Genomic DNA, 288,358 nt, shown 5'->3' with positions numbered 1-288,358 from the left:
CTCCCAGCAGATGGTTGGTTTGTGGCAGAGCCAAGAGATGACAAACAGATGGTTTGGGTGTGAAGGACGGGCTGGGAGCGCCGGGCGTGCAATGGGAGACAGCTCTGTGGAGTTCTGCTTGGAGAGGAGGTTAAACACCTCACATGTTTCTATTTGCACTCACAGCAATGTGTCAGTGGAAAAAGGCCAACGAAACAGCCCAGGAATAATAAAAATAATAATCAGTATCCAGGCATTCCAGACAGGCCTCAGGGAGGCAAAGTCTGCTTGGGCTCAGCTCTCACTTGAGAACACAGCCACTGCCAGCCCCAGCCCTGTGTGGGGGCTCAGTTGGCTTAATTCAAACAGAAATATTCAAAACTGGGGCAAAATCAGATTGCTGAGATTTACAGGTGCCTGAAAAGCAGGTTTAGTCATGTTGTAAATGAACTGGAGCCTGCAAGCTCCTTGCTTGTTGTGTTAAGTGTGTGAGGAGTGAGTTCAGCTCAAATTTAGGTGATTCTGCACCAAAATCATGGCCAAAAGGAATCTCCTCTGGGCAGAAAGATCAAATCAAATATTACTTACTGTTGTTAAACAATGGCAAGTCTGAAATCACAATCAAATTCAAATTACAGTGCTGTTAATCCTGTTCCTGAGTTCAGTTCCCTGTTACTTTTTGAGTCTCTCCTATTTGTCAGACAACTCTGCATCAGCAGCTACAAAACAGAAGAATTTCTGCACAATAATGGGCAAAAGGTCCTTTTTAGTAACCAAAAGTAAATTTCCTAAGAATAACAAAAGTGCAGGGATTTTCAGGGTGCTCTTTGACCAGATTCTGTGGGAAAATTTCATCCCTGTAGTAAAAGGGAGACATTTATAAAAACAGCCAATCAATAGTTATTCTTTCCTCTTACTACAAAAAGCTATTTACATTTGAACCAGCATTTCTTTTTCTGAGAAGTGAATTTCTGCAAAGCAACTGTTACATGGGAAGCATTTTTTAAGCCTAAGTGAACTTTGACTTGCAAAAACCCGATATAATTGTGAGTTTTGTGTACGTTTTTGCTCAATATTAATAAGAAATTTTAGTTTTACCAGGAGGGCAACACTGGAGTGCTGATAAAACTGGTGCATTCTAGAAAGGCTTGGAGTTTTTGCTCACAACTGTTTGAAAGACTGGCACAATCTATAGCTCCAAGAATCAAACAGAAGTGTCCTGTAGTAAATAATCCTGAAAGCATCGCCTGCTTGTCTTTGAGGAGTTTCCACAAACTGGTGGAAGACAATTCATAAAGGTAATTTGAGTTTTCCTGCCTTTACCAAGCCCAGGAGCTGTTCCAAGCCTGCCCTGGGAAGGAGGAGCCTTGGGAAGTGCAGGTTTAGATTTTATCCCTGGCCACAAACTGGTGAAAGATAATTCATTAAAATAATTTGTGCTTTTCTCCCTTACCAAGCCCAGGAATTGTTCCAAGCCTGCCCTGGGAAGGAGGAGCCTTGGGAAGTGCAGGTTTAGATTTTCTCTGTGGCCACAAACTGGTGAAAGATAATTCATTAAAATAATTTGTTTGTTTTGCTGCCTTAGGAAAGTTGTTCCAAGCCTGCCCTGGGAAGGAGGAGCCTTGGGAGGGGCAGGTTTGGATTTCATCTCTAGTCCCAAACTGGTGAAAGATAATTCATTAAAATAATTTGAGTTTCCCTGCCTTTACCAAGCCCAGGAGTTGTTCCAAGCCTGCCCTGGGAAGGAGGAGCCTTGGGAAGTGCAGGTTTGGATTTTCTCTGTGACCACAAACTGGTGAAAGATAATTGAATAAAGTAATTCCTGTTTTTCTGCCTTAGGAAAGCTGCTCCAAGCCTGCCCTGGGAAGGAGGAGCCCTGGGAGGTGCAGGTTTGGATTTTATCCCTGCTTTAACTCCATCTGCATCCATTCTGCTGGCTGAGTGATCCCTGCAGTGCCTGCCAAGCTCCCTCTCTTTGCTCTTTTGGGGCTGGTGGGTCCTGGCTCAGCATTCCCCAGGCTGTCCCAGCTGTCCCCACTCCTCAGGATGGCAATCCCTGCTCCTGCCAGCTCCTCCTGGTGCTCCCAGCCCTGCCCTCCATCCCTCTGGCACTGCAACCAAGCAGCATCACCCCCGTCACTGATCCAAGCTTTTTTCTCAGCACGTTGGCAAATTTATCTTCTTTTTCTGCCTGGAGAGGAGCTGGGTACTGGGGCTATAAATCAGTCTCAGGATTAACTTATTTGACCAACTCTTTTTTTTTTTTTTTTTTTTTGGCTAAATTTTTTCTTTTGGCTAAATTTTATTTTGACTGTCACTTGTCGTGTTTCCTTTTTTATCTCACTCCTGTATCCTTCTTTTTTCTCCTTGATTTTTTCTCTCTGCCTCTGTCTCACTGTCCAAAGGAGGTGATTTTCAGTAGCACTGTTTGTGCTCTGACAGCTGAGGCTGTGTCACCAAAATATTACAAACTACATCCTTCACGAGTTTCCAGCAGCCATAAACATTTGCTCTAAAATCTGTGTAGGATTTTGTTGAGGATATTATTTCTATAAATCTGGATGATATCTGTATAAATACTTATTAATAATGTGCAAATAAAATATATTGATATATTCTCAAGGCCTAATAGAAACCACAGAAGCACAAATGTCTCACAGAAATAACAGAAGCACATAATAAATGTGAGTACAGATTGGTCTTATTTTTATGTGGGGATTGTTCTCATGTAAAAATGATATTTGAATATCAAATACATTGGGGATATGTATTTTTCCAATGTACTTAAAGCACTAAAATTATATTTAGATACAATATATATTTATTATAATTATATATTTAGATCTGAGTGGGTCTCAAAACTAAAAAATGAAAAGCTCACCTCTGTCCCTGTCTCTAAACTTCCAAAAATACCTTAAAATAATCCTTATAACACTAAACCCCCAAAAATACCTTCAAATAATCCCTACAACACTGAACCTCCAAAAATACCTTAAAATAATCCCCACCGCACTAAACTCCCCAAAATACCTGAAAGCACTCCCTACCACCATCCCTGCTCTCTGGGTGAAGCAGGGAGATGCTACAGGGATTTCTCAAGGCAGATCTGAGCTTTTCTCTCTGTTTCCATCAGGACTGTGGCAGAGTAATGGCTAATTTTGGTTTGCTCTGTTCTGCTCTGTGAGGATAAAACCCTGGAGCTCATTTACCCTGGAGTCAATGATTTCTCCAGATGACTTCAGATTTAAAGTGTCCTGAGTGAGACCAGAATCTGACCCATAATCTGGATTTTTTTTTAAATTATGGGGGTTTTTTTTAGCATCATCCATCTGCAGAGTCACTTTATTCACCCATCAATATTTACACTTTAAAGGATGATTTCCTATCACTGACCTGTAGAAATTGGGCCCTTCAAATAATAATAAAAAAAGACCCCAATGACAACAACATCTGCCCCCATCCAGCCCTTTGCTGGCCTTAGAGAAGGGCTGGAGTGATGAGGAAGTTAAAGGAGAGATCATTTCCAATTTTCACATTTCCCAATTAAGTGGCTCCATGAATCACCACTTATTGGGAGCCCAATCATGGGAGCAGTGACAAAACATCCTTTGAGTTCCATGGGATCTTTTCCTGGACACTTCAGAGAGGGGAAGAGTGGAATATCAACCTTTACAACCCATATAATGATAAATTTGTTTTTTCTTGGACAACCAACTGTCCTTAGTCTGCAAAAATCCCATGACTGCCTCAGGTTTTCCTATGGACAATCCCTTGGGCAGAATCACAGCCCTACAAGCAATTAAATGACCATTTTCCTGACAATAAAACCTGGTGCAATGACAGAAAATACTAATTTCTCTGCCAGCTGATGTTTCCTTACTCACCTGACGCAGATCTAAAGGCAAAGTGATGTGGCCAGTGAAGGAGGGAGGTGCTGCAGGGTCCTAGCCTGTGGAGAGGAGCTGGAAGGGACAGAAAATGGTTTGGTGTGAGTGGCAGGGACTTCCCTGAGCAGAGAGGATGTGGGAAATACAGGGGGTGTGAAATGTAGGGGGTGTAAAATGTAGGAGGTGTAAAGTACAGGGTGTGTAAAGTATAGAGAGTGTAAAATACAGAGGGTGTAAAATGTAGGGTGTGCAAAGTACAGGGTGTGTAAAATACAGAGGGTGTAAAGTATAGAGAGTGTAAAATACAGAGGGTGTAAAATGTAGGGTGTGCAAAGTACAGGGTGTGTAAAATACAGAGGGTGTGAAATGTAGGGGGTGTAAAATGTAGGAGGTGTAAAGTACAGGGTGTGTAAAGTATAGAGAGTGTAAAATACAGAGGGTGTAAAATACAGAGGGTGTAAAATGTGGGAGGTGTAAAATGTAGGGTGTGTAAAATGTAGGGTGTGTAAAATGTAGGGTGTGTAAAATACAAAGAGTGTAAAATACAAAGGGTGTAAAATACAGAGGGTGTAAAACGTAGGGAGTGTAAAATGTAGGAGGTGTAAAATGTAGGGTGTGTAAAATACAAAGAGTGTAAAATACAAAGGGTGTAAAATACAGAGGGTGTAAAATGTAGGGTGTGTAAAGTACAGGGTGTGTAAAGTATAGAGAGTGTAAAATACAGAGGGTGTAAAATGTAGAGAGTGTAAAATGTAGGAGGTGTAAAATGTAGGGTGTGTAAAATACAAAGGGTGTAAAATACAGAAGGTGTACAATGAAGGGCGTGTGAAGTGTAGGGTGTGTAAAGTACAGGGTGTGTAAAACACAGAGGGTTTAAAATACAGGGGATGTAAAATACAAAGGGTGTAAAATATTGGGTGTGTAAAATGTAGTGTGTCTAAAATGTAGGGTGTGTGAAGTGTAGGGTGTGTAAAGTACAGACTGTAAAACACAGAGGGTGTAAAATATTGGGTGCATAAAATGCAGGGCGTGTAAAATGTAAGGTGTGTAAAATGTAGGGTGTGTAAAAATACAAAGGGTGTAAAATACAGAAGGTGTAGAATGAAGGGCGTGTGAAGTGTAGGGTGTGTAAAGGACAGGGTGTATAAAATAGAGGATGTGTAAAATAAAGGGGGTGTAAAATACAGGGTGTGTAAAATGTAGGGTGTGAAAAACACAGGGTGTGTAAAATACACGGGGTGTAAAATACAGGGGGTTTAAAATGTAGGGTGTGTAAAATACAGGGTGTGTGAAGCACAAGGTGTGCATAACTTAACAGAAGATGTGTATCAGACACAGAAAGAGCTGAAAAACTTGGGATTTGGGGAATTATCCTGCTTCATTTGAGAGGGAAAACCACAGAATCCAAGGGTGAGCCCCAGCTGTTCCCCTGCAGCTCCTCACCTCTTCCCAAACCTTCTCCAAACCCATCCCCTCAGCCAAAGGTCCAATCCCATCTGCAGCTTGGCAGAGCTGCCTCCAAGGATCCCATTTTCTGACCTTGCTCAGCTCTGCTGCTCTGTGCTTGGCCTTCTCCAGAACTGTGCTGTGAAATTGTACAAAACATTTATATGTGAACATACGTGTAGGTCACTGTGTATGTATTTATATAAATATATGGGTATGCAGGTTGAGATTGCAAATACAGATTGAACCAAGCCCAGTGTGCTTTAAAAGGGAACAGAAGCTTTAGGCAAATGAAGGTTAAAGAGATCAGGTTGTCAATGAAATAGGAAAACTCTTGTTAAAAAGCAAATAAAACGTGGCTAAGCACAACCATTGTGATCTGGTTTCTGATGCATCATTAAAAATATTAAAAAATATTAAAAATTATTTAAAAAATAAGGAGGAAGCAGAACAACTTGTAGTGCTGACACTGAAACAAATGGAATCAGCAAACCCCACAAAGCATAGCTCTCCTCAGAGCACGAACACATCATGGAGAGAGGTTGTTTGACCATTCCATTTGTTGACAAAATTATCAAGATCAAGATCATTAGGTTGAGTAAGATGAGATTTACAAGGAAAAGGCACAGTAACATGGAAAAACAGAAGTGAAATGTTTCATTTGAACTGAGAAATGGCATTTATTATTTAAACACAATTATCATCAATTGTCTGGACACCAGAAGCAACCTGGAAAGACGAGATTTAAAAAGAACTTAAACAAGAAGCTGAGAGAAAATGAGCACAGGGGCAATGAAAACCAGCCCAGAACACTGTAAATTCAAAGAACAGGTTTGGAGGGGACATTGAAAAAAATCCTTCCCTGTGAGGGGCTGGGATGGAATTCCCAGAGCAGCTGGGGCTGCCCTGGATCCCTGGCAGTGCCCAGGGCCAGGTTGGACACTGGGGCTGGAGCACCTGGGACAGTGGGAGGTGTCCCTGCCATGGCAGGGGTGGGATGGGATGAATTTAAGGTCCCTCCCAAGCCAATGTCCCAGTGCCATGAACATCCCCCCTGTGCCATGGCACCAGCAGCAGCAACACCCTCAAAATACCCAGAGGCTGCATAATTTATGAGTTAAATAATAGATAAAGGCTAGAAATGCAGACTTGTCGGGTCTGGCTGTCTGTCTCTGCCCCGACACGGGTAGGGCGGTTCTTGGGCGGCACGCGTTTCAAAGGACGAGTCTGGACTCTTCAGCTTTTCGGTCTTCAGATTGTTTATTATTTCTTATCTACAAAATTTTCTGTCTGCCCAACAGAGGTCTGGTCTGCAAGGCAGCCAAGGGCACTCTGACCACCCATGGGGCGGTCATGTCTTTTTATACTAAAATCTACGTAGATGATATTTGCCTTTATTTTCCAATACTTTTCAGCCATGTTGGCAAGTGCACCTTCACCATAAACCAATCCCCAAGTGCCAACATCACCACAGGAGATGGAGGACAAGAAGAAGAAAGAAGAAGGACGAGACACGCCCTGATCCCTCCATCTTGTCTCCATAACCCCCCTGTACCAAAAACCTTAAAGTTTATATTTCACCCTATAAATGTGTCCCTTTTACACCCTTCACTCTAAAGTGATTCTCATGTCCTCAAACTGCTGTCACTTCTGTGGATGGATCAAAATCAAGCCACCAAACACTCCTGGCAACATTCCAGGATTTCCAAGACCCCCAAGGGTTCTCCTGGCATCTCTGGACATCGGGAGCGATGTGCTGAGTTCCCACACAGACTCAGAAAATGTCCTTTCATCCTCACTCGGAGTTTGGAGTACACACACACTCAGATGTTCACACGTGGGGATAGAAAAGCATTATTTCTGCTGGTAGGAGTTTTCTGTCTCCTCTGACAGCATGAAAAGCCAAAATAATTCAGCATCAGGTTGGAATAGATCTGTTGTGAGCAGCAATGCATCTGGGGCTGTGATAACATAAACAATCTCAAGCAAAATTTCATTTCTCCAGAGCATCTCCCTGCTTAAGCTGCTTTTCCTTATCCTTCAAGGCTATGGCCTACATTCATCTGGAGAGAGCTTCTCCAACTCCACTGCACATTCCTGAACCTCACTCAAAAGCCAGGGCTCCTCTGAGTTTTTAAAGCATTAAAGGCCTCTGTCAGCCCCAATACTGAGGTTACTCATCAAGGGATTAAAGCAGCTTAATTGCAGCTGCAGCAGGAAAAACACAGCACCCACTTTGTGAGAGCAGGAACAGTCCCAGGTGGGTTTTACACCTCAGAACTGGGCTCAAGTGTTGCTAATGAAAAGGCAGCTGATGGGAAAGGAACTTGAAACATTGTTCCTAATGCTATGAAAAGAATGTTGGTTGATTCTTCTTTGCACGAAGGGAATTTAGCTTTCATTTCATTTAAATGTATTAAAAATCCTCCATTAATTTGATTTACCTGAGCTCCTTTAGGTTTGGAGGCTGAATGTGCTTCCATTCCAAGATGGGGTGTGACAAATCCAGAACAATCAATTTGCTCTCAGCAATCGGAAGCTGCTTTGATCCTGAAAAACCCTGAAACCAGGGAGTACAAAGTCCCTAAACACTCCATACACATCCCATGACTTTTTGACTCAATTTTGCCACACACAAGAGCTGGGAGAACACTCCCTGTGCAGAACTGAGCCTTGAGGTGAACTGAACTCCTGTGCTGGACCCACCTGGAGTGAAACCCTGGGTCTGGTGGAACATTTCACTGCCAAGAAAGGTAATTCCTGCATGGAGCACTCCAACATCATGGAAAAGACAGAAATTTGACTTCCCTCCAATTTCTGTGGAGCTGCAACTTCAGCGTTGGTTTATTTGGATTATTTTTTCAGCTGCTCAATGCCTCAAGTGCATCAGATTTACCAAATCTTGCCTCTAGGAGCAATCTAGAAAAATATCCCTCATTTTGGGCTAATCTCCTCTTGAATTTTGTGTCTCTCTTCATGTTTTGTGGAGGGTGACCACTCAGTTATTTGTAACCCCATCGAGCAACACTAATTTAGTAATGATCACTCCTGCTCCAGCTTGTTACATCCTGGATTTGGGCATCCTTAATTAGTTTCCTTATTGCAACCACCAGAATTATTCATGTGCTTATCTGTGTGTCTGAGCATTTGGCTGTTCAGAAACTTATTTTTCAAATGCTAACCGACAGCTGGAGTTAATGTTACGTGAAAAATATTAATTCAACTGATATTTTCAGTAACTCTTCACCTCCTGAATTTCTGCGTTTGCACTGGGATCATCCAGACTTGGCTTCTTAAGTGTAAGCTACTCTAATAAAAAAGACAAAAAATGAATTACTCAACAATGACATGTCAATATATAAGTGTGTACCTATATAAATATACATATTTACAAGCTGTTTTGAATAGGCAGTGGAAAGTTGGAATTTGCTGCAGAAACCTTTGCTGTAGAAACCTTTTCCTGGAGGAGAGATGTGTTAAAATTCATTCAAGAAATCTTGCTGACAACTTCAGAGAATTCTATTGCTGCTTCTATTTTGAGCTGGTTTGTGAAGGATTTATCAGGTTTGTGAAAAGCTAAAGGATGGTGTTGTGCATTGTGTGGGGATAGAATGAATTCAGCCTTCCTGCTGCCATTCAGGCTTCTGCAGAATGGCACAGAATATTTCAGCTTCATGATGGGATGCTGCTTAGCAGGCAGCACCTGAATTTTGTTTAGAGAATGAAAAAAAAAGTTGTGTCTTTGAATGAAAACGAGGTGATGGGGCACACCAAAGTAAAGTTATAATTAATGTTATTAACATCTCTAATATGTCATGGCAAAAAATGCCTGCTTGGTAATAAACATCACTTGTGCTTCTGGATTAAAAAAATAATCTCAGCAAACAGGAAAGAAACAGAATAATAGAATCCCAAAATGGTTTGGGTTGGAGGAGACCTTAAAGCCCATCCTATTCCAACTATCCATCCTATTCCAACTCCCTGCCACGGGCAGGGACACCTTCCCCTATCCCAGCTGGCTCCAAGCCCTGTCCAGCCTCACCTTGGACAATTCCAGGGATCCAGGGGCAGCCACAGGGAAGAATTCTTCCCTAAGAAACTCCATTCTCCATGGGACAGAGCTGGGCTGGACCTGCAAGCTCCCCAGGAGTCAGCCTGGCTGTGGGTGAGGCTGTGCAGAGAAAATGATCCAAGTTATTGCAGTTCCCTCCACAAAGAAATAAACCCAAACAGCACAAAACCAACTCTTCCTCCCCAAACCCCAAAAGAAAGCAACCACAGGGCTAAAATCTTATCATCTTTTATAACTCCCAATAATTACATTTACGATTGGCTTACTTTAATCTTCTTTAGACACACCAGGAAAACATTTTCGTTTCAAAGTGAACAAAACCCAGCATTTTCGATTACTTGTATTTATGGCAGGAATTATGTGATGTGATGTGCCAGCAGGAGACAGGATGTGCCAACCCAGGAGATCTTTTCCCTCTTCTATTTCCCCTTCAGTGTTCCTGTGTTCCTACTTAGGAGCCTGCTATAATAAAAGTAGTGGTCATAATATGCAATATACTTTTCCAGATTACTTTAATAGTGCCAAAAAGATAACCAATGAATGATCATAATAAAATACATGTAAAGGGGATCACAAATCTCACTGATGCAGAACAGGAAGAATTTATTATCCAAGTGCTGCTAATGACTTTCTGCCTGCCCCTTTGAAAATGGCTCTGAGCTTAGCACCATCCCTTGGAAATCCAATTCATAAGTCCACAAGCAGCATGAAATTCCAGTAGGAAATAAAGCACTTTTATTCCAAGGTATTACAGCACGTTCATCCTGTTTGCTAGAACATAAACTGCCAGAAACACCCAAATACAAACAGGGAGTGACCTCAGTGTGGGGCTTTAGAAAGTGCTGGGGTTAAAGGCAAAGCTCAGCTCACAAACAGCTCAGGTTAGGAAAAAGCAGATCCAGATGAAACTCCTGATGCAGTCCAAGTGCTGCCCCTGGGAGCAGAGCATCCCTTCCGTGCACAGGGACAGGAGTGACAGTGCTGAGCACAGCCCTGAGCAGGGCAGGTGCTGAGGCCTGGCAGCAGGGCTGGGCCATCCAGCAGCTGCTCAGGAAGGATCATTTTTCCTGGGAGCTCTCTCCAAAGCCTTTCTCCAAGTGCCTGCTCCTCGTGACTGCCTCTGCTCCCATTTCCCTCTGAGTGCTCCTCTCCAACACACTCAAGTGATCTGCTCTGCCCGGAGGGGCAGAGAAAGCTGCTGAATCCCTAAATATTGCCATAAAAACACAAATTCCTGGCTGGTAACTGACTGTGGAAATAACTGGAAGTCTCCTTGGATGATCCAAATCCACAGCTCTGCTGAATACTTCTGCTCCCTGCAGCTGGAAAAGGTTTCTTGTGCCACCCTGCATTGCCAGGACAGATTTTTCTGCCTCGTGGCAAGAGATGCTCATTCCCTTTCCCTCTTCTCTTTTTTAAAGGAAACCAACCAATCTTAGAGAGCCAGAAGAGGAAACAATAGAGGTTTATGAATGAGAAAAGAATGGGGAGCTCAGAACTCCAGAGAATCCCAGAATGGGATTGGTTTGGAAGGGGTCTAAAAAACGACTCATGGCAGGGACACTTCCCATTGTCCAAGGCTGCTCCCAGCCCCAATGTCCAACCTGGCCTTGGGCACTGCCAGGGATCCAGGGGCAGCCCCAGCTGCTCTGGGCACCTGTGCCAGGGCCTGCCCACCCTCACAAGGAGGAATTTCTTCCCAAAATCCCATCTAACCCTGTCCTCTGTCACGTGGAAGCCATGTCCCTTGTCCTTCCCATGCTGGAGGCCCCAGAATCAAACAGTGCCTCTTTGTGGGGGGAAAAAATTCCAAAAATCCTTCATCACAAATCAGAGTAATTACCTCTGCAAAAAGGAGGAGATGAATTAAGCACAGCTCCTGCAGGTCCTGGGGAATGGGAGCTTGTCAAGGCCAGCCCAGTTGCTGAGACAAGAAGTGAAGGATCAGCCACCTGGAACGGCAGCGCCGGGACGGCTCCGGAGCCGCGGCTTCCCCGGAAACCTCACGTCTCTCTCTGCTGCAGCTCCCTCAAAATATGAAAAGGAAAGTGAAAGTGACCTCTGCTGAGCACAAACTTCTTCAGTGACCACGGAATCCCCCTCTCCACAGCTCACTTTTAATTGTAGTTTTGTATTTTTTTTGTGTAAAGTGCCGGATAAAGGAGAAATGGCAGCATCACCATCGAGGATGATTGGATTGCTGGAATGAGAGAAAGAGGAGAAGAAGGGAGGAAATAGCAAGAATTGGCTGATTTGGGATCAATGCTCAAAAATCAATATGGGTCCATAAATGCTGTCTTGATATCTCCATAGCTGTATGATTTATCTCCAGTATCAGTATGTTGATTTATGAGAAAGCAGGTTAAAACTGCCTGTGCTCCTAAAGAAACATTTTCATCTCATCCTTAGCCCTGGACTTCTTTCCCCTTTTCCTTTTGAGCTCCAGTATCGCAGACTGAATAAAACACCATTGTGACTTGGGAGATAAAGAAGCAAAATCAGCAGCAGGCCCTGCCCAGAGCAGCTGGGGCTGCCCCTGGATCCCTGGCAGTGCCCAAGGCCAGGCTGGACATTGGGGCTGATTGGGAGCACCCTGGGACAGTGGGAGGTGTCCCCACCATGGCAGGAACTGGATGATTTTTAAGGTATTTCCAACCCATTCTTGATGGTTTCAAGTTCATGAGCTGAGAAAGAACCCAGACATTCCAGTTTGATGGCAAAAGACCAATTTTTGTGTTTTCAGCTTTGCTCTTTCTTCCATCTCCAGGAATCCAGTGATGAGGATGAAGAGCAAACGCTGCTGCAGTGACTGACTGAGGGCCTCTCCTACCCAACCTGCTGCATTTGCTATTCCTGCTCTGTAGCCTGGGAGGAGTTTAGTCCATTATTAAACATAATTCCAGCTCTGTCTTGTCAGGCTCAATGCAGCTGATGCTGCCTTTGAAAGTCAGGGCCTAAGACGAGCACCTGAATGTCTCATTGCTCAAAATCAGACACCTAAATCCACCTTACATGCCCAAATAAGCCAGAGGAGTTCTCAAAATGCTGAGAATCTCCAACATCCACAGCCCCAGGTGATATCCAGCATCTTCAGAAACACAGAGCTCTGATTTGTACCAGAATAGCTGTGAAATGCCTGGTACCCCCACTTGAGTATCTTCTTCAGAGAACTCTGTATTTCATCCCCTGAAATGTTTTCATTTCCTGGAATAGCTGTGTTTATTACTTTAATAAACTGAATTAGGAGATATGGTTATTGGTTTCCTAACTAGGCTGAATTAAGTTTCATTAAAAAATAAAATCCAGGATTCTAGTTTATACTTGGTATAAATGCACTTAGAACAACCATACTCCTTTTCCTTTTAATATGCAGATTAAAAAAAAAATCCTTCCTGAATTAAACCCAGAGTTACTCTCAACACTTCAAATGGACTAAAATGTAATAAATAAAAATTTTAATTAAAACACCTAGTATATAATATTCCTGGACTTATTAGGTGTATTTTTTTTTCCTGCTTGCTGCAGACCACAGAACCAGATCTGTAAAATATCCTTATTAAACCAGCAGGGTGATGCTCCAAGGATGTCACCTGGTGGTGCTGGTGGTGGCCACAACCAGGCAGAGACAGGGACGTGGCTGCAATGTCCCAGCAGAGTTAAACCCAGGCAGGACCAGGATGGAGGCAGAGCCATACCCTGAGCAGGGAAAACCCATCCTGGGCCACCCAAACTCCCACCCCTCCCTGGGGTCACCCCTCCTCACCTGGAGAGCAGCAAAGCTGCTGGAGCAAAGCTTTTTTGGGGGGAAATCACGGGAAGGGAGAGTTTCTCCATTCCCTGCAGCCCTCCTGAGATGTGGCTTTGCTCCCACGGAACTCAGACAGGCAAAGCTCCTCTCAGCTTCTCCCCTCCCTCACAGGCCCATCCCAGCTGCATTTATTAATGGATCACTGCATTTACTAATGAAGAATCACTGAAGCACCAGCTAAGTCTGTTAGCTGCACTTCTGTCCCAGCAAACTGGTGTGCAATTGTCTGAATGAAAAAAAAATAATGTGGGTGGACACTGTCCCAAAGACAAAACCCCATCAATCCCCATCACAGAAAGAGTTAAAATGGTATTTTAAAAAGCCACAGAGCTGCTTTGGACTCTGGGTGGGTTACTGTGGACTGATTTCCACTGGCCAGGTTTTCAAATGACAGATTATCTCCCACAAAAACAACTGTGGGGCTGAGCTGAGGTTTCCTGAGCTGAAAAGGCTGGGTTACCTCTAAATATAACAGCAGATTCACTGATGTTCCACTCATGTCAGGAAAATTATTGTCTGTCTGTCACAGGGAACTCCTGCAAACTCTTTTTTCACATCCATAATTAAATCACTGCTCTTTCCACTCACCTAATCTGAATATTGCAGGGCTATAATACAGGAAAAGAGAGAAAAGCATTAAAAACACTTTGTGTGACAGAAGTTAACAAAAGAAGAAGTCCTGAAAAAGCTTTGAGGGCTCTAATAAGTCACTAAATGACCAAAACCAGACTTCCACTGGGAAGTCAAGCTGTGCCAAAGCCCTGTCTGCAAATGCTGAAAGGCTTCATGACACAACTGTTTAATTCTTTGTTTCATTCTTTGTCTCCTGGCAGCCGTTTCTCTTTTCAGCTCTGTGGAGGGGACACACAATGCAGCTTTAGCTAAGCCACCTTCCTGTGAGCCAGGAGAGGCAGCCTGGAAATCAGGCACAGGAGTTCAGCCAGAATGCACTTGCACACAGCAGGATGTGGGGAAATTGCTGCTGCTTGTATTTCATAGCAAACCTCACAACCCTCCTGCACCCCAGCCCAAGGCACATTCTTTCCTCTGGCTGTTTAGCAATAGTTAAGAAAGGTAGTTGATACAGCCAAAGCAAATAATGTGTCAGAGAGTGTAGGTTCAGAAATCAGTGCCCAAAAATGCAGATTTTCCTGAATGAGCATCCCCAAGGTGCACTTGGGCAGGCAACATCTCAGTGCACATTCCCCAGGTGATGTGTGCACTGAATGGCAAGGAAATGAGAAGAACAAAATGCTTTTTTGAGGGATGCTTCACACGTGGGGCTGTTTCCTTCTCCTGCAGGAGAGCAGGACAAAAGCTCCTGGACTGGGGATGGGCATTTCTGCCTCTTCCCTGCTGCTCTGAGCCTTTCCAGGCCTCATTCCTGGAAGGGCATTAATGGAAGTGGTCAATAATGCTGAGAGGAGCAGCAGTGAAGACTCAAATTCCAATCTCAGGTTTTGGTTTTCACATCTGTTTTTCATGGAAGCAACAGGAGAACGGAGCAGGCACCACCAGGCAAGAAAGGAACAGTGAATTAGGGATTAAACCAGAAATAAACCAGGACTGCCTCAAACCACCATTAATCTTCATGAAGGCAATAATTCAATGGAAATACTGGCCATTGTGGCTCTGTCTTAGAAACAACTCAAGCTCTGTTAGAGACAAGTCAGCTGCACTCACTGCAGAAAGGGGATCCCCATCTAATCCACTGGAAAGTCCTGCTAAAATCAACAGGAATTTGGCATAAGGAAACATTACAGCATCTCACATCATCATGTTTGGATTGGATATTAGGAAGAAACTCTTCCCTGTGAGGGTGGGCAGGCCTGGCACAGGTGCCCAGAGCAGCTGTGGGTGCCCCTGGATCCCTGGCAGTGCCCAAGGCCAGGCTGGACATTGGGGCTGGAGCACCTGGGACAGTGGGAGGTGTCCCTGCCATGGCAGGGGTGGCACTGGATGGGGTTTAATGTTCCTTCCTACCCAAACCATTCTGGGATCCTGCACAGAACTGGGGTAAATGGTCAGTTTTAATAAATACTCTGAGTACAGCTGGTCACCAGCTCCACACAAACAGAAGAGTCATTAAATGGGCCAGGATGCGGCTCACAAAAAGAAACTCAAGATGCCAGGTGCTAGAAAGCAAACTGAGGAAGGAGTGTCAGGTTTTGGATTTTGCATGGCTTGGAGAAGCAGAGCTCCTGATGCTGGGATGTGTTCCACAGAGCTCGCACGGCACAGAGCCAGGCACACGCGGGAATCAGGGGATGGAGGATGGAACAATAATTAGTCAGGGTTTATGGAGCCCACCAGTGAAACACAGGGAGCTGTGAAGTTATGAAAGGCTCTGTGCAGGGTATGATAAATAGGAAAATGTGGCGTGGCAGCTTCAGAGAGAGAAGTGCAGGCCCTGGTAGCACAACTAATATAACTCCATTGCAGTTACTCCTGGATTAGTCATTGTAAACGTGGATAAAGCAGCCCATTTGCACAGTATCAGCACCTGCCTTACTGATCCTATAAACTGCTCCTCCTGTCCTGTTCTTAAGGCATTTTGAAACAAAGAATCCTTTAAAGACATCCATGACACTGGTTCCCCTTCAAAGAGGTGGGCTCTGAACACCAAACCCGCAGAAGTGGCTTTGCCCACCTTCATCCTTCCCTTCCCTCAGCATTAAAAATATACTTCCACATTGCCAGTGGTTTTCATCAGCTAAGATCAGAGAATTCAGCACGCTGGGGAGGCCTTTTGGAGTCACCTGAAACACAACCACCTCCTGTATTGTATCACCTCCAGGTACTGCAGTCACAGAGCTCAGAACAGCACCTGCAGAAAGCTTTGGAGCAAACAGCCATCCCAGGGGAAGCTGCAGACTAATTAAAACCAGTGCTACAAAAAGATGCTGCTGTTCTAACATGTGTTAATGTGAGCTGGTGCACGGGAGAGCAATAAAAGAAATGTCAAAGGAAGCAGGAATCGTGGAGGAGCCTGAACTGAGGGAGGCACAAACAACAGTCTGGGGAAGCAGGGCACAGACTGGAACACAGAGCTCTCCAAAAATGCAAATATGGGGGAAGGAAGGTGCAGATGGGTCTCTGCCTGGAGGCCAAGGCCTGATCAGTGCTCCTGGAGACTCATATCAGAATGGGTGTCACTGCCAAATGTGACTTTGATTCATGTTATCATCATAATTTAGGACATGGACTCACCTGGGCGCATCCACAGTCCAAGACAACCATTCCTCCAAGATCCTTGTAGCTGTGCTGGAATAGGAAAGAGGAGACAGATTTCCAGCTCCTTCTGCAACCCCCAAATCCTGCCTCAGTGCTGCTGGTCAGCTCTGTGCCCACCTGAATCACAGAGGGGCCCTGGAATGCACAATGAACCCCTCAGTCAGCTGGGGGAAAGGATTTGCTCTGGCTCTGGGATCACCAGGGCACTGGGCAGAGGCTGACCTGAAGGCCTGACTTCATTCCCAGCTCCCATCCATGGCCTGATCTCATTCCCAACCATTCCCAGTTCCCATCCATGGCCTGATCTCATTCCCAACCATTCCCAGTTCCCATCCATGGCCTGACTTCATTCCCAACCATTCCCAGTTCCCATCCATGGCCTGATCTCATTCCCATCCATTCCCAGTTCCCATCCATGGCCTGATCTCATTCCCAACCATTCCCAGTTCCCATCCATGGCCTGACTTCATTCCCAACCATTCCCAGTTCCCATCCATGGCCTGACTTCATTCCCATCCATTCCCAGTTCCCATCCATGGCCTGACCTCATTCCCAGCTCCAATCCATGGCCTGACTTCATTCCCATCCATTCCCAGTTCCCATCCATGCCCTGACTCCATTCCCACCCACTCCCAGTTCCCATCCATGATCTCAGAGAGCAGAGCTGGATCTCTGCTGGCACAAAGTCACCCGGGTTCCATCAGTGCCCTGCAAGCTGAAGCCTGAGGAGAACCCAACCCTTCTCAAACAGGAACAAAGGATTGGGAGTTCAATTTCCCTTCCTTTGTTCTCCAGCCTCCTGGAGAAATGGAAAAAATTAAAATCCCAAGTGCTGGAAACTGGGCAACAAGAAGTGCCTCTGAGAGCAATGTGAGAAATCCTTCCCCATCTGGTCGGGCTTCAGCTAATTAACTGACATGGTTGCAAATGAGCAGCAGCTAATTGGAGCTCTCTGTTCTGCCTTTCCCTGCTAGGAATGGGATGGATTCCACATGACCGATGGTTCAACATTTTCCAAGTAATCTCCATCGTGTGCTGGGCCAGCCTCCCAACAACTTGTGCACATCCTCGCCTTGGATAGGAATCCACAGAGCATCACTGAACTGGGGAGTTGCTATGGGGAAGCATCAGGCAGATGTGTGCAGGCTCCAGTTCCAAGGATATTTTGGAAAACAAGCCACCTGCAGGCAATCAGAGGCCAGCTGAGTCCCAGCCACGACTTCTCCCTGCAGCCAAGAGAACTCTCAGAGCCAGCCCACGGAACCTGGAGGCACACGAGCCATGCTTGGTGCACTTTGCAGGAGAATTGCAATGTGGAAGACGTGCTTCTGTGGGTCTCCAGCAGCTGAGGGGTGCCAGATCTTCAAATCTGAGGTCCTAAAAATTTAAAAAAAGAAAAAAAAAAAAAAAAGCACTAGGTTATCCTGCTCCAGCATTCCTTCCCTGAGCTCCCAGCCTCTTTTCCAGTGAGGTTATTTGACATTATTCACCCTCAAACACCAGGAACAACTTTATAACAGCAAGAAATCCCTTAAATACTCTCCATATCACAGAATTACAGAATGCTTTGGGTTGGAAGAGACCTCAAAGATCACCTAATTCCACCCCCAGCCAGAGACAGGAACACCTTCCGCTATTCCAGGCCCAACTTTGAACACTCCTCCCATTGTACAGAACCAGTGGAGCAGCTTACACTGGGACCAGTGATGTCCCTGCCCTGCTGTGGTCATTGCCCACAGATGGTTTAAACACCTCTAACACAAAGAAGCAAGCAGAAATCCCCTCCCCAAACACCCAGGTGAGCAAAATTATTCGCAAAAATACTTGGGAGTAACTTGAGAACCACGGTGCTCCAAAGAACAGGCCAGATATTGGGGTTAGGCTGGACTGGGAATAATATTGCCCAGGATTTCCCTGAGAACCAGGGATGAACATCACACCCACGTGAACATATTATAGACAGAGGTGTCCCTTAAAACAAGAGCACATCCAGTGATGGATGCCAGCCCCAGCTGGTTTTATGTGTTTTGCTCTTAACTGCAATATGGTAAAACAGGGTTAAGCCCATTGAGATGTTCAGTTGGACAATGAACCCAAAATCTGTCAGGAGACTCATTTCTAATGAAGATTTCCCCCATTTCTCTGCAATATGGAATTTTAAAAATTCTCCTGGCCTTTCCAGTTGTCTGGTCTTTAGTGGATGCTAAAATCCCCACAGATTTCCAGTCCCAAACCATGGCAAGTTCAAGGAGTTGGGGATTTTTTTCTATTTTCATCTCAAAAACTATTAGTTCTAGCAAAATTACATTAAGAGCTGGATTAACTAAGAGGAGTTCCATGTTTCTGAGGTTGGTGTGTGTGTTTATCAAGTTTGGAAATAAGGAAGCATAAATAAAACATCTCTATGGGATACAAATTCACTTCTCTGTCTCGAATACGAGAAATGCAGCTGTGGAATACAAATCATCTCCTAGCCAGTAACATCATTTAATATTTATTACTGCACACTTGGCTCTGTGGATTCAGGGAGGGTGTCCCCCACTTCTTACCTGGGACCTTTTGGGGTCCTGACCTCACAATGTGCCACCACTAAAAGGTGCTGGAGCAAAATTTATTTTACCCCATTTCAAACTATGCCAGTTTGGATGTTTCCCACTCTCAAGACTTTTAGAAATACCAACAAAAGGTTCTTTTTTTTTTTCTTTTTTTTTTTTTTCATGGTAAGACATTTGGGAAACCAGCTGAAGGATATTATTTCACAGTGAAAAAGGGAGAATGATCCAACTGGAAGGAATCTCATGAGTGAGGGCAGAGAGGTGCTGAAATTGCCTCTGCAGAGGCTGTGTGGAGGTTCTGGCTTCCCAAAGGGCTGCAGTCATCAAGAGCTTTCCAAGAGCTTCCAGGAAAAGCAAATTACTCATTTTGATCAAAAAGCAAACTCAAGTCTTGAGGAAAACGTGAATACATAAAAAACCTGACACGGTGTGAGGTACCTGTAGGGGAAGGCTTGAAGTGGTTTTTAAGTGCTGGTCACCTCTGTCCTTATCCTGTGCACCTGAAAAATGGCAGTTCAGAGAAGAGGTAACAACAAATTTGCTGGCAGAACTCACCCTGTGCTCCCAGTCTCTGGGTAGGAATGGTGGTGTTTGGCTGAAGGTTGGACTTCATCGTCTTGGAGAACTTTTCCAACCTTATTGATTCTGTGGTTTTAATGCATTTTGTGTCCTGGTAATGAAATTAGCACCACTAAGGGTCCATCTCCCCACTGGGTCTAAAACACTGTGGATTTCAACAGCTTTTCAAAAAAGTGTTTTAAAAACAGGCAGAGCTCTCGGGAAGAATTTTGATAATCAGGATCCTCTGAACAGGAGGCAGAACCATTTTTTAGATGTGACTTTACACTCCCTTTCAGCTGGCACCCCTCTTCCTTCCAGCACGAAAAACAGGTGCCAAAAGGAGGATGATTTCTGTAAAAAAAAAAAAAAAGCACTGAAGGAAGAAGTGCATTTCTGTGATAAAAGGGTTAAAAAGGTCTAATTCCGAATTTCTATCTCTGCATTCCAAGATGCTCCCTTTCTGAAAGTCAGAAAGTGATTTATGTGCCACACTGTCATTGACAGACTGAGGCAACAGAAGCAACGCTTCCCCGAACAAAAAATAATCCCAAAAAGTCACTTTTCCATCATTATTTTGTACTGGCAAAGCAGAAATCAGCCAATTATCCTGAGAGAAATACCAGCACCTTCCCCCGAAGGGGGGCAGCCTTACCCTGGCAGGTGACACAGACACCGAGCCCCCTGTGACACCCCAGCCCGAGGGGCACCTCTGCCCAGCGTCCCCCTGCACTCCTGCCCCTGCATTTTCACACCCAACGGAGATTCTGTCAGAAGCAGCAGCAAGAATGGAAGGTTTGAGAGCTGCAAGCAGATGGAATAGCCAGGACTGCAGCAAGATGTCCTAAAGGTGCTGAATCCAGGTTAATTCAGGGACTGCCTGTGAGCAGTGCTGACCCAGGGGCTGCAGAGGGTCCTGCTGGCACCCATTCATCAGCTGCTGGAACAGAGTGCCCAGAGCTCTAAATGTACTCCAAATATACACAGCCACTGCCAGGGCAGAGCTGGGGGCCATAAAACACTGGGTGCTGCACAGCACAAGATTAGGGAGAGGATGCTGGGGGTGAGGACACTCCAGTGACCCTGAACACCACAGGACAGTGACAGCCAGCACTGGCACAAGAGGCTTTTCCCTGCCAGTGTCACAAACTTCCAGATTTTTTCTATTTCCAGAGGTGGAACCACCCTTCTGTTACCTCTGCCAAAAGCCAGCTCCCGTTTTCTGATCACCTTTGGCTTCCGCTTATCGAGGTTACACACATGAAAATTATTTTTTACTGCTTTAACATGAATTATTTCATAGCAGCTATTGGAGCACTGATTCTGTAGCTGCTGAGTGAATTCCAGACTGGTTTGGGTGGGGAGGGACCTTAAAGCCCATCCAGTGCCACCCCTATCACAGGCAGAGACGCCTCCCACTGTCCCAGGGTGCTCCCAGCCCTGTCCAACCTGACCTTGGACACTTCCAGGGATGCATTTTAGATTATTTTCCTGCAGACATAAAGGCTTCTATGCTTTTTTCTGTGCTATCACTTTTTGTAGTCCTTGTCCACCTGTTTTCTTCCCCTTTTTATGCTCAAATTCAGCACAAGAAAAGAATTCTGGGACAAGGCCACACGCATCCTCCAAAGTCCCATTTTCCTGTGAAATGTTCCCTCACAGGTGCTGCTTGCTCCCAAGCAGATTAGGATCACTGGAAAATGCTCAAATCCTTTAGGAGCTCTCACATTCCCACTGTTACATAATTAACTCTCCTTGCCACCTGCATTTGTCTAATTCCAGCAAAAACAACCCCTGTGCCAGAGCCCTCACTTTTGGAAGAGTGAAGAGCACAGTGGCTCAGCCTGGGGCTGGGTGAGAACAGCCACTGCAGCCCCAAACTGCTCAAATCTGTGAAATTTATTAAGAATTGCATTGCCTCAGAAATTACTGCAGCAGTGATAATCTAGGAAAAACCTGGATATTGCTGGCTTGCTCCTCTCCAGCAAATGGAGGGAATTATTGCAGGTGCCAAATGCCTCATCCCCACCTCCTGCATGCTCAGGGCTCTCTCTGAGATATTTGTTTACTGTTGGGGTTGTTTGGAGAAGGAAAATCCTTTGGGAATTCGTGGTCATAGCCCACAGATGGTTCTGATGCCCTGAGCAGGCTGCCCTAGAGCAGAGGCTGGGCAGAGCTCCAGAATAAAGCAGGGATTCATTCAAAGCATCTCCTGCATGGACCCACCTTGGGCAGCACAAGAGCCCAGCCAGGGCTGCACCCAAGATGAACCAAAATGGCCCCAAAATGAACCCAAGATGGACCCAAAATGGCCACAAAATGAGTCCAAGATGAACCCAAAATGGCGACAAAATGAGCCCAAGATGAACCAAAATGGCCCCAAAATGAGCCCAAGATGAACCAAAATGGCCCCAAAATGCACGGCCGGGCACGGGCTCTGTCCCTGGGATCAGTTCTGCTCCATTTGCACCTTGCAGTTCATTGTCCCATTCCAGCTTTAGCCCCTGCAGTCCCACCCTGCTTGTTTTTCTCTCTCCAGCCCACGGGGTTTGTGCTCCTGGGCTGAGATTTGGGTCATTTGTCCTTGGTGCCCAGCTGGAGCAGGAATTGTTTTGTGTCCCTGCTCTGTGCACAGAGCTCAGCATCCCCTGATGTGAAGCTCAGACCCGCACACTAAAGCAGCACAGAACGTGAAAAATATAAGAACTAAAACCTAAGACATCAGTTTAAACACCTAAAATGAAAACAAGCAACAAGAAATCCCCTCCCCAAACACACAGGTGAGCAAAACTATTTGCAAAAATAATTTCAGCAACTGAAGCACCACAGTGCTCCAAAGATCAGGGCAGACGTGATCTGCAGAGGAGGCACAGAACAACAAACCCTTATCTCACAGACCCTCAAAAAAACCTCACCTGGTTTTAATTAAGCAGAGCAGAGGGTGGCAATCTGGGAAGCACTGGGAAAAAAAAGACTGGGAAAAGGTAAAATAAATGATCAGATTCCCTGTTTTCTATCAGCACAGGTCCAGCACAAACCAAAGGTCAGGGATCCAGTCGGGATGGAATAAACTTCAAATGTTGAATTTGCTCCAGAATTCACTCAGAAAGTCCCTGCTTTGTGTTCCTATCTTTTCCTTTTATACTTATCTTTTGGCAGAGGTGCCACAGCACTTGTGGCACAGCTGAGGAGATTTTCTGGAAGGATGTTTGAAGCTCCCAGGTATGGAAGCTGCTCAAAGTCTGCCATTATTATTGTTGCCCTTCAGGAAAAACATCTGTGAGAACTCTGATTGTGCTCACTTGCAGGCTTGCTGTTATATTGATAAACAGAACTGTTGCTGAGTTGGGCTTCTCAAAAGCCAATTTTTCCATTTATCTGTAGGAAAAAATATCCAGAAAAAGTGCATTCCACAGGGATGTCTTGAACAGCACAACTTCAGAAAGTTTCCCATCTGCTACGAGTCCATTAAATGCAAAAATGTGGAATTTTCCAGCCTGTGATTGGGGTGGTGAAGGTTTAAGATCTGTTCACAGCCACATTTGCAGCCATTTGGGCAGATGGGGATTGTTTAGAGATGCCTGCAAAAAGCCTCAATTTGTACCCACGGACAAGATAATTTTTATTAATGAATCATATTGACACATCAACCTCCATTTGTGTGTCAGAGACTTGGAGTACACAAACAGCTTCTGAGAGGGGAATATGCCATTATTAACCAGAAATTCATTTTAAAGGATATTTTTAAAATATTTTAAAAATTTCACTGCTCTAAATCCCAGTATTTTCAGCCTTTCCTGTCTTTCATAATAATTTTCATTTAATAATTTTCTTCATTAATTAGCTCAGTATAAAAACTGATTAAAATAGGAAATATCCTCTTTTTTGGTTCCAGTTACATAACGGAACAGTCTGGATTTTTTTTTTTTTTCTTAATGAATAATGTGTTTTAAGCTCACTCCTACTTAGCACATCTCCACCCTGCTTCTTTGTAGTACTAATTACACAACATGAACTGTGTATTGGATAGTTATGTTGAAATTTCAAGCCAATAATTACTTTCAGCACAAAAATACGGTATTTTACACCTTCCCTGTTCAAAGAGTTGAAATCAGGAATGTAATGGATGTTGTAGATACAACGAAAATATTAAATTTTAAGTGCAACTTGCATCTGGCCACGATTTTTTGGTCATCTCAGCTTTGTTTCATGTGGTTTTTAAATAACAAATAAAATGCCACATTCTATATAAAAGGAGGAGAATCCCAACTCAATCCTGCCTCGGGTTCTGAAGGACAGTCAGAGTTTAGTGATCATATAATAAAAACAACTCCACAAACTTCTGATGGGCAGCTCACAAAATGAGTTTCAATCAGGATATAAATCCCTCCAGGTCTTCCTGCTAATCAAACATGAAAATGAAATTACCATCTTAATCCCCCTCCCCTTCTTTTTTTAAAATATTTTTAAATTTCAGTAGTTTCTTTTCCTGAGTTTTGGGAGTTTGACAGTTCTGCAGTTCTAGTCTAAATAAAATTTTTTTTCACCTTGTTTAGCTTCAAGCTTTAGTCTTGCTTTGCCTTATGAAAAGTCCTAATTGTATTAATTACCTCATGAGTTATTTATTTAGGGTGGTGTTTGCAACAATGTGGGAACTCACAATGGAGTTTTGCTTTGATTTTACTGCTGCATAAAATCTGTGAAATCTGAGCCACACGTGGCAGAATGGATACAAAATAAAAAGCCTTTTAACAAAACATTTTAGCTTTCAAAACCCCACAAACCTTGTGATGTTCCTCCATTTAATAAAAATATTTCAATTGCAAACAGCTTTATTTTAGTGAATATTGGTGTTCAGTGCCACAGCCACCACTGGAAGATGTTTTTCCCTTCTCCCTGTTTTTCTGGAAAATAGCTTTGCACACTCTGCTGTCCATCAGATATGCTGGAGGATGTGCTGGAAAGCTGAGATACCCACGTATGGATTCACTAAGCCTTTAAGAAGAAGAAGGTCTCACTGTTATCCACTTATCTCAAATTAGAATCCAATCCCAGCAAAGGGAAAGGCAAGATAGAGGCATTTATAATATCAAAACTAGAGCACGTGGTAACAAATGACATTGGGGAATAAAGAAGAGAAAAACCACTTTATCTCGGCTGAGGCCACCTTGGAAAGGCATCTCCTGCATTTAATGGTGAAGTGGAAATCTCCTCCTCCTCCTTTGGGTAACGACATTTCCTTCTCCTGTAAAACATACCAGATAGCAACATCTGATCCCAAAATCCCAGGAACACCAAGATTCGCCTCCTGTTGGTTCCTGAGGGAAAGCAGCACCTGCAGCACCAACAGGTTTGGGGCAAGGGCTGCTCCCTCTCCTCCAGCACGCTCTGGATCACATCCAAACAGCCTTTTAAAGTTATAATTGAAGTTTTATATATGCAATAACCTGGGTACTGAAATGCAAATTAAAAATCATTACTGCTGCTGCCACACAGATCTGTCTTCTCGAGGCACCAGTTGTCCTACAGCATTAAAAACTGGGGGCCTGGGGGATCATTTCAGCTTTGATGCCTTGTTTTTACAGGAGAGGGGAGCAGAAGGAAAGCAGCTGGAGGAACATCTACCCCCTATTTGCATTTAGCCATTCAAGCTAAAAATCCCATTCCTGGCTTTGCAGGAGCCCACAAAGACATAAATACAGATTCTCCCAGGACAGAGTGGAGCAGCGTTCTTGTTTCCTCTCAAACTGCTGTGCAACCAACTCTATTTCACTCTTTATGTTTCCTGTCCAGTTTATTACTCTGCTGCTGCTCCAATGTGCCCAAGGAGGGATTTCCAAACTGTGTCACACAGAATTACCCCAGAGCTTCGTGGAAAGCCTGATTGAAAAGCTCCATTTCTCCTCAGGCACGTGCGTGGCCCTGAGTGTGGAGCTGGGGCTGCAGAAACCAGGAGCAAATCATACCTGGTGATCCCAAAGTGCTGGGTGAAGGCTGAAGATTATGAATATGTGGGTGGTTGTGCAGAGATCCCACCTGGAAGAAGAGGTGAAATTTTCCTGGAGTGCATTTACCCAACCTGGTGCCACCTAATTCTCCAGAATCCCTCCCAGCCCTCGAGGAGCAAAGCCTGGGCTCTGCTGCTTGGCTGAGTACCCAAAGCACTTTTCTTTGGGTTTTTGTGGTTGAGATGATTCCTGAGGTATTAGAAAGTCTTTTTTTCCCTAGACTCGTGACTGAAGAAGAAGTTGAGATTGGTCAGTTCTGCTTTTCAAGGCTGTTTATTTTCTCTTATCTGTTCCATTCTTTCTCTGGCCTGCTGAGGTCTGTCCAGCAGGTCGGGTTGTGGCACACTGACCACCCTTGGGGTGCTGTTAGCTTTTTATACTATGAACTACCTGTACTACCTGTAGGACAGGACACACCCAAATTCCTCTATCTTGCTTCTTGAACCCCTATTCTAAAACTCTAAAATTCTCCTTTTTTACTCTGTGACAAATTAACTATTATTTGACTGAAACTCTTGTGGCTTGTAACTCTTCACACAAAGTTGGGAATTGTTTCCATGGGCTAAAATTGAAGGCAGGGGTGTTTGTGACTCCATGCCAAGGTCTCTGAGCCCCTTGCCAGGGTTTGGAGTCAGCCAGAGGAATGTCCTGGGTCCTGACACTTTTCCTCCCTCAGCATCATCACTCCCATCTTCCCCAAGTCCAGCCTGAGCCAGCTGTTCCAAATCCAGCAGCTCCTCTCCCTCCAGGCCCCACAAACCCAATGGAACAGGGTGAAAATGTTGCAGAGTTGATCCAAGAAAATGCCACCTGAGCTACCTGCTAAAATTAACCAAGGGTGCCACACATGGAGCAGGACCTGCTCTACCTGGTGAAGGAACAGGTGGATTTGTGGATTTTAGTTGTCCCATTATTCTCCTTCAGGGAAAACGTGCTCCCCCTGTTCAACCCTGCCATCAGGGCTGGCACAAGGGGAAAGCAGGAGCCAGCTCCCGTAGCCTGGATCAGGAGACCCAGCTCAGGAATCACAGCCCACAGTAACCACAAGGAAATGAACCTACTTAAAGCACAAATCCTGCCCCTCCACATCTCTTGGAAGTTATCTCCAAGTAGAGCTTCACCTCTGCAAGTCTCCCTCTCCTCAATTTGTGCTTCTGATGACAACATTCCCATTTTTCCTCAAATCCCTCACGTACAATGACCCCAGTTCACCATCACAGCTGGAGAATGAGGACTTTGCAGTCCCTATTTTTTGGATAAAACAGGTAGCAAAGGAGGAAAAACGCAAGGAAGAGCTGACCCCTCTGCATCCACAGAGAAAACTGCCAACACAAGAACTGGAGCTGCTGGGTCATCCCTAATTCCTCCAGCAGCCCATGAAGCAATCACAGGAAACATCTGCTTTTCCTAAAAACCCAGAATCCCAGCACCTTTGGTATAAAATAAGAGCTGAGATGTGCATCTGTTACAGTAAAAAAAAAAATAAAATACAGCAGAACTTTTTAATATATTAAATTAGGCTATATTGGCTAAAATTCCATTTTAATTTGAAAGTCCTTGGATATTAAAGGCAAGTTTAAAAAGTTATTATCTAGGGTTTAATTGCATACATTATGTTTGTAGCCTTAGGTACTGCAGGTAGATCTTTAATATTCCTGCAATATATTGAGAGCATGGAGCAGCCATTTAATTCTGCTCCAAGAAACTTCCAGAGGTAACCATGGGAAAGCAGATTAGAAAACTCCAAACTTTTGGCTGTTGAGTGAAACTCCAATGGATTTGGGCCTGTTGACAGGGAATTTCCAAAGTTTGAGCTGTCGGAAGTACATTGGAAGCATATGGGCTGTCATGAAAACATTGTTGAGTCCACCCTTGACAGACACCAAATTAAAAATAGAAGGATTTTCAAGCTGCAATATGGGTGCTTGGAAAAATATCAGATATTTTCCTTCAAAAGAATTACCAAAAAAAAAATCAAATGTGTCCAAACATTTAAATGGGACAGCACCTCCTCTCTATCTCACAGGGTGGAGGAGGAGGTCGGTTGTGTGAGCACTTCCATCTTTTGACAGGATTAAGCAGAAAAATTGTAAAATTAAGCTTAAAATAATCAGAATTCCAGTCCTGTGCCAAAAGAGCTGGAAATGTGATGGGCAGTAATGACTCCCCTTAGTTTCCTGTGCACCTGCCTTTCTGCAAACACCAAGGTATTCAAAATCAGGGTTTCAAGAGACCAGAATTCCCCAGTGCCTAAGGAACTGTGTAAAGCCAGAACCATCTTCCCTGTAACCAGAAATCCTCTCAGGTTCCTCAGTTTCAGTCTGGAGACTCTGGTCACCTTGGCTCCCCCTGTAAATGCATTTTTGGGTACCTCTCAAGCAGGGGAACACTTTTGTATCCATCCTAACCTTGTTCCCAGGGCACAAGGGGGAGCAGAGAGCTGAGGTGGGAAAATGAGCATCCAGGAAAGCTGCTGGAAAATCCAAACCACCCCTCCCTGCCCCTGACACACACGGAGGTTTGCTGCACACAGCAAAGCTGGTGGCATTTCTCCAGTCCCAGCTCTTCTCGCACCAATGGCTGCTCGGGTGCCACATCAATCATCTGGGCCTTGCCACAAAGAATTCCACCTTCCCACCCTCACCACATCGCCCAGTACCAGCAGTATCTGGCTTCTAGTGAGAATCATCCTCCTAAAACCAATTCTTGAACCTCGTGCTTAATGACACAATCAATTTGCTAAGTTGCTTAGGAACTTTTGAAAATGGCCATTTTTTAAAATATATACATTAATCCCTTTAAAGAAATAACAATAATAATAATAATTACGATCATCATCATCATCATCATCATCATCCAACCCAACTTCAACTCTGAGGTATCATCATGACCATCATCCAACCTAACTTCAACTCTGAGGTATCATCATTATCATCATCACCATCGGCATCATCATCCAACCCAACCTCAACTCTGAGGTATTTTTAAATTATCCAGAATATCTGCCCTGTTTAGAATGTTACTTCCCGTGCTTTTCCTTTACCTTTGAAGAGCCAAATCAAGACAGAAGCACTCCAAGCATCTTCCACACCTCATTCTGGCATTCTCTGTAGGACAGAACTTGTCCAAACCCGGCCCTGCACGACACTAAAGAAGAATAAAACCCCAAGTAATGCCCAAACAATTCCCAGCCATGCAAACATCTTCCAGAAAAGGATTAGATACAACATCAGGAAATACAGATCCTCATTTCCTTCAAAACACATGGAAAGGACTTCTGATGCTGCTAAAGAGCCCACGATGGCAGCTGGGATTCCAGACAGTGGAGGATGGGCAAAGTATCTTTGCCTCCTTATTTTCAATTCCTCTGATTATCCCAGAGTGCTGTGTTCATCAAATGTTTGTTTAACTCGGAGTGTTTGCTTATTTAAAATAAATCTCTGCAATGGGAATGTGCAGCCTGGTGTCTGGGTGGGTTCTGCTGAATGGGGAGCAGGGGCTGGGAGGGAGCCGAGCTCAGCAGCTCCACACACACACTCCAGGCTCAGCAAACAGAGAGATACACACTTTTCATCTTTTGTTCAATCATTCTCAATGAACGCAAACTTTTTTTTTTTCCCCTCCTTCCTCGCCATTCAGTTTCAAATTAGTCTAATCAGACATCTGCTAGGATGTGTCTGAATTAACAGAACTGAACACAAATCTTCTGCGAGCGCTCAAGTGCTGCTTCCCTCAAATGGCATTAACTCACAGGGACACTCTGAGGAAATAATTGAACAGCCCCAGCACAACATTCCAGACTCTCTGATTTAACTTTATTGGAGTCAGAAGAAATCACAGGATGGAAGGAAACATGTTGTTAAGGACTCTGTTCTGAAGCAGTTCAATAAAAGCAGGCTGCTTATCCTGCTTTATTATCTTTATTATTGCTGCTCGAAGATGAAAAGAGAATTTTCCTCTCAAGACAGAAAAGCAGAGTTTGTCTCAGAGCTCTTTGTTTTCCTTTCAATAGCAAGATACAGTTTACTCCTTAGAATTTACAGGCTTTTTTTTTTCCTTGCCTGTACAGGGAATTTTGATATTGTGGAGTTTTCTTGTTCCTGTGACAAATTATGGTGGCATTTGTCAGCACTTACTAAAGGTTTTGACATTACTCAACAATGTTGGAGCGGATTCTGCTGACTCTGGACATGTTCTGAACCAAACATCTTTTGTCAAGCTCCTGGAATTATCCAGGAGCTGCACAGATGTTTTCTGTTCAGCTCTGTGGTCCTGGCCTTCCCAGGGGGGTAGAAATTTCAAAATCAGATTAATTAGAAGTGAGGGACTTTTTTTAGCTTGTGTTCATCGGGTGATACTGACACAACAACCACCTGAAAATCCCACCAATTTCAGGAGCCAGCTTCAAGTAATACTTCAGCATTGATTAAAATAAAAATTATGAATAAAAAGACAACACTCCTAGCATATTTTTAACCAAAAGATTGGTTTTTTAAGCAAGACTTTCAAAAGTATCTAAGATTGCAACTCACAAATTCTACAAGTAGAATAACTGGCAGATTCTGTAGAAGAAGCATTTCCCTAAGAGCTTTAAGCTCTCGCCATATTTATTTGTGTTCATGGGCTTTAGAGGATGATCTGGGAGAGAACTTTTCATTCTTGGGGCAGTCCTGTCCCTCGAGGTTGCTGCCAAAGCTCTACAAGAAACGCCAGGGAAGTTTCCATGAATTTTTCAGCTACCTGCGTCTCTGTCATCTCTTAAATACAAATAAAATTGAGCCCAAATGTCCCTTTTTTATGAGTAATGGGCAATGAGACAGAATCAATCGCTGGCAAAGTAAAAGATGCTTAATATTGATTGTTCTTCTGAAGGATGAGGAAGCTTCTCTAAAGCTCGTTGGGGGACACGGGGAGGGGACAGCTTATGGATTTTGTTTTCCTTTCTGCATTCCCAAGGGAGAAAGGAAAAGATGAGGCCATGATAGATGATAATTCTGCAAGGAATGACTAATGAGGCACTGAGCTGCCTCCGCAGCAGTACTGAAGGCAGTAATAACCAGAGTAATTGGGTTTATTTGGTTTCTGTTTAGCACACGTCCAGTCCTCTCCAACATCCTGTCCCTCCAAAGCACTTTATGCTCTCTGTCTTTCCTTTTTATTATGCCTGACTTGAGTTATTTCATGAAATTTGACCTTGTACCCTTAATCTCATCTGCTTGTTCTGCATAGTTCATCTCCTTCATTTTCCTCAGTAGCTGTTCTGTCAAACACTCCACGTACCCACAACATCCCAGGCTGCAGTGCCAGCCCTCACTCAGGGTGCATTTACATTTCTGCAGCCCCAACAGCTCCATTTCATCTTCTCAGGGAATCTGGCTCAAGAAATAATACTCCAGGATAAATTTGCTACAAGTGCATGACCCTCTTTTACAAATCACGTTGTTAACTCTGTGCTAGAATTAATTACAACCTCAATTTTCAACTAAATGCAATTTTTTTTAAGAGGCTGGAAACAGCAAGAGTTATGCGAGTCAGAAAAAAAAATAGTTATTATTTGCTATGATTTTTTTTTTTCTAAAAGGCTTTTACACTCCTGCTGGGAAAACATCTCTGCAGAAATCCATTCTTGCAGGGGAAAGGAGAAAAAAATAACAAAACCCAGCATTTCATTCAGTGACATTCCACTTCCAATCCCCCAAGAGCAGAGCAGACATTCCATTCAAGCCTAATGACACAGGAGCTGGCTGTTCCCTGCAGCTGGGTGCTTTGCACAGTGAATTTATTCCTCTCACAGGATTGGGCCATGCTGCAGCTCCCTTTGGGGAAGAGTTTCCAGCCCCTGCTGGTGCTCCCAGCCCCTCTGGCACTTGTGCTCACACATTCCCCAGAGGTGCCTCACGTCACAGGCACTGCAGAAGCTCGTGGGGATGCCTTTTGGGATTGCCTCAAAACAGAGGCCAGGCAGAATTAAGGGAATAAAAAGCTGTTCTGTTTATTGAAGGGCCCAATTTTGGGCAGACAAAGCTCCCCAGAGGCTGCACCCAAAAATGGATGATGGGTCAGGGTTTGCACACTTTTATAAGTTTGGTCCATTTGCATTTTGGGGGTGAATCTGGCAATTCCAGCTTCAGGTAATGAAGTCATTGAGCCCAAGTTTGCTCCCCCAACTCCCTTTTGTTCCCATCTCTGGGCCCTGGGGCAGTGAGGTGTCCTTGATTGCCAGGCCTGCAGAGGAATTGTTGTGTCTGCCCCAAATGGGGAAGCAGCAGCAGCTCACACTGAGTGTGCAGTTTGGAGTTACACACTGAAGAACTGCAGGAGTACAAACAGATGGAAAATAGAAAAGCTGAAATCCTAACGCATCATCAGGGGTTCCTGGTGCCCTCTGCACATGCTCCAGTCCCAGCTGGCATCATTCCCCCTGCAGGGAAAACTCATCACCCACAGGACATTGGGTCCAACTATTGCTGTGTCCCCCCAACAATAATTCCAGTACCTCAGATACTTTTAGAGCATGAGAGATGCAGTGGTAAGGCCAAAATCTTCCACAATGTAAAAGAAAAAGGGATTCCTCAGCTCCTTTTGAAAGGTAGAGAGATAAACTGATAAGAAATATTCCAAAGCACCCTTTTGATCCTCCAGGAATTTATTTTCCCCACATCTTTGGACAAAGGAAAACACATTATTATGAAATCTCCCCTAGACCTGAAAACTGCCAGTTAACCTTCTAGTTATGAATACGTGCTAAAAACAGACACCCTTTGATGTGGGGATGGGAGAGAAAGCATACAGAGCATCTCAGAACGTTTGTGGTGGTCACATTTACTCCTCACCTTCTCAAATCCTCTTGGGTTGAGCTCTGTTTCCATGTGACAAGCCCCATAATGTCACTGTCATATTTTCTGGAAAAATCCCTTCGCCAGGATTTCTTCTCCTGGGAAGCTGAGAAGCCTCAGAGAAAAAGAAAAACAGTATTATCTCATTTGCATCTCCCTGTTTTGCTGCTTTGGAATGTGGTTTGGAGATTGATTGTTTATCCAAAATGTGAATTGTTTTTTCTTAATGACCAATCACAGTCCAGCTGTGTTGGGAAGCAGCCACGAGTTTTTCATTAGAGTATTTTGTAAAGCCTTCTGTCTGTATCCTTTTTCTATTCTTCAGTATAGTTTTAGTATGGCATTCTATGATATGATATGATATGATATGATGTAATGTAATGTAATGAAATGTAATGTAATATAATGTAATATAATGTAATATAATATAATGTAATATAATGTAATATAATATAATATAATACAATATAATATAATATAATATAATATAATATAATATAATATAATATAATATAATATAATATAATATAATATAATACTAAATTAGCCTTCTAAGAACATGGAGTCAGATTCTCAATTCCTCCTTCATCCTGGGGACCCTGAAAATACCACACCATAGTCCTAACAGGTTCTGTGGAGTGGCTGTGGAAATCTCATTTAAAGACCTAATCCCCTCCTCTTCAACTCCAAAGCACGTTGTAGAAATGAGAACACAGATTTGATTTTCTACACGAAGGCAACTGAGGTGGCTCATCCTCACTGGCACCACACAATAAACATGTCACTGGGTCAGTGAACCATGGGAACTCCGAGGTTTTTGGGGATTAGCATTGCTCTGGCTGTGCCTGCCATGGCAATGACAATCCCACTGTGAGCCTGTGCCAGGGCTGATGCACACCTTGGACAAAATTACCCTGCAAATTAACAACGATAGTGAATAAATAGCACAAGTAAAAGCTTGCCAGAGAAAGGTATTCCTAGGAGGCTTAGTTCATTCTAGAATATCAATCTGTAGGGCTCTGGAGAGGGCTGGCTGAGCCAGAAAGTCCCTGAGGGGGCTCATTAACATGGATTTCCACATTCCAGACTCCTGAGATGGAACATGGATCAGCACTGGTTCTGCAGGGTTTCAAATGGTTTGTGCTAAATTTCAGCAGTTACACGCAAATCATTAGGCATGAAGCAGGAAGAGAAAGTGTTACAAACTGAGGAAAATTATATGTGCTAAAAGATATTAATTAAGCCTCAGATAACACAGAGATTATTCAGAATTTTTGTACTTCCTGGACTCACTGAGTGCAGCCTTAGAGTGGCCTTCCTCCTCTGTCCCCTAAATCTTGAGCTGCTGTCTTTGTTTTGTGCACTAACATCCTCCAGCTCCGTTACAAGGAGCTCCTGGCACTTCTCAAACCTCTGGAATGTGGCTGCAGCACAAATAATAAACACAAGAGCCCGTGCCTTCAATGACAGAGACTCAGCAGCTCAGGCAGGAAAGGGACTGATGATCATAATAAGTATAATAGTAACTGCATTAGGCCAGCAGGGTCAACAGCTCATCTTGCTGCAGTCTGAAAGGGGTTATTTTAATTCCAGTAATTGGCCCCAGCCAGCAGAAGGAATTGATGTGCTGCCACTTTTCTCTGCTTGCTGCTCAGATGCAGCAGCCCTGCCCGATGAGCACAAATTACCTGCTGGAGTCAATGCAAGCCATTGCTTTGCTCCCATTATTGATCAGCTCTGGAGCTCAGACAAAGCCTCAGCCACTGTCCCATCCCCAGCTTATTGAGCATGAGTGGTGAGCAGGTACCACAGCAGCCAGGAGCAGCTAATTGTTATTTTACTGCTGATCATTATTATGATTCGTTTTGCTTAATGACCAACATTTATACGATGCTGATCATGCACTTACCCTACAGCACTCTGCAAGCTTCACAAAAGGTTTTACAAATTGTGTTGCTGAGCCTAAAAGCATTATTATGATTCAGCCACTCCATGTAACAGGCAAAAGAAAGATCAGGATTATCCTTAAGAAGTGTTGTAACAAAACATTTTGTCTGTCTAAATACTCAGGATATCCAGTGGGACCTGCAGCTGTGCTGGATGTGCAGGGATTGATCACAGATCTCAGATTTATCAACACAATGACTGAAAATCCACAAAGGCACCCAGAAAGGGCTGGTGCAGGTCACAGGAGCTCGCAGGTGTGGGTCACAGCCACCCCAAAAATGACAAGGTCACCATCTCAAGAGGCTCCTTCTCACCCCCAGCATTTGGGGAGGGTAAAGCTCCTGGCACACAGGCGGTGACTTGGTTAAATGGGATTGCCATAACGCAGAATTACCCTTTGGTGTGAGTGCTGGAGCTCCATGTCAGAGATATTGCAATTAATATTTTAGATCATATCCCAGCTCCTCTGCAGGAAGGACCGGACAAGGAGGGTTTGGCCCCTGAGCTGACTCCTCGCAGCCCCAACCATCACAGGTGTGTTCTCAGCTACCTGTATCCTCCACTGGATCCAGATTCACCTCCTGTTCCAGCCCACACTGGCTCCTACCTCACTTTCCTACTGCTCAGCACTGAAGGGAAAAAAAACCAACCCACATGAGTTTAAGAGCTTTTAAATTTAAGGCATTACCTCATGAAATGCAGAGCAATAAACAGGGCCAGGAGCTGGGCTCCATGATCCTTGTGGGTCACTTCCAACTCAGGATATTCTGTGGCTTTCTAAATAACCATATTTAGCTCTATCTTATTTTGATAAAATCCCCAGAGCTGTAATACCCAAGGGAGAAAAACATGATGGATAATTCTGGGATAAAGAAACAGGGTGCCTTGAAATTTGGGAAGCTTCACTGGGCAGGTTTGGCTGCCTGAGTCTCCAGTTCAGAGTCATGGGTCATAAATAATTTGAAAATTTGTGTGTTTGGCCACCCTTTGTCCCACAAACAGGGCACAGGGAGGCAGCAGCAGCCTGGTGGAGACTCCTGCCTTTCCCACAAGACCAGGACACTTCTAAATGTCTTTTCTTCCTGCTGCTTGAACTTCCCATCCGTGTGCTGAGGTGGAAGGAATTAATTACAGAGATTTCAGCAGAGCTGAGAGCTCTTCACAGGAAAGCACCTTAATATCAGGTGTAAATAAAACAATCCAGGAGCCCTGGACTCACTCCAGGAGCAAGACTTGTCTCCTTTCTTTATGGATACTCAGAGAGCTGCCCCCATTCCCAAAAAAAATATTTGAGGAAATTAGTTTTTCCACCTGATTCTTTGGCCAATTTCCCACAGCAGAGATAAGACCTGCAGCGTGTGCATTTACAGATTACTGCTCTCTGTTCTCCTTGTCCTTGGAAAAAGGGATTTGTTTCCTCCAGGAGCATTTCAGCCTCAACAGCTGGAGTACTTTCTTAACAACATAAAGATAAATTAAATTAGAAAGTTGTGCTCAGCAAGGAGAAATGCAACTGTCTAGATCCAAGCCACACACAAGATGATAAAAAACTTTTTAATTTTACTTATTAGAAGTAAATTTCTCCTTGAATTTGCTGGGGAAAAAAATAAATAAAACACTGAGTGGGGCTTTGGTAATTTTGCTGGATTTAAGAAAAACAAGTAAACAAAAGTAGCAAGTGGCAAAGAATTCTGCCCTGAACCCCTGCTACTTAGTGGAAATGAGATATTTTTAATTTGGAGGGGAAGTAGTAGGTTTGTGATTTTCCATGCCATTTTCTAAGGTGCTTTGTTTAAAATATTGGGGAAAGAGAAAAGATTTTCACCCAATTTAAAAGTGTTGATTTCTATGCTTAGAAGATGGGTCTGATATGGAAGAAATCTGACTAATACCTCCAGTGATTCTGTATAAACCCCAAAATTCCCACATAACAAAGACAGTTATTCCCAAATTTGGGATTTATCCAGACCTTGGTGTCTCAGGGATTGGTGTCCACACCTTAATTTTGAAGGTGGCTTCATCCTGGATCTGTTGCCTGGCAAAAATTGCAAATTTTTTGTTACTTCCAGGGATCCAGGGGCAGCAGCTTCAGCTGTGGCTGCCCCTGGATCCCTGGCAGTGCCCAGGGCCAGGTTGGACATTGGGGCTGGAGCACCTGGGACACTGGGAGGTGTCCCTGCACGGGCTTTACCATCCCTTCCACCCCAAATCATTCTGTGATTCTCTAATTTCAACTTCGCAATGAATTTCAGAAAGGTTTGTAAGAATCTGGCACAAACAAGTTCAAAAAGCAAGGCAAAATCCCAAATTCTTACACATTCTGCAGGGGAGATGGGAGATTGGAGAGGAAAAGATGACTTAAAACCTTTCTTTCATGTTTAGCTGTGGCTTATACATTGTTTTCCATCTAATTGGCTGCAGATTAAAAAGCAAAATATGTTAGAAGCACTCGCACCAATCAGTTGGGTAAATAAAGGTAACTAAATTACATGTATTTTTGCTAATTACTACCCTAACTACATGGGGATTTGTCAGCAATCCTGTTCTTTATTCAGATAAAGGCAAGTACATTCCAACCAGCAGTGCCTGCATTTCTGTATTTCAGTCACATAAAACGTGGTTTGAACATGGCTGTTTTACAGATCAAAAGCTTAATTCATAAATAAAATTAAACGGTTTATATGTTAGAGGGTGTGCTCAGTGCTGCAGCTCTTTATAAATGAGCTGTGACTACAATGGCTGTTACAGGTTTTATATTTTATATCAAAATGTTTTGGGCCTTTTTTCTGTCCTTTTCCAGAGGAATCACAGAGTGGTTTGGGCTGGAAGGAACCTTAAAGATCATTGAGTTTCAATCCCCTTGCCATGGGCAGGGACACCTTCCACTGGAAAGGAAGGTATTTTAGAATTGCTTCAGTTTCCCAGTTTCCATTCTTTATGTACCACATCCTCAGCTCACATAAACTGCAACAGCTCTGATTTTACAAGATGAACTGGAATCATTTTTGCTACCAGATTGCTTTGTTCTGGGGGGAAGCACCAAATTCCTCATTGCTACACATTTTTCATAGAATCAGAGAATTTTGGGGGGTGGAAGGGACCTTACAGTCCCAAATCCTTGTCATGGGACATCTTCCACTACCCCACGTTGCTCCAAACCCCATCCAACCTGGCCTTGGGCACTTCCAGGGACGGGGCAGCCACAGCTTCCCGGGAAATGATGCATTTGCTAATTAATTATTTGCTTTTGTGTTGATTATTTGCATTGGAACCCTCCCCAGCAGCAGGCAGGGAGTGTCACAGCAGCTGGCAGAACAGGGAAGAGTTGCTCCAAGGACTGGATTAGCTGTGGGATTTGCCCCAAGTCCCTCAGGGAACTGGAGTCTTATGAGAAACTAGATGTGAAACAATCTTTGTCATTCCAAAGAGTAACTCTGATAGACTGGAAGATGATGGGCAGTTATCTGCTCAGAAAAATCTGATGGCTGACAAAGTGATGGGCCTGAGATGGCTGACAGGAGGAGCAGGGCAGGGTAATGAAGCACTCACCACAGCACCAGAATTCTTTAGCACCTTTTAGGCAGATGAATCACAGCTCTCCTCACATGCTGCATTTACAGGGTCTATTTTTGCAAGTGCAAGCAGCCTTTAAAATGATTACAAGTTTCATCTGGCTAATCTTTCAATATTCCTGCAAATCATCCCCAAAACTTTCCCCTTGGTCTTCAACTGAGCTGATGAAAAAAGCTTGCACTTTAGCTCATGAAATTACCACCTTGAAGTCTCTCCTCAAAACAACCCCCTACACCAAGGAATGTTTTGCCAAGTCCATCTCACTGCTACCACAACACAAACATGCCCTGATTGTATGAAAAACTTCCATCACAAAGCAACACAAAAAGGTGGGATAGAGAATGGAACAGCCTCAGGGTAGGAGAGCTTGGGCCATGGGGCCCCATCTCTGTTTGCAGGGATAAAAATAAAGTCACATTTGCTACCTACATGGAAAATAAACAAGAAATTAAAGATCTGCTTCTGCCCTTCAGGCTGCTCAGTTTGACCTTGACTAAAAGCTTTTATATACAATTTCTTAGAATTGCAAAGGTTGGGAAAATCTCCAAGATCATCAAGCCCAGCCTTGGACCCAGCACACCCACACTAAATCACGTCACAAAGCTCTGCATCTGCTCAGTTTTTGAACACTTCCAGGGATGGTGACTCCACTTAACGTGTTCCAATGCTTGACCACCCTTTCCATGAAGAAATTTTTCCTGATTTCCAGCTAAGATGCAGTTTTTCCTTCAGAAATAATCTCAATATGTGCTTCAAAGTGTTCTGAACTGGAGTTTTTTGCTGTTCCAAGGCTCCATTCAGATTGTACCATGATAAATATCCAAACAGACCAGAACTCCCTGGATTAATAATTGAAATTAGGATGAAGCAGCTTATGACACTCCACAACAACAATTTCAGGAAGCACTCACAATAAAGTGAAGCAGTTACAGCCACATAAAGCAGTCAGTGATTAAAGATTTAACATGTTGTCCTGGACTCACAATACAGCCATTCTGGAAACCAGGAATGTGCCTGTGGGATTTATAATTCCTCACAGAAAGCATTCTCATTTACTTGGAAGAAATAAAGCCCATTTGATGGTGATATCATTTCCAAGAATGTACTGAAGCTTATTAAGAGCAGCAGATTTAATTTTTTTTAATTGAGTCAACAGTAAATCTAATGAGAAATAATGAAAAGTTTTTGGGTTTGTTTTTTCAAAAAGTCCCAACAAGAGCCACTATGAATTTAACTGGAATTTGCCAAGGTATCTTTGGAGTGTGTTTTATCAATCCATGTGCTGCTAAAACAACGATGGCCAGGTTGGATGGGGCCTGGGACAGTGGAAGGTGTCCCTGCCCATGGCAGGGGTGGTACTGGATGAGCTTTAAGGTCCTTCCAACCCAAATCATTCTGGAATTCGGGAATTCCATGAGATAAACAACAAACAACCCCTTAATCCACAGTGCAGAAACATTCCTGGTAACATCACTGAGACTTTCCATTTTCTATTCGCTGTTTCCTTTTCTCTGAAATCATTTAGAAATCTTGGGAGGAAAAAAAAAAAATCTGAGCCTTAATTTTAGCATAAAGCACATCAAACATTCAAATGCAGGCCTGCCTGGGAGTTGAATTCCTTCCACGTATTACAACAAGCTGGATTCTGTCACCTCTATTCAAAGTAATCATCTGAGCCTAATCTTCCAAGGAATCCTGGCACTAGAAATGCAAAAAGGACTTTCAAAGGAGCTCCTTGAGTAACTCATTTTAGCATCAGCGCTTTTATTTAAGTAATAAAACTTAAATAATTAAAGATACACAGGCAACCGCGTATGCAAATAAATGTCATTGCAGGGCTCCAGACAGGTGTCATGCACCAGAGCTCCTTTGAAATCTCCAGCTGACAGCTCTTTATGTTCAGCTCGATGATTATTTTGAAAATGTAGCTCTTAGGTGTTTTCATGGACTTCTCTGTGAAATAAAGGTAATCCCTGACTGTTGTAAAAATTAATACATTTAAAGACTGAGCCATGCTCAGACAGCAGAGTAAAAGGTGTGTTCTGAAAAGATCAGAAACAAGACATCAGAAATGAAAACTTCACCGTGTTAGGGTTTATGTATTTCTGGGAAATTAAGAATTGATACATCACAGGCTTCAGAAAACTGGGAGGAACTGGAAGTTTATTCTGGTTGGGAAGAGAATAGTCTCATTTCTCTGCCAAATCTGGCATATTGAAATGTAAACTATTTAAATCTAAATAAAAATGTATGCTTTTCATAGAATGGATTTCAGGCCCCTTCTCCTAATTGCAGTAAAATCATTATTTTGACTACTTTTGTCCTTCATGCACTACCCTGCTGACCCAGCTCCAGCTGCTGGAGCAGCTTTGCTCCCTTGGATTTTCCAAGTGAGCCAGTAAAGGCTTTTCCAAGTTCTCCTGTTGGCCACAAGAGCATGAACTGAAGCTGTCAAAGTCTTTGGAACAAGGGCAAACCAGTACCACACCTTGTATCCCCCCACATCTCCTCCAGACCCTGCTTTGGGAGAGCAAATGAGAGATCAGGGATAACAGAAATGATGGTTATGAAGGATTAATCCCTCTGGACATTTGCCCTCCCGAAGCTTAAATCCCCCTCTGCCTCCCCCGGCAGCCTCAAATCACCGAGGGCTGGCTCCTGTAAATAAATGAATGTTGTAGGGTGGAAGAGGCAAATCCTTCATTACCTTTTGGGAAGAAGTCATTTGGTGACCTTGAAGTGGTTACACAACCTGGTTTTGCGATCCAGGGTGAATCCAGGACCACGCTCAGGGCCATCTGCTGCAATCCATCTCGGCCTGCCCTCCCAGAGCGATTGCAGTCCATGTTGCAAATGGATTAGTTTGCCTGGGAGCAATCTATTTTTGGGTCTCCACTTGTAATCCCAAATTACAACCCCCCTGTTGTTGGAGGGGAGTGGGAACGGCCAGTGCAGGCAGCTCGAGGGTGACATTAATGTCACCCCGGTCCCACATTTTTACACAGTGAGGGATCTCCCAGGCTTTTGAGAAATGATCCATGGGAAGGAGTCAAGGGCAAACTCAATGGATTTGGGAGGGATTCCACGTTTGCTGTAGAGCAGGAGTGGTGGACAGGAATTTATCGGGTCTCTAGAGCTTCTGCATCTCTCAAAACCTCGTGTGAAACAGCCTGGGATTCCCCACCCTTCCTGCCAAAATCCAGCTGCCACCAAATCCAGGAGGATTTCAAACTCTCAAAATCCTGACCACCCTTTCAGTTTGGTTTTTTTTTCCCTTGATCAGATATTAGGAAAGATTTTCTCACTGAAAGGGTGGTCAGGCCAGCCAGGGAAGTGGTGGAGTCACCATCCCTGAATGCGGCACCTGGGGACACGGTTTAGGGGTGAACACGGTGGTGGTGGGTTCATGGTTGGACTCAATGATCTCTGAGGTCTTTTCCAACTTTAATGGTTCTGTGATTCCATGGAAATGCTCTGAAACGAAAGCATAACCGGAGTGCACTGATGTGTGAATGTGATCACTGCCAAAATAAAACACCAGAACATTCTGAATAGGGGAAATTCAATCCAATCACAGGTTGTGTCTGCTACCGGAATTTTCATTTATTCTGGCATTCTCAAGCACTAAGAATAGTCAAATCTGAGCTATTATCTCCATTTTGCTGCTGTTTTAATTTGGGGTGTTTTGTGCTGCAGTGAATACTGAGACATCACAATATTTTTAGACTCTGCAAAATAACATCATTCTGAGGCAATGGCACGAACATTTGCATTTGGAAAATAGGACAGGTGCTGCTAAAGCATCAGCTGCAGGCAGAAAAAATTGTGGCATCAATACCTGGAGAATTACTGTAAAGTATTTTTCTAGAACCTGGCTCACTGTAACTTTTCCTTATTGAACAGTCTCACAAAAGTCCTTTTCCAAGGTACTGTGCTTAATCCAAACCTTACTGAGGGTAAATCCTGTGGTTTAAACTAAATTCACAAAGTCTCCCATGATAATTTTGCCAAAATACACCCAAGAGTTCATGGTGCAAAGGCTCCCTTGCCTCAGCAGAAGGATGTGAGGAACTCAAGTCCCACTACTCAGCTCTCTCCACAACCCCACTTAAAACCCAAAAAGAATGAGACAACAAACAGCTGGAGCTTTTCAGCTTTTTTTTTTCCTTCCTCTGGTTTGCTTGACCTTTTCATAGCTGGCTGAACATCACAAGGAAACTCCACACGGGATCAGGCATGAGGATACAACTGATGAAAGATCCATGGCCTGCAGCCTTTCCCCACTGGATGCATTCTTTGCTGTCAATACACTTTACTCTACCCTATTCATTATAAACACTTCCCTGAAGTCCCCAGGTTTTAAATACCATGTGTTTTCACTTCAAAACCCAGAATAAATCTCAATTTATTCTGAGTTTGGAGCTTTTAGGCTCCAATTTTTTGCCACAAGTGAATAAATCAATTTCTATTTAAGTTGTAGTGTCTTTCTCTCGCTGTTTGAAGCTGCAAGGATAGTTACACTTATTCTACACAGAAAAAAATCACCTCATTGGGTACTTTATAGACTTTGGTGCCAACTGAGTCACTAATCTACTCTGTCAAATCAAGTTAATCTCGTCTCAAAATTCACTCTGTTATGGTCAATGGATCAGAGCTGAACTGCAAGGAATTCATTGGAAGGCCATGCTCAGATTTAACAGGGTATTACAGAAAAACACTTGAAGAAATTAATGGAATTACTTTGGCTACAGGGAAAGATTCCCATTCAGAATTCATTTTCAGAGAGAGGCCTGGAGTTTTTCAGCTTTACTACACAAACACCCCAAGTTTAGAAACCTTCAGTCATGCAGTTTAGTTTTAATTATAAAATGGAACTGAGACATCATAATACGAGCGATTCAGAAGTTATCCTGCCTTATTTGCACAGAAATCAAGATACTGTTTGGAAATGCCAGAATTAGCTAAGCCAAAGCTAAATCCTTTGTACAAATCCTCTCCTCCAAACACTCGACTGGGCCACTCTGGATGCAGCACAGCTATTTCTATTCCAAACAGCTCTGGTGCTCCCTGATTGTTTTCTCTGGAGCTCAGTAAAAGGCACCAGAACAAACAGGGGAGGTAAAGGAGAGCAGCGAGGCAGGCGCTGAATCATCCACTGATGCAAACAACACTTTGGCATTATTTTAACACACTGTCCCTAAGCTTAACCTCTTCAAATTCCAGCAAGAACTTCGGAAAAAACCCCAGTTTTCTAGGTCCTGGGTTATCTAATTAAAAAGTTTGTTCTTGCCTTTTGAAGGGATGAGGCACAAACCCAACAGGCACGATTGAAACTCGCCCCACCCTGGTGAGCCCACGCTGTCACACGGCAGGGCTGGCAGGATGCAGATAAATGGCAAAGCCAGGCTGGGCACAACACCCTTCATGTTCCTTTTATTAGCAACGTTTAATGGCCTTGCCACTTTCCGCCGTGAATTACAGGCGCTCACGGCTGACACTTAAGAAATTAGCACGACACAAATCATCTGTAAGAAAGACTTTTTAACACGGTGACAACTGATTTCAGCTTGCAAGGGAGAAAATTAGTCTTTTGTGAGCAGCCCTGAGAGCACTGAGAGAGAGCCATCCTTTTACAAGGGAGCTGGGAATTTAGCAGGAGCATTCAACCCTCTGCAGAATCAGAGCTTTAATTTTTTATTCTGCAAAAGGAACTCAGAAGAATTTGCTTGAGGAGAATTTATAGAGATGTACTTTATACACCCAGTCCATAATCCAGATGAATAGCTCTAGATGTTTACGGTATATTTAAGTACACTCATGGGACCCATCCCAACTTGATTCTGTAATATCAATTTTGTTATATATTTGCTGTGGGGAAGATGTTAATAGGCTGTTAAAACAGTCACTAGGAAAAAAAAAAAATTGAATCAGCCTCATAAATCCTAAAGCATCTGATTTCAGTTTTATGTTTATTTCTTTCACTAGGATATCGAAAAGAAGAGTTAGATTCCCAGTAAATCTTTTATAGGTTACACTGGTTTATAGTCTTAAAATGATGGCACTCGGTAGTTAATTTTGCTGCTTGAAAAAAAAAAAAAAGGCAACATTATCCCTATATCACATCTTCAGCTTAACTGCACATTCTGCACCCACTGCTCTTTAAGGAATCATAACTTAAAGCCAGGATTTTCATTTCCCTCCCTCTTTGAGGTTTCCTTGAGGAAATCACTTGATGATTATGAAGCAGGTTATTATTTGGAAGAGGAGATCAGGCCCGATTACCCTGCCCAGGTCAGCAGCAGGGTCACTTTTACCATGGTCACAAGGACAGGACAACCCTGGTACGGCAAAACCACAGGAACCCAAACCTGACACAAACCAGGCAACAAGAACCTGCTCCATCCTTCCTTCCCCTCTGAAGTCCCCAAATCTCCCAGAAACCCCTCAAAAATTCCCCTAAGCCCTCTCAGGATCTCCAGAAGCCCCTCAAATTTTGGGCCCATCCCAAATTCAGGGTGTTTTCTCCCAATTCAGGGCGTTTCCTCCAAATTCGGGGTGGTTTTCCCTCCTCCAATGCTGAAGGCAGGGGTGACTAGAAGAAATGCCCACCCAACTCCCAATTTCAGTAGCCACCTCAGGAAAACTGAGTTTTGTCCATTTGCTTGAGGTTGAAATCCTGGTTTTTAGCTCAGGGGTTTGGTGCAGGATGAAGGAAGTTGAGGGCAATACTGCAAATGCACACTGCAGGTTAGCATGCTCACAAAATAAATGACAGAGAAGGCTTTTGGCCATGCTATGTTTCTTTTTTTTTAATTATTTCAGGGATTTTTTAATGGCAGTACTTACGGATAACACCTGACACCACATACATGGCATATTCTAAATCACAGGTTTAGCAATGGAAGCATCCCTTGAGGTACGACCTCTGCTCCCCCCAGATTTAATCTGCCATTCTCCCCTTTCTCTTCACACTCTAGGAAATCTGATGGGATTTCATTTCTTAGTTTTGAGACCACACCATGCAATGCAAACTCAAGTGAATTCTGCAAAGCCATCAAGCTCAGGGATGGCCTCACACCCCTCTGCTCCCTATGGCAGACACATGACAATAAAAGGAAGAAACCAAAGCAATTCCACAGCCAAGTGCCAATAAAACTGACTGGATCTTGAGACAGCATTGAATAAGAGATAAGTGCTGCTGAAGGAGATTTGCAATCAGACACACTCCTTGTGGCCCAGTCTCTCCAGCTCCCTGTTGGTGGAGAGGAACTTTCCAAGGGAAAAAAATCTCTCCAACAGCTTCCTTCCCTGCTCCAAACACATCTCAGAGCAGATTTAGAAAGATTTTTTGGTTTCTGAGTTTATTGAAGGAATTGGTCTGCAGGAAGGTAACTCCAGGTAAAAGGGGTGAATCTCTAAAGGTGGATGTGTCTTGCCTTTATTTCTTTCTGTCACAGAGCTCTGAGAAGCTGCATCTTCTCCATTTCTCTGCATGGGCTCTCCCTCTTCTGCCTCATCCCAAAGCAGCAGCTCCAGCTCTTCGGCCCAAAGGATGCTGAGGGCACTGCTGCATTTTCTAGATATTTTAGTTCATTCTGCCTTGCACTGAGCTCTGGCTGCAGCTGTCAAGGGATAACAAACTCAAATTATGACGCAGGCTCACTCCCATTTTGAGGCACAATTCAGCTGGCTGGTTTGGGGGGTTTTTTTAGCAGCCTTTCACCTGTTTCCTTTCCCAATCCCACAAGAAGGTTGTACCACCACCCTCAGTGCCTCCAGTAATGCCTGGCTGTTCTGTGTGCAAAATCCCAGGCTGGGCACCTGTGTTTTGCAAGTTCTTGCTTTCTTAGGAGGCCCCACTCTTTAGGAATTATTGGTGTTTTGGGATAACCTTCACTCCTGAACACCAAACTGCTTGGCTGCCACTCTAAAGAGAGATATAAATATTTTTGGACAAGTTCATTCCTGGAACAGATATTCTATTCCTACGTCTCTCATTTTGCATCAGGGGTAATACTGAGTTAATTCCAAGACAAAGAAGAACAGTCTCCCCAAATTCAGGCTGTTCCCTGTCTCCTGTCATAGGAGAACACCCCATTTGGTTGAAATCCATGTTTATTTCTGAGGAAAGCAACAACAACTTCAGAGCCATCAAGGCCCTCATGCAGTATTCATTATTAATAAGGATTCAGGTCAGCCGTGACAGCAGAAAACACCACCTCCTTTGAAGCTCCAAGCTTCAGACCCCAAGCCAATATAAAAATCTCATTTAGCAGTGTTTGGCTGTGTGATGGGTTGGGGGAACTTGTCTAAATGTGATTTATGAATTCCATTGTGCTTTTATGAACTACCTATACTCTTATATCTTGTGACTCTCTCTACTGTCTTACGACTCCCTTTTATTGTGTTGGGCCTCACAGTTCTTATGCTAAGGACACCAGAGAAAGGTTTTGGTACATCAGCTCTTAAGTAATTGATAGTTAAGGACTACAAGTTGCTGAATAGACCTGTCTGGGGAGAACAAACGACCTATGGCACTCAAGAAAAACCAGTTTTCTCCAATTTCCTTGCAGAGCCCTGGGATTTCAAAGGTTGTGCTTTAGCCAGAAGCAAAACAAACATGAGATATCGGTGAGGGTTCTAAAAACACAGAGTCTGAGCCACTCACTGAAGGGACTGGGAAGCAAGGCCACTCAGCAAAGAGAGTTTTTGGTGCTCAGCTCTGATTGCTAGCTCAGAGCAGAGCTGGGCTTCATCCATACCAGCTCCAGCTGAACTGTCCCACATCAGTTTCACCAGAAGTGGAAAAGGGTTTTCAGAACAAAGCCAGAGCAGCAAAACCCCCACAACAATTAGAAACTCAAAGTGACCACCTGCAACCAAGAAAACCAAGAAGGTATTTCTGTTCCTCTTTCATTTCCAAACTTGTCAGAGATGCAGTCAAAGCGAAGCCAAAAAGGTCCAGCCACAACAACTGACAGAGGGCAAAGGGCTTGGAAAACTGCTGCAGTGTGGTTTTCTGCTGGACTGCCTGTCTGAGAGGACTTTCATCCTTAAATAAACAAATACTATTTCCTTGCTGACAATTTATACAGGATTTTATGTTCCTGACAAGATTTCCAAGCCCTCCAGTCAGCTCCTGGAAGAGGCTGAGCTGACAGTACAAAGGCAGAGCAGCAGCGGCAGAAAACAGAGCATAAATGATAAAAGAGAGCTTGAAGCAGTGGATGGGTTTGGCACAAGCATCTCCTCCGTGAGGGAACGTTCTTCTGTGTAAACTTAGCCAAGAGCCTTTTCATTTCAGCAAGATGGGCCCATCTCTAACATCTCTATTTTCTCCTCTCTAATGTGATCGCTTTGCTTCTCAAAAGAACAACAAAAAAAATCTCTCCTTACAGTTTAACTGGTTCCACGAACACAGTTTTGTTTTGTAAACGGGAGGATTTGTCATGCTACAAGAAAATTAGGAATCCTGAGGTTTAAAAGAGATCCATATTGGGGTTTTATGGAAGCTTTGCAGACACAAGAGAGACCCAAAGAAAAATATTGTCAGTGGAGGAACTCCCTCTGATCTCAACTCCACACAGAGAAGATAAAGGGTTTTTCTGAGGCTCCCAAGACCTAAAATTGTGCTTGGTCAGAGAACAGAACAGTTGAGCTCTTGAAATGGATAATTCTGTCCACCAGGGAAACGTGTTCCCACTGCAGAGAATTTGGATTCCTCGCTGCCACTTTGGAGAATCCTGGAATCACAGAATCCCAGAATGGTTTGGGATGGAAGAAACCTTAAAGCCCATCCAGTGCCACCCAGTGCCATGGCAGGGACACCTCCCACTGTCCCAGGGTGTTCCAAGTTCCAGTGTCCAATGGCCTTGGGCACTGCCAGGGATCCAGGGGCAGCCCCAGCTGCTCTGCTGGAAGTGTTGTAGTAGGACAAAGTTTATCCTTTTCCACCCTGCTCTGTCTGAACATTGCAAATATTCCAAGAAAAAGCCAAAACAAAACAGGCCTGGGTCTCATTATCCCAGCTGATAATCTGAGCTAAATAAGACATATGAAATCCACAGTTCTTGGAGGGTTTCTTGGATCTGCTGCAGCATTCCCATGGGAAGGCTGCAGACAAGAACAGAATTACGTTTGGATTTATAATTATGTCTTGTGTAACAAGAAAGGTCCATTCAAAAAATAAATCCTATCTTCTTCTAAGAGCATGTTAACAACTAAATCAGCACTTTGTGAGGAAAACAGCTAAGAGCTGTTATTTAAATAATCTCAAAAGTAGAACCTTTGAAGTGGGTTAAAACCCAAAAAGATTATAAAAGAAATAAGTTCTCTCAAGAATCTAAAGTGATTCCTGCAAACACCTTTTAGATCGTTTTACGAGTTCCATAAACAGGATTAATTTAGGATGTTTATTTTTAACAGTTCCTTTGTGTAGCAAAATTCAGATGATGAAGTGGTGGAAAACTAAATATGAATAGCAAATAACGATTGAGAAAGGACATAAAGAGGCATTTAATGGTGAGGGAACATTTAAAAATAGTAAGTTAAGGCAGACATCTGCACAAAACTCTGTGCAGGGTGACATCAGCTGCCACTAGAAAGGGTGAGATAATCTGAAGTTATTTATTCTCCATAAAATGATTCCTATTTTGAGACAATTTTAGGAGAAATATATGCCAATGTTCGTTTACAGTGAGTTTGTTTTGGTTGTGTCAGGTAACTTCTGCAGATATAACAATGCCTGCTAGAAACATTCCTGCTCCTGTGCTGCTGCTGAATACCTGAGCTGTGACTTAGGGGGCAAATGGGATCTGTCAGAACTATAAAATCCTCCTTCCTAAGAGAAGCAGGAAGAGCTGAATATAATGACGAAGAATTTGATCATCCTGTTTCAGTGTCATTGGGACACGATTGACTCATGGACTCCTACAGAACTGACAACAGAGAACTCACATCCCAGGCAGGGCTGTGGGTGAGTTTAACACTTATTTACCCCACGGGGTGATTTTACTACCAAGTTCCAACAGCAGTTAGCCCAGCAGAGTTAAGTTTCCCCTTTTAACTAAGATCCCACGGTAGCAATTAGTAAATAACCCAAACGTGAGCACAGACACCGAGGTCACTGCACAGCTCTCTGCTGCTCCTCTCCATTGCAGCAATTATTAAAGCCAGCACAGGCAGGGATGTTCTGGCCTCTGGAAAGGGAAGGGAGTTTTGATCCTGGCTTCCAGCACGCTGCACATCCGTGCCTGTGTGTCCAGAGCTCTTTGCCTGGCAGCACAAAGGGAAGCAAACAGTGCCTGGCTCTGCTCTGCAAATGAGCCCAGTCCTGGCTGCCCAGCTGAGCTTTTCTTCAGCCTGGGAACGCAAGCAGACTCGACCCTAATGAGAGCAGGCATGGCCGTGCACAGATATCTCCTGCTCATCACACCCCATCCAGGACCTGGCTGTGGTTTTTGTGGCTGGAACTCGTGCCCAGCAAGCTGGTTCTGTTCGTGAGCCACGGAGCTGGCAATCAATTTCCCGCTGAGTCCAAAAAGGAAAGCTCTAATATATTACAAGTACGTCCTAAATCTGCTCAGAAGGGCTGACAGATCGCATTAAAACATGTGCCCTCAAGCTCTGGGTGACATGGCAAGTGACTTGTGATACATGATACCACTATTGACCTTTGAATTGGACAATTCATAACAGAAAACCAGGATTTTTTTTTTGCCTGGCACATAAGCTAAACCAAAAGGGGAAAAGTTCCAAGCTGACATCATAAGGGAAGTTGTCTGCAAAGCTGGAAGTTCAGATTAATAGCAGGGAAGTCACACACAAAATAAAACCAAATTCTATCATCCTTTTATGGTTTGAGATTTTAATTTGTGTGTATCCCATGAATGCAGTGACTGATCCTGGTGCTGGAACAATTTTCACACATGAACAAGCTGCAGCTCTCACTGAGTTCCCAGGACTCACAGAATGAAAATGCCAATGCCACAGGATTTTTCTCATGGAATGGTCAATGCTAGTTTGAAAGAACCCTCCAAAAGAAAACATTATCTGTGACATGAATTTTGGTTTCTACAATGAGTATTTAGTGTTAATTAAAGAAAGAAGAGGCAGGGATGAACTGCTGAAAAGTCCTTATCCTTGTTAAGGATAAGAAGGTGATGAACTTCTTCCTGGTGAACTTTTTAGTTCTGAATTTGATGATCTTCAAGTCCTTTTCCAACCATATCAGTTCTATGATTCCAGTCCCTCCCTCCCCCTTTTGGGGGAATACTGCACAGAAAAAGCAAACACAGTATTTACCACAACAAAAAAATTTATGGATCTCCTCATTCTTTCCATCTATAATGCACAAGGGCCGTGTTTTAATTCACATTTCTCCACTAATTGAGGCAAACCATCTGCCTGGAAGTCATCCTTGGACGAGGGCAAGGCTCCCTGGCCATGGGAGGAGGCTGGTGGCCTGACCCTCCAGGACCCACTGACCATCACCAGCCCTGCTCATCATCTGCCTCTGCCTGGACAAGAGAGGGGCCAGAGCAGAGCACACACAGATGGCACATGCACCGTGGCCCAGAGCTGGAATTCCAACCCCAGGAGCAGGGGAAGAGGCGTGGAGCAGGTCCAGAGACGTTCCAAGAGGCGTCAGCAGGACCAGCAGCGTCAGCTGACGAGTGGCCTTTGGATGAGTCACTTTACAAAACATAATTGGGGTCTTGTTATGAGTCCAAGCAAACAGAGAGGCATTTACTGAGAGATGCTTTAGGACAAAGAGTTCAATGTGAGCTTATTTTGAAGCTCAGAACACCAAACACTGGGCAATTATTATCTCATTGCAGCCCTATGCCCAAAACCAGAATCCAAGTGATCAGTGGTGCTGGATTTGATTCTCAGCTCTCATTGATGTCCAGTGGGACCAGCAGCACTGAGTTTCACCAGTGAAACACCAACATGGCATTATCAGAATCAAGTGGCTGATTCAGGGTGTACTTTGAAGGCTGTGCACACTGATCCTACTCAGTCCCATTTTCAGCAGCAGTAAACTGGGACATATCCACTGAAATCAGGGGAGCCACAATAATTCTGCCCAGCTGAGCCCATGGCCTGTAGGCTCAGAAAACACTGAATAGAGACCAGAATCTGAGAAGTTCATCCCACTTTGTTCCAGAGGGAAGCTCTGCTCCTGTCAAATCCCCTGTCTGCAGTGTTTTTACAGACCATTTTGAATTTTCTGTCTCAGTTTTCCTGCTTTTTTAAAACATCGTTTGTGAGCCTCTTGCAGATTTTTTTTCTGCCTGCAGAGCCAGAAAAAGAAAAGGATTGCAGCAAGACTTCTCTCAGATTGGTCTTCCCTGGATTTAAAAGCCTTCAGGAAACATTTGAGGTAATCCAGGAAGATTGAAGAGTACAGATGTACCTCCCAGGATGTGAGGACTAATGCATGTAATAACTGTATTTCTTTAAAATTACTTTCTCAGGCAGAGTTAAAGGCATAGATGTAACTAAGGGATTGGACTCAGGCCCACTTGTAATGGCTCTGCTGTTTATCTTTTTTTTTATTATTTTTTTCCTTCATCCCCCTCAGCAGAAAGAGCAGAACAAGCATTTTACTAAGAGATTTAAGGTTTGCTTTCACTCCCTCTCTTACTCAGCCCTCCTGCCCCAAACATTGCTGGGTCACACAAATCAAAGCCTGAATTGCCTGAGCCACAGCAGAACCAGAAAACCCACAGCTCCTGCTATTTTTACTTGCTCTGTCTGCTGGAAGAAAGGGGAGATGGATAAGACAAAGGGTTCATCAATATTTTAGTATTAATATATCAGAGTAGAAAGAGTAAAAAATTGTAGGTTATGCAGAGTGCAATTTAGCAGGGGCCACTCTGTCACCAAGGTGACTGAGATTTGACTTACACTGAAGTTATTTTCTTAACATTGTTATCAAGAGATAATGGAGCAGACCCTGAAAAGAGTGGGGATTTGGGGTTTTTTCACTGTTTTTCATATAAACACAATTTTTGCTGCTTATCCACTTCCGCAGTGCTTACCCATGCTCATAAGTATGGGATTAAAGGCTGCCCTAAAACTCCTTTTCAGTTCCTTATTAAACCCATAAAGAGGAAAATTTCTCCTTAGATGGCTCATCCAAATAATGAAATACCTGCACAGAGCTCAGAAGAAAGTCTGGAACTCTGTTAGGGACGTTTTAAATTGCTCAAGGATGACACCACCTCCTTCTCCCCCTCCTGGAGAACACTGTCCTGAGAGACCACCCTCATGCAAAGCACATTGCACATCCCATGGAAAGGGAAAATCTCCCACTTAGAACATGGAACAGGGTGGGAAAACAGCTGTGTGGCTTTTATGCCTCTGGATTTTATCCACTTCTAGTTTTCAGGGCTTTTCCACCAGCTATGCCAACCTTTTCAACACTAATTTATGTATTTTAGATATATATTTCAGATGCACAGCTAGAAAGCCTCAAATGCCAAGCACAGAAGTGATTCAATGCTACTTTTTCTACTTTTCTCATGCCAGTCTCCACTGGGACAGCACAGCAGCAGCCCCTGAGCCCTGGCTAACAGGACACTTTTTTCCTCCTGTTTTCTTTATCCATGTGATTCCAGCTTATTTCCCAGTGCCTGCCCCCGAGGGAAATTCTGCTTTTTGAAATCCACACTGCAGAAAGCAAAACCTAGCTCCCTCCCATCATCTCCCAAGGCAATTTTCAAGGTGAGCCACAGGAAAGGCAGGTGAATTATGTGGAAACCATCACCTGCAAAGCCCTTTTTTCAGGTGCTCTCCCCTACCCCATTTGCTCAGCGTGTGCTGTGGCACTGGACACTCACAGCACACTCCTGACCAGAAAATGGCTCAAAGAATTCAGATTTATGCTGTGCAATAATAACCAGCTTCACAGCAAGACTTGCGTGGAGCAAATAAAGATGAAAACTCTCCTCCTTTCCTGCCAAAATCTCTGGCAAACAAAACAACCCCATAATAGAATCCTGCTTGTAAAAATGCTTCAGGGTGCCCATGTTCCAGAGCTGGGAGCATAATAAATGAAGGAGGGGATGCCTAGGACAAAACCCTGTGGGATACCTGAGCCAACCCAACAGGTGGAGAAATTGAAAACAAATTGATAGCCTTGGGAGAGGAAATATTAGAAGCAAGCAATTACAGTGCCAGACAGTCTGGGATGAAAGGCAGGCAGAGCCAGCAATGATTTGCATCCATGCAGCACCAGGAGGGGAGTGTCAGGTGATATCCCAGAGCTCTCCACAGCCACGGAGCAGCAGAGCTCACGGCAGCTGAAGGTAAAGAGGGAAAAACCAACCAGCATCAGAATCCACACCCAAAGAGCAAGAGCTGGAGTGCACCTGAGAGCAGGAGAGAGTGGGTTTGTCATGAGGCAGCTGATTTGGTATCAGCCCCCAAGGTGGCTGTGCTCTGAGAACTGAGGAGATCCAGCTGTTTCCACAGCAGCCTGGAAATCCAGCCTTGCCCAGTGCTTCTGTTCTCCAACACGATGCAGTGAAGCAAAGGAAGAGATGCCAGGGCACACAGGCTGCTCCTTCTCCCTGTCCTCATTATTTTACCCCTGCACTCTCCCAGCCTGGCTATCCCAGCTCTACTCCTGGCTCAGTGCAGCATGAAGGGATACAAACCACTCATTTTCAATTTTATTCTGTATTTCCTGATGCGAACAGGCACTTGAGCCACTCTGCCTCCCCTGGAAGCTACAGCTGATGGATAGATCCTGCAGAATCAACCCATGATAGCTTCAAATCTGACCTTTGGTAGAACACACCTTTCCTGGTACTAAATCTATATAATTACCTGCAGCTCCAGCCCCACTGCCAGCCCCATGCTGTTCTCTCTCAGTGGGATGTGCATCAGCAAGGTTCAGAAAATGCCACACTCCATAACTGGCTGCCCAAGGGTCTATTATAGCAGAGAAAAGTGAACCCATGACAAATTTTCCACAAGTTTTCCATTTTTCCCTGTGCCTGCTGGGGAATACAGGGGGTGTCACCTGGGCCCTGAGCTCCTGGCACAAGCCATCCCTTGAAGGGAAGGGTGGCCTTGTGGAATGGGAGGAAATGGGGTAAGAATGCTCCAGAAAATCACTGAAGTTGGAAAAGAACTCCAGGCTCACCAAGTCCAACCCCCAGCCGTCCCTCCCAAGGAGTCAGGAGCTTGGCACAGCGAACCAAGTTTGGGAAACCCAAAGTTTCCCCAGGAAAATCTTCCTCACAGATGTATTCCAAGGGCTTCATATTTTGCAAGCAAGCAGCCACCCAATGGAAAGTGCTAGAGAAGCACTCTCTGTAATTACAATTTTACCACTTGAAAAGCTTGGCTGTGTCATAGCAGTGGCTCAATTAAGTTGAAATGCAGGACTGCTCCTGATGGTGCAGGAATAATATCATAAACCATTTGCCAGGCTGCTGGAAACACGCTGATTATGGGCACAAAGCACACTCTGCTTTCCTTCTGAGCACTGAGGCTCAGCACACAGGGAACCAGGACAGCTCCTGCCTTTTTCAATATAGACTGCTGCCATTTATGCTTCACATCCAAAGAGCTCTGCTCCACGGGGCACAGCAGTAGGTGTGTTGGGATCCTGCCTATTTCCCAGGAAAAACCATCTCAGGTGGAAGAGCCACAGCTTCCCCTGGCTGCTGGGGAAGCCAAGGCACTTTGTGGGACACCAGAGAAGCAAAGTGAGGGGGCCAGGGAGCTCCTGGAGTCCTGCTGATTAGGCTGCACTAAGGTTTGGGATTCAAATAATTCTGCAGGTGTCATGGACATATTTTATGAAAAAATCCTTTAATTAGGATTTTTCCTCCCGAGAAGCTGAGAGGCCTCAGAAACTAAATGTAAGCAATGGTTATCTGCTGCTGTGGAATGCAACAGGTGCATCTGGGATTGGGCTCATGTGGTTGTTTCTAATTAATGGCCAATCACAGCCCAGCTGGCTCAGACTCTCTGGTCAGTCACAAGATTTTATCATCATTCTTTTCTATTCCTTTCCTTGCTAGCCTTCTGATGAAATCCTTTCTTCTATTCTTTTAGCACAGTTTTAATATACTACATATCATAAAATAATAAATCATCCTTCTGAAGCATGGAGTCAAGATTCTCATCTCTTCCCTCATCCTGGGACCCCTGTGAACAGCACCACACAGGAATCCTGAGTGCAGGCAAGATCTGATGGAAGTTCTGCAAGGATTTCAAGAGATTCTCCTTGCCATGCAGGAGGGCAGGCAAAGAGCAGCTGAGCATTTCTGGATAACAATCTAAGTGCAAGGGCAGTCACCTCATCTGAGAGGGGTGAATCAGGGCAAGGGAATGATTCAGAAATCACTGCTCGAGAAGCACAAGCCAAAGACAGAAAGAAGGAAATTTTCATCCCCTTGCTTGCCCATGGAAGTGGAGATTGCTTCCCTGTTATCTGAGCAAAAGAGAAAACATCAGTCAGCTGCTTTTGTTGAACATCAGATCCAGAAAAAGAAATCTAAAATATTTTTAGTGGCTCTTTTTCCAGGATGGAGTAGCTACATACCCATAAAAAATTAGAGGCTTTGACTGAAGAATGTTTGCATCATAAATAAGGATGATTCCCTCATTTTAAAGAGGGAATTTTTATGTAAAAATAAGCAAATACAGGGACTTTCAGAGTAAGGCTTGAAGAAAATGTTGTCTCTGGCTGATTTCTTGAAGCACACTCATTTTAGCTGCATTATTTGCCATGCTATGTAGCTGTGATGCTCAGCTATTACCCCTGGACTTAGACTCAAAATATTGTGAATTTACACTCAGCAGAAAACAACACCAGTTACACACCCTGTACACCCACTGCCAACATTATTCCTCAGCTCAAATGCTCAGGGCTCTGAATCTGGGCCTCACACAAGGACACCTGAAGGTTTTGTATTCAATATTTCCTAACCCTAAATGAGAACAGCCAGTGCTGCTCAGCAATGCCCCAAAGGCAGAGTTTGACAGAGATCTGCTCCATTTTGCAGCCAAACGTTAACCCAGTGTCAGAGGAAGCTGTGCCCAGCAGAGCCCCAGCTCTGACAGCTCAGGGCAGCCTCTGCACCCCCAGCTCCTGGCAGGCAGGACCCTGCACAAGATCTGCTGCTGCAGCTCAGCCCGGCATTGCGTTATCCTTGACAAGATAAATCAGATTAAAATGCTCAAGTAGCCACTGGGTCTGGAGTTTGCTGAGAGTAAGAGAGTTCTGAACAAGTTCGTTTTGGCCACTCAGCTGGACAAAGGACCCTGGGGGAGCATAAGTCCACATTAAGCTCTTGTAAGGAGATATAAATCTCCCCTGACTGGATGGCCACTGGCTATTAAGTGGCTCCATAATAAATGTTAATCATTCTGGACCTGATGGAGGATTAAAAGAGTCAGACTTACTTTTGTGTTTGAAGCTGGGGAAGGCTGAGGATGCCCTGACATTGATCCGTGCAGGAGCCAAGTGGGTGCTGGGGTTTGAGGCAGGATTCACTCAGCAGCTGCAGTGCTCCAAGAAACTGAGATTCCAACCATTCCAAACTGAGACTCCAACCATTCCAAACTGAGATTCCAACCATTCCAAACTGAGACTCCAACCATTCCAAACTGAGACTCCAACCATTCCAAACTGAGACTCCAACCACTCCTAAACCCCTCCTAAAACACACTCCTCAGTTTTCCACATTCCAGCATCATGGGTGGTACTTTAACTCCATTTACAGATTTATTTTTTGATCATTCAGCACTGGAAAGCTCCCTTTAAGGCATGTTATGAGCTTTTTCAGAGACAACAGTGTAGGAGAAATATGAGGTGGGGGTGATTTAATGCCCTCCAAACATTAGATTCCATTCATTAGAATCCATTCACACTGATTCCTTTTCCTGCCATAATTATCCCAAAGTTTTATGAAGCAGCAAGTGACTGAGCACTAAAAAAAAAAAATCATCCTCCTGGTCTGTTACATTTATAAAAAATATGCAGTTAAAGTGATGTTTTCATTCTCTTCACTATTTGCCTTGTTTATGGAATGTAATCTCTCAGCCCCCTCTTTGGGTAGGACTTTATATTTCTGCAGTGACAATCACCCAAAATCTGCTACTCCCTAAAAACTCCCTTCCACCTGTGATCAGCAATCCTGCTCTTCTTGGTGGCGTGGTTTCTCCATTTCAGTTCTTCCCCAGCCTTCCTGCAGTGCACCCAAAAGGAGGTGGGATGGTAATGTGAGCCATGTATTTATAACCACTTTGCTTCAGCTTGTAAGTGACAAATACTCCTTGTTTCTAACATTCCCTCGAGCCTTCTGCAGAGTGTGATTTCTTATTTTTTATGTAAAAACCTCAATCTCTGCTCCTCTACAGCTCCCAATGAATCTCTCTAAGTTATACACAGACATGAACACACAGAAAATTGCCAGTCCAAAGCTGGAGGCAAAAAAATCAAATTTATTGATAATTGATGCTAACTAGATTTGACATTTGACCAAACTTGTTAAAACAACCAGAATATCTGATATCATTAAACCTAATAAAGATTAAATATCCAGGATTATAAATTATACCACACACCCCCAGATTTATCTTCAACATAATGGTACTGAACTAAGCTGCCTTTATCAACTCTAGGCATGGTGTCGTGTCCAAACTACAGCTACTGCAAACACATTTAAAGGCTAAAAATTATTTAAAATTGCATGAACTCCTATTTTTGCTCATTCTGGAATGCTGCAGCATTGCAAAACGAGATAGGTTGGAATCATTCAAAAATCCAGAGTCTTACTTTTTTTAACTAAGATCCTATGTCTCAAAAAACCCTGAAAAGAATCCATGAAGAAACAGATTTCTGTTATATAGGGCCACATGGATATTTGGAGATATAGAGAATATATGTGGAGAAGATCTATGGAGAATTTCCCACTTCCTGCTAAAATTCATGGGGACTTTGTTTGTTTTATTAGGGGAGAAAGGTTTGTCCCAGTTGAGCCAGGCAATACCTCAAGGAAAGGGAAAGCAACCCTTTAATTGTGGTTCAGCATTCCTGGAGATGCCTGGAAGGTATCCAGGGAATAATGAAAGGTCTTGCTGGTAAAACTCCTGAGGCAGCAGGCAAAGATCTCTCAAAACTCGACCATTTGAAGACCAACTTCCCTGTGTGCCTCTCAGAACATTCCACACTTCAATTCCTCTGAAACAGAGGGGAAAACCCAGACCTGGAGCAACAGGAATGGGACCGAGTCACAAAATCTGCCCAGATGTGGATGGGGAGCAGAGGGGCTGAGCTGGACACTGGGAAGGAGCCACTGGGAGGCACTGGGAGAGCCCACAGCCCTGGGGACCAACTCCCCAGGGCAGGACGGGCTTGGAATGAGGAAATCTGGAAAAGCTGAGTGGGCGGCAAGGACCCACCAAGCAGCAGAGAGGTTTCTGCAGGCCCTGCTCAGCTCTGCTCTCTCCACACGAGCTCTTAGTTCTGCAAAATTTCCTGTTGGAGAAGGAATTTGCAGGGAATCGAGGCCATTGTTTTACTGGAGTCTCTCCGTGGTTGCTGTTCATCCCTGGCAGAAGTGATAATCCTGTCTCTGTCACCAGCACCATTTTGCCACAGCCCAGTGCAATGTCACAAATGAAATTATGACAAACATCTGGATCCAATGAATCCCCACGGAACAAAGGCCCTGTTCTCATGCAGATCAGTTCAGTAATAAAAATTAAGAAAAAAACCATAAATCCTCTGGAAATACACTGTAATGGATGAGCAGAATTCCCTGTGGATAAAGGGAATTGTCATTGTGCATTCCCATGCCACATCAGCCAGCAGATTTCAAAAGAACAGATCTATTTCCATTGAAAGGTATCCATTTTAAATGAATTTAAGCCTTTTATTTGTGACTGCTGCCAAAAGCTTTGTGGCCTAAGACAGCCATTTCCACTGAGCTTGACCAATTTACATATAAAACTAATTGAAAAGAAAACATTTGAGGAGTTTTGTTAAAAAATAATAATTGCAATCTTTAAAAGTTACCATGGAATAGAAACATTCTGATGAAAATCCAAAATGTGAATCTTAAGGGGTTTTTTTTGTGATTTCTACTAAACAGATATCCCTAAAATAAGCTTTTTTTTTAATTTTAGAAAGGATTAAGAAATGTTTCCTTGTTATATTTAGGGTGATTATTGTGAAGGGGAATGGAAAGAGTTCCAGGGCCTCACCATCCTCACAGAGAAGAATTTCTTCCTAACATCCCATCTAAATCTACCCATCATGTCCACCATTAAGGAATGCACATCTCCACAGGGCATTTTAGCCTGTGCACAGTTTTCCAAAGTTTCCACCAGATCAGAGACAAATGCAGCACCCAGGCCATGAAAACACAAGGTTTTATGGGCAGAGGTTTGCACTGAACTCCTTGTGATCAAACAAACCTGAATTTCCCACTGCCTGGAACAGAACGCTCCCAATGCTTTCTGTGACACAACTCAAGCCCAGGGGCCTTCCCAGGAGCAATGGGGATGGAAAATCGCCTCAAGGAGGGTGAAAAAAAACAGGTAAAAACCCCTCACCATCCCCTCCAAGATGTGCCAGTTCCCAGCCTGAACCCACACACGGAATCACAGAACCATTCAGGGTGGAAAGAGATTTAAGATCATTGAGGCCAACCACTGCCAAGCCCCCATTAAACCACATCCAAACACCCAGCTGGGGGTGGTGGAACAATCCAAATGCACATTTGGCCAATTTATCCCCAGCAGAAACAGGCTGACTGTAAAGCAATAATCTGAGCAGAGTTTACAAGCTTGTATTCAGCACTTAGCAGCCTGCAAGAGCATCTGAAGGAGCAGAGTCCTTTCTAATCAGCTCGCCCTGGAATTTGCTCACAACAACGTTCTCTTTTCTCACTTTGACAATTCTCATTAAGGGCTGCCTTCCCTGCACCTCCGTGTGGAAAGGCTGATGTGAGCGGCATGCAGATCCACACTGGGAGAGCTCAGTGCAGGCTGCAGCACTGCCATGCAGCCTGTTAGAGGTACAGATTATAATATTGGCTTTTTGCAAATATTAAAATGGATTCTACATGTGTGGTGGTAAAGTAACCTTGTTATATAGTTTTTATTTCTGTTGTTAATTAAGCTTAGACATAATAGTGCAATAGCTGGTATCAGTGTGCTTGTGTTAAAATGCCTGCTGGGATGGGATAGCACCCAAAGCACACAGGAAGAGCACACCTGGACAGATCTGCCAACCATCAGCACTCACTGACTGAACACAATATGGACCAAGGCCCAAAACTGAGGATGAATGATACGAAAAAAAGACTAAAACCACAACCAAAGAATACTCATGCTCTAAAAAGGTGGATCCGAGGAGGAGCCATGCTAAACAGTTCTTAAAATATGTAAACTAGTTTGGGGAAAGGTTGACTAGGCATGATTGTTTATGAATATGCAACAGGCTGATGCAATAGAAATGGTGAATAAAGGAGATTTCCAAAATAGCAGGGATGCTCTCAGCTCAGTGCCAATAATAACCTTTGCTCTATGGGCTTTGTCTCCCACTGTCCTATGTGAAACTTCTTACATTTTCACAAGAGAGTGAAGGTGTTTTTCACAAGCCCAAACCTTCGTGGAAAGAGAGGGAAGAGCGTTTCAAGAACCTTTGAGGAGCAGGGGAAGGAGAAGTGGGATACCCAAGCTGCAGAGAGCATTGGGATGGACTCAGGAACAAGGGAACAGCATCCTGCAGTTCCACTTCCATCTGTCCTAAAATCTGCCCTTTCCAGGCAAAACTTTCAGCATGACAAAGGAAGTTTGGAAGTATTTTTTCTTAACATTCACTATTACTAATCTCAGTAATACTCAGGATATTAATATCTAATTATCTACCAGCTCTTCTCAAAAGATTCCACAAATCCCAAAGGTCCAAATGTGACTTGAGAGGTTGAGTCAGGAAAATCAGGCACACAGCAGCTCACACTTTAAATGCTGACTGGGAATTTGGCCACAATTTAAAGTTTGCAGTAAGCAAGTCTGAGTTTTGGGTATTTCTCTACAGAGAACAGTTATTTGTCAGAACAGAGCCCTGATGAATGAAACCATAAAGGAAGAAGAGTAGCTCTGGAAGAGGAGGAGATAGTTCAATCAAACATTTCCATTGACTAAACATCTTTTTAATGAATAAGAGCAATTAAGTGTTACTCTGACCTGCTCTGCCTTTCTTTTTAAGTGACTAATGTATTTAACAATCTAGCTTTCTTTTTAAATGCAATTTAGTTTTCTTTTTAAATGCATGTGAAATCTGCATTTGCCATTTTAGTGATGAGCAAGGCAGCACACAGATCTGAAAATTCTTGATTTGACAGAAAATACTGTTTTCTCGAGACCAACATACCCACAAACATAGATTATGTTTGGGAAATCCCTCATCAAAACCATTCCAAGCAACAACACATCTGTTCTTATTTACAGACACAAAAAGATGCAGCTCCACATCAACAAGCAGAGTCATTAATTCTGATTTACTCTTTTGCAGGCTCTAGGAGGGTTTTAGAGGCCACCCCCTCCCAATTCACACAAACTCTCCCCCCATCATTGTTTCAAAAAAAAACCAGCTCTGGATGGAGAAATACCTTTGCCAGAATCTTCTTGCTGATATTTCCACCTCAGTAAGTAAAGATATTGTTTATGCCTGTGAATTCAGTCTGGTTTGCACTTTAAAGTGAGGTTTTTTGGTGTACACAATTAATTGAGGGGGTTCAAACCACAGATTATTGGCTCCTCCAATCACGTTACACCTTTGTGCAACTTGGAAGTGTTCACAGGAGAGCAAAGCAGATTTCACTGCCCAGAGCATTTGCACAGGTTCATCTCCAGCCTTGAATCCAAGTGCCAGAAAGTCCCTCTGGGTATGAAACGTGTGAATATTTTGTCTTTTTAAACATCTGAGGGAATTTATTTTCATGCCTGGGAGATAATCAGGATATCCCTGGCTGAGGATTTGGATGAGGCATGGCTTGTGAAGAGCTTTCTGGTATTTTGAATGATCACTGATGATCAGTGAGTGCTCTGCTCCCAGGGACAGCCCCAGCCCTGACGCCCGTTCTTGACCGGCCCAGCACAGACGGCACCAGGGAAGAAAAGGTGAAACAGGACAATCAGAAATCAGAAAGTTTGGCAAAGACCTCCAAGATCACAGAGCTCACCTGTCAACCCAGCAGCACCAGGATGCTCACCACCAGATTTTACCCTCCAGTGGCACAATCAGATACTGTCTGAACACTCTGGGGTGGGGACTCCCCTGGGCAGCCTGCTCCAGGCCTTGACAACACTTTCCATCAGGAATTTCTTTTCCTAGTATCCAATCTGAACCTCCCTTGGCACAACTTGAAACGTTTTCCCGCTGTCCTGCCACTTGGGAGAAGGCACTGACTGCCACCTCACTCACTCCAACCTCCACACTTTGTGTCTACAGGAAAATAATCTAAAATCCATCCCTGGAGGTGTCCAAGGCCAGGCTGGACAGGGCTGGGAGCAGCCTGGGATAGTGGAAGGTGTCCCTGCCCATGGAATGGGATGGGATTTAAGGTTCTTGCAGCCCAAACCACTCTGTGATGATTTTATGAGACAGACATTGCATCCAAAGCGTCTTTTGTCCTGCTGGGAAGCTGCAATGCTGTAGGTAGTGAACACTGTAAGCTTTTATGAGAGGATAACTAGGAAACAGCTTTTATTATTCCAATAAATACCATTTGCATTCAGACAGCACTAAATAATGTCCACAAACACATGAAAATAGAGTCACTGGCTGAGAGAGCTTGCAGTGGAAAAGACAAGTTTTATTTACTTTTTAAAAACCTTTTAGTTCCTTCAAGCAGCAAAATATGGTTTCATAATTATTACCTTATGCTGTCCTGACATTTACATTACCATACAGTGCTGAAAGCCAGAAAATACCAACTGTTCTGCAGAGGATTTTGTTCTCTGCAGGGTAAAAAATCTATTAACTGCATTCAGACCTGTATATATATTATAAAAGAAAAAAAATACACTGGTGGATTGCAGGGTTGGGAGAGCTTGGAGGCTGAACTCTATGTGGAGTTGCACAGTATGGATCAATGAATGATGGATTTGGATTTGGAAGGGTTAAAGGGGTTTTATGAAGTCCCTGATTCCAGGGATAGGTGGCCTTAATCAGGAACTGCGCTGAGAAGGGGACAGAAAAATATGACAAAATTTAAGATACATTCCTGGTTTTCTGTATTTCTTGGTGCAACGGTCTGAGCACTCCTGGAAACGTGTGCAGATCTGTAAAAGGATCAGAAATCTTGCACTGTTCCCTATTGCCATCACTTCCTGAAATGCACAAACTCTGCCCATGAAAGAGCTTGGTGAGGTGGGAATTAGAGACTGGGACTTTCTCCAAACCCTTTTATACCCCAAGCAGGGTCTCACCTCCCAGGGTCACCCAGAGCCCTGGTCCTGCACAGAGGTTTCATCAATCCCTCCCGAATTCTTGAAAACTTCTTCATTTTGGGTAGAGAATGCAGGAATTAACCCCCCCGTGGCTGATGCACCCACTGCTCCCACCAGTGGCATTCAGCAGGGATGGGCAGGGGCCCAGAGCAGCACTCCTTTCTCCAGTTCTCACTGGGCTGGTGAATGGCTCCTGTAAAATGTTAAATCCTCACTTTTCCTGCCCCTCAGAGCCACAGCATTTCCCAATCTGTTGCATACAAATAAAAAAAACTTATTTTAAAAAATCTTTATAAAATCATAGCTAAATCCTGTTACCTCAATTAAGTGCAACTACTAGCTAACTTACTAATTCCCATAGGAAAAAATTGTAAAAATAAAAATTAGGTTACATAACAATCTATTATTATAAAAACAATAAGGTGCAGCTACAAAAGCAGAAGTTTATCCCGTAAAAACCCATAAAAATATATAAACCAAAAATAAAAAAGTTTCAATGAACAAACACCCTAGCCATTTACCAACCAATAAACTGAGCATTAATGTACTATTAACCAATTAGATTTGACACAGTACCTTCTAATATTTCTATACAAACTATACAATAAAAATTCAGCTTTTCTATGTAAAAAATAAAAAAATAAAAAATCCCATCTATTTCTATTGCAGCACCAATCCAAACTGTGCCCTGAGCACTCAGGGGGGAAGGACAAGAGCAGCAACAGCTCTTCCCTCATGGCAAAGGGACATCCCCAAAGTCCAACCACCCTGAATTCCCTCTCTCCTTAGCCCTCATCCTCAGCAGTGAGGGTGGACAGGGGTGGGACAGGGGTGGGACAGTCCCACACTGCCTCAGCTTTGCCCAGACCCTCACTCCTAGCACTGCATGGGTGCCATCACCAATTAATTCATCTCTCAGCTGATGATGGAGCCCCAATTAGATTTAACACAGTACCTTCTAATATTTGGTAATACCTACCAAATATCCACAGGGGTATCCAGAGGATTATTCCTCATGGCCAGCAGCTGGGAAGAACTGGGGACAGAGCAGCTGTGGCTGCCCCTGGATCCCTGGCAGTGCCCAAGGCCAGGCTGGACACTGGGGCTGGAGCACCTGGGACAGTGGGAGGAGGCAGAGGATGGAAAGGGATGATCCTGGAGGTCTCTCCCAGCCCGAGGATTCCATGAGACGGGAAGAGGCCTTGGGCAGGTCATGGCTGCTCCAGCAGCTCTGGATGAGGGATGCATTTCTGCATTCTGGATTTCTGGGAGGAGGAATACAGAATTCCAGGAGGAATTCTGTAAAGATGTTCCCTAAAGATGCCACTGCCTCCCTCCTTGTCCTCCTGCCACCAGGAGGTGCAAGGTTGTTCCTCCTCATCCTCGACCCCAAACACAGCCAGGCAATGTGTGGCAGTTCTCTTTAAATTAGAAAGGAATTTAAAGCCGCAGTCCTGACAGTCCATCGTGCCATGGAGAGGCCAGCACAGCCTCATTACAGATAAAAATCACAAAATAAGGTGTCTCCTCTCATTGACTGAAGAGTTGCCTTCAGAGATAATTCAGAAGAGAAATCTAATTTTTGTGCTCTGAATTTTCTGTGAAGGAGCCCTGTCCCCCTTCCCATCACTCTGGCACTAATGGGAAATTACCCATGTCATCCACCTCAAGCATCTCAGGACATCACATTTGCTTGTCCCCTTTGTTTCTGGATTAATTATTAGTTGGATGGTCAGAACAGTAGATTTTGATGCTCCACTGTTTCCACAGCACTTCAGTGTGAGAGAAATGGCTTCATTTCTAATTTAGAGGCAATATAGAACTTTTTGAAAACAAGGATAAATGTAATTTTCCTAAAACGAAAATCCTTAAGTTTACAGAGAAAATACCACATCACAGGTAAGATGATTTATGTAATTAAAAATACTCATGTACTATTAATAGCCTTAATTTGCATGAGTATTAGGTCATTTTTATGTAATTAGCTGAAGCAGAAGGGTTTTTGTCAATTAAACTAATTGTTTTTCACACTAGGTGTAGACTGAATATTGATCTTTTTTATTCAGCTCACTTACATAAGCAAATGAGATCTAATTGCATCCTTACCACATCATTACTCAGTTATTGTAAATTACAGAACATAGATTCTCTCACACAATAACACTTTCTTTGTGCTATTGCTGTTGAAGAGATGCTGCTTAATTTGGGAACTTCAAACTCTGCTTTCCATCTGTCGATTTAGGACAAATTTGCATTGTAGTGTTTGTCTCCTTAGTAATTAAGAGAACATTCAAGCAGAGTTTCAGAAGGATAAAGGAAATGCCCAAACCAGCACCTGTGTCTTTCAAAAACCACTCAGAAGAGAGATCAACCAAGCAATGACAGCTCCAACACACAAATTATGACAGGCCTTTTAGATTTAATAATTAATCTCAACCTTGTAAAGAATTTGTGCTTCTGGCTTAACAAAGGTTCAAAAAACACAGGATATTTACAGGTTTAGTTGTGAGATTTTTGTTTTTGTTGATGTTTTATGGTTGTTGATTGGGGTTTTTTTTATATTTTTGTTTGTTTGTTTTTAATGCCTCGACATTGGGGCAGGGGAGCAAAAATTACTTGTCGTGCTTTACCTGCGGCAAATTCCAGACTCTCAACAGCTTTAGTGGGTGTTCCACTTCACACTGGCTGGTTTTATTACGATGAGATAGAGAAATGATAATTCACAGAACCACTGGGCTGGAAAAGATCTTCAAGATCATCAATTCCAACCCAGCCCCAACCCCTCAACTAAACCATGACACCCAAATCCAGGCTTTGTTAAACACACCCAGGGATGGGGACTCCACCGCCTCCCTGGGCAGCCATTCCTGAACTTTATCACCCTTTCTGCAAAAACCTTTTCCTAATATCCAACCTGTATTTCCCATGGTGCAGCTTTAAGGCTGTGTCCTCTCAACCTGTGCCTGATGCCCACCCTGTCCCCAGCGCAGAGCACTGAGTGCCACATCCAGCCCTTCCTTGGACACCTCCAGGGATGGGGACTCCAAACCTCCCTGGGCAGCCCCTTCCAATGCTTTCCATTAAGAAATTTCTGGCAATTTCAGAACTCCTGATATCCAACCTGGACCTTCCCTGGCACAGCTTGAGCCCCCTGCCAGGACATTTTGCATTTGAGCACCTGAGCTGCTATGCTGAAGCTGCAGCAGCCCCAGTCAGCCCCCACTGCTCACTCAACCATGGGGTTAATTCCTGCATTCTGTTCCCAAAATGACGAAGTTTTCAAGAATTTGTTGTTCCGGCAGAACTCTGAATGTTTTGCAAAGAAAATCATCGCAGTGTTTCTGCTGCAAGTCAGGCCGGAAGAAATGCTCCTGAAGAGAAGTCACTGGGAACAACAATGTGTCTTGATGCTGTACAAATTGCTTCCCTTAAAAAATAAGAAATGAACAGTACTTAAGCTTGATGGATTGTTTGTTCTCCTCACTTGTTAAAATTCTCTGGTGCTGAAGCTGGGCCATATGGAGCAGAGCTGTTGGTGTCAGAGCTCAGATGCCAGCTGCCTACATTCTTCTAGCAACTGCATCTGGATTTCTCAGCACTCCAGATTCAGAATTAAAAGCAAAAATGCTAATTTCCAAAAAGAAAACACTTCTTCCCCCATCAAAAAGAAAAAAAGGAAAAAAAAAAATCAAGACACTCCAGTCCCTGAAAGTGGAGGCAAAAGGATTCCACACAGTTGTCTGCCTGCTGAGCTGCCTTTACTCATCCCATGGCCAGTATCCCCCCAGTGCAACTGGGAGGTGAAACGCATTCACTGTGGCACAGCCAGAGAGGGCTCAGGGCAGTGCATTCATTGCTCAGTGAAGTGGAGCTCCCAGCACTTGCAGAATCGGGGGCAGAAGCTCAGCTGGCGAGCAGGAACTTGTTAAACCACGATAAAACAGTTGTGTTCGATTTTGTACCACGAGCCTACACAACGAGGGGCGTGGAAAGAAAAAAAAATCCTTAAGAACAAACAGTCTACCATCAGCTAAATTTAACCACTTCAGCAGGATCAGAGCTGTGGAAAACACACTTCCCATGAGCACAGGGCATCTGGTGCAGAGAGGGAAAAAGCCACTGGCTTTTCTAACATGTTCCCTAAGAAATGGGAGCATCTGAATTTTGGGGCTTGGTCTGGATCTGCTGATTCTTAAAAGTGCAAAGAAAGCTTTCCACAATCCCAAGTAAAATATCACACTCAATAAGGACTGACAGAGGGAATGGTCTAGAGTTGAGCCAGGGCGGGTTTAGGTTGGGTATTAGAGGAAATTTCTTCACTGAAGGGGTGGCCAGGCATTGGAAATGCCCAGGGCAGTGGTGGAGTCACATCCTTGGTGACAAAGTGTGGCTATGGCTCTTAGGACCATGGTTTAATTGTGATTTCATTCACTCTTAAAGGTCTTTTCCAACCTTAATGATTCCATGATCTAAAAATTCATTCAGATATTTAAGCCTATCCTGGAGAAATGTAACACTTCTTTAGCACACTGAGAACCACCCTCAAACCCAGCCTGATAACACAGACTGTCAACAAGCAGCAAATATTTACATGGCTCTAAAACATCTCAAACTTACCAGTTGTGCAATTTTACTTCTATTTTACCAGAAACAGTCCCTTATATGCAGGGAATTTTTCAGCATTAGGGCCCTGCCTTCTCAAGGCATAAAAGCCCCAGTGCAAAGGCCACAGTGCAGAGCAGAAGGCCACACATTAATTTAAAAATACCCATTTATCCAGCAGCCTCAGGTGCACAATAACACATTCAGTTTTCGCTGAGGGCTGCGCTGCCTGGCTTGGATACAATTCCCATCAACATAATACCTGTTCTGTTCCACAGCAGAAGGAGGAAGAGTCCTTTGTCAGCAACACACAAAAGCACTGCAAGTCACACCCAGCCCCACAGGGCAAAGTCTGGAATCTCCTCTCAAATACTGCACCAAGACAGACTGGGAAACACAAAATATCTGCTTGGAGGGATCAGTGGATATTGGGAAAAATAGAATTAATTATCATCTGGTGGGCCATAAGTAGGACTTACTTCTTGATCTACCCCTCAGATGTCCAACTTGTAACATATTCTTAATTTATGCTCTGCGCTGGAGTTTCTGGCTACGTCCCTGCTTTGAATTTTATTTTTTAAGACTCAAATATTGCTATCCTATAGGTATGGAAACCAACAGCAGCCATTTCACTATAGGCAGCTTAGCCAGCTACAAGATTTTCAGTTCCAGCACATTAATTTCTGTTTATTCATCATTCTTTTGCTCCACAAGGTGGTGATTTTGCATATTTGAGAGCCCAGGATGAAAACACATCTCAAGCCCAGCCTGACACTCAGAAGGGATTGTGGGCAGACTGAAATCCTGTTCCTCCTTGCCTTGAGCTATAGTTTCAAATACCTTTCTACATATTCCCAGATTGCTAAGCAGAGAAGTTTCCTTTGAAATCTGCAGCCCTTTGCCTTTTTCTTTATGCAGAAAGAACAAACTTTGGGTACTGTTTGCTGCTTTGGTTTCAGGCACCCTGGAATAATGAACAGAGAGAGGAAGGAGGACTCTGAGTAGCAAAAGCAATATCCAAAAAATAGGTGTAATATACATTTGGGATCATCTCTAGCAGCTGATATTGGTTACAGAGAATCAGACTTTGTCACTATTTCTAGAAAATCCTGTGATGTCTCTTTGTACCACTAATAAATAAAAAGACAAAGCCATTACCACTATTCAATTATTGGGATAAATTAGAACTGAAGCAATAATGATTTAAATCAGAATTAAAGCACTCTATCTTTTTATTTCTCATACATTTTAATGCTGAGCATTATGATCTGGAAGCTCCTAAAGCAAGTGAAAACCTCAATCCATACTCCCCCAGCACCTTTATATTTACCTCCATTTAGAGCTAAGACACTGAAAGAGAACCAATTTTACTCATTTAAAATATTTATTCCTAAAGTATTTTTAACCAGCTGTTGACAAACTACTGTAACACAATGTATAGGCAAATATGTCAAGAATAACTTTCTCCTTGAACAATTTACTTTGCACACACAAAGTCTTCTCTGGCACCAAGAGGAATCCCAGTGCAGTCAATTAACACACAGCTGCTCATGGGTAGAAAACCCAGCCCTTTATGAATCAGCTTCCAATTTTCCTTTTGTTCTATGAACAAAAGCAGAAATGTGAAGGAATGGAGAATGTCAAAGTCTGGAAAACAGCAGGAGCATTCTTGTTTATGCAACAGGTTGAGGTTTCAGCAGGATAGTCTTTCCTGAAGTGTCTTATTTTAATGATCAGCAAGTAAAACATCAAAGGAATGTCCAATTATCCCTTGCTTTTATTAATATAAAAGCAGTACCCTCTTTTCCAGGAAGTTTTGTTAATATCTGACAATACCTAGAGGTTTTAATTCCCCTTGAGGAACCAACAGACTCTTTCTTTTTGGCTATTCTGAGCAACCTGGTCTAGTGGGAGGTGTCCCTTCCCACAATGGGGGACTGGAATGAGATGTTCTTTAAGGCCCTCTGCAAGCCAAACCCTTCCAGGATTCCATGATGATTCCATGATGACACCATGAATAAGAATATTCCCAGCTTTGGCCTGTGCTGGATAATTTTCCGACATTTATTAGCACTGGGTGAGGTATTTGCACAAAATCCTCCCCATCACAGCTCACAGCACAAAGCTCCCTCACCACCCCCAGGTCTCTCTATTTCCAGCCACTCTGAGCAGAGCCAACCAAAAACGCCCCAAGTCCAAGAACTTTGATTTGGGTTGACTTCAAGCCTTGCTGAATTTGGAAAGGCTCTCTGGTAAATCTACAAAACTCTTTCCTATTACAGCAGAATGCTTGGAAAAGAAGCAACTCCTGGCTGACTTTAGAGAATAAATTCACTCTGCCACATTCCTGTACTCAACACTCTGAGGAGGTTGCTGGGCATAATTTCATCCCAAACCCCATATCCTGCACTTCCCACAGGTCCATGATGGAACAGAAGGATGACACATGACCAAGACCAATTTATTTCCTACTTTTGGGAAGAATCAGCTGTGTTGTTTAGGACTGGCATGGAGGCGTTCAGAGGTGCACTCACCAAGAGCGTCCCACAATAAAACCCAGCTCCACAAATGATCTTTTCATGGGAAAGGCTCTTTGCAGCTCCCCTCACGCTCTCAGCCTGATCCAAAGCCTATTTAAAGCTCTTTGCTCACCTTGGGTGATGCTCAGCAGTTTTGGGAAGCCTCTCCAAGCGCCCCCAGCTGCTGCTGGAATCACCAGGAGCCGCAGGCACCCAGACGCTCAGTCCCATCCTGCAGCAATGTTTGTCTCTCCTGCTGTGACCCCCCTGCCTTCTGCAGCTGCTCCTCCAACCTTCCTGCTCCAAGAAATCCCTCCCAGGGGAACATCCTGACTCTTGGAACCCACTGACTGCCTCTTCTTCCAGCAGCTGCTCATTTAGGATCATTCTTTGTTCCTGGAAGAGGAAAAATTCCTCTGCTCCTCTTGCTTTCTGTAATGTGTGGGTCATTACAGCATCTCCCCTGTATCATTGCTTTATTTTATATGTATTATAAAATCTGCCATCAAATTTAATCCCAATGTTTAGAAGCTCCTTTGGTTTATGGACAAATTCTCACTCCAGATGAGGGGGGAAAAAATCTACCAAGTGGTAGGGTTTAGTTTATTTTTTTTTTTCCCAAAGATATATCTTCTATGATTCCCCTCTTCTCCACTTGCTATTACACTTAGGCTTGAATATAGATTAAGAATTAAAAGTGAAATGAACCCAGTAAAAAATTTACCTGTAGATAACAAGCTCAGACAAAAAGAGAGCTTCATTAGCTTTTTTTTTTTGTTCCCCATGTCTTGCTCCTTTTTCAATTTTAAAAAGTGAAATCTCCTGGAATGGTTTTTACAGCCTTTATGACTTCTTTAATGAGTCTTCTGAGTGATAAAAAGTACAATTAAAAACTATAGCTCCCTCAGTTAATTCAGATTTTCTCCTTGTGCCACTAGCACGACCAGCTTTACAATCCAGCTGATACACCTTTTCTGGGGCCCGTAATTAGATCCCTAGAAGTTCCCTAAGATCTTAATTTCAGGTCCATCTTCTATAAAAGATTATTTGCAAGAGAGATGTTGGCTTTTCAAGGTAGAAATACTGACAGAGACAACAATGTTTCAGTGATTAAATTAGCAAAAAATCGCTTATATTGTGAGGTAATGCTCATGGGTGGCTGGAGCTGTGTCAGGGAAGGTTTGGGTTGGATTTTGGGAAAGGTTCTTCCCCCAGAGTGTGCTGGCACTGCCCAGGCTGCCCAGGGAATGGGCACAGCCCTGAGGCTGCCAGAGCTCCAGGAGATTTGGGAAACCCTCCCAGGGATGCCCAGGGTGGGATTTGGGGTGTCTGGGCAGGGCCAGGGGTTGGACTCTGATCCTTGTGGGTCCCTTCCAAGTCAGGATATTCTGGAATTCACACTTTTATCCCTGTCTGGAGGTTACAGGTCTTTCACACCTCACATGGGGCTTGCAGACACCTCTGTCCTGCTGGACAGTGCAGTGAAAAGTGATTGGAAAGTTATTGAAAAGTTATTCAGTTATTGAGATGTTAAATCTCCAAAGATAAGAAACCTATTTGAAGGAAGAATCCCTGGAGTAGAGCAGCACAGATCACCTCAGAAACTACAAGGGAAGGAATTCAGGGTAAAACCAGCTGCTGCCCTAATAATGAGACTCCCTCTATTAAGGGACAGATGTCAGACAAGGGATGTGAAATTGCTTAGCTGTGTTAAGAGAGTACCTGAGAGCTGGAGGGGCAGTGTGCAAGGCCAGGTTGGGAGGGATGCTGAGCACCCTGGGGCAGTGGAAGATGTCCCTGCCCGTGGCAAGGGGTGGGATGAGATGGTCTTGAAGGTCCCTTGCACCCAAACCACTCTGTGATTCCATGCAGAGACCAAGGGAGCTCCCAGGTATCTGAGGTGAGCACCCATCATCCCAGAGCAGAGCCCTGATGAGGAGCAGAGCCTTTCAGATGCAGAGTTTGCCTTGGCCCCCTCAGATCATGGTGGGACACGTTCACGCTTCCAAAGCTTTGCTCGAGCCTGAGCAAATCATTGCCTTCCTTAGGGAGATGAGAAGGAATTGAAATCCTGGGGGTGGGCCTTGGAGGGCTCCAAGAGCACTGCTTGCTGTTAGATGCTGGGCTCCTTAGAATAACAAACACTTGGTTATTTCAGCTTTACAGAGACTTTTATCTTCTCTCAATGCTGGCACTGTACCTTCACCGTCTTTCTCATTAGAGCCCCTTTCTTCTGCCTTCACTCCTGACTTTCCTTACACTGTTTGCACTTCTTTATTCTTGTTCCCTATCTGTGTATCAAAACTGTTCTGCTGAAGAGCAAATGTCTGAGAGTGAAGGGTTTTGAGCATCAAAAAGCACATTCCATACCCAGAAAGTGCAGCACAAAGGATTAAAAGAACCAAGTGATGCAGTGGAGATTAGAGAGAGCAGAGAATGCTAAAGACACACAAAGAGTGCAGGAAAGCTAAAATCACTTCAAACATTAATATCCTTCTTTGTCCCATATTCTACAAAAAGTGTTCTGTATCTCAAGCTTGAATCTTTTATTCTTTTTTATTTTATTTCAAGCACTTCTCTGATAAAATGAACATCCGAACTTTTTAAAAATTAATGTTGTTATATGGGTATGGGTTAAAATATATATTTCAGAAATATAATACCTTTGTGAGGACTTCTGTTAAACCAATAGTTAGTGCCTGAAAAGCACAATCATGGAAGTTTTAGTTCTCAAGACCATTAGAGAAGAAAAAAGGAAAGCGGCAGATGTAATCTTGGAAACGTGATGAGAGTACAAGGAAAAATGGTTTGCATTTTTCCTTCTCATTTCTTTGCCAAATAGTAGAGAAAAGAGTTTTTACAGGCTACAACCACCAGTGGATGCTGTGACACAGAGAAGGATATCCATGAGATGTCTCCTTAAGGAAAAGATGAAGGAAATATTTAGGAAGGGGCTCTGGGGGGTTTGGTTGTTGTTGGTTTGAGTTTCCTTGTTATGTTTTTATTTGTTTGTTTGTAATTTTTGGTTGTTGTGCTATTTCCTCCATACAGTTGAAGATTTTGGAGAATTTCCACAGTCACTTCCTGACAAGTTTCACTTAGACATTGTCCAGCTGTTCCTGGCTGTGATCTATCCATTGCATCTACTGTGACCAGGAAGAACCTGATGAAAAGTTCTTCAACCTCAAAAAAAACCCCACAAAAACCAAAGCAAAACCAATAAAGGGATAAGAAGAAAACTTAAACTGAGGTTATACAGAACTTTAAGGAACAACCAGAAATTTAAGAACTTCACTGCAATTCTCCCTTCACTGGAGTTTAAAGCATGAGGTGCTGGAGCAGACAGATCCTTCCCAAAGAAGAGGAATCCACCCTCTGCAGTGGATCCAGCTCAGTGCACAACATTAATGTTTTCCTTAGACACGTCTAAAGATATTTCACCTGGGATGAAGGATGAACAATAACTCCCAAGAATGTCATGTAAATACAGAAAGAATTTTTTGTTGTTGTTGTTTACCTCGAATTTATCTTCTCTGCTTCTAAAAACACAGTGAGGCCATTCCCATTATTTCCTGCCATGGAGAACAGCAAGGAAAATGTAATATTTCAAGCAGAACATGCGCTTGGATTGATTGATCACATCCCTCTGCTTGGAATAAAAGGGACACGTTTGTTCCCACCGGGGGAATGGGAAGGTGCCGGTTCCCCTGGCAACATTCGCTTAAGGACCTTTCCCTCCTTAATCATGCAAATTCTCGGCAATTCGGGACAAGTGCAGTAGGAGGGCTCCACTCTGAGCTTGATCACTTGGAGAATTTCCACAGCCACGAGAATTCAGTATTTGTTGCCCTTAACCCAGCAAGGGTTAACTAAGAACCCAGTCCTGCATCGACTCCCTTTTATTTTCACAGCATCATTAAGGTTTGAAAAGAGCTCCAAGATCACCAAGTCCAACCCTCCATGAATGCCACCATTCCCACTAAACAGCATCGTTCTCCTTTTAAATAGCCTCGAAATAGCTTTTAAATAGCCTTTAAATAGCAAAAAACACATTTTGGTCAATGTTTTACCTGAGTTTATAAGACAGTAAAGTTCTGAGCTATTTTAAATTCCTAACCCACACCAGCTCTTGTCTAATTGTCCCTTATTTCTCCCCTAAATCCTAACAATCTGCTTTGGCAATGGAGTTGGGGATTGTTTAAAAGGGGTAAAAGTCGCTTGTGTGTTTTATTAAATAGTAAAACCCAGAGGTACAAAATGTCAGTCCTACACCCAGAATTCAGAAATTTCAAGACAGATATGAGAGCCTGGAAATTGTAGCTTGTAATTAGAACTAGCAAAGACTCTTTCATCCCATTAAACATCACCTCCATCCTATTTTTCCGATATCATGTGATTATGTACTTCATTAAGGCAATTAGAGCATATTTATGAGCAGTCCCCTGTCTTTCCAAGCATGGCTGCCGACTGGGGGTAGGGGAAAATCTGATTTCCAGCTCTTCCAAAGCTTTTTTTCCCTCTTTCTGTATTTCAAAATATTTTAATTAAATCCCTGGGCGCAAGTGGATATGATTTAGAAGGCAATTCAGGTCTTTAGGCCTACACAGATGTCACTTAAAATCATCTTTGAAGGATGACTTCAGAAACAACTAAAACGCCATTAGAGAGTAAATTGGAGGTGCAGGAGTAACAACCTCGATTATTTTGACAGCATTCAAGTCAAACAGCAGCTACAAGGAATGTCTGCCCATTAATGCTGATCAGCATTCAGCAGAAGAGCTCATTAGAATATCAGTCAAGCTTTTTGAACTTTTTTCAATGAAAAAGCCTCGATACAATGAAGAATTTGTGAGATGCAGATAAAAACATGAATTTTCATAAAGCGCTAAACATGTAGGAAATGAATCTGATTCACAAGGTTAAATATGTCTGCTGAGATCTTTTCGCATGTGGCTCTGCTCTACTGAATTATTTGCAAGAGGTGTTTGATGGTTCTTTCAAACCTGAATAGTGCAGCAAGCAGAATCCTGAAGTTAAGATGAAATCAAATATAAAACAAGATAAAATTCAGCTGCTGTCAGGGCTCTTTGCAAATTGAAACTTGATTTAGTGGCATGAAGAGGACGGTGGTTTTTTTCACCGATTTTTGAGCAAATCTGGGTCCCATTTAGAGCGGGTGACTGTGGGAGGCAGCAGGGCTCAGTCCCTCCTGCAAACCCCGCACCTGGGGCAGCTCCTGAGAGCTCGGAGGTGATTTAGGATTCATCCCAGCCCCCCATCACGACAGGAACCCTCTAACCCAGTGATCTGCTGCAGGCTCAGCTCCTCTGCCAACCCTTTCACCCAGCAGAGAGAGGCCCCACCATTTCAGAGCAGCAGGGCCCTGTCCTCTCACATCATCACAGAGCCCCTGAGCCCCCCTACACATAAAACCCCTTCTGATCATTCCTGCTCCACCTCGGGGAAGGGAACAATACCACAGCAGAAAGCAGAAGCTGCAAGTTCTCGTGGCAAAATCAACAGCCCTAAAGCACCACAGCTGCCCCGCCTGCACTGAGCTGAAGGCAAACAAATACCGAGATGTGCCGAGCTTTGGGACAGCCACACACACACACACAAAATTATTTTCAGGCATTTGGGATTCAAAGCGAACTCTCTTTAGCAAGCACCACATTTATTTTTTTTTCAGTAGATGCTTCCCATAGTCTTTTATGGCTGTGCCCGCTGGGTCAAGTGATATTATCTCTGATTTCTGTGGCTACTTAAACAACTTACTGCACTCTCCTTAAACATGCAAAGGGTAAAGGCAGTGCAGAATCCGCATAATTGTGGCATTTTGTGTTTGTGAACGTGCTGCTGACAAAAGTTGGAGTAGATAATGGAAATTTTAAAGATTATATAGAAGGAGGCAGTTCAGGAATTCAGAGGTAAAGGTAAAACCTAAGGTTTCATTGCTTCTATAATTCTAATTCCTGCATGCCGTGCCTTTCCAGTATTGTCACTGGGGTCATTAATCCCAAAGGAAAATAAACCAGGATAATGCTTCCTGTGGCTACATTTTCTCTCATTACGTTATAAAAGAGAATTGGCAGAGTTTTCAATCTCCAGGGAATTGGAATTGCTACCCAATGGCTTCGAGAGCAGCGGAGGAAAAGCACACGGGAATACAAAGCATCGCACAGCCCCCGGTTTAACAGCGACCAGGTTAAAAAAAAAAAAAAACAAAAAAACAAAACACCAAACAACCAGAAACTTATTTTTTACAACAGGCCCCCAAAAGCCAACCAAACCCCCAGTGGGGTTACTCACCCCTCACACCGCTGTTCCTGCAGGAGAGCCCATCCTGGGACGCTTCTTCAAGCCCCAAATGCAGGCAGTAAAACTCTAGAGGAACCCAATCCCACACGCTCCTTCCCAACCCTAATGGGGCTGAACTTCCTCTCTGCCCTCAACTGGCAGCCGCAGCAGCCTGTGGGGTGGAGCAGGGGGCTCTGCCCAGGGTGTTAAAAGGGTAATCCTGGTTTTCCCCACAAAAATCCCAACCTGCAAATGGTCACAAACCCCCCCGGTGCAATTCCCATTACTGTCATTATCTGCTGGAGCCAAAGCACATGGTCAAGGACCCTTCTCCCCACTTTCCCCATCGCTTGTGGAAGTTCTGTCTGTAAGACAGCAAGCTGAGAAAGTTTTGGACGTTCCTTTTCTGCTCAGAACTAAAATAAAACGATCTCGTTTTTCATTTGTTAATTGGGGCCATCTCAGGTTGATTCCTTAAACTGCAGGGACGGGAGGCGATAACACAAAGGGCTGAGCTGCTGGGAATTGCTAGAAATGCCCAGAACTGGTTCCTGGGGTAGAGCAGGCTTAGTGGAATGGCACAAATTTCGCAGAGAAGCTGGGGCTGCCCCTGGATCCCTGGAAGTGTCCAAGGCCAGGCTGGACAGGGCTTGGAGCAGCCTGGGACAGTGGAAGGTCCCTTCCTGTGCTATAGAGTGGCACTGGATAAGCTCTACAGTCCCTTCCACCCCAAAACATGCTATGACTCAATTATTCTAAATAAACATTTTAACAGGTTTATGAAGGTGCTGTTAGTTGTATTTTTACTCCTCTGTTGTTGAAACTGCTTTGTGGAAAAGAGCAGAAATGTCAGAGGACCAGGCGAGGAAAACGCCCATGGCCACAGCCGGGATGCTTCACCTCTCTCTGGATATTCCTGAACCGGAGCCTGGCAGTCTGTGCTGGAAATGAGCATTGCTCTGGAGACTTTCTCAGGGAATCAGAGACAAACTTTTCCCATTCCTTGCTTTTCCTTCAGCAGAGCGTGTGTGTGCTTTTATCAGTCGGCTCAGCCCACGGAGAGCCAGCGGGGCCCGAGGTAACACTTTGGGGGTGGCTGGCACCGGCCCCGTCCCTCCTTAACAACTTGCATTTCTTTTCCTATTGAGCTCTTCACTTTCAGCATCCTCTCCCTCATCTGATCTGCCTTCTTAGGCTTTTATACTCTAACTGTTGTGACAGAGGGAAAACAATACAGGAAAATCGGGGCTTTGGGCTCATCTAAGTGCACGTTCAAGTGTCAGCCTGTTCGCTGAGTGGTCTGTGTTGTGTTATTGAATCTCTGAATTGATTTTGGTCTGCAGCGGAGTTCAACTTCCAGGGAAGCCAGCTGAGACAGGCAAGAAAACTTCTTTGGAAGGGAAAAAGAAAAGAATTCCCAGAGGGAATGAACTCACAGGTCGCCCTGGGGCTCATCTCTGCGGCTGGAGCTTCCTGAGAAGGACAGGTCCGATGGTCACCCTCGGTGCCAGCATCACCTCGGGTCAGGATGGAAGTGACATGCCTAGTGCAGACCAAAAAGAGAGAAAAAAACAACCAAACAAACATAAAACTACTTTTCCGCCTGGCTCTTCACGAAATCTACCAAGAAACAGTAAGAACTTTCTCCGCTAGAAAATCCAGAGCAGCTTAACTCTCACTTAAGCAGTAAATTTCCTAAATACCTTAAAACAGAGAATGGCACCGAGATTGCCTGCAAATCTGCTGGCACTTTGTAGAATATCCGTTTTTCCTAGAGCTCAGGCTATTCATCTGCTGGGTAGTTAGCAGCTTATCTCATTCTTATCTCCCAACCGCTCTCCAAACCTGTCTGTAACGTTTAACTTCTCTAATCACGGAGGGTTTCAAGGGTGAAATCCAGGCAGAGATAGCAGCTGCCAGGCGCCACATCAACACCACAATTCAAGGTGAAAACAGCTTCCTCTGGCGAAGTAGAGGTGGAACAAGGACGAAAAAAGGGAAAGGGGTGGATGATGGGGAGCTGGTGAGGCTGCCCGGAGCAGCTGCGGCTGTCCCTGGATCCCTGGCGGTGCCCAAGGCCAGGCTGGATGAGGCTTGGAGCAGCCTGGGACAATGGAAGATGTCCCTGCCCATGGCAGGGGTGGAATGGGATGATCTTCTACCCAAACAATTCTATAATTTTATGGCCGGGGTTAATAACTCACAATTCCTGTGGCTTAAGCCAGTCAAGACCTCAATTAAGTTTTTAATTGCTACAAGTCCATAGAAATCAGTTTTCGTTCCTAATTTGCATTGAAATGGGGGGTTTGGGTACGCTGCACTGAGGGAACACCTTGGCTGAGGCATCCCAGCCCTGCCTGGCCCAAATTGCTCAGCAGTGCTGACAGTGACTGATCAACGCTGAACACAAGAACCACAGAACATCTCCTAAGGACGCTGCTCCTGGGAGGCTTTTCAGACTCAAAATAGCAATTTCCCAGAGTATCTCAAACCAGATGTTTCAAGGTAACCAAGAGTTATTGATTGTGGTCATAAAGTGTTGATAGCTTTGAAGTGCACCCCTTTTCCCTACAAAATGAGAAGTTCTTTTGCACGTGCTATTAAAATACGGAGCAAAAATGGAGAAGAGGAATAGGGAGGTTTATTCCAGCAAGGCCTGTGGTTGAGTTGTTTGCTTTTTTTTCCCTCTCTCTCTGGACACCCAGAGCACTCTGAAAACCTCATGCTTTTCTTACCCAAGATGGAGAATATTCAAGGTCAAACCTCTTCCACCACTAACAAAGGCTGGATTTGAACCTGGTTCCCTTGTAACCTTTCGTTCCTGAGGATTTGGGGAGGACTCTCTCTCTTTGACCAGAGGTTCTCCTAGAGGAGGATTAATGCCCAGAAAAATAGAGGCAGGAAGGGTCTTCTGCCTTCAGAAAGGGCGTTCACACAAGAGAATCCGTGTCTTTCTTTTTTCTTCTTGCTGCCTCTAACAAGGTGAATAAGGGATAACAAAAGTTGAAGTACCTGGAGATCAGCCTCTGATGTTCTCATTTTATTTTCACAATATTCTTTGACTTAAAAAAAGAAGCTGAATAAAGCGCTGGAAAACTTCAGTTCTTCATTTTCTGTGTATTAGTGGGAGCAGCACAGAAGATTTTTCATTTTCGAAAAATAGAAATTAATGTTCAAATCTTTCATTTCCTTTGTTGGGACAGATGATATATGACATTTTGTCAGTTACATACGCAAATAGGTGCAGTGTATTGTTTGAATTCTCGATCATCTGGAGAGGAAATGCTGCTGACATTGAACTTTCAATACTGTGTTATTAAAAACCCACACTTTAGGGTAGCAAAAAAAGATTTTTTTTTTTTTTCACTTCATGTACAAGCTGTGCTTTTGTTCCCAGCAGACAAGCTAATAGCGTGTGCAGGGCAAAAAAGGGAAAAAAATAAAATCTTGAGATTTTTCTCTCAGACGAAGGCAGAAAGAATAGGGCTGGCTTAGAAACTTGTATATTAAATTCTGAGGTCTAAAGGCAAACATGCCTTTAACTTCACACTGAGCAGAACGTGCTCTTGCTGCTTTGGCATTTATCACACATTTGACAGTGAAGGAACTGCTGAATCCCAATTAGGGATGGGAAGATTTCCCAGGGTCCAGGCTTTTTGAAGATTTTTTGCAAACTCGCTGCTTATTCAAACTTTATGAAGAATTTTAGGTAGGACTTTTCCTCTAAAACGTGTCACAGAACATCTGGAGGTCTAAAAACCTCTTGGTACCAGAGCACCAAAGGTTAGAGCCAGCACTTCTTTTTCCCTGGACATTTCTGTTGTCCTCTAATCAGAAACCTGTAATTCAACACAGAGATAAGAGGGCTGGAAAAACTGAAGCTAAAGGTCAGATTGAGCAGAGGAAAGGTGGAATTGGATTCCTGGTGTCTCTGGATGTAGGCAAGGAGGAAACCCCTTAAAATGAAAGGAGTAACAGCAGCATCCTACTGGGAGTCCCCATCCCTGGAGGTGTCCAGGGAATTCCTGGATGTGGCACTCAGTGCTCTGGGCTGGGGACAAGGTGGGGATGGGACACAGCTTGGACTTGGTGGGCTGGGAGGGCTTTTCCAACCTCATTCTTGACCCTTTGAAACTCCAAAAGGGATGGTCACAGCTTGGATTCGATGATCTTAGAGCTCTTTTCCAGCCTCAGCGATCCTGTGAGCCTTTGAAACTCCAAAAGGGATGGTCACAGCTTGGACTCGATGGGCTGGGAGGGCTTTTCCAGCCTCAGAGATCCTGCGATTCTTTGAAACTCCAAAGGGGATGGTCACAGCTTGGATTTAAGGATCCTGGAGCTCTTTTCCAGCCCCAGTGATCCTTTGAAACTCCAAAGGGGATGGTCACAGCTTGTATTTAATGATCCTGGAGCTCTTTCCCAGCCTCAGTGATCCTGTGATCCTTTGAAACTCCAGGAGCCTGTTGCTGAAACAAGGCAATAGCAGATTTTGGGCTGAAGATGACTTGGATTCATTTCAGCTGACTTCACTCAATTACGTGTTTGGAGCTCAAACTCCTCATGTGTTTCCTCCACAGTGTGACAGTCTTTTGTTCTGGGTGAAGACATGAGTAAAGGCCCCAGAGTGATTTGTTCCACCCTGAGATGATCTGTTCTGTTCAATGCTTCACTCTCTGCTGAACAGGGCAGGGCTTGGAGTGTAACTCCCCATCTGGAGAATTCAGCCTTTTACATCCTTCTACCAAGATTTTCCTGGTTCTTCTTTCACCTTCATTGACATAAATCTCAATTAAACCCATTTAAATGCTTGACATAAAAACCAATTTCTAAAATTGAGTACTTTTTTGTAGTGAATAGAATTTTTTTTTTCCCAAAAGGAAAATACCTCAAAAGGTACCAAATCCAACACAAGAAAGCTGAAAATTTTATATCTTGAATATTTAACTATTCTACCTGGGAAAGAAATCCCTCCACAGCTCTTTCTGATAAATTTAAGAAGGATTTTGAGAACATGCAAGTATTGATTAGAGCTGGAAATCAGAATTTCCGTTCAGAAGGGAATTATGAAATGCTAATTTTTTTAACATTCCAGTACAAACTGCTGAAGCATCAGCATATTTCCACATATGCCACATTTTTTATTAAGAATTTAATTAACAGTTTTAATTAAAAATACCAGTGTTTGGCTGGCTAAATGTGAAATAACTGGGATGATGAAAAATGATACCAATAAATAATTTTAAAACTCAGTGAACCCCTCTCCAAAGCTGCCCTGAGGAATGTTTCGATGATCTCTGTAATCAGGACACTCTTTTCTGATGTTTTAGAGGGATTGCTTTGCTACAGAGTTCTATACAATGTTTTCCCCAGAATCCCAGAATGGTTTGGGTTGGATGGGATCTCAAAGCCCACCCAGTTCCACCCCCTGTCAGGGACACGTCCCACTCCAAGCACATCCAGCCTGGGATTGGACACTTCCAGCAAAATGAATGGCATAAAGGATTGACAAAATTCCAAGAAAAACCTCCTAAAGTACAAATCCACAGAGAAATAATAAATAGAATTTTAAAGGCATTTAGACAATGACAATAGGGAGAGTCCATAAGTGAGTCTGTGCCTAAGTCTATAAAACTGGACAAAGAACACCAGTGATGACACACAGGATTAACCTGCTGTTGGAATCTGAAATTCAGGGGGTTCTCAGAACTTTGGGCTCGTAAGCCAAAGCTTAGAATTAAACACAAGATTTGATCTGAGACCTTGGAAAAGGCTTCGAAACTCAGGTGCTAGAAGTGAGAATGTGGATTTGTAGTTTAAAGCAGAGACACGTTAAGTTAAGGAGAAAGTTTAGAGTTTTAGAGTTTAAGATACAGAAAAAATAAAAGTAGTTACAAAGGTAAAAAAGGAGTTTAGGATGCAGTGCTGCAGGTTTGTGTGTGATAACATGATTGGCTAAGAAAGCTTACATTTAGCATTGGTCCATAAGAGAAAATATTTAAGTATTGGATCAAAAACATAAATATCCTTGTTGGCAGGGTTTTATTGGTCAAGAAATCCTTAAAAGGTTGTATAACTAAGGGTCTTGTGACCTTCTGAACCGTGCAGTGAAGATGTGAGCTGAACTCCCCCTTCCTGCCTATGTAGAAGATAAGAACAATAAATCACATCATCTAAAAAGCTCAGAAGTCCCATCTCTAACTCATTCAAATTTCCTTCAAAAATCCCCATAACCCACACATTCCTCAGTGCCATTACTGGCACATTTCTAGAAGTACTTTTCCCAGGAATATTCTTCCTGCACCAGTTTCTCCATGCTTAAAATTCCACATCATTTCCACTGGTTCATTCATCAGGCTCACAGCAAGCAGAGAAGGAGCAGTTGTTGCTGCTCTCAGCATCACACTTCCATCTCACTTCCCAGCCTCCAGCTCCTGGCCTGACCTGACTGCTAATATATTTCCCCACTATTCAGAGTGGTACTTTTCTCAATGAAACGTGACCTACTTGCTTCCACCTGCGTGTCCCAGCTCACCCTTGCAGGGCTTGTTGTGCTTCAGAGCTGTCAGTCACACATGTAGGGTGGGAGAGGGAATTTTGGAGCAAAGCCTCCACCTGCAGTTACCAGAGGTGGGACTTAAAGTGCTTATGGAGACAAGAGAAGGGTTTGATCACAGCTTTTCCTCTGGGCCCAATTCCACCACCTGGATTCACGGATAATTCCTCTGCAAGGAGCTCCTGTGAGCTCAGATTGGATCTTTTATTATTGATATTATGAGGTTGGATGTAAGGGGATCTTTGAGGTAATGCAGGAGGGTAAAAGATAGGAACTTTCCCTAGGCAGATACCTTCCAGGATGGGAAGAAGAGCATTGCTTGACCTTTACTTCCATTGATAGACCTGGATAGAGACCAGAGGGAGGAGGGATGAAGGAAGGTTAATGGATCTCCAGTGCTGCCAACTCCTTGAATGCAGGATTCTCTGAAATTGGCCTAAAACTGAAAGAGAGTAGGTTTAGATGAGATATTAGGGAAAAACCTTCCCTGTGAGGGTGGTGAGGCCTGAGTTTGCCCAGAGCATCTGTGGCTGCCCCTGGATCCCTGGAAGTGTCCAGGATCAGGCTGGACAGTGCTTGGGGCAGCCTGGGACACTGGAAGGGTGTGGGATGGGATGAGCTTTAAGTTCCCTAAAAACCTAAACGATTTTGGGATTTTATCACACCATGAGATGCCCTTCAAAGCAGCACGTGCTGATTTCAGCATTTCAGTTCTGTGCAGTTCAAGCTCATTTGCTTTACACATTGAAGTTGTAGTTTGTGGGCTAAGATTAAAAACCTTCTGGTTTTACACGGCCCCAAATTGTTCCCTGTGTTATCCCCAGCATATCGAGCAGGAGCTGTCCAACCACAGGGTCATTCTCTCCAGTTAATATCCTTTGCTATTCCAGGAGAGCGATTACACTGTGCTCTGCTCCCATTGGAGCCAGGTGATCCACACTGGCACACTGCCGTGAAAAGCAAACCCTCACTCTCTCCAAAAGGAGAGATGCACTGGCTGCATCCTTGGTGGGATTCCAGTTTTCCTTGGAAACTCTGGCTGTGTTGGTCCTGAGGCCACAAAAGATAAGAATTCCAACTGCAGAGGAGCCAGAAGCCTGCAGAACTTTAATATAATTTAGAGGAGCTTTAACAAAAATGTGTGCGGATAAAACATTTGAACTTTGATGAATAAAAAGATCTTTAACTCACTCTAATTTGCACTGGTCTCTACTCTCTGGAAGAGAATTAAGTACCTTAAATGTCCTGTAAATGTCCTGTAAGAACCCTCTTCTCCACAGTGACAAACAAAAGCAGGATGCAATTAACTCTGCTTTGAATAGATCTTGAAGGACCCTTCATGATAAAATAAAAGTCCTGGCTTTGAAAGTTCCAGAAACTTGAAAGCCTTCAGAACCAAATTTAGCAGCATTGCTTTGAGAAAATGATGGAAAGTTACTCTTACTTCTCTTTCAGAAGTAGATTTGTTTTGCTCATGTAAATGAATCCCTTGTGCCCAGTTTCTTGGAAAACTACCTGCTTCCCAAAATAGTTGTTTGCTTTCTTTTCTACAGTGAATAAATAACATGCATCATCAAAGAAAATTGCCTTTTCAATTGAATTAGAAACAGCAAAATGAGGCACTGTAATGATGAATTCCATTAAAACAAAGACTGCTGACGTACAAGGTCAAGGAAAAGTTTCCACAGTAAAAGTCGGCTCCTTTATGGGGTGTGAGAAGCATTTCCTCTTTTCCTGTCACTCTCACAGTCACTTGTACCCACCTAGAAGAATGGATTTGTCTCCAAAAAGAATCCCTGTGGTTTGAAATTTAAAATTAGCCTGGAATTAAAACCTAATGTGTCAACTGAGTGTTCAATTGCTGGTTAATATTTTAGAGAAATGCCGTTCAAACACTGCTGTGGTAACAAAACAGTGCAGGTTGTAGGAAGAAGATTTGTTTCTTATTAGCTGGACTAGAAATTAATAAAATAAGCAATAATTTTGTGTTCTTTTCACTACTGCTCAATTTGAATGGAATTTCTCAAAGCCAGGTGCAATATTCTGTGGCTTCTGCTTATGTTTATCCACGAGAAAGACACAATTCTGCAGCACAACGGGGTAACAGAAGCTCTCTCCAAAGGCAATCTGTAACTTTGGAAGTTTGTGAAGTCTGAAAATGATGTTTGCCATAAATCTCCAGGATCTCTCAGGAGCCAGCAGCACACAAGATGTGTTATGGGAAGTCATTTTGGAAATGTATCTTCATTGATTAGGAGTTTTAAAGAACATGGGAATTCATTATACAAGTAACTCTGAACCTTTAGTAGATAAATCTTCTCAGGACTGAAAATTTATATCAAGACGTCCAGGAAACCTAAAGGTGATTAAAGACTGACTAGAAACAATGTAGGGAGCCTTTCTTGAAAATAATTTTGTACTGCTACAAATGATTTGCAGCAGAATGGAGAAGGTGGATTATGAGAAATCCTGAAAAGTCACCCTGCTCTGCACCCTGCTCTGCACACAGAGAATTCAGATCAAGCAGCACAATTAGTTCTCTTGTGAGTGCCTGAACCCCTTTGATCCAGCTGATGGTGGAATCCTCCTTGGATTCCTGATGGATCAATATTTCCAGGCATGCCCAGTATGATTCTGCATCAAACAGCTTCGTGCCCTGGGTGCCAGAGAAGGGTTCAAAAAGGGCCAAGACAAAGGGCTGGGGTTGATGTTTACAAATATGTAAAGCAACAACAAAGCAAGTTGCAGTTCTGAAGCTTCAATATAAAGTTATTTCTCTTTACTGAGTCACTGGCAGGGATTTGTTTCAAAGCTTTGTTAGTAAAGAGGGAAGGTTGTACTTCACCAATTTCATATCAATATTTTTAAAACACAGCAAACTGAAAGTTCAAGCAAGAAAAAAAAATCATGTCCATTGCCCCTTCAGGAGCCAAGCTCTGCCTCCACCATGAAGCCATTTCCTGTCATTCAAGGTCTTCGGTGTTACAAGCTCAGAACAGAAATTTTAACCCCATTTTTGTATCATTTATAATGAGAAATTTTCAGGATGATTGATCCACAGGTGGCCTAGCATCCCAGCTCCCTTGAGAAAATCACAGAATCATTAAGGCTGGAAAAGAGCCCCAAAATCATCAAGTCCAACCTTTGACCAAACACCTCCATGGCCACCAAACCATATCATGAAGTACCACATTTCCTTGGGGTGTTTTAACATTTCCAGGAATGGTGATTCCAGCACTCCCCTGTTCCAGTGTTTAACCACTCCCAGTGATGATTATTTCCTGATATCCCACCCGAACCTGCCGTGGTGCTGAGGCTGGTTCCCCTTGTCCTGTCTCCTGTTACCTGGGAGAAGAGCCCAGTCCCCGCCTGTCCCCAACCTCCTTTCAGGGGCAAGGTGCTCTCTGAGCCCCGTGTGAAAATCTTTTGTTCAAACGTCCTTGGGCTGATGAGGATTTAATTAATTCCATTTCCATTATTTCATGGTTTTCAGACTGGAACTGTCAGAGTTTAACCAGCTCGGAATGAAGAGCTGAGGTTTGCCTGCACCCACCTGTGTATATACAAATATACCTGAATTTTTGCATCATCAGTCATTTTATAGATGTTATTAGGTTTAGTTTCCTTTTATTGGAAGAAAAATGACATAAACAAGTTGCTTGTATTGTCTTTACCTGGTCAGACAGCTCTCAGCAGCAAGCATCCAACTTTGCAAAAGTCCTTTCATCTGTGGTATTTATTTTTTCTGTTGGCATTCAATTAATGGGAGCTTAAGATTTCCCTATTGTTTGGACAGAACTGAGTAAATCCTGGTCCTGAAAGTCCATTTCAGACAAGCCCCAACAAGACATAAATCAGAGTCAACAGCATCATGCTGCACTTTTTCAAACCCCTCTGAATTCCCAGTCAGAGCACTCAGGTTTCTGTCTCAAGTGCCATATTTTTAACTCTCCCTCCTCTTACCTCACATATTGACACCATTCATTTCACTACTTACTAATTAAATCAAATTAGACGAAGGCTTGATATTTGATCTACTTGTGGATTAGCGAGAAAATAAGGCTCCAGCTATGACAAGAAATTGCAAGATAATTTTCAACCTCCAGGTAAGCCCACTTGAGTCAATCATGTTACTCATATGCTTAAAATCAGGTACAGATCCTGTGTCTGCAGAGTTATGACTTGGATTTGCTCACAGGTTCCATGACAATGCTCAGTAAATTAGGAGCAGAACATGCCAATATAAATATAGACATAAATATCTTTCTTTTTTCAGAAATATATATCATTTTGCCTCTTGTCTTTTGTTGTTATGATAAGTGAAAGGAATGTTTTAATAATTTACTGTTTGATTAGTGAACTTAGGGTTTTTTCTCACTTGAAATACTGCATCAATTTATAGTCACTGTTATTCTCTCTCCTTTTGCTGAGAAGTTTGCATCACATGCTGAGAAATAAATACTGAGTGTTGTTAATCCATCCAGCAGCAGGTGCCTGATAGAGACCCGCTCTGTAAATCAAAACATGAACAAGAGCAACTCTGAGCACTGCCAAAGACACAATGAGGCAAATATTTCATTTTTCTTTTAGAAACTGAAGACTTTGGGCCAAATCTCAAACTTGCTTAAGTCTCCTGAGCCCGCAGGAAATTCCTGTTTGGCTCCTGTGTTTTTGCACTCTGAAAAAATTCCCGTTCATCGTTTTCCAGTTCAGAGAACCACGGGAGGATGGAATGGTTTGGGTTGGAATTGACCTTGCGGTTCCTCCAGTTCCACTCTGCAATGGGCAGGGACACCTTTTACTGGACCAGAGCTCCATTTGACCTGGTCTTAAAAATTACCAGTTCTTCAGAATTATGATGTAAATCCCAGTCCCTTAATTATTTTCCTTCCTGTTGAAGCATTAATGCTCAGAGTGAGATATCCCAGGGTGTTTTCAGCCTTTGCACATTCCAAGGCTCTTTCCCCAGAGGGTGCTGGCACTGCCCAGGCTCCCCAGGGAATGGGAACATCCCTGAGGCTGCCAGAGCTCCAGGAGGGTTTGGAAAACCCTCCCAGGGATGCCCAGGGTGGGATTTGGGGTGTCTGTGCAGGGCCAGGGGCTGGATTTGATGATCCCTGTGGGTCCCTTCCCATCAGGAGATTGTATGATTCTGTTTGAACAGGACAGGATACTCAGAACAGCCCCTGGCAGCTCCCTGAGGCACTGATAGCCCAGAACAGTCGGATTTTCCCATTTTTTACAGCTCCAGTTATATGGGAAACAATTACCCTTCACCACCATTTATTTCCTAATAAAATAAAACTTTATCTTTTTATCATCCCTTCCTCTGGTCAGTCTTTACTCCAGATTGAGTTGATTCCCATTTAGTAGCAGTACCTTCTTTCACTTGCCACCCCAAAGAGAGACAAGGATTTATGGCACATTCATCACACCAAATAAAAGTAGTACCCAAGCTTATCTCTGTTTGCTCATTAAAAATACAGATTGAGAGCTGACTGCAGCTGAGATTTGCTGTTGGTAAAAGAGTGGTAGCAAAAAGAAAAGAGACCAGAAAAGGATTTGCTGCACATGCCAGAGATATCACCCATGTGAATCAGGGCTGGCTGTGACTGCACCTGAGGGAATTGTGTAGCACAGCCCCTTTGATCCTTTGATTTTGGAGCTTTCCTTTCTTTCAAGGATCTCCCACAGAAAGCAAAACAAAACTCCAAAACTCGCCAAAGGCCGTTTTCTTTTATTATTCATAAGTGTGGTAGGTATTGCCAACGGTGGCTCCATAAACTGGGGGAAGGGGAAAAAAAAAACAAACAACTTTTCTCAGTCCCATCTGTGTAGTAACATTTTATGAGAGATATATTACACACATTTATCTGGGAGTGAGAAAACGGCCACATAACTTTAAAATCCACTTATCGGGGGGGAAAACAGGCATAATAAGCTGCATTTGGGAGGGAGGGAGGGAGGGAAAAGGGGAGGCTGGGAGGAAATGTGTATAAACATCCCTGTCCGGGGGATACTCGTTCTGCACACGCTCCATCTTAATTCAAGTCATCTCGCACGGCTCCGTCACGTCAGCCCACGAGGGCCAAGGAATGTGCATCCTGCTCTCCCCACTTTATATCCAGAACAAATCTATTTCACAGAGCTAAATGTTGCTGCTGGTCTGGGAATATTTGTTAAATGGCTATAATGTGATACAGTTAAGTTATTTACTACTTGTGACTGGGGAGAAAATTGAGGTTTGTGAAATGCTACATTCCGAGAGCAAGAAAAGTGCGTTTATGAAAATGAATAGTTCGGGTCTCCTTTGACATTCTCTGTTTCTTACAGGGTAAAAGCAATGCATTAATATGCTTTTAATGTCATCTAGATGGGTAGGAATGAGAAGTTATTAATGTGGGAGGGGCTACACGAGCAAATAACTACACTTAGTAAAACCCATCATTATTGTACACTGATTTTTTCCAGAACTGCCAGGAAAATTGTCTTGGTGCAGCTTAAACCAAAATGCTGCGCTGATCCAATTTTTATCAAGTAAAAAAATATCTCTCTTTAGTATCACCACTGATGAGGCCCAAAATCTCACCAGAATATAAGAATATAAGCAAAAGCCAGAGTAGAAATCTCTCAAGTTATGAGGATGATCCACTGTCTGGTATTGATTCACAAGATACCACAGAATCCTGGAATGGTTTGGGTTGGAAGGGACCTTAAATCCCACCCAGTGCCACCCCTGCCAGGGCAGGGACACCTCCCACTGTCCCAGGTGCTCCCAGCCCAATGTCCAGCCTGGCCTTGGGCACTGCCAGGGGTCCAGGGGCAGCCCCAGCTGCTCTGGGCACCTGTGCCAGGGCCTCAGAACCCTCCCAGGGAAGGATTTATTCCCAGTATCCCATCTAAACCCACTCTCTGGCAGTTTGAAGCCATTCCCTGTGTCCCATCACTCCATCCCCTGTCAATTGTCTCTCTCCAGGTTTCCTGGGGCTCCTTCAGGCCCTGCAGGGCCACCCTGAGCTCGGCCCAAAGCTTCTCCTGTGCAGGTGAACAATCCCAGCTGTGCCAGCCTTTCCTCCCAGCAGAGCTGCTCCATCCCTGGCATCATCCTGGAGCCTCCTCTGGGCTCTCTGAGCAGCTCCAGCTCCTCCCTGGGCTGGGCCAGGGCTGGGGCAGCTCTGCAGGTGGGAAATCACCTGGCAGGGGCAGGACCCCCCCTTTGCTGCTGGCACCAGCCCAGGGCTCGGGGGGTTCTGGTCCCAGCAGTTTCTGGCTCTGTAATAAACATTTAGCACCATTTTACTACATCAATTTTCCAATTTAGCAATATTTTTTCGGCCTGATCCACACTGGATGCTTTAGTGACATTGTTATGCCAGCAGCAGCAGGGATCAATGCAGCAGCATCACCTTAGGCCTCCCCATACCTATTTATTCATTTCCTAATGACTCCTCATAAAGTCTGTTTCAATTCACCAATTCAGAATGGGCTGTAGCAGGTTAAACACTCATCTAACAAAATGGTTTAATCTCCATAGTGATTATTGTTGTCTCCAGCAATACTGCCACAGTTACATGGCTTAACCCAGCCAACTGTTCAGTTGGTTTTATGCAAATGTCAAAAAAAAATCAAAAATCACACTTAATCCTATGGCAGTCATGCCACATTGGAAAACAGTGATCTTTTTTCTTCTTTTTCAATGAAAACTTCAATAATACCGAATATTTCATCTTCTTTATTTACTAATTCATGCTTCACCCAGATATTTTAAGCTGCTGAGGTGGAAACAGGGATATATAATCCACATTTTCCTCGTTTGTTCCATTTAGGACAGCATTTCTCCTGCTCCCAACAGCTGCAACACTCACAGGAGCATTGTGAGACCTCAGTGAAATCTCAAAGGTCACCCTGGTCTGGATTTTTGGGGGTCCCAGGCTGTGAGACCTGAAGTTATTTATTGTGTGTGTGTGTGTTGGTTTGGAAAGACAGGAGTCTGCTAAGGAAGGCAGGAGCCTCCCCTGAAATGGAGAATGTAAACCCTCCCCACCCTTCTGAATTGCTATAAATTTTAAATTAAGGGGCTCTCAGGCAAAAATATGGGAGCAGGAAATAACAGTTCTTTAATAGGGAAGAAAAAATAAAAGGATAAAATAAACAATGCAGTGAACTAGAACAACACTGCCAGAGTCAGAACCCAACCTGACACCCTGTGGGTCAGGGTGGAGGAATCTTGTGGAGAAAGCCCTTCTGGTGTTCCAGAATCTCCAGATTATATCCAGGTAGGAATGCTTGGCCCCTCCCTCTGGGCTCACATCTCACAATGGGATGCTGTAGTTCTTATCAATTATGCAGGGACATTCAATAGCTGTTATCAGCAATGTCCCCTCCCAAGGGAGGAGTGGGTGTGGTCACTCAGAGAGAGAGATAAGGCAAACTGCCCACTTGACAAAAGACAATGGTAATAGAATGCATCTTGCCTTGCAATCTGGAACAGTGTGGCTAAGCAAGCAGAAAAGTTCATTAAAAGTCTCAGGGTGTGTCCCTCTGCAGGGTCAGGCACCAGTGTGAGGCCCCACAAAGGCAGGTGGGCAAGGAGAAATCACAACTTTGACACCTTTGAGGATAAATCAATACCGAACAGCAGCAGGCTTGGGCTGCGACGCTGCTGAGGAGCAAGAGAGCTCAGAAAGGCTTCAATAGGAGTTACTGGGATTTTTGATCAAGGTCTGCCAGGCTGGCTGGCTCTTGTGAAGCTTCACGTGGTGGCCCCACACCTGGACACCAGAGCAGGGCAGGGAAGGCAGCAGCTGAGAGAACAAAGCAGGTCAAGTGCTGTGCCTCCACTAAAACCAGCACTTCAATGAGACACGACCTCAGCAGGGCTCGTTCTCCTCATCTGACACTGCAAACAGCAGCCTGGAAAGGCTTTGAGAGCCACGGGGACAAAGCTGAAGGGTCATTTGGAGTCAGCTCTGTGGGAAGTGCCAAAGGGGTGATTGAACCCAGTAACTGGCTGAGCTCTGATGGAAAACAGAGCTTTTGATGAGGAGTGTTTGCTGTTGGTTCCCTGAAAAAAACCTGCACATCCCTCATTGTCCACTGAAAGTCACTGACAGAAAAATCCAGTTTTATGTCCGCAATATTCACAACCAAACCTTCCCCCTCCCCACAATTTGATGAGGATTTTGAGAATTTTAAGGAATATTGCAACATAAAGAGCAACTTGTCTGGGTTTTCTTCCTCAACATTGACCATAAGTCAGCACTATAAGTGATCCATTTCTTCTTTTTGGGAGTAATCTGCAAGTGAGTAAATACTGAAGGCTTCTTACAGCAAGAATCTGTTTGCAAAATGAATAATAGAGAATCTTTGCCTTCAGCTTCACCAGTTCACCACATCACCAGGGTCCTACACCTCAGACACCTGAGAGTTCAGAGGGAAAAGCACTTTTCCCCGACAGTTGTGGATATACAGCTGGTCTGATGTACCCCAGAGAAGTTTAAATCAGTGTCAGAACCAGGGAGTTGTGTTTGACCAAACCCAACCACAGAAATGCACAAGCTTGGCCGTGAAGCCTAAGAAACATGCCAAAAGCAGGGGATTTTTGGAGGAGGAAGGTTGCCTCTGTGAGGGAGACAGCTGAAGAAACTCAGATTAACTGTGTGGTGACAAGTAAATCACTGGAACTCAGTTTTGGAGGATGGCTCTGAGTACGTACCCTGTATTTTACATGTTCCCAGCTTCACATCTGAGTTGTATTTCAGAAGAACAGAGCAGCTGAAGCACACTAAAATTATTCCCACAGCCCTGGGAAATGCTAAATACTCCAAGAACAATCATTCCACAGTGGCAGTTGGAATTAGAGCGTGTTTTTGGCATCAAAGTCAAAATCCTGTGCCTCAGTTTCTGAATCAGCACCCACTGCACCTTTCCCCAGCAAGGCTGGCATTTGTGCTCCCCCAAAACTGCTGCCCAACAGTGAGAAAGGTGATGAAAAATAAACCATTTCCCACTTGGGCTTTGATTACAACCTCCACAGGGTCTGGAGGCAGAGATTAGAGTGAGTATGTGTTAATTTTATGGGCTCTGTCCCTCGGTGCAGCGAGGGGAGCAGGAGCCCAGGGTGAAATATGGCACAGGGTGCTGTGTGTGCAGAGCTGACAGTAATGCTGACAGAAACGAGTCCTGCAACTCTGCACGCTCCCAGAGCTTCTCTGAAGCATTAAATTATTTTAATTTCAGTAATATATAATGTACCACCAGAAGTTTATCATCCTAAGAACTCCGGTGACTCCGCGTTTTTGTTTCAGCAAGGATGGTGGTTCAAGTCAAACATAACCAGTAATTTACTCAGGGTTTTTTTTAGGTGAGAGAAGGTTGTTAAACCTTGCTTAATACTGACTGACTGAAGAGTATTAGCAGCTGACAGCTGAGGTGCAGGGCTATTAGAATTTGGGTATTTCTAGACTGCAACAGCTCAGGGGTTTATTATAAAACACTGAAAAAAGTTAGAAATGAAGTAGAAGATTGACAGCTTTATTTTTTCTTTTTTTTTTTTTTTAACTGGGCACTGTATTAAGAAAAGAATTAAAAAAAGAAAACCAAGGTTCTAGAAAGGTATGGCTTTCACCTGATTTATTCCTGGATTTACTGCAAGTTTTAGCCTGCTGATATTTTCTAAGTTAATTTTTCAGCTGTCAAACTGTGCTGAGCCCCAGGCGCTGGTGGCGCTGGGCTGGGCAGTGGCACACCCTGTGTCCCCAGCCCGTGTCCCAGCAGCTGCTGGCACAGAGTGACAAATCCCTGAGTCACAGGCTCTGTGTCACTAGAGGGTGTCACAGCCATGGGAAGCAGCAGCACGAGGTTCTCGCTAACCAGGCTCAAACCAGGCTCAATGAACAGCTGAAATCGTTTTTTTCTTGCCAAGCACACACCCTTCAGACCCAGCCGTGGTGATTTTTCTCTGCTGCACCTTTCCCTGTTCCACCAGGCACTGAAAGCTGCTCTTGATAATCCTATTAAGGGCTTCCGTGTTTATTACCTGTAATTAAGCGTTGCCATTTACAGTGCAAAGTATACAAGACAATAAAAGAGTTAGAAAGTGCTTAAATCCTCTCTTAAACCTCCAGCCTGTGACAAAAGGGAAAGCATTTGGGCTTTCCTCCCATATATATTTCAGTCTCACGAACATAAGACTCTTAAATGGATTTAACAAAGCCTAACACAAAACCAGGTAGCAAAGCCCTGAGCTCCTGGCCAGACAGCGATTGAAGATGATTTTCTTTCTTGCTTCCTTTGACTTCACAGGGGACATCAAGATGGATCCAGACAACACAGGCAGACACCACATCTATCAGAGAGTTCTCAGTATTCATGAGCATTTGCTTCCCCCGTTCCAGTTTGTGGATTGCTTATTAGCTTTGCTGACATAAACACAGTGGTGGAGGGGAGGGTGTTTTTGCTGTTTGGTTAAGTGAATAGCCTGGGTGGAAAAACAACACCATAATTAAAACAAAACAGGACATGTATGTGTTGTAAACAAAAGGACTGGTGATCTTCTTCACACCAATCTTCACTGAGCTGCCATCTGTTCATTATAACGAGCTTATATTTCTCGAGTGCTCGCCGTCGTTTTAATTTCTGCTTAAGTCTGAACAAAGTGAAGGGAAACTAATTTCTGCTCACTCATGAAATTGTTTCCCCATGAGACAGATATTTTTCCAACCCCATTCTGCCTGCCACAGCCACTCTGAGGTTCATAAAATCACAATAAGTTTGTGTTGGAGGGACATTAAAGATCATCCAGTGCCATGGGCAGGGACAATTTCCACTGTCCCAGGCTGCTCCCAGCCCCAATGTCCAGCCTGGCCTTGGACACTTCCAGGAATCCAGGAGTAGCCACAGCTGCTCTGGGCACCCTGTGCCAGGGCCATCCCACCCTCACAGTGAACAATTTTCTCCTAATATCCCTTCTAAACCTACACTTTTTCAATAGGCTTGTTCTGTTTAATTAGGAACAGTTACTGCCAAAGGTACCTTTAGAGTGATCTTCAAGGAATTCTCATTTTAATTATGCTGCTATTAGTAAATTCCTGATTTGCAGCCAAGCCTACTGTGCTCTGCTTGTAGAGATGAGTGGCAGTGGCTGAGTGGTGAGGATGAGAAGTGTCTTGGTCTCTGCTTTGGTGAAGGGCATGTCCTGGTTTTCATGGAAAGCCCTGATTTCAAACCACTTGTACAGCTGGGCCCACTGGAAATCCTGGAGGAAAATGAAGGTGGCGTTGGTGCTCCTGCTTGAACCTCACCAAAAGAGTGACAGCCATGAAGAAAGAACAGTGAACGTTGTAGAGCAAAAGCATCAACAGCAAAAATCACTCTGCAAGTGCTATTTGTCTCGTCACACCGAATTTAATTAAAGTGAGAATTTAATTAGACTGTTTCTGTTATTCCACTATCTGTTTTTTCCACCTTTTTTTTTCTCTTTTTCCACTTGACTGATCGTTTTTTTGTTGCGCTGCTGTTCTCTTTGTACTCCGAACCTCAAACAGCTCCGTGCCCTGGGGATGACAAACACTTTTAGGCTTGATTACCTGTAATGATGGATGCCTGCACTGCAGGCAGGGACGGGCAGGGATCTCTCCCTGTGCCCGTTCTCCTGCTCTGCTCTGCCAGCCAGGTTTGGAGGCAGCTGCCTGGCAGCCTCACCTGCCTGATCCTTGAGCACTGAGATGTGATTAATTAATGGCTTGTTTTCTGATGGTGACTTACACCATATATTTTGCACACCACGGTGATCTGGCAGGAGAGGAATAACTCTCATTTCAGGAGAGACCCGAGTGCCATCTGTTTTTCCTGGCACCAGCGTTCCTTGGGAAGTTACAAAAGGTGGAGGACCAAGTATTTTCTCCTCCACTTTTCTCTAAATCGTTGTCAAAGAAAAAATGATAAGTTTTGAAACACTCTGCCGCCTCCTTTCCCTCTGAGGTGACACACACAGAGGTTACACCTACTTTTCCACAACATGATCTTATGTATTTTTTTCCTGTTGTCTGACAAAATCCATATGTTCCATAGCTCAGACCATCTGTCACTCTCAATTCTTTTGCACAAAACTTTTTGATGCATTTCTCCCCCGATTGATTTCTTTCTATAATTGCACAGGGGGGGCATTTGACAGAAGGAATTTTCATCCCTCACCACCCCAAAGCAATCTACAGGCACAGGTGTCCTCCGTGACCAAAGGCTCCAGGAGGAAAGAGCTTTCAGCTCCTAAGCAAAGCAGAGCTGGGTTTTTCTAAGTTGGCTGGTTTTTTGTGGGTTTTTTCTTTTCCTCCAAGAAATCAAAATACCCCTGGAAAACCAGCACAGCAGAGAAAGAGTTGTTTGCACTTCCAGGATTAGGAGTTCCCTACCAAAGCCAAGTGCCAGAGTGTTGCAGACGTGTTTTATGAAAAATCTTTTCTTTAGGATTTTTCCTCCTGAGAAGCTGAGAGGCCTCAGGAACAAAATGCAAACATTGGTTATCTGCTGCTGTGGAATGCAACAGGTGCATCTGGGATTGGTCTCGTGTGGTTGTTTCTAATTAATGGCCAATCACAGCCCAGCTGGCTCAGACAGTGAGCTGAGCCACAAAACTTTGTTATCATTCTTTGCTATTCTGTTCTTAGCCAGCCTTCTGATGAAGCCTTTTCTTCTCTTCTTTTAGCATAGCTTTAATGTAATATATATCATGAAATAATAAATCCAACCTTCTGAAACATGGAGTCAGATCCTCGTCTCTTCCCCAATCCGAAAACCCCTGTGAACACCAGAGAATTCAGCAACTCCAGTTATAACCACAACCATCAGGGTTTGAAAGCATCACATTCCTTAGTGAACTAATAATACTTACATATTTTAATTATTTTCTCATTATTGCCTGTAGAAATGGAAGATAAGAATGTGTTTCAAACAGGAATTAAATCAGGTTTATTTTGCTTTGTACTATGGCTGTTTGGAAAAAACTTTTCCATATTCCCTGTGTTTTCTAGTTTTTCTTTGAAGCAGTCACTCATGGAATTGAAAAGAACTTTTTTTCCCCCCCAAAATGCTATTTTTTCATTCAATACCTATAATCACATTATTTGTTTTTTAAAAAAAACAAATTGTAATATTATTGCTCTTCAGTACCTGTTGAACTAAGAGAAATTCTTGCCTTTGAAAGGTGACCTCCAAAAAAGAATTAATTCTGTCCCTAAATCTTTGGGTTGGACCTTCTAGCTCTGATTAATGGCAATAAAGAGTCTGCAACACAAACAAGGCAGCCAAAAAAGAAACAACACATGACTAATTAAGAACCACTGAAGATGATGTTAGCAACCTGTCAGAATTTACAGCCCATTAATTTCAGTTATACAGTAGAACTACGTATTGCCACACTAATAACAAATGAAATCCTCATAATTAACATGATTTCAATACAGGGGAACTTTAATATATCATACATGCTTCTGTGTCTGGTTAGTTCTGTGTGACATTAACAGTCCAGGGGATAATTTATGATCTCCCCTACCAAAAGCAAAGCTGGGAATTGCTGAAAGTAAACTCCTGACCTGAATTTGAAACAATCTGAATTATTTATTGGGAATAATGAAAGCAGGAATGAGAGGAGTTGATTGGTTCTTTACTATCAGGTGAATTTTCGTTAGTTTGTCTCCGTGTTCTCAAACTGAAGCTGGCTCAGTCTCCCTGAATCTGTTTCACTCCTCTTACTCCTGAATTACTCCAATTCCTGTTCATTTTAATTCAGGAGAATGGTGAATCCTCTCAATTTTTTTAAGGATGTTCTTGTACTGCTATTACCCACAATATTGGTATTTTTAAGAGATGCCTCACTCCTGTGAGATCTGTGCTGTCCCTCTCCCCTTGGTTACTCCACACCCTCAGCACTCTAACCCTCTCACACCAATTTCTGTTGTGGACAGACAAATGAAATCCTCATAATTAAGTTCTGCTTTATTTTGTTTTATGTTCATGTCCATTAAAATGAGGGGGGGAAAGGAATTAACAACATCACCTTGGCTTTGGATGGGCCCTTTAGTCTTGCAGCTCTTGTTGAAGTTAACGGGATTTTAGTTCCTCTAAGGAGGGTCAAACAACAGCACCTGCCCAGGCATTTAAACACATTAATTAGCAGAGACAGAAGTGTTTCTTTTGGAAAGGCAAAGCTTTTTTCCTTCACCTTTTGCCACACCTCAACATCTGCAGGTGTCCCACAGCAGTGTGGAGGGAAGGTGGGAGGAAGAGAATTAAGGGTTAAAGGGGTTTTGTTGGGGACCCGAAATCCTGACTGTCCTAAACCAGGCAAACCCCACCTGTCCTTTCCAAAGGGTAAAGCAGCTTTCAGCTGAAAGTTCTGAACTGCATCCATCAGAGATGCCTGTGGAAAGCAGTGCTTGAGTTTCTGCCCCATTTGCATTCTCTTATCAGAAATGAGGCCCAAGAGATGACATTGATTTTGTTGTGGACAAAACGAGGGGTTTTGACTTGTTAGTAACCAGCAAATTCTGCTGTTTTGTTTCACTCTGCCTGACACAAAGAGATACAGACAATGCCTCCACTTGATGGTCGTCCCAAAGATGGCAGTGATATCCTTGATGCTGCATGAGAGTGAAGATAATGAGATAAAGGGAGGCCACTTTGTGTTTCAAACACCACCCAGGGCTCACCAGAGGCTCCAGAAAGGTGACCTGCCCTGGGTCTGAGGGACAGCAACTCCTGGGCTTGATCTTTGGGGATTTGCCATTTGGGGAGAAAATGGTTTGAAAGGGGAGGATCACCATGGTGGGGGACTGAAAGGAAAAGGACAGTGGCAGATTTTGCTCTCGGACAGCTCTGTTATTTCAGATTTCCCAATTCCTGGTGCAACTTGGCAATCACAGAATCATTTAGGGTGGAAAAGCCCCCTGAGATCCTCAAGCCCTGCTGTTCTCCCAGCTCTGCCAAAGCCAACAATGACTCCAGTTCTCACCCGGGCTCAGAAAGGCAATGCATCATCATGCCCCTGGTGACTCTGATGCTGCCCAGTGTTAAGAGAGTGAAAATAAATAAATAAATCTCAGTGCTGCAATGCCACCACTGCCATTTAATGGCACAGCTACTGGATAATCAGGTCATGCCTTGGTTCAATAGGGAGCCTTGGAGATAAAAGGCCCTCCTGAAACAGGAAAAAGAAGACTAAGCTGAGGCACAAACAGATTTTAATGATTTTAAACAAACACAAATTACCAGAGGCTCACATTTTAAGTACATTACTCAAACCAGACGAAAATTAGGTTTTTCTGGCAGAATTTTCTAACATTCTAAAAAGAAGGATGGCATAGAGCATCCCACAGATCCTGTCTGGGCAGAGGCAAGGCCCTGGAGTGAATTATTAGAGCCAGGACATTTTGTACTGTAATAGTCACACCAGTTCTTGCTAAATCCCTAAAGGAGGGGGAAAGATTCTCCTGCTTTCTCCTACTGGGATTTGTTGGGCAGTTTTTGACATGAACCCTTGCCACAGCCTGAGCCTTTTTTTATATCTCCAGGAGTCTCCATGCAATAAAATCACGAGTCAGAAGCACCCTCAGAACCCTCTTAAACTCCCTAAAAAGACCTGACTGCAAAATTGGCTGGAAAACCAGAACAAAAAGAAGACCACATCTTGTAGACTCTAATATAAAAAGCAGCAACAAAGTGAAGCAGATCTGGAGGCTGCTAATGAGTAGTGAGAGACACCTTACAGACATGGAATGGAAATAGGGCCCCCAGTCTGAGCCCCAGGACTCAACAAGCTCAGAAACAGAACCAACAAGCACAGGAGGGCAGAGCATGAATCTGTTTTGCAGCAGTGGACAGAGAATTCTGTGGATTACAGCTGCTGCCCACCTCATTCTCATTTGACTTGTCCATTAGGCAGGGTGGAAGAAGGATCTGGTTTTTCCCTTTTAAAGAACAAAATGGAAAACTGCCCCCTCAGTTCTTTAAAGTCATTCTCTTTTGTTCAACCACGTCTTTACAGTCTTTTTATGTTGGGAATAACAATTATTGCTAAACTACACATTTAAAGAAACCCTTGGACTTCAGACAGACATGGCCATCAAAATTCAGAGTGAGTGGTCTTCTGAACTTCCAGCAAAAGTATTTTCTATTAAACCAAATTGTGCTGTTGGTCCCTTTGAAGTGCCATTTCTGTGTTCACCACATGCAGAGACACTCGGGGCACATCAGAGGAAATGTGTGAAACTGCCCAAAGATGGTGTCTGATTTTCCCATTATTTTTACTCACTAACATTTCGCTCATTGCTCCTGTGTGTTGCAGGCTGAGGGGTTTAAACACCTTGCAGAGGGTTTTATGGTGTTTTCAATGAATGCAGCAGTTACTTATTTAAGTTCTTTTAATTCCCCTTTCTATAACTGGGACTGTGCAAATGAAAGGAGCTGCACTTCAGTATAAATCCCTGAATATGCCTGGGATGCTGCTCCTTCCTTCCTTCCTTCCTTCCAGGCACTGATGCTCAGATTTCCCTCTGCTCCCATCAAGCTCCAGCCCAAACCCTAATCAGACCATCCAGTAGATATTAAACGAGATCATTCAGCTTTACAGCCTAGACCTAATTAGACTGTTGGATCCTCAGAACATCCACATCGTGTTCTTTTCCTCTCTCAGAACTCCACAGAGGCTCAAGACCTGCAAGACTCCAAAGCTTTATTCACTTCCTATAAAAATTGCATGGAGAAACTCTACACTCGCTGGTTTTGCACACTGCTGTCCTAAAGAAGAAGGTCACTCCTTATGCAGAAAATATATCTGAAGTTGTTGTTAAGGACACCCTGAAATGTCCTCCCAGAGGAAGGAGATAGAAGGACAAGAAGAATTTTGCCACGAGATGACATTTTGGGAACATGGAGAATGATGGAATATAGCAAAAGCTTAAAAAAAAAAATCAATTTATATACAGGGAGTCTGTGCTTCAAGTAACATTCCAGTAATAATCATTACATAATGGTTCAACCAGACCAGCAAAACATCTACAAGGTTTGAAACTGCAAGCTCAGGAGAAAAAGATTTTAACCTCAAAGCGTTCACGTTTCTCCCTTTCCAAGTCAGCAGGAAGAACAAGAACTAATTTATGTTTACAATCACTCAGTTTGATTAGAAAGTCATACTTCAACAGCTCTGAAGATGCATTTTCTGAACATCCTCTTTTCCATTCAATTAATTCCAAATGATATTTGCCCAGAAAATGTAGAGCATGTTTAACAGCAATGGAGATAATGCTAAAGCAAGCAATCCCTGCTTAAAACTCGGGCTCCCTCCTGTCAGCATCCTTGCAAGAACATTACACCTTGATTCCCTCATTAATATTGTTCTGCATTAGCCTAATGGAAGGCTCAGGGCTGTGTGAGGCAGCAGAACCCAGCACACAAACAGCATTTTCCATATGGCACATTCCCAGTGACCTTCTCCATTTCCTCACCATAAAATCCCCGTTTTTCAGGGCTGCAGTTGAGCTTTTGCCATGTCCTTAAATGCTGAGCATCCCGAGTCTGAATCTTTTGGGACAGGGACAGGGCTGGGATTTAGGATGCTGATTCTATTTTTAGTTGCACCAAGTGGCTTTTTTTTTTTTTTTTTTTTGTGGGTAAATCACATCAAATGGGACATGACTGACACAAATTGAGGAGTCACAGCTAATGCTGAGAAAACAGGTATGGATCTCTGTTTGCATCTGCTTCCCAGGCTGCTAAAATAGAGCAAATTCAACTTTATTAGCTTAAAAAAATACAGGAAAAAAAAATGATGAAGTTCTAGATGAAGTTGCTGAGGCTTTGGCAATCACAGCAAATACAGGAGTCAGCATCTGACTGTGTCAGATGTGTCACACGCTAAAAATATTCATTCTCTGTCTCTCTGACACAGTGTCAAAAGTTAATGAGGCTGGGAGGGACCTCACCAGGTGATTTTGGGCCATTTTTCCATGTTTTCCCCTGGATGCTCAGTTGATCATGAGCCAAAACCTTAGGATTGTGCTCTTGAGAATGCTTGGGCCGGGCAGCAGCTTCTAGGAGCGCATCCAGCTCGGCTTCCCCTGCTGGGGAGCTCTCAGGGAAGCTGAGAAAACACTTCAGGAGGAGAGCACGGAGAGCAAGAGGTGCCCGAAGCTGCTGAGAATGGTTCTGCCACCTCTCAGGAGCCAAGCAGACAGCGCAGCTCCTGGAGTGGCTCTTAACACCTCTTCATTCCAGAGCTTCCCCTCGGAAAGGATTCCTCTGCACCCTGCAGAGCTCTGCTGCCTTGCCAACATTCCCAGAGTTTAGCTAAAAATAGAGCATTGTAAAAAAAAAATAAAACAAACCCAAAAAACCCCGCGATTTTAACCAGAATATTTCCACTCTTTCCTGTAAAAGGGATTTTACTACCCACGTGTGTGTAGCTTCCAAGCGTCCTGCAAGGCTGGGGGAACAAATCTCAGAATAATTAACCAGTGCAATTGAGCAGTGAACACCACCCCCACAAAGTTTGCAAGCCATGAAAATTTATGGTTTCATAATGGAACGGGGGTTCGGTTTAATGGGTAAAATACAGCTCTGCAAGGGAAACCAGTGGAAATTTTCATGGCTAACAAACTTTGCAGGTGTGGTGTTTCATGCTCAGCTGCCCCGTTTAATTATTTCTAGGTTGGTGGAGATCCCAGCAGAAGATGGTGAGAGCAACCATCTTTGAAAATTGGGTTTTTTGCTTTGAAATTGCAAATATGGCCAGCTGAAGTGGCCCTGTTGCAGGTAGGGCTGTGCTTCAGCTGTGTGAAAGAGAAATCCCAGTAAAATTAAAATATTTTGCTTTGAGGTGAGTAGAAAATATGAATTTGTGAGATTGAGAAAGAGGGGAAAATGAAACTCAGATTTGATGTTCAGACCATTTTATATGATTACAGAATATAAATCACTTTATCTACCTGCTTCATCTTGTTAAGCATTTCTGCCTCTTTAATGTTGGTGAAATCTCTCCTTTTGATGTAGATCATGGGGTTTTAGCTCTGGATAAACCTCAAACACAAACCCAATATGGCATAAAATGGGATATATGTGAAAAAATGATTGATTCAACAGCCATCAGAATTAACAGAAGCCTTTCCATTGGTTTGAATGCTTTTTGGACCAGATCTTCTTATTTTTGGGAGCAGGACCTTTTATCCTCCTGCAGTGCAAGCGTTTATCAGAGCAATTTTTCATCTCTGTGCTCCAGCAGGGCCTGGTCTGGAGCCTGAACTTTGTCCCTGCTCTGCCAACAGCACAAGCTGTGCCAACACCTTCAGTTTACAGATCCCTGTCAAGCTGTCAAACCAATCAGGAATTCAAAGCACCCCAGTCCTTTTAAATGCTGCCAGTGTTCTGCCAGGAAATAAATTCAAATATGAGGAAGCTTTCAGAGTCAATGTCATTTCTTACAGTGGAAGGATACGAGGAATTGTTAATTAGTGTATTCTGTTATTTTTCATTTACTGAAATTATCAACCCAGCATCTTTTAAGTTATGGATTCAGATTCCACTCAGACAGGAACACTTTTATCACAGTGAGTTTCCAGACCTTCAGATAACACTTGGTAACAGGGCTGTTCCTTGTAGATTAAAAGGTTCACAAGCATTCTCCAGTGGGTCTTTAAATTAGAGGAGGGAATAGTTGTGTGTTACCAAAAAAATGTATCTGAGGGTAAACGGGGTTGAGCGGAAATCCATAACGCTCAAGATCAAGGATCCTGCTAAAGCCACTTTTGAACTGGTGTAACCAGAGACTACCAAAGGCTCTCCAAGGGATCCAGAAACTTCTAAAAGTGGCCAAAACCACCTGTTGAGACCAAAACTCCTTGTCCTCCTTCCTTCCTGGAGGGACTGAAGGCTGTGTAGATGTGGCACTTGGGGATGTGGCTTCCTGGTGGTCTTGGCAGTGCTGGGGGAACAACTGGGCTCAGTCTTCGAGGGCTTTTCCAACCCAAACAATTCCATGTTTTCCTCTGTCACTGCCAGAGCCTCAGGAGTGTCTGTACCTCAACCCTATTGCAGCATTAAAAAATCAGCTTAAAAAAAAATACAGGAAAAAATGATGAATTTCTAGATGAAGTTGCCGAGGCTTCGGCAATCACAGCAAATACAGGAGTCAGCATCTGCCTGTGTCAGATGGGTCACACGCTAAAAATATTTATATTACAGACACTCAGGAGTGTCTGTACCTCAATCCCACTGCAGCATGGCCTCGTGTGAATCCTTCCAGCCCAGCAGAGGAGGGCTCAGGCAGAGCCATCACAAATATCCCATTCTCTCCCGGAGTGGCAGCCCCAGAGCAGACACCAAAGCCCCTCCGTGTTCCTCAAAGCTCACACAGAGACAAAACCACCAGAAGGAGCTTTCTAGCAAAAAAGGACTGAAAAACTTTCTGGGATCTTGACAGAGAAGGGACCCACATTTGGGAGGAGTTGGGGTTGTGCCCTCACAGGACAATTCGGAGCCCTGATGGTGAGATGCTCGTGCCTTATTTTATCCATCTGTGGTTTCCAGCACACCAGTTTTTATAAGAAAAATAAGATGAATGCTGAATTCTGGCACCAGTAGATAAGGACAGCTTCTAGAACACACTGTTCTAGGTGGGCAATGAAGATTTGGATAATCTAAGCAAATTTTATTTAATACAAATACCTTGAGCCCAAAACAGGAGTCCTAACTTGAATTTTACTTTGAGCTACTCTGCTCTTTCCCTGGTTAAAACCTTCTCTTATTTCCCTGGAGAACATTTCCACAGGGCCACGGTACAGGAAAAGAATTATTCTGTATTAGCATAAGGACAGACATTGCTTTAAATCCATCAAAACACTCAATTCTCCACAACTGCGTGAGATAAAATAAAGCCTCCTATTTATTTTAATTCCTTGAATCACAGGCTGGAAGTTTTCTTTCAGTTAAAGAATCCATTACCTCCCCCCTGCCTGTTCCTCCTGCTGGGCTGTGTTGCTTCTCTCTTTCTGGGGGTTTTCTCCAGCATAAAAATAATGGCATTATTTACAAAAATGTAAACTTTTCGTGGGAAATGCATTATTTGTAAAGCAGATTTTGCCTCAGCCATCAAAGTAGCAGCAGGAAGAGTTCACTTGAGCTAGACACAATCATGTTTTCTTAGTTGACAGAAACATTGTTTGAAAACATGTTTGGGGGTTTTTTTGCTTGGTTTGGTGTTTATTTGTTTGCTTGGTTTTTTGCCACAGATTAGTGGGAGTACTTTTATTTAAATACTAAAGTCAATAAAGGGCAGCTCCTACTTTCTGGAAATATTTCTCTTTCCAAGTCTGCACTTCTCAGCTGTATTACTGCAATGAAAGAGTTGGGCACAATAATTTGAAAAAAGAAGCAGTAAACACTCAGTGCAGTAATTAGAGAAGCAATTCTGTCCAAAATCTTCCCATTAGATTATTCCCTCTTTGTTGCTCAGCTTTATCCCATCCCTTCCTGCAAACACAGGCTGCTCATCTTCCTTTTAGACACAACTTCAGAAATTTCAAGCTGCTTCGTTTTAACAAATGCTTAATAAATAAAGCAGCCCATCAGAGCTTTCCCAGGATCTCAGGGTGTGTGACAAAGGAAGGCAAGATAACGTCTGAACACAGCTGCCAAGAGCTAAACTGGATTTTGTAATCATTAGATTACTCACTTAGCTCCAAAAATACCTATTTCTGAACAGCTTTTCAGCATCCCCAAAGTGTTGAAAAGTCAAAGTCCCCAAAAGTCAAGAAAAGCTCTGACTACTGCACGAGGAGGGCTTTTCCCTCCTTTAATAAATTAACTGTTTTCCACAAGAAATATCAAAATGAGACACGTCTGAGCTAAAAGCCAGTGACTGATTGCATCAGCTGTGCCTGGAGCAGGGAGCTGAGCTCAGTGATTTTATTAGTGGGGAATAATGTTGGAATATGATGTGATCAGCCACAGCCTCCCCGAGTTCCTCCAGTGTCAAACACATCCTGAGGCCCTGCAGAGCCTCCTTTGAAATTAACCCAGTTTCCACTCGAGTTCCTTTCTGAATTCTGGGAATTGTGCACAGAATTCCCACCCTGAGGGTGGCTCTTGGTGCTGGTGGTGCTGTTTGGAGCCTCCCTCCCTCCTCCCAGTGGGATGAGGCACAAGGAATCAATCCTGGACTCATGTGGGACAAGGTGCCAGAGGCACCTCCAGCCAGGCTGGGGAGTGTATCCTGAATAAAATGCCCTGTGGGATCCCCTGTTCCCATTTTGTGCGGGTGCCTTTTGTGCCTCTTATGGTCTGCAGACAAAAATCCCACTAAACTCAGGCCACGGAGAGCTGGACTTGATTGGGCGTGAGATTAAAATGGCAAATTGTGCTCCCCTTCTCATGTTTGCAGATATATTTCAGAGCAGCTGAGTGGAAGGATATGCAGGTGTGATATAATTTTAATTATTTCCAGTAATTATGGGGAGAGAGCACAAAGGAAGCTATTCAGCATCTTTTATTTAATGCCTTTGAAGACAAAGATTGTACTTCTGGTCGCTCTGTATTGCTACAGCATCTGTGCTTCAGAGGAGAAACCCTTCAAATAACGTATTGTCTAATGTTTTGTTTGTTTTTAATTTGGAGTGATCAAAGTCGTGATTTTTCTGTGTCCTCGATGCAAAAATATGTGTTTAAATATATACATATATATATATATATTCTTTGAAATCGAAATGAACAGAACAGGAATGTCCCTGAGTTCAGTCCGTTTGCCATCTCCCCCAGCACAATGTTTTGGGCTGCTGGAATGAGTCTTTCCTTGGCTGCTTTTCCAAGTGAAGGAAGGAAATGCTGATTGAAATACTGCAACATTCCAGATGTTGTAAGATCTCTTGTAATAGCTCGTGTCCTGAAAGAATCACACAGTTGTCTATAGTAAAACTTGTTCCAGCTCAATGAATTCCAGTCAAAACACTTGGTTGAAAACTGCAAGAAATACAAATTAAAAACGAGCAGGATGAATTCTCCCCAGCCCTCTCAACTTCTGCGAAGTTTTGGCGAAAGCATCTTTGCTTTCGGATTCCAGCAGTGACATCAGAGCTGGGGAGAAGGCGCAGATTCCCTTTTAGTGAGATTAAAACGAGGGTTATTTACTTTAGATTGCCGCTGTGACTCATTGTCCTTCTCAACGATTCAGGTTTGACTCGCCCGAGGTCGCCCGAGGCGAACCCCCCTGGTCCAGCCCCCCCAGCGTTATTTATGCAATAATTAATCTCGCAAGTGACAGCCCAGCCGAACAGGCTTACACAGGGATGACGTTTTCATTTGCTAAAATATTTTTTAAGCAGGATTTATGCAGCCAGCACTTCGGTATGCAACTAAAAATACCGGGAGAGAGGGGCCCAGGCGCCATCCCAGGAGGTGTGCAGCAGAATTTGGGATGTCAGAGAGGCCAGGGAAGCTCTGTCCTGATCCCTCCACCGCAGGTGAACCTTTCAGAGCCATTCACCCTAAAACTGGTGGGAACTTAAGCCTAAAGTGAGAACTAAGCGCTGAATTAGGCGGGCTTTTGCTGCCTCACCTGTACCTGTGCTGGAGACAGGATGGAATTCGAGGGGAAGGACATAATGTCGGGCTTGTCCCTGGTTCAGCCCCTCTCCAGAAGTGCTTTTAGGGACAAACAACAACGATTTTCATCTGTTAAAACCTTTTAGAGCATCCCTCTGGCAACAGGCTCTGCGCACACCGCGGTCATCACCAGCTTCACAAAAATTCAGGAATCACAACACACCGAGAGCAACGTCAAAAAAAAAAAATGAATGAATATAAAAAGGCACATGGTGCCACCTATTTTCATATTTTCTAATTAAACCTCTCAATTATCAAAATACTGAACTATTTTACCGAACACACTCAAAGTCAGATTTTTCAACTCCTTTCCCCCAGCGTTTGACTCTGTTGAAATGCAGATTCTGCATGGCTCTGGCTCTAAAGCACCTTCCCCATCCCCAAAAGATTCGCACTTCATCAGCCACTTAAACACCCCCCATCGCAGGTGAAATGGAGCCAGAAAAGCAACCCAAATTCTCACAGCCCGCTTCTCCGACAGATTCCCACACCAATAAACCCAGGGGCATCGGCACAAGTGGAGCCCAGGTGATTTGGGAGCCTCGCCGCGTCTTTAAGTACATTGAAATATAAAATTCTTGCGAAACAAAACGCTGTTTGTTTTTAACCTCCTCAGCTGAATAGATTAGAGGGGGCAGATGCATTATTGATTTAATCACAGCCACGAGAATAAAAGCGCCTCGTCTCTCGCTCCATTAGGATTTTATATAGCAACATTCGGCTGCAGTTCGCCATCTCGGGATAAAAACGCATTTGGCACAAGCAAAGGTCACTTCCATCGAACCTGGCGGAGTAATTACAGCCTGCGGAATGCCAAATGCTCCTTAGGGATGCTTCACTTGAGGAAAAGCTGAATTAGCTGGGAAATCCCAGCAGCAAACCCGGGTTGACTCTTGGGGGCGATGCCCTTGAGCAGGACGGGTCCAGGATGGGAAATGAGACGGCTCCAGCTGGAAACTTTGCTTTAAACCAAATTAAAAGTGCAGACCCAAAGGGCTGAGATGCATTTTTGAGCGTGTATTACCTTTTTTTTTCCACGCCCGGCTGCTCACGAGTTCCCACGCTGATCTTCCTTTGGTCATTTTTCTTTAAATAAATAAAGTTCTCCAGCATCCACCGCCTGATTCCAGCGCTGCAACTTCCCGAGGAAAAGAAAAGAAAAAAAAAGAAAAAAGAAAAAACTTAAAACGAAACTAAAACATAAACAAAAACCCATAAAAGAAGTAAACAAGCAACAACAACAACAACAAAATCTTGGAACATTTAAACTCATCAATGGGAAAGGAAGTGGAAGAGGAGCGCACCCATTATCGCATCATCAGGATGGGCTTTCCCAGGGGGAAATGAGGGAAGGGAAAAAAAACCCAACCTCTTAAAGTTCCCTGGGCAGCTTTAGGCCAATCCTCTCGCTTAATTATGGGAGTATCAACCTAATGGTGTTAATTAATGTTTGCCCCTTTGTAATCGGTATCTGAAATAAAACTGATAATGAAGGCGAAAGTTTTCCTTGAGGGATTTTGTGATTTCTGATCATTAAAATCGGGGATGGGTTTGGGGTTGTCAGCAGTCCATGGACATCCAGGACTCCTGGAACCGAGCCTTGTATTGGGAACTTGTTTCTTCCGCACCAGATGTGAGCAATTAATGGGAATTAAAGCTGTAATTGTGATGACGGACAGAATCGCCCCCGGAGTGAGGAGTTCACCTCCTGTCCTGCACAGGGAGCAGGCAGGGCCGTGTCCCACCCTGAGTGCAGGAGCAGCGCAGGAAGGTGTTGATCCCTCACTAAACCTCGCTGAGGATGGTTTGCAGGAAATGTTTGTTAAACAAACACCTCTGAAGTGCTGCCCTTCAGAGAGGGATCTGTGCAGGCTCTAATCCCTGCGCTGGGTGGGCGGCACAAACGCCAACCTCTGGAGCTGGCAGCAGAGATGGGTTTGTCCAAAATCTCTGCAGGACTCGGTGCCCACAGTAAAACACTGAGCTGTTGCTGTTGTGGAGTGCAGGTATTTTCTCTGAGCAAAATAACTGTGTATTTTTTATTATGAGTTGTTATAATGGCCATGAATTCTGTTTTTTAATTTTCTCACCCCCTAAAAAAATTGTTTAGTCACTGAGTTTCAGTTCTGACCCCTCCCAGTGCTCACACTTCATTTTTTATAGAATCACAGAATGGTTTGTGTTGGAAGGGACATTAAAACCCATCCAGTGCCATCCCTGCCATGGCAGGGACACCTCCCACTGTCCCAGATTTCTTCAAGCCCCAATGCCCTACCTGGCCTTGGGCATGGCCAGGGATCTGGGATCCACTGCCCACCCTCTGAGTAAAGATTTTCTGCCCAAAATATGATTTACATCTTCCCTCTATCCTTTAAAACTGTTGCCCTTGTCCTTTCACTATATTACTTTATAATATAATAAATATACCTATATTTAGGTATATGTATATTTATTACATTGTTATTACTACACATGTAATAATAACAATAATAATAATAATAATTATTATATAGTATATATATATATATATATATATATAAAACAAGATAGAATTCATTTTTAATTTATTGTATTAAAAATAGAATCATATCTCTCCTATATATGTAATGGTAATTATAATAATATATATGTGTATGTATGTATGTAACAATAATATAACATCACTATGCATATATTTATTATATTATAATTATATGTAATAATAATAATAATAATATAGTAGTATATATATAAAACAAGGTAGATCAATTTTTAATTTATTCTATTAAAAATAGAATAATATCTTTCCTATATAGGTAATAGTAATTACAATAATATATATATGTATGTAATAATAATATAATATTATTATATGCATATTCATTTTATTATTATTACTATATATGTAATAATAATAATATTATAGTAATATATAAAGCAAGGTAGATCAATTTTTAATTTATTCTATTAAAAATAGAATCACATCTCTCCTATATATGTAATAGTAATTACAATAATATATATACATATGTATGTATTAATAATGTAATACTACAATATGTATATAATAATAATAATAATAATAATAATAATAATAATAATAATAATAATAATAATAATAATAATAATAATAATAATAATGTAATAAATATGAAACAAGATAGATCCATTTTTAATTAAAGAAATTAAGACGCTACAGCTGCTCATCCCCATGAAGTCTCCTGAGGCCAGATTGTCACCTCCCAAGTCCAAGTGGCTCTTTCCCTCCTGCAGGCTCACCTGGAGGACACAAATCCTGCCCGAGGGTGGTTTTATCTCCCCAGAGCAGGTGCTTCTCTTTATCTCTGTTTGTGCAGCATCCAGCAGCCAGGACATCCTGGGCAGGACCTTGAAATGCAGCAGAGATGTCCCAGCTGGAGGGCAGGGTGGGAGGAAGGAGAGCACACACTCAAACAGTGATTTTGGGGGGTTTTAAGTGCAGGGGTACGCGTGAAAGGCATTTGGTGTAAAGGAGAAGTGGAATTGTGCAGCATAGAATAATGCATTGCTTTGTATACATAAAAAATGTATACGTTTTTATGTATACAAAGCAATGGTACAAAAGTGCTTTGTATACATAAAAATAATGAATTTTAATAGCAAAAACTATGAGTATAAAACCCAATAAAAGTATGAAACCATGAAAATATTGAGCTATGACTGTATAAAAACCTCATTCTTGTAGCACCAACGACACCAGGGCTCATTCCTACAAATTTTCAATTCCTACAATGTAATCATTCCTACAGTATTTCCACAAAGGAAGGTTTAGTGATGCAGCATCCCACTGGGAGCCAGCAAACTGCTAAAGAAGCCTGACCTGGCTGCCACCAGCACCTCTGGAAAGGAGGAGCCTGAATTTCCCTTCCAAAAGCTCCCTGCTCTTCACCTGGTGCTCCATTAAGTGATCAGGTTCAGACAATATCCCAAAGTGCTTCATTTAGCAAGCTCATGGCATATTAATTAAGACTTGTGCTGAGTTTTTCCCCTTTGAAGAGCCTGAGCAGTGAGACAGGTGAATTAAATCTATGAAACTCAGATTTCCCTGAGTTTTTCCCTCCAGCTCGCAGCCTGGTGTGCCACCAAACCCTTGGTGAGAGCCCCTGCCCCTGTGACCGAGCATCTTGGGGTGCTCAGCCCACAGTGACAGCTCCTGGAGAGCTGTGGGGTTTTGTGAGCCATGGGAATGCAGATTCCAGCCTTGGAAAGGGCTGCAGAGGAGTGGGGAGCCCATGGCAGGGGAATCACAGCCTTGGACAGAGCCCTTGCCTGCCACAGCCAGAAATTCAGATTATCCAACTGCTCCCCAGCACTGGGGTGACCCTGGGAATGGGCAGGAGGCACAGAACTGGCTCAGGAGCCAGGACCCAGATGGTTCTTGCTGCTCTGCTCAGCAAATCCCTGGTTTTTTATTCATTTCAGGGCTTGGCAAATCCAGCTCTGTGTGTACTGCACCCCCTGCACCACAGCACCAGAGGATGGGGGCTGGAAAACACAACCAGCAACATCACAAAGCTCATTTTGGGGTTAATTTGGGTTTGGGGTTTGTTTGTTGTGGTTTTCTTTCTTGTCAAAGCTGGCTTGTTTAGCTCTACTACATGAATCATTTATGAGCACCACAAAGTAGGCAGGCAATGTTCAAATCTCTGAGTCTGCTGCAAATTTGGGCACCAGTGGAAGGTTGGGAATGGCTTGGCCAGGGCCTCTGGCTCTTGGAAACCCTCACAGATACAGCTCAGAGTTTGGATCTGAGTCCTCTAAATACTTCACTGGAGGAGGCAAAGCAGGGATGCATAAAACAAATGGAGTCTTTACAAATTTATTTCAGTCTGTGACTGAATTTTTGAGTTTCTCAGTCCCTGGAGTGGTGAGTGAGAGGACAGGAGCAACAAATCCACCTGGATGGGCTCTGCTGTGTCTGGAGCTGCTTTTCCAGGAAGGGATGAGCAGATCAGGGAGCCCCAGATCTCAGGCAGAGTCTGCCTTGGCAGATCAGAAGTTAAAAACATCCCAAAGTCAGAATCTGCACTTCAAGGAAAACATAAAAAGTCCTGAATGAATGGGAACTCTGAACTCCACAGGTTAAAGGTGGTGGATTTGTGCACAGGGAGTCAGAGCTCCAAGCCAGGATGATCCCTTGGAAAAATTGCTAACAGAATTCTTGGTACAAAACTCCCAGCTCCTGTAAGGGGAATTGTGCCAGCAAATTTTCCAAGGTACAATTCCTATCCCAGGAGCTGGGAGTTTTGTGCCAAGGATTCTGTTAGCAATATTTCCAAGGTATCAGAGTTTGTCCCTGCTGTGTTTGTACCTCTGGGTGCAAATCCTGTACCCATGGTGAGGGGATCCCAGGGTCCCATCCAGGCTGATTAATTACCTGATTAATTACCCCACACTGGAGAGGGCAGTGAGGAGCTTTTGGGGAGCTGACAGTTCATCCATTCCCTCGGTCCCAAGCGCTCTTACCCAGCCTGGGACACCAAATTAATCTGCACAAACCATCTCCTCTTATGGCCACAGCTCCACCACCCTAAGAAAGAGAATCCTAATGGAAAGCAGTTAATCCTACAGCCCTTCCCCTCCTGAGGCCTCTCCCAGACAATTCCAGCACTGTCCTTATCAATCCTGTATCCCTCTGCTGGGAAATGTCTCCATTTCCATACCAGCACTGCCACAAGGAGTGATAGAATGTCAGGGTTTCCCTCCTTCCCCTCCATGGGAGGAAGCTCTAAATAAATGCGGCAAAGAATTCCCTTCTCTTGTTTTCTTCTTGTCCACTTTATGGCCTCCATGAGAATTGCTGCCTGCTACATGGAAAAATGAAATAATTTACAAAAAAGAAAAACAAAAAGGCAGGATCCTCACTGTGTGTCTTTGTAGTCTTCTTTGGAATGTGTTTCTCTGGAGTAAAATCAGGTTTTGAGCTCAGAGTAGTAGCAAGAGCATCTCTCTGTGGTGGACTGAGGTGCTGGATGCTGTTGTGACAAATAGGATCAGGTAAAATGAGACATTTGGGGTTACTTACAACCTCCCTTTTGGCCTCCAGAGCTGCAAATTAAAAATATTTTAATTTTGGAGTGGTGCAGTGGCCACACTCTGGGGATGTGGCTGAGCCTCTCCTGCCTCACAGTTACAGAATTAATTGAGTTCCCTGAATTGTCCCAATGGGTTCAAAGCAGAGCTGGGTTTGTCTCTGCCTTCTGCTCCCCAGCACTGTCTTTATGTCACCTATACTGCCCCCAGGACAGATTTAGAGGGACACACACATGGACAGGAGGGCTGAGTACACTTGTCCCTGCAAGGTTATTTAAATAAAACTGCTAAAAATACAGACTCATGAAATAAATTAATTAATTAAAAAAAAAAACCACAACAGATTAATTCCTTAGCCAGGAATACTTAATGGGAAGGAAACAATGAGTCAAACAAATTATGTTTTTATATAATTTTGAGGGAATGGGAGGATATAAAAGGGAGGGAATATATAAAATGAGTTGTAGGCTCCTTGCAGAATATCCAGCAGCTCCCTGGCAGTGTCCCCTTGCTTTCACTGAAGGGTTAAAATGAAATGCAGTGTTTTTCTGATCCCTGGGCACGTGGTGATTGATCAGAACAATTCCTCGTGTATGAACAGAATCCTCTGGATAAATTCACTTCAGACACTGAGGGCTATGAATGTGCTACAGACCAAACATTCATGTTTCACTTGGATTATTTAAACTCATATTCACCAAGGTATAAAAACTCTTGTCTGAAAGGAAGGAAAGTGGTTAAAAATTAAATGCATTTCTGAGAGAGTCCTGTCTAGGTATGTTCTAGTGACAGGAGAACATTCCAATACACAATACATTAGAAATTGAGTAAAATAAGACAGGAAGAAAGTGATAAAGCACAAAAAATGCCAGTGCACGTCCATCTACAAGTGTGTTTGGGTCCAAGGAATGTCTGGGTCATGCAAAAATCCAGGGGCTTCTCTGTGTTAGTGGTGTTCTTTTCCCCAAAAGAAAGCAGTACCTGGAATTTCACCCATGGGCCATTCTCCCTCTGTGCATTTCAGGAGATCAGGTCAGGTCAGACCTGCCATCCCCAAATAATCATGTTACCAGTTGTACATGTATTTATGTCTTCATTTAAAATGGATTCTCTGACCCTTCAGCATTTTGCAGCTCTCCAGGCAGGAGCAGGGGCTGGGCAGGGCTGGAGTTCAATCACAGCCAGGAGGATGGAGCTGAAACCTGCCCCAGGTGAGGAATTCTGCTCTCTTTAATCTGAATTGCGATCTGGACTCTCTTGAAATTGCTCAGCTCTTTGTCCACACTGAAATTCACACTTATTTTATTTCATTATGATGATTTCCCTTTCCGAGGAGATTGGTCCAGACTAGGGATGGAAAGAGTGGCAGGAGAGCTGTGTCAGCACAGGCAGAGGAGAAGGCATCTCAATTCCCAGCTGCTTTTAGCCAGAGGTTTCCCATCTTCCTTTCCTTCCCCAGATCCCCAATTAGCATATTCATTAACCATATTCATTAACCGTGAGGTGCTGACTGCAGCGCTCCCATGCTGGGCAAGAAATCGGGGAGCTTCAGATCAGCTGAGCTTGGATTAGACTGTAAATTAAAACCTCAGGCCACTCTTGGAAAAATTCCTGGAGGTTCAGCTCTCTCTCTCTGAGCTGATTTGTTGTTATTTCGTGTTGTGGGTGTGCCTGAGATCCCATGGCCCAGGAGTTGATGGGCAGAATGTGGGACTTCTCTTCTTCCAAAAAGAACCTGCAGCCTGAACCCCGTCAGGGACATCCTGCTGGTGTCCTCAGGGGCAGATCAGGAAGTAGAAGGTGATTTTGGGAGGATCAGGCTGGAAAATGGGATTCCCAAGCCAGGGAGAGGAACAGCTGCTGAGTTCCAGGCAGAGCTCCTTCAGCTGGGCCTTCTGCTCTGCTTGTTCATTTCTGGATGCATGAAGAGCTCCTGAAACTTTTGGTCCTTGTGGCACCAAAATACTGGAGAAGAAACCAGAATAATGGAGCAGAATAGGCACTGAAAAAACCCAAATCTCAGGGATCCCTTTGGTCTGGGATGGCAAGAAGGGAATGGAATTATGTGACAGCCACTCTGAGCATGTCACCCCTGGGGTTTTGCATTTCCTCTTAAACATGGGAGAAGGGAGACGTTGTGCTGGCTCAGAGCTGGGATAGCTTTTCCCAGGGAGATAAGAATGAGGTGTGGCACAGCAGCAAAGCCATCTCTGCTCCCTCCAGGCCGTTATCCCAACTGGAGACCACCACATCCCCCTGGAAGAGCTCCTAGCTCAGCCTTGCCCTTGAGATGAGGGCTCAGCCTCCCTGCAGGGCACGGCCTGGCAAAGTGAATGGATGTGTTTGATGAGATGATTCATCTGCTGCCTTGTCGACAAGCGAGCTCGGCCAAAGGCAGTGGCTTTGTGAGGAATCATCACCTAATTAATCCCATTTGAAAACAGAACAGAGCAATTTGAAAGCACACTCAATGCCTCTGTAAACACTGACCACAATTAACAGGGCATTCTTCACAGTTATGGATAAATGGGGAGACATCCAGGCAGTGGTGGTGCTCAGTAACTTCCATTTTTCCAGTGCTCCTGAATTAGTGCCCTTTGGAGAACTGCTGGAGAAATTCAAATTAGGAAATAATCAAGAGCCTCAGTAATGTGTACATATGGTAATATGGGATGTGTTACACAATTAAGTCAATGTTAGCTCAAGGAAAGCCTTTGGAAATCATTCACTGCTCATGCAGTGCCAGACTGTGGGACCTCACAGCCCCACATCCAACCCTGGACCTTCATGGCACAAAATTCATTTGGATTTGGATTTGCACAACTTCCTGCTTGATATGAACGGGGAAACTTCCTTTTTCTTCACCTAATTTTTAATTTTTTTTTTTTTTAACCCAAATCAGGTATAAATCCCCACTCTCAGCTGGATATCCACATAAAAGCTGGACAGAACCCTGGTAGCATGTGGAGGGGAGGCAGGAGCCTGAGTGCAGCTCTTCAGTGTCCCTGGGTGGCAGAGGTGGCACAGGGACACCAGGGATGGGCTGTGCTTTCCTCAGGTTTTAATCAGCCCCTCTGACAGCCTGAGAGTGGAAAATACAGATTTTGGGGCAGGAAAAGCCATTTTGCTGGAAGGATGACAACAAACTCTGAGTGAGACAGTGCCATACTACAGTGATCTTCCCCTGGGCCACAGGCAAATGTTCTGTCTAATCTTCAAATTTTTCTGACTGATTTGAAAAATAAGTTTCATTCCAGAGCTGTGCTTTTATTTCCCCCCCCCCCTCTCTTTCAGCTGCGGAGATTTTGTGATTTGTACTAACCTTGAAGATACAAAACAAAATATGTGCTAATGATATTCCTCTCTCCCAGCTGGTGTTGGCAACTCTTTTACTGCTCCACAGGACAAGTGCAAGTACAAATGCAAATACCAGAACCTTGTTGAGAGCAGAGTGTCCCACATTTCAGTGGAACCATTGGAACTACAAGACATGTAATAAAACAGTTTCTGCTCTGAATGAATAATTGAGCTGCTTCTGTGGGGAGGCCTCTAAAGAACCATGTGGCAGAATGTTTTTTTGAGGCACTTATGAAAGCCATCCCACCTGGAAACCATCCCACACACAGGGCCCACGTTGCTCTTCCTCTCAGCTTGCTTTAATTGCTCCTTCCACGGCTGTACCTCGCCTGAATGGGGAGGAAATTCAGCAGGAGACACGAAAAGCTGGAATTATTTTTAAGGTAGAGCAAGATTCCGAAATCAGAGAGCTCCGTGGAGGTCGCTGGGCAGGATTTTTTTTTTGTTTTTTTTTTGTTTGAGAATTTCACTCATATAGCAAAATTCCTTCTGAGGAGATCAGGAAGAATCTCAGAACACTTTTGTGCTTGGAGCTGTAATCGAATGATGGAGCTCTTTAAAAACTCACTGCCACACCCCTCACCTCACAGGTGCTGTGAGTGACACCCATCCCAAAATATTCCTCCTTAGGCAGGAAATATCCCTCAGCCATCTGCTCCAAGTCACAGAGACCAAGCAGAGAGGAGCTTTTACATGCAGAAAACATTTTTAAATTTAAAAAAAAAAATAAAAATTTCAGTCTTTCTTCTTGGGATGTAATAGGGAACAAACCCACCAGCAGCAAGCACAATTAATATTACTCATGCTAATAAAACAATAATGCTAATATAATAATAATAATGCTAATAGAATAATAATGCTAATAATAATAATAAAATAAATGTAATAATAATGCTAATAATGCTAATAATGCTAATAATGCTAATAATAATAATAATAATAATAATAATAATAATAATAATAATAATGGTATTTTTGAGAATATTTGTGACATATCAACACTTCCCAGTGCGAGACATTTGTCAGGAAAATCCAGCCAGCTGGAAGTTCAGCAGCAGTCTCCTGGCAGGGGCTGAACACCCCTCAGAGGTGCATTAGGCAGCCTGACTAACACAGAGTGTAATTCCAGGGTGTAAACTGGGAGTAAGCACCAGCCTCCCTAACGCTATTATTTCTGCCAAAGTTGGAGTTAGAGGGAAGATATAAAAGCCTCCAAAGGTTTTCCTTCCTGAAATGCAGGCACTCAGGTGGACAGGGATATTTCACTGTGTCCTTGGAGGATCTGTTTGGTGCCAAGGACTACCAGGGAAACCAGAGCAATCAAGTCAGGAGGACAAATCCCACTGGTTTTTCTGGATAATATTCCCTGGAATAAGTGCATGCAGTGCCACTTTTTAATCCCAGCAAGGCAGATGTTTGCTTTGCACGGGACAAAATGATGGCAGTGCCAGGTTCCTGTTCCCAGGGAGCTCCAGATGAGTGGACACAACTGCTTTGGATTCCCACATTTCCTTCATTCATTGCTTTATTACTCAATGCCTGATTAGCAACCCCCATGCTTAATTGCCCTCTAGCTTGTAAGCCTTGTAAACTCTCTGGTTAACACCACATTTCCCTTCTCAGAGTAACACAATGACATGATCTGACATCTGTGATTTACCTCATCATTATCTCTTTTTTTGTTTGTGGAGAAAAGGCTGCAGAGACCAAACTTGAAATTTCCTTTTTTTTTTTTTTTGCTAAGGCAAGCAGTGCAGAACAGAGCATAAAGAAGAGCCAGGATATATAAAGAATCAGGATATAACATTGATGTGTTGCAGGGAATCTTCTGTTATAGCACACACAAAGTTTCAAGAGATTTCAGCACTGGAAACTGAAAAAAAAATCAGTTTTAGGAAGTGAGCTCTTTCATTCTGAGTGGCAAAAGTTTTGCAGCAGCTATTTGAAACAAAAAAAAAGGATTCTATTAATGCACAGGAATTCAGCCTATCTATTAGAGCTTCTCCTAAAGTTTACTGCTGATTTTTGGTGTTTTATTTTTGGTTTGCTCTTTTGGAATGAGCAAGGCTTGAGGTCATTTGCAGCCAAGTGCACCTGGATTTTTTTCCATCCACCCAGACCTGTTTCACCCCTTTGGATTTTCTGCAGCCTGTGCTGTAATTCCATTTATTAGGGAGCACCAGTTTAACTGCCAGCAGCAGCAGCAGGAGCAGACTTTGCAGGTAGATCCTTCAGAGGGGCCTCATGCTGAGTGTGGTGCTGCTCAGCGTGAGTAATGGCACCAGGATTTGGGCTGCACTGCAACAGGAATCAGCCATTCTGCTGACCCTGGAGCAGCCTCATCATTCAATTACACAAGAGAAAAGTAGATCTGCAGCTGCAGAAACATGTTCTGTAAAGTCTACATTAAAAATAAACAACAAACAACTCAATAAAAATGAAAAAAACCCATCAACAACAACAAAAAAACCCAGAAACCCTTACACAGCAGCAGCACAAGAACAGCCTCTCCCTCTTAACAAGCATTTTGTGCAGGATCCTTTCCTCCAGCACTGACACAAAAACAATAAAGATCTCATGGCTGGTTAATAGTTCTGCCTGCAGGGGAGTGGAAACAGAATCACCCAGACAAGAACAAGCCTTATGGCAAGCTCCTCTCGGGCTTATGGACTCCACAGATTGAAGTGGCTTTTGCCCTGAAATATTTCCTAAAGTATTTCCATAAAGGCTTTTCAGACCAGCTCTGTGCCCCATCTTTCAGAGGCAGAGTCCACCAACCTCTGCCCCAGCACTGCAGCTGTGCCCAGGATGCTCAGGGCCCTCTGCTCCTGCCTCCATCTCCTGCATCCTTCTTTTTATTTCCCCACATCCCCAGCACTTTGAGGGGCACCTCTGTAGCACATCTGTCCATGGCCAGTGCTCCTCTCTGTGTCTGAAGCTGGGCTCTGCGTTCTCATCAGAGCAGAATGAATACGTTTTAAAATATATTTATTTTTAAATATTTTGATAATTTTATATATGTATGTCTTTATATATATATATATATATTAATTGAATATATTATTAGATAAATATCTCCCAAGCTGGCTGGAGAAAACCCAGCTTTTCCTAAGCTCCCACCTGATGATGCTCCCAGGTTTATTCTGCGAGCTGGACTTTGTGATCCCCCATTTCAGAGTTGCCAGCATGGATTCTTTTGGAGTTTAAGAGCCAAATCCACTCCCTTTTTACCTTCACAACCAATGGCTTAATTAAAGAACCAACATGTGAAACCTTAGATTTTATTTTGGAGAGAATGAAGGCCATAAAATCATAGAATTGTGGCATTAAGGTAGAAAAATCACAAAGAAAGGCTTCATAAATTCGAGCCTGCTCTCCTGGAATCAGTGGCTGGCCTTGTCAAAGCCAGCACTTTGCAAGTTCCCATGTGAGCAATTCATTAGGATAACAACCTATTCCTGGGTGAAAAAACAAATTACACCTGTATAAACTGGTTTTATACCATCAGATAGAAAAATGAAAATTATCTCTCACAAACAACTGTCCCTGCATGTACACACAGAGGGTTTGAGTGACCAATCAATACAGAATAACGAATAAAGTAATTGGCAAAAAAAAAAAACAAAAACCAACTACTAACCAATTGGAGTGACACACGAGGTTAAAATGGTGCAAAAAGGAGTTATGTGAATAAAGAATGGCTTTTTCTCCATGAAGAAAATGGACTCCTGTGTGATTTATTCCCATATCAAGTCACTGAAGGGTTTGGGTGACTGACAAAGAGCCACAACAGCAGGGCTGGAGTGAGGGAGAGCTTTGTGCAGCACTGGGTATTTATAACACCTGTGGAAATGATTCCTTTGTTTCACTCATGAACTCACTGGGGACACAAATCTGTCACCAGGCCTGGCTGGAGAGGTTTTCCCAAAACCTTCTGACATCTCAGGGCAGCACAGAAAAACTGCCCCCACTATTTCCTCAGACAAAGAGCATCATAAAGATCCTGTCCTCTGAGGAGAAAGGTCCATTTCCACACCACATCCCCTGAGTGCAGGATCATGGGCGTTAATGTGTGGTGTAAATGTGATTTATTCCCTGGGCACATTGGCACTTGGGGCCTGCAAAGGCATTTGGGAATTTGCCTTTCCCCGGGTTTCCCTTTCACTGATGTATTTCTGTGGAACAATGTGATCAATTAATGGCAAAGCAAAGTGCTTTGTTTTCATGTCACGAGGCACATAAAAAAAGAAGCCTTTGATCTTGCCCCTCTAGAGCAAATAAACTTCAAATTTGTGAAGCTCCTGGATAAAAGTTGAAGTTTTCAGAGAAAACAGCAGAAATAAATGGCAGCATTTGTGCTTTTGCAGAAGCTGGTCTGATCTTGGGCAAAGGATGAAAACACAGAGGAAAGTGGTTTTGGATGGTCAGGAAATGAGGAAAATGAAGGAGCAATTCCCTGCTCCGTGGGCTCCAGAGCCCCTGGGCAGACTTGTTTGTGCTGCTCAGTCCCCTGGTACATGCACAGTCCATAATATCCATTTAATATGTGCTGAGAAGCAAATGACAGATTTAGGAGGTGCTGAGATGTTTTGGTAACAGGACCACAGGAGCATCTATCTTACATAAAAGAGAAATACAACCTGTCCCTGCTGGCATTTTGCTTCTGTGTGGGTGGATATGAAGAGCAAAAACACATCCTGAAAATACAGAAATCTCTGTCCTCACTCCTTGGAGCTGCTCCTTAGTCATGCACAGCTCCTTGTTCTGCCTAATGGTGGGGTGGGTCCAGCACCAGTCCCAAAAGCTGCTGCCCCAAATCCTACAGGGAGGTCTCTTCCTCTCTCCAGCCCTAGAGATCAGTTTTGGAAAGTGTCCAAGTGTTCTGTCCAGCCTGGAGCCTGATTTCAGCAAGGAAATGTTTTCCTGGGAACGTTCAGCATTGCTGGGATGAACTTTGGGTCTGTTACAGACACCCCTGAGGGTGAAATTCAAACTTCACCCCTGAAATCCCAGGTTGCAGGAGCCCTGGGAATGGTTTCCCCTCTCCCAGGCTGCTCCAAACCCTTTCCAGCCTGGCCTTGGACACTCCCAGGGATCCAGGGCAGCCACAGCAGCTCTGGGCAACCCCACCCCTGCCAGGGCCTGCCCACCCTCATGGCCAAACACTTGTCCCTTATAGCTAATCTAAATCAACTCTCTTTTCATTTAAAACCAAGAACTCTCAGCCTACAACAGGTCCTGCTGAAAAGTTTGTCCTCCCACCAACTGGCGCTTAAAGAAATTCCCATTTCCAAAGAAATCCCCATTTCCCCCAGCGTCATTTGGGATGGCAAAGACCTTAAGGCCTCCTTTAAGCTCCTCTTTGCTGCAGCTCTGGAGGAGCTGTCTCAGAGCCTGGAGATCAAACTTTGCTTGTGCACTCAGATTTCTCTGTGCATCTGCTGAGCCCTGGTTTTTTGGGAGTTTTCCTGCTCTGCAGTCAGGTGCAGGATCCTCTGAGCTGCAAGCACGGGCACTTGTGTCATCCCTGCACTGAGTCCCCGACCTTCAGCTGCTCTTTGCTCCTTGTGCAGTAAGAATTCTGGCTAATGATTGGACTTGATGATCTCACAGGGCTTTTCCAACCTTGAACATTCCATGATTCCAGGGAGAGCATGGATTCTCCTTCTCCTCCAAGGCAGAGAAGGGAGGAATAACAGAATCTGCCATTTAGCACCTGCATTTTGTACCTGCCTGGTCCTTTCTGTGTCCATGAGTCACCTGCCTCCCACCAGGTGGAATCAAAGTCCTTTCCTTTTCCCTTTCCTTTCCTTTTCCCTTTCCTTTCCTTTCCTTTCCTTTCCTTTCCTTTCCTTTCCTTTCCTTTCCTTTCCTTTCCTTTCCTTTCCTTTCCTTTCCTTTCCTTTCCTTTCCTTTCCTTTCCTTTCCTTTCCTTTCCTTTCCTTTCCTTTCCTTTCCTTTCCTTTCCTTTCCTTTCCTTTCCTTTCCTCCCCTGCCCCTTTCCCCCACACTTCTGCCTGTCTACTGCTAAAAAGGTCTTATTAGGATCACTCATAAGAAAAATCTATACACAACCTCCAGATAATTGAAATTTCCACCTTTCTGGATGCATAAATCACTGTCCAGCTCAGCAATCCCAGCCACAGCCAGGAAAACTCCTGATCCTGAAGGACAACAGGGAAGGGAGCACAAGTTCTTTTATATTTCCTTGGTCCGGTGGGAAATATCAGGAGATGACACCAGAGGCCTTTGCAGTATCAAATAAATGGGAATAAAGCACTTTGACTCATGGAAAAAGTGGGAATGAAATCGAAATTGTTGGAGAGAAGACATTTTCTGGGATCTTGAGATGTTCTCCAGTGAGATTTTTCCTTAAGAATCCAACCTAAGGTGGAAGTTTTAGAAGATTTAAAAATATTTCTGTAGTTTCAGGTAAGGAGTCATCCATCTGAACTCTAAGTGGGTCATAGTTCTTGCAAGGTAATGGAAGTTGCATCTTGGAAAATTATGTTTTCATTCCTTCTGGTCTTTTTGTTCCATGAAGTGAATTGAGAACGAATTCTAAACCTGGATTTAAATGGTTCCTGAGATTGAGTACAATGTCTGTTTGCCAAGCCAGTGTGTCCCTGCTGAAAATCAGCCTCCCCAATTAATATGTATTTATTCATTGCCTTATTTATTTATTTATTGCAAGGACAACTTTCTGGAAGCTCCAGGAAAACGTTGCAGCAAATATTGCTGTACTCCTTACCTGGGCTGATGCAAAAAGAGAGACTGGAATGTAAATGCCATGCATTATTTATTATCCAAGGGTTAACTTAACAAAGAAAGAGATAAAGATATTTACATTTGCTAATTTGATACTGAAGCTGAGCTGATCACTGGGGTTCTAAAATTGCCCAAGCTCTTTTTTTTTTTTTTTTTTTTTTTGTGTTTCCTTGGAGCTGTCACTGACATTCCCTGATTTCCCTGCCCTCTGCAGAGATCCCTCAGGAAGATTTGTCAGAGCTGGATGAGATCCTGAGCAGGAGCTGTTCCAGCAGTGCCTGAAGGACAATTAGTGATTGTAGACACAAATTATTGATACAGTTTGGGCTGGAGACCTTCCTTGTCCACAATAAGTTGGAGGGGTCTCTGTGGACCACCAAGGTCTCTTTGTGGGCTGAGAAGGGTGTGAAACCACTGGCCAGCATTATTCACAAGATTCAATATTGTATAAAAAAGCTTTTTGAAGATTTTTCTCCAGACTGAGGGAAGAATAGCGCATCTTTTGTGCTGCCTATTTATTTATTGGTATAAATAAATAATCTGGAATACTGGGATGGTTTTTTCCTGTCCAGCACTCATTTATGTATTCACTGCTTTCTCTGGGCAGAGATTGCTTTTGCCTAAGTTCTCCATATTTCCACCTACAAATTTCCCTCAAATTCTTCATGTCCAAACCTTTTACTTTGCACCTGGCTGTCGCTCAGATGACTTATGGTAATTTGCTTTCTTAAGAGACATTTTCCACCTGACTCTCTGCAGAGCACTTCTGCATTTTCTTCCTGAAAATTTTAAATATTTCTACTCATGCAGAGCCTTGATCTGGCCCAAATTCTGATGTGGATTTCTCTAAATCATCTCCAATGATGACTTTAGGAAAGAGGAGCACAGGAGATCTGGGTTGTCCCAGATGAAGGCACCCACCTGGGTGATGCTGCTCCAGCCTTCATGAGATGTTCCACACTGTGGAGAAAGAGTGGTGAGGAAAAGCCTCTGTTCTGCCATAAAAACCCCTCTGTTTTTACCTGAAAGACCTGGAAAACAGCTTTTCCCTGTCTTCTCCCAAACTGCAGGAATTCCCCTGACCTGCAGAGTCTCTGCTGAGTGTTAGAACTTTTGGGTATTTATTTAAGTTACTGCAGTAACTTTCACCCTTTCTTGCTTGCCACGGTAAATCAAAGTTAAAAGAGGGAGATATTGCTATGGAGAAATGATAATCTTTAAAAGTGATGTTTAATGATGTGCCCTGAATTGTCCTGATGGACCTGTGGGCTTTGGAGGGGACCTGGCACTGAAAGGTGCCTTGGTCACCACCACGAGTCTGGGTGAAACCTCCACCCACAGGGGATGTGCTGGACTCACCTTGAAATTCAAATCAGATCCATTTTTCACATCACCTGGGAACTCTCTCAGACTCCCTGGCTACATCAAAGGCAAGACAAACCTTTATCTTCAGTGCTGCTGAAAAAACCTCAGTGGGCAAATGTGCAAAATTATCCCTTTGTGCTCTGGGCTTGTTTCAAAAGGGTTTAAATTTCTCCTTGCATCAGTGCATTTGTTTTCTGTTGTGGGTTAACTTTTCCCCAGTTAATTCACACGAATTCAAGTGGAAAGTGGAGCTCGCTCTGTCACTTGATTTTGCAAACAGGTTCTGCTCAGAGCAGTTCTCAGCCTGGGACCCCACACAAGGATGAGAAAGGGATGAGAATTAACCCCTCTCACACTGCACCTCATTTCCAACCACAAAGAAGAATTGGACATACAGCCTGGGAAAAGGTTTTGTAGCTTATTTTCAATTTATTAAAAAAAAACACCCCAAACTCTGTCAACATGACATGAAAATTTGTCTGAGCTTTTGGCAGACTTAAAAATAATAATTAAGCTTTCTCTTGGAGTTGAACAGAATGTTCCTTTCAAATCCAAAATTAAACACCCTTTTCTACTTGAAAGCTTGCTTAAACATCTACAAATGAGATGAAAATACATTTAGGGAGTAAACATTGAATTAAAAATTATGTTGATTTACAGCAGGAAGTTTGGACATACCTGATGTTTGGGGTTTGCTCTTTGGGGGATTCCTTCCCCACAGTTTCTTTTGACCAAATAAACCTGGCAAAAAATGAGCAATTCAATAAAGGTTTCAGATTCTAAGATTTTCTGCAATGGCCCATAAGAAAGGTTACACTGATCTTTGATGCTCAGGGAAGAGAAGTTAACACAAAATACTGTTTTTTGAGAATGCTCTTAAAATAGAAACTGTCTGATGAGAAATTGTAATTGTGGAAGACCTGCTCTGAGTCCTTCATCAGTGGTATCCCAAATTTCCAGTGAAATTGGGTCCTGTTCTACCTCTTGGGGCCAGAAATCCTAAACCCCCTGATCCCCCCAAAATCCCCAGGAGCCTCTGGTCATTATGGAGTGCTGGGAGCAAGGAAACTCCTGGCAGGAGGTGAAGCCACCAGAATTTCTGAGGCAGGAGCTGAACATGGCCCAGGACTGGAGGGGAAGATTACAGCACCTGTGTTTTCTTTGGAACTGAGGTGTTCAGAAGAGATCCTGGATCCAGGGAAGTCCCCAGGTGTGGGTGGCAGGTTTAGTGGCATTAGGAACAGGCAGTGCATCACAGAGGGGTTACAAAGGAGAGTGCAAACTGCACCAGCAAATCGTTCTGAAATTAAAAAAAAAAAAAAAACCAAAAAAAACCACAAAAACCCAACCCAAACCTGTCCCTTTCCCAGGAGCTTGGAAAAGCCACTTTTGCTTGCAAGAAAATCCCTGCCAAGTGGCAGCATTGACCGTGTGGATGCCGCGCTGCCTGCTGCAGCTAAGCCCTGGGAATTTGAACAGTTAACAGCTGGACTAATTAGAGAGCCCAGCATTATTGGGATAACTGATAACCAGGGCTAAGCAAGGTTATTTTGCGAGTAATAGATTTGACTTTGCAAAGAGCAGTGGATATTTGCAGAGCTAATGAAAACTGCGCTTCCCAAATTAAAGCTGGAGCAGGCAGGGAAGGAGCTGGAGTGCACCTAATTAAAAATGCATGCCGAGGCAGGGAGGCAGAGTCCAAGGGTAAACAAATGGCAGAAAGCAGATTTGTCTGCAATAAATGCAGAAGGAGGGATGAGATGACTTGGGGTGCCCAGTCCCAGGTTGCAGTGGTGGAATTTCCATCCCAGATGATGCCTTAGGATTTCAGCTTTTCTATTTTCCATATATTCATAATCCTGCAGTTCTTCAGTGTGTAACTCCAAACTCCACACTCAGTGGGAGCTGCTGCTGCTTCCCCATTTGGGGCAGACACAACAATTCCTCTGCAGGCCTGGCAATCAAGGACACCTCACTGCCTCAGGGCCCAGAGATGGGAACAAAAGGGAGCTGGGGGAGCAAACTTGGGCTCAATGACTTCATTACCTGAAGCTGGAATTGCCAGATTCACCCTCAATATGCAAATGGACCAAATTTATAAAAGTGTGCAAACTCTGACCCATCATCCATTTTGGGTGCAGCCCCTGGGGCTGCCCTAAATGTACCTGAAACTCTTCAATAAATAGAACAGCTTTTTATTCCCTTAATTCTGTCTGGCCTCTGTTTTTAGGCAGCCCCAAAAGGCATCAGTGGGAGCTCTCAGACCAGGAGCTGATGTGGCCCTGCAGAGCCTGGGGCAGTGGGAATGGGGGGATGTGGAGGGAAGTCAGGCTTGGTGATCTTGGAGGGCTTTTCCAGCCTCGGCGGTTCCATGGTTTGGTGGTTCCATAGTTTGGTGGTTCCATGGTTTGGTGGTTCCATAGTTTGGTGGTTCCATAGTTTGGTGATTCCATGGTTTGGTGGTTCCATGGTTCCATTTCTCCTCTCTGAGCAGAACCTTGGGGCTGCGGGGCTGGCTGACCCCAAACACAGCACAGGGCATTGTACCCCTTACAGAGCTGCTCCCTAAAGACTCTGCCTTTTCACATGCAAATGAGCTTTGATTTCAACTCATTAGCATTTCCCTGTCTAAGCCCTAGGTTGAGTTATTCTTAGACTCCTTTCTCTTGGAGGAATGATGATGTATTTATCTGACAGAGTGACGACCATCTCCCACCTCATCTTCATCATCCAACATAACCTTCACAGTTCTCCTCAGCTTTTTTGGACAAGGAACGTGTCACGCCACAGCTGTGTGACATCTGCCTTTCCCAGCCTGGAGTTTGGATAAACTTCACTTTGCTTTTGGGTTGGTCCAGCAGGATCCCAACTCTGGGAAAAACTCCCAAGGATTTGGCAGCTCCAGCTCTGCTCACACTCAGGGTTGGGGTGGTGTTTCTGGTCCTCTCAAATCAGAGTTCAAAGTAAAATTCTCCATTAATCTGCCTGAGGTTTCATTATTACTATTATTATTATTATTATTATTATTATTATTATTATTATTATTATTATTATTATTATTAATTTTTATAGTTTTATCCCTCCATGTCTTTCCAACAGGAAAAGGAAATCATATATGAGAAGGATATATGAGATAAGTCACAGCATGAATTTTCAATATGTCAATAAATTGGTTGGAAAACTGATCCAACAACTGTGTGGAATAAAGGTTTGCTGAGCACTTGCTGGTATTTCTGGTTTAGTTATGGAAACAACTTTGGCATGATGGTGGGAATTAGGAATTTGCAAAAGCAAAGCTGTTCACTTTGGATGCAGAAAAAGTAGGGGCATTATATCAAATAATGAATGGCTGAGAGAGGTTCTCAGCACCTCAGATCGTGCAAATGAGGGATCATTGAACATTATCCACTTTAACCCAAGTGGATAAAAAGAAGCTGTTTTCATGGAGTGCCTGATTAGTTAGAGAAGTTAATTGATGCAAAAAATGGAGATGGATTCTAAAAGCTGGTCATTGCTAGAAGCAGCCAGTCTCTAATGATACCATTTTATCTTTTTGTGCTTTAATAGAAAGACATGCATCTATTTAGAGCATATTTAGCTCGAAATTTTAAAAGAGACACGAAGCTTCATGCATCTGGGTTTAGAGCCACCTCACTAATGATTATGAATGAGGATGGAGTGCCTAACAGCCCAAATTGGCATGCTCCAGACATCTACTTCTTTCCAAAGCATCCTGTGCCAGCTCCTTATCAAAGAGCAAATGTAGAAGTAAAAGCCTATGGATGTGAAGGGAGTGAATTCCTGCATCTACACAGGGAAAAATTTGGTGATGTCCCCACAGCAAATTCGTGGCCCCATAACACAGGACATTTGCCAGGAGTGGAAAACACCAGCAGAAGCTGCCTCTCAATGCCCTGACATTACTGTACTGGCTCCTGGCTGTAAAAAGTTTCCACATTTCAAGGCAAACCCAGATCTGTTCTGTTCAAACCACGGGGGGGAATTTATCTTTTTAAGGGATTCATCCCAGCTGGCAGGGGAGGTTGAGCTGAAGGTCAAGGGCTGCCCAGAGAGGGGCTCCCAGCTCTGAGTGCCACCTTCCCATCCTCATCACCCTGGAAATGGATCAGCTCCCATCCTGCTCCTTTCCTGACCAGGTCACTTTTTACTGAGTTTGGACTGGAACCCTTGATGCTGCTGCCCTGAAATGGCTGTAAAATCATTAAGCATCCGTTGTTTTCCTTAACCTAGAGTCATTTAAATCACAAAGCTCCCAGAGAGTGTTACTGGGACTGGAATTCCCAGATGTGATTGTGATTTAATGCAAAATGAAGTCTTATCATATTAAGCATAATTTTTATCGTATCAGTGACTTACTTAACAGATTAGTAAATGTTGTTTTTCTAAAATCACCAGACAGCTCCTGAGATGTAATTGGATTATGGCAGTTCATTTTCTCCATCAGCTTTGCAACACTGCAAAAAGCAAGGATTTGCCATTAGGGTATGGAAATCACTCAAATTTCTCTTGTAATTAGACTTAGCCTGTCTTTGCTGTTGGCACATAAATATTGGGTTGTGTCTTCGTGCAGAAATCCCTGTTCCCTTTTAGACATACACAGAATAAAACCCATGTGAACTAAGGAAAGCTAAAAAGGGATGAATTTCTAAGCTCTGTAACAGAAGAGTTCACAGTTCATTAGATATTTTCAGGAGCATTTCAAAATGGTTTCAGGGATTGTCTTTGTAGAGTGGAATTAGAAATGTTAAGATCTTTGGGATTGCTACTTCTTCAATTTTTTTTTTTTTCCTTTCTTACTAAACTCAGTTAAATCTCACCAAGTTTTGATGTTTGGTGATTTCAGACCAATTTCTGCTGTTTTCCCTTTTCAAAGACACTGGGCCATGAATTTGTTGGCCACTGGAAAGGTGACTGTGGTTCAGAGAGTGAAAATAAGGGCTGAAGATTATGTACACTCTCAAGGTCAAGTCTGAAATAGTGTAAATCCATCTCTATAGAGCTGCTTTAAAGTTACATTAAAGTTGCAGCTGCTCCTCATAGTGAAAATGCTTTTTCCATACCTTGATCTGAAGTTTTTAGGGTCACCCTTGCAAGGAGCTTTGCTGGTACTTAAAGACTGATCCAGTCCCATCAAATCAGGATGAAGACTTTTTCTCTCTCTCTCCACTCCAGCAGAACTCATAAAATTCACCCTTTATCGACCAAGTGGATGTTATGTGTCAGATCTGAGCACCTGGAATATGTGGGGTTTATTAGCTCTCTGCTATCAGCAAGAGGAATGTTATTCCTGCAAAATCTCCTGGATGGAATTACAGTTTATCCAGCAATATTGAGTCCTATGAATTCATGTGCATGGAAATCTCTGAGAGCTCCACTTGTACAGCACAAAATTTAGACATCTGAGCCCCTTTTTCATTTTCATATCATTTGCTCTCGCCTACTAATAGCAATATTTGGAATAATTAGTTACAATTCAGCCTGAAGGTCTCAATTTCCATTTAACTGGCAAACTTCTACAAGCAGCACACATTAGCAGTTTGAAATGTCACAGCAAAGTTTAATCAGGCAAGACAATGCATGAAAATGCTTTAAAAATATTTCTAATTGGCAATGCAATTATTTAACTTAATGTCTAAACTTTGGTGCCTTTGGACACTTTGTCCAAGGCTTTCAACTGAGACTTTCCAAAATGAAAACTGTGAATCCAAGAAAACTGTGAATCCAAGAAAACTGTGAATCCAAGAAAACTGTGAATCCAAGGCCAGGTTGGATGGGGTTTGGTGGGATGGTGGAAGGTGTCCCTGTCTGAGGCTGGAATGAGAGGGGCTTTAAAGTCCCTTAAAATCCAAATCATTCTGGGGTTCTGTAATCAGCCAGGCAACATCCTCAAGGCAACTCCTTTGTTGTGGAGCAAGTCCTTAAAGCAGAACTAACCCCACTAGTGCAGATAATGGGTGAAGGGCTGCACGTGAGGGTGTTGCATCTTTTGGGAGGATGAGTTTAAACCCAGAGGTTTAAACCTGCTCTGGCTAAGACCAACTCCAAGTGCGGAACTCATCCCACTCCTCTGTGGATTGCTTGAGCCTTGGCAATTCCCACCTCAACCAGACCACAGGACACCTTTCCCAAAGGCCTTGGAGTAACAACTTCCCAAACACATTTTCCCCAAATCTGTCCCCATTTCATGGTGAACGCCATCTCACTGCCTGCCCTGGGACCATTCCCTGCCATGGGCAGCAGATCCTGCTGCAGATCTGCCTGCACCTCGGGAATTTCCTGTGCCATCTGGACACAGAGCTAATGAGGAAGCTGGGAATTCTCACAGGTCCCCAGATGAGCTGTGTCTGCAGGTTTTTGAGGGCACATCCCCAGGGAGCAGCAGCTGCTCTGTGTGTGTGTCCCTCTCCCCACACTCGCCCTCAGCGGAGCGAGCCAGGCCTCGCACTGAGGAGGATAATTAAGTGAAATAATCTTTCTTTACTGTGTCTTTCAATTCCCCACTCCCTGCTCTGGCTTTACTCTTCCCCAGAGAGCTGCTTTTTACTGCTAACACTACTTTGGCCAGAAGGCTCCATAAATCACCTGCTGAAGAACCCAGGCCTCACCTGTGGCTCTTCCAGCCATACCCTGTGTAACAGTTCCTTCACACATCGTTCCACAGTGATGGCTCAGGTCCAAATTAGAGAGCTGGATTCAAACAATTAAAGCAGTTTATAAGCTCATCCCATGGCCTGTTTGAAAGCCAGGGTTAAAAATTACCCAGGGTTCAGGCAGAAGAGAAATATCTTGTTTCTGATGCTGCCACTCTCAGGGAATATAAAGAACAGAAGAACAGCATGGCTGGTCAGGGTAAGGATGTATTTAGCAAGTGGTAGTGATGATTATGGAATTATTTAATCACCTGAGAGGTAAAGAATAATCCTTCCCCCTCTTGGAAATCACCCCTGGCAAATTTTGTCCATTTGGAGCTGTCATAAGGGAAGAATCCAGACTCTGACCCAGGAGAGTGGAGTTGATCCATGCTGCTCCCACCTTCTCCTCTCTTCTCCCTGCACTCATTTCTGTGCCTCTGCCTGGAGAAGGGTGATAACAACACTTCCTATATTCCATGTGGGTTTTTTTTTTTACTTCCAAATCCTATTCTCAGGATACAGATGGTGCAGATGAATGGAGAGCACCTCACTCAGCTACCTGAGCATCATGGCAGGATGCTGCTCTTGTAGCAACACAGTAAAATAACAGCAATAATAATAACAACAACAACAACAAATTTAATAAGGATACCTCTTAAAAAAAAAAAAAAGAAAAAATCAATACAGTTTTGAAAAACCTGCTTTTCCTCCCTTTTCCTCACTATTCCCTTTCCCTTCCCCTGCTCCCTCCTTCTTCTCCTCCCTGCCAGCCCTGCAGAACATGAAATGGATTTCCCCCCCCAGCTGGGAGCCCCTGCCAGTGGATATTGCTGCTGTGGAATGCTCTTATTTCAAGGTGCTGGCAGGGATTGTAAGACAGAGTTGAGCAAGTGAGTGAATTCCAAACTCACAAAATTACATGCCTACAGCACATCATATGGTTAATAAAATGGAAAAATCGAAGCTATGGTCCCACAAGTTCTCTCTTTTAAAGCTCAGACACCTTTAGTTTATGAATTAGTAAGCCTTTTTCATTTCATAGTCCAGAGGGGATTGCTGTTTGCTGCCCTGCTCCTCCCAGTCCTGCTGTGCTGTGCTCTCTTATAACTTTTATTTTAACCTTCTACTACTTTTAATTATATTTGAGGAAGAATTCTGCCTGGGAAAATGCTCCCTTCCTCCCTGCCTGACAGCAGTTGGCTTTGGAATAGTCAGAAACATCGTTAAAACTTGGAATGATTTTCAGTTCTCCCATTGATCATTTAGAATGTTTCAACCTTGCCTTGTGTAAACAGGGTGAAGGCAAATGCAGGGCTTCTCCTGCACTTCCATGGAGAAATTCAGGAGGAATTTCTGGCGCCCAAGGAATTCCTGGATGTGACACTCAGTGCTCTGGGCTGGGGACAGCTTGGACTTGATGGTCTTGGAGATCTTGTCCAACCTCAAAGATCCTGGGATTCCTGAATTTCCCAAATGCAGCAGCCACACCTGGGGTTACTCTGCATGCATGAAACACACTGGGAATATATTAAATCAAAAGCTGCTTGCAGCCAAATCCTGTGGAACAGCAAATGCTTCCCTGAGAGCAGCATGAGTCCTGCTCCATCCCTCAATCCCATGGATAAGAATGCCTGGAGAAGGAAGGAACATCTCTAATCATTCTGATAAGGGGCTCTATCAATACTTCCAAAATGACTGATGGCATTGAACTCCCGATTCCATTTATTTATAAATGGACTCCACTTAACTCCTGGGATAGTTGAGTTTAGTAAGTGCCCGTGGAAGGCTCGTGGAGCACAAACACAGTTTTGAGCCCGGGATGAAATTGTTCTCCAAGGAATACTTAGGAATGCTTGCAACAATGAGTGCTTTGGCTAATGACAGCAAACATCCTTTTGTGAAGGCTTTATTTACACAGCCCTCTGATTTATTCTGGAGCTGGGGAAAGAGTTCTTCCCAAACAGACAAACCCTGGGGCAATGGGAATTGAACCTGCCTTTTTTGGGGCTTTATTGAAGTACATTCCTGACTGGGAGTGTTTTGGAAACAAACCATACCCACAGCTCTTGGCTGAGCAAATGAGGCTTAATCTGTGTGCTGTGATCTGGCTGAGCTCAGGCAGGTAAAGGTGTTTAACATGTTCCCAGTGTCAGAGCTGGGTTCCCCTCCCTGCCTGACATTTGCTGCTTATCTCTGACAATTAGTGGTGCTGAAATCACCTTGTTTGCTCCATTATCAGGGAAGGAGGACAGCTCTGCACTCACAGCTCTGCCTGCAATCCTGTTTGCTACAGCACGATGGAATTTATTAACCCTTCACTCCTGCAGGGCTTTTACTTTCAGAAATTTCTGCTCTCTAATGGAAAGGCAGGGATTTATTTTTTTCCTAGGATGTCATCGGTGATACCCCAGGGATGTGTAATTTGTATAGGATTCATTTCTGTAGCCCTGTAAAGTTGATGAATCTCTTGAGAATCCTTACAGAGACTACATAGATGGAAGATATATATTGCCTGTTATCACTACAGACTGGGGTACCCTGAAAATTGAGATTACTTAAGAGGGAATAAGAAGGACCCACCTAAAAAGGTGCATAAAAATATAATATTTTGATCAAATTAGTGATAACAATTTCCCTAACAAACCCTGGTCATTTTTCATTTTGATTATAGTTTTTCTCTACCTTTCACACCTGCTTTTCATGATGAATTGTGGCTGTTGCTCTGCCTCCTCAAGCTCTGCTGGAGCCACGTGTATTTGGGATTTGCAGTGGTTCATTTTTAAAAGAGTTGTGTGAAAATGATCTTTATGTGTTTGGAGTCAAAATTAACCTTGAAAGAAAAGTCAAAACAACACAATGTACATAACTCTGATAAGTCATAAATCACAGGATCATGGAATGAGTTGGAAGGGCCCTGAAGTTTATCCCATCCCACCCTGCCATGGCAGGGACACCTCCCACTGTCCCAGGCTGCTCCAGCCCCAGTGTCCAGCCTGGCCTTGGGCACTGCCAGGGATCCAGGGGCACCCACAGCTGCTCTGGGAATTCCATTCCATCCCATTCCATCCCATTCCATCCCATCCCATTCCATCCCATTCCATCCCATTCCATTCCATTCCATTCCATCCCATTCCATCCCATTCCATTCCATTCCATCCCATTCCATCCCATTCCATTCCATTGGGAACAATTCCTAATTCCCAATATCCCATCCATTCCCTGCCCTCTGCCAGTAGAAGCCATTCCCTGTGTCCTGTCCCTCCAGTCTCTCCCCATCTTCCCTGCTGGCTCCTTCAGATCCTGTTCTGCTTTTCCCTCATGAAAAGCCAAACCCTCAATTCATTAACAAATTCAGCGCAGTTGTGACACCCTGCACTCCTGATCCCCCCCCAGTTTCTGCATTGTTTAAATCTGTCGAGCTTTCTGTGCTGGGCTTATCCTTCCCCACACAGGCTGCAGTTCCACATACAGAAAAAAAATTTAAGGTTTTTTACTCTGTTGAGGTGGAAAGATTTTATTTCTGCAGCAGCTCTTGAGAGAACAGATCAGGCTTTGGCTGTTGCTCATTAACACCTGCCCATTAAAGTGTAAATTTCAGACAGTAACACAGAGGCACCACAGAGCTCACTCTGAATATCTCCTCTAAAAAGGTTTTTTGGGGGTGAATTTCAAGGTTTGCTTACAGTTTAATGCTTTCAGCTCCATTCTGCTGTCCTGTAATAAATGCAGCCCTGGAGGACTCCTCTGAAGAGTAACTTCATTCCTTCCCTCTTGACAAGAATTTGATGAGTCCAGCATTGGGCCACAGTGATGCTACATGATTTTTAGCCATAATGTTATTTAAAAATATGTATTCATTTACATTATTCAGATCTGCTAAACTTGATGGTCCTCATCCTGATGACCTTTACTTCTAATTTTGTAAAACTTGGCTGAAGGAGAGATGAAAATTCTCCTGATACACTCAGTATACCACAGGCAGCAGTGGTGGAAATCCTGCTCTTCCTTCCACCCTTTCAGCCCCCATTGATTTTAAATGAGAATATTATCAATATTGGTAGCACGAAGGCTACAATAGCTTTCTTTCTGCTAATTAAACCCCTCCCAATTAACACATCTCTCTTTAAGCCTCCTCTAGGAGGTAGGAGGGTTTCATAAGAAGAAGAAAACTCAGCAGAGGAGGGAGGATAACTGACCCTGGCAGGTTGATGGGACAGGAAACAAGCACCAACATTTCCAGGAATGACTCTCACTCCTTCCCCTTCACATGGACAGAAGTTCCTCTGAAACCAGCAAACATTTTTTTACCTGACACAATTTTTTCTACCAGCTGACATCAGCTTTGGATCAGTGAAAAGGAGGAATCCAAAGGTAAATAATGTGTGCAAACAAATTCCTTGTGAGGTGACGTTAGATGAGAGAGGAGCCCAGAGACAGCACCTCTGATCTGAGCCTTCCCAGAGCTCTTCAAACACAGCTCCTGCATTTGCATGAGAGTTCCATCGCAGGGAACCTTCTAAGACAACACCAGGCAGCAACAAAGTGATTGCCACAGCCCTGACATCACTTTGAAAACACTCAGCCTAATTCTCTCAAACTCTGACAATTAATTGAAATTTGGTTGCTTGCAATCACTGGAATGAAAGCAAAAAGGGAAAAGTGTAACAAGGCAAAGGTGGTGATAAACTGCAGGTTTTAATTGCTTCAGAGTTGATGAGTTTTTGGTGGAACCTAGGAGTCAAATGTGCATGGAAATACAGAAATCCCCACCTCAAACCCCCAGGAATGGTGATTCCAGCTGGCTGAGGCAGTAAGGGACCATCCCCAAAAGCTGGATAAAGGTGGATAAAGCTGGATAAACCCATCCCAACACCTCGTGCTGAATTTCCATGCACTGATCACTGCAGAGGGAGAAAAATGTGATTTCCATAAAGGAGGGCCTGGATGGATCAGTCCCAGGAGCAGGGAGAGGGATGGGGCTTTGCACTGATTCCACACCTGGGGGTACAGAAGAGAGCTGAAGTTTTTGAAATGTAGAGAAGAAATAAATGTCTAGGAGGTAAAAGAGTTTTAAATGACTTCTGAGGGTGAAGTTTTGCTCTCAGGGTCAAAAGGCCCCTGCACTTGCCTTGCAGAAGGATGGCAGAAATTTTAATTGCTGGCTAGGAAAAAAAAAAAAACACAAAACCATTGTGGGAAAAGAATTCCTTGGCTCCTTTAGATAAATCAGGGCAAATTCTGGAGAGCTGTGTGTGAATGCAGCCAGGGGAATTGAAATTAGAAACAATGAGGGAGGTTAGAGCTCCAAACCAAATCTCCAAGTGGGAGGAAATGGTGGTGTCACTCACTCTGAGGCACGCTGCAGTGCATGGGACAGCAGAGAATTTGAGGTTTGCCTCTCTGGGCTCAGCTCATTGCCAGACAGACCTGATGTGAAATCCTAAGGGAGCACCTGACAATGGAATATCAGGTTAAAAACCTGCTGGCTGTGCCTTGTGCTGGGGGAGCTGGGGCAGCCCAGTTCAGGCTCCTCATCAGGCTCTAATGAGGGAAAGGCATTTGCAAAATTCCTGGCTTTTTCTTAATAAATTGGACCATTAGCTGCTGAAATAAAACACAAGGCGTGGAAAAGAAAACATTACTCCCTGAACAAAGCAAACACGCTCTGATTAATTTACTTTCTTTCTGAGTTGACAGCAGAGGTCAGCAAGGAAGACAACAGAAAATCCCATTTTCTCAGCCTGGTTTCAGGTTGTTTAGGGAGGTCACTGCGAGCAATCACCCACCTGGGCACTGAAACGTTACCTCAAATTACCTGCAAGTCCTGGCCACTTTTTATCCAGCTGCTTTGGTGTCACACCATGGAAACCAGCAGCACGTTTGCACCTTTGGAAAGCTTTCTTTCTCCTCTGCATTTCCTCTTTTTCTTTTTTTTCCTCCACAAGCTTTCATTCTATTATAATTATAATAAATTATGTTGTGAAGCTGTGGTTTCCCCATTTCTGGAAGTGCCCAAGGCAAGCTTGGAAGGTGTCCCTGCCCATGGAAGAAGGCTGGAACAAGGTGAACTTTTAGGTCCCTTCCCACCCAAACCATTCATTCTATGAAGTGGGAAAAAAATCCCCACAAAAAAAAAAAAGTCATTTATTTTAAACGGCTCCTCTAATCTATTTTGTTTTCTATACTCATTATTACATTTTTGTTTAAATATTGCATCTTTTGAGGAACTCATCCCTACAACAACAATTAAAGGGAAGCACTGGCTGACTCAGCATTGAGTTTGCTCTTCAGCCCTTATCTCTCACCTCTTCTTTCAAAGCTTCCTGTTCTCCACTCTCCATAAACCCTGAACAGTAGAAATAACTTGCAGACCACAATTAGCTTTTTCCAGAAAAAATAACTTTAAATGTAATACAGGGATGGGATCTTATCATTGTGGTTTAATAGAGGCAATGAATTTTAAAAAAATCTGAAAAAACACAATAAATTGCCATTAATTTTATAATATCATTTGTATAGAAAGACTTATAAAGAATAAAGATGTTGCTGGTTAGATTTTCTCCAGCAAAGAATTGCTTAATTTAGACTTATTTAACATACCCTTTTTTCTGATTTTTTTTTTTTTTGGTGAGTCAATTAAAAAAAAAAAAAAAACCAAGGAAAATATTGATTTCATCATTATAAACTATGGAACTGGGTGGATTATTTTTGTCACTTCTGCAGTGCAGCAGAGAGGTCTATTTGTAGAGAACCAGAGCCCTCCTTTGATGTGGGTGCTCTTAAACAGCCTAATTGCAAGGCAGATGGTAAGAAACAACACGAAAAAAGAAATCAACCCTGCTGAAACAAAACCCTGCATAAAGGTGGAAAATTGCTTGAGGAATGCTCTGGTCTCACAGGGAGAAATCTTTCTGTTTGTAGCTGGTAACTGCAAACTCCAAGGCTGTGATTAGGCTTTAATGCAGAAGAGGTAACACAATGTAGCTGATGAAAACATGTCAACACAGCGAGGGGGAAAGAACAAGGAGGCGACTTTTGCCTCAAAAAGAAAAAGTTTCAGATCTTCAAACACTCCCTGACTTCAGTAGCAACAATTGGGGGGAAGAAAAAGCTTCAGTACAAAACATCCAAAGTGTTTTATCGAATTTCTGCAGGCTTGTTAACATTATGGGCTGCAGAAAATGTGGGATTTTTTCCTCTCAGGTTCTCCTCAGTCTTAGGTGCAATATGATGTCATGGGGGATTTGGCACCAAACACAGCCTGAACTCCAGGGAGAAAGGCTGAGAAAAGTGGGGATGCTCAGCCTGGGGAAGGGAGGGTTCTGTGGAGGCCTCATGGAAACCTGGCAGTGTCTGAAGGTACCTCCAGGAGGCCAAAGAGGGACCCTGCACCAGGAGCTGGAGAGGCAGCACAAGGGGGAATGGGGTCAGACTGAATAAATGCAAGAAATTCTCCCCTGTGAGGGTGATGAGGGGCTGGAATGGAATTCCCAAGGATGCTGTGGCTGGCCCTGGCAGTGCCCAAGGCCAGGCTGGATGGGGCTTGGAGCAGCCTGGGGCAGTGAAAGGTGTCCCTGCCCATGGAAGGGGGTTGGATTAGATGCTCTTTAATATCCTTTCTAACCCAATCTTTAATATCCTTTCTAACCCAATCTTTAATATCCTTTCCAACCCAAACCATTCTGGGATTCTGGGATATTGGTGATGTTTGTGGATCCCTCAAGGTGGAATATTTGGTGGCCTTATGAAAAACACTGAAAATTCCCAAAAAGGCCCTCAGCTCCAGCTGTATTCTCTGCTTTAACCATATTAATGATAATTATATTAAAGATACGGATATATTACTTCCCAATATCATTTCCAACCCAAACTGGGATTCTGGGATATTGGTGATGTTGTTGGAGGATCCCTCAGGGTGGAATATTTGGTGGCCTCATGGGGAACACTAAAAATTGCCAAAAAGGGCCTCAGCTGTATTCTCTGCTTTAACCATATTAATGATAATTATATTAAACATACGGATACATTATTTCAAGCCAAATAATGCAATCTAGAAGACACCAAAACATGAGGAAAAGAAATCTCATCCATTTCTAATTCCATGCCAGGACTGAAATTCCAGCTGAAATAACAGCTCCCTACAGGCAACACAAATGTTTAGAGGGGGAAAAATATAAATTATGCTCCATTGCAGTGGAGAACCACAACCTTGATAGACCCCAGGGGATTTCACCTCAGCCCAGGCAGGGCATTAGGAGTGAATTAGCCATGGATTGAATTGATAATCAATGGAAAAGACAAGGTATTTAGAGAATAGATTGTAATAATCATGCCAAGACAAGCAGTGGAGTTTTCTTGTTTCTGAGGAATGACTGTAAGAGCAAAAAAAGGAAAATTTCTGGCCTAAAAGTGAAAATTCAAATGCAGGCTCACAAATCCTTCTGGTGACTTCAAAGTTTTTAAAACTTCTAAACTGTAGGTGTGGGGAGGGTGGATATCCTGTTTCTGAGGGGTCACAATTATCATTTTAAGGACTTTTTCCTACCTTTGTTGTTTCATAGACTGTATGAAAGGTTGAAAGGAACTTAAAGCCCATCTTATCCCCACTCCCTGCCATGGGCAGAGACACCTTCCACTCCACCACCAGACCATGGCTAAATCTAAGGAAATTGTAAAAAAAATAAAAATAAAGATTAAAAAAAAAAAATTAATAAAGCAATTATAACTCCAGATAGGGGCTCTGTGATTAAGTGTTGCTGTTTCAGGAAAGGGAAATAACTTCACACTTTGGAGGGGAAAGGAATAAAGGAATAAAGGCAAAACCTGGACTTAGATGCAAAAAATGCTTAAAGATCCTCAACTAAATATATTTACAGCATTATTGAGATTATTATGTGACAGATTTTGGCCACTGGCAGTGGAATTAAGAGCTCTTTGTAGGGTTCTCCATCTAAATTTCACAACTGCCAGATCCCAATCTCAGGTCCATGTCACGCCTTGTTTGTTCCACGCTGAGATGCTCCCTGCATATCCATTAGCCACACTTCCTTCCCTCCTTCTCCTGAGATTCTCCCAGATACATTGCCCTTCTGAGATTAAAATCTAGACCTAAATCTCCAAAGCAATTACACAGACAAAAAGCAGCAATCTCCTCCTGCTTGGGGAGCAGGGACGGTGGGGTTGGAGGGGATGGGGGATTCTCCACGTCCTGCAGGAGGGATCAATACCTGCACAAATATTCCTGCCTTGATCTCCCTGCTCTGGAAAGCTGCAGGAGTTTGTTGCAGATTTTAATGGAAAGACAATTGGACAATATGGATTTTTCTTCCCCCTTGGGAAAGCGTGTGTTTAAAGAGCCAAAGCAAAACAAACGAGGGGTGGAAACACCAGCCTGGGTTTATTTTCTGCCTTTGTTTGAAATAAAATGCTACTGATTTTTTTAGTGTCTTTGAATACCTTTTTTTGGTGTCTTTGAATACCATTTTTGTTGTGTTTGAATGAATACTTTTTTTGGTGTCTTTGAATACTTTTTGCGGTCTCTCTGAATACTTTTTTTTTTGGCAGGTTTTCTGAATAAAAATGAGTAAACAGAGAGAAAGAAGCTGCTTTTGAGGTCCTTAAGAATTGGATTTTTGGAGTGTATTATGCCTGTTTATGTTCTAATGACTGAGACTGACATAAAAATGAATTTATCTTTTTTTTTTTTTTTTACAAATAAAGTTTTATAGTGAATCAATCCTAAATCACTTTATACTGGCTTTGTTCCCACATGTACTTAAACAAGTCGTGGTGCCTGGGATCACTACCCTGGCATTTATTGCTTATTTTAAAAGGCAAGATTTTTGAAACATTTCATGTCATTACGATCCCACAACCATTAATAAGTGAGGAGGGTTTTTTCCCCACCACAAAGAGACAATTTCAAGTTAAATATGCACAGCAAGAGACTTTGCCTACAGTATCACCAGAGCTGGGATTTCCCTGAGCACTCAATGGACTCCTCATTTTCCCAGGTGGGCGTTCAGGTGTCAGGGCAGAAATCAGCTTCTCTCAGGCCCAATTCATGCCTGAAGCTGTCCAATGAATTTGGGTATTTTTAAATCTTAACCGCACATGGGAAGTGATGGGTGAGCTGTGGTCTACACAAAGCCTTGCCTGTAATCCAACACAAACCAGGCTGGATCTTCAAACATTCCAGTATTTCCAACATGAACAGAGTCAGAAGCAGCAGTACCTGGGGGATTATGGATCAAAATCACTGTAATTTGCAGATTTCACTGCATTACAGAAGAAGAAACGGAGGAAATTTTTTTTTTTAGGTGCAATTACCAAAGATTACAGAAGACAAGAAGGTTGGAAAAGGATTAAAATAGAAGAATTTAAGAATCTTATCATTAGCCACACTTCTTTTATGCTATTAAAAGCAAATCCACTGAGGTTAACACTAAAGAATGTTGTCGATGAAGTTTGCTTGATTTTAAACAGAAATAATTAAATACTGCTGTAGTTGTCTCAAGAAACAAATCCTTCTCAAGATCAAATATCTCCTTTAAGGTATAGAGGGGATTAAGTGCTATTGCAAGAATGTTCATGTAATTCTATTTAGAGCCATGAATTATGCAGGTGGGAAAAGACCTATAGCAGGAACAAAATAATAGTAAAAAAAGAAACAAATACAGGTGGCACTTATAATGGCAGATACAGAAGAATTCAGCCCTTGCTGCGTCCCACAGATCCTGGTGACAAAGTTATATGATCCTGCAACACTAAAAAGGGAAATTTAGATTTGCAATAAAAGAATTGAAATGGGGTTTTGCCTACCAGGCCCCTCCAAACCAGCACTGTGCACCATTTGCTCTAAGGAATGGTTATTCCATGGGGCAACAGACATTTTGATGTGCTGATTCCTTATTTGATGTTATTGAGAGGGAAGTGATGCTTTGCTAGAGTAAGATCTGGATTTACCTAAATCGAATAATAGGATTTTGTTTGCTGGTAAGGTCCTTTAACTTTCACTGTGTGTTCTGGTCAATATTTTGGGGTATTTTAAGCATCTCCTGGTCTTTAGAGGAGGAAATAATCAATGGGCTCAGAGCAGACACGTGAACTGCACTTTGTGCTTGTGGCTCTGCCAAACCACCATGGGAAAACATCCCATGAATGTTGGTGCTTCATTTGCCCTGGTTCTTTTGGGAAAAAAGAAAACCAGCTCCAGATCCTGAGTCTTTCCCCTGGAAGGGCCAGGTTTTCCCTGTAAAACTGGAAGATTCCTGTTTCATGGGTGTGTTGTGAAGATAAATAACACAAGGCGTTTTGATGGATAAAGTCTGTGGATTGCTCTCAGTAATTTCATTGGGATTCAAACTGGAGCTTGATTTCCTTTCCTTAAATTTATATTTCTTGCAGTTCTTTTTAAGGCTTCCAGAGGGGAAAAAAGAATTGAAGATTGTAAACCAAGAAGAAAGAGTCTTAAATCCTTTGATTCTACTTTTGTTCTAATGGTGAGGACTACCACCTGAAAGGAAGGTTTTATGGCTAAAACATCATTAGCTGCTGTGACTGAGGTGCTTAGGACATGCTGTAAATTTCTCTTAACTGCTGCTGATCCTTAACTATAATCCACATCTAAACCTCACATCTAATCAGCCAACTAATCAACTTTTTAATCAACATTTCACAAGTAGTCTTGACCTCCCTAAGACCACAGCTTTGAAAGGCACAGCTCCGTGACTGGGAAATCCTGGGCACTGCATGAGGCTCAGAGTTTGGATTTTTATTCAGCATTTTGACCTTGAAACCTCTGGATCCATCAGATTTGTCAGTGACAAAAGTGAGATCAAGCCCTGGACGCTGGGGGATCCTGCGTCAGTCTTGTTAATCGTGGTCATAGGAAGGGGCAGGGCTGCAGATGATCCCAAGGGATGATCCCTGAGGGCCAAGGGGTTTTCCAGGGCTGACAGCACCACCCAGCACCCCTGGCAGGGCTGACCTGGCACTGTGAAATCGGCCCCACATCTGGATTGCAGCACAAATCCCAGAGCTGCACCCAAAGGAAGCTGCTCCGTTGTGGGGTGTTCTACCCTGGGGATGATCCCGGTGAGAACTGGAGATGTGGAGCCCAGCAAAAGGGAAAAGCCATCCCTGTGAGTGCCCTGGCAGCCATCCCTCAGCTGCCTGGAGCTCCAGCCAGACCAACTGGATGTCAAACAACAGCTTTTCAGCAGGCACATTTGGGTTTTATTCTCCTGTGGGACTGGGAGTGATAAAACCTATTCACGGCAAGCACTTGAGGGACAATGTGGCTGCATGTGGCAGCAGCCTCCTTGTGCAGCTGCAGCTGCAGGGCTGGCACACACAGCCCTCACAAAAGGCTCCATCTCCCCTCCTTTGTGGGAGATTTCCTGGGATTTAGCCCTGCCTGGTGCTGATGGCTGACCTGAGCACAGGTCTGATGTTTAAACAGATTTATTCCTCAGAAAGCAGTGGTGGACAATGAATTTAATTCCATGAATACAGTAATGACACAGCCACACACTTCCTCCCTCCTGTCTCTTCATGTTCCAGGCTGGACTGGATAATCCAAAATCTCTCATGCCAGTATCACCAGTCCTAACTGCTCTCCAGCCCACCATTACTGTCAGCCAAACTGGGGTTTTAACTTTGTCTTTATTCTACCCAACACAAAAAAAGCAGAAACACCATTACCCCCCTCAGCAGCACTGAGAACAATGTATTTAATTCCACTTTAAATATTTAATTCTAATTTTCTACCAGTGCAAGAGAAAGTTTGAGCAGCCAAGAGATGTTCTCCTTCCAGTGAATGAAAGGATGAGGTCAAAATCTTTGGTCAAAGATTTTGATCAAAGGCTTTGGTCAAAATCTGGGGAAAATCTCTTGTATTTATCAAGAAAATAGAGACCCTAGTGATCAATATCAGCTGAAGGCTCCATACCAGGACAGCCACACTTTGTGGTGACAGTTATGACCTCCACAACATTGACCTTTTTCCAAACGAGGTTTCAACCACGGCTCCAAATTACAGACATTTATTACTGGAGACAAAGGAGTAAATCCATGACTGGGGCTAATAATGGACAGTTTATCTTTTATGCACATGAGTCTCTGTAAGGGAACCCAGAAATTCCTTCTCCAGTGACTTCCAGGAGTGCTGGGGCAGGGCAGGACACGGGAAGCGGAATGAGGGAGTCACTGCTGGCATCTGTGACCTCCAAGGGCTTTTCTCACCAAAACATTTGGAATTCTTTAGTTCTCCTTCAACTGCTGACTCTTCTTTGCCCTTCCCACACTTTGGGGCTCTGTGTTTAAAGAGTGTTTTGCTGCTGGACTGTCACAATAAAATCTCTCTTTCCTGAGATAATTTTACCCTTAAATGACTTCATTTCACTCCAAGACATCACAAAGTGCAAATAAAGGGTGTAAGTAAGGGGTTGTACCCAACGATAGCCTGAAGGATCATTACCCCTGAGCTAATTGCAGTCCTCTGGGGTGTTCTTAATGAGGGATTTTGACACAAGGGGTGGAAAGTGACTCCTTTGTTCTACCTGCACTTGGTGCCCCCATCCCTGGAAGTGTCCAAGGCCAGGCTGGACCAGGCTTGGAGCACCCTGGGACAGTGGAAGGTGTGGAACAAGATGGACTTTAAGGTCTTTTCCAACCCAAATCACTCCTGTAGTTTCAACGAGGGTGATATTAATAAATTAATAATTAGATGAATACACAGATCCTGAGGATTGAGCACCAGCTATTACCAGAGATACACAGAGGATAAAATATTCTGTTTACCAGCTGAAATAACAATCAGGCTGATTTAGTTTATCAGCTCCCTCATAGCACAAGACAGAATTAAAATGAGCTACTGTGGAGTTAATTTGAGATGTTTGTTTTTTTCACCACACTTTATGCACCAAGAGGAGAAAAATTGGTGAAACAATTTCATAAGCAAGTTGAAATATCTGGTGTTCAGGAGATAACAGGGAGATCTCTGTGTGGAAGAGGATCTGGTAAATCATTACTGTCTGTTCTTGCAGAAGTAGGCTGAGGAGCTGGGAGATTAATGCATGATAGAAGTTAAATCAATGTTTTTGGGATTTAAGTGTGGGTAATAAGTCCTGGTGCCATTTCACAGTGATGGAAGGGTTTGGGTTGGAAGGGACCTTAAAGACCCCCCCATTTCCAACCCTCCACATGGGCAGGGACAGCTTCCACTATCCCAGGGTGCTCCAAACCCCAGCAAGGGGCTCTTCAACATTTCAGGTTGAAATTGCAATTATTTTTTTTTTTTTTTAATGGAGCAGGTGCAGGGCTGACTTCCCCAGAATGTAAAATTCCGTTAAATCAGGCAGAGATGTGGGGACCAACTTCTCAGAACAGCAGTGGTATAGGCTGAAGGCAGATTATTGGAGGACATGGATTACTTTGGATTTCAGTGCTGGAAGCAAAAGGAAAGGTGTAGACTTGGTCTCAGGAATAAAAAATATCCTGTAAAACATCTCTCATTTAATAGAACCATTAAGGTCTGAAAAGACCAAGATCATTAAGCCCAACCCCTCCTCACACATTTTGCCAGAGAGATGAAACTGCGAATTTATGGAAAAAGCCCCACAATTTCCAAGGGACTGTTTCATATAATTGTTTTATCCAGTACATTTCTGAACAGGAAAATGCACATCAGCCAAGCTTTTCTTTTATGCAGGAAACACAACCAAGCTCTGACCTCACTGACATTTAGGGGGTTTGATCACTGGCACTAAATGCTTAACAAGCAGAGATTTGATTGTGTGGCACAAAGCCTGCATAATTTATTTTTAATAGTCTGATAAAATCCCTTGCATGGGTGAAAGATGCACAAAGATTTGGATAGTGGAGAGGACTCTTCCCGGAAAGATTTATAAGATGGCTGTGTTATGGGAAGAGAGATGGGGTGTTAAACTGCTGGGAACTGTTGGAGTAGGAGCTAAATAGAATGGGCTGAATACTCTCATTTTAAGGAGGACATGAAAACCAGATTCTGAAATATTCACTCTAAAAGTGGGTTCTAAAGCTGTGTAAAAGTACATTCTAGAAATCCTCTTGGTGGTAATGGGCATGGAGCTGTTTGGGCAAAGGTTGGACGTGGTGATCTCAGAGATCATTTCCAGCCTTAATGGTCCTGTGATTGTGTGAAAGAAATGAAAGTACCCGACTCCAGTAAAGCTGTTTTTTGTCAAGTTTGTTATCTATCAATATCAGCCCCGTAAACATCTCCAAACAGGACAAGGAGCACCCAGAGCAAACCTCCTGCAGGTTTCCCCAAAATGTTTGGGAAGATTCTGAGCAAATAAAGCCCTTCCTGAGCTGAGCTTTGCCTCTCACTGAGCTGCCTCCTTTGCAAGGTTTATCCTTGTAGGCTTTTATGCACCCCTGAAGTACTCTGGGTATTAAAAGATAAAGCCAGGCTTATTCTTGGGTAGAGCCCCTCTTATTACAGTTCTGCAAGACAACAGCAATACAAAATCATCCTGTGAGATGCACAAACTGACCTGCATTAGTTAATTTTCATTAGTTTTCATTCAACTTCATTAAAATCATAAGCAATGGTCTGTTTTAAGAGAGTGGAGTTTTAATTAAGCTGATCTTTGAGGAGGAAGTTGATGGGATTACATAAAGAGAGCTCTTCTTCAGCGTAATGAAAGTTGGTATAACTTTACCAAATTCAATTATTTCTTCCCAACACAGCATGAAAAATATTTGGGAAATGACTGAAACAATTCTTAGAGCAAATTATAGCCCTGTCAGAGAACAAGAAATCAGTGTGTCAAAACATGAGGATATTTCTGTGCAAAGCATCCAGCAAGTGACTTCATACAGATGATCCCTGCCTGCATATTATATTCCTCATTAAATCTATCTGCAGCTGCAAAGAGGAATATTTTCTGTTTGCTGTTGGAAATTAATAAAAAAAAGTAATAATAACCTGAATGAAAAACGTCCTCAAACATAATCCAAAGAAGGATGCAGGAAAATGTTATGTTTTAATTCACCTAAGATCTCTTGGTGCTGTAAAATCCTAGGTGCAGCTTCACAGCTTTTGTGAACCCCAAATAACTACATTTTCTGCAGTAAAACCAGATCTATAAAATTCCACTCGTTCTTCCCAGGTATGCATTTTTAATAAGTGGATTTTATATAGTGGTTCCCTCAAAGAAGGGCTGAAATTACAGCCACTGTTGGACCACAGACACTGCACTGTTCATGTTTTCAGTTAGAGCAAATTGTGGTGAGGGCAGAGATGCTCCAAGATCATCCTGGTGAGCCCTGGGGAGAGTGGCTGGGAAAAGAGCTGGAGAAATTCCCTCTCCCATGGATCTGATCCCACTGACATCAGCACCTGGCTGGAAATGAAGGAACCAGGAGGGAGCAACAGCACTTGAAGGGTTTTTGTTGAATTTTCTAATGCCATTATCACAAAATCCAGATAAGTGTGGGTTGGAAGGGACCTTAAATCCCACCCAGTGCCACCCCTGCCATGGGCAAGGACAACTTCCACTGTCCCAGGCTGCTCCAAACCCTGTCCAGCCTGGCCTTGGACACTTGCAGGGATCCAGCTTTTCTGGGAATTCCATTCCAGGGCCTCATCACCCTCATGGGGAACAATTCCTTCCCAATATCCCATCTAAACCTACTCTCTCTCTCGGTTTAAAGCCATTCTCCTTGTCCTGTCCCTACAGTTCCATATTTTTTCTTTCCTTCTTTTAGATCAAGATGGAATTTTTTTCAAGTTTACACCCAGCATTTTCCTGCAGGGCTGAAATGTACTGAGCATGGAGACACTTGTCCTTAAGGGATGCAAAAACCAGAGAGAAAATTGAACATATTTGCTGGTTTTAATCCACTTTTTATCTGTCTTGGTGAGAACTGTGCCTATGATGCAGAATTTATAGATTGCAATTCCTAATGCTTTATCATTAACTAGAATAGTTATTAATAGTATTATTAATAGTTATCAATAGTATTAGTTGTATATTATATATTAATAGTTTATATATTAATATATTATATATCATTATATATATTTATATATAATAGTTTATATATTAATATATTATATTATTTATTATATATATTATATATAATTATACAATATTATATATAATAATATATAATAATATTATGTAATATTATATAATATTATATAATATTATATAATAATATTATATATTATTTATATAATAGTTTATATATTAATATATTATATATCATTTATATATTAATATGTAGTAATATCTTATTTGTATTTTATATATTAATAGTATAATTATAGAATTAATAATAATATATAATAATATTATAGAATATAACAATAATATTATAGAATAGTGGACCTGGTCAAGTGTAGCTTCAGAATCCCAGGATTCTGAGCTTGGAAAAGCCCTCCAGGATCATCAAGTCCCAGCTGTGCCCAATCCCCACCCTGTCCCCAGCCCAGAGCTCTGAGTGCCACCTCCAGGGATGGGCACTGCAAACCTCACTGGGCAGTTCCAATTCCTGAGCACCCTTTCCATGGAGAAATTCCTCCTGCTGTCCAACCTGAACCTCCCCTGGCCCAGCCTGAGGCTGTTCCCTCTCCTCCTGTCCCCTCTGTCCCCTCTGCCAAGTGCCAGACAAGAGAAAGCCGCACTTGAAAGGAATAACTTGGTTTGTAGCTCCACCAATTTCTGTAGACAGAGAGGGTTTGTGCATTTTTCTGTTCCAGCCTGGGTTTCTGAGCCCTCCCTGTCACAGCTGAGTGGCTCCTGGCAGCTGACACCCATTAGGTGACATCTGGTGCCCTGGGCTTGCAGGCAGTGATGCCTCTGTGCTCTCCCCCTCCACAGGGCACAGATGGTGGACATTGATCCAGAGACCATTCAGCACAACTGGGAGGGGGACTCATGAAAGGACACTGCAATTCCCAGGCTCCCTGCTCCAAGTTTTCTCTCCCTTGAGGAAAATCAATGCAAAATGGGAGTCACTTATCAGATATTTCACGTCCAGGAAGGTACAAGCACGAACACAGCCCTGGAAATCTGGAAATGCACAGCTGGTGTTTTTCTCAGATGGCTTTTTTTTTTTTTTTTCTTTAAAAAATAAATTTTAATAGCAAAAGAAGTACAGGTGGAAAAATAAAAGCAAAAAACCACATTTCACACAAAAGCCTGAAGAAACAAAGAGATAAGCAAGCTCCCCACATTTTATGAATAGAAGATCATGGCAGGATTAGCCACAAAGCCATCAGAAAGTCTCACTAAGGTCACAGTGATTGTCTGGAGAGCAAAGGTTGTTCAACAGTGATTTCACTTCAAAACACAAACCACATCCAATTACACCACCAGCTGTAGCACAAATAACTCCAATAAAAGCCTTCATACTTCTCTTTGCTTATACTTTTAAGATTTCCCTGTCCAATCATTTCCAATCGGGGCTGTCCTGCTGTTAGAGAGATTCCAGTTCCATTACAGACAAACCTGCAGCTACTGATCAGAGCATTTCCCACCCCAAAACCAGGACACAGACCTGAAGCCTGTTTTTCTGTGGCAGCAGAGCAGCTGGGAGCAGAGGAGCTGCTCAGGCTCCTCTCAGAGCATCACTCCTGGCTCCGGAGGTCACCTTTGCTGGGGGGATCATTAATAAGCTGCACATTTTGCAAGGATTAACACCCACTAAACCTTGGCATTTATTCCAGAGACTGAGATCAATGGGGCACTTTAGCACAGGACTAACAACATCCCTGAGCTGCTTCTCTCCCTCTTTAATCATCTTTGGTGGGGGTACAGAGGCAGCCGTTCAGAGGGTTTGTTTTCTGGTTTATTTGTGGAGCTGGGAACTAATTAATCCCCTTGTTATCAAAGCAGAGCCTCTGATTGGGGTTGTCCATAACTCTAAAGTGGAGCCCTGAACAAACCACACGGAGACAAAGCCTGAAGTTCAGGCAGAGGAAGGAGCTTTGTGGAATACAAACAAGGGATAAAGTAGCCAAATTCTGGTTCTTTGATGGATCTGGTATGAAAAGGAAGACCAATACACTTTATACTTTGAATATTGTGTCTGTTTACACTCAGCAGAAAATCTGTTTGAACATTTATCTGTCAAATCTGCAGATCTCTTCTTTTCAGTGTCATGTCCCCATCATGTGTGTGTGTGTCCCAAGTAAAATAAAATCTACAAAAACTACAGAAGAAACAGCTATTGCATATGAAGGTGTATTTCCCATAATTGACATTATTTTTTCTGTATTAATGTTCTTCAATATAATTCACAGTGCTAAAACACATGGAGAAGGCATTTAGTGCTCTCTGCAGTTGCAGGGTAAGAGCAAAATAAGGATTTAAAAATAATAATAATACTAAAAAATATTAACACAAAAAGGTAAAAATTGTGAACATTGCTTCCATGGCAAATTCCTTCCCTTTTTCTGCAAGGCAGCATTTTGGAAAAGGGTCCAAAAGGAAGGATCCTTTTCCTGGAGCTTCATTGCTGGAGTGATTGTGCCACCTCCCTCCCTCGTGGGGGTCACTTGCCCAGAAGTCATCAAGAATTCAGGTGGGTTTGGTTTCATTGGGTTTTCTTGGTTTCTCTGCTCCAGCAGCAAACTTTCTGGGGAATTCAGAGTCCAATAATCCATTTTTGTGGGATTTCAAGACCTCTTATGCAAGAGCAGATCATTCCCCAATGCCTGTGCTGTTCAACTACCCAACCTGTCCAGCAGCTCAATTTACTTCCTAGTGCATTTTAATTCTTACAAATGCAAGTGAATTATGATGGATTTTTGCTCTCAGGTTTCCAATATCTGTCTCTGACAAGACCTCAAGGAATATTCACAAGACAAAAGTAGTGTAACTCCATGAATCTGAAATTACATCACCTCTGTATCGAAAAACAATTGCAAGGTTGCGTTCAGGAAAAAAAATTATGTTGAAATTTACTTTAGAACATGTCTAACAGGACTGAGGGGAAACGAAACCAATAATTTGGGAAATGTTTACTGATCAGCACTGTAAAATGAATAAATTCAATCTCACTTGAGCAGTGCCCCGGATTCATAAAGAGGAGCACCCTGGGATGGGTGGAGGTGTCCCTGCCCATGGCAGGAGGCTGGAGTGAGAAGATCTTTTAGGTCCCTTCCAACCCAAACCATTCTGCAATTCTGTGATTTAGGATTTTAGAGTAACCAAAACCCTCTGCATGGGGTCAACACCAAACAGCAGTTCAGGTGGGTTAATGGATGAATGTCAGAGCAGAAGGTGGCACTGAATGAGTAAAGCACCTCATGGGATGGGATCCTTTGTTTTTTAAAAAACTCATCTCAGCCCTTAAACTTTGCCTTGTGGTCTCAGGGATTCGCCCTTGAACAAGCTGATGCTTGTGCACAGTGGAGAGTTCAGATCATGTTAGTCCTTGATCTAATTCAGTTAGAAAGTTGATAAAGACATCCTGGCTTTATCCCCTGTGTCTGAAGGAGAGGCAGAAACGCTGACGGAGCCGCAGGGAGCTGGAGAGCTCCTGGAGGCACAGCGACAAAACCCCACGAGTATCAGCCCAAGGCATCTCCAATTTCCAGGAGCAAACAGGGCACAAAGCGTCTCCCAGCCCGAGTTTGTGCGAGAGACACCTTGGCTCGGCTCCTGATTCCCTCCTGCCTCCCAGCCCTGCTCCTGGTGCTCTCCTGTCTGCTTTAGAGACCACATCCCATCGCCCAGGTATTTTTAGCCTGCACAAGGACATCCTGCCCTTCATCCTGAGACTTTCCCTGAGACAGGGAAACTTTTGTCACTCCAGAGGCACCTTCTGAGGTGCCTGGAGGCCCAGCCCAGGCTGCTGAGGTTGCCCCAGCTTGCAGGAGTTGTCTGTGCTCTGACACTGTCAAAACTCCAAGAGGAGCAGCCCTTCCTTAAAGGGCTTTTGTTGAAAAGTTTTGTTTGTCCATTTCTGACAGCTGGAAACGCAACAGTTTCAGTTGGTTTGATTTTTTATTTTATTTTTTTTTTATAATTAATGTTTGCTTTTGGTTTGTTTCTTAGGTTTTTTTTTAATGTGTCACAGCCATATTTTATGAAAAATCCTTTCACTCGGATCTTTTCTCCTGGGAAGATGAGAAGCCTCAGCTTCTCCATGTTTTGCTGCTTTGGAATGTGATTTGGAGAACTGTTCACCCAGCATGTGAAATTGTTTTTACTTGATGACCAATGACAGCCACCTGTGTCCAGACTCTGGTCGGTCACAAGATTTTATTATCGTTCCATTCCTTCTTTGCCAGCCTTCTGATGAAATCCTTTTTTCTCTATTCTTTTGGTATAGTTTTAATATTCTTTTAATATAATATACATAATGAAATAATAAATCAGCCTTCTGAAACATGGAGTCAAGATTCTCATCTCTTCCCTCGTCCTGGGACCCCTGTGAACACCACCACATGTGATTTTCTTTTTTTTCTGATAGAATATCACAATTCTTCAAAAGCAAAATCTTTGACAAAGAAATGCTGATCTCATTGAATTTTTGCTTTGACAAGGTACCAGGCAAAGCCAGAAAATTTTGGTAACATGCAAATGTTTTATCCTGACCTCTAGGAAAAGACTGGCTTGATATTCAAATTTATCACCACTTTCTGTGTCATTTCTCAAATATATGGGCAGAATCTTTATTAGGGTTTAAGACAGTTCAGAAAAATCTAAATCAGAACTTTACAAGTTCTAATAAAAAGAAAATTCAGATGTTCAGGAGTTCAAAATTCAGCCACAGAAGCGTTACAGTCTTTGTTGAATGAAAAAAAATGAGACCATAGTATGGTTTGGGTTGGGAGGGACCCTAAATCCCATCCAGTGCCACCCCTGCCATGGCAGGGACACCTCCCACTGTCCCAGGGTGTGGAATGTCCCCCCCAGTGTCCAACCTGGCCTTGGGCACTGCCAGGGATCCAGGGGCAGCCACAGCTGCTCTGGCAATTCCATTTCAGGGCCTGCCCACCCTCCCAGCCAGGAATTCCCAATTCCCAATGTCCCACCCATCCCTGCCCTCTGCCACTGGCAGCCATTCCCTGGCTCCTGTCCCTCCAGGCCTTGTCCCCAGTCCCTCTGCAGCTCTCCTGGAGCCCCTTCAGGCCCTGCCAGGGGCTCTGAGCTCTCCCTGGAGCTTCTCCTCTCCAGCTCTCCCAGCCTGGCTCCACAGAAATCTTGAAGTGAACAATTCACTTTTTGGAGAAATATTTCTAAAATATATATATATTTTTTCACACTCTTGGTTGGAAATTGAAAAGTTTTAACAGCATTAATTTCCTCTGCAACTGAAAAATTCTGTTCCCAATCTTGTTTGATAAGAAAGGCATAAGGAAATTCTTTTGTTTTGACATAGAAAAGGGAAAATTTTTAATAAACTTTTAAAATTGGCTACAAGAAGCTTGGGCTAATCTGTTGCAAGCAACTTTTAGTCTATTTACTCTTGATACCACTTAGAAAAAGCCCCGTAATTATTTAGAAGAAAATTTTAATGAGGAAATACCTAAAATTCCATTTTAAATTTTATTCCTAATTAAAAATGGAGCTGCTAATTATAATGCCTATCTCCTTTAGAAGGTGCTGCAAGGCTTAATTAATTGTCAGTAAAGCTCATTTGAGAAGCTCACAGGAAGAAAGTGCAAAATTGTTTATGTTAATCAGGGGGAGAGCTCTGGATGGGGCTGGCAGGGGCTGCTGGGCACCTGTGGGCACATTCCAGGGGCTCCGTGTCCTGCTGTCCCCATTTCCCAGCCCAAGGAGCAGAGCAACACAGCTGAGGTGCTCCCAATGTCATCAGAGAAGGTTCCAGGAGAGCTGGAGAGGGGCTTGGGACAGGGCATGGAGGGACAGGACACAGGGAATGGCTTCCAGTGCCAGAGGGCAGGGATGGATGGGAGATTGGGAAGGAATTCCTGGCTGGGGTGGAATTCCCAGAGCAGCTGGCAGTGCCTGGGATCTGCTGGAAGTGCATGGGATCTGGAAGTGCAGAGCACCTGGAATTCCCTGGATCCCTGGCAGTGCCCAAGGCCAGGTTGGGCTTGGAAAATCCTGAGATGGTGGAAGGTGTCCCTGCCCACGCTCACTGGATGGGCTTTAGGGTCCTTCCATTCTGGAACTCGGTGATAAATTCAAGTAACTTTTCTCACTAAGGGAAGGGGACTCCCCTGCCTGGCTCTGCCTTTTCTCTGCTGAAGCAGTCCCAAGGGGGAAAATGGAAATCCAAGAAGGTTTGAAGTTCAATCAGAATTTATGTCTGTGCTTCTTTAGACAAGCAAGTCTCCCCTCCCTTTTTAAATTTAAATGTGTTCAATATGTGACATAGGAAGGGGCAGTTGAGTGTTTGCAGAGGTCACTCAGGGTCGGGATGGGATTCAATGACAGCTCCCACCCCACAAGTGGAGTCTGACAGCGTTCAGGACCCGGTTGTGGGGACCAGGACCAAACAAAACTATTCCCACTCCTGTTCCAAACCTAAGCCCAGTGCAGTGACCCAGTTTTTGAGGAGAGAGGTTTGTGATTACCTGACAGGAGCTCATATTTGTATGAGAGGAACAGCAAGAGCACATTTAATCTTTCATGCTCCGCTCTGACAGCTGCGCTTTCGCTCGCTCAGCTTTCCTGAAGGATGAGCCAGGCAGAGCTGATTTTTATACATCCCCAATTTCCAGACAGGGCTATGCACAAACTGTAGGAGCTGTTTGTCTGATTGAGGCACTAATTGTGTGGGCTCTGGCTGGAGCAGCGTGGGGAAGGCAGCGCGTTTCACGCTCGGCACCGGGGAAGAGCCACGCAACGCTGCGCGGATAAAAGGCTCGTGGTCCCAGCTGGGAAAACAGTTCCATTATCTCCCAGCTGCACAGACCTTCCACACGGCTCCGTTCTGCCTCGCTGAGCACCCTGCCTTGCTCAGAGCTCCAAAGAGTCCTGCAGGAGGTTGTGGAGACCCCGAGCCACGTCCCTGCTCTGTAAGTACAGGAGCGCGCTGGCTGCCGCGGTGTGGATGGTGCTGGGGAGCCGCGCTCGCTGGGCTGGGTTTTTATCCTTCCTCGCTCCTTTTCATTTGCATAAGGGGGAGAGAAGGGGGAAAACTGGCTGCTTTATTTCTCCTGCGTGCCTGGAAATGGCTGATGCTGCAAACGGGCGCGTTCTGGGCAGGAAAGGAGGTGTGGGATGGATTTGTATGCGAGTGAGGGCGAGGCGAGCAGAGCCCAGACTGTGCTGGCCACAGGCACCACAGGTGCATCACTGAGGCTCTCACAGCTCCCTGCTGCAGTGAAACGGGCACACAGAGCATGACAGTGCTAATTCTGGCACTTCCAGATGACTTTCTGCAGCATATGAAAAGCTGGAGTGGGTAATGAGAGCCTAACCTCATTTCTGCCGGCTGCAGGTGGAAAAGCAATAAATATAAATCTGCAGGGAAATGTAGGTAAGTCCTAAAAGGAAAGTTTTTTCCCCTGTTGCTCATTTGAATCATCAGAGGAAAATATAAGGCAAGTTCACAGCCTGTACTGAACTTCGGGTCTGCACCCAAGGACCTGCAGGAGCGTTAGTTTGGGTGTTGTTATTTATTTACGCTACATGACACAGCTTTAAAGGATGTGATACTTTATCAAAAGTTTGGGAAGTCTGTGCTTCCAGAAGCAAGTGCCTGACCAGAAGTTTCTGTTAAATCAGACATCCCCATGGTGCTTTTGGGGTGAATCCTTGGCTTCAGAGGGTTGTTGCACATGGAGAGGGTCTCCTCCAGCAGCTTTTGCAGGAGCAGGATGCTCCAAGCTGACAATTTCCTGCAGCACTTATGGAGCTGAATGATCAAGCAAGATGCAAACACTCTGCAAGTAACAGTTACTTGTCCTTTTATCAGCACTGCAACCCTTTGCAGATAAATATTGTGAGTCAAAATCCAAATATTTACTCCTTGAAGTAGCATTTCCACCTCCCCTTTTGTTTTTCTCCCCCAAGCAGAGGAGACTTGTGACTTCCACAATAAGTCCTGAAAGTTCTGAGGATTTTTCAGTGTGTGCCACTAAACCCTGCAGTGTTTGTAATTCCAGGCACCACAAATCCCCACAAATAACCCATCTCCATCAGCCAGCTTTGCCTGTGGTGCTCCAGAGGCACTGTGTCAGTGTTTCACATTCCACAAGTCTCTGCTTCGTGGGTTTTATGACACTAAAAAGTCCCAAATCAGTACCTCCATGAAGTCAGCAACAACCATAGATCACACTTTATCGTGGAAAAAAAGAAAAATAAAACCCCCCAATGTTTGCAGCTGTGGGTTTCAGATGCTGGTGAGGTACTGCTGGCCATGGATTACAAGTTTTACCTTCCATGCCGAGGATAAAATTATAAATTATCCATAACAACCTAAGTGCTTTAAATCAAGCAGGAGCCATGTCTCTTTTCCTTTGCTTCCAGCTTTACGACCACTATTAAAAAGGTTTGTGGTGCATAATAAGCTACCCTAAAATTAATTTCTTGCCATTGGAGCAAGTATTTCCCTCACAGAACAAGGTGCCAGTGTGCCCAAGGGGCCTTGAAACACAAAGCTGGGTGGCTCAAAGCACTATTTGTGTTTGTACTGAGAATTTTCATTGGAAGATATGTTGTGAGTATGTGGGGATGGATCAGCTCTATGAAACAGCATCAAATCTGTATTTTCCTCCCCAAAACTGCATGTTACAGTATTCCTTCTGTTAAAAACTGAGTTTATTGCAGAAGATTGCCACAGATTGGCCTCTGCTCACCTTCCTCAGGGACAAAAAGACACAAAAACCATCTTAATGGTGCCCTGCTTGTTCCCAGCCTCTCACCCTGTTTCTGCAGCAGGGGAGGCTCTTGCAGAGGAGGAAAACCAGCAAGTCTGGCCCAAAAAAAATCATTTATTCCTTCTTCCCAAGGGCTGAATTCAGGCTGGCCATAACTCTGTGCTTGGGGAAATTTGTAACTTTGTCTGTCTCCGGGAGAAGTGGAGACACAAAGAAATTCAGGCACAGTTTTACAGCTACAACTCCCTGCCTGGCAAAAACCATCCCTGGGACACACAAAAAACCCCAGGCACAGCAGAATTTAGGTGATTGGGTGACCCTGTTTGCAGCCAAAAACGATCAGGCTCCACAAGTCTCTTATTTACACAAAGGCTTTCCACAAGTGCAGAATATTCAAGGAAAAAAATGAACACCTTAAAAAGAGAACAAAGCATCTTCAAGTGCCCTAATCACAGTAAACAAGAACAACTCCAACCAAAATAGATCTGGGCACTGTGCTTAACAATTCCCCATCTTTTGGAGGAATAAAAAACCACACAAGTGTGAGACAGAGCATCGGAGCTATGGAAACCCTACCTGGAGCTAGGAAAGTGCTAAACACACCAGGTCAGCACAGAGCAACGAGCCAGCAAGACATTTCTGCACAAGAATCCCTCATGGGGACTCGAACTGCTCAGTTTCAGAGGCTGGGGGAGAAGCAGTGAGGAAAAGCTGGGATTTTTCCATACCTTTGTGCTCTCAGCTCTGTCTCCTCTCCTCCAAGGAGCTCCTGGTGCAGAAACTCCAGCTGTGGCTTTTCCTGCTGGATGAGGAGCAGCTGCTCAGCACTTCCTGCTGCTTTTATTCTTGAGGGTATAGGGCCTTCTTCCCAAAATGTTTGGGGAAAAATGATTGATCTGTCTTAATGCCCTTCCTGAAGGGGCTCCAGGAGAGCTGGAGAGGGACTGGGGACGAGGGATGGAGGGACAGGACACAGGGAATGGCTCCCACTGGGAAAAGAAGAGGTTTAGATGGGATATTGGGCAGGAATTGTTCCCTGTTGGGGTGGGAAGGGGCTGGGATGGAATTCCAGAGCAGCTGGGGCTGCCCCTGGATCCCTGGCAGTGCCCAAGGCCAGGCTGGACACTGGGGCTGGGAGTCCCCTGGGACAGTGGGAGGTGTCCCTGCCATGGCAGGGTGGGATGGGATGAGCTTTAAGGTCCCTTCCAACCCAAGAAATTTCACTATTAGATCTCATCTCTTCATTAATTTTGGGGGTCTTTGTGTTCTGGGTTTCCTGTAAGAGTTCCAAGTCCAGAGTATGCAGTGCTGAGGGGAACACAGAGAGAGGGATGGGGAGGAAGGAGCTGGGGAGAAGAAGAACAATTTCCCTCACTTACACCCTCAGATGTATTTTTAGCCGATGAAGACCAGAAGGAAAGGACCAAGTGAGTCAGAAAGGCAGTTTGTTTTATTAAAATTCCTGACAGCGTCTGCTGTAATGCTCTTGTTAAAGGAGATGGAAAACATCAGAATGATGAGAGAAGCTGTGTTCTGTCCTTGCTCTTGGCACAACATAATAATATGGAAAGGAGTGGAATTGGTTTCCCAGGAACTGGTTTTATTGGCTATATCCAAACATGAATGACCCAGGTACACAAAAACCCTCCCCGGGGTTCTGAGCCAGCTCCCACCAGAGGCAGCTCAAACAAATAAAAACATTCTGCCTACTTTTCCTACTATAAATCCTTCCTTCTCTTCAGCACACCCTGATGTGATCACCAATAAGATCCATTTTTTTAATGAGATTCTTCAGAAAAAATATAAATGCTTTATATTTAGTAATGAATTCAGCTCTCCCATGGCTGCAACCAAAGCATGGAGGGATCCCAAATCCCTCTTTGTGGGGGTGCCTGCAAGGAATCTTTTATTAAAATTCTCTTATTAAACTTATAAACTTACCTCTTATCAATGGGGAGAGATTGTCTGGAAAACAAGGATCCTCTGCTGCAAAAAGGAGTGTAAATACCGAGTGTGTACCTGATTTTAATTCCCATCCCTGTGATTCACACTGGGAATGTAGAACCGGGCTGGGACAAAGTTCTGCACCAAGTTTCTCACTGAAATGAATGAATTTTCAGACATTCAGTGATTCTTTCTGCTTCAAACACACCTTTCCCACTGCCTGGTCTGTTGTGGGGTCAGGACACCAGGAATGGATCACAGAATGCTTGGCACTGCTCCTGAATCCCTGATGCTCTTCAGCCATTCAAATCCATTTCTCCCAGACGCTCCCTCAGCCACTTTGGTGTGTGCAGAACACGAGTGGTGCCTTTGGTGAGAGCAATGGGGATTAAAAGCACAGAAGTTTCTGCAACTTCATCTCTTCCAGCAGTTTCTGATAATCCTACCATGAAATTACAAAAGCAGCGGGACCAGAGCAAACCTCCCTGGAAATTGTACTCCCTCCATTTGGAAAGGAAGCCAGATAAGGTGGAGATTTTTATCAGCTAAATGAGAGAGCTGTGTCACATGGGCTACCCAGTGTCCCACCCCTCAGCTGAAAACCCTCAGTCAGGACAGAATTTGGGCTGGTGAGCACTGGATCTGTGAATCCCTGCCTTTCCCAGCGTGTTGCAGCTTCCAAGGAGCTTGTCCTGGAGCCAAGGAAAGGAAAACAAACCCAAAATTCTGCACAGAGCCACACTGGGCACCCACACCGTGACCTCCATCCTGCAGAGCCGCTGGTTCTCCCTCGTGCCTCAGTTTCCCTCCTCTGATCCATCAGCTGGCAGCCACTGTTCCACTGCCCCTGATGCTTTAAAGGGGGATAACCCTGGAGCTGTTTCACCCTGTTTTACCCCTGGCACTGGCATTGTCCCTGGCACTGCACATCCAGACTCTCCTCACACTGATCTGTCCTGCTCATTTCCCTCCTTTCCCCACGGATGGGGTTGTTTTCCTTTGGTTGGTAATAGCAGGGAAGCTCTGCAGGCCCCAGAGAGGGAATTTCTCGCCCAGAAATTGTTTTGTCTGCTGGTTTAGAGGGAGCACTTGGGCTGCACAGCGGGTTAGAGGTTTTACCCCTGTTAAAGTCACTTAAACTGCCACCTTTCCCTCAGCACTGATATCATTAGTGGTGACACATTGCTGCAGCCTCTCCACAGAGGTCACCCAGCCCTTTCTGGAGCTATCACACAAAGCTAAAAGCCATAAATATTATCTTTAACCCTCTCCTTTCCTGTGCTAAGCACAACTGCTGGAGGTACGGGTCTATTTCTTCCCTGAACACACCAAATCCATCAGTTAGGTTCGTATTTTCTGTCCTGGCTCAATTTTCCCACCATGAAATAAAAAAAAAAAATAAAAATACCAATATTTGGTATTTTTCTAATGCCTGGGCAGCTGCATTCCCATCTGTCTCTGAGGGCAGAGCCACAGGGGAAAGGCTTGTCAGAGGGATCTTACAAGAGAAATCTGTGTTTCAGTTTTTCATGAATTCCTTTGCAAAACCTGGGCTTAAAGGTGTCCCTGCCCATGGAAGGGGGTTGGGACAAGACTGTGGTCTTTCCAATTCAAAGTGTTCTGTGATCCTCTGAAAAACTTTACATAAAAAGAAACAGGCTCCTTTTTTAAAAAAAAAGGAGAGAATTCCCGTAGAGCTGAGTGTGCTCCAAATATTTGTTGTTGCTTTTTAAGTACCAAGCAGATTTTGAGCAGGATAAAGTCAGGCTAAAATCTGTGCAAAAAATGTCAGGAAAATCACCTGTGCCAGGCTGGAGGTGTGGTGAAGAAGAGTGAGGAGGTGGAGCCCCCATCCCTGGAGGTGAGGAAGAGTCAGGAGGTGCAGCCCCCATCCCTGGAGGTGAGGAAGGGTGAGGAGGTGGAGCCCCCACCCCTGGAGGTGAGGAAGGGTGAGGAGGTGGAGCCCCCATCCCTGGAGGTGAGGAAGAGTCAGGAGGTGGAACCCCCATCCCTGGAGGTGAGGAAGAGTCAGGAGATGCAGCCCCCATCCCTGGAGGTGAGGAAGAGTCAGGAGGTGGAACCCCCATCCCTGGAGGTGAGGAAGGGTGAGGAGGTGCAGCCCCCACCCCTGGAGGTGTCCCAGGAAGGGCTGGAGGTGGAGCTCAGAGCTCTGGGCTGGGGACAAGGTGGGGATTGGGCACTGGATGATCTCAGAAGGATTTTCCAAGCTCAGAATCCCAGGATTCTGTGAAATGCCCTTGCTCAGGTGGGGCTCCCTGGGGCTGAGTCCAGCTCCTGCTCAGGTCTCACACAGCCCTTCCTGTTCCCTGTGTGCTGAGCACAGAGCTGCATGTTTAATACACCATTTGGCCACTTTTCCATATTTTTTCCTGCTTGTTAATAGGATTACCCACCCCCTGTGCTGCTGCCATGCCCCAAACACGGTGCCAGGGCTGCTCCATCCCCCTCTCCATCCAGGTCTGACTCCATCTGAGCCATCACCTCAGCTCTCACTCAACTGCCTGGAGCAAAGGAGAATCCTGGCTTATGAACCTGCTCACAATTGCTGCAGTTCCAGCCAGGAATAAACTGTTCTTAACCTAAATACTCCTCTGAGGACACTGAGCTCGGGGGAAGAAGCATAACTGTGCTGTATCTGGTACAGGCAGGGATAAGTGAGCCTGGACACGCTGGATAAGTTGGGAAAGCAGCTGGAAAGAGAGGGGAGGGAAAGGAGAGCAGTGGTGAGCACAGCTGAACAATAATGACCACTTTAGAATGTAGTAAATGCAATGTTTCCAAATAAAACACAGGCTGTTGGAGCTACAAAGAATGAAAAGGCTGCCAAAGTGGAAGGTTTGTCCAAAGGCAGCCCAAAAAATACCTCAAGGAGAAGGGAAAGTCCAGGGTGTGAAAAGCCCTTCCATAGTGAGAGTGAGGCTGTGGTTGGGAGCAGCAGCCATGGAATAATCGATATGGCAAATTAAAGAGTAATAAAAATGATAGAGCAAAGTGGGCAAAGCTCAGTGGAAGAAGAGCTGGTGTGGAATTAAATTTACAGGGAAAAGATTTTTTTCACTTTAATGCAAAATGGCCACTAAGGTGAGCCAGGATCTACCACTGAATCTCAGGGAAATCCTGATAACAAGAGACTTCAGAGGCATTTTGGGATGCTCTGGGGAAAGCTGTGGGGAGTGCTGTTTGGAATTCCTCTGTACTTGAGGTATTTCAGCATTAATTGCACAGCTTTACTCAGAGATTACTCATTTTCAAGTTAGTCTTACTGAAGGTGTTGAATAATGGATGATATTAAACTTTGGGTTTGGGATTCAAGGAATTGATTTGGAAGACATAGGTGAGACAGCCCCAAAATCAAACTTCTGTCAAAAATTAGCAGAATGAAAGTTACACTTGAAGTGCAAGAACTGAGAAGAAAAGCACCTTTCTCCCTGATTTAGGCAAAATAAAAATGACTAAGCCTGTCACGATTTTACCTCTTTGTCTGGCTGACTTTCTCAGCAAGATTGATTCCAAATCCAGCTAAGCCCTGAAAGGAATTAGCAGGAAACTGCTTTGTTGGAGGATGCTGAGGGCGTGGGTTGAGCAGCCAGGGAAGCAGCAGCAATACCCAAAAATAAAAGCCCAGCCCTGATTAACCAGGGGGCTCTGTTGGGCTCACTGGAGTGTGAGTAAACCATAAAACCTCTCACTGAAACCCACAGAGGCAAAAGCAACACTTTGAGGGAACAAAAAAAGCAGGTGAGGAAGTTTGTGAGGCCATAAAATCAGAGAATACAGAATGGGAGGGATTTAGGGAGCATCCAGGGCCAGCCCTGCACAGCCCAAGGTGCAAGAGATGCCTCCAGGAAGGTGTCACTGCACCACCAGAGCTTTGGGTTAAACTCCTGCTTTCCTCTAAAGCCCAGCCTAACTCTGCACTTCTGCCAGAACCCAGGAAATTCCTCTGGCTGCCCTGGAGGACTCAGGACCCTGTCAGGGAGCTCAGAGACCTTGGCATGGAGTCAAAATCAACTGTGCCTTCCATTTTAGCCCTTGGAAAAAACAATTACCAACCTTCTATGAGGATTCACAAGCCAGGAAAGTTTAAGTAGAATGATAGTTAGTTTGTTATGAGATAGAAAAGTAGAATTTTGAGTTTTTAGAATGGGGGTTCAGAAGCCAGGATGGAGGGATTTGGGTGTGCCTTGTCCTTCTTCCTTCTTCTTCTTCTTGGCCTCCATCTTCTGGGTGATGGTGGCACTTTTGGATGGGTTTAGAGTAGAAAATCACTGTCTAACAGAGGTGATAGGTATTGGAAAATTATTGTAAATAATCTACATGTAGTTTTTAGTATAAAAAGATAACACTGCCCTGAGGTGGTCAGTGTGCCACAGACTGACCTGCTGGACAGACCTCAGCAGGTCAGGGAAAGGATGTTATAGATAACAGCAAATAAACAACCCTGAGAACCAGAACAGGAGAATCCTGACTCCTTCCTCAGCTGCCAGGTTGGGAACAGAGAGTCTCTGACACATCTTGGGGTCATCCTGACCACAGAGACTCCGAGACACTTCCAGCCCAGGCCGGGCTTGGAACGAGCAGGAGGAGCTGATCTCTTCTGAGCCACACACAGGGCAGGGGCAGGGGATCTCCAGGCTGTTCCCAGGAATTCACATCCTGCAGAGGTGTTTCACTGTTAAAGAAAAACCCTAATGGATGTTTCTGTTCTGCTTTTATTTCAGTGTTTTGGAGGAGCAGTAATGCTTTGGGTAAAATTCAAATCAATGCAAACTTCATAAGCCAATAAAATTTTATAGATGGTTATCCAATATGTAATTTGTTACACAATTTCTCTGTGGCTTCTGTTTATTGAGACATAAAGACTTTGCTTTTTTTAAGGCAGGTTTTATGTGAGGAGGGCATAAGAAGGAATAACCTTTCATACCTATTGTGCCAAAAAACTAAATTACTCTTAACCCAAACCATTAATCTTGTGGTGGCAGCCTAATGAGACCAAAGGAAACAGAAACAAACTGCCTGGAATCTTCTTGAAGGGACAACTTTTATTTCCACCAAGCCTGTGGCTGCCCAGGTTGGCCACATGGATGTCACAGTTGATAATACCAGATAATATCATAAAAAGTAATCCAGGAAAATGATGAGGGTATAAAGCTTGAGACAGGGATGAGTGTAGAAGAGATGTTCAGGTGTAGCTGCACACTCTGTTTATTTCCTGGCAGGAATTTCCTGCTGGATGTGAGTGATGGAGGGAAGGGAAGGAAGTCTGAGCAGCAGCCTGGGGGCTGCTCAAAGAGAGATCAGCTTGGCTTTGGTGATTGGGATCAGGAGGGCTGGGAAAGCTCTCAGGAAGAATGATCCCCACCCCAGTGAGGAAAATCACTGCAGTGCCTGGTGCTTATGACTAAGATGTTCTTTCTCTAATACAACTTTTCTCTCTGCAATATCCTTTGGCCTGTACACAACATCATTTTTCCCAGTGTAATTTCAAAGCAAACGAGGAAAACTCGGGAGCAAATGCGACCTTTCTTTTTTATGTTTTATTTTTTGGAGCCAAACACACAAACATAAAAGGAGCTTTTACTCAGTAGGTCCTGCTTGAAGTATGAGTGCACTGACCTGGAGATACACACAGAGTAAAAGCCAATTTGAGGCTGTCTCATAAGTTAAGTGAAGCTCCAATCTCGGGGAATCTGATCTAAATCTTGCTGAAATCAGTGGGATGTATTTCCCTTTCCCCGGGCTGGACCAGCCCTTGCATGCTGCTTATTATCTCCATTAATTCCTGGGTGATTTCCCCTCCACACAGTGCAGTTGTGGCTGTGGGATTTGCCTGGGTAAAGGAATTGAAGTATGTGGTGATGAACTTTTTTTTGGTTTGCTTACAAAAGAAAGAAAATCTAAAGATGGTGGTATTGTGATGAAGGAAGGAATGATGAATTTGACTCCATGTTCTCAGAGGGCTAATTTATTGTTTTATGATACTATATTATATTAAAGAATGCTATACTATACTAAAGAATACAGAAAGGTACAGACAGAAGGATAAAAAGAAAATAATGAAAGCTTGTGACTCTTTCCAAAGTTCCCACACAGCTTGGTCCTGATTGGCCAAAGAGTGAAAATAACCCATAGCAGAACCCAATGAAACAATCACCTGAGGGCAAACAATCTCCAAACACATTCCACATGTGAGCACAACACAGGAGAAGCAAATGAGATAATATTTGTTTTTATTTTTCTCTGAGGCTTCTCAGTTTCCCAGGAGAAAAATCCTGGGCAAAGAAATTTTTCAGAAAGTGTGAATGCCACAGAGTGGATCCCTTCAGACCCCAAACTTGCTATTTCCCTTAAAGGATGACAGATTTTTGTGAGAGGAGCAGACCAAGAGAGGAATAGACACAATCTGTGTGTTGCTCTTAGCACAGCAGTGGTGAAAAAAAAAAAAAGGATTTGTGTCATTATGAGGGAACAACATTGTTTTATGTGCCATGGGAAAAGGAGAAATAGTCCATTATTTAGATCAGCACCAGTAAATGGATGTTTTTGAGACTGAAAAGCAGGGCCATATCCTTCTTATCATCTCCATTCAATCTCCTAAACTCTTGCTGAACCTGTAACAGAGCCTGGGCTGCGAGAGGGAGCGAGCCAAGGCTCGGAGTGACACAGAGTGACACCAGCAGGAGTTATTAGAGGAATTTATGAGCACAATCAGACACAAGCATGACAAGAAGTTGGGGAAGAGCTGCAGTATCCAGGAAACAATCTGCATTATTAAGAGCAGAACTCCAGGGAAGGTGTGATGAGCTTGACAAAGTGCAGACACTTCACTTCGGGATCCTCCTCAAAGTCTCTCCCTCTAAACCAGAAACACTTTAAAGCCCATTAGAGACCAAACTCTATTTTGGGATTTTACCACAGCAGCTCCAAGGAAATGTGTAGAAACTCGATGATGGAGCAGATTGCAGGGATGTGAGCTGAAAATGAGGCTTTTACAGTGTTTTTTCTGCAGCTGGTGGGATGGGTTTGGTAGTCCTGGCGAAGCAGCAGGTTGGGGTTGGCCAAGGCTCCAGAGGTGGCTCTGAACTGGTGTCAGTGCTGGTGTGAAACTGGCCTGAACCTCTCTGAAATGGGGCATAACCAGCACAGCTTCCTGAGAGCTCAAAAACAGATTTGGAGATGAAACTTTATTGTTAAATATTTTAGATCGTCATCCCAGAGGTTGCATCTCTCCCAGAGAGGAAGGAGGGATGTAACCATGGGGTTTCATTGTTCAGGTTTACCAATCAAACTATAAATCAAAGGATTTTTTTTTCCTTTTAATATGTAGCCCAAATTCAGCAAAACACCTAAATCCATCTTTTTCAGCTCATATGAGAGTGATCCTACAGCAAAGAATGCACCTGAAAATTTGTTAATTAGCAATTTCTGCTATGGAGTAGCCATTCCACAAAGCTGGCATTAGACAGACCCTGAAGCAGGGAGCTTAAATTCCAAAGACCCCTTAAATTCAATGTTTTCCTTGAACAAATCCTTATTTTTCTCTGGAATATTAGCAGTATTAAATCACCAGCCTCCAGTTTTGAAGGCAATTTATCTTGGGAACCTTTAAAAAGGAAGGGGAAATTTGGGATGTTGAACTGTTTTGTTTTTATCCATGTGGAAAATGAAAGTGTGACTCCTTGATAATGAATGCACTCATGGATTTCTTAGGACAGAACATTTTTTTTTCTTGTTCTAAATGTGGTGGTTTGGACTTAAAACAAAGGACAACCTTTGTAAGAGGTTTGGTGAAATCATGTGCTTTAGTAGAGACTCCAAAAGGCAAAAGTTGCTTTTGATAAAGGATAAAGGAATGATAAGAGAATGAGGAAAGATCCCCTTTGCAGTGGAAAGACAGATTTTGATATTCTTCAATTCAATTGAACCAACAACTGTAGGAGTTTACAACAAACAGTTTGATGCAGGAATGAAACCAGAGAAATTTCACTTCTTGTGCCAACACAATGACACAAAATGGATTAAGGGTGCAGGAACTGCTTGGGAAGAACACAGAAACAGGACATAAAAGTGGAAAGGAAAATACACAGCAGGGGATGAGAAGGGAGGGAGAAGCAGCTAAACATGGAATTTTCACCAGTTCCCTTTAATTGGCACAATAACATCATTCAAACTGTCAGGATTTTTCCCTCTGGAGATTTCTCTGGTTAATTTTGAGTTTTCCCTGCACTTTTCCTGGGTGCTCAGGACCGTGGTGGCAAGGGAATAATGGGAATGATTCCCAACAGCACCCACTTAAGCAGGAAAATCATTTGCATCAGGACCTTGCCAAGCAAGGGCTCCTCAGAACGGCCTGGGGAGAGACAGCAGTGCTTAATTCACTTTTTCTTTTCTGTGTTAGATCATTTGGCATTGGCTCCTCTCAATTATTCTCTGTGATTCCAACAACATATTTTGGTGCATAAAGAGAGTGGAAATGAAAGCACTGAATAGAAGGGGATGAAAGAGGTTCCTTGGAGAGCTGATGTTAAAAGGCAACAGGTGAAAATCCTGTTAGATTGCAGTGTCCAGTTTAATGGATGAGGAAACAAAGCAGAAATGAAAAGGAAGTTCTGCCTCTGGAAAAAAAAAAAATGCACTGCCAGGATAAATCTCTTGCTAAATATTTATATCCAGTGCTGGCCTTTCACAGCCCTTCACGTTTTTGAATTTTAGAATAGATTTATTTTAAATAACTGCATACATAAATAAGTGCATCCTAAATATACCTCTCTGTGTATTAGGAGACTCTAAGTAAAATTATTATTCTTATCATAAACCAGATAAATTTAAAGAGTTCTTCTTCCAAATAGATTTGGTCCTGGTTGCCAGCTGGTACAAATTTGTATTTTTCCACGAAGGTCAAGGTTTCCCTGCTCTCACCCTGGAGCAGCCAACCCTGTTTACCTGTTTAAAACCCAGAACTCCTCCAGAATAGCAAGTTCAAGTTCTTTAGTGTACCCAGGAAGGGAAAACTTTCCTAAATCTTGATTACTATTCCAGCTAACATTTTGCTTTCCTAACCTGTTCTGGGTTTGTAGGAATTGTCTGCTGCATATCCAGCAGATGCAAATGCATCAACCCCTGCGTGTGTGACTTGTTTGGAGTGCAGGGCAATTATCCAGGAATAAAATCAATTTCCAACAAATCATCTGCCATGTGCAAAGCAGGCCTCTAATAGTAATTAAAGTCATAAAATGGATTAATGTTTCTCTCTATCTCTTCCTTTTACCCACTGGTAAAAACAGCTCATACATGAGTTCTAGGAAAGAGCATGAACTGCAGAAGGAATTAATTAATGAGCAACAAATAATCACAAATCAATTCATTTTAGGCCTAGGATTACATCATGAATTTCAAGCAACTTGACGCAGTTGATAATGTGAAATGACTTTGGAGTGACTTTGAGGGAATTTAGATGTTCATATGGAACTTGTAACAAAAAAAAAAACATGTTTAATGTATAAAAAGGAAAAAATACATAAGTCTTGTTTTATATACACCAAGACACTCTCTGTAATAAAATGAATCTCTGAAGTTGTGCCTCTATTTAGCTCACATTGGCATGTTCTTCTCCAATACACTCAAATTCGCAGCTCATAATCAAGTTTTCTTCTCAAATTGCCAATTTAAATAAAAAAGAAAAAGTATATAAGTTATTCCCTGACTTGAAACACAACCATCTTCTCAAAATCTAAACAGTGGTTAACGTTAAAGTTGCTAAAGAAGGACATGGCTATTTATATTTATTAAACCCTAATAACTCAATAATTTTAATGGAGAACAGTGGAATTTCTGTTCACTCTGGGCAGAGATGCTTTCCTGTTGGATTGAGTCTTTTTCTGACCCAGAGATGGGGCAACTGAGAGGTATTTTAAAAACTTTTATTCCACTTTCAGTCTCATGTGAAGGGTGAGACAATACAGATGTTATAATTCACAATCAAAAACCAACTATTTCTTAATTTCAATACACTATAAATGTTCCTTGGCCTATCAGTTTTAGCCACACCATGCTGTAGATGCCTTAAAGCCAATCACCTAAAATCACCCCTTGTGGGTCCTATTACCATGCATCTTTCATTGTTCTATTTCCCCAAAGTACCTAGAGTTCTTTGCAAAGCTCTACAAATCCATTTCCAGCACTTTCCCAGTTTCCAGTCCTTGTCCTTCCTCCTGCCTGGCGTGGCTGGTGTGGAGCAGCACCCAAAGGGCGTCCCCTTCACCCACCCAGTGCCTGGGCATCCCTCTTGGATCACCCAAACCCTTCTGGATTTTCCATGGGAGATCCTTCAGGAACTCCAGTTTGGTGTTGTTTAAAGGACTTCCTCCTCTTCCTCCTCTTTTCCTCCTCTTCCTCCTCTTCCTCCACTTCTTCCTCTTCCTCCTCTCTTCTGCATTCCACCAGCATCCAGCTCTGGAGCTCCAGCAGAGGAGGGAAATCATTTGTATTCCTCTTCCCATCTCCAGATCATCTTCAAACCTGTCTAGACATTAAAGCAATCTGTTTGCTGCACTGATTATTCCACTTGGCTGTGTCCCCTCTCTTAAAATACATAGATTATGCTGAATTAAGTCCAATTTCATCCAGAAACCAACCGATTATTTTCTTCCTTTTCCTCATTATCCAAGAGATTCTAAATGATAGCAATAAACAGCAGCAGCATCACCAAGGAGGAAGGGGATGGGAAGGATCCTCATTTCACACTGAATCATTACTTGTTAAACAATAAGCCTTGAAATTAACTTTCCCTCCTGACACCCCTGCATGCACAAATGCAAATAAAATGATTACAGCCTTCATCTTGGGCAAAAAATAATGCTCATAGATGGTTCAGCTAATCTTAAAGTCACCCTGGAATTGCAGCCCTGCTTGCTCCTATTCATATTGGTTAGAATTCCACCTGATCATGGTTTAAATCCATGGTCACCCAGGTCAGCCCAGATCTAGTCCTGGCCACTTTATTTATGGCTGCACTGCAGTATATGGCTATTAAAAAAAACAAATATTTCCTGACAGCTCTCGGGGGAAATCTACAGTTCATAATTTCCTTTCATGGTACTATTAATACTTCCTGACAGGCTGAAAGCCAGTTGTTAATAATCTGGAAGATTTCCAGGTCCTTGTCTAAAATTAGCTTCAGTTTCTTCACTTCAATTTTTTTTTTTTTTTTTTTTTTTGGCAAATCTTAACCCTGATCCAGAAATTTCTGAGGCAGGAGTGGCAGGTGGATGCCCTGGTCCCCTTTGTCCAAGCCTTGAACCTCCTGGTTCAAAAGAGCTTTTCTCCAACTCCAAAACTCCAGGGATGTTTTGCTCAACTCCACCTTCCCTTTGGGAAGAAAGTTTGGTGGATTGGTGAATTCTTTGTGTCCGGTGGAGAAAGAAATTGCCTTTTTGGTTTTTTTAAGGTGTTGTGAAGGCCACCAGCTGGAGGACCAGATGTGTAAGAAGTGCAGCAGCAAAAATAATAAATACTAAAGATACTGTTTATTTGAAAGGAGAGCCCCATAAAGATATCACAATGCCTTTAATATTGATTTTAATAAAAAGATCTGGGATATTGAATGTGAAGAAGCAAAAGATTAAACTGCCAACACCTAATAAGAGACTTTAGGGTGGCACAAATGAAAGCATTGCTGGGATATCAGGCTCAGAGAGAAACAACTGCTGCATGAGATCTTGAAAGAGATGAAGTCCTCAAAATATCACTGTAAAAGTTTATCAACAATTTCTTTATTAACCTCCATATCTCTGAAGAAACTTGCACACTGTTTTTTATGATATTTTCATTTTGATCCTCTTTTCACTGAAGAAATGGGAATTTTGCTGCTGACTTCAGTCAAAACAGAATCAATGTTTTTAATCATTATTACACTGATAATATTTGGAAGGAGGTTTTCTTAAGCTTTCACTCATAGATATGAAGTAGATATTAAACTTTTCACCTGGGAAGAACAATGTGTGCTCTTCATTCCCAGTGCTTGGTGCCATCAAGATCTGCAGCTTTAGTGTTTGTGAACAAGTTAAAAGAAAAGTAATAATTGTTCAAAAGTGATATTATCAGATTTGGTAAATTTAACACTTTCAGATCTCTTCAAAAACTTCATTTCATAGTGTATTGTATTGAAAATTGATCCACACTTGCATTTCAGCCAGGCCTTGGAAGCATTTTTATCAGACTTTTTCCATCTCAGTGTTTGCTCAGTAATTGCTGCAGACTGTATCAAATGATTGGGAGAGAATCTTCTTCTTCTTGTTGGAAATGATCTTCATGATGAAAACTTCTAAATTCTAATTCACATGGAAAATGCTCTCTCCTGTAGTTCCCACAAATCTCTGAGGGCTGAACTGATGCTTTCATCCCACCAACACTTCCAGGACAGATTTCACACAGCTGTTGGAGGTGCATTCCCACTTATTTAGGGATTAAAATGAGAGCAGCACTGTTTTAGCCAAAAAAATGAGCAATCAGCCCTTTCAGGCTGATTACTGGCATTGCACAGTGCATAAATTTTTAAAAAAGGGTGTCAAAATACAGCTCCAAATGTGGTTGTGTGAGAAAACTGCACCTGGGTTCAGCACAAGGGCTGGGATTGGGTTATTCTCCATTATATTCATTATCACTTAAGCACTTTGCTGTTGAAAGACTTTTTAATGCTGATTTGTCAACAGCACAGCCCACTGGGGTTTCTACCTTTCATCTTTGTATTTGGGTTAAGTACAGCAAATTCTCTCACTGGCTCTTGCCTGTGCAGACAGGGTTATTTACAGCTGGGAATGCCCACAAAATGTTTGGCCACTGCACTGAAGCAGTGCAGATACTCATGAAAGAATGGATGAATGAAAGAATGGCACTCCCTGAGACCTTTCCAGCAGTTCCAGTGGGATCCTGAAGCACTTGGACACGTTCTGCTGTGAAAATAAGAACACAGGGAAAAAAAATCAAAATAATTTTAAAGATATTTAAATCCTGCTGTGTCTTGTTAAAGAACATGTGAATCCTGACAAGGATGTTTAGAATCATGGAATGGGTTGGGTTGGAAGGGACCTTAAAGCCCATGCAGTGCCACCCCTGCCATGGGCAGGGACAGCTTCTGATGCCCTGTGCAGGCTGCCCTGGAGCAGAGGCTGGGCAGAGCTCCAGAATAAAGCAGGGATTCATTCAAAGCATCTCCTCCATGGATCCACCTTGGGCAGCACAAGAGCCCAGCCAGGGCTGCACCCAAGATGAACCAAAATGGCCCCAAAATGCACGGCCGGGCACGGGCTCTGTCCCTGGGATCAGTTCTGCTCCATTTGCACCTTGCAGTTCATTGTCCCATTCCAGCTTTAGCCCCTGCAGTCCCACCCTGCTTGTTTTTCTCTCTCCAGCCCACGGGGTTTGTGCTCCTGGGCTGAGATTTGGGTCATTTGTCCTTGGTGCCCAGCTGGAGCAGGAATTGTTTTGTGTCCCTGCTCTGTGCACAGAGCTCACCATGCCCTGATGTGAAGCCCAGCCCCACACACTAAAGCAGCACAGAATCTGAAAATAGAAAAGCTCAAACCTGAGGCATCACTTCCACTATTCCAGGCTGCTCCAAGCTCCATCCAACCTGGCCTTGGGCACTTCCAGGGATGTGGATCCCCAAATTCCCCATGTCAGGACCATTTCAATGCTGCAGAATCCATCTGGGACAGTGAGTGAGGCCTCATCAGACACCAGAGCAAAGTCCATCCCATTTCTCCTCAAATGTCCTAATGTGGGGAGTTTAAGGCACCAAAAGGCTCTGTAGTGTCCCACCATGTAGGATCTCAATGTCACCTGAAACACAACGAGCTGTTTGCTCGGAGTTAGGAAAATGTTTTGAAAACACAAGATTTAAACCCTCCCCAAAGGCTTTATGCACTGAATTTGAATTGCAAATGAGCCCCAATATTTTCAGTTTCCCTCGGAAAAGTAAGCAATAGCAGTCAGGAGTGAAAACCAAATGCAAACCCAAGTCCTTTTGTGAGAGAGGAAAAACAGGAGCGATCGGTATCGGAAACCTTTGTTAAATAGCACGGGGTGCTTCTCTCCCTCAAAATATGGTTCAATAATTCTAAATAAGCATGAGAACTCCAACAGCATACGTAAATCTTGCTGGAGCCTGGCAAACTGGTCGCTTCTGCTCCTGCTCTGGTAGCTGCAAGTGTTTGCTATTCACTCTGCTATGGATATCTGGAAAATAGTTTGAGTGCAGAAAGCGCCTCAGGGATAAAAAGTTTGAAAAGAAAAATGTAGCTGTATATCATTGGCATTCATGAGAAAATTCACATTAGATGCCTTGGAATCAGGTGCTCAGGAGACAATAGAGAGATCAGGAGCAATGGTGTGCCAGGAATGCAAGCCTGGCTGGGACAGACTTATTTCCTGGCACATGAGGAATACAAAAGTGTGGAAGGCCAAATTCAAAAGATAATAGAGATGTGTGGAAGCTGGTGGGAGGGAAAGCTGAGGCTGCAGAATAAAAGGGCTGTGCATGCACTCTCTGGATTAGAGCCTTTCTCTCCACATTTCCATTCCTTTCTTCTGCCATACGGACCTCATCCTATAGGTGGTTCCACCAATAAACCTGGAGTGAAGCTCCCCCACCAGCACCACTGTGGCATTTGGCTCCAAATCCCTGTTGTTATACTTTTTTTTTTTTTTTTTCCCCACCAGGTCAAAAAGTTGCTCTTTCTGCAAACAAAGCTACATTTTGCCATGGGTAAAAATGTCAATTTGCTGGAATTTAGCTGAGAGCAAAATCTCATCATTCCCAGGGCCTGACAGGTTTTACCCCAGTTCAATGTCACATCACCACTTGAACCAACTTTTACTTGCAGAAAACTTAACAGAAAATTGTGGCAGAAGAGGGAAATGGGACCCATTTTCATGAAAATTCACATGACACCAGAAGAGCACTTTTGTCTTTTGTTACAGATTTGGTCTTGTAAATATTTTGTTACTCAAAAAATAAATGGTTGTAGAAATTAAAGGTCTTGAAAACCAAAGCCTCAGCACCAGGTTGGGCTCAGTAAAGAACAAGACATTAGCAGTTAAATTAATGTGTTAAATATATGTCAGATTATTTTAATTAATAAATGAATCCACAGCCTGTTCCCTTGTAAATTCCAAGGAAAAGAGCAGTACAACCGCAACCTCCAGCCCCACAACAAGCCAGCCTTTCCCTCTGTGTGCTAAGGGCCAAGTCAACACTCAAATCCCATTTTTGACTGAATTTTTCAATATCCCAGATGTCCAGGAGGGAATGTTTCATGACAGCAATAGTGTGTACTTCCTTTCCAATATTACCCAGAGTGTCTGCAAGGAGGAGCAGGTGCAGCTCAGCCCATCCACACAGAGCCATTGCTGACCTGGGAATTTTATCCTCCTTTTTCCATTTATTCACCTCCTGGATATCCCTGTGAGTCCCACACATTTGGATGTCCCAGGAGCAAATACCTCTCCTTCCTCTCACATCAGAGATGAAAATGACAGGTATAAAGTATCTGAGGACTGAGTTCTTTCCTATGGACTTGTTTTCTCTAATGGGAAAACAACAAAAAATGATGTTGCCTCCTTCTGTAACAAACATATTTGTATAAATTACATCCTGCTGACAAATGGACACACAATCAGGATTTTGAGGGGGAAATGTAATGTTTCCCCCATGATCATATTTAACATATTTTGTTTTCCATCCATCTCTCTGCTCAAACCATGGCATAACAATTAGAATAAGTGATAGCAGCACATCCAGGAAACAAAGGGTATGATGGCAGAATTTATCTTGTTACATTTCTTGATTTAACGCCAGTCTGGGATTTCTAGTCTGAACCAGACTTTTCTTATGCTATAAATATTTCAGTTTTTTCATTTATTCTTGATTTAGTTTGACAGTAAATAATCCCATGGAAGCAGCTGTTGGAAAGATGTTGTAAAAAATATTAAGTGCCTGCTCGCCAGTTCAGTCCTTGTGTATGTCAAAGGGAAGGGAATAAAACAGTTGGGTAACTTAAAGGAAATATTTGTGTGTGTGTGTGTGTGTGTGTGTGTGTGTATTTACAGTAATGCCCCATAATTTGCAGTCCTAGGAGCAGAAGAATTACAGTTCTGAGGATTGATCAATTCCTTCTATGAATACAAAGAGTTTGGGTTGTGTATTCTGGATTTTGGCAGCTGCAGGTTCTTGTTTCAGGGTTCCAAAAACTCATCCAGAACCCATCAAGAGGAGAATAGAAAGCAGGGATGGTTTCAAAAGGATATTTCCTTGCAAAAAAAAAGCGATCTGTCCTCTTGGAAAAGGCAGAGTCTGGCCAGTTATTTGGCTTTTATTGGTTATTTTTTGTTTGGAATATTTTTTGTTTGGAATATTATCAGGAAGCATGTGAGTAACTCTGGAGGGTCTAAGTCCATTCCCAATTTTCATTGGTAACTCTTGCACCTTTAGAAGGGATTTCTGCACTAAAATAAATCACACACACCCAATGTGGAAGGAGCAGAAACTGGATATATTTGAGAGATCTTGAGGAAAAGGGTTTGGGTGGGACCAGCACTGGGAGGTGCTCCCTGTCCAAGAGAACGACCACAGAAAAATCCCCAGCACAGGAGGGGAATCCAGATTGAAATGCCAAGGAAAACATGTGGGAATGTGCAAAATTCGAGGCAATAACTTCAGCAAAAGGGGATAAATTGCAGAAAAACGCTGGTCGTTATCTGCTAACAGCCAACTTGGCACCCACCAGGATGATTTGTCAGCAAATGGGAAATTTGAGCCTCCTCACCCTGGGGTGCTGCTCTACAGAGGCCCTGGGTGCTTGGGGAATCTTCTCCCTCCTCCAGGGAAAAAACCTAAAACTGGGACAGGTAAAGTCACAAAATTAATACAGGAGGAATGGGATGATATCTAAGTAATTAATTAAAAACCTAACTTACATTTTTTGATCTGAAGGGATACATTCTGTTCATGAAGGACGAGAGAAAACAAATTTAAAGAGGGTGTATTTTTTTTTTTTGTCTCAGATATCACAGATATGTACACGAGCTTCAAGACAAATATTGACAAGCAGGAGAGAGGGTGTGTATTATAAATATGATGTGATTGAATAAGGGAAAGCACCAGGTTTCCCACTGAAGCAGAAACAATCAATGCCTACCTTCAGTATCACCAGGTGGTTTAAAGGAGGGGTGGGAGTGGAACCTGGACTGAAGGCAAATGTTCTAAAACAGCACCCAAAAGTATTAAAAAGGGAAGGAAATCTTGATTGAGGCTGTTTAGGTGCAGTTGCTGCCACTTTGGGCAGGGTTGATATATAAAGGTATGACCCAGCTCATCCTTCTCTGTTTCTACTTCGACAGAATTAGAATTTAATACTTTTTAATCCTTTTCCTTTCAAACACTTATAAATTTTGCAAATGTTCTTCAGTAGATCACAGCTGTGTGTGAAGTAGGACATCATGAAAAGCTAAAAGAAACTCTGGGGTTTTTCCATCCTCTTTTGCCAAAATTTAGAAGCTTGTCAAGTTTTGATCATTCCTCAGGATTTTAACTGTCTCCCTTGAGACCACCTGCATTTGTAGAGTTGAAGTTTATAGAAAATATTAACAAAATTAAGTCCCTTAGAGAAGTGGGATGACTTCCAGAAGATTTGGATTTCTTAATTTTCTAAAAAACATCTCTCTCACTCCTATGAGCAATAAGTTCCAGGGCAACCCTGGATGAGATCTTTTCACGCTGCTGTGAAAAATGAGACAAGTGAGAAGAGAATATGGATCCATAAGTGTGCCTCATAATTGTAATTTCTCAGTGGAAAATTTTCAGCACTTAAAAGGTTTGGAATGATTTTACAATTTTGTAAACTCATTTTATTAAGTGATTTCTGGTTTCAGCTGCTTCATGAACTGATCCCCCACAGTAAATCACTCGTTTGCCCTTTGGGAGTATAGGCCAAACAGATACTTTTTCCTGGCTTAATTCATCATCTGTTGACTGAAATGTCAAAGGAAATTAGAGATAATTGTTATGTAAATCCTTACTGGGGATGGTTCATTTCTGAAGGATCAAACTTCCCCCAGAAAAGGTGGTTTCGTGTTTTTACATGGGGTGTGCGTGACATTGTGATCCCTTCTCCTCCCCTGAGATCAATGATTGGTCACACATTCACCAACGGATCCTGCCTGGGATCAGAGCCCCACCACCATGGAATCTTGGAATCCCAGACTGGTTTGGGTTGGGAGGGACCCTAAATCCCACCCAGTGCCACCCCAGCCATGGCAGGGACACCTCCCACTGTCCCAGGTGTGGAATGTCCCCCCCAATGTCCAGCCTGGCCTTGGGCACTGCCAGGGATCCAGGGGCAGATTCTGGGAATTCCATCCCAGCCCCTGCCCACCCTGCCAGGGAACAATTCCCCATTCCCAATCTCCCATCCATCCCTGCCCTCTGGCACTGGCAGCCATTCCCTGGCTCCTGTCCCTCCATCCTTGTCCCCAGTCCCTCTGCAGCTCTCCTGGAGCCCCTTCAGGCCCTGCCAGGGGCTCTGAGCTCTCCCTGGAGCTTCTCCTCTCCAGATGAACATTCCCAGCTCTCCCAGCCTGGCTCCAGAGGGGCTCCTTTGATGGAGCAAGAAATATCTTAAATTTTGATAAACGTTTAGGAGTTGAAAAAAGCTCATTTTTCCAAACACCTTTTCTTCCATCCCAGCACTGTCTGGCAGAGGGACAGGCAGATTTTTCTTTCCTACTTGGAGAAACTCCCTCCCATCCAAGAGGTCTCTGTGTCACATGGAGGGGATGGGAGGAACCCCAACATTACCTGTGATTTTCATTCCAGCTTTGTGTCATTTTGGAATTATTTTTGTGCCAGGACGATCCTATCCTATTGCATTCGTAGTGCCTGAGTCTCCAAAAGGGGCAGCAGAAGGTGATTTTACCTGGGGGGAGTTTTGGGGTATTGATTTGGAGTCTGTACTTTAATTGCCCAATATCTCTTCCTGTTTTTGCAGAATATCCAGGTAGTCACAGGAAGACACACTTTACTTTCTTCCACTGATTGGATGGGAGGAATTTTTGACCTTGGAAAGTGGAGATGGTGTTGCTATGGAAACTAATAAGCCTGCTGCCATTCATGAGCTGCAGCACAGGTAAAGTGTTCCACTATTAGTGTTTGTGATTGATAAATCTCTGTCAGCGTCATAGTTCCTGGAGAAAGGAGAAGCAATTACCAGAATTAACAGCCCTTTTTTGTATGAACAAGTGACTAAGGAGCTTTTCATTAGGACACACTTTAATTTTAAACAACTCCAGGTGCTGTCTTTGAACCAGAAAAGCACTTTTCAGGAGCATAAGAAAGCTGGAATCCAGGTAATAGCTTCAAAAAATAGTCTAAGCTGTAACAGTAAGAAAGAAAAACAATTGTTACTTGGGTGACAAAGTCATGAAAACATTTCTTGGCCACAGTATCAGCAAACGAAGCTGGATTGAAAACCAGACCAGCTTGGGAGCACTGAATTAATGGTTTGGATTCCACATCGCATATCACACCCTCTCCAAGTGCTTCCATGCAAGTGAAGTGTCTTTAAATCACAGTTAACTGGAAGGCAAATTAAAATATTTATTTATGAAGGGTGAGAATCATAAGGACTGTCAATATAAATGCACAAAAAGGAAGGAAAATCTTGCTTAAAGCCCATAGCAAATGCAATGAAAAGGGAGTGGTGATGGACCGTCATCCTCCCACCCTGACACTCCTCAGGCTGGGATCAGAGGACAAAATGTGCTTGGAGCAAGCAGGAATGCTTCCCCCCATTCTCCTTCTTGAGTATCCCCTGTGTTTATTTAAAATATCAACAGTTTGTAGCACATTGTGAGGTAAAATGTTCTTTTCTGCCTGGCTGGGCATTGCTCACAGTGAGGGTTTGGTATTCTGAGTTCACTCCTGCTCTGAACCTTTCCTCTAATTAAAAGCATATAACTTGACAATGCTGCTTCATAGAGCCATAAAGATGGGATTAGCTCATGTGGCTCATTACAGCCTCCTCTCCAAACAGGCACTGAGTGGGAACTGAACTCTTTGAGGTTCTAATGAATTTGGGGATGGACTGACCCTTCACACTTGGCTGTGATAGAAACCATGACAACTGACTTTTGTCTCCAATTAATGCATTGAACTCTAAATAGCCAGGATATTACTCATGTACTTACAAGGAAATTGTATTAAAGTAACCTCAAATGGTACTTAAATTAATTATGTAGTGCATGAGTCAGCAGCTGTTTGAAGTGAAGAAACAGAGCAGAGGGCAGACTTCAGTACCATTTTAAAATACAATTTAAATGAACCTCGATGCTGTTTTATCTAAATGTGAAATGTAAACCTCAGGATAAAAAAAAAAAAAAGCAAATCTCAGGATCAGACTTTCTGTTAAATCAATACAAGGTTGCTATTTCAGTAACAAACAGCCAGCATATTAAAGACTAAAAATCTTGGACTATATAAAATATTGTGATATATAAAATATTCCAAGTGAGCAGTCACTCATTTAAGCCCAGCTTTGCTGAACTAATCTCAACAACCACTAGGACCCAAATGTTCCCTTTAATTCCTCATTGTCCCACTCAGCCCTCTTGGGTGCCTCTCACAGATCCGTCCCTCCTTTACTACTCTGAGTAAAGCACTTGTACCAGTCTTTCAGAGCACAGGATGCCCCTCCAATTCCTTGATTTCTTGGGAAATATGGGGAAATAGATGGTGGTCCTGGAATCTGAATGGCAGGAGGAGCAGGAGAGATGCATGAGGGACAAGATATTCTCACACCCATGATGTGTTTCTCCAAAAAGAACATTCTCCTTCGTTTTTTTTTCTCATTTTCCCCCCCAGGCTTTAATTTTTGAAACTTTTGTCATCTTCATCATTCTTGCCAGAGGATCCTCTTTAACAAGCCCAGTCCTGGGCTTTAAACCTGAGTTAAAAGGTACTGGGAGCTCACTCTTAGATGAACATGTTCAGCTTTTAAAGACTTAAAAATAGCTAAAAATGCAAATGCTCCATATTCCCAGGCACCAAGAGCAGCTCACAACGGCCCTTTTGTCCTGCTCCTGCTCTCAATTAAAGGAACAGCCAAAGCTCCCACTGACTTCACTGGGATAAGTTAATTTATTCCTGGGTATAAATTAACTCCATTGATTTCAGCAGAGCTCCGCTGATTTTCACTCCATGACATTCTGAAATATGCCTGATGGTAACAGTCAAACTGCACTTATGGCAAAACTTCTCTGATTTATCACATGGAAGGTTCACATCAATTTAGGAATAATAGAAATGAGCGGGAAGGTGAGGAAGCAGCCCTGATGCTGAGCAGAGCAGTTTTGTGGGCTGGGGATGGAAGGGTAATTCTGGGTGTTGGATGGCATTGGTCACTCATTTCCTCCTTGTTTCTACCTCAATTCCACCTGACACGCAGAATGAAAATGATTCTGACCTATAAATTAATTTTAAATCTCAGGATTAAATGTGCTGTGCAGAAGAACTGGATATTATTAGCCCCCCAAAATGGCAATTCAATTACTCAAAAATCAAACTGCCCTCTATATTCTCTTTATAGGCAAAAAATCGTGGAAAGAATAATGTTCCCTCCAACTCTTATTTTCCAGCAAAGCTTTTTTATGTGTCTCAATGAGGGTCTTTAGGGTTTTCTTGCAGTGCCTTAGGGGACAAAATAAAATAAGGTAATGCATGCACAGTGACACAGCGAGGGAACAGATTAGAATTTTTTTTTTCATAACCCATTGCTATTTAAATGAGATAATCTGATCTAAGCAGAGCACCAGAGGCAAGAAGGGTGATGAAGATAAACTCAGAGATCATTGCTTTGAATTCTGTGTACTTGCTATAGGGATGTACAACAACCATCTCCTGACAGCATTGAAATTTAAGCATTATTTGATATGAATATGTTAGGAAAGAGCCTTCACTTTCTGGATTAAAGATGTAGGCAGGATTTTGGGAAGTTGGAATGAACAGACCTGTCCAAAGTGCTCAATAAAATAAAATCATTGTCTCTCAACACCAAAACTCCCTCAGGTTTTCCTCCTATGGCTGCTCCTGGATTGTGCTGCTTCCTCTAGAGCTGTTGTGCAGGGCAGGCTGCCAAGAACATCTCGATGAGACAGAATTTTATTCTCATTTCTGATATCATATTTCTGTCCTAAGTGTCCATCAGATGCACCTCAGGCTGTTCTTTGGGGGTGCCACCTCAGTCTCTCCATCAGGTTGGAGGAAATTCCATCGCCTCTCTCCCTCTCTCTGGTCCCTCCATTCTCTCCTGTGTCAATGAGGAATTACCTCCTGATAATTCCAAGGCTCTGCCTTCCTCCTGGACAGCTGATCCAAATTTTCTGTGTCCCTCCTGTTCCTAGAGGGAAATGACACCTCTTTGACCTGATTCCTGGTGACTCCTTCCCTTCAAATAAATCCCTCTGCACGGTGGAGAGGTGGCCTTTGTCACTGGCCTTTGTCACTGGCCTTTGTTCTGCTGATGGTCATGGCCCCACCATGGAAGCAGAGGGAATTCCAGCATTAAAGACAAGGAAAGAGCAGAATGGCACTGAATTCTGTCAGGCTGTGGACAGCAGAAATATCCCAAGCCAGTGTGACCTGAATTTGGCAATGAGGCATCAGCTGTGTTTTCACACAGCCCTTTGGCTCCTTGCCTCCAAATCAATCCAAGGTGCAACCCCCAACCTCCCAGGCTGGGCTTTGGGCCCATCATTTGGAAACTGTTAAATTAGAGAGAGACATTTCCTGATGCAAAGTGTCCTGATCCTCCTCTGGGTCACAGCAGGATGAATATTGAATACATCACATCCCACACTCTGCCTGCAGTGTCTGGCAGATTTATTGTTGGCATAACAGCACCTTTAGGGATGGAACAGCACACCATATATTTTAAGACAAGTGACATCTTTGCTATTTCTAACAGCAAAATGTGGAGATGAACTAGTCCGGCCTGGAAATGTTGAGGCTTCCCTGAACAGCCAGAAGCACCTGGAGATCTGCTGATGAGTCAGACAATGATAATAATTGGGTGTCCCTTAGACAGCATGGAGGTTTTCATGGTTTTGGGAAATAAAAAGTTGAATTTCTGGGAAGGACTTGCAAGGCTGGTACTGCAATGTCCCTCCCAGGAGAGGCAGCAGTGACATTTGAGGAACTTTTGTTCTGTGCTGTGGGGTGCCAGGAGGTTCAGCTCATTCCCCAGCATCAGTGAACAGCAACCACCCCGGGTGCAACAGAGCCAGGAAAAAAGGAACCTCTGAAAATGACATTTAGGGGATGTGAGAGGGGGTCTGAGGCTTTCCACTAGCCTGACCTAAACCCACCTCAGAGCTTTGCCCTGAGTGGACACCAGTGCCACTCCCATTTCCCAAGGACTCTGTCACCCTGATTTTTTAAGATTTTTTAAGCTTTCTGATGTTTACATTCTTGTAATGAACTTTCTCACACACTTTCTGTAAATAACTCATTGTTTTGCATTCTTTTATGGAGGAGGAGAAATTTGATGGGCTGTTGGTTTGTCCAGTGTCATTGGAGAGGTGGCACTGTCACCCTCCAATCCGCTGTCACTCTTGGAAATCTATAATTGTTGGAGTCAGGAAATAAACTTCCCTTTTTCTTTTCACCTTGAGAACAGCGGTGTGTGCTGGTTTGTGTCCTGCAGTGACAGGACTCCAACCCACCCCAAAGCTGGAGCCAGGAATTGTGTCCAACATTCCCTGCCACGGGCTGGACTCACCCCACAGAAGAATCTCCCTCATTGTGCTTCATCTCCCAGAAAAATCCCTTTGTCGGATTCCCCTGAGAGCAGGGACGTGGTGGAGAGGGCTGAGAGCTCAGGTGCTGCTTTAAGGTTCCCCCTTGGATTGGAGCCTGCATCTTCTTCCCTGTCAGGGAAATGTCATTTATGGTTCCTAGAGCGAGGTGGAGATGCTGCAACTCGTGGCTGTGAATTCACCAGAGTTTTATGTTTTCTACATGGCTCTAGTGTCTAAATTCTTTAGTCTGAAAGGCCTTGTCTATTTTTATGCTGGTTGAAATAATTACTGTTTCCCAATCTTTTCAATTAGTTGCTTTGCATTATTTTTTCCCCTTTTATTTAAATTTTACGTGATTTCTTCCTGTTTCATATCAAACCATTTTATCTCCCAACACAAAAGGCTCATTAACTTTTTAAAATAACATCCTGGTACTTTAGAAGCCATTAATTTCTTTTTTCACTTTTTTTTGGTTGCAACAGCTTCAAAGACAATTCAATTTTACTTTATTATCACTGCCAAGAAGTTGAAATTAGCAGGTGATTAAGTACTTCAAATATTTTGAGCATTTTCTATTGTCAACAATGGCAAATTTAAGTATAAAGAAATTAAACTTAAGAAAGCACAATATATTACTGAAACAGTTTATTGAAGCACAACATTTTCAAGGAAAATTGCTGCTTTTAAGTAATTGCTTAAACAAAGTAATTGTTTAAACAAAGAGTAGGATTAGATCAGCTTTTAGAGATAAATTATTCCCTAAAATGGTTGAGGCTCTGGCACAGGTTGCCCAGAGAATTTTGAGATTCCCCATTTTAGAGCTGCCAACATGGATTTTTTGGAGTTTGAGAACCAAATCCACTCCCTTTTAATCTCCACAACCAATGGCTTAATTGAAGAATGGACACTTGAAACCTTAGGTTTTGTTATGGAGAGAATGATGGCCATAAAATCATGGAATCGCTGAAGGGTTTGGGTTGGAAGGGACCTCAAGGATCATCTGTGATCCTACATGAAATTGAGAAAAACCCAGCTGGAGTCTAATTTTCCACTAGCAGAAATGAGAATTTCTTTTTTTTTCCCCAGAAATCAGACCTTGGGAATGCCAAAAAAAAAAAAAACAACCCACCCCCCCCCAAAGAAAAAACAAAACCAAAAACCCAAAAACCAAAATAACCCAAAAAACCCCCCAGAGAACAAAAAAAAACAAACCAAAAACCCAAAAACCAAAATAACCCAAAAAAACCCCAGAGAACAAAAAAAACCAAACCCCAAACCAGATGAGCAAACAAAATAAAAACCCCCAAAAAACCTCAAAAAAACTTAAAAAAAAAACAAAACACCAAACCAACCAAACAAAACCCCCCCCCCAAAAAATTACCTCTACTTTATTTTGACATGAAAACCTGACATGGGTGAAGATCTTGCCCACAAACTTTCAAGTGCTGCAACAATATCTGCGACTTCCACGTAATCACAGGCTGATCATCCCTCCCATTGTTTGCAGAAGCTGGAAAATAAAACGTCTGGGGTTATTGATTTGCTACTTCTTTTTCATTTAGCGCCTATTGATCGCTGTTTATGTGTGTGTTTTTTGTTGAGCAGGAATTAACATTGAAAACTTCTTGGAATTCACTGCGTTCACACCTCCTTGACATTCCTAGGGAAATCTTGCTGCCACAATCCCACTCCAGCTGGGGGTTTCAAAAATCGGCATTTTCTCCTCTGACCTTGGCAGCAAAAAAAAAAAATTAAAAAAATTAAAATGTATTATTAAAAAGCAAAAAGATTTTTAATGTATTAAAAAGAGCATGTTTTTAATGTATTATTATTGTTGTTGGCACTTGCCTGGGACAGAAAATGTGGTTGTGCCAGAGTTTGAGCTCCCAGAGTGATTTCCGACCCCTCAGGATGATTTAGGCTGTGGTTATGGTGCCTACTGTACAAAGATAAACCTCTTGGCGTTGGGAGGTGTTTTTTCATCCCAGTCTGCAAGAGGAAATCTGGTGATTGCCACAAAAAATTGCTTGTGGAGTGTGCATGGGAAGCCCTGGGACAGTGGGAGGGAAATACGGATTATTCCAGCTGGATGGATGGAAGTGTCTGGGGTAGCTCTGAGCTGCTCTCTGAAGCCGCCACAGCTGGGCCAAAGCTCTCCTTTCATTGCTCTTGTGATATTCAGGTCCCACAGTTTTCCCAGTTTTAGCTCCCAAAACAATGGAAATCACAGGCCAACCACACATTTCCCAGGAGACTGGAATATGGTCCTGAGCCAGCCAGTAATAAAGTGAATGGATGACTTTTATTTACCTTACATTTGTTTTTCATCTTCCAGAACACCCCTTTTCTCTATTACTCCATTCATATTTAGGATTAAACTCTTAAAAAAAATTAAAAATTAAAAGCAGCGTTTAATTGTCATGGAATTACAGAGTTGCAGGAAGTGCAGGAGCAGCCCCACATGCACCGTGTGAGGATTTATCTCAGCAATTGCTGTGGTTGCTGGCACAGTTATCGCCATCACCATCCAAAGGCAGATAAAGCCCTCTAGGGCTGCTCTTGCAGGAGGTGAGAGGGGAACAGGAGGGCAAATTTGGGGTGTGGAGGCAGAGCTCAGGCACAGGGGGGACCTGCAGCCCCCATTGCCCTGGGTCTCTGCTTCCCCTTGTGTGCCCACAAATCCACCCAGAGCTGCCAGTCCTTGTCCTGTGGGTCAGACACTGCCTAAATTCCCTCCTCCTTTGCAGCATTATAAACTTTATTTTGATATATTTGATTTTTAGACCCTTGTAGAGTTTTAGTAATAGCATTTCCCCCTTTCTGGTTATGGCATAACCAGTATTTTGTCCTGTGTTCAATATTAATATCTGCTTTATTGTTCTATTCTAATTACAATCTCATTATGAAAGGGGCCCTATGTTTTCCTGTGACAGATATTGCATCTCATTGTTAGTGAATCTTGGTTATTCCATGCTTATTGTTATTAATAATTTGTAGCAATTGGATTGGAATTAGAATATTACTTTGCTAAATCACTTTTGCTGCTAATTAAGGCGCTGTGTGTGACATTGTTTCACTCCAAACATCATCGTCCTTTTCAGCCTGCTCTAATTACCTGTAACTCACTCATTTCAGCTCAGAAATCAGGTCTGTTCATCAAACTCCTTCGAGCTCTGCCGCGGTGGGAGCTGCTCTTGGTGGCAATGAAAAGTTCTCGTGGCCAAAGATATTTGTAATGACAAATGCACCTTTCAGTGCAGCCCCGGAGCTCCTCAGAAACAGAATAATTGTCCTCAATGCTTCCAAACACAATGGAAGGAGGAGGGTTCTGAGGGAAAATGTCGCTGTCGAGGCGGTCACGACATAAAGCAGAGACCACAAGCAGTCTCAGCTGGCAACACTTTATTATTGAACATGGCTGATTTTTATACACTTTCCAATTGTTTATCTTTCTTCTATCTTTACTATTGGCCACAATAAATCAACATAATACTATTGGTGAGAAGTTATAGTGACTTAATTAACTTTCTAAAAATGTTTCATCCAGCTGCAAAGTTCTTCTGTCTTTCTTCTCTCAGTCTCCTTAGCTACAGCCTTAAAAAGAGCTCCTTATCAGTTTCTTCTTACTTCTCAACTTCTTCTCACTCCTTTAACTAACAAGCCCGCTGTTAGCCCCTTCCACAGGAAAAGTGAGAGGTGACTGAAAAATTCCAACTCTTCAAGGCATCAGCAAGGAAGTCGCTGCGGCTTTAAATTGTCTCCTCTGCGAGGTCAGATCTGTCACACTGTTTGCTGGGGTGATGTTTCCTCTGGAGCAGGAGCAGCAGCAGCAGCAGCTCTTCGTTATTTGCCTGGGAGCTTTGCTCACTTTGGTGCCGAGCAAACAGGAGACACACAGAGGTCGTGCTTGAGTCGCCAGTGGACGCTCACGTTAATGGCCAGGGGGTTCCTGGTGTGTGCCTGGCACCAGCAGGGCTCTGTCCCAGCGACAGAACCTCTGACATGTCCTGAATATTGCAGCAGTTTGAGGAAAAGCAGAGAAAAAAGGGTTTATTTCTGCACAGTTCTTCCTGCGGCCGTTTTAGGGGAGTGTAAAAAAGGTGTGGAAAAGGTGCAGATGTTTGTGCTGGAGTTGTTCTGCAAACAAACCTGCGCACACACAGGCAGCAGCTTCACCTTCCTTGTGTCAAGGAATCACAGAGTGATGGAAAAGTTTGGGTTGGGAGGGGTCTAAAAGCCCATCCAGTGCCACCCCTGCCATGGCAGGGCCACCTCCCACTGTCCCAGGTGCTCCAGCCCCAGTGTCCAGCCTGGCCTTGGGCCCTGCCAGGGATCCAGGGGCAGCCCCAGCTGCTCTGGGCACCCTGGGCCAGTTTATATCTGTATTTATTTATATTGGCTCCCCCGAGGTTTTACACAGTGGCAGAGGTAGAGAAGGGATTCTTCCCAGGAATATTAATTTGGTTTTACTTTAACAATCTTCAGAATTTAATGGTAAAGTTAGAAAAGACAGGTTTGGTCGCTGGGTTTACCTGGGGATTTCAGGGTGGGTATAAATGGCTGTGGGAAGAATCAGGGAGTCACAGAATCAGAATGGTTTGGGTTGGAAGGGTCCCTAAAGATCATTTATTTCCAACCCCATCCATGGCAGGGACACCTTTTGCTATCCCAGGTTGTTCCAGTTCTGTCCAGCCTGGCCTTGGGCACTGCCAGGGATGCAGGGGCAGCCCCAGCTGCTCTGGGCACCTGTGCCAGGTGTCAGCACCCCCAGCTCCAGCAGCATCCCTGCACCCCAGGGAGGAAGGCTCTGGGGCAGGCAGGGATTCAGGCACCACTCCAGCACCACTGCAAAGCCAAGGAAAGGTTCTTTCCATGGCAGGTTATTTCTGTGCACCGATCTCCAGTCTGGATGGGTTGTTTACCACCGGATTTCCTCAAAAGCAGATGCCAAGCTCGTTATCATTTGGGAGAATTGTCTGGGGAAGGAGCAGCCTGTTGGTAAATCAGAGCTCATTGTCCCTTGGGAGTGGCCTCTCCTCTGGGGTGTTGCTGGGTGCCCTTGGCCAGGCTGGGTTTGTTTTGTTTCACTGCCCAGCAGGTGCCCAGGCTGCCGCTCCAAAACCTTGGGATAGTCTCCATCTCACCCTAAAATATTTAGGGTGCTTTAGAGTAAAATCTATCCAAACTTTGGCTCAATCCTCAGAAAGGATTCCCCCCCAGCCCCCATGTGATTTATGGAATGCAATTTCTTCATCCTCTAACATTGTCTCACTTCATACACTTATGCCAAATCGTTTTTTGATGATTTATTACTTTTCCTACAGCTTATAAAAAATTGGGTATCAATACAATGTCAACAAAACTGTAGGGGTTAATCTCCAGTAACTTACTGAGCATTAATCAGATTCATATTTCAGTCATATTAGTCTAAAGCTACTAAAATCACTGATGGTATAATGCAACTTAAATCAGAATATAATGTGATACCTCCAACTTCTGTTTCTATTTAGATTTATTCTGATTTACACTGAACATGGCAGAAATAAAAAACTTTTCTCTGTGTCTTCCTTGTACATTTGTGAGTTTGCAAAACACAAATAGTTTGCTCTAGGCCAGAGAAAATGTAACAATTTATGCAACAGATATTGAATTCATATTTGCCTGACAAGTGACCTTATCAGCTATAACTTGTCATCTCCTAATTAGTCTACATTTATTTTATTCACTCAATTAACCCCCAGCCTCTCCAGGAGATAAGTTGGCGAGACACGAAATTATGTGTGGTGCTTCAATTAAAATGGTGCTGCACATGTACTCCACAAATTTGCCTTAAAGAAAGGTAAACCTCATTAATATCCCACCAGCCTGACTGCAAATTAAAATGGTTTTATTGCCAGTGATGCCACTGACTTTCAGTGCTCACTGTCAGGGAACAATAATGTCTTTTCTTCAAATAATCTAAGAAAAATCACATAAAACACAGTGAGATTTAGAGAGCAGACATATCTATGTATTCTTAAACTCTCCTTCCCAAAGAAATGCCCAAGTTCTTCATTAAAAAAAAAATCTACAGATTAAGAGTGACCTGAAAGGTGAGCACCTAGAATTTGTATGGAAAAGAACAAAATTCTATGAACAGAATCCAGCCTGATTCCTATTTTGTGCCTTGAAATAACTTGGGTTAAGTGTTTTGGATAAAAATCTGAACCACACCAACAACAGAAATTCATGCAAACTTTAAGGAAAGCAAACCTGAATGAAGATTTCTGTCCCAGTTTGATATGTGTAAAATGCTTTTGCATATGCACAACTAATTTACAGGAGGAATTGAGACAGGAGAATTGTTGTCAGCCCAAAGGTGGACATCCACTGCATGTCAAAATAATCAAACAAACATTTATTGTATTGCACTGACATTTTACCAGATGTCTGCATAGTTTTCAAGATATTAGGGATGTGAAAACACAAACACACAGAAAATGAATGTGGTGAAATAGGACGTGTTGTAAATTCAGCTGGATGCAATTACTGAGGAGAGGGAACATGGCACACCCTCCTCTCTTTGCTTGGAAACTCTGCAGTCTAAATCTCCTGAAATTAGAGCTGAATCCATCATTGATTATGTCACTGCCCAGAAATATGGCCTTGGGCAGATTTGTCATAACTCTGCTGGTGATGCTGCACCGTGGCCATCACTCAGGAGGATACAATTTCCCAAGCACCACAAGTCAAGCAAATGTGCTCTCAGCAGCCTTGTGGGACAAGCTCTGCTGCAGATGGATGGCACCAGGCCGAGATGGATGGCAGGGACAGGGCAGCTCCTCACACACCTCTGGGGTGTGATCGGGCTGGGAGCATCAGGGAAGGGCAGGCACTTCCACTCTGAATCCCACAGAAACCAGGGGAAAAGGGAAGTGCTGGCTGCCCATCCCTGGAGCTGTCCAAGGCCAGGTTGGGCTTGGAGCAGCCTGGGACAGTGGGAGGTGTCCCTGCCCATGGCAAGGGTGGGACTGGATGGGATTTAGGGTCCTTCCAACCCAAACCATTGTGTAGTTCAATGATCCAGCCTGCACTCAACACTTGGCCTTTTGTGTTCACATCCTGAAAATCTCCAACATCTCTATATTTATTGATTTATTTATATTATTATAAATTAATTAATTATATAATGTATTAATATGTAATATGCAATATGTAATATACAACACATAATATGATATATACTATATACTATATGCTATATACTATATAATATATAATAAATACTATATAATATATAATATATACTATATAATAAATATATAATATATAAGATGATATAAGATATAAGATATAATATATAAGATATAATAAATATATAGTATATACTATATACTATATAATATATAAGATATAATATGTTACATATTGCATATTACATGTAATACATATTAATAGATATTGTTATATTTATTAACACCTCTTGATTTATTTTGTTTTATAATCTCATCCATATATTATTTCCCCTTTTTGGATTTCACCTTTCTGTTTCATTTCACTTTGTCTTTGCATTTATTACATTCCACTGCTCACATTACCCCCACAATTTTAACACTCCGTCCCAGTTCAAGTGATCACAAGCAGCCCCTACATGGAGTGTCCTCTTTTCTTTGGCATCAAAACACTTTCCATAATTTTTTTTTCCCCCAATCTGCTGCAGTTTGAATTCCACCACTGGCAGAGATGAGATGACTAATCCAATTTCCCTCTATGCAAAGAGTCCTCTTGCATTTCTCTCTGCACTTCTACTTTTTCCCTGAATAGCCGTCATTTAATGCCCCGTTATCTTGGATGGCACTCATTTAGTGGTTTATTAAGCAGTAATTCAGCAGCCTGTTATCAGTTCCTCCTAGAGCTGGGGAAAATATGCCAGCCAAGTATGCGAGGTTTCCGCAGAATTACAGCGGTTTTGTGATTTTTGGATTAGAGAAAAATTACCCCAAAGTAATAGATATGAAATGTTTTCCCTGCATTTCATTATTGGCCCGGTGCTAAAGCTCCCATCAGGCTATTCCTGCTGTAGATTGTCTGATTTTTATTTCTTTTTCCAACCCAAGCAGCGAAATTCTACAAAAAACACAGAGAACTCAATGGACTGAGAAGTCTTAAACCTGGACTCACTTTTTCTCCTGCACTCATGTCCTTTCTGAATGTTTCCAGGTGGGAAGGAGACATAAATTAATTTTTAAAGCTTCTTAAAAACCAGGGAGTTGAAGTGAAATAATGGGAAAGGGCAGAACCCAAAGTGTGAAGGGATCAATGTAAATCCCAGCTGGAAAAAAATGGGTTTGCAAAACGATTTTGATGACAGAATAGGTGAAGGCTTGATTGGAAATTACAACTCGTAAAAGTTGATGAAAATAGTATTTTTTAATAATAAATCATTCCTGTTTCCTAAAATGGCTGGATTTTAACAAATAATGGAAGAAGAGATAAAAGGGAAGAGGTGAGAGGGTGATGGAGCAGCTGAACTGGCACTGGCCAAGGAACAGCTGCCAGAGTTAGGGAATTTTTCGTATCTGCTCATGAAAAGCATTTCAGGCTCTGGTTTCCCTCTGGAAACTTGCACAGGAGGTACAGGAGGACAAATGGCACAAACTCTTCCCATCTGGCTTTCCATGTTCTCCAGGCTCCTCTCTGGGTGACACCTTGGAAAGGGTCAACAGGGACACCTCAAACCCCAGGTTTGGGCTGCTGCTGTTCCTGTGCAGCTTTAAAATGGCATCAAACACTGACATTAGGAGAGGAAAGAGTATCTAAACAGCATCACTTGCAATTTTCCCTGGATTTTCAGCCTGCTGACATGGGCAGCAACATTTCCACCTCACGTGTCCCTGGCTCACAGCCCTTCCTGCTGACCCTTCCCTTTCCAGCTCTGCTCCAAGGCAGAATTTGAGTGCAGCCCTATCAGCCTGCATTTCCCCCCTCCTTTCAGCTGGGTTTTGTTTTGTTGTTTATGCTGTCATTTCTTTTTTTTTTTTTTTTTTTTGTAGAGCACATCAGATAAAGGTCATTTTTCCTTGAATGGAAAAGCACAGTGATTTTGACAGTGAGACATTCCCAGCTTGCTCTACATCAGAAATGTTGATATTAGCTCCTCTAAAATAGAGAGCAGAGACAAAAATTGCCTGAGTACTCAGTGGCTGGCAGTCATTTCCCAAAAAAGGAGCATTTGCAAAGTTATGCTTGTGACTTCTGCTAAATTCCAGGGTGCCATTACTGGAAGGATTTTAACTTCATTTGCGTTCACTCAGGAAAAGAAAAAATCATCATGAAGGTATTAAACAGCCACAAAAGATGATGGCTTCAAATAGTGTCTTTTGGCTGATCCATAATCATTTACTTTGGCAATTTTATTGGGGAACATTAAGGCTGATCACTAACTCTGTGTTCCTAATTATTTCTGAAATATTGTGCTGTTTTCTGTGCTGAAATGCAGAACGAGCAGAGCAGTGGGCTGGTTGGGATTGCAATGTTCTAACTGGGTTTTAATCAATGAGTGATAATGAGAGCTTGTGTTTTGACTTTCCCTTCTTAATTGCCAGTAATAAAGCAGATCCTCATTGATGATATTTAGCAGAGTTCAGTTCCATTCATCTCTGTTTATTCTATTTATTTTGAAAATGCCTGGGAGCTTTCAGCGGGCTAGACACAATAACAGAATATTCAATGCTAATTATATTTTCCTTGCCTGATATTTTCCACAACAGAGGATGATCCTGCCTTTTCCTGGGGAATGGTTGCATCTCCCTGTTTTCAGCAGGTTTCTGGAATGCAGGAGGAGTCAAAGGATAAAACCATGTCCAGTGAAATCCCAACCACGTTTTGCTATTTAAATCTCTATTTCCCTTCTGCTGCTCATGATAGTTAAGATTTTTTTTGGTTTTTTTTTTTTTTTTTTGGCCAAAATAAGAATTAAACATAAATATTCTCAAGATGAGGCACATCTGCAAGTGCTGCTGGCCAAAAAAACTCATCCTACCCAAACAGCCACAAAAAAGCCACATGAGGTCTGATTTATCTCAGGTAGATCTTCACTGGCCAATTGTCAATTTTGCAACCTGATTTTTGGTTAAGAAAGACCATTTTTTTCCTAAAAGTATAAGTTCCAAATTTAGTTTTGATCCTTCAAATGGATGCCAGTACTGTGATGACAAATGCAAGTGAATCAGTCAGTCAATACAATAAATATTTTGATAATATCCTGACTGAATCATCTAATTTAAATCAAGACCTGCCTTAGGTTTAAAATGTTTTAAATATCCCTTGCATTCCTCTTCAATTATATGTAAGAAAATAAAGAGTTTTTTAATCTTGCCTGGATCATTGCTTGAGATGATTTATACCCCAAGATTTTCTTCCTGAGTTATCAATCATCTGAAAGCAAGAAGTAGGTGGCAGCCTGAAATTTCTATATCAGATCTTTCTGTGTCCCGAGGAATTTTTGCCGTGGCAGTAATTTGGGCTACAAAAATAAATGGTCTTCATGTGTTTTTCTATTATCTTCATGATCTCAATTATTTCAAAGTGTTATCCCAGGATATAAACCTTGTTATCTACATATAAAATCATCACTGATGTCAGGGTCTTGCAGCAATTCCTGACTGGTTTATTCATGCCTCTTACTTCAGCCCTAGTGAGAAAAACAAGCATCTGGGAAGGAGCCATTTTGTTCCAGCTATTCAAAATAAATAAACCAAATTTAAATAACTTCTACAAGGAGCTTAAACACCCATCTGCATGATAGTGCTGTAGAATGGAGATTGTATCTGGATTTCTACAAGGTCTGAGACTCTCAGTGCTGCAGAACCAAAATGCAACTTCACATTACAACAATTTTGCTGTTGAGCATAAGTGGGAATTACCAAGTGTGGCCTCTGGAAACAAAGATGAATCACTGCTTGCTTTAGTAAATTCAAATTATTTGCAAACAGGTCTCTTCAATGATTTCTCTCCATTCCAGTGTGGCTGGATCTTTGAGTGCAGCAATTCTCCTTTGTCCCCTCTGTCTCCAGAGTCCCTAGATGGGAAAGAAGAGTTGCAAAGACCCAAATGGGTCTGAAATTTCCCCAAATTCCTTTATTGTTTTCCCCTCATTTTCTGTGTAAGCAGAACTGCAATTTCTCATGTTGTTATGTGCTTATTCAAGCCAAGGTTTCACTCTCACATTAAGAAGGCATTGTCAGGGCATCTATCAATGGAATTTGGGAGTCATCACACAATTCCAATGACAAAAATCATCTGAGCCTAATTACTCCCCATCCTCTGAGAGAACAAAGCACAGTTGCATTTTAAACAGAGAAAAGTTAGAAAGAAACAAAGTGCTGGCTTTCTTTAAGTGGCAGGATATTAAATGATATAGCTGTTATCTTCTCCTGCAGCATAAATTATTGAATTAAGCCTTCAGTCAGTTTGGCAACAGTGCCAGATGAATATTACAGGAGTACAATGCAGCAAACAGAATCTGTCATTGGATCTGGGGCTCCCTCAGAACTGGAATTACAGTGAAAAAAATGCTCCTGCCCTCAGTTGGAAAAGGTTCATTATTATTTATTCATCTTGCCTAGTAACACAAAAAACTAATGAAGTTTCATTGAGCAGGGGGCACGTCAGGATTGGTATCCATCAGAGAGGCACATCCCTCCAACTTCATCAGGGATATTTGTCTCCATAATTAGATGTCTGTTCCACCAGAGTTCTCCATCTGAAGGACATGCCCAAGTTCATGACATGAAACAAATCACCCACACTCATGAAAAGGTGATTTTCACCTCTTATTTCACTTGTCTGCAGCTCCCACAATAGCACAAAGTCTTTGGGAAGTCTTTTCATAAAACCAAAAAAAAAAAAAAAAATCAGGCCCAGGTAGGAATTTCAGCACTGTTGCTCACCTATTTGTTTATTTTTCAGCAAAATATTCCATTATTAATACAGGTGACACATTGTGTATTTATAGCCCCTCTCCTGGAGCACCTTTCCATGCATCCCCACAATGAATTCTTCATAAATCTGTGCTCATCTCCAGCAGAAAGCTTAAATCAGTGCAGCTCCACTGAATGCTCTCCACAACCCATCCATTAGGAGCAATTTTCCTTCTCTGCAATGTGAACTCCTGGTCTGGGATCTTTAGGGAATATTTGGGGGTTTGCATGGAACATGGTATCCTGTAAATCTGAAGTTTGATTGCTGTACTCAGGGTGATGGCAGGAGAAAATGTCATATTTTGGCATTTAGGGATCCATCCTAAATTATTCTGGGATTAGAATGTGTGTATCTGCTAGATGAGTAATAAATTCACTGCTACCCAAATATATTCCTAGAAAGTGTTGAAGCAATACTGGTTATTACAGAACTTTTAAAAAATGTTGGGAGTATCTCATTTTGACAAAATCTTTTGTCACTATATATATTTAATTGAAAAAGGCTCATAATTCTCATGACTATGACAGTTTTTGCATAATGCTTCCATAATTATCACCTGTGATATATTACACCCTAATTTTCTATGCTAGATTCTGACAATAAGTTATATTAGGAATTAAATCTGTATTTTATAGCTTGATTGTTTGTTTTCACACCCAAGGAAAATGTGCAGCCAGTCCATAACCTGAGCCTGTTGTTTGCTACATCAGCCTCAGCTCACCCTACCTGCCCACCATAGACATCCTGTTTAAATAACAGGAAAAATATTGGAATATTTGATTCATTTCTCAAGGAAAAAAAAAAAAAATGGCAGGATGCAGAATCGACTTCATGAAAACATTTCAAATTTTTGTGCCATTTAGGGCTGGAGGAGCCCTGATTAAATAAAAGTTTTGTCTCCAAACTCAAATCAAGAGTGGGGTTCTCCAAGGGATCCACAGGCAACTTCCATCCATCACACAGGGGATGAGGGGACAAAAGAAGGGGCACTTGGAGTGCCAGCTCCTGGGAAATGCCAGATTCCAGCCGTGCATCCTTCCATCTGCTTGCCCTCATTATTTTTCAAATCTCAAGGAAGGGGCACAATTTTCCCACTGTCTCCCTGATGGAGAGGCCTCTAGTTGAGACAGGGGAGGTTTAGATTGGATATTAGAGGAAATTTCTTTATGGAAAGGGTTCTAAAGGACTGGAACAGCATCACCATCACTGGAAGTGTTCAAAAAAAGTGTGGATGTGGCAGCTGAGGACATGGTTGAGTGGTGATGGTGCTGGGATGGATGGATGGAATGACGGACGGATGGATGGATGGATGGATGGATGGATGGATGGATGGATGGATGGATGGATGGAGTGATGGATGGATGGATGATGGATGGATGGGTGGATGGATGGAGGGATGGATGATGGATGGATGGATGATGGATGGATGATGGATGGATGGATGGATGGATGGATGGATGGATGGATGGATGATGGATGGATGATGGATGGATGGATGGATGGATGGATGGATGGATGGATGGATGGATGATGGATGGATGATGGATGGATGGATGGATGGATGGATGGATGGATGGAGTGATGGATGGATGGATGATGGATGGATGGGTGGATGGATGGATGGATGGATGATGGATGGATGATGGATGGATGGATGGATGGATGGATGGATGGATGGATGGATGATGGATGGATGATGGATGGATGGATGGATGGATGGATGGATGGATGATGGATGGATGGATGGGTGGATGGATGGATGGATGGATGATGGATGGATGGATGGATGGATGGATGATGGATGGATGATGGATGGATGATGGATGGATGGATGGATGGATGGATGGATGGATGGATGATGGATGGATGATGGATGGATGGATGGATGGATGGATGGATGGATGATGGATGGATGGATGGATGGATGGATGGATGGATGGATGGATGATGGATGGATGATGGATGGATGGATGGATGGATGGATGGATGGAGGGATGGATGGATGGGTGGATGGATGGATGGATGGATGGATGGATGGATGGATGGATGGATGATGGATGGATGGATGGATGGAGGGATGGATGGATGGATGGATGGATGGATGGATGGATGGATGGATGATGGATGGATGATGGATGGATGGATGGGTGGATGGATGGATGGATGGATGATGGATGGATGGATGGATGGATGGATGGAAGGATGGATGGATGATGGATGGATGATGGATGGATGGATGGATGGATGGATGGATGGATGGATGGATGGATGGATTTGTTGCTTTGGAAGTCTTTTCCAGTCTTTTCCAGCTACAATGAATCCATGATTCTGTGCAAGGGATGCCTTGCACTCTTGCCTGTCATTTTAAAGACAGATCCATTTATAAGCCCTGGGCTTGAGTGCCAAATTCCCCATCATTGCTCAGAGTTTTTATGACTTCAGCAGTGGCAGGATTTTCCCGTGTGTGCCTCATCCCTGCCTCCCCTTCTCCCTACATCACAGGGAGATAAATGTCTCCCTGGTTTGGTGTCTGCTAGCAGAGACACTCTGGAATTCCACCAGCACTCCCAGTTTGACTCTTTCAACAGAAGCTGAGACTTGAAAGGAGCCCTGTGTCTCTGGAGCTCTGTACATCAACATCTGAAGGGAGAAAACACATGAAAGCTGAGGGCCCTTTGGGAAAACCCTGCAGGTCTTAGGCTGCTTCTTCCTGCTCAAACCTACAAGATCTAATCTGCCTTTCTGTGTGTCCCTGCTTCAGTCTCAGAGAGCTGGGTGGGCCAGAGGGAACTCTGCCCGTGCTCCTGACAAGCTGCTTTTCTTTCCACACAACATTTTCATGGCCATTTTTCTGCTTCATCTTTTCCCATCTTCTCTCCCAGTGTAAAAATCTGACTCCTTGAAGGGATGTGTGTTACTTTAGGTGGTACCAAGGAGTGTCTCATCCTTTACCTCTCATTTTGCATCTGTCAGGCTCCTTTCAAAGTCCTTGAACTCCCTGGTCCAGGCCTTTGAGGAAGGAAATAATAATTCCATTCTGCTTCTGACAAGATTCAATCAAAAACCCCAGGGAAACACTCCATGACATTTAAAAACCTGTGCACCCCATAAACTCCCTGTCTTCCAATTACAAATTACCCATATCTTCAGCTGAAAAATTAAACAGATTTTGAAGAAGTTGGATTTTTCATAGTTTTTCTGCTGTCATTAGAAGGGGGAAGGGTTTAATTCACCTGTCCCATCCCTTTTGCTGGAGCTGACAGGTGTTTTACTATCACACTGATTTAAAAGACGCCTCTTAATCAGGTGTCAGCTTTGGCCCATAAAGTCATATTAATGTTTTGGATCAGATATGAAGCTCTATCTAAGGCACATTAAGAAAGATTCATTAGAAACTCACTACCCCTGGAATTTACAGCCTTCCTGGAACTTAATAGCCTGGATAAATTCCTCCTTATCTGGTTTGCTTATGTGAATTATGGCAGTTTTGCATTTAGAAGCTTCTCCTCGCGATCTTCCATGAGGATTCTCTGATATGCTGCATCCAGAATCATGGAATGGTCAGGGTTGGAAGGGACATTAAAACTCATTCACTTTCACCCCACAGGGACACCTTCCACTGTCCCAGGTTGTTCCAAATCTTGTCCATCCTGGCCTTGGACAATTCCAGGGATGGGGCAGTCACAGTTTCTTTGTTCTCCCAGCACACCAGAATTCCCCATTTCTGGTCCTGGAGCAGTGAATCCTCTGGAGTTTGGCTCCTTGGAGCTGATTCTCCCAGGCAAACCTAAAACCTCTCCCTGCAAATAGATCATGATGTTTCTGGGGCAATCTCAATTGCACCAAACAGATTTTATCTGCTATCACCGAGCAGCTTGGAGTGATGGTAATTCCAACTCCACTTTGCAAAAAATCCTAATGGGAAGGAAGCTCTGTGCAGCAAAGGGATAAAAGTCAGCTAATTTACAACATTGGCCTGCTGAGTTATCCATACTCCCATTGCAGCCTGGGCCTGGGCCAGCCTAAACTGCTCCTGGAATGTTCCCTTTTGCAGTTCCAGCTGGGCAGAGACCTCACAAGGAGCTGATTATGAATCCAGCCAGAGTCAGAAATAGGAAAGAACAGGGAAGGGGATTTGGCTGGAAATTAGGTTGGTCAAGTGTGAACTCCAGATTTGTTCTTCTTTCTCCCTGTCTGGATAAGGAAGAGCATAAATATCTAAATATTTACTATGGCTGAGTAAAACCTCTTGAACTGAATTTGACAGGAATATCAGGGTGTGACATATCCACCCATTGTCCATACACCAGTGACTGAGGAGCACTGGGGCACCCCCTGCTTCTTTCATAATTATGGAAAATCAGAGTTCCTCCTCTTCCATTAGCACTCTGTTAATGCCTGGATTGGCTGAAGACAATATCATGTAATGAATGAAGGAATGATGATTCGTTTTCCTGCTTTAGCTTTGAATTCAGGCTGGCATAATTATGGTCTTTAAGGAGATCAAACTGATTTGGTACCATAAAGAAATAAATTTTAATTTCTTATCAAACATTCCATAACAAGAGTTTATATTTACTTTCAAGCACTATGCTGAGGATTCACACATGATTTTTATGTATAGAAACGATACATTTAGGCAAATATTCATATTCCAATTGATTGTTTAAAAAATCCAAACTATTTAAACCTTAACGAAAGCAAACAGCCCTACAAAAATGCATTTGTCATGTGTATCTCTGGAGAAATCATGGTGACGGTATTGAACCTGGAGGATGGAGAAGAAATATATGGCCATTCTCTATAGGAAACACAAAAGGATGCATCAGGAAATTAGAAATGACCAGCCTGACCTTTTCTATAAATAAGAGATGGACTCCTAGGACACCATTGGCTCTGAGAGTGCACATCATTTCTCACAAATTTGATGTTATTCTCTGCTGCAGATCAGCCAGCGAGGAAAGGATATTAAAGAGAGAACAAAACAACAGCAAGAAGCTGCCTTTACTAAAATTCATGGCAGTATTTTTGTGACAGGGACTGTGGCATGTCCACTGGAAAGCTGTAAAATATTGTGTCCTCATTCTACACATTAAGGGCATGGGAAGGGGATGTAAAATTAAGATATTCAATAGCCTGCAAATGACAAATGAGTCTAAATTCTATTTAGTAGAAAACATGGGAAATTAATCCCAGTTTTACCAAAATATTTACATTTTTATGAGGTGAAGTAGGGGTTTTTATGTACATCAGGTAGTTCACCACTGGCCCTGTTGGGTACAGGGATTTAAAATGCAGAACAATGATCCCTGGGTCATTTTGTGGCTTCAGAAAAACTTCTCCCTGGCAGTTTCTTCTGGGAAGGTAACAAGAAGGACTGAGGAAATGAACCCAGAAGGGAAGCAAATTCCTCCCAAAGAAAAGACAAGTCAAAGGGTCAATTGTAGCAACAGTGAAAAAAGAAGTCTTCAAATTTCAGTCAAGGCACTAAGCCCAGAAGAGTGGCAGGACAAGGAACAAAGATTATTTAAGCATCCCAGAGAGCTGCTCTGCCTTGCCCTCGTGGTTTGCTGAACAAATTGTCTTCTCCCCTGCTCCCCAGAGCAAGGAAGATCACAGTGAAATAAACAAATAGTTCTGTTTTGCCTTGCAATCAATCATTTAATTTTAGATATGATATAAAAGTTGATTATGTAATGCTACTCCTGTTTAAAAAGGATTGAAAAAAAGGAGGGAAAAAACCCCAAAACACCAATAAACAAGCAAAGAAAAACCCCATCAACAACCCTAAACCCAGTATAAAAAAAATCATACATAAAATATACAAAAATAATATCTCAAGGGATGGGAAGGGTTAGAGGAGAAGGGGGTGAGTGATTCCTTTAGACTATGCTGTGAGCAGGGAACACCAAACCAGCACCACAATTCCATAATTCCATCCTTTCCTGCTGCCACTCCTGATGCACAGCACCAGGAGAAGGTGGATGGGCACATTTGGGAGCTTCCGTGGGAAACACGCAAAGAAGCTTCACTGTCACCTGCAAAATAAATCAGCAGCAGCTGAGCTCTGCGATTTTATCATCAATCAGCCTTGAAATATTCCCTCCTTAACAGTCCAGTGTCTGCAGGTGGATTCTCTGGTGGATATAACAGCAGACCTCACCTTGCAGCAGAAAGCAAAGGACTCCAAAGGACAATTTTATGTGGAAGGACACGCTAAAGACACCTAATCTGAAATTATTGTTTTTCTTTCACAGGGGAAGAAACCCTTCATGGGCCTATTTTTATCCAAGAGCCATACGATATCACTTATTCCATGGGCTCAGCAAATCCAGAGATCCTCCTGAACTGCACAGCTAAAGGATATCCTCTGCCATACTACAGGTGAAGTCAACCTTGGGGAAATACTGTCTCACTGTGACTCTTTGGATTGTGTTTTAGTCACTGCACTACCAGAAATAAACGCCCCAAAATCTGTTGAGTGCTCACAGCAAGAATATACAAAGTTTAGAGTAAATTTTGAGGAATGAAGGAAAAATATTTTTCCTGCTTTGCTGTAAAGAAAATTAACACAGGAAAACAAAATAATTGAAAATCATCCCCAACGTATTTAAAAATGTACAGAATTAATTCTGAATCCACAGAACAGCTGTGAAAAATGGGAGAATGGAAACACTGAGCATCTGTACTCGATAAAACTTTCCATACATTAATAAATGCTTGGAAAGCAGAAGAGCAACATCCTTCCCTTTTCTAATTCCAGCATTTCATGTTCATATTCATGGTGTTTGTTTAGAGAAACAGTTCCAATACCTATACAAGAATCACTTAACAAAACCTTGGTACAGAGGATTTTTTGTTTATTTGGTAACTATGGATTCATTTCTTACAATATAACTTGTTGCCACAAGGATTTGGAAATCCAAGTTGGATAAGAGGAAAAGCTGAGAATCTAGGGAAAAAAAAAAAAAAAAGACATTGTGCTTTCTTCAGAAAATAATGGAGAAAGTAATGGTTGAGTTGAAGGAAAATTATATATAAAGAATAAATCATTCATGCAAGGCATGAAAGAAAATAAGGTGCTATCAAATGCTTAGAGAATATTTATTGAAGAGATTTGAACTGCTCCCACCAGAGCCTTCCCTGGAAAGGGCCACCACTGGTTATCAGCTTGGCTTTTGGACTTCATGGCTTGATTTGTGCCCAGCCATTGTGTTAGGAAAGGAACCTTTAATATATTTAATTTTCTTTATGAAAGGAACCCTCAATTTCCTTTATTAAAGGAACCCTCAATTTCCTTTATGAAAGGAACCCTCAATTTCCTTTATTAAAGGAACCCTCAATTTGCTTTTTACATCTCCTCCTCTGAGTAGAAACCCTCATGTATCTCCCAGCCTATTTGTTCTCCCTGTTCTCAGTATGAACATCAACTGGTTCAGGCCATGAATTTCAAGCCTTTCCAGATCATCCACCCTTCTGTTTCACATTTAAGCAGCTTCCTAGAGAATTGCTGGACTCTTGTATCTCCCCATGGGTTCCTCACCCCCTCAAAGAGCAGAGACAGCAGCTCCCATCAGGCAGGAGAGCTGGGAAGTCTCCCCCATCCCATATTCGATATCCATATTTTACCTTTAATTTTTTCTACCCACCCATTAATTAAATTCCTTGAGTTTTTTATCACCATTCCCTTTTTTTTTTTTTTTTTTGCAAAGCCTCAGTGGCTCCAGGGATATGAGATCAACACCTGAGGATGGATCCTGGAGCCCTGAGGTCAATTAAAAGTTATCAGACAATCACTGCTGCAATTACACCGCGATTTGGAGGGAACAGGGAGCTTTTCACTTGTCTTTGATTTCACCACAGCTAGTGCTGCCTTTGTCAGATAAGGATTGAGCCCATATATTTAAAGTTCCAACAATTTTAGATAAATCAAGCCCAGTATGAAATTTTAATCATCTCCTCTGCTGAGTGATGGCAAAGAACAGCAAGGACTGCTGGAGGTTTCTCTTTGATTCAGAAATACAGAACCACCCCGACAGGAAGAAAGTTAGATTCCAGTTAATTTGCTATTTAGCAGTTTTTACATCAAGAAATATGCTGATAAATGCCTTTTTGTGAAATAAAAAAAATGCTTAGCATTTCCTAAAAGTTTGATTTTACTAGGTACTCTTTTAGTCTTATAGACTTGTCAAAAATAGTGAGAATTTTTTGCAACTCCTCCTCAAAATATTGTGCGTCTGAGAAGCACAGTGCAGGAATTGTGTAGAAATGTAGGTGGAAGGGTTGAGTAATAAAAATGAGACACAGTTTTCCCTTTGGAAGTAACAGGGAACACAGATTACACTGCAAACAAAAATATGGATGGAAGCATCTCTGAAACCATTAAGAAATCTATATAAATGTTCTGATAAGTATAATTTTATCTCTCTGCCTTTTTTATAAAGTCAAAACTGTCTATAATAGCAGGTACATTATTCCAGGTGTTTCCTGGTGTGATGTTGGTGGTAAATAAACACAAAGTTTTAAATTAGATTTATCATTTTTTTGCACTTAAGCTTTTTTGGTTATAGTCACCAGAGGGTTCATCACCAACTCAATGAATTTTACATAATTTTTTTTTTTTTACTTCCAGCCTATCCATGAACACCCTGCAGCATTTCCAGCAGAATTTTGACATTTTTTGTTTGATTTTTCCTGCACTTCCATTCAATATCCAGAGCAATCCCACAGTCCTGCATTTTCATACAAGTTGGAAATTGAGGGTGTTTTCCCCTCCATAATCTTCTCAGGGAGGACTCAATGGAACCAATAAATAAATCCAAGGGCAGCATAAGCAGCATTGGTTAGAAGAGCATTTTAATATTTCAGCCCAACACAGAATGCTGCACTAAAAGGAGATAAAGAGATTCAAATCCAATCCAAATCCCAGCAGCACAAGGATAACTGGAGCACACAAATGAAAGGGAGGGAACAGAGCACAAAGTCTACAAGGCTTGCAAACGACATCAAATATGTTCATAATCACTGCAGCAAGCTGGAGAACCATTCCCAGTAATCCCAAAAATCCACCCTGGGCACGGAAATTGCAGCTCTGCTCTTGTGTCCTTTTCCCTGGAATGTTCTTCCTTGGCTCAGTGCAGATTCCGCCTCAAAACTGGGGTGGGATTAAAACTCCTTCACCCTCTGCTGCCTTGTTCACAGGCAAGAGTTTTTACACTTCTCATTTTCTTCCTGACTGGAAGTGCTGTACATGAAGGGGGGGTTTTGCAAATCCTTTTCCCAATTACAACAAAGCCTCAGGTGGCTTGGCAGGACATTTCCATTTGAATGCAAATAATCTAAGAAATATAGAACACAATGAAGTCATAAAAATGTTGATATTTTTATTATAGCAGCATGCTGAAAAGAGAATTTATTAAATCATGTGAGCATATCCCCACTCACAGTCCTTGGGCTCCTAGGGAGCTGATCAATTCAGCATCAGAACATAGGAAATTTTTTAAAGTTTAGGTTCTGAAACAATTGGTGAAAGAAAAACAATCCTGAATGTATTTCCCATAACTGAGGAAAAATATTTTCCAATGGTTGCATGAAAAAAAAGCACAAAAAATATATCGATGATCTCTGCCTTAAGGGGCTTATGTTAAAAATTCCCTGAAATAATTATCCAGATTTCTGTGTATTAATACACTGCAGAACACACAAAGTCATTAAATCATTGTCTACCACATGAATTCATTAATTCGCTTCCTTCAGTGATGTAAACATATTAATTAGGGAAAAAGCCACACCAGGAGCTGAACCCCTGATCTATATGCAAAGTTTAATAATCATTGTACCATGGTGATTAGAATGATTATGGGGATACTGTGAAGAATTCATTTGCAGCAGCTAAGCCAACGTCTTCACATTTGTTTGGAAAAACAATTATAGATCTTAATTGGGAGCCGTGCAATGATGACAGCAGTTATTTCAGTGATTGATTCTGAAATTAAAGAGAACTGGCAAATTAAATACCAGAATATCTTAGATTAGAAAATGGAAAGCTTTAGACAACTTGGAGCATATGTAAATCCTGAAATATGGGAAAATGCTAACAGTGATACCCTAAAATAGCAAAACCTAAACCAACTAAAGCAAATATCAAAAAGGAATTGAGGAGAGCTACAGAAACACCAAAAATCAGCTGGAATTTGTAGGAAGAATTCCTGAGAGTTGCACCCAAATTTTTCAGTGTGCATGCATCCATGGAAGGGGAGACAGCAACCCAAAAAAAAAATGATTTCACATTATTAGAATTTGCCCACAGAATTCCATTGATTTCATATTTAATCAGCCTTTTGAAACAACAAGTGCTCACTTGGAGGTCAGGGCACTCCCTGTTCTTGGAGCATAGAATTGCATTTCAGAGCCCAGTGTGGGAATCCCCCGGCACAAAACCAGCTCCTGAGCAGTGTGGGTGTGAGGAGAGAGGGCGGGGAGGGGATGACAAAATCCTCTGCTGTGTATCCAGGTCAGATTTCCAGGGATAAATGAGAGTTCACTTCAATTTGTTACCTGGAGAAACTGCCCTCACTGTCAGGAGCTCTGCAAATAAGCAGAAATAGAACATTTTTATCCTGTGATCATTCAGGTAATTAACAAGGAGATGATTGCCCTTGGTTTGGGCACTGCCAGGAACCCAAAGTGAGCCATTGGCAATTTCTGTGTGAACCTTCCACCCAATGGAGGGCTTGGAATCACACCCAGAGACCAACACAAATGATAAAGGCTGAGGGGATGGCTCGGATATAAAATCAGGAGAAGAGAGTACCTGGTTGGGTCATTTTAGGATTGCTGACCACCTAAAAAGTGGCATTAACAACCCCAAAACTTGCAGGCCTCAGTGGCTGAGTCCTTTATCCTTCCTTTGGCCCCCACGTGAGCAAGGAAAGTTCAACCCTAGCATGACTAATGGCAAAGCCACAAAAATTCCCTTCCTGAAACACGTAATATTTATTTTCTTTGAAAGAGAAATTGTATTTTGACATCTGTAAACAGCTGGGTAATGTTGCAGACACAATCCATTTTCTGCTTAGTGGACTAATGGGGACAAATGAAGATTTAAAATAGCAGCGTTGTCATCATTAAATGATCAGTCTCAGACTTGCTGCATAAAAACTTCCCTCTCAGCTCCCGTTCTGCCCTCTCAAGTCCAATCCTTCCTGATCTACATCTCCAAAGCATTTTGGTTGCCAAATTCACGATTGATCATTTGCAAGGACTGTAAGGCACATTCATATTATAAAAAATAATGTAGCTGTAGACAAGGTATAAACCCCCCTCTGGACTGAATGGATAACTTTGTTTGAATAAGTTATAATTACTTTTTGTGGACATTTGGGCGAACACTGGTGACTGAAGTAAAGATTTTCCAAAGAATACCATTATTGCTATCATTATGATTGATGTAAGAAGCAGTCATGTGTGAAAAATGATCTAATTTTGTGATATTTAACTACATTTTTATCATTACAGGTATGCTACAGCACACTATTTAAGATAAATATGAATAGGCTCGGTAAATTATAAGCATAATTTGATTTTTTTCCCCTCAAAGGTGGAAGCAAAATGGCACAGATATTGATCTTACCATGAGTTATCACTACAGGTTGGTTGGAGGCAGCTTGGCAATCAATAACCCACATAAAAATCAGGATATTGGAACATACCAGTGTTTGGCCACAAATTCATTTGGAACAATTCTGAGCAGGAAGGCAAAGCTTCAATTTGCATGTAAGTTGGGAAGATCATATTTATTAGAGCATTATTTTCCTATTAATTCTGCACATGGACTGTAATTTATTGGGTAATTAAAGGATCATTGGGGATTCTGTCCAAAAGGTTTGACTTTCTTCTGCACTGCTTATTCCTAAAAAAACCCAAAATGTTCCTAGTAAATATTAATAACAAAACCAGACATCTGATGGCTGCTGCCCTCGGGAGCCAGAATAAAATTCAGGAAATTGAAAGGTCAAGGAAGATGAGCACAATTATCTTCACTTAATAAAGGTGTTCTCACTTTTTAGGACAATGGTTTTGTTGTTATCCCACAGCTGGGTAGCTACAGCTGGGGGGGGGAATTGTTGCAAAAAGTTGAGCTTTGAGTTTTCTGTAGCTAATGAGGTCTAATTGAGACACAAAAACATTGTTCCCCTAATTGGCACACTGATTTTTTTTATTTTTTTTACATTACCAAAGAAACACTCCTTTTCCTTACACAATGTGTAAAAGTGTGAGCTGCTCTCTGAAATATTTCATATTTCAGCTCCCTCAGGTCGAGCACGTTGTCTGTCTTGAGATGATTTAAAGTTTATTTCATCTTTGCTCCCCGTTTCACTCCTTCACAACTTCACAACCTTTTTCACAAGGTTTGGATGCGGTGACCGAGTTCTGTGAATGCCCTGGGGAGGGGGGGAAACAACAGTGACAGCCAAAAAACTCCAGATATTCCCTCCAGCCCTTCTTTTTTTTTCAGTCCTAAAGCTCAGAGCAGTCTGTTGCTGGGAGAAAGCAATTGTTTTCAAAGCTCATTAATAAAACATGTGACTAAAGCCAACCTTGTGTCACTATTTCAGACACCAGCAAATGGATTAATTATTAATCTTGTTCCATTTCTCATAGCAAACCTCGTGTCACAGGGGTTACACAAAGGAGACATCAGAGGTCAGGCTGGTTCACAGAGTGTCTTTCAGCAGAGCTGATCAAAAGGCATATCACTGGTACCTCATTTAATAATGTTTTACCCTGAATTTCTCAAACAGCTTTGATTCCCAAGGGCTGGTCAAATGTAAAAAAAAAAAAAAAAAAAAAAAAAAGATTCATTATTTTACCACTTTTTCTGCTGAAATATTTTTTTAAGCCAGACTTCCTGTGTTGGATTTTTTTTTTGAGATTTGGAGGTGAAAGTTGGTTAGTGACAGAACAAATTCTATTTTAGAAAGGAGCAAGAATAGACAGCCACCTCAAAATTGTCCATGGAGTCTGTAATCCCCAAGGAACCAAGGCAGGCCAGGCAGGGAGCTAGGACAAGATCTAAGGAAAGGTAACATCCTTAAATGAAGGCACAAACAAGCTGTAAAAAAAATAAAATTGAAAAAAAAGCAGGGGGAAGAAAGGAAAAAACAGGAATATCTGTGAAAGAAAGAAGGTTCTGGTGATTTTTCAGCATTTTATATCAAGCAGTTCCTTTATTTAAGCTTCACGTCCCCACCCAAACACTTTCCAAAGTTCCTGCAGGGAGCAGATCCCAGAGCTGGGTCTGGTTTGCCCCCAGCCCTCAGCCTGCTCCAGTCCTCCAGCTCTAACAGCACCACAGAATCCTAAATTTATCCCATAATCAAGCACTACACCACTTTTCTAGTAGTGGTGACAGATATTTACCACCTTCCCCATGGAGAAGAGAGAGGACAGACAAATCAAAGGCTGTTATTTACACTGACAAGCACAAATTTACAGGAAAATGGTTCAATTTAGCAGCCTCACTGCAGAACTGGGAGTTTTAAGTTGTCTTACAATAGGAAAAAAACCCACAGTACATGGAAAACGTCATAATGACCTGATGGGAATAGTGGAACAAATTACCTTGAAACTCTTATTTCACAGTCAACATTTCCTTGTTTCTTATTTTCATGTTGCCATCCAATTTAATTCTTTGTTTCAACCAATACTTCAGGCTATATCTTAAAATCCAGGCAGGCAGGCACGTTGCTGTGATGACACTTTCATTCAACACTTCACAAAATGGAGGGATTCCAGTCCATTCCCTGGATTGGAATGCCTGGCATATTATTACAATGTCCCTGATAAAGAATTGAATCAAACCTATTATCCAAGTACCAGGGTTTACGTGTATTTGTCTCTTTACAACAAGGTAACTAACTCTGAGTTGGAGCTTGAATTAATGATACCTCCAGAAACCCATTCAACATGTCAACTTAATATATAAAAAATACTTTTTTTCTCTGTTCAAGATAGGAAGTTCTTCGAGAAGCAAAATAAATGTGGGACGAGATTAGAAATACGTCTTCAGATTCAGCTGGAGTTTGGTGCTTATCCTCTATTAAAACCAGAGCTGTCAAAGGAAAGCTGCAGGAGGAATTTTGTACAGAAGGCAGTGGCATAGATTATTAAAGCTACAAGCTGAAAATGAGAGGCAGTGGCAGGCAGAGGGAGCACATAAATGCATTAGGATGGCAGGCCCTTGGCATCCCCGCTTCCTGCACGAGGCTTGTTTTGTCATAAATAAACTCCAAAGCTCCCTATAAATCCTGCACATCTCCTGCTCCCTGCCAGCAGCACATTTGGAGCAGCCCACATGTGTTCTTGCAGTTGTTGGGGTGGAAGTTTGTAAAACTTTGGTATCGGGCCTTGGCTCGTGCAGCCAGCGCCAAGCACAGGAGCAGGGGCCTGGTCCTCGTCCTTGTCCTTCTCCAGGCTGGGGTCATGTTCTGCCACCCACAGGGCTTCTCCCCTGCCAGCTCAGTGGTGACACCCAGCACAGGTCACCTGGAACTATTCAGCTCATTCTAAAATGAAGTAAAATGTTTGGGAGGTTCACCTTGGAGCTAGGCCCGACTCAGCTTGAAGAGATGAGGACATGAGAGCTTTGCCTTCAGCTTTTCCACAGCTCAGAATTGTAGTGGGATAGAATATAAGAAAATAAAGATAGTGTAGAAAGTAATCTTACCCTTAAGGAGTTGCAGCTGGGCCAATTATCAAAGATCAGGAACAGGCCTGACTTTACCAGGCCACAGCTGTAAGCAATGAGAAGAAGATGCTATAAAAGAGTGGGGTGGTATTGAGAAGAGAACGGGAGTCAGTTGGGTGTTTTGTGAAGAAGAAAGAGTCAGTGCTCTGAGGAGATGCCCACCAGAAACGCCAAGAAGTTATGGGACTTTTGTGATAAGGAGATAACAGTATGGAACCCCTGTGATAAGATGACAACACAGAATCAGTAGAGGACACGGTTTTAAGCTGCACCAAGGGAAATTTAGGCTGGACATTGGGCAAAAGTTCTTCACAGAATGAGTGCCTGGGCATTGGAATGGGCTGCCCAGGGGGGTGGTGGAGTCACTGTCCCTAGAGGGGTTCAAAAAAGGTTGGATGAGGCACTCAGTGCCGTGGTGCAGCTCATAAGGTGGTGTTAGGCTGGAGGTCTTTTTCATCTTGAATCACAGAATTAACAGGGTTGGAAAAGACCTTTGAGATCATCAAGTCCAGCCTTTGCCTGATCTCCCCCTGCTCATAAACTACATCACAAAATTTCACATCTACTCATTTTTTGAACACTTTCAAGGATGGGGACGCCATCACTTCCATGAGCAGCCAGTTCCAGAGCTTGGCCACTCTTTCAGTGGTGACATTTTTCCTAAGGCTTTTTTGTTTAAGGCATTTCACACCTTAAGAAAAAGACAAACCTGTTAGGGAAAACTGCTTCAGTATGGCTTCAACCAGAACTTTCTCCCAAGGCACACGGGGGATTTGCTTTAATTATTTCCTCAGTTTTAAGCAAAAATAACTGTGTGCAAACAACTGGTCTTGAGGGAAATCCCTGTAACAGGCTGCATGAAACAGCCTGTCCAGGCCTGTTACTTGTTCTTTTAGTTCTCAAACACATCTATAGCAGAGGCATTAAAGGATATGCAGGAGAATTAAGAAGTTCAATTAAACAAACCAGAATAAAAAAGGACTCCACAATGAAAAGGAATCAAATGCAAACCTAATTCATAATTATTCAGGGCATAAACCCAGAAAATTCAGTATTAATTGAAAGCATCTTGTTGCTTAGGGATCTTAAATTAGATTCTCAGTCAAATTATTCTACCCTTGATGATAAAAGTCATGATGATTGCAGATTTCTCAGATCTGGAATTCTGAGAAACAAGGACAAGAATCTAATTTCATGCCTAGAATTGGTCACTTTGCCCTGAACCTCACAGAAGGGCACACATTGGAGCCATTAGACCCTGCATTTTAAGTTTCCCCACAATGCTACAGACCCAGGAAGGATTTCTCCTTGGAGTTTTTGGGCTCCAACCAAATTCTCCTGGTTTTCAAAGTGGTGCTCAAAGGTTTTGCTTGATGCTTATTCTCAACAGCATTTTCCTGACACTGCCACCCTCCCTGTTCTTGGCCAGTGATGATGTGCTCACAGCAGTGTGGCTGAGAGTGACAGTGCTGGAGCACTTGGAATGAAATCTGCAGCTCCCAAGAGCTTCCATGTGCTTTTTGTCAGAGACAGAAGACACAGTTTTGCTGAAATAACAAATTAGAGGCAATAATTCCTCCTGGACTGAGTTTTTGCCATTCTGAAACACAAAAAATAACAGCACATCATTAGCATTTAACCATTTCAGGGAGGAATTTATTAAACCAAATCAAACCTATTTAGTGTTTGCTGGATGGTGACAGGCTGAGCTTTAGCAGAGCCCTGTTGGAGGGGCTGGCTGGGAGATGCTCAGCCAGCATAAAAGCCCACTTTTCATCTGATTACTTCATTGTGTTATTTACCTCTGAGTGCACACAAATTACAGAAACATCACAAAGCAATCCAGCAGCTTCAGGATGTCATAACCCTTTTCACTGGCAGTGTATGCTTTAAAACAGAAAATGGAAAAATCAATAGGCTTGGATCAGATAGGCTGAATTTGCAAAGTCTGGACATGCATGAATTTAAGGCTAAATGGCACCTACACTTCTGGCTGGGTTGTGTTGTGGTGCTGTGTGTGTCCAGAAATCCCTCTGTAACAATTGTATTTGATTAAAAGGTGTGCTAGCTGTTGTAACTACCACCTGGAGTAAAGCTCTCTGGGTCTTTAAGCTGATTGTTAATTCATCACAGCACACGAGGGCTGGAATGCTGATCAGGCTCCCTGGCAGATGATTGCAGGAATGAACTCTGGCAGTGCCTTTCTTTTTCAAAAGGAGGCATAAACTGCTCAGTTCAGCACTCAACAGGCACTCAGGGATGACCAGCTGATAACTGAGGAGCAGGAAGAGCTCAGCTTGCCAGTGCCAGGAAAAGTTCATAATCAAAAATACATCCCCAAAAGTTTGACTTGGCTTTCTAAATTTCCTTTTCTCCTTTAGGGGCATGTCAGGTAATTGTCTCTATCTACAGAGAATCATGGAATGGCGTGGTTGGAAGGGACATTAAAGCTCATCCAGTTCCACCCTCTGCCACCTTCCACTACCCCAGACTGCTCAAAGCCCCATCCAGCCTGGCCTTGGACACTTCCAGAGATGGGGCAGCCCCAGCTTCTCTGGGCACCCTGTGCCAGGGCCTAAGCACCCTCACAGGGAGGAATTTCTTCCCAATATCTCACCTAACCCTGCCCTCTGGCAGTTTGGAAGCTATTCCCCCTTGTCTTGTCCTTCCAGGACCTTCCCAAAATCTCTCTCCATCTCTCCTGGAGCTCTCTTCAGGCACTGGAAGGCCACCATGAGGTCACCCCAGAACTTGGCTTCTCCAGGCTGAGCAATCCCAATTCTCTCAATCTCCATCCCCATCCTAGCACCACTCTCCACCCTGCACATGCTGAGTAATGCACTGGCCCCACCTGTTTTAAAAGGGTGGCCTTCTACATAATCCTGGAATGGTTTGGGAGGGACCTTAAGAGTTCATCTAATTCCAACCCCACTTCCTCTGATGCAGAAACACATCTGAACTGCAGACATGTGGAGAATCAGCCAAAAAATTCTCCTTGGCATACTCTGCACAGCCCTCCTGGTGATCCTGGTAACACCTCCCAGTCTTCCCTTCAGCAGGTGAGGAACAAATGCAACCTGCAGTGGGAACATTTGCTGTGGATCGATCCTGTCTGGAGGATGGAAGTGCTGCTGTCATCTCTTCCATATGTCACTAAAAAGCCTCACAGCTCAAAATTGCCTTTTGGACTTTTAAGCACAGGTAGAATCCAATATCACTGCAGCAGCAGCAGCAGCAGCAGCCTCCCTCCCTGGTATGGGGAGCTGAGGGCCAGGTTCTGAGCAGAATGAGTTACAGAAAACAAACCCTGTATTTTGTCAGAATTCTGCTTGGAGTGGAAAGAAAGAGAACTTTCATTTATCACTTCTGATTGTTATGGACACTCTGTGCCAATGCTCCAGCTCTCTCTGCAGCAGTTCCCATGGCAGGAGACCACACCAAGGTCTTTGCTTAATGGATGCTCTCCATGGAGCAGACCCAGCAGCCTCAGGCTTGTTTTCTTTTTTTGCCCCATTACTTCACAGAGTTTCTTCAGAAAATCAGGAAAAACCTGGTGAGAACCACTGGTGGAAGGAATAGGCATTTCCAGGAGTAACAGCCCCAGCTCTCCCACCTGTCTTCACAGGAGAAGTGCTCCTTGAAGCCCTCTGATCAACTTGGTGGCCTCCTCTAGGCTGGTTCCAACAGGGAGGGGTCTCCAAGGGGTCACTGTCCTGCTCTACCCACCCCAAACTGGGGCACGGGGCATCCTTCAAGGCCACTTTGAGCAGAACACATGCAGAGATCCCTCTGAAGTGATGCAATTTAATCACTCCAAGACCAAAACCACTGCAAGACCTCACCATGCTCAGCTCATCTCCCTGCTGAGCTTCCCAGCGTTTATTTCTTTGCAGAATTCTGTGCACACAGAGCCTCTCACAGGCTGCAGGAAGAGCAGGAGCCACTGCTCAGCAGTGATGAAGCAGGAAGCCTGGAAGGGTTTCACCTGCCTGCTGACAGGACAAGGCAGGGTGATAATAGAACTTCTATTTTAAAACTCTGCTATCACAAGAATGGGATTATGCAAATCTCCTGACATTCCTGAAGACACAGAGAACAGTCTGGAATCTTAAAACCAGAAGCTATCTCCATAAGGAAGGGGGTTTGCTTTCTCCATCATTCCCTCCTTTAGTCTCCTCTGCATTCTCAGAGCCCATGTGGTGTCCATTGACACCAAGTGTCCTGTTTATTTTAAATTGTAACAGACCAGGCACATCAGAAATTCCACTTTTCTGCCCCTCCCATGGTTTAAACATCTCTCTCAGAGTATTTAACCACTGTGTTCAAGGCTCTGCTCTATCAGCACTTGGTTAAAGCTGCTTTATTCCAGGTTAGTTCCTTAGACTTTTATAATAAAAGGAGGTTTTTTATCTGTGAAACAGAGATCTACATTGCAGAGAGGTTGTAAGGAGCATTACAGGCAGTGAACCAGGCAGATAAAGTAGCAATAGGGAACATAGAAGTATTTGAAGATTATCTTTTAGTTCTATATTACTTACTCTTCTTTAGGTCCTTTAAAAGTGTTTATCCTAAATCAACCCATTGCCAGTCGTATTGGAAAAGCAATATATGTGATTGAGATATGGTGGGGAACAAAGCATCCACAGGACCCAGAGCTGATAGATTCTGATTGATAAAATTTAATACTGGGGAAGCATAAAACCTGTCTATGTTTGCAGTCTAGATCTGCTACTTTATCTGTTCTCCTTTCATTACAGACAAGATGATGTAGATTCCAATACATTATTGAGTGAAATATCCACGATGTTCACATGAGATTGTTCAGTTTTTGGCGTGACAAAAGAAGTTATGGTAGAGGTTTGCAAGGGAAAAAAACCACTGAATTATTTGGAATAAATGATTGGCTTTTTTTTTCCTAAAAAAATAATGAAATTAATTGATCAGTTATTTTTGCAGTGGAGGTCCATCCTCTGTAATCTTTTAAGGCAGCAGATAAAATGTCTATTCTGTAGCTGATACTGGAGAAGGAGGAATTGTGTGTAACATTTGGACTTTTCATGGAGTGAAGGAATGAGGTCACAGGCACTGCTTTTCTCAACAGCAGAACCACATCTGGCACAGAGAATGCACTGAGCTGTAAATATCCATTTCTAAATGCTACAGCAAGAACAAATAATGTAACCTACACCTGACATCCCACTGACAAGATTCACATCCAAAAATCCCCTCCATCGATCGCTCGGGTAATTCTTGAAATTCCCATTGGAAGGAATTCTTTGAGGGCTTTGCAGCTGGAATGAGGGAGGTAAAGAAGGGGCTGGGGGTAACTCAGGGTAGTTCTACAAGAAGTAATTCTGGGCTGGATCAATATCTCCAAAGGGCTGGGCAGGAATTTGGGAAGGGCTGAAACAGGCACGGACGTTGTCAGCAGGGTGTGAGTGTGTGAGCAGTGCCACTTCTCCCCTCTTCCTTGCCGCTTTTCCCCTCTTCCTTGCCGCTTTTCCTCTCTTCCTTGCCGCTTTTCCCCTCTTCCTTGCCACTTTTCCCCTCTTCCTTGCCACTTTTCCCCTCTTCCTTGCCATTTTTTATTGAATGTATTACAAGCCTTGATTACTATTTCGTTAGTAGAAGCATTATAGAATGAATTCTTTGCCTTAGGTGGGCCTGTATCCATCAGAACCCAGGGCAGGGATGCCAGAGGTGCTTCCTGCAGGACCAGGGTGCAGCTTTGTGTCCCCAACAACAAAGTCAAGGTCTGAGGGAAGGGAGAAGTTCCTGAACCATCTCCACATAGGTAAAAACAGGCTTCTGTGGGAGAAGTGGGAAATATGAGGGAGAAGAGGGTTTGGATAAGAATCAACCTCCCTGCCAAAAGGACATTTGCCACAGCAGCCAGGGCTGTCTCCCCTGGAAGTCAGGAGAATCAGTGTAGCTGTGGCAGGGAGAAATCCGACCCTTGAGGTTCAGCCCAGGGAGAGAAATCTGTCTTTAAGAGCTCTCCAATCTGGAGAAAACTCCTGCAGACGGCGAAGTGACTCTGGTGATGACAGGTGACAAATGAACTGCGCCGTGACAAGTGAGAAAACTGTTCAGGAATATGAAATATTTAACAAATATTCCCTCTGTGCCCCTCCCTGGGAGAGGGGCAGCTCCTCAGCTGTGCCTCTGGCCTGCAGATGGGCTTTGGAGCAGGAGCCCTACGGCTGTGTCAACACTTACTGCTCAGAGCAAGTCCTGTGCTCAGCTCAGAAGAGAAATTTAATATTTTATGCTGCTAACTCTGTAAAAGCAGGGGGAAAAAAATAACAAAGGCCAGATGTAGACCAGCTCTACAGCTTCTCAGCATATGTTTCTGTGCTCTGGGTTTGTTAGTGCATGAACAAAAATCAAGCCAGCTCAGGGTTTTTCCCCCTCTCACCTCACCATCCCTGTTTAATTTAATTGTGACCTTACGCTTTTTTTCCTCCAGAGAAGCTTGATATTACTTTGTAAAGGGCATTTTCACTCTTTAATTGAATAAGACAATCAGACTGTGGCAGAAATTATTGTTCCCCACTTTGAAAATGAGTGCCTGGATTGGCCATTCAGATCATTTAAGCTGAATTGAGGACCCGGGGCCTGTGTTCATCCTGAAGTGTAAATTACAGGTCCTTGCCCTTGGAAGCTCCAAAGTAATTTAACTAAATAAGGAAGCACTGATGGAGGTCTTTGGATGATTACACAGCTAAAGACAGGACCAGTGATTGTGGTTTTCCCTCTCTTTTTGACAAGCAACTCCATCAGGGAGTTTTGGGGGACAGGGCAGCTTTCCCTTTACCCACTCTGGGGTGCAGTGCTCCCCTAAGATGGAAATGAGAACAACAGTGGGAATTCCAGTGGATTTTTAACCTGTCCTGGTGAAAGGAGACACTCAGGCATTGCTCAGGCTGCTCCTGGCTGATTCAGCTCCAAATCTTCCAGACCTGAAGTGTTAAAGGCTCACGAATGCTTCAGATGGAGCAGAGGAACTCAGCAGGTGTTGAGGAGAAAATCCAAGTATTTAAAAGGCAGGAAATGGGAAATACTAAGCAGCTTTCAGACACCTTAATTAGAGATAACACCACTCTTAATCTCAGAATTGAATTCATAGAAAATCAATTAGAACATTTAAAAAATTGAGATTAGATGCTGACGGGGAAAGTTTAATGCATTGACAGTATTATCAAGACAAAGGAACTGTCAGAGGGTTTGTTCAGCAAGTTTAGTGCAGTTTGGAAAGCTGAAAAAGAGAGTTTACTTTGCAGTGGAAGTTGGAGGGAAGGAGATTAGCCATTCCTTTGGGAGATATTTGGAGAAAGAAGGAAATTTCCATAACACACCCTGTAGTATCCAGGCTGCAAGAGATTGGTGCTCCCCTCCTTCAAGGCAATTCAGTACAAAAATACTCAGGAGAAGCAAAGAACAGGGATTGATGTCCAGGAGGAGTCTGGGATGGTCTGGATAGGAACAGCCTGTAGCTAAAAGGGCTTAACCCCAAATTTTTTGGGACGTCCTTTATGTGAGAGAAGAAATAGCAAACCCAAAATCTGGAAGCATGGGGCCTCCCAGAATTTTAGATAAAGATTCAATAGGCTTCATTTTAATTATCTGTACTTATAACAGACCTAAATTCTCAGGCACCAAATTCAGCCCCAAATGGGGCCTCTAATTCATTACAGGCAGAGCAAAGGAAGGTAACTAATTATCAGCTGATAACACAAGTGCTGGAAATACTGCCAGCAAATCATAAGCAGGAGCTTCCTTGGAAAAGTGCTGGGCTTTGTACCCCACTTCCCTGTGAGGAAACTCCTGTTGTGCTGCATCACTGCAGGAACACCTCTCCCATTGCAATATATCACAGGCCAGAAGAGACACAGAAGAAAGAAAGGGGAGCAGAAGTGATCTATCACAATTTGACACAGGCACATGGAAATGTGAGGAATTGTATTGATTTGTCCTCAGGAGCGTGGCTAATTTGTAAGGAGCTCTTACTCCTCATGTCTTAACATTCACTGCACATTTCAATACCAAGTAATTACAACCATTATATTTGGGATTATGTAATGACAAAACATTTATGAGGGGAAAAAAAATATCAAAAGTTCAAGAAAGCATGAAACCACTTTAATTCAGATGAACTGTGGTAATAATGCAAGGTGATAAATTAGAGTTTCTCTAATTGTCTGTAACAATTTCACATATTAAAACACCCAAGTTTCCTTGGTTTCCTTGGAGAAGTTCTATGCCCCTTCTTAGGATGCACTGGTTTGGAATGGATGGATTTGGGTGGACTGTCCCTGAGCAGGTTCAGGAATTTCAAACACATTTGGGAGGTTGAAATGAATGAGTTGCTGCTTGTGATTTGGCTTTTGTTCCTATCCAATATATTTAAGAAGCAGTTCCCTAATCCCAGGGAAAATGACCTTCCATTCTGTTGTGTAGTTAAATTTGATATTCCAACACCTGAAAGGCAGTTTTATATTAAAATAAAGCAAGCAAAAACCCCAGATGTGTGGGTAATAGTGGTGGTGGGGAAATTAGAACAAATATATTAATGAGCAGTCAGCAACTGGAGCTTGGAGCAACCTGGTCTAGTGGAAGGTGTCCCTGCCCATGGCAGGGGGTGGAACAGGATGAGCTTTTAGTGCTTCCAACCCAAAGCACTCTGGAATTTATGATTATCTCTATTATTAGCAGCTTTAAAACATTAAGGAAAAAATAAGGTATGGCTGAACCTATTAATTAACCTATTAATTAATGGAATTGCTTCAGCAGGAAAGTTTTCTGTCCACCACTTCCAATTTTGTTTCTGTCTCCAGAGACCATTTTTTCAGGCAAACACCTTCCCCAGCCTGGGTTTGCTTCTCTCACTGGCAGGCTTGTGCTCAGCAAAGTGACACCCATGGTCACCTTCATCCAACACTGATATTCTTCTCAAGCTCTGGTTTTATTCTGTTTAAAATCTACCTGGAAGACTTTCAGGCCATAAAACAGGATAAAGGCAGGCTGGAGCACCCTGGGATAGTGGAAGGTGTCCCTGCCCATGGCAGGGGTGGACTGGGATGGGCTTTAAGGTCCTTCCAACCCAAACCTTCTGTGATTCCATGATGACATCCTGGACCCCAGAGGGTAAAGCTGGGTTACACCAGGTGAAGAATGCTCTGACCCATTCCTTCTCCCCACTCCTCCCTCCATTCCCGGTGAGGAGCTGACAGCCTCCTCCACCCCAAGAGTTCCTGCTCCCATCAGAGAAGGCCCTTCCCTGACCCCACCCCACCAAATGCCGTATGTTTGGGGTGCTGTGAGCTCGGCCCCTCCTCGCTCAGCCCTGCAACACTCCCAGCAGGAGATGGATGAGGCCCTGCCACAGGCAGCTGAGTCCTTGCATCATTCCCACTCCTCCCCGGGAAGGATCACTTGTGCATCTGAGCATTTTGCTTGGCCCCCACGACCTCATTATCACATCCAACTGATTAATCCTGCTCTACCAAGAGCAGTCTGCCAACATGCACAGATCCAGGGGAAAAAAAAAAAGAAAAGTGTTTTTTTTGTTAAAACTCGTGGCTGAGAGAGCAATGGAGTGTGAGGGAACTCGTTGTTCTTCAAGTGAGATAAATACAGACAAAGAATGAAAGGAATTATGTAGGAACTAGGTGATAATTTATTTATAGATCTCTGCAGAAACACTGAAGTTAGCAAATATACCATCTGTTAAATAGTCATCTTATTCCTAAGTGCATATTAGCAATCTAAATGTGTGCCAAACACCTGATCTTAGCCTTCTTAGTTGATACTCTTTTTGACAAGCAACATTCTGCTTTATTAGGTTATGTCATGTTACGTTATAGAGCTGTGCTAGGGAACAGGAGCTGGAAGAACACAGTGCTTGTGCTCTCCTGGTGTAAATGAACACCCAGGGCAAGGAGAAGGGGTTTTGACAGCAGCCAGAATTTCAGAATAACAAGAACAAAGTAGAATATCTGCATTTGTATCCTCAGGTATTTTTTTTTTCTTTTTGCTATATGTATACACTTATCACATTTCAAATTGCAATAAGTCATCGAAAATGCAACCCCATAGGTTGGGAAATAGATGGAGAAATCTTTGTGGCAAAGACAAACATTATTTCTGAGGGTCCACCTCTTCTCTCTCTCATCCACCTGGACTGCAAAGCAAAAGTGGATTCTTTTAGAGCTCATTATTGAACCCATTTGAATGAGCTGTCACAATATTCCATGGGAGATGATGCCTGCCTGCAGGAAGAGTCCGATAAAGATGAAAACAGAAGCAACACTGACTCTCCTAATGAATTCTCTTCATCTATTTTGCCTTGGTTTGCCCTTTCAGGGGTTTGGTTTCAGAGGTTTTCAGAACCCCATTCTTTTGTTCTTCAATGATTCTTTATTACAGAAAAAGGCACTGAATAAATTCACTTTGTACAGTTATCTATCAAAATCAATCAAAGCAAAAGATCATTTCTGGTTTGGCCTGTGAAATTTTGGGGAGGTGAGGGTTTCTAAAGGACGCAGACTGATGAAGATCTCGGAGTTAAGCAGTGCAATGAATTCTTTAAAGAAAATGTCTTTTCCTAAAGGCCTTTAAAAATTGGGTTAAATAAGGACATTGCATATTTGTCCCTGTCATGAGTGAGATGAAGAGATTAAATGATGATTTATGTGCTTCCACAGCTGTTTTTTTATACCTATGATTAATAAGCATAAAGGGATGGAAATCTCCTCTCCCTCACTGGAAAATCCAAGTTGCTTTGCACAGCAAAGCTACAAACAGGCCCTGAAAGAGCCCAAACTCCTGCCTATGGATTTGGATCCTCAAGGTTGAAAAGTGGAGATTGAAAAGGCACAGCCAACTTCTTCCCCACATGGATTCAGCTGAAAGGGAGTGGGTTTAGATGGGATATTGGGAAAAAATCGTTCCCTGGGAGGGTGGGGAGGCCCTGGCAAAGGCGCCCAGAGCAATTGTGGCTGGCCCTGGATCCCTGGCAGTGCCCAAGGCCAGGCTGGAAGGGCCTTGGAGCAGCCTGGGATGGTGGAAGGTGCCTCAGGGGCGGGGCTGGATGAGCTCTAAGGTCCCTCCCAACCCAGAGCATTCCATGATTCCATTGGACAATCAAAAATAGTCCTGCTCCCTGCAAAACAGCAGATCCCTAAGGGTTCTCATCCTCCTGCTTTTAATTATTCCAGTCAGGGACACTCGTCACGGTTTTAATGGAGAGACACGGACAGGTGACACAGCACCTAAAATGAGAGTAAAACTGATAACATGACATATTGTGTCATTAAACTAAAAATTGCTACTAGCAGCTCATTACTTTCCAAAATCTATTCCCATTTCAGAGCGAGGTATTACACAGTTAATTCTCAATTGTCAGGAAAACCTTTCCCTCCTGCTGCACTGCGCTTCCTTTATTTTTTCTCCCTCCTGTCTCAGATGTCTCATAACAACTGAAATTTTGTTCTCAGAAAAAAAAAAAAAAAAAAAAAAAGGGCTGATTTCTCACAGTGAAAATGTTGGGAAGAATTCCTTAGAGTGCAAAGATTTTCCATACTGCCCCAGAGTTTTTAGTGGGGTTAACTCTATTTTTAAGTAGAAATTTCAATTTGTTTTGTATTAGCAGCTGAAGGAAAGAGATAGGAAAGGGAACTGTGACCATTTTTGTTATTAGTGCCTGAACCCTAAAAAAATCTGAATTTTTGCACCTTTCTAATTTTTTTTAATTTAATATAATAAATATGGGAATTTGAGGATCTTTTCCCTCCTTGTCCCAGGGCACAAAGCCTCAGACCAGGCACCCCAAGCAAATCTTGACAGGAATTCCAGGGACCACTTTTCCACACAAATATTTGGTGCTGGCCTTTTTCTTCTCAGAAAACAATTTCCAGGAAAGAAAGAAAATGTGGTAAAATTTCTCAGATGGAATTTTCAAAATGAGTAAATAAATTCCACAAATTCAGAGACTGAAGAAGCCAAACTCTAATTAACCATATTACACCCATCCACTATTTTCTCTTTTATTTAGAATTAGAGGATGGACTACAACTAAATAAATGATTTTTTTTTTCTATTTTTCTTGGCCTTTCTTGTGTTTTATTCCCCCTTGGACTACCCATAATCCAAGGCAGAGCTGTAGCCAGCAGGCAATTAAAGGAACATCAGAGTTTAAAACCCTTTCCCTGCGTATTGACAGCCCCCATCTATTGTGCTATGACAGCACGAGGAGGTGCTACAGGTGCTTAATTCAATCCAGCCCCCTCTGAGCAGACAATGTCTTCATAGGAGACCAATATCCAGGAGATGAAGAGGAGGAAAAGAAAAATTAACTGTGGAAAGTTCAGCTAAGGGGGAGAAAATTGATATATTGACATAAATAGCTGAGGCTGTACAGGTAGTAATCGTTATTGCTCTGACCAACGAGGGCTGTTTCTCTCTATTGAACTCTGGCTAGGGTTGGTGTTCAGCTGATGAAAAATGGAACAATTGTTTGAAACAAGAATCTGCAGCAAGGTAAATAAAATGAGCTTAGGGCAGGCAGTTTACAGCTCTGCGGTATAAAGAGGTTTAAGGGGAAGCTGATATTTATTGTATTAAAGCATATTTTGAATGAGTTTCGAGCAATCGTTTCCCCAATGGCTCTAAGAAAATGGGAAGGCTTCTCATTAGGATGGGAACTGGATCAAAAAGTAAATAATCTTTTTTTTTTTTTAAGCACATCTATTGTGTCATGTTTTGTAATTGAATTAACAGGAACCAAGCTGATAATTCTTCAACATCTCCGTGAAACATGAGGAAGCAGCAGATTGAAAAATAGACATTAAGAGCCATAAAAATCACCTGTGGGAGATGGACATGGACAGGAGATTTCCCACTGGAAGTCCTCTCGTCCTCCCCTCTAAAACCAGTGCTAAAGCTCAAGGCAATTAAAACATATCCAAGCACTGCAGCCAGTTTGGGCCAGCCCAGAGTCTTAAAGAAAACAACATATTTTTATCATCATTTAAACCTACACTCTGTGGGAGTCCTGCTGATCTTTAATTATCACTTGTATATATAGAACACAGCTGTTCTCTATTTCTATAGAAAAGGAAACACAACAAAATGCATTTTTTTTCCAACTCATGTAGATTAACTCATGTCTTGAAAATCCAAAAAATGATGCTGGAAAAAGCAGTGGAATAATAGACTGGCTTTGCAAATAGAAATTATAAACACAAATTCCCAAAGTTGCAGTAGAAATGCTGTAGGAATAAACATTTTGTGAATGCCAAAGGACTCAGTAATTGTTGGATTGGAGGATCTGGGAGGTCTTTTCCAACCTTAATGATCCTGTAATTCCACTATATCAGCTTGGACAAGCTATCCTTGCATACAATTTCTCCATGAAATTAAATTCTGCTGTCCAACATGTGTCTGTTCCTGAGTTAATAAATTGGATAAATTGGGATGCAGTTGGGAATAACTCTGATGGACAATAACCAGGCCTTGTTTTCTCCTTCTCCCTCAAGACCTGGAAAACTTCGAGACGAGAGCGAGAAGCCCGGTGTCAGTGAGAGAGGGCCAAGGAGTGGTGCTGCTCTGTGGAACTCCCCCCCACCACGGAGGTACGATGGACACGGCCTGAGCAGCCCCTGCTCTGCCTCAGGAGGAGCAGAGTTCCCTGGGGGATTAGCACTGGAATTTGCTCCTGCATCAATTACCAGGGTTAACGACAAATTTGGATTTTGTTCCTTCAAAAGATGCTGGCTTCATGCTTTTTCAGGGCCTTTTTAAATTATTTTATTATTATTTCTATTATTATTTTAGTATTGTTTTAAATTTTTATTTTATTATTTTATTGATAGGTATTATTTCCTATTATTTTATTATTATTTTATTTTTATTATTGTATTATTTCATTATTATTCTATTTTATTTTTATTCTATTAATTTTATTTATATTTATTCTTTTATATTCTTTTATTATTTTATTTTTATTATTAATTTTTATTATTACTTTTTATTATTTTAAATTTTTATTTTGTTATTTTATTGATATTGATTATTTCCCATTTTTATTATTATTTTATTTATATTATTTTAGGTTTCTTATTTCATTATTATTTTTATTATTATTATTTTATTTTCATTTTATTTTATTTATATTATTTTATTTTTATTTTATTTTTATTATTTCATTGTTTTTATTATTTTATTTATATTATTTTAGGTTTATTTTATTTTTATTATTTCATTGTTTTTATTATTTTATTTATATTATTTTAGGTTTATTATTTCATTATTATTTTATTATTTTTATTATTATTTTCTTTTCATTTTATTTTTATTTTATTTTAATTTTATTTTAATTTTTTTTTTATTTCATTGTTTTTATTATTTTATTATTACATCAGGGAGTAATGATGCCTTAAGGAGCTGGAACAGAGGCTAGATAGAGTTAAGAGGAATAAAGTGGATATTTATTGAAGTGCCTTCAAAGGCCACACCCTGGCAGTACCCAAGTCACAGCTGTGGCTTTGCCCAGGTGGCTCCAAGATGGAAGCAAAAGAGGGCTTGGTCACAAGACCTCACATTTTTATAAGTTTTAGTCCATTTGCATAGGGAAGCCAACTGTCCAATTAATAGCTTCAAATGATGAAGATTCACCCTCCTCTTTTCACGTTGTTTATGCTTTGGGCCTGAAGTTTGAAGAGATTGTCCTTGAGTCCCCAGCTAGAACAGGATTGTTTTGTCTTCACCACCCTGTGAAAAGGTCCCAGTAACACTTAATATAAAGCTAAAAGAGGCACACCAAAACAGAACAGAAAAAACTCTAAAACCCAAGGGATAAATGTGACCTGTCATTCCTTGGGACACAGCAAGGACAGCATGAAGGATCTGCTGACATTCCTGGTTATCCCAGGGCCTTGGTCCTCATGGAATGGCAGAAAATCAGCCCTCAGCATTTCCTCCTACACCAAAACTACTCCAGGTCTGCCTGGAAAGGCTCCTTTCCCCTTAGTGCTTGCTGCTCAGTGCCCTCATTTGAATCCTGCATCAGACATGAAGGTTTGGGTTCTGCTCTTGAACCCCTGATTTTATCCCTTCCTGAGAATCAGAGAACAATCTAGACTGGAAGGGGCTTCTAGAGAGGTGAACTGCCTGTTTAAAGGAGGGCCAGATCAGGTTTCATAGGAATTGTCAGTGCTTCAGATGGGGAATGAAAAGGAATTTTCTGATTAATTACTTGGGGGTGCTCACCATAAGTCCCTGAGGATCTTCCTTTTGGGTGGGGTAAATCCAGGTGGAAATTTTACCCAAGTAAAGCAAGTATTTATTAGCAGAGGGGAAATATCAGTGACATAGTTACCAAATTGTCGTGTTCTGCCCTTAAAGAACAAGCAGCTCTTGGATGACTCACATTCTGCTTTTGGCAGCAGTGACCACACATCCACAGGAGCTGCAGTTTTCCATGCCCTGCTCCCAGCAACCCTCAATCCTTCTTAAAGAAACAGAGTTATGAGCCAAACTCCCAGGAGAAGGTGAATAGTGATGTGGAAAGAGGAGGCAGTATTTCAGAGAGGGAGAAAACCCCATCCATCACCAGCAACCCCTCCAGTCCTAGGGAGAGAAGTGTCAGCTCACTGGGTGTTTACAGCCATATGAAAGGAGGATATAATCAAGGAGATGAAGTGAAACAAGGTCCTTAAGGGCACGAAAGGCTTCCAAGAGTTCCTCAAATGTATCAGTGGGACAGGCAGAAAGACAACACATCCATCCTGCAGCCACTGAACTATCTGTTTCCCTCCTGCTGCAGGGAAAAATTATGATTTGACAAATAGGAAGGAGGGGAAGAAAACATTCAGAACAAATAAATAGTTACCAGGTGAGCTCCCCCCAGATTAATTGAGGTGACAAAATGGTATCCACCAGCAAAGCCTTCCCCAGAGTGTTCCTCAGCTGGGAGCTGCTGACCAACCTGGGAAATCCATTCCCTGTAATAACAAGGCCCCTGAGAACAGAGCCTGAGTCCTTTTGTCATCCCTAAACACTCAGTTCAGGATCCAAAATGATTTACCATGGGGATGGAGTACATGGTGTGAGCCATGACAAGGCAGAGGCTATTTCAAGATGCTTGGTAAGTCATTTTTGTTGAAAAAGGATTGTATATTTAGGGTTTTTTAATTGCAACCCTTGCTTCTACCTCCCAATACCTACAGGAGGAAGGATTACAAACTGTGCTCCCAGCTCACATTACAGGAGCTGTGTGCAGCACTTTAAATGTGTCAGGAATTAGAGAGATGTCAAGGAATTTGGAAGATAAGCCCTACCAGCAGGGAAAGAGTTGCCTTTCCTGTGATGTAATGACTTGAAGGAAGACAGGAACCCTCTGTACAGCAGTTGTTTGAAGCAGCTGCTATTAATATAGGAAATTTGAAATAGGAAGCACTGGGTAAAACCTCCTGCCAACCTCTAAAAGTCAGGATAACAATAGAAGAAGAGGAACAGAAATAATAGAATGGAAAACAAGGAGGGTTCATTAATTCAATTCCTCCCATATAACATCAAGAAGATGGAATGGGCTGCAGAAATGTTTCTACCCCTCATGGTCTCTAGGGAAGTGTCTCACTTCTGTTTCTCACGTTGCCAAGTTTGTCTGGTCCTGCAGACTGGAGTTAAACCTCCTGCTCACAGGAAAACTCTGCAGAGCTCATCAGGACACTCAGCTGCTTATCAGACGCCTAAAGTGTTGGGCCATGGTCAAAAATATGTAAAATATTTAAAGCTCAATTGGAATGTAACTTAATTTCCCAATAGAGGTGACAAGGAAAGATGTGCTGCTTCTTTTTTGTGTGCTGGTTTCTTAACTGAGAGCACTGCTAACCTATTTTTGTACAAGAGAAATGAGTGATTAGTTTAAATAGAGGACAGAAATCCATTAGTCAGCCACCAACCAAAAACAAACAAACAAACCCCACCAAGCAAACAAACAAAAGTACAAAAAGGCTGCTCCAGCAGCTTTCACATCAGCTTTAAAGCATCTCAGAGAACAAAAAGAGAATTCTATATTGCTGTGAACTAATATTAGGACTTTCAGGACTGATCAAACACAAGCATGAAAGAAAAAAATACCCACCCAAGTTTATACCTTAGATCAATTAGGACATTAAAAATTACAGTTAACAAACAAACAAAAAAAATCGCAGCCTGTAATTAGTTTTTAGAGCAAGAGCAGGGCTGCCCCAGGTTACCTGACCCAGCCCAACCCCTTTATTCCCTCAGCCCGCCCCTCCTCACTATTTTATGCCCTGGTGTCTCTGGTTATTTATGAGCCTCATTTCCACACCTTGCCAAGCTCAGCTCTGCCATCCCACTGCTTGTTAGTGAGGCTCAGCAGGGCAGGGGGGACCAGGTGAGCTGGATTTCTTCCTCAACCTCATCCCAGCTCTGCTTTAAGTTCTTAAGGTCAGCCCTTTCCCCCTGTGTAATCAACATATAGTAATATTTCACTATATTGTAATATAGTAATATTTTACTGGTGGGAAAAAAAAAAAAAGTGGTTTCTAGAGATTTCTGAGGTAGGGAAAGGCATGGAGGGAGGAAGTTGGAAGAAGCTTTAATTTCTGCAGCTACACATGAGCTTGACCTGCCTGTGCTTCAGAAGCTGCTGCCTAAATGGTAATACTTGACACAAGACTGTGGGGTGGACTGTTGTTCATTTATTTCCTCAGAAGTGAAGCCTGATCTAAAGGCTGTTTCCTCCGAGCTGGCTCCCTGCAGAGCTTTAAGGAAGTTGCTAATCTTGTTAGGAGCAGCAGGATCACTCTGCATTTGCATTTATTGGTGTGGAAGAGCTGCCAGGGCTGGGAGGGGGATGGAGGCTCTGGGCTTTCCTGCGTGCTGACATTGCTGTAGGGAGGATAAATGAACCCCAAAACACTCCTAAGGATGCAGGAGCCCCCTGTGGACCTGCTTGGGGGGGGATAAAATTTCCTAATTCTCAGCCTGCAGAAGGCTGGGGAAGGAGGTGAAGCGTGGAACTGGGTGTGTGCAGAGGATGGGAGGAGATGAGATGAGAAAGGGCCTTTGATTTCTGCATTTTCTATGAAACGCTGCACTTGGTAAAGTGCAGAATCTGACAGGGAGGGTTTGAGGTGTCTCTCCCTTTCTAGAACTCAGTCATGGGCTGGGAGTCCCTTTCTCTCTGCTCCTTATGAATCTTTAATCCAGCTCCAGAGAGGGAGAGGCCCCTCCCTGGGCCCAGCCTGCCCCAGCAGCACTGATTTGGGTTTGCTTGGGCTGAGGGAAGCATGGAATGTCCAACCCCCAGATCTGTACATCAGGAACGATTATCAGCTCTTTCCCAGCCGGGCTCTGCAGGAAAACTCTCAGGGCTGACAGAGGTGGGAGATGCTCTCCAGCCTGGCCAAGCTCGGGAATTGCCCACCTGGAAGGGAAGGTGGATTCACCAGATTTTGGGGTCTCTGGGGTGAGAAGGGACACTGACACCACAAATTAAAAAAAAAAGAAACCCAAATAAACACACCCTAATCTTGCAGCACTATAAAATAACTCCTGCTCTGCCATAAAAGTGAGAGCAAAGGGCTTTTTCTCCTTTTTTTTGGCCCATTCATTGGCTCTGCTCATCTGATTTATTCCAAGTGACCCAAAATGAAAGATTTTATAACACAGTTCTGGATTTTTTACTCTATTACCTGTTGCTGTAGTAACTTTCCAAGAAAAGATACTGAGTAAGGGAGTAGGTTGTTGGTATTATGCCTTAAAAGCATGAAAAAAAAAAGAGTTCAATCTCCAAAGTTTGGCTCCTTCCTCTTGAGATTTCATCCAACTCCCACTGAAGTCAATTAAAATTAGGGTTTCTACAGAGTTTAGTGGAGCTGAATTAGGCTCTAGGCAAGGATGGCCTGCAGATGGGTGATGATGAACCTGCTGCTAGGAGAGGGGGAGTGTTTGTATCCCTCATACTGGGGGGAAAAAGGATTTAAATATGACTAAGAGGCGACTGTGCTTGTTCCCAGTTAATGGGAAAATTCATCAATAGCCCCTGAAGCAATGGTGGGGAGCAGACAGGGAGAAACTTGAGAAAATGAAGTCAGCTGGAGCCCCCTGAGAACAGAAATCAGGACAGAAAAGGTCTGGTTCTCTTTTATTGATTAATTAATTCACAGATTGACCTCCTGAAGAATGTCTGTGTAGCACAAAGTTGGCATTAATAGAGTTTTATTTTATTCTATCTTGCACAGAGAATTCAGCTGCATCACCTGCTCCCATGGCTGGCTTTGCTTCCATGCCATAAAATATTTTAAAGATCCTTCCTGAGAATCCTTTTGGAGCCTGGGCAGGTACAGGGATGCCCTTAGAGGGGGTCAGGGCTTTCTTCACTCTGTAATTGCCACCACCAGAATTTGGCAGAGAAATTCCAAACTGCTTTTCCCTATGAATGATTCTTAAAATTATTTCCAGATTCTCTTGGATAAGCCATCCTGGCATGGAAATCTGGGCATCCAAATGTCAGGTCCAAGCACTCTGAGTGGTTTTATTGTCCAGAAGTGCCTTAGTGCAGGTCTGAGTAAGGAGAAAGGCAAGAATTCCAGCTGGCAGGAAAAGCACATTGGGGTACCAGCCCTCAGTGCTTTGGGAAATCTGGGGAGAAGGCAGATCCAAGGTATTTCTTCCACAGAAATGTGGACAACATTTAATTGAACACAGATTAAAGTATTTACCTGCAAATCTTCAGCGTTTTCTGTAGAGTCCCCATCTTGCAGCTAAGAGACCTTGAAAAAAAAAAAGAGTTGAAATCAGAATTTTGCACACTTTGGTCTGCTTGCCCAGACAGTCTGCAGTCAGCAAAACCTGTTCCTGAGCTAGGGAAACAGTCTGTGTGTCTCTGCAAGACAGATCACGTCACGGCTGCATCCTTATTTCTGATCCTTCCTGCAGGAAAACCCCTCCATCCCCAGATTTCCTTCAATAAACAGATGCATTAAGGCACCTCCAAGCCTAAGGGAAGGTAAATATGCAAAAGTGTGGCTTTGATCTTGTGGGTGAGCACGTGGGCCTGCACACACTGAGGATGAATTGCTGCATCTCCCAGGTTTACTGCAGAGCACGGCAAAGTTTCGCATTATCTGCAGGAAAAGGGAGCCCGTTGCAGGATTTAGCCAAGTATAGAAAGTGTCATTGATTGCTCCCTGGAGATGCATCATTTCTAATGAGAGTCCTAAAATGCTGGAAGCTGATAACATAAAACTCCACAAAACTACTGGAGTTTGCAGACTTATTACCATAGTGCTCCCAAGCTGGAGCTGAGGGGGGGAAAGCAACGTAAATAATCTTTTTGGAATGGGGTTGTTGATGGGGGAAATGTGTAAAAATGAAGCTGTTGGCAGAACACTGTTAGCTTATGAATTATGCATTTAATTAAGAGGAGCTAAACTGGTGGATTTGGAAAGTTCTGATTTACTGTGGCTTGTAAAAGACAGGGTTTGAGTCCTGCTCCTGCTGTTGGGTGCAGAGCAGCTGCAGAGAGGGGCTGGCAGGACACCCTGGGTCACCCCACACTGGGGCACCAGCTCTGAACCTGCTCCTCAGTGCCCGAGGCTTGGCCCAGAAGTCTTTCCCAAAAAAACAGGGAATGGTAAACTCACAAGGATATCTGCTTTTCCAGGGTGGGCTGGTCAAATAAATCAGTTTTAAGTTTCCTGGTCTTATAGATGTACATTATAAAGATTTGCATTGTGGAGCACCATGTGGGAAATGGGGGCAGAAAAGGGGCAGGAAGTGAGGATAGGGCAAGAAGTATGGAAGATTAGGGGATGTTCATTATCAAATGTGCTATAGGATCAAATTTAAAGTTGTCTCCAAAATACCTTTGTGCAGCTCAGCTCATCCCTCCATGAAAATCCAGTGTTCAAGCTCCTTGCTACCAGTTTAATTTTTCCATATTGAGAGTGAAGAAAGGAGCTATAGCAGCAAGCAGCAATTTGCCCTCTGGATTTTCAGAGGGAAAGTGCCATAAACAGAAATTAATTACTAAAGCAGCTTTCCCACACCAGTGCAGCACCCACCACCATTCCTGCTTAGGAGCAGGCTAGGCAGGACAATGAGAAGTAGTGGGGGACAGAAACTGCTGTGACCTCCTGAAGTGGCTTGAAATGAGCTGAAAACTCCAGCAATGCTTACCTGGCTATTGTAAAATTCAGGGTCACTGACAAAGGAAGGAATGATGGGGAGGATTCCATCTTATCAGAAGGCTAAGTAATTATGCTGTATTATTATTATTTATATATTATCTATTATACTATTGTATTATTACACTATATATAATATAGTATAATAGATATTATACTATATATTATATAGTATAATATATAGTAATATAATATATAGTATATGAAGATATATATTTATATACTATATATTATTTATTTATATTTTATTATTAAATTATTATTTATTATATATTTATATACTGTATATTATTATTTATTGTAGAAATAATAATAATATTTGTAGTAGTACTATTTATTATACTATATTATATTAAAGAATGCTATAGTAAACTATGATAAGGAATATAGAAAGGATATTTACTGAATGCTAAAAAGGTAATAATGAAAACTTGTGACTCTTTCCTGGCACAGCTTGGCCCTGATTGGCCAATGACTCAAAACAACTCACACCAGAATCCAATGAAACAATCACCTGTGGGTAAACAATCCCCAAACACATTCCAGATGAGCAAAACCCAGGAGAAGCAAATGAGATAAGAATTGTTTTCCTTTTCTCTGAGGCCTCCCTCGCTGCCTTTCAGCTTCCCAGGAGAAAAGCCCCGGCTGAAGGGATCGCGTTCAGGGAATGTGGATGCCACACCTGGCCTGTGCTAATTCGTGCCTCCCCGGTGGTTTTCCCTCGTTCCCCCTGCCAGCCCCGCTGGGAGGGATGTGTGACGCATGTCTGGTGTTTTCCAGCCTTGTCCTACACGTGGATCTTCAACAATACCACCCTGCACCTTGGGGAAGACAGCCGGCGCTTTGTGTCCCAGGCAACAGGAAACCTGTACCTGGCCAAGGTGGAGCCCTGGGACGCTGGGAATTACACGTGTGCCGTGAGCAGTGCCGAGGCTCAGCGCCAGGTGTGGGGAACCCCCACTGCCCTCAGCCTGAGGGGAGATGGTGAGTGCACAGAGGGGCTGGGCTGCCTCAAAACCCCAGCTGATCCCGCTACAGACGGGGGGAATTCATCCCCACAGAGGGAAAACTGCCCCAGCGAAGGTTCTGCAGCAGGGCATGGTCCCACACTGACCATGCCTTTTCGGGATTACCTAAAACAGAGGCCAGACAGAATTAAGGCAATAAAAAGCTGTTCTATTTATTGAAGCTGATCTATTTATTGAAACTGTTCTATTTATTGAAGGGCTTCAGGTACATTTTGGGCAGACAAAGCCCCCCAGGGGCTACACCCAAAAATGGACCATGGGTCAGGGTTTGCACACTTTTATAAGTTTGGTCCATTTGCATTTTGGGGGTGAATCTGGCAATTCCAGCTTCAGGTAATGAAGTCATTGAGCCCAAGTTGGCTCCCCCAGCTCCCTTTTGTTCCCATCTCTGGGCCCTGAGGCAGTGAGGTGTCCTTGATTGCCAGGCCTGCAGAGGAATTGTTGTGTCTGCCCCAAATGGGGAAGCAGCAGCAGCTCCCACTGAGTGTGGAGTTTGGAGTTACACACTAAAGAATTACAGAATTCCAAACAGATGGAAAGTAGAAAAGCTGAAATCCTAAGGCATCAGTGGTGTTTGAGCTGGCAAGGACAGGGATGAGGAGGTGAACACGCAAAGAAAGTTCTCAATGTCACTGAGCAACAAGAGATTGTCACATGGCACATTAATATTATTTCCCACCTCGTGCCTGTGTTGAGGTTTAAATCCAACAAATCTTTCTAAATTTGTCATCCTAACTATAGCTCAAATATCAAATCCAGAGAGCTGCTTTGAGTTGCCAAGGTGAGAAACTCCCCTGCACACGTACCAACGCCTTCCTGGCAACATTTGTAATTAAATGTTCACGGGGAGAAATGCAGACGTGGAAATCTGTACACAAAGTTTGTTTTGGGAGTTTGCCCACCTAAGTTTCAATATATTCGTGCTGTTTGCAAAGCAGTGGCAACAATCAGTCACAAAAGTCTGTGCAGAGTTGGATTTGGAGGATAAACAAAACTCAGCAGTGCATTATGGAATAAGAAATAAATAAATAAATAAAGCATGGAATAATGCTGTCACTGCGAGGCTCTGCTGTTCAATAACATCAGCAGATCACACAAAGCAAAGCTGCACTTCCTCAGCTCCAAAGTTAACAATTTGGCACAAACTCTGATTGCAGATGCTTAAGATCTTTTCTGATTCCTTTTTTCTTTTTTGCATGCTATTCCTTTTCTCAGACTCCTTCTATCAGTCCCTTTCTCTTCTCCCATTCTCTCTGCTGGCCTCTGGATTGACTCCAATGCTGGCAGCCTCTGAGGCAGCAGTGGAAGTCGCATGTGCAATATTATGCAGATGTCTGTTAAATATAAAACAAGAATTGGTTTGTTTCCTGTGTGGGATCTGGGCAAAGACACTGCAGGAAAATACCTGATTTATGTTCATCCCTACAGCTGGAATGAGTTTCACTGTGAGACACATAAAAGATATTGAAGAAGTTCAGCTAAAAGTTTAGTTTCCTAAATCCGTCCCAAACCTGCTGCAAAATTAAATGCCCTAAATTAATACTGGATTATCTGTGATTTATCAGATGTTCAGCCAGATTTTCAAATATGGTAATTCCATCTAATTACATTGGCGTTCCTCAAGTCTGCAACTCACATTTGGGTGTTTGAAAGACATTTTAGGAGTTTTGCAAGTAGTTTGTTCATGGGATTTTCTAATTTTCTTGCACATAGGATCACCACAGTGTCCTGAGTGTGACTAGTGGCAAAACTGTTGCTCGATAAGAGCTGTGAACCCAAAATTATCTCCAAAACCTTGATGCACAGCAGACTTGGAATGTAAAACTTGCATAAAGTCACACTCTTCAGCTCTAAATGCAGGGAATGGAGAGATTTCACAGAGCTTTCAGCAGAGGGCTGAACCCCACCTGGGACGTTAAACCCGCTCCATCACGGGTGGAACATGAGGCTCTGAGGAGATTCATGCCACCCTCCCTTTCACCCTGAAGCTGTGCTGCATGAGAAGGTCTGGGGCTCAGCTGGACTGAGCTGTTTTGATGTTCCACAGGTGTGATGGGGGAGTATGAGCCAAAGATTGAGGTGCGCTTTCCAGAAACAACCCACGCCGCCAAGGGCTCCTCCGTCACGCTGGAATGCTTTGCCCTGGGAAAGTAAGAGCTTTGTTTTTATTCAGTCTGGGGTTTAACACTGCTCCTGTCACGTTAGGATTATTCTGGTCAGAATGGGAATTGTGAATCTTGTGGTTTTTTAACCTTGCTTTGATTGTGCCGCGTGTTCCCAAGGAAATGAGAGAGAGCACTGTGCTATAACTGAGGCTCACGTGGGTGCAGGGGGAGGGAATGTGGGAAGAGGAGGGGAAACTGGAGCAAAGATTTTCTTTCCTGCGTGTAGTTTTGACTCTGAGATGAGACCTGACTCCAGGAGACAGCGCTCAGTGTACCCTGATAGAGATCACAGTAGGAATGGTTTTTGTGCTTGTGCGACATCATGGAATCACAGACTGCTCTGGGCTGGAAGGGACCTTAAAGCTCTTCCAATTCACCAAATTTCCACCCCCTGCCCTCAGCAAGAGCTTCTTCCACTGTCCCAGGTGCTCCCAGCCCTGTCCAGCCTGGCCTTGGGCACTGCCAGGGATCCAGGGGCAGCCCCAGCTGCTCTGGGCGCCTGTGCCAGGGCCTGCCCACCCTCACAGCCAAGGATTCCTTCCCAAAATCCCATATAAACCTGCTCTTCTTCAATTTAAACCCATTCCCTGTGTCCCATCACTCCATCCCCTGTCAATTGTCTCTCTCCATCTTTCCTGGGGCTCCTTCAGGCCCTACAGGGCCACCCTGAGCTCGGCCCAAAGCTTCTCCTGTGCAGGTGAACAATCCCAGCTGTGCCAGCCTTTCCTCCCAGCAGAGCTGCTCCATCCCTGGCATCATCCTGGAGCCTCCTCTGGGCTCTCTCATTGCTAAAAATCAAACGTGGGGAATCAGATTATATTTGAAGAGTATTGGGCATGGATCTCCTGACCCTCCTGTCTCCAAAGCAATGCTGAGGAGCCCTGGGAAGACCCAGCAGCAGCCCTTCCTTCCAAAAATCCATTTTCCTGCATTTTTCTGTGTTTTCTTGCACTGCTGTGCCTGTTCCCAGCTGCACTGGTGGCTCAGGCAGCTGCTCTGCATTCAGGGAGCAGCTTGGGGACTGAATCACTGTAACCAGCCCACAAACACCAGTCTTTCCACTGAGCATCATTGGAAAAGCCCAAATAACCCTGAGATTGTTGACCTCTATTTAGTTTAAGTTCACTTTGACAATCCATTTTAAGGCTGTAAGCTTTTAAAGTGTTTAGAGCTTTCCCAGAGGTTAAAAGCCTGACTTGCAGACAGCACAAATTAATCAAATGTTCCTCTGGAACCTAGGCTGGCAAGTAGAAAAATAAAGCAAATAAAAAGTTAATAAGATTGAAATGGCCTTGCCTTTCTGATGAGATTTCTATACAAACTAATACCAGAGATAATTTTTATTAAAGGTATATGCACTTTTTTTTTTGGCCCAAAAGCAGTACCAGACTTTAGCACTCTTGGTAAAGCTGATTTTCTTTCCCAAATTCTGTCAAGCTACTTCTCTTTAAATACCTCCTTAATTGTGTGTTAGTCCGTGCAGGCTCTACATTTCAAGTTGTCATTTCTTATTTCCATCTGTTGCATGGAAAGCATTGAACAATGATGGAGAAAAAGCCAGGAAATGAGATGTACAAAGCACTGACATCTTAGTGAAGGGGTAAAGATGGGTCATGTTAATGTGATGAACAGATTTTACCATTTTAAGAACATCTTAAGGAGAAAAAAGGGGACTGAGAGGACATATGGATAATGAGATCCCTCAGGGAGACCCTTCTATGCAGTGCTTAGGAATGCCTGAGAGGGTTAATGCAGCTTTAATGTAGATTTTCCTCTACATGTGCAGCTGAAAGCAGTGCTGCCAGACCTCCCTGGAGTTATCCTGCCTAAGTACCAGGGATCCATGGCCAAAATCCACTTTCCACACACTCTGGTGTCACAGTGCTGATGTGCACCCCGTGTAGGAGGTGCTCCTTGGGAGCAGAGGCTCTTGGGTGCTGATACTGGAGGATTTCTCACAATTTCTCCTCTAAAATTTTATTTTTAGAAGTTCACTGTCTCATATAGAACTGCACAGGTTTCACTCTGCACTTTTTTTCTCTCCCTAAACAGAGCCTTAAACCACCTTTTCACCAACATGTCCATCAGTGCAAAAAGCTTTATTTCAGAGCTGGCACTTAGATGTGAATAAAGCAGGCAAAACAGATTGCAGGTGAAACACTCTTAACTTATTAGATAAGGCCAGATTTCTAGAGGCATGCAGGTGATTAGTGGCACTGTGAAAAGCTGGAAGTTTCCTGCCTCCAACTGCTTACAATTGCAGGCAGAACCATCTCAATGCAGCAGCACCTTCAGATTCCCAAATTCCTCTAAAACCCTGGCCCCTGCTATTGTCTGTTTATGTTAAAATCAATTCAGCCCAGCATTTGTTGAGCTGCACCTCTGATCTGCCACGAGCACCGGTGGTTATTATCTCGCTCAGGTTTCAGAACTGCTTTCCCATTATCCATAATTTTCTATATTCACACTGTTAAGCCGCTGGCTCTGACAATGCTGTGGCTGCTGCTGCCTGGGCACTGTGAATAACAGAAATCTTTCATGCTGAAGGCAGATCATAGGCAACCCGCTGGGGTTTTGGGCTGCAAAAGTCTTAAATGAAAGTAGTTTTGTGGTATTTAGAGAAATAGCGTCTCGTTTTCTGTGCGGAACAGCAAATCACACCAATTGGGCCTGGCTCAAAAGGCACTTCCACAGTTCAGGTGCAGCTAGGAGAGGCCAGGCTCTTGGCTGAGTTTAAAACTTGCTTCAAAACATCTTAAAAATGCCTTTTTTTAACGTGGGGGAGCTCAAAGTCACCCAAATGTGCTCCTGAGGGGCACCCTGGGGTAGGTGCATTCCACACAGATCTGTTGCAAAGCTCTTTTTGCACTTCACATTAAAATATCACTAAGGATATTTACAAATCATCTACCAGCCCCAGAAATTCTTCTTGTTTTGAGGAAAAGAAGGGGTTGAATAAGAATTTCTCCCTGCAAAGAGGGTTTGGAGGGGTGGATCCCAAATGGACAATGGATCTCAGGCCAGTCCTTGACTTTGAACCTTATTTTATAGAGCAGACACCACAAATAGAAGATTTGGAAAAGCAAATTAGTGCTTGCTCTGATGGGATTATAAAATAAAGCGCAGCTCTCTGACGAATCTAAACAGGCAAAAAACTGCACCTTATACTTAATCCTCTGAAAGAGGGAAAACTGAAATATGAAATAGTGGCTCCACTATTTCAAATCCTGCAGCTTGTGGCAGTTTAATAGAAGAGATGAGACTTTGTGTTCTGCACCAATATTCATTACAATGACAGTGTTTAATATTATGCCAGGATTAAAAGTCCTGGTTTGGATCAAGCTCTATTAATCATGCCATATATCCAAATTATCGTTCCCTGTCTTTCAGGGGATTGAGCACCATGGAAAGAATTATGTTCAGTTGAGTTACACTGTGCTGCTTTCTGTAGATTTCTCTCAAAATAACTTTTTTTTTCCTGTTGCACAAATAAGAATAGGCCCTGGAACGAAAATAAGCAAAGTAGTTTCCATGTCTGGTGCACATATTTATTAAAGTCTGTCTGTGGTTTATATTTTTCTTCATTCCCTTCTCAAAGAAAAGGAAATAATCAGTTCACAATCCCTGCAGATGGGCTGTTGCCAGCTGAGGTTGTAAAAAGCATATGTGAATAACATAAAATAAGATTTCTTTCAACCCCAGAATATTCATTTTTCATGGGAAGTTCCCACCTATTCCTCTAAATGTATTCACAGAAGGGTTTTTTCTAGCAGCTCTTGGAATAAATAGATAATCACACAGCTCCAAGGGGGTTCCAAATAACCATTTTTACTAAATTTACATAAAAATCCCAGGCTTCACCTCTGGTATATTCTCAAGTTGTTGATGTAGGAGGCTTTAAAAGGGTGAGTTATGGGAAATCCCAGATATGGGGATGACTTTGGGCAGCACAAGTGAAGTTTCCAGCCCCTCTTTTCCATCCCTGACCAAAGCAAGGCCTGGATTTGTCCTTCCAGGGATGAGCAGATCCCCTCTCACACAGCTCAGGTGGTGCCTCCAGGAGAGTGGCTTCAGAAAAGTGCTGTTTTCAGGTAATCCATCAGGAGGATCCAAAATTAAATGCTTTAATTATGGCGCTCCTCAGATCCTAATTCTCCCCGGTGTCAGCAGTGATGCGCCTCTCAAAGCTCAGCTCGGGCTCATTTGTCTAACGAACCACGGGCTTCATTATCCCAAATGCAGATTGAATTTCCCTTTGAAGGGCCCCCAGATGCACAGGACAAAAGATGAGCCACGGTCCCAATGCATCATCTCTGCTGAAAAAGGTGAAACCTCCCTCATGGTGTGGGTTCTAATTCTGCAGACAAATTAATTTCGCGTTCGCTGTGACAAGAACTTGTCACCAACCACAAAATATTTTCCATCTCCTTTTCTTTCCCAGTTAGTAACTTATGGTTTTGTGATTCTGCTGCCTGTATGGTGGAATATAAATTAAATTAGTGCTCCTGGATGCTCTGAAGGTTTCAAATAAACTGCAGATTTATGTACTAAGACACTCTCATATTTATGCACTGTTTTCTTATTTACTCAGGAGAAAGCCAGACTTTGTGTATGAAGTGTAATAAATTTGGGAAGTGCACTCATTGTTTCTTCATGTACTCCAAAACTTTTTTAGGCCCAAGCAGTTAATATTTTTAATCTGGTTATTGGAAGGGACTGAAGGACAGAAGGACAATGAGGGGCAGGGCCACCCCAAAGCTGCAAGGGCAGGAGCTGCTCTGTGCAGGAATATGAACATGCAAAACAATCCCACAAAAATTCACAAGGCTGAATTAGGTTTTATACACAATTACCTACTTCTAAATGAATGTTTTACTCCTTAAAGCATCAATTTCTAAATAGATTCCTTGTCCCAAAACCCAATTTAATCAAACTGGTTTTTTTTAACCTTGAAAGGTTTCACATGGCCTGAGTAAGAGTTGCTATTAAGAGATTTGGTTATAAAGGTGGAAACTAGCAGCAGAAAAAAGTGAAACCAGCCAAAAAACTCTTATTTTCTGAAAAATACAGTGATTGAACAGGCTGGGAATTCTGTAGCAATAAGGTACCAATAAAGAAATGCAGATATTCTCTAGGAAGGTCCATCCCATGCATTGGCTGAGTTATGGATCCTGCCAGATCCTGCTCCTTTACCTGTAGCTCAGGTGGAGGTGCTGTCCTGACCCAGGAATTCCTTCTCCTGATAAAATCCAGGAGAACAAAGTGCAGTTAACTATTTATTGTCTTTAAACACAGCAAAACTGATGAGCTCTGAGGTTTCTCTGTCCTCCTGCTCAGCTGACATCAGGAGTGAGCGTCAAACACCCTCATGTTTGGCCAAAAATGAGCTGAGCTTGCCTCGAGACATCCCCAAGGATGTGATTAAAAGTCTGTGGTGTGGAGAAGGAGATCAGGGGAGCATCTTCTGCTCAAACCTTGGCCAAGCTGACAGAAGGAGCCTTTTCCCACCTAGCACTGCCTCTGGCCTTGGTGTCAGCACAGAATTCCCTTGCTCACGAGCAACCAGAGCTGAGAGAAAACAAATGGCTGAGAGAATAGGAAATATGGAGATGAAGCTCCTTCAGGTGGCAGAATGCATCTAATTATTGGGGTTTTTTTCTCCCATATGGCTGCTGGTTCCCTTTAATCTCTTTGTTATAAAAAAAAAATAAAATTAAATCCAGAAGAGACGCCTTTAAAGCAAGCGGTTAAACGCTCCTGGCATTCTGCAGGCTGCTGCTGCACACTTGCTGCTCCCCCAGTGTTGAATATGCAGGAGGATTCGAAGAGCCAGCCTGCTCTCCTTGCTGTGGATCAATCCCAGCCAGGCTGGGAAGCTCCCCTGGCTGCTTTCCTGCCTGGAGCACGGCAGACACGAGCCAGGCTGGGTCTGCACTAGAGCTGTGCTGCTTTTAAACAGCCAAAAGTACCTTGCTTTATAACAACTGAATAAATAACTGAATAAATAACTGAATAAATGACTGCATAAATGACTGAAACTAACTTGCTGTAGAGGAACCCTGCAGGAATGCTGCAGGAGGAAAGAAGGCTCAAGGGAAGCCTCGCTGCTCTCTAAAAACACCTGGAGGGAGCTTGAGCCAGGTGGGGATGGGCTCCTCTGGCATGACAACAGCCTCCAGCTGCACCAGGAGCGGTTTGGGTTGGATTTTTAGAAAAATTGGTTCATGGAAAAAGCAGAGAAACGCTGAAGTTCTGGAGTCACCAGCCCTGGAAGGTTTCAAAGCATGAGTAGATGTGGCAGCTCCTGATTAGAGAGCGGGTGGAAGGTTGGACTTGATCTTGGAGGGCTGTGGTGTTGTGAGGTCCCCAGGATGAGGTGAGAGAGGAGAATTTGACTCCATGTTCTCAGAAGGCTGATTCATTATTATATTATATTATATTATATTATATTATATTATATTATATTATATTATATTACATTATATATTACATTACATTATCTTACATTATATTATATATTACATTGCATTATATATTACATTACATTATATTACATTGCATTATATATTATATTACATCATATATTACATTACATTATATTACATTACATTATATTACATTACATTACATTATATATTACATTACATTATATTACATTATATTATATATTACATTGCTTTATATATTACATTACATTATATTACATTGCATATTATATTACATTGCATATTATATTATATTATATTATATTATATTATATTATATTATATTATATTATATTATATTATATTATATTATATTATATTATATTATATTACATTACATTATATTATATTATATTACATTATATTACATTATATTCTAAAACTATACAAAGCTATAGAGAAAGGATGCATCAGAAGGCTAAACAAGAATGATAATGTGATAAAAGCTCGTGACTGACTCCTCAGAGTCCAACACAGCTGATGGTGATTGGTCATTAATTAAAAACAATTCACATGGAACCAATCAAAAATGCACCTGTTGCGACCTCCAGACCACATTCCAAGCAAACAGATAATTATTGCTTTCATTTCTTTTCTGAGGCTTCTCAGCTTCTCAGGAGAAAAATCCTGGCGAAGGGATTTTTCAGAAAACATCCTGGTGACAGGGGTCTTTTCCAGCCTGAATGATCCTGTGGTTCTGTGCCAAGGTTTCTGGAGGAGACAGCACCTTTTAACAGTTCCCTCAGGAAAAACGAACCCTTAGAAATTCCCTAGGAAGGAATGGTATTAAATATCTGAAATAGCTTTTGGTCTTGCTGGAAAGGACAGGTAATAAAGGGGGTGGTGACAGTGGCTGTTGTCCAGAAAGATCTGGAATTTTTTTAGAATTTGACCAAAATGAGGAAAAGTGGAATAAAATCTCAGTTTTGCTTTGCAGGCCTTTGACTGCTTAGCAATATCTGACATGTCCCAGTCACTCCTGTTTGTAGGAAATTGTTCAGAGAACTCACAATTCCCCCAATTCTGGTTCTTCTTGCTCAGAGGAAGTTGTGAACATCACAGACACACAGAGTCAAAATGCAGAGATCAGGCCCAAACTTCCTGAATTATTGAGAAATTAATCCATTCTGTATTTGTGACTTGATTTCTTTGTTCAATAAACAAGGACTTGAACTTGAATAATTTAAGGTGCGAGCAGGAATTAAAAGGGAATAAAAGGAATTTATTATTATTAAAAAGGAATAAATCCTTTGTAAGTCAGCACTGCAGGCAGAGACCTTGGAGACTGGAAACAAGGACTTGTAACTTCCATGAAAGTTGTGTTTTCAGTTGGTGTGGATGTTACTTCCAGTGGAAAAGAAGTCAGCATTTAGCCTAAGCCCCTGTAAAAATCTCAAAATTGAATTTGTTAGAAAAAGCAACTTACTTCAGTTTGCAGAAACAGCAAACAACTGTGAAATCCACGACTATTAATATTTCAAAGTGTTTTGGTGACATAATAGATCATGAAAGTGAGGCTCCCATGGTTTGTGATATTACCAGAAATCCAAGATGTATTTATAGCTGCCTTCACACTTCACTGTTTTGTGTTGTATGGGATACATTGATCCAAATATAAATGAAAATGATAGAAAGCTTCAAAAACATGAAAAAAGAATTATTTCTTTTTTCTATCTCTTTCCAGCCTCAATGTTTTGTTCTTTCCTCTCCTCACTCAATTCTCTGTTCTCTTCTACCTTGGCTCCTGTTTTTTATATTTAGATTTATTGGTATTTTTAGATCTTTTGAAACCTTGGCCAATATTTCCTATTTTGGGGTATGAAAATGCCTTTATTGCTACAGGGAATTTGTTTGCTGGGAGAACCAGTCAATAATTCAGAACTTCTGTGGTGTTTACTTGGACTTGCAAAGTCATTGCTTCAGTGTCACAGGGCTTAAAAACAGGTTTGAGCCCCAAGTAAGAGTTACTAAGGGGAAAACACAAATTGGCCTAAGGAAAAATCATAGAACTGACTGAGGATTTCATCCCACTTTGGACCTGTGCTCCTAAATAAATTGGACATGCTATAAAATCTGAGTCTTATATGAACCTCTGTATGTCACACTTAGGAATTATTTCTTTTTAAAAAATATTGCTACTCTCAAGAAAGGATTTTACATTCTTTTTCCTCTGCTGTAACCAATGCTGTCTCTTTTTCTCCAATAAATACAATTCTTTAGTCCTGTCCCAAGTATTAGCTGGAAGAGGTCTGATGGAAAATCCTTGGCAAAGAAAATCCAACACAGCAGGACTGGGGGAGTTCTTGAAATCCCCAACGTTGAGCAGGAAGATGAAGGTTCCTACGAGTGCACCGCAGCAAACACCCGAGGAATAAACACTGCAAGAGGTCAATTATTTGTCTATGGTAAGCAGATTAGGTGAATTTTGCTTTTTAATGAAGAGCAGGATGGAGTTCTGCTGTATTGTGCAGATGAGGTCTCCCAGCCCCTTCCTGGAGGTAGAAAGTGCATGTCAGGTTAAGCTGATTAAAAACTGATTGGGGGCTCTCAGTGACCTTCACTGAGTTACAGGCTCAGCAAATAGAGATATTTTACATCAAAGCTCAGATTGGAAGTGGGGGAAATTGGGAATGTTGATAAAAGGCAGAGAGGAATCCCTGTGTGTGTGTGTGTGAGACAGGAAAGGCAAGCAGGGATCTGTTGTGGTGTTGTGAGGGGTCCCAGGATGAGGTGAGAGATGAGAATCTGACTCCATGTTCTCAGAAGACTGATTTATTATGTTATTACATTATATTATATGAAAAGAAATTATATAATCAAACTATACTAAAGAAAGAGAAGGGAGACATCAGAAGGCTAAACAAGAATGAATAATAAAAACCCGTGACTGACCAGAGTCTGACACAGCTGGGCTGGGATTGCTCATTAAATTAAAACAATTCACATGCTGGGTAAACAATTCTCCAAATCACATTCCAAAGCAGCAAAACAGGGAGAAGCTGAGGTTTCCCAGGAGTAGAAATCCTGGCAAAGGGATTTTTCATAAAATATTATGGTGACAGGGATCAGTGTCCAGCAGAGATGCAGGGCAGGGAGGGATTTGCTCTGTGGCAGTGAAGGTGATTTCACCTCCTGCTGTCCCATAAACACACCAGGACAAAGCAGAGGGAACTCATCCCATTCCTCCCTCTCCTTCCAGCTTGGCTAAGAGTGGAGAATAACCTGGGAACGTTCTCCCTTTGCCTGTCCCTTCCCATGGGCAGGGGTTCCCTGCAGTCCCAGCCCCACGCGATGCTCCCTCATGGCCAGGGTGAAGGATGTCACTGCAGTGGAACTCTTCACACCCAGGGAAAGCAACACATTTGGACAGGAATTAGAGGAGAGATCTTTTCTTTACCTCATAAATCTTTCAAAGGAGAAAGCAAAAAAAAAAAGAAAATGAAACATAACAGCAAGGAGGAAAAAAAAAAATCATAGCAAGCGAGACTGAGCCTCCAGTTAACATCTGTTGAGAAGACTCTGGCAAGTATTTTCCTTTTTTTTTAAAGTAAATCTCTTCTAATGAAGAGATGCAAGCTTTGCTGATAAGCTCCCAGGCTCCTGCAGCCATGGCTAATATCAAGATATATGTCAGGAATAGAACAGTCTGCTGCTGGTTTAAATATTTCATTATTTCCTTGCTTTCAGGGGTAGATTTTGCTCTTGTTGCTCACTGATTTTTTTCACCATGTCAATCAAGCAGTTCCATTAAAATTAAGTTCAATAGATTACCTGGCCGTGATTGATAACAGCACAGGCAATTATAAAATTATGATCAGTTAATTCAATCTAAAACAATGTGCTTATTAACTGTGCTTTGTACATTAATTAATAGCTGTTCATAGAGCAGTGTATAAACAGCACTTATGAAGCCTTGGCATGAGGCTTTTTTGTCATATTAGGAGTGTGCTGGTGAATTATCTCTGTAATTGATTTCCTCTTGCTCCTTTTCTGTTCTCTGGGGGTTTTCCTCTGGAGGAAGGAAGGCTGTCTCCAAAAAAATAGGGATTCTTTCCTGGACAGTGCTTTTTATGTGATGCCTCCTGAGAGCAGTACAAATTAAATGGAATTAGAATGCTTTTAAGCCAGGGGAACTCTGTCCTTAAAGGATCTTTGGGCACCAAAAGGGGTTCCAGGAGAGCTGGAGAGAGACTTTGGATAAGGGATGGAGGGACAGGACACAGGGAATGGCTCCCACTGCCAGAGGACAGGGATGGACGGGATACTGGGGGAAATCATTCCCTGTGAAGGTGGGAAGGGCCTGGAATGGAATTCCCAGAGCAGCTGTGGCTGCCCCTGGATCCCTGGAAATGTTCAAGGCCAGGCTGGACACTGGGGCTTGGAGCAGCCTGGGACAGTGGAAGGTGTCCCTGCCCATGGTGCTACTTGGTGTTATTTGGTGTTATTTGGTGCTATTTGGTGTTATTTGGTGTTATTTATTCTCCCCAGGTCTCACTTCTAACCTGCCTACAGCTCTAAATGTCAGAGCCTTCCCAAGGGAGCTCCTGCTCAGCTCAGCCCTTGAAGCTCAGTTGTTTACAGAGCTCCTGGGTGGTTCCTTCAAATTCTGCTTTTACACCTCACTGAATTTCTTTAGAGGAAAACTTTGCAGAAATGACATGTCTTGGTGCCTTCCTGGTTTCAGGCATCTAAAAATCACCATTTCTGCACATTTTGGCCACAAAAATTGATAAAATGTCAACCAAACTCCTTACCCATAAACCATTTGATTTCTAACATTTTCCCAAGCTTGCCCCAAAGTTTAATGCCTGGGAGTTGTTGTACAGAATTCACTTGCAGTGTAATAAAAATGTGTTGAACAGATATTAATTAGCCCTGCTCAGTTCATTAATTAATGGCAGCATACCTTTTCTCCTGCTTAAAATGCTTTTCCTATTCTTTTCAGCACCCCCTGAATGGGATAAAAAAATCCAAAATGCCTTTCTGTCTCTCTATGACAGTTTATTTTGGGAATGTAAGGCAAGAGGAAAACCAAGCCCTTCCTACAGCTGGTTAAAAAATGGCCAGCCCCTGATGCCAGAGGTAAGAGTCCTGTCTCCTTTGATTTCTTCCTCATCTTTTTGTTTGTTTGTTTGTTTCATTATTTAGTCATTATATTAACTTCACAATATATTAATTAAGTTTCCAAAAATAGGTAAATATTAATATATCAAAGTAAATATTATAGCACAAACTCTTTGCCACACCGAGCCTCAATTCTTGGACTGCATCCTTATTGGAAATGTATGAAATTGCAGTTTAGAGAGAGAGAAACACCAATTTCTTCAGACAAATAATCAAATTGCTTCAAGATATGGCTGTAGGTATGGAAAGGCTTAAAGATATGAATTGGTGAAAGAATCACTAAATACATTTGTAGACATAATCTGCAGCTTGGGGAACTGGTAAGATGCCAAAGGACTGGAAGAGGATTCCAGAACTGGAATTGCAAAATGCTCAGCATTGAATTGCACTTTTCTTCTGTTTCTGTTCCAAATCAGTAGCTGGGTGGACATTTGGTCTCGTGCAGAGTGCTGCTTTCCTGCTGAGTTAATCCTTTACCTTAATTAATCAGTCAGCTCTGAAAATCAGCTAATTTTGAGGGTAATATTTTCTGTGCTTTGTAGCAGGATAATCCAAAGAAAGCCACGTCAAGGTAAAAGGGAGAGCTGGATAAGTGCAAAATGTCACTTAAAAGGACCAAGTAGGAAGGGAGGTAGGAGAGCAGGGGGAGAGGGGAAGTTTGGAGCTCAAACACTTGAGAACCACCTTCAGATCCTTCACCAGCCAGGCCTGTGAGAGCCCAGCTTCCAGGCACAATCCTGCATTCCTTGGGATGCCAGGCTCCATCCATGCTCCAGCCTCCAGCTGGTGGCACCCTCATGGAGGATTTCTGTCATAAGAAGCTCTGCATTCTGCTGAGGCCAAATTTCCCTTTTTTTTGTTTTTTCTTTAAATTTTATGGAGCACCCATCCAGCATCTCTGGAGCACACAATGGCTCATCTGTGAGGCATCTTCACTCGGATGGAAAAAATATTTCTGTGATTCATGCCTGCCTAGCAAGAGCACATACAGGAGAATTTCCAGAACATATGGGCTGAATTAGCACCTGCTGGGCTGCAGAACCAGCATTTATTTGATTTAGTTGTACTTATTTTAAGTCGTTGGAGTGGGGTCCAATCTTCCATATAATTTTCTGCTGGATCAGTCCTAAACAGACCCAACCTGCATCTGGGGAAAATAGCCAGAATTTACCTGGACTGCAATTTTTCTGAACCTGCTCATTGTAGTCATTGTCACCTTTTTCTGAGTGAGATTATCTTGTTTCTCTCTCTTTGAAGGCAGCAATATTTAGAGTCTGTCACTCTTCAATTGCAGCGTTTCAATAAGGAGGAATGAAACGCTCACAGACACATTTTCAACCAGCATTTTCACAGTACTTACAGTGTGCTGTAAATGCAATTCTTCAGGCAACAAAGTGCTGGATGTTATTGCTCAATGGACAGAATGGACATTTTGGAGGGGAAAGTACAAGGGAGATGTAATAAAATATTCAGTTTGTCGCAGCACCCTGTGTGTTGGAATTCTCCCAGGAAGAATAACATCCAGATGCTTTTCACCCTGGGGCTGATTCTGATTGTCTCCTCTTTGTCAAAGCTCTCTGCCTGACCACCTGGCTGCTCACCCCAGCATCCTCCCTGCTCCTGTACATGGTGTGCTTTATTCTTCCCTTTGTCCACACGGCTCAAAAGGGCCGGCAGAGAACGGCGGGGAATTTGGGATGAGGATGGAACACGAGCCTTGCTTCAGAGAGGGGGTTTTGTATTCAAAGGGTGTTTGTAAAAATAGAATGCATTGAGAGGATAGCAAACAGCCTGGAGGTAAAACTAAGTATGCAAAAGATATCTGTAGTGAGAGCCTCGGAAAAAATTATCAGAGGCTAAGTAATGTAATGTTGTTAATTAGTTTGCCACACACCAGCCTTGCAGCCCCAGGCTGTGCTCTCATCACATTTCCAAGCTAAACAAGCTTGGGCTGGGTCAGCTCAGGGTTGGGAGAGCTCCAAGGAAAAGCTGGGGTGTTGGAAAACATCTCCTGGATGTGGGTGCTGACCTCAGAACCCCCTGGGCTGGAAAGGGGGGGTCCTGCCCCTCCCAGGTGATTTCCCACCTGCAGAGCTGCCCCAGCCCTGGCCCAGCACAGGGAGGAGCTGGAGCTGCTCAGAGAGCCCAGAGGAGGCTCCAGGATGATGCCAGGGATGGAGCAGCTCTGCTGGGAGGAAAGGCTGGCACAGCTGGGATTGTTCACCTGCACAGGAGAAGCTTTGGGTCGAGCTCAGGGTGGCCTTGCAGGGCCTGAAAGATGGAGACAATTGACAGGGGATGGAGTGATGGGACACAGGGAATGGCTTCAAACTGCCAGAGAGTGGGTTTAGATGGGATATTGGGAATGAATCCTTCCCTGGAAGGGTTCTGAGGCCCTGGCACAGGTGCCCAGAGCAGCTGTGGCTGCCCCTGGATCCCTGGCAGTGCCCAAGGCCAGGCTGGACATTGGGCTGGGAGCACCTGGGACAGTGGGAGGTGTCCCTGCCATGGCAGGAGGTGGAAGCTTTAAGATCCCTCCAACTCAACCCATTCTAGGATTCTGTGACAGATGTTCAACACTTCACAAATGCATTTGAGGTGCTTGTGGCTGTTCATCAAACACTGGAGTGCATCCCCAAACTGTGCACTCCAAACTCCTCCATTCCTGCTCCAGAGGCAGGAGAGCCAGGCTAAATGAGAAGCAGCATCCTCCCCATGATATCTGCTGTTCCAGCTTGCACTTGGTGATGGGATTTATATTCCCCCTGGGTATCTTCCAAACTCATCTGTTTGGGGGAATGTTTGGGTTTTTTTCCTGCTCCTCAGTGCTCCACTTTGCAGTACAGCTATTATTGTCTCCAGAGGGTAGTAATTGTAAAATCACAAGATATTTAGCTTTAAGTTATGATTGCAGCATGAAACAGGCTTTTTTTCTGTTTTCTGAAGCAAAGCAAGTAAAACTTCTTTTAATACACCAAATTCCAAGCTCTGGTCCAAATATACCCACTGTGCAGCTGCCTCTATTTCAGCAGAACTGCTGAAGAAAGTTGGTGTGTGTAGGAATGCAGGCCTGGAGGAGGCACATGCTCTCCCTGTGCTCTGAGCAGCTGCCTGGGGCTTTCCAAGTGGAATTTAAGTGTTGGCTTTCAGTGGAACTTTTCCAGTGGCTCATTTTTCTTTGGCTCAGGGTGTGATGATGTTCAAAATGTTCCTGTTACTGGAGCGCCTCTCCTGTGGAGCTTTTTTGATCACCTGGGGTTGTCACCATCAGATTTATTTGATGGGATGATGAAATGATGTCCCACCAGCCAGGGATGAGGTGCTGCCTCTCAGGATCCCGAAGATGCTCCAGGCCCCCAGTGTGGAGCATCCCTACAGGGAACTCCTTCTGTGGCCCCTTCATGGAGAAGGATAATGACAGATTCCCAGCTCAGCAGTGCTGGGAAACACATGGAAAACCTGGACAAACCCACCCAAAGCCACTGCTGCCACATGTGCCTGGATTTCCTGAACAGCTGGAAGAGCTCTGGGGGCTGGAAACACAACCACCACCACACAGAGAGGTGCACATCCCATTTCTGGTGAACCCATTCTCACTGCTCCCAAGAAAACAACATTTCTGCTTCTGAGTCCTGATCAGGTGCATCAGTGAGATACTAAAAAAACCTTTTATTTGTTCACTCATCACCTTTGTCAATGTTTTTCCTTGTTTTTCTCTTATCAGGAAAGAATTCAAATAGAAAATGGGACTCTCCTCATCCCCATGCTGAATCTGTCAGACTCAGGCCTCTATCAGTGCGTGGCAGAAAATAAATATGACACCATTTATGCCAATGCTGAGCTGAGGGTGATCGGTGAGTAAATGTCACTAAAATGTGCAGGTACCAGTAAAAAGGACACTTGTTGAAAAAAAATTTGAATTTAAGAAAAGAGGAGATGAAACCTGGCAGTTGAAACCTGATATTTCTTTGCTTTTCGCCCATATGGAAATGTGTTTTTTTTAAGTTTAATTTCATGGCTTGTTTGGGAAAGACTCTAATCCATGTTTGATCTTTTTTTATTATCACATATACATCAGTTTAATGAATGCTGTTTCTCGCTTAGTTTGAGTTATTAATGGTTATTCTGCAGGTTTTTAAAGTTATTTCAGAAAGCAGGGGAAATAGTTTTAGCTATAAACAAAGAGCATATGGCAAATATGGACATAAACAAGAAACATGGAACAAGGAATCTCATTAATGACAACCAGAGATGAACATGAATGGAACTTGCTCATATATTGTAAAAGTATTCTGTTCTAGACTTCAAAATATAAAGTTTGCTCAACAGCCAAATATCAGTGAAGCTGGTAAAACACAGACTTCAGGAACACCCAATGTCTTGTGTTTTCTTCTTGTTCAAGAGTGGATTTTCTCATACGCTGCTGGAAAAATAAGCATATTTTCAGAAAACAGAGTAGGTCTCTGAAAAGAAAGCCAGAGTAGAACTGTGCTTGTGACAGAATACTCTCTGCAGATGGATATTTGTGGCTGGATCAGGAGTGTGAGGTTTATCCTGCTTGGGAATCTTGTTTTCCATCATGGATAGACCACTTCTCCCAGCCTCCAGATTTCCTCAGGAAATTTTGTCAGACCACACAGTTCTAGGTAGACAGCTTTAGAAACAGAATTAGAATTCTTTGGTACTTAGATACATTTTTAACGTTAGATTTAGGTTTACTTTTGCAGAAATCTAAAAACCAAAACAATCATTGAATCTTCTGGCTGAACTCAAAGAGAAGAATTTGGCAAGTCCCTTTGGTAACACCTCTTCTTCCTTCTCTCTCTTTAGCTGCAGCCCCGGATTTTTCCAGAAACCCCGTGAAGAAGCTGTCTGTTGTGCAGGTTGGAGGGCAAGTTACAATCAGTTGTAAGCCCAGTGCTTCTCCCAGAGCTGCTGTTTCCTGGAGAAAGGGCGCGGAGGTTCTGCGCCACAACAAAAGGTACGGGCAGCAACCAGCGACTGGGCCTCTGAATTTCCTCTGTTTTGACATCATTTAAAGCTGATTGAAGCCCAGGATTGCTCTTGGCAGCTCGTTGATGGAAATGCCAGAGGCCTCTTTGTGTTCAGGGTGGCCCCGGAGCTCTGTGGGTGCAAAGCAGGGTGAGCTCGGGGCCGGAGTGGATCCCTGTGGGCGATGATCGCGCGATCCGTACATCTGTGCTCAGCATCCCTTAATCCATGGCCAGCCACGGGCTGGAGGGAATCAGCTTCACCAGGAGACAGCCAGGGAGGTGGGATGTGCCCCCAGGCTGGGGCAGAATTGCTGTGCAGCTCCACAGGCTGTACAATAAGCCCTGGCCTCCCCGGCCTGTCGCTCCTGTTCAGGCAGGACTGAGCTGCTGGCCCAGCAGTGACACGGCCTCACCAACTGCCTTGGGTCAGGTGGGCTTTGGTCAGGGCTGATTCCTTATTGCTGAGCTGCCAGCAAGCATCTCCATTATTGTATTTCAGTGCCCTCAGGCACAGGGTGGAAGCCCAGGGCACTGGGAATATTTCTGTGTCTGCTCTGGGGTGCCCTGAACCCCAGGGCAGCACTGACTCTGACCCTCACCCATGGAGAAAGTTTCCCAGACTTCAAGATAGACTGGAACCCACAAAAGTGTGAAATAGATTATAGAGAGTAGTGTAGGTGTATCACTTGGTGAGAAATTGAGGTTTTGGGATTTTTAGTATGTTGTGGATGGAAGCAAGATGGAGGGCACGGGTGTCATCCTGGGATTCTTCTTCATGCTGCTTCTGCCTTCTTCTCCATGGTTTGGGTGGCATTTTGTAATTGGGCAGAAAACTCTGCATTGGGGTCTTTTTGGGTTAAAAGGGAAAATAATCCAGATGTCAATTCTTAATTGGATAGTTTAGTCTTAAAAGACCTTGTGACAAGAGATTGTTGGCCATTTTGTGCCTTCTAACGAAAAGCTGCCAAACTCATGGATGTTCTTCTGTTTTACTGATAAAACTGGTAAAACTTCTGTTTTACTGATAAGAAATAACAAACACCTAAGTCCAAACATGAACATCTCAAGTCCCTTCAATCCAGATCCAGAGAAACTGATAGCCCAGGGTGGGGTTGTTGGGGTGGACAATCCCTATGGAGTTGGACTCTGTGATCCTTCTGAGCCCTTCCAGCTCAGGCTTCTCCATCATTCTATAATTCCACACTAATGACAATTAAATGGGGGAATATTAAAATCCAAGGATCTTACTGACAGGACTGAGGGATATTGTATGCAACATACAGGCCTGAGGATATTTCCATACACAAACGGAGACAGATGGATGAAATGGGCAGCAGTGTCTTTAGAAGTGCTGAGAATGTCTGAGAGTCCTTCTCAGCATCTCTTTCAGCTCACAAATATAACAGCAACCCTCTCTTGTCACCTTCTGTTGTCAGCCTTTGAAATCTATAATCAGTAATTCATGAAGCTCTGGCAGCTGAGCACCAGATTTTCACACAGGACCACTTGCTCAACGAGGTTACTTTGGGTCACATCAGACTTGAAATGATGATAATTCTCTAAAACATTATCCCAAACTGTGGCACAGAGAATTGTTTCCCTGTGCCACGCTGCAGGGATGTACAATAGAGATAAATCACAGGAGTATTTATGAAAGAAGGTGCAAATCTGAGAATTTTACAGGTGCTGGCAGTGGAACAGAGAAATTTGGGTGAGCAATCCATCCCATGGCCACAGAGAACTTTCCAATGGCTTTTCCCTCCCTTAGTATCGGCCATTTTATTTTCATTTTAACCTCTCACGATGAAAAACACTTTTCTAACCAGTGTTTAAACAAATCTTTATTTGTCTTCTGATTGTATTTTGATTGTATTGCCCATTCCAGAGGCTGAACTAAGTCTGGATCTTGAGGTTCCACTGCTCTGATATTCCCCACCTGATTTACTGATAAAAGAAATATTTACACACTCCTTACAGTATTTACTTGTGCTCCTGTATTAATTTACTAACAAGAATTCTGAGCACACTGTAATTTCTGAGTATCCCAGAAGGCTCCTGCTGCTGGGCAGGAGCAAATAACAGGAGCAGGATTTACAAAGGAGACAGAGTTTAAACTCTCTGCATGCACATTATTGCCAGTGTGGCCACTGGTGCAAAGTGGAATTTATGAGGCTGTTTGATTATTAAATGACAAACTGGCTAATGCCATGGTTTAAAAAGGATGGGAAATAAATCAGGAGTACAGTGTTAGTCCAGAGATCTCCCTGACAGAAAACAAAATGAAATAAGGGTTTGTATGGCTGTAAAGTACATGGCTAATTAAAGTGCTGGAATTACACATAAAAAGAGGGAACATGGTCTGCCTTTCTCCACAGATATGATTAAACCCTGACAAAGCCTATTTCTGCTCCCATTTTATTGTGCTGCAATTATAACCTTTATGGGCTCTTTTATTGGCCTTTTTTAAAATATTTGGTAGGGTTATAGTTGCTAAAAAAAGGAAAACCCAATCCCTTCCAGTTCTGGCAGCCAAACTGTGATGGGCTCATTCTTAAATAAGTCAGATCATGCAGCTGCTTTTAAATTATTTAGACAAATTTAATCTTTTGTTAAAGAAATAGTGAAACCAGACCTATTCCACCCAAAGGGGGAAGAATATTCCTTCATTTTCATCTTTTTCCTTTCACTCCTGATAATAGTTTATTCCTGATAGTCCTGAATATGTGGTAACCATTCTCCCTGATCAGCTGAACTCTTGATATCACAGGAGATTACATTAAATTCAGTTTGTAAGTGTGTAAAGAGAAGTGTGCTAAATAGGAGCACTAATTATTAGATTTTCCATATTAATAGATTCACAATGAAATATTTTTAATTAGGTTTCTTCTGAGTTCTTGAGCTCATTTTCAAGTTTCGAAAGCTGCAGTATTTGGGCCCTTGCTCTCTAAAAAATACCTTAGAATTTTTTGAAGGGTAATTTTCTGCATTTCTTGCTGGGGCTCAGCAGTGCAGGCCCTCAGCCCTCAGTCCCCTCTTCAGGGCAGTTTTCTCCAGCCCCACTTGTCTTTCCCATCCTTTTTGTGGCTCCATTGCTCAGCTCTTCAGCAGCCTCTCTGCTCTCATTTCTGTAAAACACTTCATTGCACTTGAAGCACACATGTAAGTCCTGCAGAAAATGCCAAAATAATATTTTTTTTATGTTAGATGGTGAAATAAAGCCTGAACATACCAGTACCAGATCTGCTTATTGTTCCCAGCCCTCTCCACTGAGTTTCCCTTCCAAATTTTCAGCAATAACTCCATTCCACTGTTATTGGCAGGGGTCAGGCCCTGAGTAGTGGGATCTATCCATGGTCCACGGTGTTGGCACCTGGGAGAGGGAATTCCAGGTTATCAGCTGCAGGAAACCAAGGGAAATCCCACACCTGGCTCCTCCTGGCTGGTTTTCCCTGCTCCCTCCTCATGTGATATCCACCAGTTCAGCTTCAGGTGCTCTCTTGGGCAATTATCCTCCTTCTTTGGGTCAAAATCTGCAGAAATGGGGTTTGGGGAGCAATGCCACTTCTGTAAGGGACAGCTGCTTGGCCTTTTGGAATAAAGAACTTTTCCTGGCGTGTGCTGGGGGTTTGAGCTCAGTGTAGCAAGGAAACACAACAAAAGCCAAGCTTTGTGCTCCAAACTCCCTTCCCGTGGAGTCTGACACAGATCTCAGCTATTTTCATGTGTGTCACATCCTAGGTGCATGCAACAAGAGTTTTCTTCATCTCTCTCCTCGCTTCTATCCCCTCGTATCCAACTGAGGAAACAGAAGAAAGGAACAATTCATATATTAAATAAAACAAATTTCCAAGTCTAGACACCGATCTCATCACAAACGTCTGCCTTCGTGCCTTCAGTGAATTCAGATCTGGGACTCTCATGGCAAACTTATTTTACAAATATTCCTTTTGATGGAAGCATTTTAATGGAGGGAAATTTGGCCTGGTTTTGGTTTGCCAGAGAGAGGTGCTATTCCCCCAGCCTGGGCTGAGCATCCCCAAGCCCTGCAGTGAATGCATGGAAACATATGGGACTCACTTCACTCGGAATTTCAATGAGGAGAGCTGAGGGAAAACTGAGAAATGAGGTAGGCTGGAAGAATGCATTAGTCATATACAGCACTTTCCATGCATTAATAATCAGTAATAAGCAAATATTCATAATTTAAATTGTTTTTGGGGGCCCGGGCAAGAAGTGCATTTAGAGATCATAAAATATGCTCAATACTTGTTGGCTCCAAGTCTTGCTTGTAGGACACAGCTCAGTCCCAGCTCTGTGAGGGATGGGAATGGATCCTCTGCCATAAATAGGTGGTGAATTCTGTGTCCTGTGGCACTCTTGGTTTTGGTGTTTTACGCTCAGGTTATGGCCATTAATCTGAGGAAACATGGGAAAACAATGAGGTGGGAAGCTGCATTTAATAAATTCCATGGAAAGTGAGTGGAGCAGATGTTGTGATGGGTGGGGGAATTATCTGGGAATTGCTGAGTTCTTGGTGTATCTGGGAATTGCTGAGTTCCTGGAGTATCTGGGAATTGCTGAGTTCTTGGTGTATCTGGGAATTGCTGAGTTCCTGGAGAGTAGCTGGGAATTGCTGAGTTCCTGGAGTATCTGGGAATTGCTGAGTTCCCGGAGTATCTGGGAATTGCTGAGTTCCTGGAGAGTATCTGGGAATTGCTGAGTTCTTGGTGTATCTGGGAATTGCTGAGTTCCTGGAGTATCTGGGAATTGCTGAGTTCCCGGAGAGTATCTGGGAATTGCTGAGTTCTTGGTGTATCTGGGAATTGCTGAGTTCTTGGTGTATCTGGGAATTGTTGAGTTCCTGGAATATCTGGGAATTGCTGAGTTCCTGGAGAGTAGCTGGGAATTGCTGAGTTCTTGGTGTATCTGGGAATTGCTGAGTTCCTGGAGAGTAGCTGGGAATTGCTGAGTTCTTGGTGTATCTGGGAATTGCTGAGTTCCTGGAGTATCTGGGAATTGCTGAGTTCCTGGAGAGTATCTGGGAATTGCTGAGTTCTTGGTGTATCTGGGAATTGCTGAGTTCCTGGAGAGTAGCTGGGAATTGCTGAGTTCTTGGTGTATCTGGGAATTGCTGAGTTCCTGGAGTATCTGGGAATTGCTGAGTTCCTGGAGCTGCCCCTTGGAGCCCAGGCCCAGGGCTTCTCCTGCTGCCAGGCGAACAGCCAGGACCCAGCAGGTTTCCTTAGGATCTGTTCTCCCACCACCCTCTGGGCCACCCCTTGCTTGTGCTTTCCTTCTGCTCCTCCACTGCTCACAGCCAGATTCCAAAATCAGGAGCACTTTAACACATTGAAACTTTTTAAAATTAGAATTAGACAAACAGGGAGTTAAAAAGTCTGCAGCTCCTCCTGAGGGGCAGCTCCAACCTCTGTTCTCTGGGACAGGGAATGGCTGGAGCTGTGTTAGGGCAGGTTTAGGTTGGATTTTTGGGAAAGGTTCTTCCTTCAGAGGGTGCTGGCACTGCCCAGGCTCCCCAGGGAATGGGCACAGCCCCAGAACTTCAGGAGATTTAGGAAAACCCTCCCAGGGGTGCCCAGGGTGGGATTTTTGGGGTTGGATTCTGATCCTTGTGGGTCCCTCCCAGCTCATCTTGTGCTGTGATTATTGGTAAACAGGAGAAGTCCTCACTCAATGCCCTGATCAAACACAAAATGCATTGTCTGTGAAGCAGCGTTTCAGCTCCAGCCAATTTGAGCAGAAATGTGTCAGGACAGTTCAGCAAACTTCAGGGAAACATTTCAATTACCAGAATGTCAATGCTGTTGGTTTAGCTTCAGAATATCTGTTATCCTTAAAAATAAACAAAAAAAAAATCTGCTTGGGGAGGAATCAAGACCAAATGGATAGAAAATTCTAAAATTTGCACTAGTCTGCTAACAAAGGAGGAGATTGATGGCACTTGACTATTCTTTAGCTGAAGTCAATATGCAGCCTAAGGGAGTTATTTACTTGTTCTTGGCAGGTGCCTCCCTCTCAAATGAGACACCAAACTTAGATGAGCAAAGCTGAGGGAATGAAATCCATCCACAGTGTCTGAAAAAACCCACAACTGCCTTGAAGTCAAAGCAGATGAGTGGCACAGGCAAAGAGGAGCCAGGCTGCTTAGTGCCACAAGCCACCCTGCTTTCCTCACCCACTGCTTGCACAAAAAGTACCCCAGATATTTGCATGCAGGTGCCCAGTTTCATATAAAATCTATTTTTCTTATGATATTCCAGAACTTACTGTTCCATTCCAGCTTTCTACAGCAATGCAGTTGGGTGAATAGTACTGGGATATTAATTTTACTATTATTTTAGTTTTTAAGTCTGGTTTTTGAAGCCTGGATTAAGAGTGTCTGTGTTTTTATCCTCCTTGCTTCTCCACCACGAGGAGTTTTGCATAGCTTTGATGAGATGCCTTAACCCTTCTATCTTATCAGTGTCTGTGTGCTTGTAAAGAAGTTCATTTCCTATTTTAGTATTTAAATAGAGCACTTGAAGTGTGGGCACCAGCAATCAGAGCAATTCCAGCTATCTCAGACGCCACTGCTGAAAGTCAACACGAATACAAATTAAGCTTATCTGTTGATGAAATCCCACTTTTGCCTGGAGAACCAATGGAATTGATTCCACCTCTGCTAAATTTGATGAATCACTTCAGCTCCAGTCCTTGCTTACAAACAGATTGACAGGAATCAAAAGCACAGAATTTACCTGCCTGTTTCCACTGTTTGGTCTGAAGTTACTCTTTAAGACATGAAAACTCCTACAAAACCGGGGTTGCTGTTTAGAGGTGTTTTTTTATCTCTGAAACCCCAGTGTCACAGCACATTTGGTGCTAACCAGACAAACCCCACCATCACACCATTCCCCAGGGAATGCTGAGAGCTGCAGGAAGTATTTTCTAGCTAAAAATATCCAGTGCTGGCACCACAGTGGTCCTGGTTTCAGACAGAAAAGAGAAGGGAATTGCAGAGAACTGGGAGAGGCAGTTCCAATGCATTTACTGAGGATTTATTTGCTCTCAGCAGGGAAGTTTGTGTGGTTTTTGGGGTTTGTCTGGTTTTGGTGTTGGTTGTAGGCATTTTCCAGTGCCACTGGATCTGGGAGGAACATCACTCATGGCAGCAGCCACAGGAATCACCAGAACTGGCGACTTTGGCAGAAGTTTTACAACCAAAGGCTTGTCAGAAAACACCCCAAACTCTCCTGAAGTGCCTTCAGCCTTTCCTTCTTCTCCATCTTTCTGGTTATTTTGTTCTTGTTCCCCACGCTGAGAGCGAAGGCAGGGGAATGGAAAATTTGACTGAAAGATGAGGAGGGAGATAAGGAGAGAAGGAAGAATGAGCACGGGTGATGGGAAGAAAAAAAGAAATACTTTATTTTTCCTTCTTTATCTTATTTCTCTTTGTTTCTCCCCTTTCTTCTCCCTCTGTTCTGTTTCCATTTGAAGTCAAGGCACTGCAGAGTAACGAGGAGGCAGGAGGGGACCCCCATTGCTACCTGACCCAGGCAGCAGCCAGAAGATATTGGTGCAGGGGAAGACAGGAGAAAAGGGTTTTTCCTTTCTTTTCTCTCTTCTTGGAGAGTTTCACAAGGGAACAGGCCAACAAACCTAATTTCACCCTGTACTGCTGAGTGCTCAGTGCCAGTGTTTAGCACACCAGGTAATGGGAGCGTGGAGGGAGTAAATGAAGCAGATGTTCTCACGTGAAAAAGAGGATTTATTACAGCTCCCCTCTGCTGGACACCTCTCTAATGCAACTTGAAATTGTTCCCTCTCATGTTACAGCAGCCTTGTTAAGGGGAGCCTTTCCAAGGGGCTGTCCTGCATGCTGAGATGTCCCAGGAAATCTGTTACTCTTCCCTGTCACAAGGAATTTGCAATAATCCAACCCCCAGTGAGTGTCAGTGCTGTTCCCTCTCCCCCTTCCAGCTTATGTCCTGTCCCTGCTCCATGCACATTTTCTGATGGATGTTCAGGATTCCATCCAAAACCAGATAATCTCATTGGATTTTTTTCCACTGAGCAGGCTGGGAATCAAGGTTCCTAATTAGGAGTTTGCAGGAAAAAAAAAAAAATAATGAGAGAATTTTACCTTCTGTGCTTCTCTTCCAATCCAAGTTGTGCTGCAATGCACATTGTTGCTGCTGATGGTATTGCTGCAGCATCCAAAATGCCAGTGTGGGATGGAAAATATGCACCAGATTTGGAAAACCTCCACCAAATTTGGAAAACTTGCACCAGATTTGGAAAATCTGCACCAGATTTGGAAAACATGCTCCAAATATGGAAAACCTGCACCAAATTTGGAAAGCATGCACCAAATATGGAAAACAGGCTCCAAATTTGGAAAACCTGCACCAAATTTGGAAAGCATGCACCGTATTTGGAAAACATGCACCATATTTGGAAAACATGCCCCAGATTTGGAAAAAAATGCACCAGATTTGCTGCACAGGCACCAAATCAAGGATTGTGATTCCCAGAGTTCTCAAAGAAAGTGTGACATTGGAGGGAAGAGATCAAGGTGTGTTGGGGAGGCGACATACAGGACATTGATTAACAAAGAACCGCAGAATGTCCCAGGTTGGGAGGGATCCTCGAGGAGCATCCAAGTCCAGCTGCTGGCCCTGCACAGGACAACGTGGTGGGCACAGGGACAGGCATGATGGACAAAGAATCTTCCAGGGAGGAATTTCTGGATTTCTGGGGCCATTTGGAGCGGGAAGGGTCATGTAGTGAGAGCACTGCTGAAAAGCACCCTGAAAGATCTGTAGGAGGCCACAAACAGCTCTGGTTTGGGCTTTTGGGAGACAAACAAGGGTTGCTCTTTCATTGCTTCTTTTCCACAAGAGTTAAACATCTTCCCAGATTTTCACTGAAAGAGAACTCTGGAAAAGGAAAGGAAAAGCTGAAGGGACACACACAAGTGACAGAATGTGACTAACACATCAAAAAGACAGAAACTTTCTGTGCAAGGATGCGGGTCTGGGGCTCCAGTGAACCACACTCTATCCCCATCATTGTCACTCAAACTGGGCTTAAATTCACCAGCCCAGGGAGGATTGCCCCAGGTTTCCTGCAGGTCCAGGGGGAGCCCAAACAACAGGCATAAGAAATTAGAGGTGATGCACCTGGCTGGATGGGGTTTGGAGCACCCTGGGGTAGGGGAATGTGTCCCTGCCCATGGCAGGGGTGGAATGGGATGGGCTTTAAGGTCCCTTCCACTCCAAACCATCCTGGCATCCTCTGATTCTATTTTGGGGGTTTTTGGTCTCTGATTCCATTCCAGGGTTTCTGAAATCCAAGCAGGGCCATGCTGGTGTCAGCTGCTTGTTGTCTGGACAGAATTCTTTAAGGTTACCAGCGGGTTTTATGGTTTTGTGCTCCTGAAATGTGTTCTGACAAGGAGAGGGAAGCAGCTTCCTGCAAGTGAATGAAACTCCCACGCAGAGGGCAATTCAGGCCCTTCTGTACTGCTTAAATTCTACTAAAATCCCATATTAAGGGCTTAGTTTTACATCTGGAGTGAATTTAGTTGTGTGAAGGGCTGAGTCAGAGCTCCTGATAGTGCCTGGATCATAAAAATGATGATTAATGGTGGGATTAGAATAGTGGCAGTGTGACCATCCCATCCTGCACTGGAAGAGCTTTTGTCTGATGTAGTAGAGTTACAAAGATATCATAAAACCAGAAGAATTTGGAAGATAAAGAAATTGGCAGCTGTTTTATTTGGCAATTCTGTTCCTTTTCTGCTTTTCTTTCCCATACACACAGAGGTGCTGTTGCCAAGTCTTCCCTGGCTGCCAGCTCTGGGATGTGTCTCTACAAGACATTTGGGCACATTTGGGTGCTTTTGTCACTTTTTTTCTTTGGCCATCACAGAGGAACATCTGCCTCACGTTTAATCCTTGAGTGTGTTACAGACAGGGCAAAACAATTTTTGCTATTTTATGTTAAAGGCAGTAGCAGCTCCTGAAAATCCTGTTTTTTCTCTGGAATCTGTATGGAGTACAGCTCAGTTCAGAGGGCTGTATATATTTACATAAATAAATATTTGTGGTCCCAATTGCAGGGATTTGATGCAAAAATAATTCTATTTTTAGGAAGAGGGGAGAATTTTAAGAAATAGGATGGAAGAGTTCTAGCGTCACGTTTAATAATTTCTAATAATATTATTTTCTACAATATTTTAATAAGACTATTCAGCTGGATTGTGTAATTTTGTTTTGATCCAAATAGTTAAAAGATTATAATGACATTTATTTGATTTCCAGTTAATTGTCAGTCAACCCTGAAGCTCATTTATATCAGCATGCAGATAAGGAAAATCTTTTAAGCGCAGTTTATTAAATGGCAGCACTATTAGCATACAAATTATGCTCAGAATAGAATAAACAGGTACAAAGATCATTAACATATGATACAGACAGTCAGATCTCAGATGGGATTCAGTGGGACCTTTTCAAAAATACCAGGGCTGTCAGCAGCAGGGACAAGTCATTCACTCAGCCAAACTTTGCTCACATTTCCATCTGCATAAATCACTGCTAATTCCGAGACGTTGGGGAGTTGTGCTCATCTTTCTGCCCCTCACTCACTTCCCTTTGTAGTTTTTTAATGCAGACTCTCCTGCTCCTCAATCTTGGTAAAATTAGAGGAGTCAGATATTGTCTCAGTGTCTGGCAGCATGTCTGGAGAAATTTATAAACAATATATCTTTGCACAGCCTGGAAATAAAGAGGGGGTTTGCTCCTGAGCAGCAAAGGGAGGCTGAGCAGACATGGCTTCAAATAGGATTTCTCAGATAATAAAAATTACTTTGCCTCTGATTTCATCAGATCCAGATTCCTCTCTTTTTATCAGCACAGTGCCGTGATGAGGCTTCAATAATGCTGGGAGGTGTCAGATGTGAGAGCAGACAGGAGACAAGGAGAGGGAATCTGTACAAAGTATCAGGGTTACTTTATTTGGAAAAGAATTACATCCTTGAAGGGAGAGCTGCCCTTCTGGCAGTGCTGAAAGCTGCAGAATCCACCCAGTTTTACACGGATCCAGCTCAAGATTTTGATGGGGATTTCAAAGCCCTTTGCTGTTTGAATCCATGCATTTCATATCCATGAATTAACATCCCCCTCTCCCAAAAACAGATTGGCTCAACAATGCAGCACTGCACAAAGCTACCCCTGCTGCACTTTTAAATCTAATGACTTGACACCTCTTTCTTTTCTCAGATTTTATTTCTTCCATCAGCCTTGTTAAATACATATTATTCTTTCATGCTCTTAAGATCAAAGCAAATAGCCATCAACAACCTTTTGTTCACATGAGACAACACGCTCGGAGATGGTTTGTTTGGCCTGGTTAATTAAAAGCTGTACCTATCATCCCTGCTTGATTTCTCAAGTTCTTTACTTAAAAAGTATGTGTGACAATTTTAATGAGCTCTCACCTCTTCCCCACAGCCTCTGGCTTCTGCACAAACTTTGCAAACTCTTCTTTTTGAACATCACACGGAGCTCTGGCTGCAGCAGATCCCGGGGAAGCTGTTTGTTTTCCCTGCCTGCACATGGTGCTCATCTCCGGATGGAATCACTCAGAGGGGAATTTCAATATTTATATCTGGTGGGTTTAAAGTAAAAGAAGGTCAGGTTAGATTAGGAATGAGGAAGAAATATTTCACATTGCTGGTGACAAAATGCTGGCACAGGTGCCCAGAGCAGCTGGGGCTGCCCCTGGTTCCCTGGCAGTGCCCAAGGCCAGGCTGGACAGGGCTGGGACAGTGGGAGGTGTCCCTGCCCATGATCTGGATGATCTTTAAGGTCCCTTGCAACCCAAACCATTTCACAATTCTATATGGAATAATATTTCTGTGCATTCCCAACTCACCCTGTGTGCAGGAACTTTGCACAAATAGTCAGAACTGGATTTCCATCTCTTCTTTTGCTTGGTTTAATTAAGCTGCTCACCCAGAGGTAGCACCAGGCAGGAGCACAGGAGAAAGCAGGACTGATCAGGATTCAAGCATTTTGTAATCAGCAATGCCAGCTCAGAGTTAGGCTGGGCTTAAGCAATCCCTTGGTGCCTCAGAGATTTATGAACTCAGCTGGGCCCTGAGTTCTTCCTTCTCCTCCTTCTTTCACAGCTCTGCATTTATCAGATCTACTTCACATCTTGTGTTTTTGGGCCTTTGACAGGCACTTATTTACTTATTGAGAGAAGTCCAGTTTTCCTGGCAGACAAAATATTGTCCTTGCATTGTGTTGGACAAGTTAAACTTTTCTGTCTCGTCACAGCACTTGGAATTACCTTGTCTTGTGATGCAGCTGCTAAGAATTATTATCTATAGCCTTCACACAGCCTCAAATGTTGTGAAAAGGAATGGTCTCCAGCAAGTGAGACGTGCCTTTCACAGCTTCTTTTTAAACCATTTGTCAGAGCTTGATCCAAAGCCCATTAAAGACAATATTCCCACAGCCTTGTGCATCACAGCTCCCTGATTTGGGGGAGAAATGGGAGAGGGCAAAGTGCAGCCCCTCTGAACCCACCCAGGGCACTCAGTCGTGGCTCTGAGGGAGTTCAGGGCAACTTTGCTGTTCTTGGCACCCGGGGCAGCGTTTCAGAGGCTGCTGTTGTTTTTCTTCCATTTGAAATGCATCATCTTGATTTTCTGCTGTGCTCTGTCTTCCCACCCCTCTCCCGACACAGACCTCAGGACAGCTGGAAATTTCTCACTTTTTAAAACATTTTTTTGTCATTCCTTTCCCCACTAAACTAATTACTCTGGAGTTCTTTGTGCTGTTACACAAATTCTGCCTGAGTGTTTTATTTACTCCTCGCTCTAATTGTTGTTAGGTAGCGTGACCTGTTTCAAACAACTCAGGAGCTTTTATTTTGCAGATTTTCTCTCTGCTAAGCTCCTTTTTGATCCATTAAAAGAGACATTCCATCCTCAGCCTGCCCAGCCATTGAAATATTGTTTCAGAGCAGCATTTCTTCAGATCAAACGTGACACTGTCAGCTCCTGAGTGGGTACAAACCCCTCTTAGTGGCTAAATGAGAGAGATGGGAATTATCGAGGTCTCAATTCATCATGAAGAATACAGGGATGAAAAATCTGAGGCATGACCAAACTTCAGTGGAAAAGCTGTAACCAGAATCCTCAGGGGCTAAGATGGAGCTTTCAAAGCTTCTCCCCTTTGCTATTCTGTATTTTACTGTCTGTTTTTTCCTCTGTATTTACCTACATTGGAGCTTTTGGGCTTGCAGATTGTATTTTTAAATTTTTTTTTGCTTTATGCCACTTCTGGATTTTAATTTGCACCTAAGAGCTTTTAGGTACAACGGCAGTAAAAGTAACAGGTCATCAATATTTGATGGAGAGAAAGACACTGAGGTGGCTTGTTATGAATTATTATTCAGGTGCCCAATTTCTGAGCATTTGCTGATTCACACTGGAATCTCTTTGGTTGCTGTTTGATGAACACCATATGTTACCCAGCCACTCCATTGCATCCCCTATTTTATCACCAGCAGTTTTTCTGGGGGCTGGTGCAAGCTGATGGGAAGAAAAGCATCATTAATGCAAAAAAATATTGCAGAGGCAGAAGGGAAATACTTGGAAATGTTTCTTCATGTTCAAAGCTGCCTTTGGAACAGTCACAGCGTGTGAGGGAGAGGACCCAGGGCTGCTGTGTTGATGCACAGCTGTGACACCAGCTCAGCTCCTGGGATCACAGGAGTGTGGAATATCCTGAGAAGGAAGAAACCCACAAGGACCAGAAACTGCCCCAGGTGCCAAGATCCAGCTCCTGGCCCTGCCCAGACACCCCAAATCCCACCTGGGCATCCCTGCGAGGCTCTTCCCAACTCCCCCAGAGCTCTGGCAGCCTCAGGGCTGTGCCCATTCCCTGGGCAGCCTGGGCAGTGCCAGCACCCTCTGGGGGAAGAACCTTTCCCAAAAATCCAACCCAAACCTTCCCTGGCACAGCTTCACTCCCCCTTCCTTATCCAAACAATACCCTTCAGCTGACACATCCCTGTACTGAGGAGGGGACTTTGCCTCCTCCTGTTTTGCTCTGTTCCTGGTCAAAATGATGGATTATTAAACCTGAACTTATTCCCTCACTGTACCACAAGGGGCAAACCCAGAGCTGCTGCAGCACCTGGTGATTATTGCCAAGGAAACAAAGATTTTTCACTCGAGCCCAAATCCCTTCCCCTCCCAGCTGCACAGGGACATCTCTGCTTGTCCTGGTCCCAGATCCACCCTGCCCTGCTCAGGAGCAGATCTTTGTTAAGATCTGCTTCATTTTAATTTTCATTTTCCCTCTAATTTTATGAATTCCCCCAGGGAAAGGTCAGATGAGGGTGGGACACGTGAAATTAGGGGGATATAATCCAGAAGATCACCAGAAATCCAAGCTTAGTGCTTTTGCTTCCCAGCTGAGCTGTTGGGAGGTGTAACAGGAGCAGGACAAGGTCTGATGTGTGTTCCACTCGCAGTTACAGATGTATAAATGCCAGAATGGGAAACAGAAACACACTGTGATGGGGTTTTTGTGTGTTTAATGGTTCTGATGCTGCTGCCAGCTCCAACTTCTGCTCTTGTGATTGTTCATTTCCTTTAATAATTCAGTACATCACCCAATCTTATGTTGTTAGTAATAAATATTAAATACCCAAGCTGTGATGCATGAATTAGATATTTTCTATTTTATGAAAGGAGCCTTGTATTAGAGTTAAATGTCAATTAAATGAGGGATATAAAAAATGATGCAGTGCTGCTGTGAGTGAATGGAGCCTGGTTTCCTGTGGAGTTGTGGCTTACACTGGATTTATTTGTGTAAGGAAATGTGGCATTTGGTTGCAGATTCTCTGATGCCTGTTGAGGACTGAGCTTAGTGGCAAGAGGAGGTGCACAGAGGGACCCTCACCCCATTTTTATGAAACTTCCAGGGCCTTCATGTCTTAAATTTCTTCTAAACTCAGAAAAAAAATTTGTTTGAGCTCCACATTCACCAGATGGATGTCGAAGAACTGGGGGGAAAAGCCCCAAAATATGACAGAAAAATATTTTCTGTGCTGAAGTTCATTGCTAATTCAGCTGTGGTTTGAAAATCCTCTACTTTTGGATGTGTGTTCTGTGTGATTCTGTAGAAAATCCCCCAAATCCTGAAGTCCTGCCCTTGTATGTGACAGCAGAAGGGTGCCAGGCACAGTGACAGCTTATCCCAGGAAATCACATCCAATCCTTGTCCTGACTTACATCCCAAAGCATCTCAATAACATGAAAAAATAAAATATGAACAAGCTCAAAAATTAATTTTGTCCATAAAACTCAGGAGTGGTCCTGAAATTACCATTAAATGCAATTTCCCCAATTCTCTGCACACTGATATGAACAACTCAGTGACTCCAGGGTGGTTTGGAGGCCCCATGAGACAGTGATGGATTTGATTTGGCTCCTTGGCTTGTGAGGTGGCATTAGAGCATCTCAGCCAGTCTGATAATATCTTTTAATAATCCTGACAGAACTCCACGGGCAGCTGGGCTCACACACAACCTTAGCTTGGCTTAGGAGCACTGGGATCTGTAAAATAAAATCCAAAAAAACCCAACAAAACCACGGTAAAATAGAACACAAGTAAGTAGCAAGTTGAGTCTTTTGACTTTTTCTTGAGATTCCAGATTTTGCTGGAAGAAAGCCACCTGGAAAAGTGAATGATCAACCCCAGTTTGCCAATAAAGCATTTCCAATCTAGAAATTAAAAAGCAGAAGAGGTGAAAATTGGTTAACACAGATTCAGCTTACTGTAGAAAAGAAAAATCATGATGGAAACGTTTAGATATTAAAAGCAGCACTGCATTTCTGTTACTATTCCTCTGCCAGGAGTCTCTTTTATTTCTATTTTCCTATTGTTGCCCAGGAAAGTTGTGGATTCCCCATCCCTGGAAGTGCCCAAGGCCAGGTGGGACAGGGCTTGGGGCCACCTGGAATGGTGAAAGGTGTCCCTGTCCCTGTCCATGGCAGGGGGTGGGATGAGCTTGAAGATCCCACCCAACCCAAGCCATCCTGGGATTCTGTGGGTCCATTTTGTTTGTTTTTCCCCAGGGTGGTGCTCCTGGAGGATGGCAGCCTCAGGATCTCCAACATCTCCAAGGTGGATGCTGGGGTTTACACTTGTGTCGCCACAAACCAGTTTGGAACTGCCAGAAACTCAGGGAACCTGATTGTGAAAGGTATTTCAGTATTTCCTTCTTTTGTGGACTGAGATGAGCTTCAGAAACCCTTCCAACCCAAGGTTCTCTGATTTTGTAACTATTTTATTTTAATATCCTTCTTTTCAGCAGAATCAGAATGGTCCTGCAGTGTGAGCTCCTCCTTAACTTTGCATCTGGCAAAAATATTTTCAATATTCACTTTCTGACAGAGCAATTAGCACTGATACAACTCAGAGTGTGACCTGAGATGGGGCTGCAGCACAGCCAGCAATGAAAACACCAAGAACTTCAGGGTTTCTGCAGCTCTGACCTCATTAAGGCTCTCCCCCTTTCACATGTCCCATACATTGTGGCAATATGGGAAAATCCCATTAAAACATGAAAAAAACCCCCTATTTTGTTTGGCATTTATTAAGTTTATTAAAACACCAAGTAACAACATGGTATAAAAATGATCTTGTTTGCAGGGAACATTTGTTTTTGTTTCCCCTCTGGAGAAGTTTGGGCTGTTCAATTATAGGCCTCATTGCTTCAGCATTATTTTCAACTGAAATGTCAGAACTTGGGAAAGCATAGCTAATGTGCAAATTAAGTTTATTGCTGCTCATTGAGTTGTTTATTCTTTGTGGGAGAAGTCTTTATTACACCTCCAGCACTCACATCTCCCCTCTTTTCTCCTCTGGAATGGGATTTGCCATATAATGCACATTTGCTGTTGCTAAGCAAGATAGATGGATAAGACAGAACCAAGAGCTTTTAAGAAGCTTTTAAAAGTATTTGAGATAAAAGTTTTGAAGACAAGCCCATAAAATAAGTAAAAAATATCACCCAAGTGAACATTCTGAATTAGTGGGGATGAGGAGGATACAACAAGAGGTGCAAGAGGATGGAATACCATAATAAATTCATTTATTTTTTGTTATCACTACTAAAAAACACACCTCATGCCCAAAGCCAGTGTAATTCCCAAAAGAATGGTTTTCAAGATATATTTGGTGGAGGTAAACAGTTTCAGGCCAATAATAAAGGAGATTTCTTATGATAGCAGCAGTGTCCAAGGCCAGGCTGGATGGGGCTTGGAGCACTCTGGGACAGTGGGAGGTGTCCCTGCCATGGCAGGGGTGGCACTGGGTGGGATTTAAGGTCCTTTCCAACCCAAATCCTTTCCAGAATTCTGCGATTTAAGATTCACCTAAATTCTGGATTAAGCTGTGATGAGCATTGCACTAACCCAGCTCGCGCAGATTTCCTTCTCCTCCTCTCACATTATTTTCAGATCATATTAATATTGTTGAAGTGATTCTGCTCTCATTTTCTACGTGTGTCTAAATTCTCACCACTTTATAACACTTGCATGCACAAAAGCTTTATTCAAAGGAATTGCTTACAACAAAGTGGTTGTTATCTCTAATCTGTCTGCCAGTCATATCAACAAAAGTGCAGCCATATAAACCCATTTCTTTCCCCTTCAGTGAGCTGATACTTCCCTTCATAAGAGCTGCGAGTTTGGGTCTCCATGTAATGGGTTAAAAATGATCAAATTAATAATTTTCCCGCCTGGGAATGTCTTTGAAGCTGCAACTTGAGCAGTGTTGTGGAGGAAAGTGCCACTGACATTAACACAGATTAAGGATGTCAATGTCTAAAGTAAGTGGAGATGTGCAGCAATTTTGCTTTTGCTGCAGTTTTTGGCCAAGAGAATTCTTCAAGTTTGGAGAACCATGGGCATGTTTTTAAGAGAATTCTGTAGTTTTTGACTGAAATCATAACTATTGATTATGGGCTTTATGAAGTAGTATAATTTAGAGTGTTCCTAATATAAATATAAACTAATTTAGAGTGTTCCTCTCCCATCTGCTCACTCTCAGGCACACAATGTGGCCATGGTACTGCCACAGGAGTGGTCTAAAATCATCTCTATATTAGAGAGAATTCCCTTTATTACAGAACATTTGGGCCAGTTTGAAATCATTTCCCGAATGGCACAAACCTCCTTCCATAACTGCTATTTTTATAAGCACTTTAATTAAAAACGTGTAATTTTTTTTTGTCTCCTCAGAAAGGACTGTGATCACTGTTCCCCCCTCTGACACAGATGCAACAGTTGGAGAGAGCATTGTCCTGCCATGCCAGGTGTCCCACGACCCCTCCCTGGACGTGGGCTTCTCGTGGTCGTTCAATGGCCAGAGGATTGATTTGAGCAGAGGAATCCATCACTTTGAAAGGATTGGAAGGGTGAGTTTCCCAAACTCCTTCATGAAACTCTTTGCCACAGTCTTTACACGACACGAATGTTTATCATAATTCCTCCCTCGCTCTTTATGTGCCTGGCAAATCACTGTTTCTTTACAAGGGCTGCAAACATTTATTTTTCTTCCCTAAATTTCATAAAGGCGCTTGAGTTATTTGTGAAGCCATAATAAAAATGTCCCCATGAAAGAAACTGATGATAGCTATGAATATTTTAATTTAAAAGCTGAATTTTGTATTAATATTGAGCAATTTATAAAAATGCCCAGTATGGAAAGCATGTTGTGAGTGATTAGTTTACTTTTTTTTTTTTAATCTCTCCAGGAATCTGCTGGGGATTTGATGATAAGAAATATTCAGCTGCATCATTCTGGGAAATATGTATGCATGGTGCAAACTTCTTTAGACACTCAATCTGCAACAGCAGATATAATTGTGAGAGGTATGTCTGTAAGGGAGACACACTTATCTTCTAGAGGAATTAGGAATTCTTAACATCAGCTATTGTTTAAATAGCTCCTAGGATGTCAATTCCACATCTCAATAGTGAAATGTTCCCTTTCTTTTACTCTTGGCCCCAAAATTGTGGCCAGCATGATCCTGGAGTTCAGTCAACCCAGGAGAACCTTTGGAGTTCTGCCCTGGTGTCTTTGGCAAAAATTTTGGGCCACACAGATAGGAGGGAAATCCTCTAATTTCAGCAGTGTTGTTATTTCCTTCAGGCATCTCTGGGTCACTGTGCAAGCTGGGAAAATCAAAATACCTCATTCCTTTCCCCTATTTGGAGATAATATGAAATAATATTTTCTAACTCAGCTTTTTACTTCCAGCAGTGAGGAAATGCTGTCATGGGAGCAGGTTTGTAAACCCTAGGAGAAATCAGAAATCTGTGTAGTGCACTATCCTGCATTCCTTCTGAACCTCAGTTTTGATTGAATTCAGTAGGAATTCTCAGACTGTTCAATGGTTCAACAAAAGACAACACTGGGTGCCTTTCTTTGTCAGACACAAAGAAGAAATCATTCCTTTGTTTGTAGTTTTCATGTTAGCGACATCAAGACATTAATTTTCCTGACTCATAAAAATGAAATCCAGGCATGGAGCCATCATTTAGGGATTGTGCAGCTTTTATGACACTGCAGCTTCATGAATAATTCCTCTGACTTGAGAAAGTAAGAATTGCCCAACCCATTCCAGCGGTGAATCTTCTCTTCCCAATACTTTCCTCTTAAAATGCTGATCGTGTCAGGCCCTCCAGGTCCACCAGAAGATGTTAAAGTTGAACATGTTTCTAGCACAACTGCTGGGTTATCCTGGAAGCCTGGAGCAGATAACAACAGCCCAGTGCAGATCTACAGTGTCCAGACCAGGACTCCCTTCTCGGTGGGATGGCAGGCGGTCGCCACAGGTGAGCAGTTTGGGACTTCCTTGGATTTTTTATTTAGTGTGTAACATTAATTACCTCAAAAACCCATTGTTGGTGTCATGTTTGCCTTCAGCTCCCGAGGTCATTAATGGCAGGACTCACAAGGCCACCGTGGTGGATTTAAGCCCCTGGGTTGAGTACGAGTTCCGTGTGGTCGCCAGCAACAGCGTTGGGATCGGGGAGCCCAGCAGGCCCTCAGCTCTCCTGAAAACCAAAGCAGCAGGTGAGGCCCTGCTTCCTGCCAGGCTTTGCTCTCCTGAAAACCAAAGCAGCAGGTGAGGCCCTGCTTCCTGCCAGGCTTTGCTCTCCTGAAAACCAAAGCAGCAGGTGAGGCCCTGCTTCCTGCCAGGCTTTGCTCTCCTGAAAACCAAAGCAGCAGGTGAGGCCCTGCTTCCTGCCAGGCTTTTCCAGCTCTCAGCTGTGGGAATTTCATTTACCCAATTCCACTGGCGGGGATCCAACGTGTTCCACGAGAACGCGTTACTGGATGGGACTTGGAGCAACCTGGGATTGTTGCCTCATCTTTGAGCTTTTCTATGTTTCAGATTCTGTGCTGCTTTAGTGTGCAGTTCTGAGCTTCACATCAGGGCATGGTGAGCTCTGTGCACAGAGCAGGGACACAAAACAATTCCTGCTCCAGCTGGGCACCAAGGACAAATGACCCAAATCTCAGCCCAAGAGCACAAACACCGTGGGCTGGAGAGAGAAAAACAAGCAGGGTGGGACTGCAGGGGCTAAAGCTGGAATGGGACAATGAACTGCAAGATGCAAATGGAGCAGAAGTTATAAAAGTTGAGGCTGGTTGTGACTGGCTGTCCATTTTGGGGCCATTTTGGTTCATCTTGGGTGCAGCCCTGGCTGGGCTCTTGTGCTGCCCAAGGTGGATCCATGGAGGAGATGCTTTGAATAAATCCCTGCTTTATTCTGTAACTCCATCCAGCCTCTGCTCTAGGGCAGCCTGCACAGGGCATCAGGATAGTGGACAGTGTCCCTGCCCATGGCAGGATTGGGACTCCATCGGCTTTAAGGTCCCTTCCAACCCAAACCATTCTGGCATTCCATGATAAAAGCTGGAGTTATCCTGTCTTCCTCCCTTTGATGTGTCCCAACCAACCTTTCACTCAAGCAATTGGGCAGAACAATTTTTGTTCTCCCAATTAAATCCAAGTTTTTATCCTGCTCTGGGACTTGCATATGAAATGACAACTTCACTCTCTGCATGTCCCTTGGCTGCAGAGGTTTGATACCTGAGCATCAGGAGGAGCAGGATAATTTTAACTCTGGATATTGGATGAAATAAATGACAGCATCCAAAGCCCAGTGAAACCAGCAGCTTCTACTGACTCCAGAGTGGAATCCTTTCTGTCTGTCTGTCTGACCTTTCCTCATTTATCTTCTGGTACTTGGCACCTCAGGGGAAGCTGCCTCATTCTTGGGTGACCAACACTGTCAGTCCTTTGACCTGCTCAGTTTGGTACAATTTATTTGCAGCCCAAACCCTTGGTTTGTTTTATGTTCCTCCCAGCTCCCTGCTTATCAACTGTCTCCCACCTATAAAATCAGTGTTTATGGGATGGAAAGCAGTAAAATGGAAGCAGCTTTTACAACCCACTTTCTCTTCTCTGTTTATCTCATTTGCCAAGCTTTGAAGTTTGGCAAGCTGCATTTCAGGACAGAACTCAAAATACAGTATTGTACATTTTACAGAAAGAAAATCCATTTCTTTTAGAATGTGGAATCCATTTGTTTCTGGGAATAGAATCCCAGAATGGTTTGCATTGGTAGGGACCTTAAAGACCATCTAGATCCAACCCCAGCACCTTCCAGAGGAGGTCAAATTTTTTAAATTTCCTAGCAGGGTATCTCAAATGAATAATCTCTATTACATGATTGATCACAAAGACCAAATTAATCTTGAGAAGGTTTTTGTGGCTGTTACCACCGTGGGGCTTTGTAAAGTGGGATATTCAAAACTAGGCAGGCATTGAAAGCTTTCATCTTTTAAAGCTTTTATTTATTTGTTTCTTAGAGGGATTCATAAGACTGGGGCAATGAGGAGAAAGAAACAATAAAATTATTGTTATTTATCATGGCAATGACACAAGGAAGATTATTTCTGTGCAGTGTAGCTCTGTCTGAAGTTTAACAAAAGAGACAGAAAGACTCACTTCAGGTTTTTAGCTGTTTAACCCTTTCACTGCTCTAAACCCCTGTCTCAAAATGTTGCAGTGCAGTGGGACAATATCAGCTTCTTTAATTTTTTAGTCAGAATAGGAACCTGAAATCAGCAGGGCAGTGTGGACAGCAAATGCCTGACCAGGACAGGGTGAATTTGAGCTGTTGTAATAGCTATTTTGCCAGCTAAAATCTGAGCTTTGCTAGATTTGTGAATGCAAATGAGCCACTGTTCATTTCATTAAAATGGAGCTGAGAATTAATTGAGCCTCTGTTGGTGCACTCAGCTGTAAATTTTCATCTGTTTCTTAACTCTGACCCAGTTGAGGCTCTGCTGAGCTGCAGCACAAAATCCTCCCCTTGCAAATGTGGCAAGTACCAAACACATTTAACACATGAGCTAATTGAGCATCACTTGGTTCATGAAACAGTGAAACACCAGGCTTGGAAGTTTGTTTTGCTGTTTCCATGCAGTTCTTGTCAGTCTGAGATCGTTTGCCACTGATGTGCCCAAAGACATTGATTGTGAGTGACAAAAATGAACAGCCCTGTGAAACCCTCCAGGAGAGCCCAGCCTGTTTGCTCTTGTACTCACTCTTACGGCTGCACAGCAAAATTATTCTGAAATTCCTCCCATTTCTAGAGGATGAAATCAGATATTTATTTATACAAGGACTAAAATCTGGAAACTATATATAATTCATATATTTAATTATATATAATTCAAATTATATTATGGGCTGACATCAGTTTCTGTGAACTTTAAGCACTGTTGCTTTTATTGGCACCTCTGAAGCTGGGTTAATGCATTTGTCAATGGGGAGGGACAAGCAGATTTGGCAAAACTTGCCCAAAATCTCTGAAAAAAGGGCTTCTGAGATGTAAACATCCCTCCTATTTCTCACCCTACACATCAGCTTTTCAGACAGTGAGAGATGAATGAAGACAATGAGAAAACAATCTTGAAATTTCTGAAGGTAGGACTTGGAGATGGTACTACCAAATGTCCTGTAAAGAGTTCCTGTCTCTGCCCATTCCAGGGATGTCCTCTTCTCTTACACATCTCCAGCAGCTGAAAAAGAACATGATAACATGGAACCATAGAATGGGTTGGGTTGGAAGGGACCTTAAAGAAGAAATATAAAGCAAGAGGCAGGAAATGCTGATATTTTCTTTGGCTCTCCACCATGAGCCCCTTCAACCTCAACAAAGTTCCCTGATCTCAGTCCTCCACCTCTGGTGCCACGTACCTGTGGAATGCTGGAGAAATCCAACTCTCATCAACCAACTTTTGGATACTTACAGTCTTGGGAGAAGGAGAAAAGCAATTTGTGAGTTTTGAATTCACTAAGATAAGCATACAACCAATTAAAAAAATTAATATATTGCTCCAACAACATGTTTACTGAACAAATGCATAATTAGTAAATCAGTAGTGTTGCAGCTACAGTCTGAATGGAACATCATTTTGCCAATTAGTTGATGAGGCATAATAATGTCAGATACTTGATGCTTCCAGTTCTTTAATTAATTTTTTGAACCAGGGTACTCATGTATCAAATTCATCTATGGCTTCAGCCTTAGAAAACGTGTAAACATAATTTCACTTCATTTCAAATGGGCTGCTGTGCAATGTGATCCCTGTTCCACTGTTGGGAGGCTGCAGGTGAGGTAGGAAATGCTTGGATCACCCCCTTGGAAAGGCCTCCAGGATCACTGAGTCCAACATTTGGCTGACCACTGCCTTGTCCAGAGCTGGACACAGCACTGGAGGTGTGGCCTGAGCACAGGGACAATCCCTGCCCTGCTCCTGTGGCCACACCATTGCTGATCCAGGCCAGGTGACCTTGGCCTTCCTCCCCACCTGGGCACACCTGGCCTCATCTCCAGCACCCCCAGGTCCTTTTTTGCTGGGCCACTTTCCAGCCACTCTTCCCCCATCTTGGAGCGTGCCATGGGGCCGTTGTCAATGGTTTATGTGGTTTATGGTTTATGACCCAAGAGCAGGACCCTGCACTTCACCTTTTTGAGCCTCACACCACTGGATCCAGCCTGCCCAGATCCACACTCCCACCCAAATTAGTGCCAGCTGTGAACTTCTGAGCTCCGGATTAGCCATAAAGACACTAAAGAGGGCTGGCCCCAGGGCTGAGCCTTGGGGAAGCTGCAACCTCCAACCCTTTTCTTCTCCAGTTCCCGTGGTGGCACCCACGAACATCGGCGGAGGAGGAGGGAGCCGCTCTGAGCTGGTCATCACATGGGAGGTAATTCTGAGCTCAGTGAGCCTCAGATGTCCTACAGGGATAAATCTGTGGGTGAAACCACAGCCCTGCTGAAATCCAAAGGCTTTTGGTCACCGGCTTTGGTCGAGCCTGGATTTCACCCTGGATGTGGAGAGCAAACAGCCTGTAAGATATACAGCAAGTTTTCTGTGTTATAGGGAACAATTTGTGAAAATAAACAGTTTAAGAGGCATGTTGTAAAGATGTTTAGAAGTCTGCATAACCCTCTTATCTCCATTGTACAGGAGGTGCTTAACACACTAATCTGCTTGGCCATTTTCTGCATTTACATTTTTCCTACTTTTGTTTACATGTTTTCCATTCTGGAACACTGTGCTGACAAGACATATCCTATTATGCGTTAAAGGAGATGAGCCCTTTAATTCTGCAGCACTCCAGCGAGAGCAGAGAATACACATTTCCAGAGCAGTTAATGCCAGACAAGTTGCAAAGGGTGAGTGCAGGTCATTTCAGAGAGTAGAAAGTGAGCGCTGTGGGAAGGAGCCTCCATTTCCAGCCTCCCAGCAGCTTCCCACAGGCCCTGGGATGAAGGCAGGCAGCCTCTGGAAAAGCTTGGGAAGTGATGGGGTAGCTGCTTGGTCAAAAAGTGAAAAATCAGATCAAAAGAAATTTTTAAAAATTCCCACTAGATAAATAACATTGCAGATGTTTCCCCTTTCCTGTGCTGCAAACAGAGTGCAATTCCACTTTCCCTGAACTAAGTTTTCCTCCATCTGCAACCCTTCACTCTTTTGTTTCATTTTCTCCTCTTTGGGAGCAGAAGAACATGAAAATAGGAAACAACCTGAGATATCTCAGTCAAATTATCCTGTTGGACTCCATAGTGTGTCCCGAAAAACAATCAGAAGAAATCCTAATTATGGCCAGCAAACAACACTGAACGCGACTCTGCGGCTTTCTGTGATGAGCTCACTAAATGTCTTGATTAAATCTGAGGTCACAGAAGCCTCAAAAACAAATTAAATGCTCTAGAAAGTAGCTTGAACTCCTATAAATCCCAAGTGAGGCATCATCCCTCACATTTAATTCTCTCAGGGCTGGAAAAGAGATGGAATGGGGAATATTGGGGGTTGGTAAAACCCTGAAGGAAGGACATGTGTTACAGATGCAGGGCAGGCTTATTATCAGTATTTTTATTATTGGAATTAGAAGGAATTTATGATAAAAATAACATAAGTGCCCTGAAGTGTTCTGAAGTGCTTCCAGATTTTCCCCTATCATCTCACACTGTTTGTGCTCCCAAGAGTTTGCAGGAGAAGATGTTGGGGCCAGGACTCAGGTCCTGACCCTTTTGCTGTCTTTTAGCACCATTTTCCATGCCTGCTTTTCCATGCCCCTTCCTTTGATGCAAGCCTCTGAAATAAATGCAGTTTTACTGAGAAACACTTCCTTTCTCCATTTAATCCTGATTTTATTTCATAAATGTCCTCTTGCTTTGAGAATGTGGAAGTATTTTTATCCCATGAAAAACCCAACTTCATGCTGGACACGGTGTTGCTGTAATTGCCTTTTCAGTTTGAGCCTTTCATACACATCTTGACATGAGATTTTATTAATAGAAACATTAATTTTGCCATGTTGACTTGTAGGAACATTTCTGTTCTGAGAACTTAAATAAGAATATGTTCATGTACTCGAGGCTTTCTCCTTGCTGAAAAAAATACATCAGCACTGTACTCAGAGGCAGGCAATTATACAACTGACACACATTTCTTTGTATACATTTGTTCCTTCCCAGCTCTTTTTTTCCTTTAAAATCATTTATTTAAAATTAGCATTCCTATGCCCCTTTGGGGAAAGGAAAAAAATCTACAAGCTACAACTTGTACTGAGTGAAATGCTTTTAATTTTGCAAACTTCATGCCTGAAAGAGACAACTTTAATGGAGCTGATCAGATCTTTTGTTTCTAAATTGATTGCCCCGATAGATTTATTATTTTGATTTTTATTTCAATATTACATTGACAGATGGGGCAAACATTATTATCTTCTCCAAGGCACAGCCAACTAAATCAATAGCACTAAAATACAGTCAGTGACTGAAGATTCAATTAAAACTGTGGATACATGCAAACCTTTATTGACTGCCTTGTCACCACAGCCAGTGTCAGAAGAGCTCCAGAACGGGGAAGGTTTTGGCTACGTCGTTATGTTCCGTCCCCTTGGCTCAACAACCTGGACCAAAGCTGTGGTGGCCTCGGTGGAATCCAGCAAATACATTTATAGGAACGAGAGCATCACACCCCTGTCGCCTTTCGAGGTCAAAGTTGGTGTCTACAACAACGAGGGAGAAGGGACCCTGAGCTCCATTTCCATCATCTACTCAGGAGAGGATGGTAACACAAGCTACTCTTAGTGGTAACGGATGTGTAGCAGCAATAGGTGACAAATGTGTTCAGGTGTGACCGTGTTCACAGGGGTCTGAGGATGAGGGAAGGGATGAGGATCTGACTCCATGTTTCAGAAGGTTGATTTATTATTTAATGACATATATTATATTAAAACTATACTAAACGAATAGAAGAAAGGATTTCATCATAAGGCTGGCTAAGAATAAAAAAAGAAGGAATGAATAACAAAGGCTTGTGGCTTGGACAGAGAGTCCGAGCCAGCTGGGCTGTGATTGGCCATTAATTAGAAACAACCACATGAGCCCAATCCCAGATGCACCTGTTGCATTCCACAGCAGCAGATAACCATTGGTTACATTTTGTTCCAGAGGCCTCTCAGCTTCTCAGAAGGAAAAATCCTAAGGAAAGGATTTTTCATAAAAGATGTCTGTGACAGTCAGGCAGATTTCACAGGGTTTTTAAGGGCCCTGCCCAAACCTGCTCATTGGATGTTTATAACAGACGTGAGGCAGGAGATGGGAATCTGAACTAAAAATAGGAAGGGGCAAATTTTCAGAATGATTTTCAGTAGAGGGCCTGTTTCAACTCATTTTGTGCTCCTGCTGAGTGTGTTGGGAAAGCTGGGAGACACTCAAAGGTGTTCTCTCAGAGGGTTTGGTTCTTCAGACCACTCAGTGTGGCTGATCTCTGAAAACCTGCTCCAGCAGATAGGAAACGGGCAATTCTGAGAACAACTTTTGCTGACATCCCACCATAAGTGGAGAGCAAACCTCACGGTTACACCAGGGGCTCTTCCTGCTGTTTCTCCTCCCCTTGCACTGTCCCTGTGGTCACAGCATGTCCCAGCAGCTGTGTTCTCCCTTTCCCAGAGCCACAGATGGCCCCGGCGGGCGCCTCGGCGCTGAGCGTGTCGGCGGCGGCGGTGGAGGTGTCCTGGCTGCCCATCCCCTGGAACCGGCACACGGGCAGGGTGCTGGGCTACGAGGTGAGGGGCTGGGCCATGAGGTGAGGGGCTGGGCTATGGGCACGGTGCTGGGCCATGAGGTGAGGGACTGGGCCATGAGGTGAGGGACTGAGCTATGAGGTGAGGGACTGAGCCATGAGGTGAGGGACTGAGCTATGAGGTGAGGGACTGAGCTATGAGGTGAGGGACTGGGCCATGAGGTGAGGGGCTGGGCCATGAGGCGAGGGGCTGGGCCATGAGGCGAGGGGCTGGGCCATGAGGTGAGGAGTTGGACCACAAGGTGAGGTACTGGGCTACGAGATAAGGGGCTGGGCTATGAGGTGAGGGGCTCGGTTACAAGGTGAGGGGCTGGGCCACGGGCTGATGGGCTCTGACACCTTGAAGTTGTCCCTTTGCTGTCCAGAATCCTTTTGGCCGTCTGGGTCCTCCTCCCAGTTAACAAACTGCTGCTTCCAAGAGCGTGGAGCTCTTCCCCTGGCTCTCATTAGCAGCAAGCCACCTGAGATAATCAGAAGGGTTTACAGCCCAGAACTGCAGCTCTGTCACAGATTTTCTGTGCTCACATCTGGGGACAGGCACACGAGGCACTGCTGACAGAGCAGGGCAGGATAAATGTACTCCAGAACTACCCAGAGCTTGTGCTGTGGTGCACTGAAAGGCTTTTAACTTCTCCCTCCTCTTAATGAAATCATTTAGGTTGGAAAAGACCTTTAAGACCATCAGGTCCAACCATTAACTCAAACATTTGAAGAGAGCAGTGGAGGAGTCCCCATCCTTGCAGGGATTTAAAAGCTGTGTGGATGTGGCACTTGGGGATGTGGCCTAGTGCTGGCCTTGGCATTGCTGAGTTAATGGTTGGATTTAAAGATATTTTCCAACCTAAATGATTCTGTGATTTTAGGATTAAGTAATGTCAGATATCATTCCTGGTCATTTTACTTGCATAGTGAAACAATTTCTTTTTTTTTTTTTTTCTTTTTTTTTTTTTTAATTTGTAGATAAGAGGAAAACAAGTCAAAAACGCTTTAAATTCTGTGCTATCACTGCAAGGTATAAATGAAGGTAGTAAGAGTCATGTACAGTCCAAAAACCTTCCTAAGTCAATTACTCAATGAAAAAAATAGCAAGTCTAAGTAGGTGTCACTGAATCAAAACTAGAGCCAGGATACAAAATAATTAAAAACCTTTTAGATGATTGAGATAAATGCTCTTTTGTATATCTTAAGGTTTTCTTTCATTGTGTTCAACCATAAAACCAACAAAGCTTTTATCATTCCTTACCTTATCAAAGGTTTCCTTCTGGACATCTGTAAATTTAAGGATTTCATTTCGTTCCTTAATTGGGATTCAGTCTCTGAAATGTTATTGCTTCTCTATAAATATTCATGCCAGGGTTTACATCCTGCTAGATTGGAGTACAAAAAAAATCCTGTATTCCTCGAAATCTTCCTTGTCAGCATGTCTGCTTCCCAGCCAAGCCTCTAATTGCTGGAACACAATGAATTGCCTGTTCTTTGTTCTCGCTTTTTAGGTTTTATATTGGATAGATGATCCCAAGGAAAGCACAGCTGGGAAGGTCAGAGTCAGTGGGAATGTGACAGCCAAAAACATCACGGGCCTGAGAGCTAACACGGTGTATTTTGCAGCAGTCCGAGCCTACAACACTGCGGGGACAGGGCCCTCCAGCACCCCCGTGAATGTCACCACCAAAAAATCCCGTGAGTATTGGATTTGGCACAACAAGGGTGTCACTTTTGTGCTGAGAATGACACAGGAACAGGTGAGAGGCAGTTTTATAGAAAGAGCAAAAGAAGGTTTTATTGAAGAGAACCGTGCAGTTTTATAGAGTGATACGATAGATTCTATTTGATTGGTTAGTTAACAAAAACACCATTTTCATACAATTCCAGGAAGCTGTATGAATTGAGAAGAACAGAAAGACAAAGTAGAAAAACACCACCTGTAGATTGTTTATACCTAACAAGTTATCACAACTTTATAACTCCTTGAAAGTTCTCACAAGCCACTGTGAGAAACGTTTGCCATTTCTCTCTCTGTCCCATGGCATCCACACAAGGGTCCCAAATTCCCAGCTGGGACAGGCACATCCCAGCTCCCCATGACCCATCCCTGCCAAAGGTTTCAACAGCAAGGAAAACTGAATCCCAAATTTCTTCATAAGTCGGACAACAAAATCAGTGTCTGAGAAACTTCCTCTGGTCCTAAATCAGTGCCCACGAGGGAGGATTTCTGTTTGCCCTGGAAGAGCAGCCCCCTTGCTTTCAGGGGATTCCAGAGGTGCAGAGCCAATAAAGGAGGGATGTCCCACAGGCCAGACAAGAGATTCTGGGGTGGGGCTGTGTTGGTTTGGGGGTTTTAAAGAAAGCTGTTGAATGTACCAAATACAGAGGGGTTTTCACACCTCTGAACTTTGCACTGCAGAGCTCAGCATAAGGGATACATTGATATAAACACAATTTAGTTGTGGGTTGTTGTTTTTTTTTAATTATAACTAAAAATAAAGCCCTCTGCTGCTTTCTTTTCCTTGGAATCTGTTTTCCCAGTAAATTACTGATCAGCACTTTAGCATAAAAGGGAAATATTTCTCCTGAGTTTCACCAATTTTGCCTCTTTTCTATATGCTGTTCCATGCCATTGCTCCAAGTGCAAGATAGGAACAACTTGAAGAATGAGTTAATTGATTTTTTTAATTGCCACAAACCCAATATTTATTGTAAATAAAACAATGAAAAATAAAGCAAGAGAAGATATTTCTGAAGGGCTCAAACAAGACCCATCCCTGGAACTGTCCAAGACCAGGTTGGACAAGGCTTGGAAAAACCTGAGATGGTGGAAGGTGTCTGTGACAGTGGCAGGGGGTTGAATGAAATGAAATTTAAGTGCTATTCCAACCAAACCATTCTGTGATTCCATGACTTTCATCACAGTCCATTTTTCAATAGAAAATAGATTCATCTCTGGGAATTCTTCCCTCTATTCCTATGTGCATCTGAATGAAAGACAAGTTAAAGACATGGCAGTCAAATGACAAAACACAGAAGGAATAAATTTGCTTTTGTTTTACATCTACTTTATCTTCTGTCAAATTCAGGATTCTGCTAATGGTTCATTTAAAAATTAAAGTCAAAATAACCTTTTTAATATTTAAATATATAGATTAAAATTTCAAGCTCTGTCTGGGGAAGATGCAAGCACTTGCAATAAGAGAAGAGATAATATGTCAAGAGAATATAAACAATGTGCATCTGGAGCAGGAGATGGAGCTCCGAAGTAATAGCTCTGTCTTCCTGCTCAGCATCCAGCATTCCTGCAGCCTTCTGCTCATGCCATTATTGCAGGGACTCAGCAGAGCTGAAATGATCCTTCTGCCAAAGAGGTGCAATTCTGATTGAAGTGTCCTTCTCTAAGATCAGTGTAAGGTCTAAGGTGACATCCTGGTTTCAGTTAAAAGTACTTAGGGAGGTGGAATTGAGGTCCTCAAACCATGGACATGGCTCCATAAAGAGCTGTTCTCTTCTGGTTCTTTAATTATATGGCATGGATTGCAGAAATTCCACTTCCTCTTTCCTCTTCTGCTTCCTTTTCCTTCTCCTTTCCTTTTCCATTCAACTTCCTTTTCCTCTTCCTTTTCCTCTTCCTTTTATGTTTTTATCTTCCTCTTCTTTATCCCTTACAAATAGATACAAATACACATTAAATATATCAATATTACATATAGATACTGGAAATACTTGCATGGATAAACCCCAGCTCAGTACAGCAACAAAGCCAAGTGTTTTCTTGCTGAACCATGACAATAACATCAGCACCTCAATAAACTTAAGCAGATATTTGGGATTTCTATTATTCTTGAGAGCACTGATTACAAGGAATTAATTGAGGAAATAATCTGCCAATCTTAGACCTGAAACTGCTTGGGTTTGCTAGCAGATATTCCTATAGATTTGGGAAAATGCTCTTACCACTTATTCTGGTTTCTGGCTGGAAAAAACCCCAGATAATTTTGTTTTGCAAATCCTCCTGTGGTGTTTTTTCAGCCTCAAGATCATGAATTAAGATAGCTTTAAGTTTCTATGTCAAAAAGCTTTGGTCAAGGCTGTAATTTACCCATTTTTGAGTGATTTCAAACCTCTTCAGAGTGCACAGCCAATGAAGTATTTGACATCCTTTGCCTCTTGTGACTATTTTGTTATCCAATTCCATATATAAAATGTTTCCTGAAAGCAACAAAGAGCTTTCAAGCCATATTTAAATAAATTTGCAGTTTGATGTATGTGAGAGTAGATAAATGGCTTCATAAAGAAATGAATCTTTTCCAACACTGACAGTGTGGCTGATGGAAGGACACCCCTGGACGTTCACCTGGGAGCTCCACCAACATCTCATTCCCTACCAGAGGGATGGATTAAACTTCTCCAAAACCACGAGGCAGATGGATATGAAACAGCAGCACCCATCCATTTGTTTTATCTCTGTGGGAAATGAAAGAAATTATCACCAAATCAACTGTTCCTTCCATCACTCACCAGCACACAGCGGGGAAGAGAAGGATCCCAGATTAAACAATTTAGATTCAGGGCTGGAATGTGTTTCTCCAGCTCTCTCCTCATTCTTCCCTCTGTTTCAACCCTCCTTTCCTGTGCCACCAGCCAGCAGGGCCTGGCAGGATGTGCCACAGAGCAGGAGAGAACGTGTTGGCCTAAATCCGAGCTCAGTTCAAAGGCTCAGCTCCACCCTCACATGTTCACACAGGATTCAATTCCAGTCACTTGTAGGCAAATTTTCAAAGTCCCCACACTTAGGCATAAAAAGCCTTTGAAAAAGCTGCTCTCAGCCTATTGTGCTGAGAATTTCTAAAGTCCTACAATGTTTCATGGTGGATCACATGGAGACTTTCATGTGCAGCTCTTTGTAACCTGTCCTGGCTGATGGAAATCTTGGCTTCTGTCGTTTGCTCTCAGTTTTAGCTTTTTCGGAGATCCAGACAGCAAAACATCCTCTAGGACACGGAAATACAGAATGGAACAACATTTTCCTTGCACAAAATCTCTCAAATATAACTTGAACTGTCAGACGCTGTCAGGCTGTGCCTAATTTTGCAAATGAAGTCTCACAGTAAGAGGTTCTGTGCTATGAATAGATCTTTATTCTGACTAATACCAGAGCAATGATGGACTAGAAAATGTTTTTTTGCTCTTTTAGGTTGGAATCACCCAAGCATTTGCTACTCCCATATCAGCAGCTCATTTAGATTCACTATGAAAATTAATACTCAGTTTATCTCGCTATCATCATAATGCTTTTTATTTCTTTTTTTAAAGCACCAAGTCAACCTCCAGCAAACATCGCCTGGAAGCTGACAAATTCCAAAATCTGCCTCAACTGGGAGCATGTGAAAACAATGGAGAATGAGTCTGAGGTGTTGGGCTACAAAGTAAGTGATTCCTTTATCTCATCAATCAGATATTTTGGTTACAATGGAGGTACAGAGATTTGGTGGACAATGAGTGTTCATTACCTGGAACACTGGATTTTTCTGGATTTATTGGGATGGTTGACTGATGTTTACACAAATATTCATTCAGAGTAGGATTTCTTTATCCCAACAGAGGGATTTTCTGTCCCCCAATCCTGTATTTCTCTTGTCCCCTTATAATCTTACTTACCTAAAGTTTCTTGCTTTCATATCTCCAGGGAAGGAGTTTCACAAATATATATGAAATAGAGAACAGTCTTTGAAGCATTAAAGGCAGTCATAAACCACATTTAAACATTCTCACTCTCCGGCAGTTCATAAATGTACCTTTAAAAAAGACACTGAAAGATACTCACACAAAGATCTATGTATGAACCAAAAATCCTTCCCATAAATCTGCTTTTAAAGGAAATACAAATTTATTTTAAAGTTTGGTTTCAGTGCAGAATTCTTTGATTATCCTCAGGTTCTAGGAAACCACTTGCTGTGGTACCCACCCCAAAATCCTGCAGAATTTATTCCCCTGTTTAAATTGCTTTTAACACCCTACAGGATGCTGAGAGTGCTCAGAAAACTTTGGAACACGCCAGAAGAATCTCTCAGTACCCCCCAAAAAAACCCATTAAAACTTAAAATAAAAGGAAATAACCCTTGTTTTCCAATCCCTTTTCTGCTTAGATTCTGTACAGACAGAACAGGCAGAGCAAAGCCCATATCCTGGAGACAAACAACACTTCAGCTGAACTTCTGGTCCCGTTTGAAGAAGATTATCTCATCGAGATAAGAACCGTCAGCGACGGTGGCGATGGCAGCAGCAGTGAGGAAATTAGGATTCCAAAAATATCGAGTAAGTGAGATATTTTTTTCCCCCCTCTGAATGCTGTTGCATAAGAAGAAATCTGTGCCTCTAAGCACAACAGATTCCCAGATTGTCCCTTGCCATAGGTGTCTTCCCTCCTGGTGCTTTTTGGTGCTGGCTCCTATAAATTTGTCTCTGATATTCTGACATTCATTAGAGGAGAAAGTGTTTTTCTCCACACCTTATTTTTAGTGCAGGTCTCCACTGCCCTGGCATGCAGAGCTCAGGGAAGGACACAGGAATAAGATTTCTTGGGAAAGTCAAAGTTCTCCCACATAATGTGGCCCTAAAACTGCCCTGTCCCATGGCTGTGCTGGGGTGGGCCCAGAGGGTGCTGCCTCTGCTCTCTTAAATAACTTATTATTCATACAAAAGGGAGCATTTTTATATTTATATTCATAGTTTGTTTTGCAACAAAATAGTCAAAGCCCTCTTGAAGAAGATACTCATGGGAAAGGTGAGATGTTGATCCAAAACCCTACTCCACAAAATGGCCACTACAGTTTAATAAACAAATAAATAGAAATTACATTTGTGGATAATGTTTCATCTTGAAAAGAAAACAGAGATTGCTGTTAAGCTAAAATGTAAAGAAAAACTAATTTTGACACAGATTTACCTCTGTCTGTTTATATTTTTGCAGGTTTAAGCTCTGGAGCAATGAAATTATCCCAAAGGATAAACCATACATTGGCATCTGGGATCCTGCTGTTGAGTTCTGTTCTTCTAAACCCTGTTCCTTGCTGGTTCCAGCAATGCTCTGCCATGGACTTCTAAAAATAAAAGTATAGATTTTATCTTAATTCTTCACCATAAGCAACATTCCTGAGAAAAATCAACACTGGGGAGGGGAGGGAGGAGGAAGTGGTCTCTCATTAAGAAAATATGAGGCACCAAAATTCCATGAATTTTTAAAAATAGGCTTGGAAATGAAGGGGTAAATCAACATGCATTAATTAAACAGAGTGATGCCAAGCCTAATTTGGGATTGACACGTGGGTGGTCTCAAATTTTCTCCAAGTAGTTGTTATTGGAACAGCATTTTAATGGAATGTCAACCTGTGCAAGCTGATGCCACGGAGGGGAGCAGAGATTTAAAACTCTTGTGATGTGGATATTATTTATCTCATGTTCTTCGATGTATCCTGTTAAAAAAACCCCACTTTCAATTAAATAAAAGCTATTTGTTTACTTTTTGCACTTGTCTGTATTAGAGGAGGTGTCATAAAACACATTATTTGAAGTACCCTGTGCTATTTTCTGCAGAAAAGGGGAATTTATAATAAAACTTATAAATAAAATGAGTCTCCTATGGACCAACCCAAAGCCCAGTGAATTCCACAGAAAAACTTTCAGTGGCATCAGCAGGCCTTGAAGCAGAGCTGAAACAGCAGCACCTTTTATACCCTCAGACACTCCACATATTCTCAAATCCATTTTAAAGGGCTTTTCAATGCACAGACTGTTCTGATCAGCAGAACTTCCAGGGACACCGAATATTTTCTGAGGGAGAACTGAAATCTAGCTGTCATTAAGCAGGATCAGTTGCTCTCTCCTGATTTTGTTATTCTTTGCTGTGGCTTGAAAGTGTAGATTCATCTTTGAGTTGGGTGTGAAGGTAAATGAGAAGAACATTGATTTTCATCATCTTGAAATATAAATAAAAGCAGCTAATTAAGCCCTTCAATCTCCTGAGTCCCCAGAATGACAAATGAAACACCAGAGCTTGGCTTTCAACTCAGGAGATGCAGCTCAACACTTGAAGCCACGCTCCTGCCAGCTTGAACTACATCTGATAAAAGGTGTTTTTTGCCTGATTTCATTACTGGGAAATCTTTTCTTCCTTCTCACTTTGCTCTGAAGTTTATTTTCTTTTCCCCACTGTCAGATCCATGTTGTGTCATCTTTGTAAACATTTATAACTACAAGGTAACCAAATACCCCAAATATTTTTAAAAGGGGACTGTTGGAATGGGGGTGAGGATGTGTCAGCACATGAATGAGTAAAAGAAGTTCAGCTGTGCATGGAAATCCTTCAAAGAACACATTAAAATATGTTGATTATCCATGGGCATGGCAATGGGAATTCACAGAGGAAGCTCCAAAACTTTGGTACCTCCTGCCAAGCCAAACCTTTCTCTGATTCTCTGATTCCTCGCAGAATCTCACAGGCTGTACTGGCAGAAAATAAACTCAAAAATGATCAGATCATTGCAGAACCACATGGCAGAGATTGATGTCCAAGCAAATAACTCTTCACAGAATCATGGAATGGTTTGGGTTGAAAGGGACATTAAAGATCTCTTCCAGCTGGTGATATTTAATAACCCCCAGACTGCATTCAATGAAATATTTTCTAGAGGTCACTCCTATTTGGTTTTGAGAGAGCTTTTTGCAGCATCCCTTCCCAGCAGGTGTCCAGCAGGACCTCTGCTCACTCCCAGACCTTCTGTGCCCATTAAACAACAGGTACCTTTTATTTCCCTTCATTAAACTGAATCTGAAATTCTTATACTTCATAACATAAATGTAATTCTCTGCTAACTTTACCCAAAACATCCTTTTATTCAAGTGAAAAGAGATTTTCTGCAGAGCAGTTACAGCTCAATAGAATGCCTGAGCGATGCTTAATTACAGGGAGGCTCTGGAAATAAAATGTCACTTTTAGAAGTCTGTCCTCTGGGATTTCTACAAAGTTCCTAATCACAGGAGTTATTAGGAAG

At 43.0% G+C, this 288,358-nt stretch overlaps 1 protein-coding gene across 3 annotated transcripts; it reads left to right on the top strand.

Moving 5' to 3' along the window:
* Positions 1-155,894: 155,894 nt before the first annotated feature.
* On the top strand, positions 155,895-286,833 carry LOC136561650 (contactin-6-like). Of its 3 annotated transcripts, none has more exons than XM_066558055.1 (23): positions 155,895-156,196; positions 179,011-179,148; positions 202,033-202,159; positions 207,426-207,550; positions 224,063-224,158; positions 232,526-232,729; positions 234,821-234,923; positions 243,644-243,828; positions 246,369-246,505; positions 250,272-250,401; positions 251,378-251,528; positions 267,701-267,828; positions 269,870-270,045; positions 270,385-270,502; positions 271,310-271,468; positions 271,560-271,709; positions 275,855-275,925; positions 278,066-278,300; positions 279,185-279,300; positions 280,811-280,997; positions 284,622-284,734; positions 285,455-285,623; positions 286,279-286,833. In XM_066558055.1, exons 2-23 carry the CDS (start codon positions 179,094-179,096, stop codon positions 286,410-286,412), a joined length of 3,069 nt encoding a protein of 1,022 aa, XP_066414152.1. In that variant the 5' UTR covers positions 155,895-156,196; positions 179,011-179,093; the 3' UTR covers positions 286,413-286,833. The 3 variants fall into 3 exon arrangements, with proteins under 3 accessions (XP_066414152.1, XP_066414150.1, XP_066414153.1); XM_066558053.1 differs by having other exon boundaries at positions 207,375-207,550; XM_066558056.1 differs by lacking the exon at positions 179,011-179,148 and having other exon boundaries at positions 207,375-207,550.
* Positions 286,834-288,358: the final 1,525 nt, after the last annotated feature.

Source organism: Molothrus aeneus, chromosome 12 (assembly GCF_037042795.1).
Source record: "Molothrus aeneus isolate 106 chromosome 12, BPBGC_Maene_1.0, whole genome shotgun sequence".
NCBI lineage: Eukaryota > Metazoa > Chordata > Aves > Passeriformes > Icteridae > Molothrus > Molothrus aeneus.
The sequence above is the reverse complement of the archived record's forward strand: the minus strand, read 5'-3'. Positions and strand labels throughout refer to the sequence as shown.

Excerpts from the sequence above, each read along its gene's own strand:
- LOC136561650 (XM_066558053.1), top strand. The coding sequence starts at position 179,094 with ATGGTGTTGCTATGGAAACTAATAAGCCTGCTGCCATTCATGAGCTGC. Across the intron at positions 270,503-271,309 it reads AGCAGATATAATTGTGAGAG|GCCCTCCAGGTCCACCAGAA; the intron begins GTATGTCTGTAA and ends TGATCGTGTCAG. Across the intron at positions 279,301-280,810 it reads GCAGGGTGCTGGGCTACGAG|GTTTTATATTGGATAGATGA; the intron begins GTGAGGGGCTGG and ends CTCGCTTTTTAG.